At 38.8% G+C, this 288,358-nt stretch overlaps 5 protein-coding genes across 12 annotated transcripts in view; 4 read left to right on the top strand and 1 right to left on the bottom strand.

Moving 5' to 3' along the window:
- plekhg4 (pleckstrin homology domain containing, family G (with RhoGef domain) member 4) overlaps positions 1 to 94,006 on the top strand; it is a 104,167-nt gene extending 10,161 nt beyond the window's left edge. The window contains exons 2-26 of one of the 6 annotated variants that reach the window (XM_067440401.1): positions 404 to 469; positions 23,090 to 23,408; positions 36,836 to 37,033; positions 41,722 to 45,055; positions 48,377 to 48,553; positions 48,635 to 48,758; positions 48,986 to 49,079; positions 53,462 to 53,551; positions 54,134 to 54,250; positions 54,534 to 54,632; positions 57,431 to 57,579; positions 62,041 to 62,179; positions 63,106 to 63,228; positions 63,520 to 63,711; positions 84,738 to 85,660; positions 88,917 to 89,166; positions 89,876 to 89,965; positions 90,096 to 90,320; positions 90,436 to 90,606; positions 91,025 to 91,205; positions 91,762 to 91,878; positions 92,005 to 92,253; positions 92,326 to 92,522; positions 92,739 to 92,797; positions 92,963 to 94,006. In XM_067440401.1, the coding sequence (XP_067296502.1) occupies positions 23,406 to 23,408; positions 36,836 to 37,033; positions 41,722 to 45,055; positions 48,377 to 48,553; positions 48,635 to 48,758; positions 48,986 to 49,079; positions 53,462 to 53,551; positions 54,134 to 54,250; positions 54,534 to 54,632; positions 57,431 to 57,579; positions 62,041 to 62,179; positions 63,106 to 63,228; positions 63,520 to 63,711; positions 84,738 to 85,660; positions 88,917 to 89,166; positions 89,876 to 89,965; positions 90,096 to 90,320; positions 90,436 to 90,606; positions 91,025 to 91,205; positions 91,762 to 91,878; positions 92,005 to 92,253; positions 92,326 to 92,522; positions 92,739 to 92,777 (7,281 nt within the window). In that variant the 5' untranslated portion in view covers positions 404 to 469; positions 23,090 to 23,405 and the 3' untranslated portion in view covers positions 92,778 to 92,797; positions 92,963 to 94,006. Of the gene's footprint in view, positions 1 to 346; positions 470 to 17,907; positions 17,963 to 23,089; positions 23,409 to 36,835; positions 37,034 to 41,721; positions 45,056 to 48,376; positions 48,554 to 48,634; positions 48,759 to 48,985; positions 49,080 to 53,461; positions 53,552 to 54,133; positions 54,251 to 54,533; positions 54,633 to 57,430; positions 57,580 to 62,040; positions 62,180 to 63,105; positions 63,229 to 63,519; positions 63,712 to 84,737; positions 85,661 to 88,916; positions 89,167 to 89,875; positions 89,966 to 90,095; positions 90,321 to 90,435; positions 90,607 to 91,024; positions 91,206 to 91,761; positions 91,879 to 92,004; positions 92,254 to 92,325; positions 92,523 to 92,738; positions 92,798 to 92,962 lie in introns of those variants that run through there. The other 5 variants (XM_067440400.1, XM_067440397.1, XM_067440399.1 and 2 more) reach the window with 5 other exon arrangements.
- Positions 94,007 to 111,125: 17,119 nt separating this feature from the next.
- Positions 111,126 to 112,190, top strand: si:dkey-148a17.5 (uncharacterized protein LOC100535037 homolog). The gene has a single exon (XM_067423458.1). It carries the CDS (start codon positions 111,153 to 111,155, stop codon positions 112,188 to 112,190), a length of 1,038 nt encoding a protein of 345 aa, XP_067279559.1. The 5' UTR covers positions 111,126 to 111,152.
- A 1,543-nt stretch (positions 112,191 to 113,733) lies between these two features.
- On the top strand, positions 113,734 to 114,853 carry si:dkey-148a17.6 (uncharacterized protein LOC108190685 homolog). The gene has a single exon (XM_067450717.1). It carries the CDS (start codon positions 113,773 to 113,775, stop codon positions 114,835 to 114,837), a length of 1,065 nt encoding a protein of 354 aa, XP_067306818.1. The 5' UTR covers positions 113,734 to 113,772; the 3' UTR covers positions 114,838 to 114,853.
- Positions 114,854 to 116,645: 1,792 nt separating this feature from the next.
- On the top strand, positions 116,646 to 141,815 carry esrp2 (epithelial splicing regulatory protein 2). Of its 3 annotated transcripts, XM_067440407.1 has the most exons (17): positions 116,647 to 116,803; positions 116,966 to 117,118; positions 117,610 to 117,738; positions 129,559 to 129,672; positions 129,981 to 130,095; positions 130,258 to 130,353; positions 130,484 to 130,538; positions 130,788 to 130,898; positions 131,161 to 131,293; positions 133,928 to 133,970; positions 134,428 to 134,729; positions 135,064 to 135,294; positions 135,388 to 135,586; positions 136,118 to 136,316; positions 137,498 to 137,681; positions 139,628 to 139,729; positions 140,534 to 140,672. In XM_067440407.1, exons 2-16 carry the CDS (start codon positions 116,987 to 116,989, stop codon positions 139,712 to 139,714), a joined length of 2,130 nt encoding a protein of 709 aa, XP_067296508.1. In that variant the 5' UTR covers positions 116,647 to 116,803; positions 116,966 to 116,986; the 3' UTR covers positions 139,715 to 139,729; positions 140,534 to 140,672. The 3 variants fall into 3 exon arrangements, with proteins under 3 accessions (XP_067296507.1, XP_067296508.1, XP_067296506.1); XM_067440406.1 differs by lacking the exon at positions 139,628 to 139,729 and having other exon boundaries at positions 116,646 to 116,803; positions 130,791 to 130,898; positions 140,534 to 141,815; XM_067440405.1 differs by lacking the exon at positions 139,628 to 139,729 and having other exon boundaries at positions 140,534 to 141,815.
- Positions 141,816 to 144,843: 3,028 nt separating this feature from the next.
- nfatc3a (nuclear factor of activated T cells 3a) lies at positions 144,844 to 253,830 on the bottom strand. The gene is made up of 10 exons (XM_067440395.1): positions 253,292 to 253,830; positions 209,217 to 210,372; positions 199,709 to 199,871; positions 173,772 to 173,971; positions 170,989 to 171,161; positions 170,765 to 170,905; positions 163,512 to 163,567; positions 163,088 to 163,214; positions 158,664 to 159,680; positions 144,844 to 147,416 (listed from the first exon to the last, which is right to left on the bottom strand). Exons 1-10 carry the CDS (start codon positions 253,380 to 253,382, stop codon positions 147,337 to 147,339), a joined length of 3,204 nt encoding a protein of 1,067 aa, XP_067296496.1. The 5' UTR covers positions 253,383 to 253,830; the 3' UTR covers positions 144,844 to 147,336.
- Between the last annotated feature and the right edge of the window lie 34,528 nt (positions 253,831 to 288,358).

The following is a 288,358-nucleotide window of genomic DNA, read 5'->3' as shown; positions in this document are numbered from 1 at the left end:
TTTCAGTGCAAGTTTTTGGCTTGGCTGGTTGTGAAAGGCAGTGTCGTTTGTGTTTATGAGGTAACTCGTACTGTAATGCGAAGTATTCACTAGCATCACGACTCATTCTGTTTTAGATAGGAGAGTCTCACATGCCCCAGCAGGCAGATTTGGGAACAGTGTAGAGAAGGAGACAAATAAAGGAGTTTACTCTCCTTGAGAGAAAGAGCGAGAGGGAGGTTTTACAGAAGGGGAAAGGGGAGGAGTTTTCCCCGGCTGAGCTACCACAGTGACAGGCAATCTCAGTGTGTGTATGAGTATCTCACAGGGTGTTTTGTTGTGTTTTTTTTCTCTCACATGCTGTTAGCATTATCCTGGAGGGTCTTAAGAGACTGGCTGTTTTCTGATTAGTCTGATCTTGTAGGACTGAAGACTTTGGATTAGTGGAGAGTTGCTGTAGACATCAGTGCAGAATCTACTAAGGGCCGGGGTAAGTGACTCTTAGTTTAAACATTTTGTCTGTTCGTCTCTCTCCACCTGTCTCTGGAATTCTGCCTGTCCACTCACTCAGCCTGGAGTCACAATCTCCATGCCTGAGCAAGTCATCCTGATAGTGTTTCCCCCCTACTTCTGCCTTCTCTGTGTCCTCCCCTTCTTTCATCTCTGAAGTAATATTTCCCTTGCTATCCGAATTGGGGTTGTTATACTGCAAATAACATACTCTTGAATAACAAAAAAATGGAACAGACAGTATATGTATAATGAAAATGTGTATGTAACTGATAAAGATTCCTTTTAGTTTTACTTAATAGTTGAGACCTTAATTAGCTTTTTTGTTGAAGTTCACTTAAATAGTCCTTTGTTGTAACATTGTAAAACAGTATTATTATTATTATTATTATTATTATTATTATTATTATTATTATTATAATTTGAACATTTCTTGTCAGTTAAGCATTTAAAGTCACAACAGATGAATGACTCATACTATGCTCCTAGATCAGTGGTTCTCAAACTTTTTAACTCCAAGGCTCCACGTTGGACACAATAATATTCAAATGATACCTTTTTTGTTTTTCAAAACTGGTTCATATAAATTTAAGAAGTATCGACAACAATTATTATTAATTTTTAAACAAATTCATGAAATTCCAGGATTTGTTATTCAGGGATCACACTTTTGTTTTATTATTAATTAGTGATTTACTGGATAAGAATTAAATATATATATTTTGCATATCCTACAAATGCATATATAAAATTGCCCAAGGTTTTTTAGTAATTTACATGACTTTTTAGATGTAGACTTTTTTTTTTTTTACCAGGGATTTCAAGAATGTGGGAATGTTGTCAAAAGACAAAACAAATTCATGGAGGTTTAAAAAAAAAAGAAGAAAAAAGTCTTATTTAAAAAATTTAAAGTCATCTTGATGCCCCTATAGGGGCCCTGGCCCTCTGGTTGAGAACCACTTTTCTAGATCATATCAATACCTCATACATTTATTATTCTATTTATATTTTTAATGTTGGGCCATCCTTATACTTTAAAAGTATTTGTTCGGTACTAATATACACCTTTTTTGTCTAATTTTTGACTTATACTACAGAAAGTGATTGGTGGTGTTAGTGTTGTGCTGGAATGTGTGTCTGTGTGCGCACGGACAGATGCCTGCTCAGTATTTTTTTTTTTAAATAGCCCTGTTAAGACTTTGTGTGCCGTGACTGCATTGAGTTCACACACCATTAACCTCACACATAAAGAAGACCGTTCTTACATCAGCTAGGTCAATGAGGAGTCCCGATGAATGGCGGTTGAACTTTTGGACATGGCGGGATGAATGTGACTTTGTTGATTTAATACTGCTGCAGCCTGTTTGACACCTCAGTCCAACCGAAAAGCGCATTTGTAATTTACACCCACCTTGCACTCTTAGCAAAGTGTAGGAGGGCAGGACTGAACAAATTCTTCAATTTTGGATTCTCATCGTCATCTGTCCGTTATGTATGTAGCACAGAGTAGGATATCATAGTACATACATAAGCCTGACTGCTTTATATGTCCCAGGAATAGCCACTCAAATCTGAACTGGCAAACATTGGGCTCCCATCAGATCCCACCAAATCCAGAGTTACCCTGGACTGAACACTTCTGAGTTTCTGCATGTTTGATCGCTGATTTATTCCTGAAGGTGATGCGTTCGGTCAAATTATTAATGTGGCCATTTGGTGAAGGTTTATTACTCTGAATTGTGTGTGTGTGTGTAGTGTGTGTGTGTAGTTTGTGTGTGTAGTGTGTGTGTGTGTGTAGTGTGGTGCCGTCACGGCTGGGTGCTTCTATGCACTACAGCTGGACCTGAAGGTGCAATGTCTGACCCAGAGGGCACTGAAAATGTGGGAAACATCCCCATTCTGTCCAGCAGACTTCTTTTCATCACTCCAGAATGAAAAATTGATCTTATGTGTAGCAGTGAAAATATTTTGGAAAGACATGCTTCGTGTATAAGTCTTACCCAGTAAAAATTATGTTTTATTATATACATTTTGTTGCAGAGAGATTGTGGAGGCACATGAAAGTATTTATGTTGTTTAAAGGCATGTGTTAGACTGCCAGCACCAATTGAAGTAATCAGAGATTGGCCACAAAGTAGATGTGTACGACCCCTTGACATTTTATCAGTGTCATGTGGGCAAAATAAGCACTGCCTGGTAGAGCTGTCACTAAAATTCACAGGCCCAGGACAAAATGTTTATGGGTGGGCCACCTCTCTACCATAGAGGACCCCCTTCACAGGGCCCCAGACAACTGCTGCATGGTATTATGGGTGATTATGAGTCAGTTTTTTGCTTGAACAGAAAAAAACTGAGAGGGAAAGAACCAGGGACAGGATATTGCAGTATGTCTATAGCAGACAATAGTGAACATTGCCTTAAACTTCAATTTCCTCTGCTGAATCTCCAACCCTCTGTCTTCTGCCATCTGTATCCCTAATACTTATGTGCTCATGCATTGATTACACGTAGATATGAGAGAGAAACCAAAAAAACATTGGCAGTTAACTGTGTGATAAAATGAAGCGCTAGGTTATGAAGGTTTTTTTTCTGACACTTAGCTCTGGCTCTGGATTCTCTGTTTTTCATCACATCAGGTTATACTCTTCACTTTACTATTTAAATCAAAATCATATCCTATCTCTCTTTCGTTCTCTCTGAATGTCATGTGTTTCATGTTAAATTAGACAAACAGTCTGGTGATTTCCCCAGTGATGGTATCTAGGTCTCATTCGGTTTGCAAAACATGTTGGCCATGGGTGAACCTTCTGGCTCAATGGGGAAGATCAAGTGGGTCCAGAACAGAGTTAGCATTAGCACTCCACTCAATGTGGATTTAATGTTTAAATCAGGAAATGATTTCTCACAATGTCTATTACATTTATTTCAGTAGTGTTCCATTTAGTTTAATCTAGTTTCATTAATGTAGCCTGACATCTTGAAGTCTGGTTGAAGTCTGGTATGTTTCTATCGATGAATACACATTCTCAATACATTAAAAAAACAGCGATGATCAAAAGGCGTGGACAAAACAGTCACTCTTGTATGCGAGTGCGTATGCTCGAACGTGACTAACTCAGTCATATATGCCATCACCCAGCACGTGTTGTGTTTAAACTAAACTCATTTAAGCCTTGCCAATTTAAACATTACACAGCAAGACGTGAAAGAGAACATGCGTGCGCTGAAATAAGATTGTGTGTGTGTCTGCCCAGTGCCCACTCATCTGAAGCGTTGCAGATAGCATGCTAATATTGAGTTATATTTAATTCATTTATACAGCTGTTACTGTTAGATACCTGAAAAACCTGAAAAGCACTTTCTATTTTATATGCATCTTTGTTCTATTACATGTATTTGTGCTGTTGCTTGTAGTTTGATTATTTGTTCATATTTTTGACAAATGTCCTAGTTACCCTGAACATAGCACACACTGAACTGTACCGAAACCGTGACCCTAAAGCCATGATATAAACCGAACCGGGAGTAATTTGAACCATCCCACCCCTAGTCTGAGAGTGAGTAATTAATTAACGCCTTTTACCCAGGGTTAGCAGGGTTAGATGCCACTCTTACATTGCGGCGCCAACGTTGTATAGTGTGAAACAGAGTGATGTTAAATGTTAGTGCTAGATGCTTAGCAAACAGATAACTAGTTTGGGCAGCCACGGAAACACTGCGCTAGTGTTGCACGATATACCGGTACTAGAAAAGTATTGGGATATCCTGCTATTACAAACGGTACGATATGGAATTTTAGTAATTTTAGTACCTGTACTTTATGGAGGACAGCGCTAATATGAGCTGTATTTCTTAATTTGCGTCGATGTGTCTGTGACAGCAGGTGTCAGGACGTGTGTGCAGCAGAGCTCTGCTTCCACCGTTCACTAAACATTGGAAGTAGAAGAGACAAAGAAAGCAACAGAAATATGCCCGCACGAGAAGAAAAAGCGTGGCGCGGGACAAGCTCACGCTGCCAGACTCTGACCCGAAGCGCAGCGCGCGCACACACAAGGCTTTTCAGACAACATGCACTCGTGATTCAGTTCTTTCGCGGATTATTATTTGGGTTTGAATGGTCAAAATTATGTAAATCTGGTGAGTATTCAGGTAAACACAGTCGAATATGTATTTAGTGAACGTGTACAGCTGAGGTAATAAGATCCGTGCAGGTCTTAAGCCAGACCTATCTGTGTGATTAATGTTAATCAAACATCAATGAAAAATAGAAAACCACCACATGCTTGGCTAAACAATTAAAATATATTTATTAAGAATCAGTGCATAGTTAAATTCGAGAGTGAAGACTAAGCAGTTTAATTTTTGATAATGAATTTTTTTCTTGACTTGCTACTGTTAAATAGACGTTATGTAGCTGAAAAATACAGCACTGTTTTTGTCATATTGTTTGTAATTTGCATTTTGGGCTTATTTTTAAAAACAAATATAGCCTAAAATTAAAAATCTATATTATATTTAAAAAATGGCAGGGGGCAGGAACATGTTGTTACCCAGAATAATAAGTTCTGTTGTCATATTAATCATATTATCTGTTTGTTTTTTTACCATGGTATCGATTTAGTATTTTAGTCTGGTATCGTATTGAAGTCATAATTTTGTTATCGTGAGTCGTGACAACACTACACTGCGCATTATATAAGAGGAAACATGTCAAATGCTGACAGAAAACATAACAATTTGAGTGAAGAAGAGACTTCTTTCTTACCTTTTATAGTCTGGAATATCCATTCAGCCTCTTCTCCTGGTGGCCAGACTGTAATAATTTGCAGAAACCCCCCAACTCTTGTTTACGTCTGCATGTTGTTCAGTTTCTCCACATCGTTTATGAATGGGATATCTGATAAGAACTAGCAGAGTGTTAAAACAAAAGCAGATGCTCATAAAACCCAGATCTGCTTCGAATCTCTCCTGCATCGCAATGATAGCTTGTTGTTTTCTGTTGTCTCCTCTTCATTTAGTGAATTACCAAGAGTCTGTCTCCATCTCCATAATTTTTTTGATGACAAAATAAAGATAGAGGAAACTGAACAATGAAATATGGTAAAGGAGAACAGTCTAGAGAAAAACTTTGTGACTAAAGCCACATACATGTAATGCTCATTTAGCTTTGGTGGACCAGCTCAATCCTGAATGAGTCTCTCTCTGCTGACTCTCAGCACATCCCTTCATCCTTGTCAGGGGTTAAGAGGTTAGAGGAGTCACGCTCCCGTTTTGCCTATTTTTTTCTTTATAGTAATCCCTTTGAATAATTCGGAGATTGGTGCATACGTTTATAATATTTTCACAAACACCTGTATTTTAAATGTACCTTCTCTTTTCATTCAGTAAAGAATAATGACTTAAATCATTGTTAAGGTGTGAGTGGCCCAGCTGGGATAATATAACATGAACACTGCTCAGGGCTGCATTTCCTAAAAGCATTGTAAGCATGTTGTAAATTGAGGTAAAATGTTAAATTGTCGTAGGGACCATTGGTGGGCATTGTTCTATGATCATCTTAGGCTTATTATGCTTTTGGGAAACATGGTCTATAGGGCAGTTTCTCTCAATCAGAGGGCCGGGCCCCACTAGGGGGCATCGGAAAAGGCCTGAGGGGATCTTGCCTTTTTTTTTTTAAATAAGACATTTTTCTAGGTTTATCATGCTCTGGATTCTGGAATATTTTTTTGTTTTTTTAAAAAGGTGTCATGAACTGGCTTTTTTATTTTATATACTGTTGTCTGAGGTCAACTAATGACTTTTGTGTGGTTTTTACATTCAAAAACATCAAAACTAATAAGTAATAGGCTGTTACTTGTGTGTAAAAATTTTCATTTTCTACACTGGTTTTGAGGCTGTTTTCTGAACGCTGGGGTTTGATGGGCGTGACGCACTGAAGACTTGGAAGTAAACGCCCACGGCTAGGATTGTATAAGATTTGCATATTTTATGAGCTTTAGCTCCCCTGTCAGTTCAGTTGACATGAGGGATTGTTTTGAAAGCGGCAACCAGGATGATTCTCTCACAGGGCTCATAAATGTCTTTACCTAACAAACACAATGATTTATTTCTCATCCACCCACGATTGATTAGAATATTATTTCTGCGTTACATGGCCCGCCCGATTGGTCGATATAAACACACACACACACCAGGGCTGTCAATCTTCGTCCATTATCCCATTCAAATTTAATTTGTTAGGTTTTTTTAAATATTTAAATTATATTCAAATATTAAATGCTCAAATTGGACTTTTTAATATTACTAAATATTTAATATTAATAAATATTTACTATTTATCTATCTGTATCTAGGTAGTCTATTTAAGTTTAAACATATTTGACAACATATTACTTACACAAAAACAAGTAAATAAACGAATGGCCAAGACCTCTTAACCATTGAACGCCCGAGTGAGCTGTGCTGTGGTACACATGGAACTTTTCTTTGACATGACAGTAAATAAGCAAACCAGTAGAAGCAGTGCATTTATCCTTTATTCATGCAATATCTATTGATTCAGTACAGTAGCCTACACTTTAGTAATGTTGAACCACGATTTAAATAAAATGAGGCATGGTATGCTAACTGTATCTTTAGCTTGCATACAACTTTATCTCGCGGCTCAACAATTTTTACCTCCTACAGACCAAAATCCAAAGTACTTCCAGACATGGCTTTTTAGATTTTGGAGGGTTAAAATCGTTTTCTTTGGTGCTGTCTAGTTGGGCTCTGCACTTTCTGCTTGTTTTTATTTTATTTATTTTTTACATTTGAATATAAATGTTCACCTTCGAAATTAGTTTTTTTTTAAACTATTCGAATATATATTTGAAATTAAAATATTCGTTGACAGCCCTAACACACACACGTGCGTGCGCGCCCAGATCAAGGAAGGAATATTATTTCACTATAGCCCGTCTGGAAAACACATAAATGATCCGATGAGTCGGGTTACTGAATTACACGTGCTTATTATTCTGTAGAGGTGTGTTTCGTCACATGATGATGTAAAGATGAAGCACACGATCGTTTTTTTTTTGGCCTGGTGTCTATAAAAGCTTTTCTTTGACTAACAAGGAAGTTATCAGCTATAAAACTTACAGGATAATTTTATATTACCTTTTATATATCAAAAGCTGAAGGGAAAGTTGATTTCTCAATTCGTCACCCCTTTAAACAAAAAAAAGTTTTTGCACAATTACCATCGCAAACCTGTAGGTAATAGTGCATGGGACGAAGGATAACCAAATCTAAAACTTATGGAAACGCTTCGTTCTCATGACCATCATCAGACATATGCCTGATGAAGGTCATGAGACTGAAACGTTGCCAATATTTTTTTGCTAGTACTGATTTCCATTGATTGTTTAAATAAAGTTTTTAAAATATTTTTTTATTATAAAAAATATTGTAGACAATGGGTGTGTTTACATGCACACCAGTAAGCTGACAACTCCAAAAAAATCAGCTTACTGAAATAACCAATTTTCCCTGTTTACATGCAAACCAGTAAACGGACAACGCAAGTAAACAGCGTTTACATGACTATTTATAAACCGGGTTATTTCCTTGTAGTGCCGCCAAAAATAATAATGTCCGTATATCTGACTATGAGTTTTTCAAATGTTACGTCAGTTGTGATGTTAAATAAAGCGTGCGCCGTGTCAGCGGGAGATTTACAGCTCATATTATCCCTTATGTAGTTACTCAGTCAAGTTTTGACTGAACCTCTTCTACTTCTGCTGCATGAGAAAAGAGAACACCTCTTTACAATTTTCTGGGTCTTAAACGAGTCTGCGTTTGTATGTCCTTATTTCACGCTTGCTTGCTCTGTCTGGATGCATTTAAATCTGCTCTAAGTTTGCGTTTTTGTCACCTATCACACATGCACACTTCAATAAGCCGCCAGAAAGCAGGTTAATGTGTTTACATGCAGCGCGAAATCGAGGTAAGAGGCAAAAAACTACCTGTTCCGACCGGTTTATGCTTACGCCGTTTATGACATTACTCTGATAAAAGAAAACAGGTTACGCGTTTACATGACCATGTTCGTTGTCGGCTTATTGGGCATATTCGGCTTAAGAACGTGCATGTAAACGCACCCAATGATTTTAAAAGGTTGAGGGCTACTGGTCTAGGAGAAATAGACTAGCCAGAGCTTCTGCTCTTAACTTAAAATCAATCCTATGTGATTAAAAATAACATTGGAGTCAGTCCTAACAAGGTGGTCTGTATTTGTCAGATTGGAGATGCCCAGGAGAGTTCCCATTTTAGATGATGGAAAAAGGAGACAGAGGAGGACACTTGTGTTCACGCTCCAAGGATGTGTCTCAATAATGTTACCATACTAATCACCATATTGCCAAGTAATCATGTTGTGGAAAACTTGACTCATCAGTGATCCAGTTGCATGGATCAAGGTCCTTGTTATTGCCCAAATTTGGGATATAAAAAGGAATGAGAAACCGCATAAGGAATGGGGAAACAGCATGCAAAAGCACCCTTCTGATTAGACACAGGTGAGTGAAGTCATCAGGGCTCCACCTGTTAGTGAGTTTCTATCCCTAAATCACATTACTAATCCACTTCCTAATAATAATGTTCAACCCTTTAATTATATGTAGTTTGTCTGGGTGCATCCAAAATCGCATACTCTCTGAGTATGAACTTTAAGACCGATAAATATATGTTCTATATAGTATGAATGTGTGTAGTAGGGGTGTTGCGATATATTGGTATTGACGATATATCAGGATATTAAAAAAAATTCAATGTCATTATCATGTTAATTAGGGGTGTCTTAATATACCGGTATTGGCAATAACCGTAATATTTAAAATGTATAGTTCACATATGAAATAATCCAGTGTCAGTATCTAGTTGACATACAGTTGGTAAAATTGAACCTTAAAGGGATAGTTCACCCAAAAATAAAAATTGGCATCATTTACTCACCCTCAAGTTGTTCCAAACCTGTATGAGTTTTTTTTCTTCTGCAGAAGATATTTTGAAGAATGTTTGTAACAAAGCAGATAGAGCAACCAGTGACTACCATAGTATTTTTCCCTTTACTATGGTACTCAATGGTTGCTCTATCTGCTTGGTTACAAATTTCTTCAAAATATTTTTGTTTTTCAGCAGAACAAAGAAACTCGTACAGGTTTGGAATTAGAACAACTTGAGGGTGAGTAAATGATGACAGAATTTTCATTTTTGGGTGAACTATCGTAACTTTGCTGGTCCACAAAGTGAGACAACAATGTACTAAAAACAGACAACAACGTTGCCAAAATGATCCCCATACACACGGATCTGAGAAATGAATAGAGAGGCTGTATTACGCATACCAGGTCAGTAGTGTAATACGTGCGCATAACGTACATTTTCATAAATTTACACAATACAATAATAAATGCATGCGTATTTAGGGTCATGTGGCAGAGGAGTCGTTCATGCTATTGTCTTTACTGAACAGATGTCCGCATGTTTGTAAAGGCTTGTTGCGTGCCGCCTTGTGATACTAAATATTTGTCGATTTGTTTCGGTTAATAGTGATAAGACATGGAGAAAGCCTGCAGCATTTTAACTGGCATATTACATTGACAAAGCATAAGTAACATTATGCTCGTTTCACAAACACATGCGGTAAAAATACAACAATATAAAAGTAATTTGAAAAAATGTCTATAATAATATTTTAAACATGTTTTAATAGGTTATGACATTTGTTTGTGATGTTATATTGTATTTATTGTACATTGGTCCCTATGCTGGGATGGTTATAAAGTAAAATATCTAACTTCCGGCGGGCCATCTTGCATATTTAACTTACGAAAAATGCGTAACTTGACATGGCAATGGCTTCGACATAGCAAGCGTTTTGAACTGTGAGAGGCATTACACTTTCTTCGTAAGCTGAATATGGAAGGAGGTCTGAAAGAAGAATGTCATATACACCTAGGATGGCTTGAGGGTGAGTAAATTATGGGATAATTTTCCTTTCTGGGTAAGCTATATTAAAGTAGCACTGACTTGTTCAGCTTGAGTCTGTTGTTTCTAAAGTAATAAACAACTCCACACACCATTCTGTATAATGAACGCTTCAGTTCTCTGCCTTCACAAAAGGTTTCATTTTAACCGCAAACCTCTTGTGTGTCCCAGAATGATTTGAGTGTGTTCAGGGTGTTTACTTATGTCATACTTAACAGAAACATTGACTCAATAGGTGACTGTTGGAGCACCTAAAGACATCTCGCATCATTTGTTGATTTTTACCTTACCTCAGCGTGGTTGTAAAGGAAGCATTGTTAAGTGTTTTATTAGACGTGTGTACTCTGGTTTTATTTAACTATTCAGACTACAGGTGCACTTATTAGCAATAGCATGTGTGGACATGTCTTATTATTTTCAGTGAGGATTACTTGTGCTTATGTCTACAAAAGGTTTTCTAGCTGTGGCTAACCATCAATTCATTAGACACTTAGTGGGACAAATAGATTAAAATAGATGGAACTGAAGCTGAACTACTCTGATGTAAGGAGATTTAGTAGTAAGTCCTTATTTAGCAGATGCCACACGTATTAAATGGCACAGTCGCTTCTAGAGCAACCTGGTAGACCCACAAAAATACAAATTAATTGTATTCCATTTTAATTGACTGAATTCAACAAGAAGTAAACAATGCTAAAGAATTACATTGCTGTTGATATGACTTTAGGATACGGTCTAACAGTTAGTAAAATCCATTTGTCTTATGTGATGCTGGTAGAATGATTATGATAGCACATTTTGAATCTAGTTTTTGTTGAGGTTGTAGCTGACATGCACACAGAGCAGCAGTGATTTATAAAGCTAAAGTAAATATTAAAAATGGTGTACTGCCATCAGCCAGTCACAGTTTTTTCTGGAGGTAATCCTCTCTCACAATGGACTGAAACCCATTTGATTTTAGACAAGCTCTAGGAGTCAAACAGAAAAGCATCACCCTTACGCTGATGACAAAGTCAAAGTCCTTTCAAATTGCAAGAGCTTGTGTGTCTTGGAATTTAAATGTCCCCACAAAGATGGCAACATCCAAATTCCTTTTTCTTGTGTGGACATTTTTGGTCCTCAAAGACTGTAGATGTAGAAAAATGGTTCATTCCTATGAATGGAAGAAAATGTAAGGTGCAATATGACGGAATAGTAACGCCTTCTAAAGTAAAAGAGTTGGTTGCTGATCGGTAAAGTCATTGCATCACTGCAGATGCCGTTAGAAGCTCCGGTTCCAATAGAAACATGAGACTCACACTTAGGACTGCACATTGGCTTGTTAAGCCTGAATATAAGTGTTTTAAGAAATAAGCTTTTTTAACGCTATTTGAGTACAAGAAAAAGAAAAAAAATGGAACGGTTCATGTCAGATTTGTGAAGTAAACAGACTTTCCTTTTTAGGGACTTACTAAGTGATTGTTTTTTGGAAATGTAAAATGAAAATGGAAAGTCCCCATTAAACATGAAATCCGTGTGTGTGTGTGTGCATGCTTGGGGTGTGTTACGGTCCTTCTGCTGATCTTGATCATTAAGGTTTAAAATTAGCAGGAATAAAGGCCTCTGTTAAAAATGAGAACTCATCTTTCTTAGCATCTCTTGTGATTCAGCACAAATCACTCAGATTAACGTGAAGTTAGACAGACGTTAACAGAAGTTGTGTGTCTGTCCATCAAGTGTCGCAGCTTGAATTTGGAGGTATTTGATGCCAGAAATTCCCTGAAGTTGAAAAATTGCTGCAGGCATCTCTTTCCTGCAAGCACACCCTTCCCAAAGTTCATATTTTAGCACACCTGGATTCATAGGTATGTAGGTATGTATTTAACTGTTGAAATCTATGATGGTTCTTACTTTGTTTTCCTTTTGAGAAGGAAAACATACTATTTCTTCATTGATGCTCATTCTCTCTCAGCTTTTTTCAGCACATGAAAACACATGGCATATTCATTCAGTGAACCTCACGTGTTTGCCATTCATTAAAGGGTTACTTCAGCGATTAGCAAATGGCTTTGTATAAGTAGAAACCCTGAAATATATTCAAATTATTGTGCTTTCCCCCCTCATATCCCCCTGAGACAAGAGATTTATGCATTTTATTTCTGGAAAAATTCTTCCTATGATGCAAATTGACGATTTTTGCATCATAGGAGGAATGTTTGGCCAAAGGCTAAAGACTACAGCCAGCAGAGGGAGCCATTTCCGCATGTTTTGAATCCGCGCATGGGGGATGGGAGATAACACTCAGCTTGCAGGGAGAGCTCAGCTTGCAGACAGGATCATTTAAACGGAGCTATGGTGAGCAATGTAAGTCTTTTAACTTCTCAAATTCATTTCTATGAAAGTTAAGCTTGCAAAGGCATGAACTGAAACGCGCCAGACTTAACTCGCGTTGTGAATGTATGCCGCGAGTGTAGTCGCGATTACCTCAGCTCTCCTCACTCGTGCAGTTAGTGCTCAGTGCTGTGATAGTCGCGCGGTGACTCACTCATTATATTGAACACACACGTTCAGTTTTTAATTGTAGTGTCTTCTCTAACTCAGTCACAGTAATGAAGTTGGTGGCTTTGGGAATGGCCTCACAGGGCAGCGAAGCATTCTGGGAATTGTAGTCTTTCATCCCCATGAGACAAAAATACATTTTCTGTCTTTTCTCAGTCTAGAAGGCACCAAATTCAAAAATAATTTCACATTTCTACTACATTGATGACCCAGTTTAAATACAGATTCATCTTCCCAGCGCTGAAGTACCCCTTTAATCTTTGTTTTCATTGCTGTTATGGGCGGAGCTCAGATTGTCTATTGCATCTCTGTTGGTTTTGGTGGATAATGCTCACCTCCCTCGACAGATATTGGCACAAATTGTTATGGGAACACACAAGTGTTTATTCCAGCACTCTGCACCAGTTTGTTTTCCTCTCATGATTTAAGGTTGTACTTGTGTTGCTGCTTTTTGTCCACCCATAATATATAATAAAAAACAAGCATGTCCAGTTTTGATCAGTCACCTGTTATTAATTCTCTCTCTCTCTCTCTCTCTCTCTCTCTCTCTCTCTCTCTCTCTCTCTCTCTCTCTCTCTCTCTCTCTCTCTCTCTCTCTCTCTCTCTCTCTCTCTCTCTCTCTCTCTCTCTCAGGGGGTTTCAGGTTAACTAGTATCAGCAGTGCATTAGTCATTCCTGCCAGACAAACTGCATCTCTTTTCATGTTTAATCACTTAATCAGATTGCGTTCTGGAGAAGCAGAGCAGGACAGACGGTCTTGTTTTTCCATCATTTATGTTTGTAAATCTTTAGAGTGTCTTTGTGTGGAAGCAAAAAAGTAATAAGTCATTGTAAAGGTGCACTAAGTAATGTCATGTTTTCAACAATCACTTTGTTTCACTGACTCCAGATGCAAGCTGTTTTTTAATGTGGAATTGCAAGGATAATGGCTATATTCAGTAGGGCTCTCTCTTGTACTACTTTACCTGTTTCTGTCATGTAAAGATATGGCAGAAATGGTAAGAGTAGTATGGATAGTATGACGTTCATTTGGAGATGCATAGTCTAAATTTGACTAAAGTATAGCTTAAAGAAGGATAAGTATTTGGTCCTCCTTATACTCCTTACTGGTTGGTGTTATTAGTTGGTGAGTAAAAACCATTTGTGAGATTGTTTGGGTGCCTTAAAACACAATGATTGAGATTTGCAGCTTACATTAACAAGAGAGTGAAATATTTAGTCTGAGTACAGTACTTCAGGGATCTAGGTGTTTATGTGTTGCACCATTAAGGCCCAGCTATACTTCATTTTCCGCGTTCTACTCCGTCTCACACACAGTTGAGCGTGTGAGCCTTTCAAAGTGTACTCCTTTGGCAGTGAGCACTGAGAGCACATGCTCGTTCGGCACATGCACACTCCCTAATGGACTTTTTTTTCCTCCAAGTGCTCAAGTCACTCATGTGCTGTTGAACGTGCACCATCCTGCAAAATTGGGCTGTGCACGGACATCCGCGGGCCCTCCTGATGATGAAAATTAAGTCACATGGACAGTACGTAGGTGACCAAAGTATACTTTGGGCTTTAGTTTATTTCTAGTTTATTGCTGGCTCCCTTAAGCCTGGGCCTGTTGGGCTGTTGCACATACACATTGATTCTTATCTCTGGTATGCCTGGAGAGGTTTGAAGTATTCCTCATTTATGGCCATTAAAGGTAAGAAAACAGCTGTAGAGATCATTTGTCCGCATTCCTTCCTTGCTTCCTTTTACTTTTTCATCCTTCTTTCTGTTGTTTGAATGTTGTTATGCTGCTTAGTCATTATGTTATCAGACCTCTCCATCACATAACATCAAGTACACGCTCACTCTGGCCTGTAGAGGTAGTCCTTCTCCTTGCCAGATACTCTGGAAGAACCTACTGTAAAGGTGTATGAGCTTCTGATATTTCCTCTGGACACAAGTCCTCTCGCCTCAAACTGATCCAGTTGCATGTGAATAAAATAATATTTTCCTGTTGTTCTCAATTTGATTAATTTGGATATAATGGCTAGTCGATTACATTCAGTATAAGAGCTCCTTTTCACTTTACACGGACTGATTTCTGCAGTCTTGAAGCCAGAGCATCTCTGTAGAGCAGCCCAGTGGTTATTTTACCTCAAACTCTGCTCTGCTTGTATAGCCTGTGATACACACACACACACACACACACACACACACAGGAACTGAGTATTACTCCTGATGACAGCCTTGAGTCATATAATGAGCCATTAACAAAGGGTGCAACACAAGAACTGCTTTTTGCCCCATGGCTGAATATCCACTCTCCCTGACAACAACAGTAACTAAAACAAAGTTTTCCTCTTTCCTCTTCCTGCCATACAGTGACTGTGTGGACTTTATGAGATCATTTTTGTCTTTTTACAAGGTAACATATCAGTGTCAAAAATGGTTAAAGTCTTACAGGGGCAGACGGAATGCACAAAATACACATCTGGAAATTGTAATATGTTTGTATTATGTTAAGTTAAACATATACAACACTCATTTCATACTTTGATGAAAAATTAAATCCTTATTAGGGAAACAATGGATGACATTAGTTGCAATTTTTTGACTGTTTTACAACTAAGCTGTAAATGCTTTCGTAAATATAAATTCAAATATTTAAGATACAATGTAAGTACATATATGTAGCAAAGTTCGTAATAAGGAAGGAGGGGGGAACCGGTGAACATTTTAAAGACGTTAATCAAATAAATAAACAAAACGAAAGTAACGTGGGCAGCACCTCACGGAAGACTGCCACGCACACACATAATAAAACATAAACAAAACATAACAAAGTCCAGGCCTGGTCCTTTCTAGCCCTTCACAGGTGTCGCTCGTCCACCTTGCCACAATACATTTGTCATGCTTTCGCTTCTCTTCTCGGTTTCAAAATGGTTTGTTTTAATTTTTAGATGCCATTTTTAATGTTTCTGGCATGGCAGTAATTTGATCTTTTTTGAGGAATCTTTCGTACATGCCTTCCTAGTGTGCAGCTGGAATGCAAGTATGCATGTTCCAGTTACTGCAGTGTTTTGGCTCCCCCTGGTCCCCCTGTGTTTAACCTCTTCTTTCAAGTCCAGCCCATTTTCACCATGAGGTACCTGCTAAGAGGTTTATTATTGCACCTCAACTTCTCAAATAATCTTAAAGTGTGTAAGTCCCTTACTGGTGACACCAATCAGAATTGTTTTCTTAAACACTCCTTCTGCTTCCACTCTGCCCATTAAAAAATATGATAGGGTAAGAATAGGATAGGTTATTATGAGTAGGTTATCCATGGCAGCACTGCAGTATTATTTTTACATTGTTTAATTTAGTTCACTTAAAGGTGCACTGTGTAAATTTTAGCGCCATCTAGCTGCGAGGTTGCGAATTGCAACCGCCCATCGCTCACCCCTCCCTTTCAAAGCACATAGAGAAGCTATGGTGTAGGGCCCGCGTCCGACTGCTTATCAAAATTTTCGGCCATAGTCCCATTGGAGCCTGTATTTTTTTTAAATCCTCCCTATTTCACACTGTTGCAGCCATTAAAATAGTTCAGTTTTGTTTTTAATGTCAAAGTAGTTATATTTCATTTCGTTTTTTTATTAAGGTATTTAGAAAAATTGTTTGGAGAATTTTTTTTAATTGTTAAAAGTTTTTTGTTTTTTTAAAGTGATGACCAAGCTGCCAGCAGCCGTCAGTGAGTTAACCCAATGCTCTCAAATCAACACTTGGACTTGTCTTGGCTATAATAAAACCCCGATATCAAACACTTGAAGCATCACAATGTTAGCTTAAACATTTAGTATCACCACCACCCGCACTATATGCACATTTAACGTCAACGAAAGAGACATATGAGCTGTATCTTATTTATCAATATCAAAGACTGCAATATGAGAAAACATCTGCGTGTTGGCTGGCTTTAGTCAGTTGTGGCTAATGCGGGTTGCAGTAGCGCTGTCAAATCTGGCTACAACATGTCATATATATAGCCTATAACATGCTCTCACGTGTTTACCAGGAGTAAAATTAACATATGTGGTTTTTAACACATTGTGCATTTACACTTATCCAGTGTCGTCTGAAATGCGTCCCAGACCACCTTTGAATTAGTATGTTTGAGAAATTGGATTTAAATCCATCCCTTGAAGGAATTTTGGAAGGCTTAACTTTTACACAATTGGTAAAAGTAACTCCGTAACTTGCAGCTGAGCTGAAGGAACGCTCACTGCAACTGCTGCTAGTGGGGACACTAAACACAGCGCAAGCCAGTCTTGACACAATACAGATGTTGGTAGTCAGTAGCGTAGTCTCGTCTCATAGTTTATTTTAATGATTGAATGTTTAAAATATTAAATAAAGGAAAAGCTTAAAAAAGCTCAGCCCACATTTAAAGTATGATGTTAATTTTTTTTAAGATGTTTTAAAAGTACAAAGTAAAATGTACAGCTACTTTCTACATCAGTAATTACGTTTTAACATGTTTTTTGCATTGTAAACATCACAACAATATAAATAGATTAATATGGTACTGTACTAATGCTATTTGGCCAACGTCTGGCTGTCCATGAGAGTCTGTCGAGCTAGTTTTTGCAGTGTGTTCCACACGTCGGCAGCAGTTCAACGAACCGACTCAATATGTAGAATCAGCATCAGGGCCACCGGAGAGAGAGAGAGATCACTCCGATTGGCTGTTCAGTTTTAAGAACAAGTCAGTGCACAAGAATAAAAGCGAAAGTGATGAAAGCAAGCGAAGAAATCAGGATGGCACAGACAGAAGGCTATTCTAACTTTACATCATCTTACCTGAGAATTCTAATACTTGAATACTTTTCATAACATGAGCCACTTGGAATGAAGAAAGTGATCAACATTACAACAGACATTCAAAATGGTAAGCAGACACTGCTTTGTTCCCATTTTTGAATGACGAATATAGAATATACCTGCTGATATAGACAGTTATTTCCTACACACAGGTGCAGAACGCATGTACTGGTTGGCAGTCGGCAGTAGTTTGCTATGTTTTCAATAGCACTTTTTTTGTCCCAGAACGCAAGTGACGCAAGACGAAAAAAAAAGAAGTCTGCTTTCATTGCTTTTTGTTCTTTGGCATCGACTTATTTATACACTACAGGGCTCCCTGGTCCAGGGGTCCCTGATCTCTCTATACATCAAGTTAGCCTTGGCCTGTAAATGGTTGAAGACCCCTGCTCTAGAGCCAAAGGAACATGTGTTTTTACAATGCCTGGTTTAAAGTAAATATATTTTAATTTAGGAATGGTCACATACTTGACATTGAGCGTTTTAGTTAGACAAGGTCGTACAATGCACAGACTCTATTTATGCTGAACCCCTATATAAATAGACAAACCCAACCCAGTGATGACTTAAACACACAGACCCACATATGTGTACTCAAATTAGTAAGACCTTATTTCAGCGTTTAGGTTTATGTTCAGCTTGGTACCAAGCTGGGAAGTCTCCTATGTGCTCTTGCAGAAAGGGCTCAAATAAAAGCTAGATGTTTGAGTTTCAGGGCTTCCCGTGCGGTTTCCAGCAGGGGAAATTGTTGACTTTTTCAACTTGATTTATATACTTGTTGAATGTGGTTCAATTATTGATTGGAGTCCTGTCAATGTTACTTAAGAAAATCAATATCCAAGATGGCATTAAAAGGAGCTGGTTAAAAAATTGCTTAAACCCAGGTTACATTGAACCATTCATATCTGGCAGTTTATCAACAACTGAGTTACATTTGTATGCATATTATAATATATCTATAGAATGATATCTGAAGGATCATGTGACACTGAAGACTGGCACAATGGCTGCTAAATATTCAGCTTTTCCATCAGGAATAAATGGCATCCTTATTTAATAAAAATACATATGCAGTGTAATGGTCGGGGGGAAAAACTGCAGATGGAAAGAGGCATTCCGAATTCTAAAAAGAGAGAAAATGGATTCTGAGGTACAAATAATTAATACATTTTTCAGTTAAAACTGTGCTTTAAGATTCAAATTAAATTTGAGGTGCTTTAATGCAGTTTAGAGCAGCTGTGCATTTGACTGAGGCATTGACCCCACTCTGCCCCATGTTCACTTTACCCCTCACGGTCTGTCTTGCTCCTTGTCGGCCCCTTCTCAGCTTTTACACAGTGGCGAGCAGATCAAGTGTCAATCACTCATCTTGGACAGCATTTCTCCTCCCACTAGAGCTCTGTGTCTATTCACTGTGTCAGCAGGGAGCCAGTCTCTGGGTGTATGTAGTGAAAATCTGCTTCCTTTTTAAAAGCCCTGTGTGGTAAACGTTCCTGACTCATTTCTGTTCTTACAAGTAATTAAATTCGACTGTATGATGTATTTTGGTAAATGTTTTGAATTCAAAAGAATTGTTTCCACTCATATAATCATGTACTAGTCAGTTAATGTCACTTAAAGTATAAGTCAGTTCAGTTGGATGTGATTTTATATGATTTATTTTAATATTTTCACTTTACATTCTAATTATAGTTTAAGTTGTAGTAATTTTAATGTGCTTTTGTCATTTCTACCATTTCTATTTAGCTTTATTGTTATATAGCTAATTTTTAGTAAATGTAGTACTTATTTATGTTAGTTACCAAGCAACATTACGTTTTTCATATAATTTTTATATTTTACTTCAGCTTAATTTCAAATACATATTTTTGTATAGTTTTGCTGCGTCCCAATTCGCCTACTTATACTAAGTCCTAAAAGTATACTCTTTTTGTGAAGAAAAGGTATATACTTTTGAGTGTGTAGCAGAAAAGTATGCAAGCTTTGGGACATACTACTTCACCTTCTTTAACGGACTCTGTCGCTTACGCCGCATTCACACGGGGCGTAGGCGTTAACGCTTCCCATTTACTTTGAATGGGTGACATCATCCGTTGCCGAACTGAATTGTGGGTTCCGTCGCGGCGCTTCACTCGCGTTGCAAGCGGCAGAAGTTGAAGAATTCTCAACTTTTCAAGCGCCAGCGCAGGCGTCATCCAATCAGATCGCCGTATGCAAATATCCTACAGCAGACGCTAGCCAATTGCGTTCATTACAGCTCCGTGAACCATCCAGACCATAGACCGTTAAAAATCCATACGCAGCTCCTGGACCACTACGTGATATTCTTCCCGCTGTCGGCGCTTTTTCAGGATTTAATGTACTTAACAGCTTCGTGCACCTGTGCAGTGCGCTGACAACAACTACACGGGCAATCGCACTCACACATACAACCAAATCGGCATCCATTTCGTCTTACAGACTAGCTGTCATAAAAAGGCGCTTTTTTGTGTTGTGTTTTGGTCCAAGCGGTAAGTTAATGTGATTGGCTGTTGTCACTATGACGATCGCGTCAGCACCCAGCTTCAGCCACGCCCTCCGTCAAGCGTTAACGCCTACGCCCCGTGTGAATGCGGCGTTAGTTATGTGCATCCCATCACCGTTTAACTGCCCTGTAAGGCATCGTCAGATTCGTCACAGTTCAAATCCTCCACATTCAGATTAATCTCCTAGCGTATCGGAGAGAAATGTTGCCGCTCGTTGATCTGCCATGTGTGTGTGTCTTTAATGCAGAGACTCTCCTGATGTGTTTGCAGTTTAAATATAATGATGCATTTAAATGTTAGTGGCCAAACGTGTCATTACAAAAGTTCACAATGCTGCTGCAGGTGAAATATAATGTGGCCAACACTGAATAAATATATTTTTGTCAGGTTAAAAAGTGATAGTTGGTCACTCAAACCCCTTTATCTTAACTTCTCTACTTAACCGTCAAACTCGCACATCTGTCATGTTTGTAGTTTTTTAACGCTTTTTATCCACGTTTGTAGTTCTAATCGAATCCTCGTCCAACTCGCAATGGGTTGTGGGCAATATCAGCCATTAGAGTGCCCATCGATCCATACTTCGAATTCGGACCGGAAATAGTAAACCATCCGGGTATCTTTGGAATCCACTTTTCAACATACTACAATTTGGGACATACTAATTCTATTTTCGAATACTATTTAGGATGGATAGTATGCAAATTGGGACGCAGGGTTTTAGTTTAAAGGCACAATATGTAATGTTTCAACATAAAAAATATAAAAGATCACTATATCTATGTTATATATTTTTTAAAGTTGTGTGTTTACATTATCCCGACAGTTCCAATTAACTTCTAAATCCAGAGAAATTAATGTTTTAATTCGAAGACACGGACCGTGTCTTTATTTCCGTTATGTCGCCCGTCTTTCACGTCATATCCACGTTTGCGTCTTGCTTCCTACGGAACTCGGCGTAACCGCCAAACTCAAAGAGGAACACTGACAGTATAAGGGGAACACCCGTATAAAAAAGTCTGTATGATAATGGATCATGACTACTCTTTGCCTGTACGTTTTGCCAGCTCAATAAAGCGCAAACGTACGGGTGAAAAAAAATGACCCGAGAAGATTTTGGGACAGTAGAAGAAGCAAGAGACGTGTAAACCTTGGAGAAGCCTTTGAAAGATGGCGAAATCTTCGTGACAAGCTCGGACTGCAGAGAGATATGCTGATCTCGCTTTCGTTTTAATAAACAGGTAATTTAAGTAACCATTCAGCTAACATAATAATCATATAATCATAACATGCTGTATGTTTGCATATTGCATAGCGATCTTGACCACATTGAGACGCGTTTAGCTGAATACGTATACATTTTGTATTGCATCGGCTTTTCAAACAGGCGGATTCTGTGTTTTTGGAGACTGAAACTGAGACTTTTTAAAACTGATAGTATATTTCTATCCGTATATTTGGTGACACGATGATGTCATGTGTAAAACGCAGATGGACTAGCTATTATTGGTTTTATATGTAGCTGGAGAAAGTAACGTTAGCTTCATAAGGTAATATGCCACAAGGTGACCGTCACTTTTATTATATGTTAATACTAGCTACATATAATATCGATTTAATAATGATCTACTTATTCATATTATTCATATATCTCTGAGTTCCAAAAATAAATGTTTATTAGAATGATTGATGAACGTGGGGAGCGACACAGCGCGTGTTCCAATGAACAACGTATTGCTGGTGCTGGTTCTCTCATTTACTATTTTATGTTGGTAATGATAAACTAAATGAAATTTATTTCCTTATTGAACAGTTGATATACAGAATGTTCGACAATCACGGATGCCATGTCAACATATCTATAATTTGAGTAACTCAAATTATGATGCGCGGTTAATATGTCAACATAGCCTACCAACTTATAGGTATGTTGACATAGCGACCGCCCGCACAACATTCTGTCTCACACATTAGCTAACGTTACTGATAAGTTTGTTAAGTAATGGTAGCTCGCTGCTATTTCATTAGATTGACATTATACAAAGTGAAAAGCCGTAACTAAACTTAACAGTAATAGAGATGTAATATAACAATTACCTTGTCAGTGAACATGTTTTCTGCTGGAGATGCCAGATTCGCTGGTTGACAGTGACAATGACAACAACTCCCATGAGCCCACGCACTTTCCCGACGTCATCAAAGTACGTCTGTTGTTATTATTTTGAATGAGTGACCCCTAGTGGCCAAAAGTTGCATACTGCACGTTTAAATAGAAAAACTGGCTTGATGATTTTAGCTGATCCAATTTTGTTGTTGTTGAGATTTGTAAAAACCAATCACAATTTAAACGAAGAGGATGGTTCACCTAAAAATGTAAATTCATAATTTAAACACTTTTTTTTACACACAAATTAATTTCTTTCTTCTGTAGTAGTAGATATACTGAAAAATGTAGTAGTGCCTATTGACATAAAAAACACAATTGTCAAAATGTCATGTTTTGTGTAAAGAAAAAAGAAATAGTCATACAGGTTTAAATCTACACAAAGAAAAGTAATGGCTTTTTGTTATTTGGGTAAGTTATACCTTTAATACTTTTAATTGTAAAGCACTGCATACTCAATGTGTAGATTGCATGTTAGTGTTGACACTTTTCCCCCTATTTTTTGTTCCAGCTTATGTAGAGTGTGATGGGGAGGGCCTTTTGAGCTGTGGGTGTGTCCAGAACTTTCCGAGTGACAGGCAGACAGGCTGTGTGAGAGGGGAGGGGCAGAGAGTGAGGGGGCGGTCTCTACCTCGTGAGCTGCGGCAGTGTGTGTGGGGAGTGTGTCAGTGTGTCGGAGACCTGCAGTTTGGAAGGGTTAGTGAGCAACACACAAACTCGTCCACTCAGCACACATGCACGCACACCCACATACAAACGCGGCACAGGACGCCGCCGGACTCACTGGAAAATGAATCTAATGAAGGGAGGGACAATTATCCTGCAGCATGGTGAGTACAGACAGCGGTGGAGTTTAGAGGTGCTAATGGCTTTACCTTACAGGGGGTTGAGACGGGGGAGGGGTGGGAGAGTGGGGGAGACTTTAACTGAGTTTTACTGTACTGCTGATTGCATGTAAATCAACAGTGTGAGGATGAGTATACTAGAAGAGAAGTGGGAACATCTGTATTGTGTTGAAGTTTGCTGGTTATCTGTGTTTTATGTGAACAGAACCGTGGTCAGAGTGTGTGTTGGTGGTCTGTAATGTCCTTGACGCAGGTAAAGCAGTCGAGGGGAGTGAAACTGTGGATTCAGCATTAATATATATTCCACTGAGAGCTGACTGCGTCCTGCTGTTTTTCTGTAGGTTTCACAGAGTCGGCTTGAATGTGTCTGTGTGTGACCTATCTTCATGACTATCGGTGTCTTCCAAATGTGTGTGTGCGCTTAGGCCTGTCACGCCAGCTGTTCTCTGCATTACACTCTTCTCCTTTACATCTCAGCGAGCCTATAAAGAGGTCAGCCATGCAGAGAGGAAGGGAAGTGTGTATGTGAGTGCAACACACTTGGCCTTTCACTCTCTTAAAGGTGACTGCTGCCCTGAAGGTGAAGAATGAAGGCAATATGTTTCATCTGGAACCATATTTTTTTCATCTCCATCGTGTTTGAAATCACTGACATGTGTGGATTCAATTTAGCCGTGTCTTCTGTGTTTTGCCAGGTTGATATTGAAAATGGGCCCAGATGGAAAGAATGTAAGCTGGAAAGAGGGGCAAAATGAAGTGTTTAGAGTAGAAGTACATTGCCATTAGTACACTCGTATGCTCATTCATAAGTCCAAACCACAATTACGCTCCGAGCAGGTTGCGCTGTGCTACATCTGCTTGTTGAACCACAAACATTCATTGTTCTAACTCTTTATGAGGCACTTCCTCTGACCTGAAGTGTATCTTCTCTAAGAGCGCTGCTGGGCTTGTCCTGTAAGCAATCGCTCTGTCCTTGTAATTGAGTGAGCCGGGTACAATTTACAAAGTCAATCTAAACATCCAATCCCCCAAACTTCATATGGTTCAGTTTTTCAGGAAACACTGCAGCTCTGGCTCAGTGATCTGTAGCTTTTCATAGCAGTAGAGGTAACTGTGGAAACGAATGCGTTTACAAACTAACTAGCCTCCTGCTCGTTCATTCAAGTCCACCTATGCTTGTCAAGATGCTGGAGCCTTGTATTTTATTGTCCTTCATTGTTGTTGCTTTTTTAAAATATATTTTTTTTTATATCTGGGCAATTTGGCAGTGACGCGATCTAATTCAGCTCACCTCGCTGTAGAGACATTTGCCCAAGGGTCACTGGGTTATCTAGTAGCTGTGTTTGAAGAGTAGGTTTACTCAGATGCTTTAGTGAGGTCTAAGTTTTGTCCATAGATCTGTTCAGGAAGAGGGATTTTCCTGAGCCTGCTCTGATGTGTTAAACTTTAACCCTTCAGAGAAAAGCTGCATTCTTAGAAGATTTCATGACTTTTGACTGAAGAATTCCACCGCTCCATTCTTCAGGGGCTTCGTGAGGAAGGCAGCTGCAGGGTTTTGATGAATAGGGGGTCTCAACAGTAATAACAAACATCTTGTCCACAATATTTAATTTATAGGCATGTGTTTGTAAATGTGTGGCTTTATTTTGCTAGTAGGCAGATTTTGTGTTTGTGTGTGTGTGTGTCTGTCTGTCTGTCTGAGGGTTTACTTAACTTTGAGGCAGTCCCGAGACTAAGATAGTTCTTGGGACTGCCTCAAAGTTAAGTACACCCTCACACACACACACACACACACACACACACACACACACACACACACACACACACACACACACAAACAAACAAACAATATTCTCTTTAAATAAGCAAAAATACATTTATAAATAAATTTTGTCCTACACGCCTATAACTTCCTGTCCACTGGTCATCTTTGGGAGAACCGTTACATACAGACAACTCAAGACATGGAATTGCAAGAGAATGTTAATCAGTGCTAAGGGATTTTTTCTTCCTCCATACACTATAGTAACCACACTGATAACTGTAATGTATGGGATCAAGCTTTGACTTGTTTCCTTTGAGGCATTCATTTTAATCATCAGTCATTTTCATGCCATTTCATTTTCTCACACTGAAGTTACAATATGAGCACAGACTGTCTCCAACCTTTTAATTGTGTTTAAAGGGATAGTTCACCCTGAAATGAAATCAAAGCCATCTTTTACTCACCCTTCTGTTGATTCAATGCCGTATGTCCTTCTATCCCTTTCGGACCTCAAAAGCAGTAATTTTTTTAATTGTTCTTAACTCCTAAGGCAGTGGATAGCGATAATGATAAAACATTACAAAAATTATACAAAAGTATGATGCAATGATATAATGAGATGCCCGCCATATATGGAAAGTGTCCAGGAGGCATACTATAAGGTTTTGCGAGAAATAAACTATTATTTAGTCAAAACACTGAACTGAGCCGTTACTTTGTGCATGTTCCTGTAATGACTGGTACGAACCGTCAGCAGGCACGGCGCTCATGCTCACGCACTGTTGTAATGATAACCGGTGCACAATATTCACTTCAGGAGGTTTTATGCATTATTTCTTATCAAATACCTTATAGAAAAGACGAGATTGGCGTTTTTTTTTTCTTCTTTTGAGCCTTCTTCTTCTTTTGGCTGTTCCCTTCAGGGGTCGCCACAGTGAATCATCTTCCTCCATCTAGTCCTATCCTCTGTATCCTCTTCTCTCAGACCGACTACCTTCATGTCCTCCTTCACTACATCCATAAACCTCCTCTTTGGTCTTCCTCTTGACCTCCTGCCTGGCAGCTCTAACCTCAGCATCCTTTTACCAATATATTACCTCTCCCTCCTCTGAACATGTCCAAACCATCTCAACCTGGCCTCTCTAACTTTGTCTCCAAAACATTTCACATGTGCTGTCCCTCTGATGTACTCATTCATGATCCTATCCATCCTCGTCACTTCCAAAGAGAACCTCAACATCTTCAGCTCTGCTACCTCTAGCTCTTCCTCCTGTCTTTTCCTCAGTGCAACTGTCTCCAAACCATACAACATCGCTGGTCTCACTACTGTCCTGTACACCTTTCCTTTCATTCTTGCTGGTTCTCTTTTATCACACAACAGACCTGACACTTTTCTCCACCCTTTCCAACCTGCCTGCACCTGATTTCTCGAAATGTTGCATGTGTGTTTATCTTGGGTGCCATGACCACAGTGTGTGAGCATGAGCGCCGCGCATGCTGATGGTTCGTACCTGGTTCGTACTATTACAGTAACGTGCACAGAGTAACGGCTGAGCTCAAGTGTTTTAACAGTTTTTACTGAATAATAGTTTATTTCTCGCAAAACCTTATAGTATGCCTCTTGGACACTTTCCATGTAGCGCGTCTCAATGTATCATTGCATCATACTTTTGTATAATTTATGTATTGTTTTACCCTGGTCGCTATCCACTGGTGTAATAGGAAGGAGCGCGTCTAGAACTATTTTTTAAAATGACTGCTTTTGAGGTCTGAAAGGGATAGAAGGACATAGGGCATTGAATCAACAGCAGGGTGAGTAGAAGATGGCTTTAATTTAATTTCAGGGTGAACTATCCCTTTAATGTCATTTGCTGCATAGATATTTTCTCATATTCGTCATAGTCAGATGATTCCACAACATACAATTTGACCTATTATTAAAAAAAAATTAAACCCAAATACATGTGAAAACCACAGGTGAATGTTTCTATGGAGGGTGTTTGGTTTGTTGGGTTTAAGTTGTGCCGAGATGTTATATTCTAAAAGCAGATAACAGAACTCTCAAACGGAATATAACTGCATTATGAATCAGCGTATTGCTATGGAACTTGTTTTGGTGGCTCTTGTTGCTCCAAGAATGCTGTCACACCCTTTGGGTCTCTTTCCTATAACGTGGTAATCCCAACACACAAGGCAGGAAAGAAAAGCGTTCTGTGTGGAGCATTTGAGGAGGAAATGAATGGTCCATTTGTAGAGCAAAAGATGAATAGGATAAATAAGTATAATACATAAACATGTGCACACGTTTTAGTGACATGTAAACACTTATATTTAGGTGAATTCTCACTGCCCTTTCACACTCAGACATATTTTAGCAGAAACGTGCTAATGTACATCAAACTGACCTGTTTAGTTTACTTAGAAAGTTGCATAATTACCCTCAGAAACACATCCAGGTTCAGTTAAAATCTACATGTAAAGGCTGGGTAAAGGGTAACTGAATTTTCTAGAATATAGGCTCTACTTTGTTATCATGTAATCCTCTGAATTGTGTTTATGTTCACAGTTGGTGCCCATTGCTTGTGCCAAATGAAAATATAGGGACACCCCCCAACCCCCAATTTATGTAACCCCTTCCACATGACCTTACCCTGTCACATCCTGCTGAGTTCAGCCCCAGACAGTGTCTCCACACAATCCAGCTCTCAACCAATGGTGTCTCGCTTCACAATAGTAGAGGCAAGCCAAGGACTCAATCCATCAGTGGCAGAGGGCCAAAAGTCAGAGTTTTTTTTGTGTTTGGCTCATGAATAGGCTTTGATCTCAATGCAGCCGCTCTGAAGTTGTACACCGTTCTGGAGATTAACCCCAAAGACCCAAGGACTTAAGATTTTGAGTTGAGTTGTATATTTGACTGATTATGTGCCAGTGGGTTTAGATAGCGTCCCATCTACAGGTTTGGATTTCAGGGAAAGACTGATTCAAATTAGTTGGGATTTATTTTGAGGAGACACTTGAAACTAAAAGCTGCCGACCCCTTAATGAATTGTGTATCGTTTAGCAGCTGCCACTCACTCATTCGGGATTCTTTAAAATGGTAAATAGAGACATGATTTTGCCTGGAAATTAATTGGGTTAATCATAGCTTACTTTGTATAGATAGACTATGTCGAGCTGGAAAAGTTGTGTTAGAAGTTACTTTCAGGTAAAATATTCATTTTGTTGTCACCCTATAATATATTCTTCACAGATCTGCAGCATATTTTGAATAATTATGATGGTTGCAATATTGGACCCACAGGTGGGACGCAGAGTTGAATTGGTTAAAAGCAGCATGCTTAACCCAAGTATCATAAATTATTCTTTCTGTGAAAACAAAAGGCTTCTCTCAGGTGACGTATGCCAGACTTCTTCAGTCATTTAGTTCACTTAAACCCCTGCACAATCAGCTTCGAAGCTGGCATTCATTATCAAGTTAAACACCTCAAAAATGTCAAAATCCAATCAACAGCCAGTGCCCTCTATTTATTTATTTATTTATTTATTTATTTATTTATCTTCTGTAATCTGTTTCACTCCAATGTACGTCACAATATAGATGAAAAGATTCATTGCGACTTTGCTATTTGCTATATTCTTATACCATATCCTGGGACTGAGGAAGGAACACTTGAGTATTTCCTATATTGGATTTAAGCAACAGCCCCTGTACCATGAAACTGAGTTGATGTTCCAAGTGCTTCCAAGAACACTGTAGTATTACCATGGAAAATGTCCATAAAACCTGGTACTGTTAATGCAGTGATTTCATCAAAACTCACAGTGTTGTAGAAAATAGATTACCATCCCATTCCAAACTGCTGGTGTATGTTTTGTGTAAGTTGGGCGAGAGATTGAGCTGATCTGTTCTCTGTTTTAATTTCAAAGTAAGATAAATGAAAGCACACACACACACACACACACACACACACACACACACACACACACACACACACACACACACACACACACACACACACAAACACACATCTATTGGTCATACTCTACAAAGCATTCAAGAATGACTGTAGGCCCCAAATAGTGCTAATGAAGAACATTTGATTGTTTTGAGTCGACAGATGTAGACGGACAGAGCCTCTTATGAGTTTTGGCTTCTTCAGGCACACTGTTTACAGCTTGACGCCAGTGCAGTGGCTGTGTGAATCAGAGCGCTGGCCTGACGCCTCTGGACCAGCATGTGGGCCGTCTGAAAGGCTGCCACTCTTCAAGCATTCAGAGAACTCTGATGCGATAGATCTCTATATCTGATGCCATATATTGCTGTCACCATCTGAGAGTTGTTTTCCAGTACTCCTATATCTGTACATCTGCACAACACAGTTGTAAATAATACAGGGATTCAGAATTGACAGTGTTTATAGTTCTCAAGCAGTCTTCTGCACCGCTAAATTGACCATGTCCTAACCAGATTTTTGTCGATCATTCATTTAGTTTCTATTTATGCTGCCTTCTGTTGAGTAGCTCCACCCACAATAAAATATAATTTGTCCATATAACCATATAACACCAGATATATAGTGAAAGGTGCAGCATTTAATTTTTCAATTTGGACTGACAAATCGGTTATCGCTGTAAACTTACACCTTGTGCCTATTTGGGTGACTATGTGAATTATTATTTTTAAACACATTAGGAGGGTTTGTTGATGTCTTTGAGGACCGTTTGAACAGTTATGACTTGTGTGATTTCCTGTGGAATGTCAGACAGCTCTCATTTTTGGCCTTACTCATGCCAGGAATGTGTTTTAGCACTTGGCTTTTTTTTCTTCTGGTTTTTCATAACTCAATCTTAGTGATAATTCACTCAAAATTACACTTTTGTCATCATTTACTCACCATCATGGAATCTTAGCTATTTCTTCTCTGGAAAACAATGTATTTTGAAAAATATCTCTATGCTTTCTTTTTTGTTTTTGTACAATGACAACTATTTGTTTGGACCATAAACTTTTGTTTTCCACAAAAGAAAGAAAATCAAATCACACTGGTTTGGAACAACATGAGGGTGAGTAAATGATGACCACATTTTAAATTCTCTTTAATGCAAATGTTTTATAAACAAGATATAAAGTACCATGCCAAAAAAATCAACCCTGTCAACAGTTATAAATGAAATGTTGCTGACAGCCACAGCATGGTTCCATATTTAAGCTCTAATCTCAGTCCTTTCCTGTTCTTTTAAGCAAAAAAAATTCTCTGGGGATCCATTTTAATGGAAAAATGTCTATCCAGGTACCATTTTTGTAGGGAGCTAGTGGATAAATATTTCCTGAATGTGTTTTTCTTCTAGTGAGCTATATTTGAGCACTGGAAGGTGTTCCAGGTTGATGTGACCTCATCAGTGATCTGTGAGTGAGGTCAGCAGCATTGGACTGTCGTTTGTTATAGTGATGTGTCATGGTGCAACAGCTGCTTCACCTCTCCGGGAAGTCGATAGATGCTAAATGTCCGAAACCTTTTTCTTATCAGCCAGTTGACAACAGAGCAGGGAAATGTCTATATTGGGATTTGGGGGGAGAAAACGAGAGGTTTAAATACCTCTTTTGTGTTCATAATTCTCTATTGATATACCGCCATCACATTGTGCCCTACCAGTTTCCACCCTTTAAACCTCTGTGCCACTCATGTACAATTGCCTGGTCACCTGATCAGCTGGGACAGGACAAACACTGGAAATGGAACTATTTGTTCACTCTTCTGGTTAGCTTACATCTCTCTCTTTTTCTGTCACTCTTTTCTCTTTCACTGCATTGCCCTAATAGACAGCTGGTTCATTCTGTCACTTGTGCTGGGGTGAAAGTTCAGGTCCCCAGTGTTCTGCCCTGCCATACGCTGTCTCTCAGAGTCTGTGTGTGTGTTTTAGTGCCTTTGCACATATTGGATGCGTGTCTTATTACCTTACACATCTGTTAGAGCTCAGCTGCAGTTTTACGCAAATGCTGTTCAAAGAACAAGGTCTCTCTTATTCTTCTCATTTAAATTGACCCACATTTCTAATAGATTATCATTATATTATCTCTTTAGTTATGTTGTTCCATGTTGGGTTTCAAGGGTTCTTTGTCAGATGGCAGTTTTTAAGAACAAGTCTGAACGTCTCGCATTCCTATCGTCTATCCGACCACTAACCTATGCAGTACCTCTCAGACTTTAGTCAGACTAAAGCAGTAATTTATCTTTTAAAAATGCTCTAGTCTAAATCTTGCCAGTCAAGTTATGTGAAGTCGGGCAAACATGTACATCATTTTTTGTAGTTCCACTTCATCTGCATGCACGTCAGACTACAATTAGCCAAGGTGTTGTGCACTTAAAAACAGCGATAAATGGTAATTTAATTCTTAAATTAGTTTACCATGTTATTTATAGTTGGACAGAATGATGAAGACTGTAGCATAACTGCACATGCAAACATAGTTTTATGTTCCACTACAATGCTTTTCAAACATATTTTTCCATCTTTTCCTTAAAATGTTGTCCTGTAGGAGTTAAACAGGCAACAGAGGGATTCTCTGGAGACGGATACAATTGATTTGATTACACCAGCAAGAGTGTGACCCATAGAGATGCTTAATTTAAGTAATCTAATATTGTCCAGCCAAAGGCCAAGCTGTCATCTTAAAAGGGGACAGGCTTGATTTAACAATGCCGTGTACCGTGCACTCTCATGTCATGATTATCATTAGTGAAAAGAGCCCATGCCGTAAATAACACTCCTCCTAACGACATCCCTAGACACAGACAGCTGCTATTAGATGGTTTGTCACATGCTGGGGAAATGGTTAGATTCAGCTTGCATGCCAAGATTTTGATATTATTTTTCAACAAACAAAAAACAACATAGTGTTCATCTGTCAATTGCAAATTACATCCACAATGTATAATTTAATATTTGAAGGATAAAATGCACATCCCGTGGCTTTTGAAACAAGCACACAACGCTAAGACAAGATGTATTCCGATGAAGATGTTGGCATGCTGGATGAAGCAGATTTACAAGCACATTAGTCTGTTGGTTCAACTTTAAACATCAGAATGGTAGTTTCAGTCAGACTAAACCATTTTTGTGACATTTAAAAAAAGTTCCACAGAATTCTAATGTTTAAGTGCATAAACATGCTTCAAATGTTCACTTCTTAAATATTTTAGGAAACAATACATTCAGCAGTCAATAAGAGTAACCAGGCATGATTTCACAGTTCCAACTATAAACAATACATTCATGAACGTAGAAGATGAAAATTGGATGTCACAATCAACCACCACCAGAATGGTTTCTTTTTGCATTCTCTCACAACACACTGTACCTGAAGAATGCAAACTAAGAACGCATACAGTACACTGCTAAAACTTTTGGAGGGTTTTTTATTTTAATTTTATGTTTATAAATTAAGTGTCTTATGCTCACCAAGGGTGTAATATTGTGGAAAAAATATTACAATGTAAAATATATTTTCTATTTAAATATATTTTAAAAGGTAATTTATTCTTGTGGCGTCAAAGCTGAATTTTCAGCATCATAACTCAAGTCTTCAGTGTCACATGATCCGTCAAGCTACAACCAACCACAGCAACGAAGGTGAAACAGAGCTTGTTGATAGATTAAACATTCGCCGTATACGGTCGGCAAAACTCAGAACACATCTTCCCTTTTTAAGAATGACTTCAGTGCCGTTTGTTCTTTTCTCAGAGAAAATCTTAACTCCAAGTCTTCCAGAGTCATGGTCAAAGCTGATTCGAAAGACAGACGTTCGCCAGTTTCTGTGTTTACTACAAGCATGCAAACGTAACTCGGCCGTCATCATTATGGCCCCGCCCACCGACTCTATACACGATGTGATTGGCCCGGCAAGAGTTTGGGGATTACAGCTCAGAAGGGTATTGAGAGTTGCTAGACGACACTCACGGGCAGATTAGATTTGCTGCCGCTAGGGTGCGTCTAGATTTCTAGGCTACTGATTTGAGCCTATTCAGCCCAAAATCATTGTAGAATATGCTAAATAACTTTCTGCTCAGCCCTGTCTATGTGGACTCCAAACCACAAACACTCAGAAAACCACAGAATATCTCTGACAAAGTGTGGTACGAGTTCATGAGGCGCAGTGTTTATCCTGTAGGCATGACTATGGATCTTTGCAGAATGATACCATTGTAGACCCAAATCTTTCCAACTTGTCTAACTAATGCCTTTAGAGAAAAGACCAAAATGAGTGATAAAAAAGAGGGAGAGGGATGAGCGGCTTGTGTGGCCATTCAGATCTGGAGGAAATTAAGCCGTCTGCTGTAGACTAACAGTAAATCCCTCTCCTCTTTCAGACTGGGCCCTTCTAGGGTCTCCCATTCAGCTCACCGACACAGAGGAAAAGCTTAAGCTGCAGCTTCTTACCTTTAAAAGGTAAAAATGGAGAAGGAATTTGGAATATTTGACTTTCTCTGGGAAATGTTTGCTTTTACACTATTTGAGACAGGAAGTCTGCATTGATTCCTCTTCCTTCCTGGGTCAACACGCTACAGGCAGTCAGACTCATGACTGAGCATTTGTCATGACAAGTAGATGAAACCTACTCTAATCAACATGCCATGACACTGTTCTGCTCAGTTTAGCTGGAGTGATGGCTCTTGGGAAAATGATATTGCTTTTGCTTATGTTGATGGGTGGTGTGTGTTACTGTGCGGGTTTAAATGGGGGTCCTAATGATGTTATACATTATTCATTGGAGAGTCTGTAGGATTTTTGTGGGCCTCAAGAGAGCTTTTCCCCAAGCTCCAGAGCCTGCTCTTTGATTGATGCCTTCTTGGCACCTCAGTTGAAACTGTTTGAGAGGAACCCCTCTCTCTCCTGCTCTCAAGGCCAACCTGCTGCCAGATAAAAAAAAAAATCCTGCTGCCTTCAATCATCTCGAAATCTCAATGGACATAATTGGTTGAGAACTCCTCGTTCTTGAAGCTAGACACTACTCTCTTTTATTTGCTCATAGCTAAATCTAAAGACATCACAAAATATTTTCAGTGGAGAAACCTGGAGAGAGACAAGGTGGATGTATGTGTTCTAACAGCTCCATATATGAATCAATGTATGAGATCTGCATAAAATAAGCACACTTACCTGAGCTTCAAAATGTGAGTCAAAGAATGATCACACTTCCATACTTTGTGTTATTTCAGGTGGCCAAAGATGTGTGTGGGGGAGTCTCAGTTCCCAGGCTGACTGGGTTACTGCACTGATAACAATATGGCACAGCACATTCGTCCTAAGTGAAGACACACACACACACACACACACACACACACACACACACACACACACACACACACACACACACACACACACACACACACACACACACACACACACACACACACACACACGCGCGCGCGCGCGCGCATGCATGCATGCATGCACAATTTAATTGGCTATATAAATAGAACCCCTGTTTGTGACAATATTCAAAAGCCCTCCTTTCTAAGCTGATATGTACCTCTGACACTTCTTTTGTAATAAATAAATTAAAAAATATTACAGTTTAGTGTTGTACATCTTTATTTCACTTTTTCTTTACGGCATTTATTTTTATAATTTTAATTAGTGTTATGTTTATATAACTACTTAACCTGCTTCTTCCCTTTAGTCTTCCCTTTATATTGAGAAAATTATGAATTGTCTTTGCTGAACTCTATCAGTCATTAACTTTAATGGATTATTTAAACTTAAACTATGAAGATTGTGTTTGTAGTATTGGTTTTGTGTAGCCTGACTTTCAACATAAAGTTTAGTTGCTTTTCCCGTCATGATTTTCAAGAAATGTCATTTCTAATTTTAAAATGTAACAATGAGTTTGTATTGCTTTAGTCTCTTTCATTGTGTGTCCCAATCATCTCTTGATGCTTGTGGCTGGGTCCTCATACCCCTTTTGGAAACCTCTCTGTTACTTTGTTTTTGTGACTATTACTGTTTTGTATGCAAGAAGGTCTTTCTCAGTCCTCCTACATGACTTCACTAATCTCTTATCCTCTCTTTAATGCTGGTGGAATTACAATATCTACCCACAGTGCACCTGTCCATCTGCTTAGCTAGCAAATGCGCCATGTTTCCTATCTTTTTCTCAACATAAATATATACATTACTTTAACTTTTACTTTAACTCTGGCTCTGCTATAGTTCCAATATGTCATATATCGGTACAATCTTACCCTAAATTACAATCTCCAAATTTGCATAAGCATATACAGTCTCTGCACAGGTATCACAAGTCTTTAAAGCAGTATCGGAATTTCTCATCCATCTCTCCTAGCTGACAGGCCTCAGTCACTGTATATGCTTGACTGAACTTTTGATATTTAGTAACCTGAGTAGTGTTGTGAGGTCATAAGTGGTGGTACTGTAAGTAGTACATCATGAGAAACTTGGTAGGGTAGAGCTGCTTTATGCAGTTGTGTGGTTTGGATGCCATTTGTACAATGAGTTTATTGATACTATACTGGAAAAGAATGGTTGTGAAAATAAACAATTCAATAATGTTTTAATGTATTTTATAGAGAACAAGAGAAAGTTAAGATAGGGCCACATGGTGAAAGTTATTAGAAATGCTGTGTGACAAGTCTTTTATAAGAGACTTGATGACTGTGAACAAGACAAAGGCACGGGGTACTTCAAGTCCACACTGGTCACGGTGAGATTTCAGGTGAATATGCCTGCATGTTAGCCAAGCGAGCACTGACATGATTGTTGGTTGAGATGATCATAAAAGATTGACAGTAGATTTTTATACTGTTTGCAGTGAACATAATCTTTATTTACAAAGAAATTCTTCAAAACTGATTATGTTGAGCCCATTTTATTTTTTCAAGTAAGTCAGTGGAGCACGTTTGTGTTGCAGACGTGATATGACATGCAGGGACTCGCATGTATGGACAAACATTTTCTCCATCTCTTTGCATGATTAATTAATGCATTTATGCTAATATTGACTAATCAGCAGAGAATCAATAAGCTCAGTTGGTTAAAAGATTAACATCAATTAACCAACAACTCATTAATTAAGAACACTATCCAAGCTCAACCTCAAAAGTGTGAACGGCGGAGGAAGAGTTCATGCTTATGAAGTGCAAATAGACACAGTAAAGTTAGACTAGAGGCCTATTTCCTAAAGTGTGGAGCGCCTGATATTTTTAGCTGCATTTTGGTCGCTCCCTGCTCTGGCTTTAAGAGTCAGGTTTCACCGTCGGCTGCTGTTCTTCTGTGAACTTCTCAGAGTGAAAGGTTCTTGATGGAGACCACCAGGGATGCTGATCAGCTGCTTTCAGGACACGTGTGGACGCTGCAGAAAAAAAAGCTTGGTCTGAGTATTGACAGACAAGACCAGGCTTGGGTGATTCACTTCCTGAGAAGTGTGTCAGTCAATGTGTCTTTGTAGGACTTAATGCCATCTTGATGTTTTGATGGGCAGCATATTGGGTTTCAAGCAGTTAGGATGACCTGTTGCGTCATGAGATCATCTAGGATTTTCATTGTTTGTATTAGTGTTCAGTAACCAAAAAATGTAATTAAGAAGGTTTTTAGTGCTTCCTCTAAGTGTTTGTATGTTTCTCTGCAGGACTCTGAATCTCTGGACAGCTGTATCCAGAGCACGCTCTCCGCTCTCTACCCTCCATTTGAAGCCACTGCGGCCACCGTGCTCTGCCAGGTGTTAGACGTGGTCGAGACAACATACCGCGGGGACGGGCTGCGCTACATCATTGACTTCCTAGTGCCTGCTAAACACATCCTTCAGAGCATTCAACAAGATGCATGCGTGAGTCTTGAATTCCCCATTCATTGATTGATTGATTGATTCATTCATAATGCTAAACTTTATTAAAAAAAAATTTAAACAGTACTGAAGGTTGCGTTTAGTAATAATTCAGGTTATTTTCCGATAGTGAGGTAAAACATTGCCTAATCATTTGTGTATCTGACTCCAGAGCATTTATTATGTATGCTGTGATATTAAATAAAGCACTATAATAAAATACATAGACATGCTTTCACAAGCATTCAACAGAATGACACATTTCCCTTTCATTCTTTTCTTATCTCTTACTCACTGCTTCACTCATTCTGCCATATAATCTCATCTTAACATTTGCCGCCATATTTTGTTCATGCTTTTTTTGTTGGCTTCTTGTTGTGTTTTGTCATGTCCTCTTCCGTGTCATGTTTTGTTAGCTGAGCTCCCACTCATCGTTGGTCATTATGAGGGTGTACCCAGAACACACATACATGTTTATGTTAAAACATAAAGCAGGGCAAGCCTGTTGGCCTGAATGCTTGTGTTAGGTCTTCATGTTTTGGTTATTTGAAAAGAAGCCCCCAGAAGTCATATCTGCGTCGCAGAGTGCTGGGATCCTTCCCAGCCAGATCAGCACAGATACGTACACTCACATGCTCTACACAGCTGTCTACACACACGTTCTTTACTCTCGACTTCAGCTGCTGGTTCCTTAGTTACAGTTTTCTTTGTAACACCCCCATATGCTGCATACACAGCATGCTGAACTCTAAGTGACAAGGAGAGACAGGAAATAATGGGGAGATGGCGATCAGGAAATAAAAAGAGCTGGACTCAATCTCACGTTGCTGAAAATATCTACTTAGACTAGATGACCTTGCTAATTTATGTACACATGCATGAATAATCGAGCTGCAGCATGTTTCTTTTTTTTCATGTTCATGTTCATGTGTGTAGTCAAGCTACAGTTGTAGCTCATCTAGGTCAGTCAAGTCTCATTTTTGTGAAGTTGGACTAACAATGGTTTTGGTTAATGAGGATGTCTTTATATGACACTTTATATGATACAAAAGGCGGTTTTAGTCTGATCAAAATCAAATGTCTTAAGTGCATGTAAACGCACTTTATGACTCCTGATGTTTCTGACAACAGAGAAACCTCACAATTATTCATCATTTCTGCTCTGCGTGCTCACACAAATAAAAATATCAATGGCATTTCATAAATGAAAGCCAGCACCAGTGGAGAAGACCAGTGGATCTTTTTTTCAGTGTGCACCTGAAAAGTTATTTTAACAGGACCCCTACCAGTTAATTTAGATCCCCTTAAGTGTCTTGGTTTTTGTAATTTGTCTGTGTGTGCGTGTCAATATGTGCATTTATTCTCTTGTGAACCCTGTGGGAACAGTGGCTACTCGGTGCACCTGGGGTCAGTGGAGTATTTCCAGGTCTGTCTCTTCCTCTGTGTAGGTGGGGGCTGCAGCTTGAAGGTGAATGAGAATATAATAATGGGAAACAGAAGCTTAAACTGAGAGTTCTGTGAATAAAAAGCCCTTTCAACCCACCCCCCCACCCCTACCATCAGCGCAAGGACATCCAACCCTCCTTCCTCCCTTGCCCTGCTCTTCCTTTCAAAGGATACGGGTCATTTTCAGCCGACCGTAGTCAACTTGAGGAGAATATTCATTTCATTGCTGGTATATCCGAAAGCACATTTGCATCAAGTTACACAGAGCCGGTCAATATTAAAGCCTGTGACACAATTGTCAAGGCATATAGGAAGAAACTCTGAACTGTGGCGTTGTTTCGGGACTCCAAGGCTATTTTCTCATTCTTTAGTGTCCCACTTCCTTTGTAGAATTCATTCGAATGAATGAAACGCGGTACAGAGTGACTGCAGGGCCTTCTGTCTAAAACTGAATTACAATAAAAAGAGGCTTATTGTCCAAACTGTCTCAGTCAATCATCTAGAAGCATTCGCCTTCAACAAGAAAGAGTCTATTGTAATCCCTTCCGACTTTAAGCCCTTGTGATATATCTGTATTATTCACTGTTGCATTAATTAAAAACATAGTGGCAGAATGATAACATATTGTTTTTACAAAGCTTTACTTGTATTAGTCTATACAAATGTATTGCATGTATTTTACTTTTTGCAATACTGGTACATATTTTCCTCAAAAGTCAAAGTCATAGGTCAACAAATACTTATTTGTTGTTTGTCAAAAATACATGCATACAAACATATACAGTGAGGAAAATAAGTATTTGAACACCCTGCTATTTTGCAAGTTCTCCCACTTGGAAATCATGGAGGGGTCTGAAATTGTCATCGTAGGTGCATGTCCACTGTGAGAGATCTAATCAAAATAAAAAAGTCCAGAAATCACAATATATGATTTTTGATCTATTTATTTGTATAATACAGCTGCTAATAAGTATTTGAACACCTGTCTATCAGCAATAATTCTGACCATCAAAGACCTGTTAGTTTGCCTTTAAAATATCCACCTCCACTCCATTTATTATCCTAAATTAGATGCACTTGTTTGAGGTCATTAGCTGCATAAAGACACCTGTCCACCCCATACTATCAGTAAGAATCCAACTACTAACATGGCCAAGATCAAAAAAAAATTGCCAAGCATCTTGGTGAAAAAAGGTCCACTGTTGGAGCAATCATTAGAAATTGGAAGAAGCTAAACATGATTGTCAATCTCCCTCAGACTGGGGCTCCATGCAAGATCTCACCTTGTGGAGTCTCAATAATCCTAAGAAAGGTGAGAAATCAGCCCAGAACTAAACGGGAGGAGCTGGTCAATTACCTGAAAAGAGCTGGGACCACAGTTTCCAAGGTTAATGTTGATAATACACTAGGACGTCGTGGTTTGAAATCATGCATGGCACGGAAGGTTTCTCTGCTTAAACCAGCACATGTCCATGCCCGTCTTAAGTTTGCCATTGACCATTTGGATGATCCAGAGAAAGTCATGTGGTCAGATGAGGCCAAAATAGAACTTTTTGGTCACAATTCCACTAAACATGTTTGGAGGAAGAAGAATGATGAGTACCATCCCAAGAACACCATCCCCACTGTGAAAAAATGGGGGTGGTAGCATCATGCTTTTGGGGGTTTTTCTGCACATGGGGCAGGGCTCCTGCACTGTATTAAGGAGAGGATGACTGGGACCATGTATTGCAAGATTATGGGAACAATCTCCTTCCCTCAGTTAGAGCATTGAAGATGGGTCGAGGCTTGGTCTTCCAACATGAAAATTACCTGAAGCACACAGCCAGGATAACCAAGGAGTGGCTCTGTAAGAAGCAAATTGAGGTTCTGGCGTGGCCTAGCCAGTCTCCAGACCTAAACCCAATAGAGAATCTTTGGAGGGAGCTCAAACTGTGTTTCTGATTTCTGGATTTTTTATTTTTTTAGATTATGTTTTTCACAGTGGACATCCACCTACAATGACAATTTCAGACCCCTCCACGATTTCTAAGTGGGAGAACTTGCAAAATAGTTCAAATAGTTGCAGGGTGTTCAAATACTTTTTTTCCTCACTGTATAGGTAAGATGCAATCACACTCACACTGCAGTGTGTACATAATATTAATTTTAATAATATGAAAATATAATCCTTTTTTTATTAAATTAATGTCTATGTGTGTGACTGTATAAATGTGATGTGTGTAGGGCTTGACATTAACACCCGCCAAATGCGGGTAGATTTCAGCTGTGGCGGGTACGGCAGCCACTCCCACTAGCCACTTTGGTGGGTTGAATATAATTTACAGCTAAATGAAATGCCAAGACCGTCGTATCACAAAATTGGCTACAATTCAACTACAACTCTTTAAACTTAGTGAAGGCGAGATAGGCGGAATTGCGCTGAATTACACACAACAAAAGCGCTCTCTTGCGTGCGCGCTCTCTCGCACGCGGGATCAGTTCTCCTTGCTCCTGAATAGTCAAATACACTCGCACACTAATGTCAAAATGTCCATCGCATGAACACTGTCGTTTATGGCTTAAGTGTATGTAAACAGGTGGGTAATAACTTAATATGTGTCACAAATATTACATCCATGCATTCAGCAGCCCAATTAAATACCTGTCTGTCATTAATGTTTATCAAACAACTACAGATGTTAAATAAATGTATACATATTAAATTATATATATATATATATATATATATATATATATATATATATATAAATTGTGGCCAGTGAAAATGCTGAGCGGCTAGTAACTTTGGAAAACCACTAGCCACAGTGGCTGGTGAGCAAAAAAGTTAATGTCAAGCCCTGGATGTGTGCAAACTAAATTTATGCTGTTTTGAGACAATATTAATTTTCTTATCATCTAGAGGAATGAACCAAAACAATCCAGTTATCGCACTCTTGCGACTTTGTGCATAGAATGGGGAAAAATGGAAAATATTAATAGCCAATTTGTCTTATCTTCATGTTTTAAAGTCCTGAAAATTATATGTGCCAAATATAATAATTTAGCTGAATGACCCATTGAAAGATTTCTGCCTCTAGCTCTGTTGTGCTAGATTTTACAGCAGTATATTGAAACTTGGAATGTATTTCTTTCTGAGAAGTCTGAATTGTGTCCATTGAGTCTTTCTTTGTAACTGACAACAGTTAAATTAAAATTGATTGATTGCCTGACTGATTGTTCCCTCTCTCTCTCTCTCTCTACAGTTCCCATACTGTGGTTTCCTTTTTCGTCATGAAGGCTGGCCACTGTGTATTCATGAGAAGGTTATAATCCAGCTCTCCTCTTTGGACTGGCGTGTGTTACGGCCCAGCGACTTCTACTTGCAGGTGACGCCAAAGCCCAAAAGCCCCCCACGCATCACTGTGAAGTGTCTGGCAGTTAGCGGGCAGCATGTGGAGGAGCTTAATGTACCAGAGCTAGCATACACCTCTCTATTCACCATGGACTGGCTGGAATCCATCAACCGGGAGAGGAGTGTGGTCAGAAGAGCCGCCCTGGAACACTGTCTTTTATCAGCGGATAATGACATTTTTAGGGTACCATGGGAGGATATTGTTCACCCAGAGTTCATCAGCAGACCCTCCAAAGTTACAGAACAAGGCGGAAGTAGAGGAATGGCAAAGGAAGTTACGGACAGAAAGGGGAGGGACTCCGATGTAGATCAAGAAGACAACCCTGAGGATTTACAATGTAGGATTTTTATTGACACTTCCACGGACCAATCAACAGAAATGGACTGTCAGAGCAAGGGGGTTAAGCTCCTCCCTGCTCTCAGTGAGATCAATAGAGATAGCAGTGAGCAGAGCTCATGCAGCAACGCAGAGGATTCAGAGGGAGAGTATGTGGAGTTAGCCGATATCTCCTTACCACGCTTTTCCCCACAGAAGGGCTCTCTCACTCAAGCCATTAGTATGAACTACAGAAATCTACATAAACCGCAGACTGCTGGTTCCACTCAGCCTAAAGCCAAGCCAGAGGAGAGTCTTTTGAAGAATGGTGCATGCTCACAGAGCATGGTGTGTGCCATGCTGATTGAGGAAAACCTGAGTGATACCTGCCAATCTGTGATCTTAACCCCCACTGCTCTTGCAGAGGCAGAGCATCCGCTCCAGCAGGTGGACAAGTCTAAGCCCACATCTGCTGCAGGTACAGCCTCTTGTGATAGTGTGTCTGAGCATGAGTCTGAGAGAGAGTTGTCTGACTGTGATACTGCTCCACAATCTGATATGCCAAAACAAACAGACAGTAAACCAGTCATCACATCACAACTAGACAACTGTATCATCAGCACATTACAACCAGTCAGCAAACTAGAGAGCACATCACAACTAGTCTGTGAGCCAATCAAGACATCACAACTAGACATTGAACCAGTAAGCATATCTCAAACAGAACATGAACTATGCATATTTCAACTTGACAGTAAACTAGTTGGTACTTCACAACCAGACAGCAAACCAGTCGGCATGTCACACCTAGTCAGTGAGCCACTTAAGACAACACAACCAGAAGTTGCACCAGTAGGCATATGTCAGCTAGACAGTAATTTAGTCAGCACATCACAACTAGAAAGCAAACCAGTCTGCACATCACAGCTAGTCAGTGAGCCACTTAAAACCTCACAACCAGAAGTTGAACCAGTAACCATATGTCAGCTAGACAGTAATTTAACCAGCACATCACAGCTATTCACCACAACTCAGCTAGACAATGAACTAGTCAGCACCTCACAACCAGAGAGCAAACCAGTCGGCATGTCACAGCTAATCAATGAGCCACTTAAAATGTCACAACCAGAAGTTGAACCAGTAAGCATATGTCAGCTAGACAGTAATTTAGTCAGCGCATCACAACCAAAGAGCAAACCAGTCGGCATGTCACAGTTAGTCAATGAGCCACTCAAAACATCACAACCAGAAGTTGAACCAGTAAGCATATGTCAGCTAGACAGTAATTTAACCAGCACATTACAACTAGTCAGCACAGTTCAGCTAGACAATGAACTAGTCAGCACCTCACAACTAGAGAGCAAACCAGTCGGCATGTCACAGCTAATCAATGAGCCACTTAAAACGTCACAACCAGAAGTTGAACCAGTAAGCATATGTCAGCTGGACAGTAATTTAGTCAGTGCATCACAACCAAAGAGCAAACCAGTCGGCATGTCACAGTTAGTCAATGAGCCACTCAAAACATCACAACCAGAAGTTGAACCAGTAAACACATCACAACCCGATAACCATCCATTCGACAAATCACAACTAGAATGTGGACTAGTTAGCATATCTTCACCATACAGCAAACCACCCAACACATCACATCTATACGAAATGTCTCTAAGAATATCACAACCAGACAGCAAAACAGTTGACGCAGAGCAACTAGAAAGCGAAATAACGAGTACATCACTACCAGAGAAGGAAATGTTATCAGGTAATTTAGAGAGTGAAAACTCAGAACAAGTTTCTCCGGATAATATTGAACTCTTTGTGTCGGATCCTACTGCAAAAGCAGAGATCGGATCTGAGCAGATGAGAGATGATTGTGGCCTGGAAGACAGTTGTGATCTGCAGAACAGTGGAGTGTTCTCTGAGCCTCTTGCTGTCAGTGTGTCTTTACAGAAACAGCCTGAGCAAACAGATCACAGCCCATGTCAGATACACACTCACATCCATACGCCACCTGAGAAAGTGTATAATATTACTGCTGTAAAAGAGGACCATAAGACATTTAGTAAAAGTAGCCATGGCAAGAATGAATCTGATGGTGATTATAGTCCTAGTCCAGTGGAAGACGTTGGGCCTGTTTTGGCTGCTCCGCAAAGCAAACAGGTAGCCCTTGCCTCTGTCACCACAGCGCTTGGGGAGGATACAGTTACACTCATTTCACAGGGTCAGGTGAGGACAGAATCCTCTGAGGAGAGAAACAACGAGACAGAGCTGGAACTCCAGACAAAGGAAGAACGTGCAGAAAGAGAAGTAGCGGGAAAGACGCCTTGTAAGGAGGCAAAAACAGTAGAAAAGAAAAGCATTAGCGTGTTGGAAAGCAAGACGGAGAATGAATTAGGAGCAGTTTGTAGGGCAGAGGAAGTTGAGACTGCTCAAACAGGTCTAGTAGATACCACGCCCAAGTCTGACTCTGATGTTCAAGTTCAGGAGGAGGGCAGCTTCTCTGTTGGAACAGATGAGAAGAAACCAACCAATGTTAAAGAGCATGGGGTGGAGAAAGCGAAGAGCAAGGCCAATACTGTGAGTGAGCAGGAGGCCATAGTGACCAGCTATTCTGAAAATAGAGTCCAGTCAGCATGCACTCAAGTCCTTGATCTAGCCTCAGATGTGCCAAACACAAATGGACATATGCACACTCAGGACACACCTACCACCGAACGAGATGGGCAAAAAGCAAAAGAGGAGGAGAGAAGGGGGATAAAGGAGGAGAAGCAAGAGGATGAGGTTACTTCCTCTGTGAATGGCTCTCCAGCAGAGCATCAGCAGCAAGCAGACATGGAGTCCCATTACCATCAGGAGGAAGAGCAAGGTAGAGTCATCTTTGAAAAGTCCATCCCGCTCCCCTTTACTTTATCCACATGCCTTCTTTCTTTTTAAACTCCCACTTTCCCCTAACATTTTTCATTATCCTTACCAATTTCTTCATCTTAACAGATACATGTAACTCTGTATCTCAGATAACTCTGACCTGTTTCAGATGTCCAAAGACTTCTTTCACTGCATCAGCTAATGAAGGACCTACTTCTCTTCCTTCTCCTCTTCTTTATTGACTCCATTCATTCACTTTCAGTTTCATCCTCTTCCTCATGTTATCACTTTTATAACTATTTTAATTCGGTTAATCCCCTCTATTATTCACTTTTAATGTGGTTTCATGTATGATTTTTGTTCTACTTCACAAACTGTCTCTATGGTTTGCAGCAGTTCACTATAGTGAGTCATTATTTTCCATTATTCATTCATTGCCATGTCCACCTAGTATATTTACTCTAGATTAGCTGACTAGTGCTGGCGTTTCGACATTCAGGCCTCTGACAAGTTACAAATGGCTCTCAAATGGCCCATGCTACGACCTGATAGAGCTGCCTTTCTCTCCAGGCTGAAAGAAAAGCGTGGGAGGTTTTGCTAAGACTCGGTGCTTTACAAGGACTCACTTCGTAGCAGGTCATATTCCGGCCTCTAGACAGTTTGTTTTCAAATTTAGACACATTAATTCCACTGAACACCGTCCAAGATAGACGCTGTTTCACATCTGACCTGCTAAAGGAAACAGTTAAAGAGAAGCCTGGGTCATGTGCAGGATTTCTGCTTTGTCTACTTTAGTAACTCAATCCTGCTTTCGTTTAGCTTAAACTATTTTAGGGAAAAAAATTCAGTGAGTCAAGCTGATATCAGATGAAGTGTATTTGGTGTGTGATCAGGAACTGCTTGTTTGCACATTAATACCGCATTTCTTCTGCTTTTTAAATTTATTTTGTTTTATTTTTTCCCTAAAAAAAAAGATGATTTTGAAAAATCATCCGCCAGATTGTTTAGTTCTCCATATCATAGGTTTCTGAACTGGTTGCTGTCAGTGTCCCACCTCCTCTTCCTCTTCATCCAGAGGATTTGGTTGCTTTGGATGTGCACACATGGCTCAGGTGTGGTGCAGGTGTGAAGAAAGATATATGAGATATGGGGATGTGGGTGGGCCTGAACACAATCCCTGCTCTGGGACCTCTGAAATTGCAGGGGGTAAGCAGAGGGGGATGTTTAAGTGTGGTGTGTTCGGGTTATAGATGGAGTGTTTAAGTAATGGAGAACCGGTGGGGGTGCACTGCTTTGAAGATAGGAACAGCAGAAAGAAGAAATGATGGTGTGTTTGTTGTGGTAGTTTGACTATGATAGATCTGATTCTTTCTCTCTTAGTGGGTGGTTCACAAATCCTAAACATTTTTCAGTTTCAGTACTACAATGCTACTATAGATATTACCTCTATACACATTAAAAGTAAGCTTATCTGCTTATCTTTGTTTTCATTTATTCTATTTATCATTTTTCCATTTTCAGAGGATTTCAGGTGTTTATACTACTCTTAATCCACTGTTTCAGGTGAATAAGATTCAGTCTGCTCTTCGGTTTTGCAAAGACTAAAAATGAAAACATAAAAAATCTTCAGTGTCAGCAGTTTGCTGGGTGTATTTTTAGTTTTGAAAGGAAAATTACCTTTGGACAATGCTTCTCTAAGATCTATAAAACCTCTTGAAAAGCAGTAGAGACTTTGATGAGAATACAGTCTGTGAAAGAGAGAGCTGATGAGCTGGGCAGATGGAAGACTAAAGACTAGATGATAGTATGGTTAAACTCAGTAAAGTTTCTACAAGTAAGCAACATTTGATTTTGTGACTGATCAGCCAGACCATTCCATTTACCAATGTATGATCTTAACAATAGGCACATAAAGTATACACATTAATAGGATAGCACATAATCACATTCATTATATCACAATAAAAATAATAAATTTGTCTGCTGTATGGAAATATATTCAGTTTAAATAGCACGTTTTAGAGCCGTCCCTAATGGTTTGACTATCCTGGGTCCGCAGCTACATCAGAAAGAAAAGAAAATCAGATGTAAAGGAGAATAAATGCATGAACTTTGAAAGGTATGGCCCAGAATGAACTCTTCAGACTGTTGCGAGAGAGTGTGAAGCCAAGACCCTATTTGCTCTGCCCTGTCTCGGGTACACTCAGTTCCTCGGGGGGCTCAAATGGTCTATTTCCTCAATGTAAGCATTCTCTGGCGAGGAGAATGTAAGCAAAAGGAAAATAGGGGTAAAAAGCTTAATTTCCCCCCATATTTGTTGATTTTTTTAGTAGCTTTTATCTAACTGAAATAGAACATTCCATTATGTTTATTTCTTTCCTCAGAAGCTAACTTCTGTTCCAGCTCAAATCCCTTCTGAAATACTGTATAGCAATCTCAGCCAGATAATGCTTCAGAGCAATTTATACGTGTTTTCCTTGTCCTCGTGCAAGCTGTTTTACGAGTCCTCGATCTCCCAGGACTCCATCTCATCTGTTTTTGATCTCAGTATCTATGTTCTGCAAAGCAGCAGCAGTGCGTGGCAGTTCAGTGAAGTGAAACTTTTGTTTTATGACTGTCGGAAGCTGATCTCTGGTTATCTCTGAGCCCTATCATGCTGTCAGGTATATGGGGCACAGATCCAAGCTGCCCTATGGATCGACGCACAGGATGATACCTGGAATGCTTTCAATTTCGCTAGGAGAGTGTGTTTGATTAATTTGAGGCCTCTCATCAAAGAGCTGCATGATGGTACAGATTGGGCAAATGCTTATGCTCCATTCAACCATTTCTTCTAGGGATTCAGAGAATGTGGGCCTACTGGCTTTAAGATACCCGTCATGTGAAAAGTCTTCAGAGTCTTAATAACTTTGTGTTTCATGACCCAAAGATTTAGCTTTTTTTAGGTTTAGAGCCAAATGTAGTTATCAGTCAGTCATCTTTAGGCTGTGCTGCTGATTATCTTCAGCGAGTAAGAATCTCAGTGAAATCCAATCTTGTTTCTGATTGATCAAACATTGCAGTAAACACTATTTTGAACTGATCATATCAAAGTTATCTGATATTACTAAAGACTAAAGCTGTGCGTTTTGCCTTTAATTGTCTTTAATGATAAGAAAGACTGTAGACTGACTTGTCAGTATTCCAATGGGTTTCTTTGTTACTTTGTTTTCTTTGTTTGTGTGTGTGTGTGTGTGTGTACGTGTGTGTGTGTGTGTGTGTGTGTGTGTGTGTGTACCAGTGGTGTTTGTTTAAATAACTCCAACCGGTTTTCATATTCCAGCATCCAGTCAGGAAGTAGACAGCATTGTTTGCCACCTGTCTGCTAAAACCCAGAATAAGGACCTCTCAGCAGTTGCTCCACCACTGCCGCCCATCTCCCAGAGGACCCAGCCTGTCCAGAGTGAGGCCTATTACATCAACCCTGATGTCCTGAGCTCAGGAGTGCTCTGCCTGCCTGGTGAGGGCCTGCTTCTAATGTCATTTGTATGGTCCTGCCATCAATAGGATCCATTAGCTCAACTTTTAAAATTAATTTTAGGAACAAGAGATAAATCAGGCCATGCCCTTGTGACCGTGACATTGAGAAACACTATCTGGTTGAATCCAAACTGCAACAGTGGAGAGCTGGTGCGGATCATGGCTTACTTCTTCAGTACACTCAGGTACACCCATTATAGTTTAAAAGTTTGGGGTCAATAAGATTTGTTAATGTTTTTAAAAGAAGTCTGGCTGCATATAAAAAATACAGAGGGAAAAAACATATTGTTTAATATTATTTGAATCACAAGAAAATTATTCTAATCTAAAATCTGCATTTAGAACAATAAATGTTTGAATGTTATTTATTTACATTTCTTCATCAAACACATTACTTTTATTCGACTCTCAGGAAGGAAGTTAGTGCTCTGGGACTGACTGTCCTGGTGGATGCCCGCAGGTGTTCTCCAGTCCCCGCCCTCTTTAAAGCCTTCAACATCCTTCAGGTAAGAACAACCTCACAATATGATTTATAATAACACACATACAGTCTACCATTTGTTCATATCCTCTAGAGAATCCTACACAGATAGAACTGTCACATACAGTTCACATCCTTAAGGCGTTTCCTTTCTCATACTTTCTTCAAAAAGAAATGGAATGCAAACTTGCCATAAATATTGATATTTAAATCTAACTCCCAACCAGACATCTGCTACTGAGGAATTCAGAAGAGCTTTGTAAACTAAACCTCAAAGTAAACCTTTGAGAAGAGTTTCCATCGACGGAATCGGTCATTATTGGCTAAACAATGCAAATAAAAGCAGCACATCATAAATATTAACTGTGATTTCCCAGCTGTGGAAATAAATAGTTGCATTCACACACAATTACACAATAGGACATGCCACATGAGATTAGAAGAGAGGGAGATGACTCCTGGCTGGTTTTCGTTTCCTCATCTGGGATTGGTTATTTTGCAGAATGCATCAATTTCTAACACAAAGACCCTTGATTCTTCCTTGTTAGTAGTTATTTACTTGACCAAGCACAGTACAGAAACTGCTCTTTTAAGAGTGTTGAATGATATTTTATTATTAAAATATGTTATTATTAAAAAATTATTAAACATATTTTATTTTATTTAGTCAGTCGTAAATCTTATGTTGGATTTGAGTGTGGCCTCTGATATGGTCGATCATGATATTTTAATTTCTCGTCTTGAACATTGTACAGGTATTCAAGGTCATGCATTAAACTGGCTCAAATCTTATTTGAACAATAGATTTTTTTTCTTTTTCTAAGTTTGAGAGTAATTCACGCATTTATATTTTTCTAGTTTAGACTATTGTAATTCAGTATATATAGGTATTAGTTAGTGCTATATTAACTGCTTGCAAATAGTCCAGAATCCATCTGCGAGACTTCTTACAGGCACATGCAAATATGAGCACATTACCCCCATCTTACTCTGTCTGCATTGGTTGCCAGTGTGCTTTAAAATAGAGGTTAAGATTTTACTTTTTGTTTTTAAAGTTTTAAATGCGCTGGCACCTTCCTGTATATCTGAACTTGTGACTATTAACATATCTGCTATATGTTTCCATCAAATCAAAAGCTATTGAAGGTTCATAGATTGTGTTTAAAAAGAAAGGGAAACTGGGCTTTTGCCATAGTCGGTCATAAACTGTGGAATTACCCTACCATTATCTATTAGGTTAATCTCTACAGAATTCTTGTTTAAAGTAAAACTTAAAACTTACCTTTTACAGAAAGGCTTACAATATGTGAGTCAATATGAGCTTGGTTTTTTCTGTATGTAATTTGTCTTTGCATGTCATTTTATTTTGTCTTTTTTTTGTTTTTTTGTTTTGTTTTTTATAAAACTTGTATGTTCAGCACAATAGTCAGCAACTGTTGTTTTATTGTGCTATATAAATAAATAAATAAACTAAATAAACTGACCAAGGTGGCGGTATAGAACATCATCATATCTTTTCAGATTTTATATACATTTACTTTTAGTAGATGACTTATCTCATCTCTGTCGCCTTCAGGGTTGGGTGTAACTAGTTACTAAGTAATTAGTTACTGTAATTTAATTACTATAATTGAAACTGTAAAAAAAAACTAATTTTAGAGTTACTTCAAAAGTAATTTAACTAATACTGTTTATAGACTGTAGAACAATTATATATATATAATACAATATTGGAATTAACATCAAAATTTAAAGTTACTTTAAAATGCATGTTTTATGTATACTTCTCACATTTGTAATAGTTTGGTCAGTTAAAGGGGTACTTCAGCACTGGTAAGATGAATCTGTATTTAAATTGTGTCATTAATGTAGTAGAAATATGAAATTATTTTTTAATTTGGTGTCTTCTAGACTGAGAAAAGACAGAAAATGTATTTTTGTCTCTTGGGGATGAAAGACAACAATTCCCAGAATGCTTCGCTGCCCTACGAATCCACTCCCAAAGCCACAGCTACTGAATCACTGATCAATTTCCCAACGCGTTCTACTTCACAAAATCCGTTCAGTTAGAGAACAGACACTACAATTAAAAACTGAACGGGTCTGTTCAATATAATGAGTGAGTTGCCGCGCGAGTGTCACAGCACAAACTCTGAAGGAGTAAGATTACATTCACCGTCATGAATGAGCTGGGGGGACCACGATCATTCGAATATACTCCAGGGTTTCTACTGATTGAGAGCCATATGCTAATCGCTGAAGTAACCCTTTAATGAGAATAATATATGTAGTTTTATATTATTTATTTTAATTTATTAAAAGAGGCGTTTCATGTCTATCCTTGAATCACTTAGCTGGAGGTTAAGAGGTTAGAGGTTGATTAATAAAGTAGTAATAAGTAATTAAATACTTTTAAGAGAGAGTAATTTGTTCAGTAATCTAATTACATTACTGAAGATTATTCAGAGATTATTATAGAATTCGTTACTATTAATTAATTACTTACCCAAGTAACTTACCCAACACTGGTTGCCTTGCACTGTAGAAGAATCACCTCAGCAATCATTTACATGAGTGATGTGAGGAAGCCAGTTAGTAATGCCTCCGAGATAATGCAGGAACATGATCCCTGAGCACATTTAATGGAAGTGACTCCAGACTGAGTTTGTGCTGTGGACCTTAATGCAGATTAATGTTGCTTTCTTCTTCTGCCAGAAACCTGCCATACTCTGACAGACTGAGGGTGTGCCAATGCTGACTTCACCATTTAAACATCCTGAGTCAGATAGAGATAAACATGAGCATTAGAAGAGTAAAATTGATGAATGTTTTTAATGACATTGTTGTTTTGAGTAGCACAGTGTCTCTTTGAGAGGTTTTCATTGTCTTTATTTACTCATATGAGCTTCAAAACAGCTGCCTTTCCTTAGTTCATTTGTTTCTCATTTCTTTAATCTTCCATCTGTATCTCTTACCCATGATGGACAGCAGGCAAATGCTTTCTTGTGGAAAAGGTGGATTTACTGAAAGTGTAGGAGATTCTCGATGATGTACTGCTAATGCTAAACTATGTGAATGTCACGTGTTTGAATGCCCTTCAGTGTATTCAGGGTCAGTGCTAACACTGACAGATGAGGTCTGTCTGAATGAATGCAGTAGCTTAGTGACCGGTCCTCAATTTACAGCCGCAGGCTCTCCTCCCTCCACTGACACTATCATCACATAGAGGTCCTTTTGAGCTGACAATTGCACTTTTCCCTCAGGTTTTTGTATTCAAATAAATAATTTTAAACCATGGCCAACAAAGGAATTGATTTTCTTTTACCTCATAAACTGATTCAACAGCAAAATAGTAACACCTTAGATAAGACGCAGTTTTAATTCACATTTTCAGGATGAAAGTCTTGTAAAGAACATAAAACCATTGTTATTTCACCTGGTTTACAATATCATTCAAAAGTTTGAGGCCAGTAAGATTATTATTGCTTTTTTGTGGAAACCATGATACATTTTTCATGATTTTGTTGTTGTTGTTGTCTTATGACTTTTGATCAGTTTAACGCATCCTTGCTGAATTGAAGTATGTAAAAAAAATTACTTTTGAACAGAGTTGTTAGAATTGTGATGACAGGTTTGAGTTTAGTTTATCGGTAAATAATTTGTTGTCTGCCAGGCTTTTGTCTACTTCAAACAATCCACGTAATAATCATTCCTTCTCATCAGCCCCTACATGACTGGAAAACTGGAAACCTGACCCAATCTCACCCTGACCCATATATTCATGATTTTCATACACTCAAAATGCAAAGTAAAAAAAACTTCAGCAATAAATATCAGCAGTAAATATGTCTCAGCCCTGAAGAGTTTGTTGATGTTTCTGGAACATTCCTTAGTAAATATGCTATTGTTTCATTCCAGCAGAGATTTTCTTTTTCTTCTGTTCTGATGTGGCTATGATGGCAGGATAATATGTGCATGATCAGTATGCATGATGACATGTAAGGAAACAGACAAAAACAACTTTCGAAAGGCATAATAGACTTCTCTGGTCTGTTTTTACGCAGTGTTGTTTTTCTGCTCTTTTGTTATTTGACATACTCTGACAGAAGGCTTTTATTGTGGTTCTTGGGCGCATGACAGAAAAAGTGTCTGCTAGGTTATGTAACCTTAAAAAACGTTTTTTAAATGACGTACATGCATAGTTAAATGAAGCGTTAAATGAAAATTCACTATTTTCTATTTTCTAAATGTTATTGATCTTATTGTGAAAGTTTCAATTCAGTAATTATTCTTACTTTGTAATAGTGATCATAAATAGCTATAAAATAATTGTATTGGTCAATAGGACTATGAGTGAAATGTGTAATTCTTGGTGTTGTCTAAGATTTATAGTCTATTGAATCTCAGCAGGAAGACATGCCGGGGTGCATCCATACAGTACTGCTGCTGGCCGACAGAGATTTGGCGCTACGCATGGAGAAAACCTCTTCTATACAGGTAACGCACAAACATTACCCATCACCTGTAACTGCCATGACTTAACAGCCATGGTAACACTCAAACAATAACTACATGGTGTGCCACATGATATGTGGTGTGTGATTTGCTTTTAATGAGGGCAGGAAGGATAAAAAACAAACATATATCCATAGTTTACTCTATAGAAGAGGAAATGGTTTTGACCTTTTGGTCCTGGAGACTAATGTCAGTTTACTAACGGTTTCTAGTTAAAGGAAATCCTCTAACACCTTTGTCATTATAAGCAACATCCACCACCAACACTGACAAGGTTCTTGCTTTCACCTAGTTACTCTGCTCTGTTTTAGAAATAGATGGCTATTTTAAAACACAAGTGTCTGTAATGAGACTACCAGAGATAGACTCTTGTAGCTACGTAGGACAGTGCTTCAGTTGAGAATTTCACAACAGCTGTACTGATAATTTAGCCTAGACATCTATCTAAGCTATTAGAATAGCTGAAGTGTTTATGATGGCACTACAATACATATTTGCCCCCTTTAATACAGAAGCTAAGACCTGATGACGGTTGTGTTCTGCATTCTTTTTGCGTTTTGTCAGGTGGAGCTGTTGACATCGTTGAAGTCGCTCTATAAGCACGTGGACATCGCTCAACTCCCCACTGAGTTTGAAGGCACTTTCCCTTATTCCCACAGCAGCTGGGTCTGTTTCAGAATGGTGAGAAAATCATCATCATCATTCCTAGAACTAAGGCTGGGATACACAACATGTTTTTGCCTTGAGTATTTAAACTGATTTGTAGACAGAAAGTCTGAGCCAGATTCACAGCCAAAAGTCACATAAATATACTTGACACATTACGATATAAATAATTTGATGTGCATTCAGATATATGCATATATTAGTTGATGTACAACATCCCACAACTGTTTGTCGAGTAATCTAGATTTTGTTTTCTAATCGTTTCCTAACCTAAACATTTCTTTTTGATATATCTCAGAGGTTGGAGCAGCTGACCAGCCATTGTGAGGATGCTGTGAACCTGCTTCAGAACTCCATCAGCAAACTGGAGTCCACAGTGCTGCCACCTACAGCAGAGGTACTGCAACAGTCAATAAAATACTTTTCTAAAGCAGTTCTACCAAAAGAAGTACAACAAAACAAAAAAGCTTTGTCCCAGCCGTCAGGAATGAAAGAGCATTCATGAATTATTTAGGCTTTTATCCAAAGCGACTTACTTTTCATTCTAGTATACATTTGTATCAGTTCTTGCATTCCCTCGGAATCAAACTCATGACCTTGGTGTTGCCATGCTCTATTGTTTGAGCTACAGGAATATATATTGCAGGTTGTTTGCCCAAGAACCAGTTGAGCCCCTAAACTCTTGGTTCTTACAGTGAACTCTGCCTCAGGAGGGCATCCCCATGGCAATGAAGTTTTCTATTCTGAGTCTGAGGGACTTCTATTTTGTTTCCATGAAGTACAGCAGCGCCACTGGTGCCCAGTAACAGTGATTTAAAGACTTCTATTTAAAAGACATGTTGAGTTTTGGAAAATAGACTTCAGTATGTGTGTGGTTGGGGTTAGTGTGTCAAGGCTTTGACTGAGTTGACCTCTGGCTGTCAGTTGAGGTCACGCTGGAGCTTTTTATCCACAGGCTTCTGGGGAAAAAACAGGGCCTCAGGAGAAGTAATGATCTCCCAGAGGAGTTTTTATCTCCAGCCATCTTCAAAATCACTTACTAAGGGTTTATTTAAAGAGTAGAATGGAGAAGCAGAAAGAGTCTGGTGGATGAGGGTATGGATTTCTGCTTGGCTTTGTGCTGAATGCTAAAACAGTGACGCTTAGATGTTAAATTAATAGAAAACCAGAATAAGTCTCGGCCTGTCATCTCTCTGCCATTTTGTCTGTCTTCTGTCTCCCTCCATTAATCTAAATTTGTCCCCTCTTTTTTCTGTATTTTCACCACAAATCTAAATTTAAGAGCCATAAAAAAGAGATCTTCATTCTCTGTTTAATAGTTTGATATACAATGTCTATGAAGAGTTTTAAAGCAGTTCTGTATACAAAACTACAAATAGGCTTTAAAACACACAGAAACATCCACTGACATTTGTAATTCATGTAATTGCTCTACAGTTTCATCAAACTTCACACACACATGCTAATTAGAGTGTAAACGTATGGCAGTAATTATGAGATTTTTATCACTTTAAGGACTTTTTCAAAATCACTTTAAAAAAGTATTTTGTTGAGGCTCCTGAGGTTATTCGATATAATCTAACCTTTTATTATTAGCGCCTCATAGACTCCGCATAATGTGGCCAGACCACCATCTGCATCATTGCCATCTTTTTTGGGTGGTTCACACTCAAATAGACACATACACCCTAAAAAAAGTATTACACCCTAAACACTACCCTTACAGATTACACATAGATTTTAACTAATTTAGTTTTACTAATTTATTAGCCTTCTTTACTAGTAAGAGCATTCTCAGAAGTGGTTTCATTTTCTAAGATGGAAAAAGTTAACACCCAAAAAGAGGTTAAAATAAATAAATAGTATCACCACTTGTGATAAAATCATTTAATAGTGGTAATACCAGCCAAACGTTTGGGGTATGTGTTTTTTAGTTAAAGAAATTACTTTATTTAGCAAGGACCCATTTCATTCAATTGATCAAAAGTGGAGAAAAAAAAGATTTCTCTTTCAAAAATACTGTTTTAAAGGAAGTGTATGTAAGATTGTGGCCAATACTGGTACTGCAATCACTATCCCCAATCCCCCTCCCCCTGACTCGAGGTTGCCAGATAGGCTGCATGATCCATCAGGAATGTTTGTATCTGCAGCTGTGATAACTAGAGCAGATCTGGCAACCCGGATGCTGAAACACTACTGACTTTGTGATTGGTCAATAAGTGGAGGTTGGAGCTTCAGGCCAAATCACAAGTCAACATCAACATCAGTTTAGGGCTGCAACAACAGCTTTTAAAAGCCGGACTACTGTTGTCAGTGATATAAGTATTTGAAATTAACATGATTTCTTAATGTCTAGTGAGATATCAGGGCCATTTTATGATTAATTGAAATATGTTTCTTACATGCAGTTTCTTTAAACGTTCATCAGAGACTGCTGAAAAATGTATCTTGATTTCCACAAAAATATGAAGCTGTTTCAACAGTTATAATGTTTCTTGAGCTGCAAATTAGCATATTAGAGTGATTTTAACAAATAAATTCAGCCTTGATGGATATTTGAGACAAAAAAAAAATCTACTGAACAATAGTGTACATTTTATATGTGATAACTCCAGTCATGTCAGTAGCCTAGACAAGCTGTTTTGCTTTACTACTGTTCTATTCGTTTCTACAGTGGATTTGGGAACTTTTGCTTTGTCCTTATGCTGTATCACACCAAAGGGATCCAGTATATAAACTGCAAGACAAGTGTTGTATTGTTGTTAAGAGATCAATAAAAGCTAGTTTTAAGTACAACAGTACAAGTACACACACACACACCTATAGGCGGTGTGGCAGTTATGCGTATTACACTGTACTGTAGCTTAAGCTCATTTGATCATTTAATGAGTACAAATGTGAGCTGGTATTAGATGAAGGAGGTGTAGTTAACATTTAATAATAATGAACATCTGTGCATGAGAGTGTGTACAGGACAGGTAATGTGTGCTGCTGCAGGTATTACTCTGTATGTCGAGGGAGTTTGCAAGACAGGAAGATAATGATGGGGTGTATCTGTGTTTATGCTGGCGACAGGACAGATATTACTCAGTGAGAACAGTAGATGCGATTTGTAATAATAATAAGGTGTGTGGGAATGTGTGCGGCTGTAGAGGAGTGTCTTTGTTTTATAGTAATGAATGTGTGTGTTTGCAGGAGGCAGATATCTTATTGTGCAAGTACAGAGAGCTGATGAGGACTGTTCTGGAGGACAGCAGGCTGGTGCGGCTACAGCTGGAGGGAGGAGCTGCTCTGTCCCGTTTACGAAAAGAAGAGACCAGTGTCAGTCTGACAGAGGACTATAGGTGAGACAAGATTATTCAGACTTTAACCCACTGCACACATTGGCCCTCATTTATCAATCTTGCGTAGAAACGGGTGTATATGTTGGCGTAAGATTATGCTTACACTCCTCTCACCGCCTGATTTATGAAACTGTGCGCACCTCTGCAATCCAGGTGTACGCAATACCTGCCCTTGATAAATGCGGCGGCTGAAAACGATCGTCATTAGAATAACACGCCCCTATATATTCAAGTCTCCGCCTCATCCACGCCCTCATTTTACGCCATGGACAAACAGAAGACGGCAAAGAAGCGAAACTTCTCCGACGTGGAGATCGGGCGCGCTCAATCATCTCACTAGTCCACTAGTCAGGGCACTGATTAGGAAATAAGTCAATGGGCTGACTCCCTGATCAGTGCTCTGACTACTGAACTATTGAGATGATTGAGACGCGCCCATCGAGACCATCACCAGGGAAGTGAAAAAAAAAAACGAAATTGTTTTATTTGGGAGTTTAAAGAGTGGGATTAAAGGCACCTACAAAAACAAAATATGGACCCAAATTACGAGTACTCTTAGGAGGTTGAGAAGCGCACTCCAGCAGTTTAAATAGCTGTTTGGATGATAAATTACCATCACAATGCATTATTTTACAGCACGTTTTGAAACAATTAGCATTTAATTTCGTATCACGGCACATGTATTGGGGTGTACAATAGTGATGATGATGTGATGTGGAGTAAGATTCATTCACATTAATAATTACATGACAATTTGTAAGATTCTTATTCTTATTATTATGATTATTATTCTTAATGATGCTTGTTATTTGGAAGAAGAGTGTCGTTTTTATTGATTTTATTACTATTATTATTTAAAAGAAGAATGTCATTTTTATTATTTTGTCAGTCTGAATTATTTTAGTCCCAGTCCGTGCGCAGCTGCCGGGCCAGGCGGGCCTGAAACGTCAGATAAAGCGCACAGGCTCGCGACTGGAGGAATACATATGCCTACAAATCAAACGCTTTGGTAAAGTCACACAAATTAAACATTGGCGTTCATGTTGCACAAAAATAAACACTGAATGTTGTTGTTGTGGTTTTTAACAGTGAGTCATAATACAGCATATCTTGTCAGTGCGTTTTGTGGTGTTAGGAATTGTTTTTCTGCGCATTTTCCCACTAACTCAAACGTGCGTACACCACCTCCTGAGCTGGCGTAGGATTTGAGCGTGCCGTACGCCAACGTCCATATTGATAAATCTCAAAGTCACCGTGGGTTTGGGTGTACGCAAGGTGTACGCTGGAAATTTGGTGTACGCACTTTTGATAAATGAGGGCCAATGTGTTCCAAAACCTAGTGAGTGATAGGTATTCCTAAAGGTAGGGAACTTATGCCACCACCTAAGATAACACATTTCGGTCAGGCAGCTTGGCATGACTTTTGCAGTAATGACAATCCCAGAATGCACTGCAATAAGATCAATGGAAAAATAAATCCAAGATAAATGTTGATTTAACACTAACATTCAAATGTTTGGGGTCAATATGATTTTTTTAATGTTTTATGTTGTGCTGTAAAAACATTAATACTGTGAAAATATTATTACAATTTAAGATAACATATAATTTATTTGATTTGATTTGTAATCAATTGAATGCATCCTTGAGAAATAAAATTCTTTCCAAAATATAAATAGGTAGTATACATGTGATTCATTTATTATTAAAAAGTTATTTATAAAAAAAAAATACTAGTAACTATTTCGCATAAAGTTTTTATATAATATGCATATTAATGCACAAATTGAGATAATGTGTGAGTTGAGTCTCCTGTGCAGTTGCTTTCTATGAAGGTTCATTTCATTAAGGATGATGCCTAAATAGGCAGTATTGAATTATATAATTATGAGACATGTTAAGAGAGTTTGAGAATGACAAACAAAAGAGGGATAATGAGAGAGAGAGAGAGAGAGAGAGAGAGAGAGTGTTACTAGCGTGGGAGAGCATGTTCATGCCTCTGATGATTAGGGCTGGGTTCATCTGGAGGTTGAGGGAGTGTGAATGTTATTTCCCTCAGCTGAGCCAAGAGAAATGTCTTTATCTGCACACAATCATTTCATCCTGAAACATTCACACATAATCTCACAGCTAAACAGACACCAGTATGCGCATGTGTCCGTCTCTGATAACATGGTAGTTTGGATGAAACAGCGCTCTAGTGCTGCTTCCTGTTTGACTTGGGTTAAAACACACAGGCATGTCTGCGCTGGCTTACTCAAGGGCCATTTTAAAGCCTGCTGCTCGGGTGCAAACACTCAAGCCCGGTGTTTGTGACAGTCTTTGGTTATAAAGACCCATAGACTTTTTCCATAGACTTCCTTAAATAAATGAATATGCAGTGCTTCTAAGCCAGCCTCTCTGGTTCTGTAACCTGATTTATTGTCCATCTTGTCATCTCCTTCCCTTTTGTTCCTTTCATATTAGGTGAAATTATAGTTTAAAGGCTATGCGTGTTCTTCAAGTTGCTCATTTGCTGTTTAACAAATGCCAAAATGAAACCTAAGCTGTCTGAGCTGCTCACACACAAGCACGTCACCTGGATGCTGACAGACACATAAAGGGCTCAATCTCACAGGTGTGACTGAGTCTAAAGTGCTCAACAATAGTGAACAAATCCACATTTTTCTGTGTTCTTTAAACAGACTTTTTCCCTTCACACACAATCTTTCTAGACTGTGTCTTTTTGTATAGTCTTTTTCACACTTCCTTTGGGTCCTAAACGTGAACTATAACTCCTTGCTTTTTTACTGAATGGAATGATTGTGCTTTTACTTACTGGTGGTTCTAATTTATGTTTCAAATGTTCATAAACAGGAAATTCTATCTCCTTTTTCTCTCTCTTTTCAATAGTTCTTGTAAAACAATATAACATAGAGTAATAATACTACTAATAATAATCATCATAAATATTAGTAATCGTCAACAACATCACTAATAAAAGTTCATGCCCGGTAAATATGAATAAATTAAATGATGTTGTTGTTGTTGATTTAATAACAATAGTTAATTGGCTACATTTTTATCAGTGATTATTGTTGACTTATTCTTAATCTTATGATTATTAGAGATGCCAGGGATCTATATAGTAATACCATATAGAAATGGATTTCATCACATATGTTTATTCATCTTCTCTCTACCTAACACAATTAATCAACAGTACTATGACAGAATTGAGCTGGTAAGGAAGGCTTCTGATTTTTCATACATCCGTCTTAGACTCTTATCTCTCTCACTCACTCTTTTGTCGTTCTCTCTCGCCGGAATGTCTTTGATATATCCTTCATGCTGTGTTAACCTGTGTTTGCTCTGGGTGTGCGCTGTGAATAATTGGTGGGTTTTGAACTGACTCTGATGTCCCTGATTTGCCCCTCATGCCTCTCATTGTGTGTAACACAAATTATTTCCAACACTGAATTTAAATCAACCAATACCTTTAAAGGAATAGGTTTTTGTTGTTGTTGCTGTGTGAATAGGTCTATCAAACTCAAAAGCAAACAAGTAGAAAAAGTCTAGGTGACTTTTAAAAACCATGGGAATATGTGTTTGCATACATGTGTATCTAACAGCAGGGGGCACATTTTTTTGGCTGTGTTGTTGTACATGTGCCTCATGTCTGTCTGCATTAATAAGTCTTGCTTGCTTTGACAAGTCTTTTGGCAGTCAAAATGGAAATATGGCACTCAAAATAGTTTTTAATATTGACGTTGATGTTGTGTATGGATCAGAGACTCTTAGTTGGCATATCGCTTAGAGGAAATGTATAAATGTTCGACTAGAGCACAATACAGTATTGTGTAAGTGAACTACAGCAGTGATGAAGTCATCCATTAGACATCAACCTCTTCTGTTGTGCACAGTGTGCTCTGTCACTGTGTATCACAGCATTGGATATTCGCACAGATACACAAAAATGCATCATTTTTCACATTTCCTTGCAATTATGCATTAAAAGAAATACAATTCCTTGACATATGTATATGCACATGCACACAGTGTACGGTCAATAACTTGTTGTTTCTTTCATTTACACTCTTTTTTTTTTTTTTTTCTCACACACACACACACACACACACACACACACACACACACACACACACACACACACACACACACACACACACACACACACACACACACACACACACACACACACACACACACACAAACTCCAGCACTTCTCCATACTGTCTCCCATTGCCAGATAAAACTGTCAAACAAATGTGCCCAATCAAATACATTCAAAGCCTCGTCCAATCGATACACACTATGAGGCTGTCTCAACCAATGAGATGTGAGTCCTGCAGTCAGTGTTTTCTGCACAGCACAGATTCTTGGAGTTTCTCTCAGGGAATAGAAACAGACAATATGTAGACTAAATTTAATATGCTAGAGAAATCTTCTTGGTGTGTGTTTCAGAGATGCCATCGAGAATGCAGGACATCTGTATAACCAAGTGGACGAGCTGGTTCACAGGCTGGTGATGCTGTCCAACAAATGCACACAGGAGCTGGAATTCATTATGGAGTTTAAGACCCTGGAGGAGGGATTCAGAGAGGTGAGGACTAAGGTTTTGCACTATACTACGTAGATACTATACTATTTATTGTCTTTTTTTATGTCATGTTAATGTGACCACTTCTCATAATATAAAATAAAAAAAGTTTTATTATTAAACTAAGAAAAAGTGAAAAATAAATAAAATTACATTTAGAAAATAAATTCATCATTTAATAAATGAAATCATTAAATAAATAAATGCATTCGTTTTGAGAGATTAAGAGTTCTACTGAGAAATACTAAAATTTTAATTGTAAAGACTGCAAAATAGAAGCATTTGCATGAGCAGATTTTTTAACTAAACATCTGGGCAGTTTGTACGTCTTCAAGGCTTATTCTTAGCAATGGTTTTTCTAGTGAATTTACCTATTACACTTAAAAAATAGGGAATATTGCATTGAAGTGCTGCACACTCACTCACAAACAGCTGCAACACTGCTTTGGTGATTTATTCATTGTTACTCACATTTATTCACATTTCGTCTTAATTGATGATTGTGCCCAGCAGGCAGAAAAGATGGCGCAAACATTCATTCACACGCAAACATTCATGTACATCATGAGAAAATGTAAACTTGTAAATGTAAACACCATAGCATCTGTATCAGATGACATGCACTTGATTGATGTGTTCGTGTGCTCATGTTTCAGTCTACTGACAAAGTCCTCTGTCACAAAGAATGAAAAGCATAAATATGTTACGAGTCATGCTGGGTGAAACTAACAGAGTAAATGCCAAATTATACACAAAAAAAACCCTAAGGATAACTAATAATTGCTTATAATAAACAGAACGTTTCATGCATTGGTGTGGACAGTAATATATTGTTATAGTTATTTTTATAATTGCCGTTCCTGGTGTTAACAGGTCTTAACGTTGGAAACTAGCCAGATTAATTGATTGTTGTATATGTTGTCCCTTAGGTCAGTCAGTGGATAGAGGAGGTGGGAGAGTCTCGACTGCAGACGCTGAGTGAACTGGAAGATTCCTTGGAGCAGTTACATCATAAAAAGACTGTCTTCAGAGAATTTTACGTAGCTGCATATGTATGTCAACTCTTAAACATGTTTTACACCACACTTTACACCCTCTGCCACAGCATCTGCATTTGGGGTTGGGGTTGTCCACATACTTTGTCGTCAAATGCCTTTTATACGTTTTTTATTTGGACTGAGAGATAATATTTTACTGCAGGAGTCAAACATTTGCTTAATTGTATCAACACAAGCTTCAAGAGCATTTGTCACTGTTTAAATGCAGTCACCTCAGGTCAGTCACACCCTCTGCTTTCATAAAAGTTTTTAACATTTCGTGTGTGTGTGTGTGTGTGTGTTTAGGAGCACTGTAAGAGCGGTGAAGCTCTCCTAAAGCGCTTAGAAAAGTGGGAAGACGTCTCTTCTGCAGAGCTGCAGGTGTACGAGGTGAAAGTACGCTCATTCTGGGTCCATCTACAGGATTTTTCCCAGCGAGTGGAGGACAGCAAGGATAAAATTGACAAGACTGTTCGACTCTATGAGTTCTTTGACAAGGTAAGTGGTCACAGGGTGCCCTTTGCAGCTTGCTTACTTTGTGTATAGGGAGGTCCGGCATTAAACTCACCTGACTGTTCTGTGTATTTCCATTTTTATTTTTACTACATAGGCTCAGTTTGTAATCATTTTTTTTACATCAGATGACAATTCTTAGTTCTCTTGGTATTGAGCTGTATTGTAGTGCGTGCAACACAGTGAAAAGTTGAGATAAGTTTTAGATTTAGAGATTTGTTAGAAGGGTTTTTTTGATTTTTGATGGTTTAGTATAGGACTAAGTTACTCAAAATGATTTATTAACACTCATGTCATTCCAAACCTGTATAATTTTATTCTGTGAAACACAATAGAAGAACAGTGTTTTTCCTTTATACAACAAGAAAAATGGGTGAAATATTGTCTGAACCCCATTTAGTTTTAATATATTTTCGACAAGAGAAAGAAATCACACAGGTTTGTAGCAACATGAGAGTGATGAGTAAATGATGACAGAATTTATTTTTGGATGAAGTATCCCTTTAATTATATTTAATGGATTGTTTGAGGCTTTTCTAGATTAAAATATGTATTATGGATAATGGGTGATTACTCACTTGTACTGCTTTCTAATTGTAAGGTGTTTCAATTGCTCTGAATTATTACGTTGATGCATTAATTCATAAATATGTGATCATTCTAACCTATGTCTCAGCAGTGCATTTTAGCCAGTTCAGATTAGATGTGTGTTAGTTGTATCCATCCTTCAGTAGATTTTAGTATTATATGTATACATATTTTATATACTACTTTTCTTCTTTTTCTGTATTTTTCTAACTGTATTTATCTAGTTTCATTGCAGTAGTTTTTATACCTTTTGTCAGGTAAACCCTGAAGTCATATATTTAATAGGTTGTTCATGCGAAACATATTCTTCCATTGTAAAAACAGAATTTAATTTTGGTTAGTTTCAAATTTAGTTTAGTCTAAATGTAGTTTCCCTATAATAAATTAAGCTTGGAGACCCTCAAAGTAGCTCTGGCGACCTCTGGTGGGGGTCATGACCCCTAGGTTGTGAAAACCTATTTTATTGAACACTTAAAGCGGCGCTGTGTATGATATAAAAGTACTGCAAGAGTGATTAGAGAGCAGTCGGCTCTGTGTGCTTTCAAAACGCTCTTGCGGAACTTTGATGTCATACACTGAACGGTATGCAGAGTGCCGTTTCAAGTCAAACACACCTATCATGTCCTCTAGTGTTTAAATGACCTCGGTTGGATGTTGAAACAGCCACTGATCAAGAACCGTTATCTTCCTTTAGTCAGAAGAGATAATCCTTAGAGTCAGAAAGATTTTTAGTGAAATAAATCCTGTCCTATTTTTAACAATGAGAAAAACTTTAGAATTATCAGATACTTTGTATCAAAACCTATAATTATATCTGTTTTAAGTAGTGTTAAGTGATAGTAATGGAGTACAGTTTGATGTATTTTTTTCCATCAGTCTAGAGTTCCTCTGAAAAGCCTACAGTGTTTCTAAAGCACCAGCTATTACGGAAATCCCTGACTGGCAATGATGTCAGGCAAACAAACACACACACACACACACACACACACACACACACACACACACACACACACACATGCATGATTGTCTTTGTGATCAGACCATTGTGTTTTTCCTCTGTGGCACTGGGTGAGTGTTGAACACTTCGGTCTCTCTTCAGTGTTCCCCCCGAGCCCCAGCAGGGACAGATGGTCTTGTTGGCTGACCGCTATCAGATTTTATCATTAGCATAATCATAGTGCTCTTTCCTGACTCATCAGATCATCCATACATCCAGACCTCTTGCCCTGTTGGCATGGTGAACTCATCCAAGCTCTCTCCTGCCGTCTGTTGGCGTATTGACAAAAAGTTGTCCGTATATTTGTGTAATGATTGTGTATTAATCAAAATCTGGCTTCATTTACAACTGCCTGTTCCTAGATCAGTCTCTGACATATCTCACATTTATCCTTTTCGGTATTCAGCACAGCAGACAGAGTCTTTGTGTCGTTGTGTTAATGTGTGTGATGACACTTGTGGAAATCACTGGTGTCATCTGAATGGCATACATGAATGCTTATTCAACCCACCCGTTCTTTCACGCCCATTCTTCTGCATGAATTTTCATGCTTTTGATTAGACTCAGCACTCATGGTTGTGTATTCTGTGTATAACAGTTTACAGATGTGTATTACAGATGTGTATGCATGTGTGTGGCCTGGAAAACCCTAAGGTATGGGGACAAATTGTCCCCACAAAGAAATTCTTGTTGGGACATTTTTTTGTCCCCATGAAGAAAACGGCTCATAAATCATATAAGTGATGTTCTTTAAAAATGTCAAAATGCAGCAGATAGTTTTCTGTGATGGTTAGGTTTAAGGATAGGGTTAGTGTAGAGAGAAAAAATATACAGTTTGTACCGTATAAAAATCAAAAGGTCTATGGAAAGTTCCCATACAACATGAAAACAATGTGCGTGTGTGCACTTGTGTGTGTGTGTGCGTGCGTGTATTCGTGGGTGTGTATGTGTGTGTGATTGAGACTGTACAGAGCCTCTGTCTTGTTTTTCTGTGATTCGTGAGTGACCACATGCTTTACTCCAGTGCTTCTTCAATGACAGACCAGCTCATCCCAGATTTAGAACGTGACTGTTTGACCATGTTGCCTAGCAACTGGTCCAAGCATGGCTAATGAAATGGCCAATGTGGATTGTGGTCATCAGACACAATGTGTGCTATGACAGCTGAGATTGAACGGGAACCCACAGGACACAAGACTCTATTTATAGTACAGCAGGACAACATGTATGCATGTACAGTATGTATGTATCTATGCTTGTGTATTTTTGTCTGTATGTCGGTCTATCAGTCAGTCAGTCATAGAAGACCTGAAAATATATTTTTTTCATAAATGTTATTTATTCCCAAGATGTCAAAGCTGAATTTTCAGCATCATTACTCTAGTCTTCAGTGTCACATGATCCTTCAGAAATCATTCTAATATGTAGATTTGGTGTTCAAGAAACATTTCTTCTAATTATCAATGTTGAAATGTTTAAAGGGGGGGTGAAATGCTGTTTCATGCATACTGATCTTTTTACACTGTTAAAGACTTGGAATCCCATACTAAACATGGACAAAGTTTCAAAAGTTAAGGTGGACGTTTGATGGGAGTATTTCTTTGTCAAAAATACTACTTCCGGTTAGTCATAAGTTTCGGCAAGTTTTTTGCGATCATGCGTCCCCTTTGACGTTAATGGGGGCGGAATTTCCTTGTATGGGCCTTACGGACAATTCTACCGGAAGAGCGAGAGAGGGAGAGAGCGAAAGTAACAGGCTACGCCCATCAAAGCGCTGGCTCGTAGGCTGCGCTGCACAGGTGATGTGCACATAACAATGTCACCAAAAAAGTGCGTTTTTGGTTGCCAGACCAAGACAGTCCTGCACAGATTCCCCAAAAACCCCGCGTTAAGGCAACAGTGGATGGAATTTGCTTTTCTGGATCAGCAACTGAGTTGCGCAAATGTTTATATCTGTTCGCTGCATTTCGGTGCCGACTGTTTCATAAACAAGGCCCAGCTCGACGCCGGATTTTCCGATCGCCTAATGCTGAAGGATGGAGCAGTCCCAACGTTAGAACCGCGGGCGGTGAGTTAGACTGCTTCAAATGTCTGTGTTTTTGCCTATGCTCATCAAGTAGCCCAAACATGATCACGTATAGTTACTATATATATTACTATATATAGAAATTGATCAATGGAGCATGCGATGTGTAGTGCGTGTACATTTGTTTAGCTGGCCACTATATGTGTAACTTTATGTTTGTGTATTGTAAAAGCACTCCAAACAACAATACACAAAGAGTGGGGAAATATGTTGAACTAAATAAGCACGCTTCTTCATTCAAATGCGCTACTATTCCGTGTCTTTCTATGTAAACACTTAGCCTGCCGTGCAAAACCAGTCCGCTTAATAACGTTACAATTGTCTACGTAAACCATGCGTAAACACACACACACACGTGCACAACTGCACTTCTCACATGTACACCTTCAAAGACAAAAATATGACGATATAATTCAAGTATAAATATGTAAATAACACAAGTCGCTAAGCATATTATATAGTTAGTGTATAACTTGTACCACATAGAGACGTCCTGCTCTAGTCGTTTTTGCTGCTGCTCCTGTTCAACTGCAGCCTCTGGGTTTGATTCCGGATCATAGATGTATGGCTGTATCTGATTAAAAGCCATATTTTTATTTTGAATAAAGTTTTTTCCCACTGTTAGGGATGACACAGCTTTACGACGCACTCGACTCAACCCAATAACAGCGACGCGCACACGTCATTATTTAGCTCCGCTCACACGACGCCCCCACCCGCTCGGCTTTTTCCGGAAAGACTCGGAACAGCGCATCTTTCTTATATAATTATTAAAAAAATAAAGACTTTTCGGAGATATGCAGGATGCAATGCTACTCTATAGGTACTCAAGATTGACATGACACTGACTGAAACTGAGTGTTTCACCCCCCCTTTAAAAATGTTGTGATAACATTTTTTGTAATGTTATTTTCATCCCAGGATGCTTTGATTATAGAAAGTACAAAAGAAGGTCTTTAATTTGAAATATAAATCATTTGTGTCAATGCAAAAATCTTTACGGCCACTTTTAAATAATTTAATGCAGTTTTTGCTGAATAATGTCTAATAATATCTTTGCTGAATATATCCAAATAATATAAGTTCTGTGTGAGTTCAACTCAAGAAAGTATCCAGTAGAATTAAAGCGTTTTCACTTCTGTGTGACTAAAAGGTTTCACTTCAAAATAAACATCTAAAGTGAGTCAAGCGCGTGTTGAATGAATTAATTTTCTCTGACCTTACTGGGCGCTGTATGAGCTCACTGACACACATTGGGTGACAAACATAATATTGACAATCTATTGTCTGGATCAGAGCCCTGCAGGCAATCACAGCTGCCAGCAGTGCAGAAAGTGACAGCGGAGCTGTGAGCATCAGCCCTGTGATGCAGCCTGAGGCACAGCAGACAGTACAGCCCAGTGTGTGTGAGACAGTCCTTTCTACTCCAGATGGTCTTCGTATGTAAGAGTGCAGCGAGTGAGGAATCACTGAGATGTTGTTTAATAGAAGGATGAGGTAAAAAGTGATGGTCTCGCTGAATTTATTGACCTGTAATGCTCATCTATGCAAGCCAGTGTGGGACTAGTTTATTGTCAGAAAAGATTTCACTTGCCCCTTGCATTATATTTTTAATTCATTCAAACATTTTAGTGTTTGATAATGCAGACTCAGGATGTCGCTCATCTCTGTAATGTTACAAGGAAAGTAATTTCCTCTTTTGTCTTACATGGTTTTAAGCCTAAACACGTACAGTCAGACATTGCAAGTCAAAAGAAAATGGCACCTCCATGTTGTCATTATAATGATAATACTTAAACCACAGCCTTTTCACTAAAGAACTGAATGAATGCACTGCAGGCTTCTGCTCAGAGAGGATGAGCGTACTTATGCCCTCTCACAGTGAATGTAAATTTGTGGATCTCACAAAGACATACCCAAGTCACATTTCACCCTCCAAAAATGTAATTAGTTTTAAAATAAAAATATTTATATTTTCATGTTTTAGTCATTTGTTTGGGGGGATTTTGTTTTTGTTTTGGTAATATTTATATTTAGCTTAATTTATTTTTTATTTTATTTTATTTCATTTTTCGTTTGAATGATTTTAGTACTTAAAGGGATAGTTCACCCAAAAATGAAAATTCTGTCATCATTTACTCACCCTCAAGTTGTTCCAAACCTGTATGAGTTTATTTCTTCTTCTGAACCCAAAAGAAGATATTTTAACGAATATTCGTTATCAAGCAGATCGAGCAACCATTGACTGTCATAGTAGGGGGAAAACACTATGGTAGTCAATGGTTACTCTACCTGCTTTGTTACAAACATTCTTCAAAATATCTTCTTTTGGGTTCAGAAGAAGAAATAAACTCATACAGGTTTGGAACAACTTGAGGGTGAGTAAATGATGACAGAATTTTCATTTTTGAGTGTTTATCATTTTAAAAATCCAGTTAAAAATCTTCCATTTGTGTTCTACTGAAGATAAAAACACACCTACATATTGGATGCCCTGGGGATAAGCAGATACACATCAAATTTTCATTTTTGGGGGAACTATTCCTTTTAAAAATGCAAAATAATGCCAAGGCAACTAACTGAAACAAAATAAGGTTAAAGGGATAGTTCATGTTGCGAAGGCATTCAACACATGCAGATATTGCACAGCACCTCACACCCGTTTCACACATACTGTGTATGACTTGCGGTGCGTTTTTTTATTTTTTACCCATGTTAACGGATTACAGTTTGCACACGTTTTGCATGGGGATGCGTTCCGGCGATACGTTCCTGGATCGGTCCGTATACAGAGTCTGTTTTTTTTTTGCTGTGCTGGATGCACTGAATTAAAGTGACATATAATAAACATGTATTGACAGGAAAATCTAGTAATTTCACCACAGATGCATATGATTTGAATTTGCATCTAATTTGAATAGAATTTACAATTCTACTCTGTTTCAAAGTCACCATGGCTTTTTGCCTCGGGTAAAGCGAAGAAAACAACATCATACCAGGCATTTAGCTAAATAAGGAGATGGATAGCACTCGTCCTTCCTCCTTTCTTGGAGATGGAAAAACAAAGTTCTTTATGACCTGCTGGATTTCTTGTTAAACCAACAAAAACAAAAACGAAGAAGAAAGATTTGCTAAATAAAAGACAAGATTTTTTGTCTATTGTACGGTTATTTTAACATTGACTATAACATATGTTTAAATGTTTTGCCACTTGTGTTGTGTAAGTAACATAATATATAAATCTAAAGGCTATATAAATATAAAGGAATTGGAATAAAGGAATTGAATATAACGTTGTTTATATTAGTGCTTTTAAACGTGTCATCTATGAAAGACTGTATAAGAGTGAATTGCAATGATGACAAGCCATGTTCAGTAGCCTAACAACTTTTAAATTTTAAATAAAAATAATGAATAAAGGCTGTGTTTGTGGTATATAGCCGCGCATCAATTACGCGCTGCAAACGCTGCAAATGTGAAGGCACAACAGCTCGTGCTGCTCCTGCATCGCATACACACCGCATACAGACTGCAGAAGGATGTGTGAAATGGGCGTTAAAGTGACATTGCATTGTTCGCATTAAATGTGTATAAGGTATTGATATAATTTGAACATAATTTATAATTCTACTCTGTTTCAAAGTCATCACATGGAAATTTTTACTCAGATAAAGCAAAGACTACGACGTCATACTCGGCATTTAGCTAAATAAGGAGACATGATGGGTAGCACTCATCCTTCCTCCTTTTTTGGAGGTGGAAAAACAAAGTTCTTTATGACCTGCTGGATTTCTTTTTTTTTTTTTTTTTAAGATTTTTTTGTCTATCGTCATTTTTGTGATTTTAACATTGACTATAACATGTTTAAATGTTTTGCCACTTGCGTTGCATGAGGAACGTTATATAAAAATCGAAAGGCTATATAAGTAATTGGAATAAAGGATCTGAATAAAACGTTTATATTTTGTGCGTTTAAATGTGACATCTGTGTTTCATACAAGAGAATTGCAATGATAACACACCATGTTCGCCTAACAACATTTTTGTAAACGGATTTGGAATGGACGGAAGATACCCTGATTGAAATGGTGTCCAATTTTCTAATACTAATATTTGATGACAACAATACATTTGGAAAACAAAATACAGCTATTTCTGCTTTTTTTTTTTTTTCAACAAAAAACCAAGCTGTACCCTTTTTTAAATTTCATCTTTCATTCCGAAATAGAATAATAAATTAACGAAAAAGTACACGGACCATTTTCTTTGAGCAAAATATGCTTATGTGCTTTTTTTTTCCACATGAAAGAAATATAATTTATTTTAAATTCTAAAATGAGAGTATAATTTATCATTTAGGCAAATCCAGCAGTGACACATGCAGCAGTTGTTGTATTGGAATAGTGTGTGTGTGTGTGTGTGTGTGTGTGTGTGTGTGTGTGTGTGTGTGTGTGTGTGTGTGTGTGTGTGTGTGTGTGTGTGTGTGTGTGTGTGTGTGTGTGTGTGTGTGTGTGTGTGTGTGTGTGTGTGTGTGTGTGTGTGTGTGTGTGTGTGTACAGCATACTGTGAGCGGTTGGTTATTGATCAGGTTATTGATACTCCAGTGTCTCCAAGGAATAAATTCTTTCCCACATGCCTTCTGTTGCTGTTTTTCCTCTAATCCAGATCTAGATGAATATTGATCACAAGCATTATAAATTCAGAATCAGTAACACATTCATATTTTTGACTCAGTCAGACCTCACATGATTATTTTGCTATAATACATCATTTCCTGCAGTCACGTGCGTGTATCGGTGTGTTTATGAATCATCAGCTGGGCCACATTTTACCCTTCCCATCAATGTTTTGGATTTCTCTATCCACCTCACTGGGTTCACAAGGTCTAGTTAGCACCAGCATGCCAAGTTTCAGCCATCACTCTGCCGTCTTTCCTTTGCCCTTTCTGGTGAGGGGCTTTGTAGTTTTGTTGACAGACACCCTCCTGTCCCATCCCCCCTTCCCTCTCTGCCCTCTACCCCTCCGCCCCCTCTAGTGAAGTTGCTGGGGCAGACCCATCTGGTATTTAGACTTGCATTTGCCTGTGAATAGCAGGGAGGTGGGGAGAGGAGGGGAGTGGGCGCCACTGGCTTCTCTCTCAGTTACTTTGTCAGTCTGAGAGAGAGAGAGAGAAAAGGATGACCGCCGCCACTCCGTGCTCTGGTCATGGGACCACCAACGTCTTAGCCGAGCAGGAAAACGGATATAGTCATGGAGAGGTAGGAGTTTAGAGCAGCATTGTGGTGATTAAATCAGGAGCATTTGACTGATATGTGGTACTCTTATGTGTGCACAGAAAGTTTTAATTTTTTAGTCTTTGAAGACTTGTCAATGCTTAACAGTAACTGTACTATAACAGATGTTTTCATGAGAGGCCACTTTAATTGAAGGGGCAACTGAAATGTTGCTAAAACATTTTTGAATGGAGCTCTTTGGGTGTCTGTGGAGGTTTTCTTACTCTTCACTTAATCTCCACCCCCTACTTTCTGGCTCTCTTCAATCCCCTGTTCATTCATGCACTGGTAAAGTGTGTATGTGAGGCAAGCTGCGGCTGTAAGTGTGTGAAATGCAGTTTTTTTAATAGAGTTTCCTCTCTGCATGTGGTATTGACCAACATTTCTCACACAGCTTAGATTAGAGTTTGGTGCCCTGGGCAAATGGCCACATCAGGGGGTTTATGCCATCCATTATCTCAGTGTAACTCCACACCTTGTTAGTCAGATCATTATGGAAGTGGATTACTTTACAACGGCTTTGCCCCAGGAGCAAGTTTTGAAGAGGGATGATCTCCACGCAGACTAATATTCTGTCACTTAGCTCATCTTAGTTCTAGAGGTGACATGAATGATCCTGACATCAGTGTATGTTTACTCACTTTCCAGCCCACAGGACGTTTCTTCTGTTGTGTGTTAGTATGTTGGCTTTATAAAGCATCCTGTAGAGAGATGTGATGTGATACTGTGAAAGTCAGTGGCAATTGCTTACAAGACTACACTTGGAAGTACAACTTCCCACAGTAAGGTTTTTTAGAATATTAGAATATAGTCTGCATATTACAATGTTTCTGATGGATCATGTGGCACTGATTTAATGGCTGCTGAATATTCTGATTTGCATTTTAAATAATTCTAATATTTCACAATATTACTGTTTTTATCAAATATAAATGGTGAGTATAAGAGACTTTTCAAAAATCGACCCCACCCCCACATTGTAATGTATATTTTCTGTCAATCTTGGTTCATTTCAATAATTGTGTATAAAATATCACTCAGGTCATTGAAGGAAAATCTGCGTTAGTCTCTAAACGAATGTGTTTGCAGAATTCTCATAGCACATGGAGCCCTGTTGATACCTGTACACTTATAACAGGACAAAGGTACTGCACCTCACTGGAACTATATGAGAGTAGCTTTTGGGACTATATGTGAGTTTGTTTTTCTTTGGAATAATTATCTGATTGTTTATAGGTTACAAGGCTTTCATCAATGTATTTTTGTCCTGACTAAAAGCTGACTTCTTTGTATGTTGACTGGTAGAGCTTTGGTTAGGGTTTGGGTTTGTGTCTCAGATTTATCTGTCAATTAACCATTAAAGGTGAACTATGTAGTATTTTTGCAGTAAAATATCCAAAAACCACTAGGCCAGTGTTATATATTTTGTTCAGTTGAGTACCTACCTACAATATCCCAGAAGTTTCCAACTATTTGTAAATTGTGAGAAAATTGCTATTTTAACTAAGGACAGGGACGTTTCAACATTGCATTTGAGGGAGTTGCCTGTCAATTGCGTCATATCTGCGTTACCCTCGGTTTCGGCTTTTATTTGACAGGAGCGCTTTACTCTTAGCAGTGTGAACAAGTGAACGCACAGAGTAAAGTCATAACATCGTTTTGAACATACTTAAATGTATCTAATATGATAAACAGAGCTACATTACCTCAAAATCATAACCGGAAGAGCGGATCTGTGCAGGCGCCCGGCGAATGTCTCCCGTCCCTTCATAATAAAAGTCCCGGTATTTGCGAGGCGGGTATTTGTTTAACAATCGCTCCAGCAGCTGTGCTCAGTTCCAAAACACTCGGTCCTGCTCTGCTTTAGACTACAGTAACGTTAATAACCGCATGCATGAACGTGATTTCTGCCCGAGTCCTATTTTCCACCGGCTGTGATGAGAAGACCACATCTCCCAAGATGCTGCGCTCACACTTTGCGTCATCAAACTACAATTTGTTTTGAATAGGCGCCCTCTAGTGGACTGAAAGCTCCATAGTGCACCTTTAAATGAAATGCTGATATACTTTTACTAAAAAGGTTTGAAATGTAAAACACATTGCTGTTATGCATGTATTATACGCAGAGTGCTCTCAAAGGTGTCAATTGTTTGGTTGTTTATCATGGCCTCATTAGTTCCTACTCTGACATCTAGTACCACATCACATCAACCACATCAACATCTATCTTTAAAAAAAAAAAAATGTATTTTAATATTAATGATGGATGTTTAGTTGAAATCTGTTGCCTGTTTAGTAGTGGTTTAATGGCTTACCACTTAAGCCTTAAGTGTTAGGTTTTGACAGAAACGCTTAGCATCTGCACACAGTTGACCGCTATAGAACCTTTCAAAATATACTCCATTGGATTGCATGCATGAACACAGGAGCTTGACACGTGCACACTAGAAAGTTTCAGTCTCATCCAGCACTATTCTATTCCAGAAGTTATGGCATGTTTTTTAACTCAATCAAACTAGAGCTTTGGTAAACCTTCTCAAACAAATGCTTGTCAATGCAGGTGTCTGTTGTTGTTGTTGTTGTGTCTCCACTAGTTGTTTGTTGCTATTGTTGTTCCTTATCATCTGTTTCTTTTCCAGTGAGTTGATTTTAGACTTGTGGTTCACTTAGGTTTGTAAAGCACGGTATGTGCTTCAGAGTAGGGCTGTTCGATTCTTGAATGAATTGTTCTTTTGAGCCAGTGCATAGGAAGTAATTTGATTCACTAATAAACTAACTGAATCAAACTTTAATTTCATTGCGGTTAATGATGCAAGATGCACAGCCAAAGTAGCACGTCCAACTAAAAAAAGCAGCCGGTTCAACCATGTCTGAAGTTTGCAGAGTGTAGCAATGATTCTGATGAATGAGTTGACACTGATACACTATGCAAGCCTGAGGCACATACTGGAAATATGCTTATTATGACTACTGTTATTAAATAACTTTGCTGTCCATGTCCAAAAAGGTAATCAAAACTTAGTAGTCAACGTGACATCAGTTGGTTAATTGAATCTCTTGAAGCATCAAAAATAAATTTTGGTCCAAAAATAACAAAAACTACAACTTTATTCAGCATTGTCTTCTCTTCCTTGTTTGTGTTTAATCCTCAAATAAAGCTTCAAATGGTCATGAATCAGCGTATTGATTCATGATTCGGATTGCCAATCTCACGTGATTTCAGCAGTTTGGCATTTTGATAAGCGATCCGAATCATGAATCACGCTGATTCATGACTGTTTGAATCTTTATTTGAGGATTGAACACCAATGCGGAAGATAAGACAATGCTTAATAAAGTCGTAGCTTTTGCTATTTTTGATCAAAATGTATTTTTAATGCTTTAAGAGATTCTGATTAACCAACTGATGTCACACATGGACTACTTTGATTATGTTTTCTTATTCCCTTTCTGGACATGGACAGTAAAGTGTGCATACACTTCCATACGCTTTCGGACTAAATATAAAATATCTTAAACTGTGTTCTGAAGACCAACGGAGGTCTTACGGGTGTGGAACAACATTAGGGTGAGTCATTAATGACATCATTCCAATTTTGGGTCAACTAACCCTTTAAGCCTTGTCTGTGAAACCCGAGGTGTAAGATTCGTATCAAGGTTTATTCTTCCGATATACTTTAGACATTAACATAGAACAGGATGATGATGATGATATACACTTTATTGTCAGACAAGTCTGAAATTTTTCTTGCACAACAGTATCTATGTTTACAACAACCCACATACATTAAACATCGACATACACTTAATCCACCTTCTCCATACTGTAAATTTCTACCTAAGTGATTTATTCAACTCTAAGGTAGCCTGATACACAAAAGAGTGTTTCAGCCTCACTTTGTTGAATCTTGGGACTCTGTACCTCCGATTTGATGGTAATAGTTTAAACTCTTTGTGTAGGACATGATTAGGGTCAGAAATCATATTATTAGCCTGCCTTAACAAGTTGTTATAATAAGCTGAATCATAAAGCTTCTCAAGGGGCTGACCTACAATTTTTGAACAGATTATTAGTTGATTAAGCAACTTTGTTTTTGACATAACTGACAGACTCCTATACCAGATAGAGTTGCAGTATTAAACACATCTCTGCTTTTGTGCATCAATGTCTGTAATGTGTGCTGTAGGTGCAAAACCTTTAGGAACCTTATCCAACACAGAGCCCTATTTAATTGCTTAAGTGAATGCAGGTGTCTGCTTGAACGTAGTCGGACCCCTGCATGGACCCCTTATTTTCCAGTCACCTCTAGCATATGCCAATCCCAATGAGCGTGTGTGTGCATTTATGACCCTACTTACTGAACAGCATCTCCTCGTCTCTTTTCTCCTCATCATCTGTGTGTTTTCGCTAACATTTATAGACTAGTGGATCTGCTTTTTCATCATGCTGCTTGACTGAGCCTGAGGCATGTGCCCCCCTATGCAGACTCTCATTTCGGGACAGTTCCCCCCCAAAAACACTAGACCCCTCTCTACACCTCATTGCCCCCCAAACTCCCAACAGGAGACGACACTCTGAGGGACAAAGCAGGCCCCATGCACTATTAATTAGGTGTGTCTGTCTTTTGTGGCGGTCTGACTGTGGCCTCCTGTCTCTCAGTCCTTGTGTCCTACTCTGTTGTGGCAGAACCTGGGGTTAGCACCTGTGGATACAAAACACTGACCTCCACACCCGTTCACTGACAAGAAATGAAAGATGATAAATGTATATGATGGTTGACCTCCCATGTTGCTCTTAAAGATTTTTGTAAAGAATAGGAGGAGGAAGGGGCAAAGTAAAAGGGCTGTCAGTTTTCTGTTCACAGCTTGTTAATGACAGGTTGACTAATCTCCGGTGAGTTTGCACCTTGCACTCATTAGCCACCTGGATAGCATGTGCTGGATTTTATATTTCTTGTTCCAAAAATAGACAACAATTTCATAAAACTTTAATAATGAAAACCTTGTTTTAATTAATTTATATTTTTTATTATTTTAATTTATTTATATATTATAAATGATTCAATATTGTTTAGATATATATCTTATTGGTCTCTTTTTTTCCTTTTTTTTCCAAATGTATATTAAAAATGTTCTTTTTAATTGTAAGTACATCCAGATTTTCATCATTTTAGGCTCAACAATTCCATTCAATTCAGGGAAAGAAAAACACAGCCAGCAAACCACTTTGGTCTTACTTTAGATTTTTTGTTCAGCCTTGATTGTCATGTTACATTTTGGGTTGGCTAATGTGTATTCCCTTAGGGCATGTGAGTGTTTGCTTGACCTCATAAGCTTTTCCAGGGCTGTGTGTGTGTGTGTGTGTGTGTGTGTGTGTGTGTGTGTGTGTGTGTGTGTGTGTGTGTGTGTGTGTGTGTGTGTGTGTGTGTGTGTGTGTGTGTGTGTGTGTGTGTGTGTGTGTGTGTGTGTGTGTGTGTGCGCGCGCAGTCAGTCCGATCAGTGTTGTGATTGGGTCTGATTAATGCCATTTTGATAGTTCTAATGCAGTGTGATTGGCTCGCAAGGCAGAACCCTTTTCCCCAGCCCCTAGGCACAGTTCAGTCAAACTAACTAACTCACTCAGACAGAACAATGTACAACACACTGATGTGATTTTTTTTGCACATGCATTAGCATAGAGTGCCAACCAACAACCATCCTTTCAGCAATTCAAGGAATAGGTGATACCACTATCTTTAAAATCCAATACCATGTACTATCAAGACAAATATTACTGATGTCAATACCACTACATCTATTAAACTTACATTTGGGTGATTTCCAAGAACAAAATTCCATCAATTAGACATTGTAAATGTAAAAAAGGCCTAAACCTGGACATTTTCACAGTTATATATATATTTTTAATTTATAATTACAATAAGCGATTTAACGTCAATGTAACATTTAAGACATTATTATAAAACAACTGCCAACTGCTTGCACTTTTCAGTATTTCTGCTTGTGTTCAGATGAAATGAAAGATAAATGGTTCCTAATTTTCTTAACTGCTTTCAAACAAAGTTCATTGTTTCACCTTGAAACATTGAACACATTCACTTACACTACTGGTCAAAAGTTTTAGAAAGGTAAGATTTTAAAATGTTTTAAAGAAGTCTCTTCTGCTCACCAAGGCTGCATTTATGTTATTAGAAATACAAAAGAGCTGTAATATTGTGAAATATTATTAAAATATAAAATAACTTTTCTATTTAAATATATTTTAAAATATAACTTATTCCTGTGATGCAAAGCTGAATTTTGAGCTTAAAGTTCAAAAGAGCAGCATTTATCTGAAATATAAAGCTTTTGTAACATTATAAATGTCTATAATGTCACTTGATCAATGTAATGCATCCCTGCTAAATAAATGTATTAATTTCTTTAAGTTCTTTCTCCCAAAAAATAAAATACAATTCTTACCGACCCAAAACATCTAAATGGTAGTACAATGTTACAAAAGCTTTTTATTTCAGATAAATACTGTTCTTTTGAACGTTCTATTCATCAAAGAATCCTAAAAAAGTAGTTTCAACATCGATAATAATCATAAATGTTTCTTGAGCAGTATCATCATATTAGAATGATTTCTGAAGGACCATGTGACACTGAAGACTGGAGTAATGATGCTCAAAATTCGGCTTTGCATCATAGGAATAAATTGAATTTTAAAATATATTCAAATACTAAAGTTATTTTATATTTTAATTATATTTCACAATATTACAGCTTTTTTTTGTATTTCTAATAAAATAAATGCAGCCTTGGTGGGTCGAAGAGGCTTCTTTAAAACATTTAAAAATCATACCATTCTAAAACTTTTGACTGGTAGTGTATATGTTAAGTAATTCAATCTCTATTCTTAAAATACTTAGGTTCAATATTTATATGTGGCAATTGATTCAAATATTTTAGTCTCTTGTTCATTTATGAATAGTCTCACACTTGTGTTCTGAAAGCCCAGATAGACACGCTCTCCTGCAAAGCAGAATTATTTCCTGTTTGACTCATAAAATTAGACTAATGGGCAGACGGTAGCGACTTTATAGTCTTCGTGTATGCATGCTGCCAACCAGGCCAGGGCAAGAGAAGTCCTACGGTTCTCTCAGCTCCTATTTACAAACAGTCATTACCCCCAATAAAGCCAGCCAACCCTTACTATATCAGAAACAGACCCTGCACTCTGCAGCGCAACAATTTGCTTGACATCTGTTCTGTATAGACACGCTACTTGTGCCTTTTGAAGTATGAAAGCTTATGCAGCAGTGTATGAGTATTTTCCTGCATTTTAATTGAACCCCATAGAAGAAGTAGGAAATGAAGCTCTCACAAAGGCCCAGTGCTTCCAACAGGCCTTTAGTAGGCATGTTTAGTGTTTCACGGTCTCTTTTGCTATGAAGCAGCTGGTGTGTGTGCTTCGCATTATTCTACATATGCAACACGTTTGTCTGCCAGCACACTCTACATATTAAACCAGAGAGAGACGGTCGCAATCGCATCTGTCACGGGCTGCGTGTCACCTCCTCTCTGTGTGTGCATGCCATTGCTGAACTCTCTTTTCTTGAGTCTGAGTGCTTAGGCTTTGACATTCATGAAGCTTCGTAGGAAACGCAGAGACATACCCCCAGCAATAGACGCGTGCATACTTGCATGCGTCACCACTGACACGCACAACAAAAGAACAAAAACGCACTGAATCACACACTGCTGAAAACGTTCCTCATCAATCATACAACAGCATCAGGCATTAATTGATTGGTTTACGATTAATGACCTTTACTGAGTTTTAGGTTTGGTGACTTTAATGCACCATTATTTAGTTTTGAAAACCACTATAAGATTGAATTAGTCAAAATCACAAGGGGCTAGTTATCATACAGGTGCTGTTTCTCTCGTGCTCTCTATCCCTCTTCGTCATCCTTTACTATTCATTTTATTTGATTTGCATTCCTTTAGATTGAGCTTTTAGATAGCATATGGTGGAGTCTGACATGCTGCCATTGAACAGAAAATGTACTTTATATATATATATATATATATAATGACAGATGTTATTCATATTTTGTAATAAATCTTTTACAATAATAACAATAGCTGCTGTTTCTGCTGAATTATTAAAATGTATTAAAACATTTTATTTGTATGTTATCTTAACAATGAATGGTGAATATTTTACATTGTGTTGCTAATGCGAGAATTTTATTTTTATGGGGTACTGGTCCTGTGTTAGTCTTCCTACACTCCACTGAGTATCTTCAATAAAATAAAGGGGTATTTCCAATTTTTCTCTCTCTCTCTCTCTCTCTCTCTCTCTCTCTCTCTCTCTCTCTCTCTCTCTCTCTCTCTCTCTCTCTCTCTCTCTCTCTCTCTCTCTCTCTCTCTCTCTCTCTCTCTCTCTCTCTCTCTCTCTCTCTCTCTCTCTCTCTCTCTCTCTCTCTCTCTCTCTCTCTCTCTCTCTCTCTCTCTCTCTCTCCAGATTCAGATTTCAGATTCAAATAAAACATGGAATTTAAATTGAGAGAAAAGGCACGGAGAGTTTTTTTGTGAATATTTGTTTCCACCTTTCTTTTCATCCTCTTTTGCCAGAATCACTCATCCAAATCCTGCTTTTTGGCTCACGAGGGTCCGTAGTCCATTCTTCTTACGGTTTTCCTCATTTTGCCATTCCTCTTTTGTTGTCAGCCGCTCAGAGAGAGGGGATCATTTTAACCATAATGAAATGACAGGGAAGTATGCTGGGATCTTGTGTCGGGGGTTAAGCGGCTCTGTCTGTAGGTTGGTACTGTCCCGGTGAGTTACAGAGCAATAATTGTCAGAGGAATTTTGAGGCTGTGCCTCCTAAAAACACAGTGCCCATAATACCCCATTCACATTTTGACACTCTCTATCCTTCAAAAAAAAAAAACACATTCTTGGCATGGCTTAGACATGAGATCAGAGACTGGCTGATGTAATGAAAAACGTTTCTCCTTTTTGCGGGTTTCTTTTTAGAGGAAATAATAAAAGATGGTTTCTTTCAAGTTTAAAATGCTCCTCTTGACCCACTTAGACTGCTAAGAGATTCATTTATGGGAGTGTACAAAAGCTTAGTTCAAGACTGGATCTGTCTCACTCCCACTGCTCTGTTTTAGCACATCTAACACTCTCTCTCCATTTCTCCGTGTTTCTCTCTCACTCTTTGTGCAGGATTGAATAGTGGGGCCTTTAGAGGTGCCTCCCTCAGGCAATCTAATTCTGCTCTCACCAATCAGAGCCCCACCACACATACACACACTATTCACACTTCAAAGAACCTTGCACGCTAACCAACCAAACAATGATGTCATCCCCTACCCACAGTATTATGGGCATCATCAGATAGAGTGAGGAACTATATTGGGCTATAGATCAAAGCGTCTGCTTGATTTCACTAAGGGGAATGCACAGGGTGGTGGGTGGGGTGGGGTGGTTTGGGGGAGGGGGGTGGTTTGTAGCGTTGAGAGCTGGTTTGGCCTGAGTGTCTGACCCCATGTGGCAGAACCTGTGGCAGACTTTATCACTGTCAACCGTTGATGCTGTTTTACTACAGGAACAGAACACTTTACATTTGTTTGTGTTTCCCATGTCTGTTTCACACATCAGTTTAGCTGAACAGGGAGGTACTGGAGAATTAACAGGACTGAAGATTTCTGCAGTCACTAACTATACTTATGGTTAAATGCAACCTAAGCTTTTTTGACAGAGATCCCTTAGTTTGTAAAAGTAACACATTTGGGGAGTTAAAAATATTTTGGTATCCATTATTTAGGGTCCAGCATCAGTTGGATAAAATAATATACTTTAAAATATGCAAGAATTTTGAATTTTAAAAGTAAAAATATTTTTTAAAATTTTATTTAACATTTATGTGTTGTCAGTACAGTAAGTAATGTCTGAAGTTGGCATGAAATGGAAATACAGTCGATTCTGTAAATCTATGTTTTTGATCTTATTGTGAATGATTCATTTATGGATTTTTAAAAAAAAAAGTTGTTGAAAAAAATCAAAATGTCAGCTTTATCTTTCGGTGAAGCAACATACTTCTCTCTGGTGGTGTATGCTGGACTTTTCCAATAATTTAGTCCACTTGAACCCTAGCCTTCCATAGTTGACTACAAGCTCAGATCGACTCCAACCAATCAACAATCAATTCATTCAACAAAATTCCAGCACTACATTTTTTTTTCACTGTCACAATATGGAAGAAAAGATCTGATGGTACTTCCGTTACAGCGCGACTTTAATTCGGGATGCACAGATATGAACATTTTGGTTGATACCGATAACCAATCATTCTTTATATTTGAATGGTATAGCTTTTTTTTTTTTTTTTAATAGGCCTATTTGAAAGCCTGGTTACAAAAACAAAAGTCTCACCATTAAAAGCCACTTAGTTTGAACCAGTGTATGTTTTAAAATCATTTTTGGCCAACTTTAATTTAACTCAACCAAACGAATCCTATAAGAGATTAATCAGATATTTATGCAAAATAATATTACAACTTATATCTGCACAAAATGGTGCAAATGCAGAAGTGAACTTAGTTATGTGCTAGTCAGAATGTGGAACTGCTGTTGTGGATGCTTGCTTCCTGTAACAACACGCTGTACAGCAACTAAACCCAAAGAATTCAGTTTTTATTACAATAGTGTTCTCATTGTAATGTTATACAATATGACAGTCCACCATAGTTATTCATATGGTGCTGCATTGCTGTTTGAGCTACGTGTGCTGAAACTAAAGATGTGCTGAACCAAACACATCCTTTGTGAGATAAATCATATATATACAAAATAAACATAATATTACAACTTTACAATTGCACAAAACAAAAGGCTGCAAAGGCACAAGCTAACTTAATTGTGCTATTCATGAAGCTGTATCTCCCTTGTGGATGCGCTCTTCCCGTAACAAAGCTGTACGACATGGGTGTTTTAAGTTTTATTTAACCCTAAATACTGCTTTAAAGAAATTAAACCACATCTCTATTTAATAGGGCATTAAAAATTATAGTTGCCATTTGGTTCTTACTCGTCAATTATGTTGCATTTGCGTCTTTTTGCGTCTTGCCATTTCTTAGCCGTGTGTATTGTTAGTGTGGGCAGCTGACCTCTGACCTTTGCTTTTGTGAGAGACTTCAGTAGTTGGGTGCTGAAGGCCCATTCGCTAGTATGTGGCCTTTGTGTCACCCTAACCTGAGAGAGAGACAGAGCCGAGGGCCTTGGGAGCAAAGCGATGTCACTATGTCACATAGCAGCTAAAGTAGAGTGTGGAGGTTTTGTATGTGCACAGAATGAGAGAGAAGAGGGGGAGTTTTGCTCCTTTCTCAGGAATGTCTAAACACAAGGCTGTGTTTGCAGCCAATGCTGAAGTGGAAGGTGGTTGTGTTTGATCTGTGTTAATCCCCTCTGAAGTTTAACCACTAATTTTCCAGCGTGGTGAACACTCGTATCCTCAGGAGCAGTCACTAAAGAAACCTTCCTGTCAGGAAGTTAATGAAAAAAGGTCTAAAAACAAGAGTGCCGCCCAGTTGATGTAACAGCATATCGGAGTGTGATAAGGGGCCAGATTTTTTTCTTAAATGGAGAGACGGCTAGTAAAGCAAGTTGGCATGCGTCTTTGTGGCATGGTGCTGACACACATAGTTGAAACTATAGGCCCTCCTGCTGCTGAGCTGCATGTTAAAGCCTTCCTACCCAGACCTCCCAGCTCCTGGCTAAAAACCTCTTTATTTCACATGAAAGAAGTGCTGGGAGGTTTCTCACTCACTCTATCCTTCCCTCATTCCCATTCACACTGCATTTGTAGTAGTTTTCCATAAAAAGTCTCCTTTATACTCTTGTCGTTTCTCAAACATGCATGTTTTTTTTGTCAAAAGCTGACATTTTACCCATTGTTGTTATAGTTAACTAAAATAAACTATTAAAATTACTATTAAATATTTGATTTTAACATTGTTTTCAATGTTCAGTCTGCACATCAGCTGATTGTTCTCTCTCTCTTTTTCAGGCATATGAATGGGCACTAGAGGGAATGCGTCATTTGGCATGTGTTAGTATGGAGGAGTGTGGCATGTCTGAGAAGTGTCAGAGCGTGATCACATGTTTGGAGACCTATCGCAGTCAGCACCCACCGATCCCAGACACACACTTCCAGGAGATGAAGGACCTCGCTGGGGAGCTGAAGAGTGAGCAGGGACTCAAGCAGTGGAAGTTCGCCTGGTCCAAGTGTCAGGAGACAAAGCAGATGTTTGAGAAGAAGCTGGAGATGGCCCTGCGCACCCGCCGAGAGAGTGACTCCAAATCAGCAAGGGGGGACTCTTCTCGGCGGAACTCGGACAGTAGTGCTAAACATCAGGAGCGTAGCAGTAGCATCTCCTTCTCGTGTCGGAAAGCATTCGGCGGTGGCTGGGGCCGGGATAGACTTTCCTCACAGTCCAGCACGTCTTCAACTCCCAGCAGCCCTTCAGGTATTCGCCTGGACGCTCATGACTCTGTCCGAACCCCGACTGGAAGTCCATATAGCATTGAGCACAGAATCCCTCACATCACACCAGTCAGGTCCCACAGGCTTACACGTAGCATCTCCACGGACGAGTCTCCTCAGAGGCCGCATCTGGAGGGGCAGGCGTCTGCTACGAGCCCGAGCTCAAGTCTCACAACTATTGAACCAAACCGCAGAGTTTTGCGGAAAACCCAGAGCTTCGATACTGCTGGTAGCGAGTCTGTGTCACGGTACGGGACATGCCAGAGAACTTTGAGTGAGCCTGCACGGAGAGGAAACACAGGGGTGTTCATTAAAGGTCTGGAGGTGAGCAGCACTGAAGTGATCGATCGGCCGTACAGCCCGCGACTGCCGCCCATGCATGGATGGACTTCTCTAGATGCACATCGCAGTGGGAGTCCAGCTCCGGAAACTCGCAGCAAGGGCAGGTGGGTAGACTCAGCGCACGCATGCAAGTACTAACCACACTCACTTGATATAGCATAAACAATTAACCAGGGTGGTCTGCAGGCCATCGACTCAACCACTTATTATATAACCACCACTGTATAAATGCTGTGTCGCAGAGCACACACAACTACTGATAGGTGCATTACAATATGTTGTTACATTTACCAGACTTTCTTGTTTTTTCAAGACAAGAACACATTCAAGAGTTTTCAAACTGAGGTCTGGGAAACCCCTAGTGCTAGTAGAGGATCTGTGGAACAGCAGAAAACGAGTTGTTAGAAAATTTCTCGGGCAACAAGACAATATTCTCTGCAAAGCTACTTATAATTTATTGTTGTTTAAATAATTATATATAAATAACATGAATAAAAAATAAGGTCACACTTTAGATTAGTGTCTTATTCTCACTATTAACTACAATGTTTGCCTCAATAAACTCATAATTACTGCTTATCAATAGGTAAGGTAGTTGTTGTTTAGCTATTGGGTAAGTGTAACGAACCGCTCTGAGACTGGGTTGAAGATCCAAGCGCAGTATTTATTCAAAGGGTAATCCACACTCGTAGTCAACAAACAGGCAAGAGGTCATAACAGGTAGGCAGTCCAATCAGGCAAACAAAACCAGGGACAGAGGCAAAAGGGTAATCCGGGGACACAGGCAAGAATTCCAACAAAACCAAGAGACATGAAACCAGGGATAACGCTTAGAAATGCAGTGTGAGCAAAACAAGATTTTGCAATGAATGACAGCGATAACCAGGCTTATATAAGGTGAGGAAAACAGGATAATGAGAGACACAGGTGTAAACAGGGAGTGCTATAGAGGGAATGCATCGACGTCACTTTCCCGGAACACGCCCCTTCAGCCGGGGCTGAGTGGCAGAAGAGCTGCTGCGTGACTGCAGTTAATAGAGGAAAACGCGAGTTGAGCAAATGATTATCAGTTTAAACTACTTCCCACAGATTCAGCGATCCATGGATAATGACATGCAGCCAGGAATCGTGTTTTCCTGACATTTTTATGAGCCTTAATTTCGACATGATTATTTATAACTGATCAGTCTTCACATTTTTCGAGTGAATCCCGCATGTATATGTGGATGGGTCAGTGCATTGAATCGTGTATATGGCTGTTTTTCAATGGAAAACAAAAGTTTTATTCAAATTCTGAATATATTGTAGACCTATTAATAAAAAATAAATAATAATAATATTGCCCAGACAGCGCACAAAGAGTGCTCCCTTTATAATTTCTAAAAGCTGTCACTCATTCAATAAACATAATCTCACAAAGTTCCACAGTGAAGCTGGTATACAATGAATCTCTTATTTTTACAATGTCTGCACTTACAGAGGATTGACATGCGTTTTAACTGAACTCAGCGGTTAGACTCGAGCGGTGAGTGGATTCCAAATTCAACACCTGTGATTGGCCTACTGCGTTGTAGATATCTACAAACATGTCTGTGATTGGCTACATTAATCACCGAAGCGAAAACACATTGGAAATGTAATCATTTGACAAGTGCCAGTAGTTATGGGCAGCGTTTCCCTCTTTAAACAGAACCAGAAGCAGCAGCAGGTTGGCTGTGGTTTGAATGAGAAAATGATCAAGTCCGTCTCAAGCTCGGAACAGCGATGTCCATGGGGTCCGGGCACTCACACTGGTGAATTGTGACAGTAGGATTAAGGGATATAAAATATGGTCATACACAATAAGGCATTAATATGTTCTTTATAAGTACTAATAAACAGCCAATATCCTAATAATATAAGCAACTAGTTAATAATGAGAATTGGGCCCAACGTTAATTAAATAATTATATAATTTATACAATTAAATATGTATATATTTTAAATTATATGCATATGTATTATTATATATTATGTTGTACATTTATCTTATATTAATCATTTTGAATTGGATTGGAAATATTGATCTGCAGGTTTATAAATCTAACAATACAGATGAGATTATCGTTTTCCAGATCTTTTTTCACTTTAGTTCAATGATTATCTAAAAGCTTTATTTATTTTTCAAACAACATGTCTAATTTAATATACAAAATCATACTTACTATTTCTATTAGCTGTCTTTAAAGAGATAGTCCACCCCAAAATGAACATTGTCATCATTTTCTCATGCTCATTTTGATCCTAACCTGATATCCATTTCTTTCTTCTGCAAAACTCAAAAGAATAAATGCTAAATAAATCCATTAAATGCCTTTTTTGTTACAATGAAATTCAGTGGGAACCAAAACAGTTTGGTTACCAACATGCTTCAAAATATCTTTTTTTAATATCTTACGAAAAGTGGGTATTTTGTATATCTGGCCGTTGATGCAATGAAAACTGTTAGAAAACTTCTGTATATATTTACTTACACTTGTGCTCACTTTTCAAAATTGAACAGTCACACAAGACATCCAGGAAAGAGAAAAAAGCTTTAGCTTCAGCTTCAGCTAAAAACACATATGGACTGAATCTCTTTAGTCTTGCCTCAATCTCAAACATGCACATTGGGAACTCAATGTGCCTCATATTAGACAGTCACAGCCCTTTAATCCCCTGAATCTCCATGGATGTCTTTTCCAGCTGTGGTCCTTCTGCTCACCCCTTAACCCCCTTGGGAAAGGGCCTGAGATGCTGATCACTTTCCCAGGTGGCCGCTAGTCCTCTGGGCTTTGAAGTGGTGGGGAGCATGTTTGTGTTCTGCTTTTCCACACAGAAGAGATGGATAGAGTTATCTTATTACAAAGGCATCTTAAGGAGGTTGTTACATGTTTGTGTCTTCCTTTCAAAACACATTATTTACCTTTGCTCTCCAAGTTTGCAGTACAGAGGTGATGTTGACACATTTTTTCAGACAGAAATAACTCAAAACAAGGCTCTGTGTGGCCTAGTTATTGCAAATATTTAAGGCAGATGAAAACATTCTGATAAGAATCCAATTTAAGATTAATGTGAATACTAAAACATCAGCTAATTTTTCTCAATACTGGACACAGACACCATGTATAGTGTGTTGAGAAGGTAAAGGAGCTCTATGCCTGTCAGTCATTTTGAGCATTCAGACTTGATGTCGTCAGGTTAACATATCTATGGATGGAGGACTTTAGAAGAGAATTGTAATAAAGAGCTAAAATTTGTGTTCTATGCATTCTAAAAGTTTGATTTCTTAAAATGTAAGCATTTGATGTATGTTAACAATTCACTTTCTTTGTCATTCAGTAAGCTACGCCACATTGTAGATGAGATGGTCACAACCGAGCGGGAATATGTACGTTCTCTGCGGTACATCATTGACAACTATTTCCCTGAGATGGAGCGCGCTGACCTGCCGCAGGACCTGCGGGGAAAACGCAGCGTCATCTTCGGCAACCTGGAGAAACTAGTGGACTTCCACAGTCAGTATTTCCTTAAAGAGCTGGAAAGCTGCTGCAACCATCCATTACGTGTCAGTCACTGCTTCCTACGACATGTAAGAGAAGTCTTTTCACAGTAACTTTCATGACCTCAGATCTTTCTGTAAATTATTTTTTTTCTGATGTTTTCTGGACTTTTCTAATAGTTTTAATAGGGATCATTCAGGGATTCTGAATTACTTTTTCATTGGAGATTAAACAAAGCAGTTTAATTTGTCAGTGTTTTGTCTGTTCCCAGTCCATGACTGTCTCATTTTTGACCAAGCACTAGTCCATTCAAAAACCATTCAAAATGTACTTATCTGGGTATTCTTTCTCTTTCATTCACCCTCCATGAGTATTGGAAAATGAGTGCAAGACCACCGGTCTACATTCTCTGTAGTTGGGGTCAACTCCTCTTAAGAGCTTTACTTTATGAAGCTTTCACATGCAATGACTCGCAGAGAAAAAGACACAGGCAGGCTGCTTGGCCTACAGCAGCGTATGAACTAGGCCGGAGTCTTTTTTGTTTTGTTTTTGGCGCAGCTAAACCTGCACTAAAGTTATGGCACACTCCATATGAACCTAAAAGTCATAAATCGACTTACCCAAACACACAAAAAAGGCTTTTAAAACAAACTCAACCTGGAAATAATTTAGAAAAATGTTCCCTCCCTCGATTTTGGGAAGAAGAGAAGTTTTTCTTCAGAACATGGATAGGAAATGTGGATATTAATACTTAAATATTGCTCTTTTGTGCTTTGTTTCCCCCGTATAAAAATATAGCAAGACCAGTTTAGCCTATATGCTTTATACAGCAAGAACAAGCCAAAGTCAGACACACTCCTGGCCAGCCATGGAAACAGCTTCTTCAGGGTGAGTAACTGGATCCATACTGCACTTTAGACCACCTATGATAATTTTTTAGCTCAACCTCTTTTAATCTCATTCGTTTTATCTCACCTCCTGGGATGAAATTGTAAAATCTGACTCTCTCTCATTCTAGCACAAGCAGCTGGAATTGGGGGATAAGATGGACCTGGCCTCATATTTGCTGAAGCCCATCCAGCGCATGAGTAAATATGCCCTGCTGCTGAAGGACCTGATCAAAGAAGTGAGCGAGGTCCAGGAGCAGGAGCTAGCGTACCTTCGCGCCGCCACTGAGATGGTCAAATTTCAGCTTCGCCACGGCAACGATCTGCTCGCCATGGATGCCATCAGAGACTGTGATGTAAGTGTGTTTGGCACAGCTGATATACGCTCCACTTCATGTGGAGATACAAAGGAAAGCATGTATCTGATCTTCTAAACTGCAATTTCATCATTTCTTTCACACACTCTTCCAGGTGAATCTGAAGGAACAGGGACAATTAGTTCGCCAAGATGAGTTCACGATTTTGTATGGCAGGAAGAAGTGCCAAAGACACGTGTTCCTGTTTGAGGATCTGGTGCTGTTCAGCAAACCCAAACGCATTGAGGGTGGCCTAGATGTTTACATATATAAGCATTCTTTTAAGGTAAGCATCTGAAGGACATCAGAAGTTTTGAGGGACAAGAAACCTCTCCAGAAATTAAAACGCAAGCTTTAACACACTTTGCTGCATGCCACACCAAGATGATTACTAAAAGGATAACTGAAAATAACTATATTAGCATCCACACCGGCAGACAATAACGTTCTATTTATTAGAAGCAACATGCTTATGTTGTTCTGATGTTTTATCATTCATCAGGTGGAAAAATTGTTTTGAAAGTGATTCCAACTATATTGTTTCTCTCTGCTGTTATAGTTGTTCTTTTATATCTAGAACAATTATAGTTATCCTTGGTGTGAATGGATCTTTACACTAATTTTATTTTACTAATACAAATGATATATCCTCTGACCTTGATTGTATGTGAATATCCTTTTTACCCTCTCATTCTCTCTGTTAGACGGCTGATGTGGGTATGACAGAGACATCAGGTGAGAACGTTCTGAGGTTTGAGGTCTGGTTCCGGAGGAGAACTTCAAAGAACCAGACCTACATTCTCCAGGCCGGCAATGCAGATGTCAAACACGCCTGGACCTGCGACATCGCACGGATACTATGGCAGCAGGCCACACGGAATAAAGGTAGGAAAGAAAAAACTGAAGTGGCTGAGCATGAATAAATTCTTTGAATTTGTTTTGTTCAGCTAGCTGGAAAGAAAAGGTGAGACTGATAGGATAATTGCAGATAATGTCTCCTGTCACATACCATCTTAGCATATATAAAAAATTTTTCAGCAGTTCATCTGTGAATGTCTCATTTAATTAAAACACTTTTGAGTCACACCAGTATTGTATTTCTACAGTTTGATATGAGTGAGTGAAAAGTCTGAGGCATCACGTAACCTGTACTGGCACATATTTACTCAATCCCTAAGAAAAAACTTTTGATGCTTGTTTATCAGTCAAAGTCATCTTTAACTTTTTTTCTATTTTGTTTTTTGTATTTTAGCCAATGACTCGCACTCAGAATACCACGTTAAATATACATTCACATTATCGTCAATATTCGCGACACCCATATTCATTCTGATACATGTCATGGCAGCATTTTTAAACGTGTGTGTGTGTGTGTGTGTGTGTGTGTGTGTGTGTGTGTGTGTGTGTGTGTGTGTGTGTGTGTCTGTGTCTGTGTGTGTAGAAATTCGAATGCAGGAGATGGTTTCTATGGGGGTGGGTAATAAACCATTTCTGGACATTAAACCCAGTGATGCTGCTATCAACGACAGAGCCATTGACTACATTATGAAAGGCAGAGGTGAGCGTGTTAAAAACATGATAAAATCATTAGAATAATCCTGCTAAATTCTTGGTATTTTTTCTAAATAAGCAGCAAAAGATTCCCTGGGTTGATTTTTACTAGCATCATGCTCTCCTGTTACAGGGGCCAGGACGAGAGCATCCATTGCCGTCTCGCTATTTGACCACTCAAACCCGTTCAAACGAGCTGCAGTAAACGCTCCCGCTAGTGGCCCCCCGGTGGCCGGTGGCCCCTCCTCTTCCACACTGCTGGGGCCCTTAAATCTGCACATGTATAGTAGCCAAAGCCTGTTAACAGGGGAGAGACCTCTCATCAGCCCCTGCATTGAGGAAGACGAGCTGGAACATGAGACCAGCAGTCAGCCGTCTATGAGTATGTATCATAACACGTTTGAAAGTGTGAACGTCATTCCAGAAGTCACATATAACATGCCTGTATTTGTAGCTACAGAAAGTTCGGGTTCGTCATCTCACTGTCTGTCAGGTAGTGGCTCGAGCGGGTCAGACAGCGGATGCGTGTCCAGTCACCTTCCCGAGGCTTTGTCCGAGGAGCCCAGCTCACCATGCGACTCATCCTGTTACTCCTCCATCACCTCTCCCACTCAAGAGAAAGCCTGCTTTAACAGCCAGTACATCTCAGCGGTTAGTATCACACATGTCCATTTCAAATGGCTAATATTTTGATTGCACATCTTCAGGTCCACACCAAATGTCACTGATGCAGAAACATGTCGTAACACCCATGCTTACGCTAGCACTAATCCACACACTCCAGAAGACACTGATCACCTGATGATCAAGTCAGAACTCCCCCGTTAACATGCGATAACCCCTGCGCCCATGTCCTTCTCATCACAGGGGGAAGCTCAGGTGATTGGTCCCTCTACTATAGTGTGAGCTCAGTAACCCCTGCTGCAGTAAGTCTGGCTTTCGCTCCATGACATCACATTTCCACAGCTATGTGCATGTGCATTAATACACTTATCTCAGCATATTGAAAATATTATACATGCTTCAAGTAAGAACTTTTACACACTTGCTTGTACGTAATGCACGTTTCTCTGTCCTGCTTTGTCCCGTAGGTTTAAGACCTGTCTGCTTCAGATTGAGAAGACGACGTTGTCACACCGAAGAGGAGTACAGAGCTAGTATTTATTGTTCCTACTGAGTGCAAGCGAATCTCTTACAGAGTTTAAAAGCACTCGAAATAGCACTGTTTCTCTTTTTCTTTTTTAAGCCACTTTTAGCTTCAATAGCTTTTATATAAATTTAAAAATGATCTATAAAAGTGAATAAATATTCTTGTATTTATCTTCTTTTCAAATGTTAAGATACATTAGTGTTCTCAGATGTATTATTAACTGTAAATACTGTTGTAGTGTTCAAAACACTTCTGAACTATTGCGGTCATTCAGTTCCCACTCTTTTTCGTCGTCGTCGTTGTTGTTGTTGTTGTTGTTGCCCACTTTGCTGCAGACTTCAGCTGGTTTTTCTTAGAAATATGGCCGAATGTTAAAAGGCATGTCTAGATTTCTGAGCATCGGTTACACTAAAGGTGTTAAGCAATGTTTAAAGCATTTGTTGTAGAGTTTCTGTTCTTTCTAGTGTTTTCATAGCCTGTGGACCTGTGGTCAGTGTGCAGTGGAAACCGGTTTTGATAGCTGGCTTGATCCAGAATAAGAGAGCATTAATTCAGATCGTACGACTGACCTCAGGTCAGCTCTCCCCAGCGCTGCTGCTCTTGGGTGCTGGGTATTGCTGCTGCCTGCCTCTTTGGAAATGGGAGTTTTTTTTTTCATTTCAGTTCTCTTATTTGCATTAATAAGTATAACAAAAAACAACATGTAAATTGTAAATAGTTGCACCAGTGGTGCTTTGAGGACATAGCATTTAGGAAGTAATCTTTATGTGTGTATTAACCAGACAACATGGGAATCACTTAAGTGCCATTCTTTGTTGCCAAACCAAATTGGAAGTGTACAAACGATAATAATAATACATTTTTAAAAAAAGCATTGCAAGTTCCACTTCTAGCTGGAGCACGAGTATGTACTGAAGTGTTTCATTTTTCATTCTTCAATATTAACGAGTTCACACAGAAGTAATAAAGACAGATTGCTTTGTACCGATAACAGAAGTGTGCTTTATTGAATGTCTTTAATCTTTTGTGATGATTGACATAAGGTAGAGAGACATATCTCACGAGCCCTGAAGGTTGGTATTCAGTTTCTGCGCAACTGACTGAGCTAACAAACAGATTCATTGTTACTAATGGTGTTACTCTGCCTTGGGGCCAAGCAGTATGTGGTTTAAATTCGTGTAAACTCAAGCAGTGTGAGAAATAATGCTCAATTAAGTTTACTGTACCGTTTTAGCCTGAGGAACATCAATAGCTTTTTCACAGTAACTCTTTTGTTGGCCACACTTTTTATATTTACTTACAGTATACGAAAAGCAACAGACATGTAGAACGTTAAACAGGCTAATGTGTCAGGAAATACCGTACCTGATATTTGCTGTGGCTCTGAAATTATAACTTCTTCACGTTTTCTTTTTTTGAGGCTTTTCCTATTTCTCTGCATTTATTAAACAACAGCTTCATGGTTTATCTGCAACAAGGAGGAAATACATTCATCTTTAATGAATCATGTTCATCTTAATCTAAAAATAAGAATCGGCTTCCAGATATTCAATGTGTCATTCAATTTCTTTTAAAACCTCACTTGGAGAAAATGGACTAGATTTGCTACAAACCCTGTATTCAGGTATCCCCATTAGGAAAGCTTGGGATTGGCATTCGCTGGCCAACATCATCTCCTTGTGAGAAAAACTGAAGTATGCAAAGGCCACATCTGTACAGGTAGATACAAAGTGAAGTTATTTTGCATGTAGGAAATACCACTAAACATTTTTAGCGTTTTTTGATTTGTCCACAGTCCACACACGCGGATGGAAACCACAAACTCGAGAGTGGAATGAAAGTCAATGAAGCGTAATTGTCTGAATCATTCACAGCTTGTGTATGCGAGTATGATGGGCTTTTAGTGCTCCAGTGAGGCTGCATAAGCTGGTTTATTTGTCCCTCTCACCTAGAATATTTTGCACCATCCATCTTTAATGATATTACATACAAATCTGAACTTGAGGAAGTGAGAAAAGCTGGATATGAACAATGGAAACATTATATATATAACTAAAAATCTATCAAGTACACCGATATATTCATAAAAAAAATTATCCTATTCCTAACCCTAGCATTACACCTAGCCTAAATCTAAGCATTAGGCCTAACTCAAATCCTAAACCTAACACAAGCCACAATTAACACCACTATGGTGCGGAATAAATACTTTATCTCTTTGTCATATTATTCATATTGTTATATTTCTGGAGCAGTCTCTTTTCTTCCCCCTTGATCCTGTGCCAAGAATGGATGCTGTGTGATATCGATCCACTATCTAAGTTTTATGGAGCACTGGATGATGAACAACCCGCTGCTTCAACTGTAGTGTCTTATATATATATTATATATATATATACGAGTCATTGAGTCATTGAAACACTGAATTGGTCAGTAACACACTTGTTGCTGTGAGACGCGTTACGGTTCTGCTGTGTGTGTACGATTTTCGCTGCTGAAATCGAACAAAAGCACTCAATATTGCATCTAAATGTGAATGTTGATTAATTGTTTATGAAACTGTTATATAAATGCAGTGTCATTTTCAGTCGTGATGTTATTCAGGAAACAGCTTAAACGCTCTAGTGTTGTAATTTCTCCTCGAGAGGCTGCACGGCCGTCAACAGCGCGACCTTGTTATCGCCAGTTCATCATATATTATTATTATCCACCACTATCGATCGCCACTTACACTAAATTAATGCACAATCATTTGTGCATTTTGGTGATTTGCTAGTTATTTTTTGTTTTCAAGCTCTTGTCCGTCGGGCAAGTAAAATTATTTTTCACTTGTCCCTTCAAAAAACCCACTTGTCCCGGACAAGGGCAAGCGTTAATGTCGAGCCCTGATATATATATACTTACTTTTCTTATATATATATATATATATATATATATATATATATATATATATATATATATATATATATATATATATATATATATATATATATATATATATATATATATATATATATAAAACATACATACACACACACACACACACACACACACACACACACACACACAGTAGGGTGACTTACTTTTCTTACTTTGGAACTTTCTTATTGTGAGATGTTTATAAATTATCAATAAATTGTATTAGGAACATTATTTAATAACATATATTTAATATTATTTTTTAATGACCATACAAATATAATTGTATAAGAATATGGTAATTGTTGTTTAGTATCTGTAAATATCAAAATACCAAGTTTTTACCATTTGATACCATTGTGCCACCCCAATGCTTTCTTTGCCTTTACTGTATGTCTTATTTCAGTATAATATAAGTACTGTATATAATATAAGTTTGCACTGGTCTGTGCTGCTGGAATTTAAAAGTTTCTGTCATGCTGACACTGCTGAGTGATTGTCCCGGACCTCTGCCCGTCTGTCTGCATTAGTTTCCTTTGTTTTCTCGCACAGGTGCCATAGGTTTTCTCTTTGCGTTGTAAATGGCATGTGTCACTGCTCTCACTGCATTAGTTCTGCCTGCATCCGGGTTCTGCTGGTATCCACTCATCATCTCTCTGTTGATGTAGATGGCATTCATCAGTGCTGCAGCTCAATCTGACAGTCCTGTCTTCAAGCCGCCCACCTTGGCTTCAACCAGTATAGCCATCCTGTCCAACAGAGTCTTCTGGGAGAGACTCAACTGTCTGCTGATCTACCTAATTATATTCATCATGGGGGCCATTTCTCTACTCCAGCAGTTCTCTAATGCACCGAGTACCTGAGGCGACACACTGCTGTTGCATATCAGACTCTTCATAAAATCTGGAGCAGGTGGCTGAGAGGCAGTGCTGGGCCAGTTGTGTTCTAGAGAGAAATGAGTTATTGGCTCATTTGGCTGTTGCCTGTTGGATATGTGCATGGTCCCCAGGTGATTCCTCATCTGTTCAATTTCTGTCAGGTGCAATCATCTTTTCACATGTATAGCATGTTAGAAAAATGGAACATGGAAAACCAGCATATGCTGTTGCTCTGAGTGTGTGATAGAGGTTTCAGTGGAGGGGAAAGCACTGTCTGTATTCTCCCTATGAAATGACATGTGGTCATTTACTTTCATATATTCACCTCCAATTAGATTAAGTGCATTTCATATTTAAATCACTGGATTGTGAAAAAAGGCACTATAACATGGTTTTAAATGAAAACAAAATAAAAAAATTTTTTTGCAAAAAAATACAAATTATTAACACTGTTGTAGCCCACACCGTCAGTGAAATAAGTAAGCATACATAAGGCGTTTTAGGCATAATTATATGAATAAATAATAATTTTGTGCTGATAAACAAAAAGTTAATATTGTAAAATGTTCATTTTGGGTACAGTATTGCTATTTTTTATTTTATTTATTGCTACTCTATTTTAGATCACTGCTGTAACAGTTCATTTACATTGTATCTGTACCTTTATCACTAACTTTATTGTTGATCAAGCCACTGAAACGGCAGAGCAAGCAGATCCACATGACAGACAGATATTGATCATGTCTGCCCTAAACTTCAGCACTGTTGTAGCTGCTGTGAAATTAAAACATCTCAATACAGACAGCCTAACTTGAGCAATAGCCCTCCATTAAAGATTAAAGATAGGCCTTTAGTTCACCCAAAATTGAAGCTTCTACTCCCCCTCAAGTTGTTCTAAACCTGTATGAATTTCTTTCTTCTGCTGAACACAAGAAGATATTTAGAAGAATGTCAGTAACCAAACAGTTGACTACCATTGTGTGATTTTTTTTCTCTTCATACTACACCCTAAGAAAAAAAGTACAACGCTGTCACTGGGGCAATACTCCCAGGTACAAAAGCTATAAAGGTAATATGTACAATTAAATGTACTTTTATAGTAGCCTACTGATATGTACCTTTAAGGTACTACTATTAGGTACAATTTAGGGGTAAAAAGTAAATAAAAGACTGTGGCAGTGTTTGGAAGTATGTGGGGTCCATCGACTGTTTGGTTACCCATATTCCTCAAGATATCTTTTGTGTTTGGAGGAAGAAAGAAACTCACAGGTTTGGAACAACTTGAGCTAGTCTGAAAGCTAGTTTCATAAATAACAGTATTTTCTCCCAACATCTCTGTTTTAAATATAAAATGTTGAATATAATCTCATAACATTATTTAGGCACTTGTAATTGCAGTGTTGATTCATTTTGGTAAGATGGATTTTGTTGATACTGTTTTTATTTAATATGTATAACTGGAGTGTTGAAAGCAATACCAGGTACAGAAACAATTATGCTTTACTTTATAAACTTTAATTTATTTTTGTAACACATGGTAAAGTATGACTTGTACATATTTACACAAAATGTAGCCTAAGTAAAACAACAATCATAAATAATACATCGTTTGTATAAAACTATTAAACCTGTCAGCTCCTACCCTTACCACCCCTAGACAATGAAATGCTGGATCAGTCCTTCCTCATCTGAAGAAAATTAGCAGTAATGAAAAAAACAGATACAAATTGAAATTTAACCTCATGCAGCTGACAACTCTTTCTCTTGGTTTACACTCTCAATCAACATTAACATTTGCATGGAAATTTGCATTAAATGTCTAAATCCATCAGTCAAATGCGTCAACAAATGATATGGTTATATAAGCGAAAACAAGTTATCCACAAAAGAAACAATGCATTGAGGTGTGGCTGTTATAGTATGTATGAAGTATGGCCAGCAGATGGCGCTACTGTCACATTCACCTGCACACAGACTTCATGCTTTTGTTTTGACAGATGCGAGGTCGTAGGCTAGCGAGGTCTTCAATGAAACCGGTTCAGCTGGCTAGCCAGATATGTTTAAGCTTAGTTTGTGCCAATCCTGTGTTTTAGGTACTATTAAAGTGGTTTGGCTTTTAGCTGTGTTCATCTCCAGGGCTGAAATTGGACCAATCAGCTGTGAGTAAAGTTACACACTTCTAATGCAATAAAGTCACTCCCTCTGTTTCTACTCCAAATTAAAGGTCACTACATAGCAAATGTTTTTTAAAGACTAAAGCCTCTGGCTTTTAACAATGCTTATTTTATAATATTAATAATAATTTTGAATGATTTATTTAGATATAATTGATGTAATTATTATACCCTTAATCAATTTCCCATTAATCTTTTAAGTTAATCAGGAATTAATAGGCATTTTGTTAAAATTCATATAAATAGCCTATATAAAGTCATGCAAATAAGTTTTAAAATCAATAAATAAAGCTATAAAAAAAGAAGCGTACTGCGCTTAAATGTTCAATTATCTCTATCAACTAAATTATCTTCATAACTTTTACTTGCATTGACATATAATATTTTTTCTTTTAGTTGTCCTCTTTCATTGACGGCTCCTTTTTTCTTGCTGTGTAAATTTGTTTAAATTCTTAATATTATTCAATCATGTAATAATCTGCAGAGGAGAAATGAATTTCACTGGCTGCTTCTCTCGTGAGAAGTGAATCTCAGTTTAACTGATCCACAGCATGTGATTGGCTGTTCACTACGGATGTAACTCTTCTGGGTCCTGTACCATGAAGCTGGTTTAGCTGGCTAGCCAGATTTGTTTAAGCTTAGTTTGTGCCAATCCTGGGTTTTAGGTACCATTAAAGTGGTTTGGCTTTTAGCTGTGTTCATCACCATAGTAACTTACGCTCCAGAGCTAACCTGCTCTGGGGCAGGTTATGTTCTGGATTAGAGATCTCAATCTGAAATTGGACCAATCAGCTGTGAGTAAAGTGACACACCTCTGATGCAGTGTCGCAAGTCACTCCCCCTGTTTCTACTCCAAATTAAAGGTAACTGCATAGTAAATGGTTTTTAAAGACTAAAGTGTCTGGCTTTTAACAATGCTTATTTATAAAAAATAATAATTTTGAATGATTTAGATATAACTTATGTAATTATTATACCTTTAATAAATTACACATTTATCATTTTAGTTAATCAATCATTAATAGGCACTTTGTTAAAATTAATACATAAGTCATATAAATAACATCACCTGCATAAAGTCATATGGATAAGCTTTAAAATCAATAAATAAAACTAGCCTATTAAAAAAAAGAAGCTTACTAAGCTTAAATGTTCAATTTTCTCTATATCAACTAAACTAACTTCATAACTTTTACTTGGATTGACGTATACTATTTTTCTTAAAGTTGTCCTCTTTCATAGACAGCTTTTCTTCTTGCTGTGTATTTTTTTTTATTTTAATTCTCAACATTTTTCAATCATGCAATATTCTGCAGAAGAGAGAAATGAATCTCACTGATTGTCTCGCGAGAAGTTCGTCTCAGTTCCACAGCGTGTGATTGGCTGTTCACTACTGATGTCACAGCTAAACTCCTGAACTCAGGATCAAAGCCTGAGTTGACAAAGAAAGTGGAAGATCAGCATCATGGGACCAACAAAGCCTTAATACAATGGTTTGGTTTTGTCAACTCAAAACTAATCCTTTAACCCTGAGTTTGTTAAACTACCATCATGGTACAGGCCCCTGGTCTGTTGCCCAAAGCTGGTTTCAGTTGTTACCCAGGTAAGTTCGAGATTAGTTTGAGCAAACTCTGTTTTTTCGGGCTCAAGAAGGTGGATTGGTGTTCATCACCATGGTAACTGCTCTGGAGCAGATTTTACTCTGAGTTAGAGATCACAAACTCAAACTGCAAGTAAAGATGCAATAAAGCCACACACCCTGTATTTCTCCTTTCAAATTAAAGCAGTTTATAATGAGAACTTTAGAAATAAAATGTTGCATCTTTTGGTGCTAATTATTTATTATATTTATATTAGGCTACATTAATTATAATCACTTTGAATTCATATAAAATGTTCATATAAATATTAATAATTGACAAGTAGCCAAATAGTAATATAAACATAATGCATGCATTCATAATTCTTTTAAACAATTGTGAATTCATTTGAGCTCTTTGTGAACCTATAATTATTAGGCATATTTAGGCTATTTGATTCACATCATGCATTGATATAGTCAGATATTCTGTCAGCTGCCTTCTCAAACTCTCGCCGCAGCAGCAGGGTTTATTCTTGCCTTGTAAATACATTTACTTTCATAACAATTTTCAAAACAATCTCTCAATCTTCAGAAGAGAAGTGAATCAAACGGACTCTGTGATTGGCTGTTTGCCGCACTTGTCACACTTTCAGGACGCGCTTCAGAGTTAATCGCGAACTCTGGTTTAAACCTGAGTTGACAGAGAAAGTTTATACCAAGCTTTGAGAAACAGTTGAACTTGATCTAAACCAGGTTGGATTTATCTGGATTTGTCAACTCTAAACCTACTCTGAAACTCAAAGTTCGTTCAGCTAGCTTCATGCAACAGGCCTCTGAACTCAGGATCAAAATCAAAGCCTGAGTTGACAAAGAAAGCTGATGATCAACGTCATGGTACCAACAAAAAAAAAAGCCTGAATAGATTGGTTTGGTTTTGTCAACTCGAAACTAATCCTGTAACCCTGAGTTTGTTAAACTTCCATCATGGCACGGGCCCCAGTTGTTGAGTTGTCTTCTCTGGAACCTTGAATTGTCTGACTGTAGGTGCACATAAGAAATATCTTTCTGATTTAAGGTTTTCCAGAGCTTTTTTTAATTTGCTTTTAAAATACTTTTAGGGGTATTTAATTACCATATCATCCCATATGTGCATTGTTAGTAGACCTCACAATTAACCTTTGCAATGAATTAAATTATTACAAAGAATGTGCTCAGACTTTGAAGGCGGTTCTTCTAGTAGGAAAATTAGATGGACAGTCTCATATTTCAAATAGTAAATTTCTGGAGCTCTGGCTTTTATCAGTAGCTCAATGAATCCTATGCTGTATGTGTTTGCTAGAAACTAACATGGAAATGTACAACATTTGGTATTGGAAAACAAATTTTAGCAAAACAAAAACTGTACATGAAAAAAAATATTATTATTTAATTATTACCAAACCATCCCATATGTGCATGATAGCAATTCAAAAAAAATTCTGACATGTGAAGGCCAAGAATGGTAACCCATACCCAATTTGACCTCTGCATTTAACCCACCCTATAGTTAGTGCACACACATAAGGAGTAGTGAGTAGTGAACACACCGACACTGCAAACTGTGGACATGCACACACACACACCCTAGAGAAGTGGGCAGCCTTTTATTTTTATTTTTTGCTGCAGTCCCTGGGGAGCGACGGGGTCGGTGCTTTGCTCAAGGGCACCTCAGTCATTTCCTGCCAGTATTGAGAATCGAAACCATGACCTTTGGGTTACAAGTCTCCAACTAACCATTAGGCCACGGCTACCACTTTCAACATATAGAATGAAAAAACATAAAGTATGACCCTCAAACTTTGAGTAAATGTTATGAATTGAGGTTGTTTAGAAATCTATTATTTTTCCCTAAACGGTGTAAATTGTAGTCAAATGCAAAGTGTGCTGTTGTTGCAACCTACTCTCACGGCCAGAATGTAAAGTTAATAGAATTTTAGTGTGCAATGAATCATTTAATATTAGTATTTTTAATATTTTAATTATATTAAAATAAACAAGAGAACTTTGAAAATTAGATGATACTAGTTTTGACATTTGAAACCTGGTTTAAAAAAGTTGGGACACTGTACAAATTGTGAATAAAAAAGTAATGCAATTATTTACAAATCTCATAAACTTATATTTTATTCACAATAGAATATAGATAACATATCAAATGTTGAAAGTGAGACATTTTGAAATGTCATGCCAAATATTGGCTAATTTTGGATTTAATGAGAGCTACACATTCCAAAAAACAGGTAGAAATAAGAGGCCAGAAAAGTTAAATGTACATTATAATGAACAGCTGGAGGACCAATTTGCAACTTATTAGGTCAATTGGCAACATTTAGGGATTGGGTATAAAAAGAGCCTCTCAGAGTGGCAGTGCACTGTAAAGTCCACAGTGGCTGCATCCGAAAACCTAGCCAGCTGACTCGTTGCCTCGCTGCCGTATCAGACAATGACTTGTTGTTGCACTAATGTTTTGTGCACTAAGGCACCTCACAAAACTAATTTCGGACAGACTTCTAAGGCAGTGTAACAGTTTAATGATCTACAGCAAAATAGAGCAAACTTTGGTGAGAACTAAACAAATATTTAATTACCACATTTGTAATTTCTTGCTAGAAAAATAAAACACCATAAACTTTCAATTTACATTACATTTAGGCTACATTTAATCATTCACCAAACATTTTTGTCCAGATTTAAAATAAAAGAGAAGTAAGCAAACAAACAAAAGTGCAATATTACGTACTATGACAGTCTACCACATTACACAAAACACACACACACACACACACACACACACACACACACACACACACACACACACACACACACACACACACACACACACACACACACACTTGCATATGTACAGTTGCAAGAAAAAGTATGTGAACCAATTGCAGAATCTGTGAAAATGTTAATTATTTTAATAGAATAAGAGAGATCATACAAAATGCATGTTCATTTTTTATTTAGTACTGTGCTGAATAAGATATTTAACATAAAATATGTTTATAAAGTCCACAAGACAAAAACAGATATATGACCCAACCCTTGATTCTTAATACTGTACAGGTCCTTCTAAAACAATTAGCATATGTGATAAAAGTTCATTATTTTCCATAATGTAATGATAAAAAAATAAACTTTCATATTTTTTAGATTCATTGCACTCCAACTGAAATATTTCAGGTCTTTTATTGTTTTAAACTGATGATTTTGGCATACAGCTCATGAAAACCCAAAATTCTCAAAAATCTAAAAAAATTAGCATATCATGAAAAGGTTCTCTAAACAAGCCATTAACCTAATCATCTGAATCAACTAATTAACTCTAAACACCTGCAAAAGATTCCTGAGGCTTTTAAAAACTCCCAGCCTGGTTCATTACTCAAAACCGCAATCATGGGTAAGACTGCCAACCTGACTGCTGTCCAGAAGGCCATCATTGACACCCTGAAGCGAGAGGGTAAGACACAGAAAGAAATTTCTGAACGAATAGGCTGTTCCCAGAGTGCTGTATCAAGGCACCTCAGTGGAAAAATGTCTGTGGGAAGGAAAAAGTGTGGCAAAAACGCTGCACAACGAGAAGAGGTGACCGGACCCTGAGGAAGATTGTGGAGAAGGACCGATTCCAGACCTTGGGGGACCTGCGGAAGCAGTGGACTGAGTCTGGAGTAGAAACATCCAGAGCCACCATGCACAGGCGTGTGCAGGAAATGGGCTACAGGTGCCGCATGCCCCAGGTCAAGCCACTTTTAGGCTACAGAGAAGCAGCACTGGACTGTTGCTCAGTGGTCCAAATAACTTTTTTCAGATGAAAGCAAATTGTGCATGTCATTCGGAAATCAAGGTGCCAGAGTCTGGAGAAAGACTGGGGAGAAGGAAATGCCAAAATGCCTGAAGTCCAGTGTGAAGTACCCATAGTCAGTGATGGTCTGGGGTGCCATGTCAGCTGCTGGTGTTCGTCCACTGTGTTTTATCAAGTGCAGGGTCAATGCAGCTAGCTATCAGGAGATTTTGGAGCACTTCATGCTTCCATCTGCTGAAAAGCTTTATGGAGATGAAGATTTCGTTTTTCAGCACGACCTGGCACCTGCTCACAGTGCCAAAACCACTGGTAAATGGTTTACTGACCATGGTATTACTGTGCTCAATTGGCCTGCCAACTCTCCTGACCTGAACCCCATAGAGAATCTGTGGGATATTGTGAAGAGAAAGATGAGAGACGCAGTACCCAACACTCTGGATGAGCATAAGGCCGCTATCGAAGCATCCTGGGCCTCCATAACACCTCAGCAGTGCCACAGGCTGATCGCCTCCATGCCACGCTGCATTGAAGCAGTCATTTCTGCAAAAGGATTCCTGACCAAGTATTGAGTGCATAACTGAACATAATTATTTGAAGGTTGACTTTTTTGTATTAAAAACACTTTTATTTTATTGGTCGGATGAAATTTGCAAATTTTTTGAGAATTTGGGGTTTTCATGAGCTGTATGCCAAAATCATCAGTATTAAAACAATAAAAGACCTGAAATATTTCAGTTGGAGTGCAATGAATCTAAAATATCCATCCATCCATCCATCCATCATCTTCCGCTTATCCGGGGCCGGGTCGCGGGGGCAACAGTCTAAGCAGAGACGCCCAGACTTCCTTCTCTCTGGCCACTTCCTCCAGCTCCTCCGGGGGTACCCCGAGGCGTTCCCAGGCCAGCCTGGAGACATAATCCCTCCAGCGTGTCCTGGGTCTTCCCCGGGGCCTCCTCCCGGTGGGATGTGCCCGGAACACCTCCCTGGGAAGGCGTCCAGGAGGCATCCGAAATAGATGCCCGAGCCACCTCAGCTGGCTCCTCTCGATGTGAAGGAGCAACGGTTCTACTCTGAGCTCCTCCCGAGTGACCGAGCTTCTCACCCTATCTCTAAGGGAGCGCCCAGCCACCCTGCGGAGAAAGCTCATTTCAGCCGCCTGTATCCGGGATCTTGTCCTTTCGGTCATGACCCACAGCTCATGACCATAGGTGAGAGTAGGAACGTAGATTGACCGGTAAATCGAGAGCTTTGCCTTACGGCTCAGCTCCTTCTTCACCACAACAGACCGGTACATCGCCCGCATTACTGCAGATGATGCACCGATCCGTCTGTCAATCTCCCGTTCCATCCTTCCCTCACTCGTGAACAAGACCCCAAGATACTTAAACTCCTCCACTTGAGGCAAGAACTCTCCACCAACCTGAAATGAGCAAGCTACCCTTTTCCGACTGAGAACCATGGCCTCGGACTTGGAGGTGCTGATTCTCATTCCAGCCGCTTCACACTCGGCTGCAAACCGTCCCAGTGCATGTTGAAGGTCCCGGTCTGAGGTTGCCAACACGACAACATCATCTGCAAAGAGCAGCGATGAAAACGTGTGGTCCCCAAACCGGACACTCTCCGGCCCTTGGCTGCGTCTAGAAATTCTGTCCATAAAAATTATGCCTGCCGGAGACCAACATGCACCGGGAACAAATTTGACCTACTGCCGGCAATGCGAACCAAGCTCCTGCTCTGGTTGTAAAGGGACCGTACTGCCCTAAGCAAGGGGCCCCGGACCCCATACTCCCAGAGCACCCCCCACAGGGTGCCACGGGGAACACAGTCGAATGCCTTCTCCAAATCCACAAAGCACATGTGGACCGGTTGGGCAAACTCCCATGAACCCTCCAGCACCCTGTGAAGGATATAGAGCTGGTCCAGCGTTCCACGCCCGGGACAAAAACCACACTGCTCCTCCTGAATCCGAGGTTCCACTATCGGCCGAATTCTCCTCTCCAGTACCCTGGCATAGACTTTCCCAGGGAGGCTGAGGAGTGTGATCCCCCTGTAGTTGGAACACACTCTCCGGTCCCCCTTCTTGAAAAGAGGGACCACCACCCCGGTCTGCCAGTCCATAGGCACTGTCCCCAACCGCCACGTGATGCTGCAGAGGCACGTCAGCCAAGACAGCCCCACAACATCCAGTGACTTAAGGTATTCAGGGCGAATCTCATCCACCCCTGGCGCCTTGCCACCGAGGAGCTTATTAACTACCTCGATGACTTCAGCCCGGGTGATGGACGAGTCCCCCTCCGAGCCCTCAGCCTCTGCTTTCTCAATGGAAGACGTGTCGGTGGGATTGAGGAGATCCTCGAAGTATTCCTTCCACCGTTCAACAATATCCCCAGTTGAGGCCAGCAGCTGCCCATCTCCACTGTAGACAGTGTTGGTAGGGCACTGCTTCCCCCTCCTGAGGCATCGAACGGTTTGCCAGAATCTCTTCGAGGCCAACCGATAGTCTTTCTTCATGGCCTCACCGAACTCCTCCCAGGCCCGAGTTTTTGCCTCCACAACCGCCCGGGCTGCCGTCCGCTTGGCCTGCCGGTACCTGTCCGCTGCCTCAGGAGCCCCACAAGCCAGCCAGGCCTGATAGGACTCCTTCTTCAGCTTGACGGCATTCCTTACTTCCGGTGTCCACCACCGGGTTCGGGGATTACCGCCTCGACAGGCACCGGAGACCTTACGGCCACAGCTCCGAGCGGCCGCGTCAACAATGGAGGTGGAGAACATGGTCCATTCGGACTCAATATCTCCAGACTCCCTCGGGATCTGTTCGAAGCTCTGCCGGAGGTGGGAGTTGAAGATCTCTCTGACAGGGGGTTCAGCCAAACGTTCCCAACAGACCCTCACAGTACGTTTGGGTCTGCCGAGTCTGTCCAGCTTCCTCCCCCGCCATCGGATCTAACTCACCGATCCACTATGCACCGGCCCCTTATGATCCCTCCTGCAGGTGGTGAGCCCACAGGAGGGCGGCCCCACGTTGCTCTTTCGGGCTGAGCCCGGCCGGGCCCCATGGGGGAAGGCCCGGCCACCAGGCGCTCGCATACGAGCCCCAACCCCGGGCCTGGCTCCAGGGTGGGGCCCCGGCTGCGCCATGCCGGGCGACGTCTCGGCCCTTGTTTTTAATTTCTTCATAATGGGCTTGTGAACTGCTCTTAGTCTGGCCCGTCACCAAGGACCTGTTTGCCTTGGGAGGCCCTACCAGGGGCATAAAGCTCCGGACAACATAGCTCCTAGGATCATTCGGGTACTCAAACCCCTCCACCACGATAAGGTGACAGTTCAAGGAGGGGAGGAATCTAAAATATATGAAAGATTAATTTTTATCATTACATTATGGAAAATAATGAACTTTTATCACATATGCTATTTTTTTTAGAAGGACCTGTATGTGGTTACCTGGAAGATGTATTTTTTTGTTTTGTGATAGTAAACTGACATTGATACGAAATAATGTCATATATTCATATTTTCATATCTATCATATTTAAGCTTCATCCCTTGTACAAAACTCAGTGTGCTGTCTAAAATACTAGATATGACTGTACTGCTGCATATTTAGACTTAAATCTATATGGGTCTGCTCTTCACTACAAACTGTATCTGCCGCTGTCCAGTGGGTGTTCTTTATTATTAATAATATATATAAATAATTTTACAATTTTTAATGTTCTCTTTTGTTTGTTTTAGTTTGAAGAACAAAAGACCTGCAAAGCCACAGTATGGAAAAGACTTGGATGTACAAAGATAGGGGCAATTCACAATGAAGGGCATTGTGCAAAGGCAAGAGTTGTCATGTGCAAAGTGTCAATTGTTCATGAACTGAATCAGATGTCGAAGAGCTGTGAAAGATGGAATTTACATTCATGCATTGTTTTTTGTTAATTATGTTGTTTAAATGTGAAACAATAAATATTTTTATCTGAAAACATTTTATCTGAAGGCATTTTTCATCTGGGCCAAAAGTGTATGAACTGGCTAGATCAAGGTTTTGTTGAGGCTGATATGTGGAAACAATTGTACGGTCCTAAAAAGGACCAGAAAAGGGCCAGCTATAATCATACATTTGGCTGAGATATGGCTTTGCCATGGGCCATATGTGGCAAGAGTTCTGGCAACCAGGCCTGCTCCAGTCATGTACCGTAATTCATTGCTGTATTTGGGCCAAGTGAAAGTGGGTTGTGTGTATTGTATATAAGGGTATGGGGTTACATGAGTATGTGTGTCATGGGCAGCTTACACATCTGGAAAGGCAACATCAATGTTGAATGGTATATCCAAGTTCTAGAACAACATATCCTCCCATCCAGACGTTGTCTCTTTCAGGGATGACCATGCATTTTCCAACTTGACAATGCCAGACCACATACTGCATCAATTACAACAATATGGCTGCGTAGAAGAAAGATCTGGTCACTGAAATGGCCATCCTGCAGTCCAGATCTTTCACCCATAGAAAACATTTGGCCCATCATAAAGAGGAAGATGCGACAAAGAAGACCTAAGACAGTTGAGCAACTTGAAGCCTGTATTAGACACGAATGGGACAACATTCCTATTCCTAAACTTGAGCAACTTTTCTCCTCAGTTCCAGACATTTGCAGACTGTTATAAAAAAGGAGGGGATATCACACTGTGGTAAACATGGCTTTGTATACGCTTTCTATGTTTAAACTTTTGATGTCATCTATGTTGTATTCAGAATTAAATATTGAAATTTGAAACTTCCACATCATTGCTTTCTGTTTTTATTCACAATTTGTGTTCCACCTTTTTTTGGAATCGGGTTTGTAACACATTACATGACTTAATTAAAAATATAACTAAGACAGATCTGAAAGCATATATGGGGGGGGGGGGGGGGGGGGGTACACTTGTAATAAAATGTATTTTAGTCCCCCGCACTTTTATGGTCTCACCAATCCTAGTAGACCCGCTCCGAGCGGGATTCACACCGGAGTTACCATGCGCGGCGGCGGGCAAGTTAACAGGGACGCTAAAGACAGCTTTCTCTAATCTCGGTTGATAGCGCGCATCACGCGTCACGGTCAAATGTATTTACATAGAAACCAATGTGAATACATCAAGATTTATATTCAGAGACAAAAAATTATCTGCATGACCTGCCATTTTATTCTCATCTAAATATGAGGAGGGCGCTCTCATAGAAAGTCCAAAAGCGGATTCGTAGAAGTAATACTGTTCACGCTGGAGCAGTGATGCCTATGAGAGATGAAACGTGACGATGACAATCAGACGATTGCGACAATATATTATTTATGTGTGTTTTTCAAGCCATCTCAATGTAGCCTATTTATTGACAATAAATGCTATCATATGAATAATGCAGCTTTTTTTTAAAAATGTGTAGTAGGCTATCTTCTGCTCACCACGGCTGCATTTATTTAATCAAAAATAGTTAAACAGTAATATTGTGAAATATTATTAAAAATTAAAACAGCCTTTTTCCTATGTGAATATATAGTTATTTATTCCTGTGATCAAAGCTGAATTTATCATCATTACTCCAGTCTTCAGTGTCACATGATCCTTTACTAATCATTGATTTTATAATCAAGAAACATTTATGATTATTATCTGTGTTGAAAACAGTTGTGCTGCTTAAAATGTTGTGGAAACCAAGATTCATTTTATTTTTCAGGATTCTTTGATGAATAGAAAGTTCAATGGACAGCTTTTATTTGCATTTATTCAATAAATTATTATCTTTTATAATATTACAAATATCACTTGTGATCAATTTAATGCATGTCTGATCAATAAAAGTATTAATTTCTCTCTTTTTATTTTATTTTATCACAAATGTTTAGATGGTTTCCACAAAAATTAAGCATCACCATCAAGCAAGCAGCACAACTGATAATAATCATAAATGTTTCTTGAGCATCAGATCCTCATGAGAATGATCAGTGAAGGATCATGTGACACTGAAGACTGGAGTAATGATGATAAATTCAGGAATAAATTACACTTTACTATATATTCACATAGAGAACAGCTGGTTTACATCAGAATGAATATATATTACTTAATGCACAAGTGTTTGTAGTAAACCAATCATAAAATTGGCAAAAAATATAGGAGAAAAATATTATAGATATTAGAGGTTATTGTTCAGTAGTGTATTTTATAAAAGCAAGAGATGCAATAAATTATATCGGTCCAAAAAAATAAATAATTGGTATTATGACATTTCTGTCCCCCTCACTCCTGAAAAGGTGGCTACGCCCCTGCCTTGACTTCTTTTTTCCTGTAAATGCTTTTACAGAGAAACTACTGTCACCTCATGAGGGTGGTGCTGGTGCATGATAATGACTCCACCACTGTAACTGATTTCTAGTTCATTTAACTGACCGTTTGTGACAACACACCATGGGATCCCCCTTTTTTTGCTTTTGGTTTTAATTTGTATTACATTAGCTGGTTCTTACACAATATGTATTCTGTTTTTTTATATTTCAGTTTCATATAGTTTAAACTTCTGTATTACGGAAGTACACCACAACACAATAAGAAAGAAATGAGTACTCTGTAGACTTCTGATTAGTCTCCTCCTTTTTCTGTCACATGAATACTACACATTGGACGGTTGCTTTGTAAGCTAAGTCATACGGAAATCAAAAGCAGTGAATTTCAGTCAGAACTCTGATTCACTGAAACCAGAGACAAATATGCACAGCTCCTCTCTCCACAGTGACAATGATACAGTTCTGGAAGACTGGTCATCTGCAGGGAACACAGCAGCCTGTGTGATCCTGGGCGTGTGTTTCCTGGTGGGTACACCTGGGAACCTGCTGGTGGCATGGACTATTTTGAAGTATGTGAAACAGCGCTCTCACACGGTGCTGCTCATCCTCCACCTAGCAGCCGCAGACCTTCTGGTGCTGATCACCCTGCCGCTGTGGATCTACTCCCTAGCCCGTTCCTGGGTGTTCGGAGAAGCCGCCTGCAAAGCCATGGTGTACATCATCAATGCCTGCATGTACAGCAGCGTCTTCATCATCACCATCATGAGTGTGGAGCGCTTCCTGGCTGTCAAGTACCCTTTGAAGATGCTGTATTGGAATAATGGGACACCCATGTCCAGAATACTGGTAGTGACCTGGATCCTGTCATTCATTTTGGGGATTCATGTCATCCTGACTCAGCATCTAGATGTTGATGATGATGGAATGGAACACTGCTTGTACCGGGTCTACAGCTCAGTGTCTTTTGAAGTCTTTTGTATTTGTTTGGAGACTCTGCTTGGCTTCATCATTCCATTTTTCACACTTGCAATCTGCTACTGTCAAGTTGCCACAAAGCTCCGCAAGATACGCTTTAAGACCAAGAAGAAATCCATCTTCCTTGTCGGTGGAGTGGTCGTGGCTTTCGTTTTGTGCTGGTTACCCCACCACATACTCAATATCGTAGGGATGGTGGATCTTCTAGTAGGACAAGATGAACCGTCTCATATCCCAAACAGTGCTGTCTTCATTTCTGGAGCTCTGGCTTTTATCAGTAGCTCAGTGAATCCTGTGCTGTATGTGTTTGCTTCCAGAAACTTCCATGTAGATTTACAAAGGTCTGGGATAGTAAAGCTGTTTCAAGACTTAACAACGCAAACACCCCAAACGAAAGAAGGCTTCTTACAAGATTCTGGACTACAGGTCCTGGGTGATCCTAATGGTGGTGCTGAGGGAACTCGTGGATCTCTGAGTAACTGCTAGACTCATTAGAAGTTTAGATTTTATTTTTTTTAATTGTCAAATTGTTATATGTCAATAGTTTGTTAATGATAAGCATTTTTAAATGCCATAATATTTTAAACATTTGTGAAAGTTGTTTATGTAATATTTATGTATACTTTCTTTAATGATGCATTGTACTGTAGTTCAGCAGTAAGTTACGTCATGGGAAATACACTCCTGGGTGTCATTTTCCCTGAAATGTCCTTAAGAGTTACAGTAGGCTATATAAACTTTGTTTCAATCACTATACCACTGATCTGTGTTGGGAAGAGTTGCTTTTAGAAGTTGGCTAATGCATTACAATATTGCACTACTCCCTGAAAAGTTAACTGCTAACTAACTAAAGTAATATACATTACTTTTCAGTTACTTTTTCCTCATCTGGGCTGGGCTGGGCTTGCTTGTTTGTTTTTTAATAATACAAAAGTTCTAGTTTTGGAAAATGTAAAGACTCTTTTGTACCTAAAGTGAAATGAATAAGCCTGATTCTGAAGCTGAATGCAAGTTGTACAGTAGAGAACGCAGCTCAAACAAGCATTTCAGCTCTGCTGCTATTCTGGATTACAAAAGAATAGGACTTGGGAGAAAAAGTTAAACACTTACTTTAGTACGGTACAAACAAACAAACAAACAAACAAACAAACAAACAAACAAACAAACAAACAAACAAACAAACAAACAAACAAAAAACACAAAAAAACACAAAAGTAACTTTTGCTTATTGGTTTGGTTGAATTGGATCATCAAATGTCAGCAGCACTTTGATTAATAAAGTGAAATTAATTAAAGTATATTTGTGTAATTTAACAGATTTATTTATTGCAAGTTTGTGTAATATTCTGAGTTATTTTGGGGGAATACTAAATCTGTTTTTGTACAAGTGAGATGAGTAAATGCCTGCTCGTATTCAGTCTAGAACTACAATAACTGTTTACACAGTGCACACAACGCCTCTGCACTTCTCTCAACAATAGGACATGAGAGCTGTCTGTCAGTAAACTAAAAAAGTTGCTTTCATTACTTATTTAAAAAAAATTGACTCATATTGATATTTTGTCAATTTAAAAGTAATGCGGTAGCTAAAAAAAAGTAATCTGAATACAACTTACATTGCTTGTAATGTGTTACCCCAAACACTGCCACTGATGATGTGTTGTTACATTTCAAATTAAATTAATTTGCATTTCAACAATTGTATTTGAAAAAAAAAAGAGATTCCAATTCAATAAAAATGAAATAGCAGGCAGGAGACACATGAGAACATGGAGCAAATATAGACCTGACCAAATTCTCAGAAAATCATGAATCATGTGAATTGCAATTTCATAATCTTTCTGCAGAACGCCATATAACTGCATTCAGATGCTTCTTCCATGCTCACGTAGACAATTTTGGGTTGACTTTTTTTATTTATTAGACAACCAGTGTTTTTCTTTTCTCTGCTTGAAAGTTCTGTTTTTCTCAGTTTTCACAAAAGGGAAGTGAGATTTGCTGAGGCAGACTGGTTTTCTAGTTCAGTGGTTAGACGTGTAGCAGACTCGAGTGGATCAGAGAGGCAATCATGAACGCTACGGCTTATCTTCAGGGAGATGAGGAGACTGAACTGGGCTTGGTGGGAGCCTGTGTGATCCTGGGCGTGTGTTTCCTGGTGGGTACACCTGGGAACCTGCTGGTGGCGTGGACTATTTTGAAGTATGTGAAACAGCGCTCTCACACGGTGCTGCTCATCCTCCACCTAGCAGCCGCAGACCTTCTGGTGCTGATCACCCTGCCGCTGTGGATCTACTCCCTAGTCCGTTCCTGGGTGTTCGGAGAAGCCGCCTGCAAAGCCATGGTGTACATCATCAATGCCTGCATGTACAGCAGCGTCTTCATCATCACCATCATGAGTGTGGAGCGCTTCCTGTCTGTCAGGTACCCCTTCACCTCAATCAGATGGAGGAAACAAACACTGAACAAGGTACTTCTAATGATATGGATGGCCTCATTTCTCCTCAGTATTCCCGTCATTGTAACTCACACTTTGGGGGAAGTTAATGGACAACACCAGTGTACTTTCAGGGAATACAACTCTGAAATCCAACAGGCTGTATTGCTAATTTTAGAAACTCTTATAGGCTTCATCTTCCCCTTTTTAACTATGCTGGTCTGTTACGGCTGCCTCTTCAGTCGCATAGCGCAGATGAACTTCAGGTCCAAGCGTAAATCTACGGTTCTCATCAGCAGTGTGGTTGTGATGTTTGCTCTCTGCTGGATACCTCATCATGTGGAGAACTTCCTTTCCCTCATCTCGCTCGCGCTCAAGAATTCGAACCCAAACATGGCAGAACGTTTAGAGGATGCCTGCACCAACATGACCATTATAGCAGGAGCCCTGGTGTTCATCAGTAGCTCAGTCAACCCTGTGCTTTATTTTTTTGCCGCACGTACCTTCCAAAGCACGCTCCGGGAAACCAGAATACAGAAGCTGTTTCAACATCTGTCAAGTGCAGTGTCAGGTGAAGGGAATAAAGAGTTATCATTCGTGTCCAAAAGACAATGTTCACACACCAACTCACAGTGTCTCACAGACTCAAAACTGCCTGAAGATGTGGCTGTGGAAGCATGCACCAGTACCTCAGATTGACTATTGTATAAGAAGCTTTATATTAAATAACAATTACAATCATAACCATGATAACTGTTGTTTCACGTGAAAGAGTGCATGAAACTTTAAATGTAATTTTATATTTCAGAATTGTAGAACAATTATAAACACATTGAAATCATCTTTAGTCCTTTTTATTTGCCTGTGCCTTGTTCTTTGTGCTTTAAGTATGCTCATTGAGACATTTCTTACATTTCAACTGCAGATTCTATAATGAAAACTCTTACATTGGTGATTTATTTACATAACTTGAGTGACTTTATGTGTTTATTAAGGGTCTATTTGGGATCTAATTCCCTTTTATCTGCAATGCATTATGATTTCAACATCTTTCTTTTCCTCATATTGCAATGTGTTTGCCACTCTTTTAAAGTGAAAGAGGAAGCGGGAATCAAAAGGAACCGAGGTCAGTCTGGAAGAAGACACCATCTGCTCCACTGAAATGTCATAATTTCCTATAATGTTCTTTTCAGAATTAATTATTAGTTATTTTTCAAATCCCAAACAATTAGATATCTTGCCTATAGGCCCACTCAGAAGAAAAACTCACCAGGCTGTTTCTTCAACTGTGAAATCTTAATTTTTAGTTGGAACTTTTCAGTAACAGACCTTCAATGACTGCATTGAAAAGAAATATATGAGAATTTATGATTTTTCTTAATCCGAGTAAGTGACCTGTGGTTCTATTCTCTTTTTTATCAAGTAAAGTTTTGTCCCCCCCCCCCCCCCCTCTCTTTTAAAAACATAAATGTAAGGATTGAAAGAACCAGCTGACCATTGCTCAAGATAAAACTAGTGAGAGTAGGAGGGAGATGCTTGACTATCTGAGTCTGGTAGACAATGATGAAATATTCACCTATGCTGGCATGCAATTGAAAAGTGAGAGGACTGCAGACAAATGTTTTTTTGTGTTTTTATTTTTTGGTGTCAACTGTCATTGACATTAAAACTTTTTTCTGTTGTTCTGTTTTGACTTATTTGACAGCCTACATTTTTTCTTTAGAAGTTGAATGGATTAAACATTCAATAAATTGGAATATGAAAATGAGGCTATATTAAGGCTAAGAAGCAAATTCAAAATTTGACATTAATTGCGTTTACTCAAAAAATAAAATAAAAAATAAAATAAAAAACCATGCCATATAGTTTACGATGAATCTGGCATCGAACCCTCAAGGCGAAAAGAAGACCCGCCCCTAAACGGAATATCGAATAGGTGTAACTGGTGGTTTAATGTGCCAGTCAAACTTCCTCTTTATAAATGCAAAAACAAACGCTTAAATCCAGAATAAAGTAATATGCAGCACAATGAAGATAGTCTAAAACCTTATATTGTGAGAGTGGCAGATGAGAGTATTGGCAGTTTGTGAAGGTTTATATAAAAAAGTAGGCTACACAGGCCAAACTTAAAGATTGTATATAGCCTAGGCAACCGATATGACGTGTTTGTTCATATCAGTTTGTATCATTTCACATCAGGCTATTTCAAGGCGTTTTTTTATTTTAACGTAAAACTTGTTCAAAACATTGAGCGCATTAAAAAAAAAGAATGTATTTAAAAGAAAAACAGAAAAAAATGTAGATAAGCTGAGCAGAGCAACACTGTTATATATCCTAGGTGTGCAGCAAAACAAGAGAGAGTGAATTCTGATCTTATCTCCCACTTCCTAGCACATATAAACCAATCCGAGCGGGTTACATAGGTTTCGTGGCAATACGCCCCGCCCTCACCTTTACAAACCACCCAATCGACGCGCTCCCCCGGGAGATTGACTCCACACCGGGAGGCCGAACCAAAACCAGGTAACCAAGAAAAAACGAGACAGCGAGAAAAGCCTTCAGGGCTTGTTATGGGGTTAGCGTGAGACGAACCAGGGCTTTTTTCTGCCTTCTTTACCAGTCAAACCAGTAACTCTGGATAGAGAGCACACAAGTACAGCAACAGGTAGAGTCTCGTGCCGCACTCTCTCTCGTGTCCTTCTCTTGGAGTAATCTTCTGTCCTTCCTCGTGTACTTCAATTGAATTTCTATTTCTTTTGTTTGCTTCTCTTGGAGAAAGGTGAACCCTCGTGTTACTGTTTTATTTGATCTTTGCTCTTAATTGTAGTTTTTACCCTTGTGGTCCCTGATGGCTTCGCACAGTGATACTCTGGTGGTGTTCTTTGGGGCAACAGCTGGTGCAAATGGGGGTAAACTGGGGTCGGATGAAAGGGAATTAATTCTCTTGGTGTGGCAAATTGTGGATCTACATGAGAATAAGGTACGGACCTTTTGACACTGATGTAAGGTCTCTAACTATAAACTACCACAATGTGCTAGTATTAGAAACCACCTTGACAGCTGACATTCACCAACAAGGTGCGCTTTCAGAGTGTTAAATGCGGTAAATTGTGATTTACTTTAATATTCATCAGTGGTTTCTATTTTACAACTTTATTATAATGCGGTCTTTTTGAGCCGCGAGAGACGAAAGCCTGCCTTTTTTGGTGCATGTCATCGCCTGTAGGTCAGTAACCCTGCCGTGTCTGCTTTGCATTCACACAAACACACTGCTGAAAATGAGATATCAACATCTTCGCTGTAGTGACTCGGTATCAAACCACCGAGCTGCCGACCTAGACAGCATTGGCGCGTGGAGAACATTGAACATTGCGTTGGTGTTCTCGGCGGCCAGGTGTAAGGGCGTGCCAATGACACAACCCGCTAAAGTTGCTTTGAGAGGCCGGTTGAAAGAGATGATGTTGTTAACAGGTGGGCAAACTTCAGCGGACTCTAGTGCAGCCGGACAGTGTGGATCTGTCGGAGCAGTGCAAGGAGGAGACCGGGCTCACGACGGAGGAGCTGTGCAAGGCCGAGCCACTGGAGAGCGTCTTGCAGCAGGTGAGAGACACCTTCACGCAGTCTGGTGCTTTGTCTTTATGCAATGTTTATGTATATCATGGCCTTTCAAACTGATGTTTAGGAATGTCTTAGACAGGATGTCTTGGACTTAAACTAAAAATCACTACACAATATAATTTTAGTAGGCCAAGATAAGTCTTTGGAATTGCACACATGATTCTAGCATTTGGTTTGTTTTTTAAATGGCTGTGTGTGTGTGTGTGTGTGTGTGTGTGTGTGTGTGTGTGTGTGTGGTTTGGGTGTGGGAAGGAAGGCACAGACGCTCTGCTCTAGGTGAGTGTGCAGGTCTAGTCTTGTTGTAGACTGGTGTGTTCAGCATCTGGAAGACAGAATGTTTAATTGCCAATGCATCCACCTGAGAGCCATATGTGTCCAGAGAGAGGATAAAGTGAAATTAAATTAATAGAATTAGAAAGATTCAGTAAGCAATTCCTCCTTTTCTTCTGCTCTCCATGTTGGGCTAGTTTATTAAGCAGTTATGGGTTGCTCCTGAGTTTTGCACATTTGTTTTGACAAAAGGCGGATGTCGCCAAACGTGTTTCTCAACCATGACGCAGAGAGAATTTGTTTGTACTCTAAACCTGTTCCCACCCCCACTGTTTCATAATGAACACCTTGTCATTACTGTCCCACAGAAAGGTGTTTAGAGCTCAATGTGAGACTAGACGATTATTGGAATTTACATATTGTATTATTTTATCAAGGTACAAATGATTGATATTAAAACTCACATTTTTATTACATACCTTTTGTTACATTCAGGTGGTGGCATTTGCATGTTATCTTATTTCAGTTGTAGCCTATCCCCAAGGGGCTCTGTAAATATTAACCAGTGAAATCAATTTCTCCCTGTCCCTAACTACATTTCAGAGAGAGAGAAGGATATAGAGAGAAAGACAGACACTATCAAACCATTTGTTTGGTTAAGGTTTTTGCTTTTCATGTTTTGTCCTTTCAAATTCAATGGCAATAAATACACCCACTTCCATCTGAGGCCTACACCATGAAGCCAGTTTAGGTGGATAGCCAGGTATGTTTCAGTGTAGTTTATGCCAACCCTGGGTTTTAGGCACCATGACAGTGGCTCTGCTTTAAGCCGTGTTTATCAGCATAGTAACTTGTGCTCCACAGCTGACTTGCTCCAGGGCAGGTTATGTTCTAGGTAAGAGATCTTAAACAAAAATTAGACTGTGAGCGAAGTGACACATCTCTGATGCAATAAAGACAATAGCCCAGATTCTCTTGCTCCAAATTAAAGGTCATAATAAAATGTTTTTTATACAAAATATAGTTTTGTAGGATTTAAGGATTTTATTATAATTATTTTATGATTTATGTGTTATGTATTTAATTATTATATCTCAAATCCATTAAACATGAGCAATTTATCAAACAGTTATCATTAAAGGGGGGGTGGAATGCTGTTTCATGCATACTGCGCTTTTTACACTGTTAAGGACTTGGATTCCCATCCTAAACATAGACAAAGTTTCAAAAACTAATGTTGGACGTTTGATGGAGTATTTCTGTGTCAAAAATACTCCTTCCGGTTTCTCACAAGTTTCTGAGAGTTTTTTTCCGAGTATGGGTTGGCTTGACGTCAACAGAGCGGAAGGTCCTTGTATGGGCCGTACGGGCTCTTCTCCCGGTAGGGTGACTTGAGGCGAGAGAGCAAATGCACGCCCCATCAACAATGCTCTCAGCTGCAGATCCACTCATCCATGAACACTTATGTCGTTATAGTCCGCGTTGCACTCCACTTTATTCCTATGGGTGACATGAAGCGACTTCAACTCTTCAGCACAGCATTCCGGGAAGGCAGCACCGCATTTGAGCCTATATTTCTTTTATAAATATAATAAAACTAAAGACTTTTCGGAGACATGAATGATGCAATACTACTCTATAGGTACTCAAGTTTGACTGAAACTGAGTGTTTCACCCCCGTTTAAACATTTAGGTAAGAATATAGCTTTCAAGAAATGTAATGCAATGTAAAATTAAATTGCATAGTCTATTCATTTTTTATATAATATATAGGTCCTTCTAAAAAAAATTGCATATTGTGATAGTTCATTATTTTCCATAATGTAATGATAAAAATTAAATTTTCATATATTTTAGATTCATTGCACACCAACTGAAATATTTCAGGTCTTTTATTATTTTAATACTGATGATTTTGGCATACAGCTCATGATAACCCAAAATCTCAAAAAATTAGCATATTTCATCCAACCAATAAAATAAGTGTTTTTAATACAAAAAAGTCAACCTTCAAATAATTGTTCAGTTATGCACTCAATACTTGGTCGGGAATCCTTTTGCAGAAATGACTGCTTCAATGCGGCGTGGCATGGAGGCGATCAGCCTGTGGCACTGCTGAGGTGTTATGAAGGCCCAGGATGCTTCGATAGCGGCCTTAAGCTCATCCAGAGTGTTGGGTCTTGCATCTCTCAACTTTCTCTTCACAGTATCCCACAGATTCTCTACGGGGTTCAGGTCAGGAGAGTTGGCAGGCCAATTGAGCACAGTAATACCATGGTCAGTAAACCATTTACCAGTGGTTTTGGCACTGTGAGCAGGTGCCAGGTCGTGCTGAAAAACGAAATCTTCATCTCCATAAAGCTTTTCAGCAGATGGAAGCATGAAGTGCTCCAAAATCTCCTGATAGCTAGATGCATTGACCCTGCCCTTGATAAAACACAGTGGACCAACACCAGCAGCTGAAATGGCACCCCAGACCATCACTGACTGTGGGTACTTGACACTGGACTTCAGGCATTTTGGCAGTTCCTTCTCCCCAGTCTTCCTCCAGACTCTGGCACCTTGATTTCCGAATGACATGCAAAATTTGCTTTCATCTGAAAAAAGTAATTTGGCCCACCGAGCAACAGTCCAGTGCTGCTTCTCTGTAGCCCAAAAGGGGCTTGACCTGGGGAATGCGGCACCTGTAGCCCATTTCCTGCACACGCCTGTCCACGGTGGCTCTGGATGTTTCTACTCCAGACTCAGTCCACTGCTTCCACAGGTCCCCCAAGGTCTGGAATCGGTCCTTCTCCACAATCTTCCTCAGGGTCCGGTCACCTCTTCTCGATGTGCAGCATTTTTGCCACACTTTTTCCTTCCCACAGACTTCCCACTGAGGTGCCTTGATACAGCACTCTGGGAACAGCCTATTCATTCAGAAATTTCTTTCTGTGTCTTACCCTCTCGCTTGAGGGTGTCAATGATGGCCTTCTGGACAGCAGTCAGGTCGGCGGTCTTACCCATGATTGCGGTTTTGAGTAATGAACCAGGCTGGGAGTTTTTAAAAGCCTCAGGAATCTTTTGCAGGTGTTTAGAGTTAATTAGTTAATTCAGATGATTAGGTTAATAGCTCGTTTAGAGAACCTTTTCATGATATGCTAATTTTTTGAGATAGGAATTTTGGGTTTTCATGAGCTGTATGCCAAAATCATCAGTATTAAAACAATAAAGGACCTGAAATATTTCAGTGGAGTGGAATGAATCTAAAATATATGAAAGTTTAATTTTTATCATTACATTATGGAAAATAATTAACTTTTTTACGATATGGACATTTTTTGAAAAGGACCTATGTATGTATGTATGTATGTGTGTGTGTGTGTGTGTGTGTGTGTGTGTGTGTGTATATATATATATATATACAGTCTTGTTCAAAATAATAGCAGTACAATGTGACTAACCAGAATAATCAAGGTTTTTCGTATTTTTTTTATTGCTACGTGGCAAACAAGTTACCAGTAGGTTCAGTAGATTCTCAGAAAACAAACAAGACCCAGCATTCATGATATGCACGCTCTTAAGGCTGTGCAATTGGGCAATTAGTTGAAAGGGGTGTGTTCAAAAAAATAGCAGTGTCTACCTTTGACTGTACAAACTCAAAACTATTTTGTACAAACATTATTTTTTCTGGGATTTAGCAATCCTGTGAATCACTAAACTAATATTTAGTTGTATGACCACAGTTTTTTAAAACTGCTTGACATCTGTGTGGCATGGAGTCAACCAACTTGTGGCACCTCTCAGCTGTTATTCCACTCCATGATTCTTTAACAACATTCCACAATTCATTCACATTTCTTGGTTTTGCTTCAGAAACAGCATTTTTGATACCACCCCACAAGTTCTCAATTGGATTAAGGTCTGGAGATTGGGCTGGCCACTCCATAACATTAATTTTGTTGGTTTGGAACCAAGACTTTGCCCGTTTACTAGTGTGTTTTGGGTCATTGTCTTGTTGAAACAACCGTTTCAAGGGCATGTCCTCTTCAGCATAGGGCAACATGACCTCTTCAAGTATTTTAACATATGCAAACTGATCCATGATCCCTGGTATGCGATAAATAGGCCCAACACCATAGTAGGAGAAACATGCCCATATCATGATGCTTGCACCTCCATGCTTCACTGTCTTCACTGTGTACTGTGGCTTGAATTCAGAGTTTGGGGGTCGTCTCACAAACTGCCTGTGGCCCTTGGACCCAAAAAGAACAATTTTACTCTCATCAGTCCACAAAATGTTCCTCCATTTCTCTTTAGGCCAGTTGATGTGTTCTTTGGCAAATTGTAACCTCTTCTGCACATGCCTTTTTTTTAACAGAGGGACTTTGCGGGGGATTCTTGAAAATAGATTAGCTTCACACAGACGTCTTCTAACTGTCACAGTACTTACAGGTAACTCCAGACTGTCTTTGATCATCCTGGAGGTGATCATTGGCTGAGCCTTTGCCATTCTGGTTATTCTTCTATCCATTTTGATGGTTGTCTTCCGTTTTCTTCCACGTCTCTCTGGTTTTGCTCTCCATTTTAAGGCATTGGAGATCATTTTAGCTGAACAGCCTATCATTTTTTGCACCTCTTTATAGGTTTTCCCCTCTCTAATCAACTTTTTAATCAAAGTACGCTGTTCTTCTGAACAATGTCTTGAACGACCAATTTTCCTCAGCTTTCAAATGCATGTTCAACAAGTGTTGGCTTCATCCTTAAATAGGGGCCACCTGATTCACACCTGTTTCTTCACAAAATTGATGACCTCAGTGATTGAATGCCACACTGCTATTTTTTTGAACACACCCCTTTCAACTAATTGCCCAATTGCACAGCCTTAAGAGCGTGCATATCATGAATGCTGGGTCTCATTTGTTTTCTGAGAATCTACTGAACCTACTGGTAACTTGTTTGCCACGTAGCAATAAAAAATATACTAAAAACCTTGATTATTCTGGTTAGTCACATTGTACTGCTATTATTTTGAACAAGACTGTATATATATATATAATATATATATATATATATATATATATATATATATATATATATATATATATAATATACACACACACACAATTATTATTTAAACTTCAAATTAGAGCACTCCATGAAGTTATTTCATAGCCTTTTGCTCTTAACTCTTAAGCATCAAGCATGTGCTTTTTTAAATTTTTTATTCATAACTATCTTCATAACTCAGTTGTCAACTTGAAGCAGGTCTGTGCTGTGAAAATATATTTACATACTGTGACGTATATCATTTAGGAAAATCTCTCTCTCTCTCTACACAGTACACGTGTTATATTGTCACCATAATGTACTAAACGTCATACCCAGCCCTATAAGAAATAGTGAGGTGTTTGGGAAAGGGCTGACAGAGTCTTACTTGGATATGGCAGTCCAATGAGGACCTTAGTCTCTTGTCTACAGTGAAAGAAAGATTCCAAGAAAAATCCCTTATTTATTGAATTCTAACACAACTAACTTCCCTGTCTCACTGTGTGACTCACCTGTTGATAAAATCGGTCCTCATCAACAGTGTCTGGGTTGGGAAATCTGTATTTGTAAGGCTTTAGTGTGGCTCATCCTATCTTACTAACAGACTTAAGTCAAACCTGTTTTTCTGAGCTTTAGTGGCTGATCTGTGCTGTTTGTGCTTAGATACGGTATCCAGAGTGAAACGAAACATTTATAGCTGCTGGCACTCTTTGGATGAGTCGCTTTGGCTTTGCACCTGCTTTTAGACGCTAATGCTATGGGAATGTGTGGCGTTAACACATCTGTGTGTGTATATATTATATTATATTATATTATATGATATATTATATTATATTATATTATATTATATTATATTATATTATATTATATTATATTATATTATATTATATTATATTATATTATATTATATTATATTATATTATATTATATTATATTATATTATATTATATTATATTAAAGGGTTAGTTCACCCAAAAATGAAATTTATGTCACTAGTACTGACTCACCCCAATGTTGTTCCACACCCTTAAGACCTCCGTTCATCTTCGGAATAAAACATAAATAAAAAACATTTTAAAAAACATCATCAAAGTAGTCCATGTGTGACATCAGTTGGTTAATTAGAATCTCTTGAATCATTGAAAATACATTTTGGTCCAAAAATAACACAAACTACAACTTTATTCATCATCAGTCTTCTCTTCCGCATTTGTTTTCAAACCTCAAATAAAGATTCAAAGAGTCATGAATCAGCGGATTGATTGATGATTCGGATTGCCAATGATAGTGATTTCAGCAGTTTGACACTCAATCTGAATCATGAATCAATCTGCTAATTCATGACAGTTTGAATCTTTATTTGAGGTTTGAAAACAAATGCGGAAGACAAGACAATGCTGAATAAAGTCATAGCTTTTGCTATTTTTGGACCAAAATGTATTTTCGATGCTTCGAGATTTTAATCAACTAACTGATGTCCCACATGGACTACTTTGATGATGTTTTTATTCCCATTCTGGACATGGGCACTATAGTGTGCCTACACTTAGATACGCAGTCTAACTAAATATAAAATATCTTAAACTGTGTTCTGAAGATGAACAGAGATCTTAGGGGTGTGGAACAACATTAGGGTGAGTCATTTATGACACAAATTTCATTTTTGGGTGACCTAACCCTTTAATATTTATATTTATTTTTGGGTGTGAGGAAGAGAAGATTTTAAGCAGATTCAAATTGTTACAATGACATCGGGAGTGTTTGTGGGAGAAAAGGATCTTGGGTGTGTTTAAGAGACAGAGGGTGTGTTAGAAAGTTTGCGTGTTATTCTCTGAGCTTGCTGAGAAAGCACATCAGGTTGGCAGGAGCATGTCAGTACCTGTGTGTGATGAGCCGAGAGCTTTATTACTCTACAGACTGTCAATGCTCATGGACGATTCTAGGAAATGCCTCTGTGAAAGGATGAGTGACACATTCATCCATTCTTTTATTCAGCCTCAGAGTTGAAAGAACAGACCACCCATCAGTGAAATAGTCATTTATAGACATGAATCAAATGGGTTTTGAGTCTCATGTTTTTACAGCATTGTATAAAGTAAGTACGGAATGGATTAAGTGAAAACCGGTTGTATGCGATTGTTGCTTAAACATCCTGGTAGTTCACCCGGTATATCCTGTTACTTTATCTAACAACGCACCCACTTCACTTTATCCTGTGCACACATGGTGAGTTCCACTCAAAATAAGCCTCAGTATGCATATCCTACTAACTTAGTACTGCCACTCAGTTTAAGTGTTCTATTCCTGTGCATCTAATGTTCCTAATGTTCCTCTATATCTTAATTTCAAATTTATTTAGTCATATTTTATAATATATAATTTATTTAAATTGCAAGCTCAGTGTTTGATAAACATAAAGCCATTCTACCACTCTAAAGTTTAGGGTCAGTTATCCAGATTTTTTTCTTCTTCTTTCTAAATGATAAATTAGAATTTTTCACTAAATTCATAATTTTTCAACTATTTTTGATGATGATTATGATGATTTGAAATGATTCTTGAACATTAAATCAGCATATTAGAATGATTTCTGAAGGATCATGTGACACTGAAGACTGGAGCAATGATGCAAGAAAATTAGCTTTGGGATCACGGGAATGAAATACTAAAATAGATTTCTTCATTATTTTTGTTGTTTTTATTTTTGATCAAATAAATGCAGCCTTGATAAGCATAAGAGACCTGGTAAGCATAAGATAAGAGAGCGAAAAAAAACTTTCTGACCTCAAACCTTTGAACGGTAGTATATGAAAGAAAGATTTTCTGTGGATAGCCCTTTGGTGTACGTGAGTGACTAATGGATATACAATCCACAGATTTCAGAATCCTGTGGTCATAAGTGTCTAATTACAGTAAATTTAATTACCATTATAAGTGCACTTTACGGACAGAACACACTTTCATAGAGGGATTGTTTCTCACGTGCATTTTGAATGACATTTGCATAGGACCTTTCAGTTCCATTTGCAGACAGACAAGACAGACAGACAAGGATTGATCTTCATGCTAAAGATCAACTCTCACTGACATCATGGCAGAGGAGAATGAAACTGAAACTCAGATCAAGTTTAAATACCATTTTTATCTCATTCTAACCACATTAATTTTCTCAGTGCCAGAGAGGCTTGTTTTTTACTTATCCTGGTTTCTGCTTATGTATCATCATTGTTTTGATTGCACTGTTTTTTGCATTTTCCACAAACAAAAAAACATTCTGCCAGTGAAATGAAACCCTTCGTATCTTGCATTTCCCTGGAGTTTGATCTCCTCTTGTTTGTAGACACAGGGTGTGTTTTAGCAGTGTTTGTGTTGTAGAAATTAGGTTTGCACTTAATTTATTGCAGTTGCTAATTTGTGCAAGGTGGGGTTGTATGCGTTCACTGTATACAACTAAAGCGTTCCTTGAGATTACTTAAAATGAGATGTAAAGCTCTTGAATTATACTTTTGGAATTGTCGGGTATTTACAAAAGTCTTGAAAGTTAAGCCCTTAATGACTAACTGAAGCATCGTGTTATGGTGAGGTATGAAGATGGACAGGTTCTGTTAGTTGAGAGCTTTACTGCTCTAGAATTCTCTAAAAATCCTAGCTTGTACATTTGTCAGGTTTTGTTAAATTATCTTTTTTAAACTATTTTTGTTTATGTTGTGTCAACCATGTCTTTGCTGCTTTTACTTTTTTTGCTTTTGGGTAAAGGCAATGTTGGACTGTGTTAGTATTGCTGGCCTAAATGATATGAAAATCTTGCCATAAAGTTTCCATCTGTTCTCTTATTGAATGCCAGAGGCTGACAAACACTGTATTGGTTCGTCCCTGCTCTGTTGTAATTCATTATGGAATTGCTGTAATAACATTTGATGGTGCAAAGAAATTAAATGCATTAATAACTTCAATATTTTGCATGTATTGCATTTTATTTATTTAGTTTATAATTTGTTACCTTAATTATATATTTACAAGGCCATGTTGTAAAGTGTGCACCGTTTTTAAGCATGTTATCAATTTCACCTAATATCTTCATTATTACCTTATCAGCTCTTTGAATCAATAACCGTTTATTGAAACCTGGCGACTGCCAGTCCCACCTACTGACCGGAAAATGAGGGCTTTAAAACTATAGTGAGCCAAATGAACAAACCCGTTTGTGCTTTTAAAAACATAAATGGGAAGAGCGCAATGTGTCGAGATTTGATTTTAAAAGTTGAACTTTTAACTTGATACAGTGTTTCGGTCAAAGACATTTGTTAAAACTACCTTTTCTTTTTTTCATCACCACTAAGTGGAAAATATGCTCTCATGCTGATCTAGGATCAGTTTTCAACATAATAATAGCAAATTGAACTCTTATTGAATAACCTAAAACAGCTCTTTAAAATGCATTATTCTTTCATTTGACTTGAAACACATTCTGCATTGACTTTTCTCTTTTCTATGTTTCTTCTACATGAAGTACTCAAATCAGTTGTCATACCATAGTTGTTGGTTTGCCTGTACTGCTCTTGACTATTGCAGAGATTGATGCGTTTACTAAACATGTAATGTCTCATTATAGACTCGATGTTTTTGGTAAACACAGGTGAATGTGGGAGCCCCTATAGCTGGGAATGAGCAGGTGGTGTGCTTAAGAGCAGGATAAATGCTCTGCATTTGTTTTGTCATCTATCTCCCTGGTCACGCAAAATACTTCATCTGAAATGACTGCCATAGTTTACTTCCTGTATTTCACTAAACCAGTCTGACCAGCTGCTTAATCTAGAAAACAAGCACATGCATGCACACGCACGCGCACACTGAGCAGCATGTGCACATATTACAACATACTGTGGGTGTCCTCTGTGCTGCCCTTGACATTGTAGTAGAAAGTTCAGAAGTTTCAGTTTATGGAATTTTTTTTCACCTTTTATGTCTGTTAATCCAATGATATTTAACAAGAAAATAATAATAATAATAAACTAATAATACATTTTTCATACTCATAGTGTCTCCTGTGATTGCCTGTATCTTTGGTTTGAAGGGAATATTAATATTTTTTTTAATATAAAGCTGTTCATTTAAGAATATAAAGTTTGGGCTTGGTAAGATTTTATGGGTGTACTGTACAAGAGCGATTGCTGGGTATGAAATCCGAATTTTAGAAAAAAATGGCAAAGATTTACTAACTTAAGTGCACTTTACTAAAAGCCTTGAAGGGTTAGTTCACTTAAAAATGGCTCTCAAATTCTGTCATTTTTGACGATTTTACTGTCATTTACTCAGCTATGTCACCCAAAAGGCTTTCACTCCTCTTTGTAACCCAAATGAAGGTCTTTTTAACAAAATCTGAGCTAGTTCTGTACTCTCCTTAGATGGCTACATAAATACCACTTTGATTTATTTCAAAATATTCATAAAGAGATTGTAAATGTAATCCATATGAGTTGAGTAGTTTAGTCCAAAATTACTAAAGGGACAATTGCTTTATATGATGAAAATATTTAATTTAGGATTTTATTCACATATAAATATTGATTGTGTAAGAACAAACCTCTTTGGTTCTTGCATGTCAGGCGAACATGCTTGATGAATTGTTTATATGTGAATAAAAGCCTGAATCCAATCTGTTCATCATATGTAGTGATTGTGTCTCTTCAGAAAAATCGGACTAAACCGCTCAATTCAAATGGATTAGTTTTACGATCTCTTCATCTATTTGACAAAGTGGTAGTTGCATAGCTGTCAATGATGGGACAGAAATCACTCAGATTTACTTTAATTTGTGTTCGGAAGATGAACAAAAGTCTTGTTTGGAACAACATGAAGGTGAGTAGTTGACAGTTTTCATTTTTGGGTGAACTATCCCTTTAAGGAACTATAGCTTCAGAATGGTAATGGATTCATATTTGTTGTGGTCTGATTTTTGTTGTTGTAAACAAACACAGTGCAGAGTGAAAAGTTTCACGTTTTCTCATTATTAGACCCATAATGCTTCTGAGCATGAGATTTAACCGTGAGAAACAAAGATAAAACTACTGTTATTGTGAAATATTATTTGACTATATTTTCAAGGAAATGTATGTTTTAAAATGTAATTTATTTCTATGGCAAAGCTGAATTTTCAGCATCATTACAGCACAGTCTCCAGTGTCACGATCTGACAGAAATCAGTCTAATATGCTGATTTAATGCTCAAGAAACATCTCATTAGCCACGTTCAAAACAATTCTGCTACTTATTATTTTTGTGGAAAGCAGATTTTTTTTTTTTCCTAAATAAAAGATTTAGGAAATAAATAAAAGATTTATTTATTAAAAAAAACTTGCTGACTCCAAACTTGAACAGTGTAGATCTAAAGGGAAATGAAACTAATGCCTACAGTCTAATGCTGTGGTGTTTTAGATATCAGAAATAATCCGTTTTTCTTTCTCAATTCTGCCTCTTTTTAACTGCTTTTATTTCTGTCTCTAGTTTCATCAGTTGGTGTCATCTGAACTAAAGTCTCTGGGCAGAAGCTCCTACACACTTTGTGTGGACGGACCACTTCTTATCCGACAGGTGCTGCACCCTGAGGCCTCCAAAAAGGTAATTCGCAAATAGCCTTCATCCTTGAATTTGTTTTTACCAAAAAGGAAAAGGGTGTGTATATGTGTGTTTCTGACATTTCTAAATTAGCTGTCAGTTTGTGATATAATCTGCTTAGCACCAACATGTTATAATCTTCACAGGAATGTTATGCTCATCCAGAGGACATTAAAGCAATCCAAGTCTATTCTGTCTTATTCCTTTCCCCTCTTCTTTACTGTTCTCTCTTCTGCCCTTCCCTCAGGCTCTTCCTAAACATATTTTCCTACCGGTATCCCTCTAATTTGCCTTTGTTTGTTTTGCTGTAGAATCTGGTCCTGCCCGAGTGCTTCTACACGTTTGTGGACTTGAAGAAAGAGTTTCACAAATGCTGCCCCAATGCAGGCCCTGTCAAAGATCTCAATCTGCCCTCCATGCTGGACTGTATCCTGCATATGTTTTAGATTTAAAAAATCTTCAAATGTCATTTGTTAATCAACAGGAAGAATGTACTCACATTTAATATTTTATATTACTAGTTTTAATAGGAATATGTACATTTATGAATGTGCATATGTCATGTATGTGCCTTGACACTGTTGTCAGACGTGTGTATTCCAGCGGTGGTGGAGCAGGAGGCTGGACTGAGGGAGGTGAAGAACATGGTTCTGATAATTCTGCACCTCCTAGCTGAGCCTTACAGTGAGTCATGCAGCGTAGTGGATTGATCTGTACCCTTTATATATTGAGAACTTGTTACGTATTTCACATTTGGTGTGTATAACTGACCATGTTGCTTGCAGTCTCATAATTGAACTTTTTTTCTTTGTAGATCACAAATTCTCTGCTTTTGAAACTGTAAACTACAAGTTTGAATCTGGAGCGTGGTATGTACTCGTCGTGGTCTGATTTTTTTTTGTTGTAAAAAAAAATGAAAATACACTATTTTGTTATACATTTCGATAAATATTGTTTGTGTGAGTAGTTTCCCTTTTACTCCTGCTGACCAAAAAGAGTTGATGATTTTGACCATATGTTTCAAAATGCATCTGGAGTTTTATCTCATTATTAGACCCATAATTATGCTTCTGAGCATGAGGTTTACCCGTGTGTCTGCATATGTGCACTTTTTCCAGCAGTAAGACAGAAGCTGTGGACAGCGAGACGGTCATCAGAGCTCGTGGGTTGCCATGGCAGTCGTCTGATCAGGACATCGCTCGCTTCTTCAAGGGTCTCAACATTGCCAAGTGAGATTACAGCTCAGCGTGACACTGAAACACACACTCACAATGACACTGAGCATGCACTTAGAAAAGACCCTTTAGTACACATTAACAGTGTAATGCAAAACTCGGTAAGACTTTGAAGGCAAATCCAGCCAAATGTCACATCAGGACTTTTACTAGTGAAAAAGTAGGTTTATGTGAAATGTCAAAGCTGATTTCTCATAATGAGCAAACTAGTTTTTAAATGTTGCATCTCTGCTTTTCTTTGATTTGTGTGTATCAGAGGTGGCGTTGCACTGTGTTTAAATGCTCAGGGCCGGAGGAACGGGGAAGCTCTGGTGCGCTTCATAAACTCTGAACACAGAGACATGGCACTGGATCGACATAAACACCACATGGGCAACAGATACATTGAAGTAAGTTCACCTTCTTTACAGCATCTGAACCGTGAGCTTTTGTTGTACTCCGGTCAGCTGTTCTAATATGTGTGGTTCCAATCTCTGTCTCACTTTAGTCTGAGATACTAATTCTTCTATATTAAATTCACACTAGGTATGTGAGAGCTATTTATACTATGGTCTGTCTGAATACTCTATTCTGATTGGCTGGAAGGTGTGCATTAAAGGAAGTGTATGTAAGATTGTGGCCAAAATCACTGGTACTGCAATCACTGTCTGTCAACTCAGGTTTAAACCAGAGTTCACGATTAACTCTGAAGCAATCACAGAGTCCATTTGATCCATTTCTCGCTAGAGAGAGGGCACAATTCACTTCTCTTCTGAAGATTGAGAGATCGTTTTGATAATTATCATGAAATGTTTACAAGGCAAGAATAAACCCTGCTGCTGCAGCGAAAGTTTGAGAAGGCAGCTGACAAAATATCTGACTATATTAATGCATGATGTGAATCAAATAAATATGCCTAATAATTATAGGTTCACAAAGAGCTCAATTAAATGTTGTTTAAAAGAATTATGAATGCATGTTTTATATTAATATTAATATTTGTCTACTTGTCAATTAATATAATAATTATATGAATACATTATATTAATTCAGAGTAATTATAATTTGTATACTATAAATAAGTAATTAGCGCCAAAGGAAGAGCAAAGGGAAAACCCTTTGTCTCTAAGGGTTTTTTTCACTATAAACTGCAAATTTGGAAGGAGAGATACAGGGTGTGTGGCTTTACTGCATCTTTACTTGCAGCTGATTGATCCAGTTTGAGTTTGCGATCTCTAACTCAGAGTAAAATCTGCTCCAGAGCAGGTTAGCCGTGAAGTTACCATGGTGATGAACACCGCAAAAACCAATCCACCTTCTTGATCCTGAAAAACAGTTTGCTCAAACTAATCTCGAACTTACCGGGGTAACAACTGAAACCAGCTTTGTGCAACAGACCAGAGGACTGCAACAACAGCTTTTAAATGACAATATCCTGGCCAGACTACTGTTGTCAGTGATATAAGTATTTGAAATTGACATGATTTCTTAATGTCTAGTGACATATCAGGGCCATTTTATGATTAATTGTAATAAATGTTTTGCATAAAATTCCTTTTAAAATCGTTTAATGCACAGGTAGTTTCAAGCTTTATATTAATGCAGTTTTCATTTAAGTGCACACACACTTAACACACATGCAGGGATCAGAGATGACTCTGCGGCTGCGCGTGCACAAACATTCAGGAGCACAGAAACTTGTAAACGCTGCCCTAGTTAAAGACCTGGGTGTTGCATTAGACAGCAACATGTCTTAAGAAAATCATTTTTCATATATTACAAGAACAGCCTTCCACCTCAGAAACATCACTGAACAGCAACATGTTATCATTTTCTGATGCAGAAAAGTTAGTTCATGCATTCATGACCTCTGGACTGGATGTCTGTAATGCACTAGGTAGTTGTCCAGCATCCTCAATAAAAAAAGCTAGTTAGTCCAAAATGCAGATGTGTATTGTGAAAAATTCTATACAAATAATTGTGAATTCAGATGGAAAGTTGAATCAACATGGTCGATTTGACAATGCGGTTGTCTGTTTTTTCCCCCCTCTTATTTTAGCTATAATTTATTGTTTTTTTTGCAACAAAGCTTTAGAGGGAATGAATTTAGACATTCCTGGTAAACTCTAGAGAAAGAAGCATCTCTAAATTAATCCTCAAACAACTCCAAAACATGGAGAAAACTAGCCTGGATGCCAGCCGAACTCAGCCCCGCCCACAACATTTGAGCTCGGGCGGTTCGGTCTGGACTCGATCCATAGAGGAGCAATTATGCCCGAACAGAAACTGTTCGGACCAATGAAATCATCAGGGCAGGCTTTAGACGATGATGGACAGATGATAAACAGTAACGTAATCATGCACGTCATCAAAGGCGCTTGGATTGTATTTGTTCAAATCCTAAATGGAGAGCTTGTTCGTATATGCGTTCACCTTGACAATTTCTCTCTGAAATGATCATGATCATCCATGCATGTTGGTAAGTGCTCTGTGTATCCTTAAATTCTTTCTTCTTTTTTTTTACAACACCGGCAAAGATCGTTTATTCCAGCGAGCGTGCAGACAGGGTTGCCAAGTTTTTACAACAAAACGCGCTAACTACTAGCCCTTTTCGGGGAGGTTCTCCGGAACCTTTGGGTGATAAAATGTGTGTTATTTTGGCAAGGTTGCCTGCTAAAATTTGCATTCATGGGTCTATATATCACATAATAGTCGCTTCAACCCGCGGACATAGAAAACATGCCGCGGAAAAAAACGTGGACTTGGCAACACAGAGCAATTGAGCTCTGTTGACATTTGACAACTATCGTAAGGCATCGCTTCGTTGCTCTGATTGGTTGTAGGTCTATCCAACTGATGTCTTTCCTGGTTCGTTTGAAACACGCCCCATAATCTCAGCCCAGTGGAGCAGTTTCAGACCCATATTCTGACTAGAATTGAGTATGACCACATCAGGCTAGGAGAACATGGAGAAAGTGTAGTATAGATAATAATTAAGGTTGTGCAGCCCACACCTATGATGTTCTGTATTTATTTTGTTTCAGGTTTATAAAGCAACTGGGGAGGAATTTCTGAAGATTGCAGGAGGTGAGACATTTACATGAAGCCTTCAGTTGTAATATGAGCAGACACTTAGCATTTGTAGAGTAAATCTCTATCCGTTATTCCCGTGTGTGTGTGTGTGTGTTTGTGCCCTCCTCCCCTGTGGGAATGAAAGGCTCTTTGTGAGTCTCTTTCCCTCGCTGACTCATGTTGGGCAGGTAGAGGGGGAAACTCTACTCCTCTTCCCTCCTGCCCCCCTATCTGGCCAGGCCACAGAGAAAGAGAGCCGTTCATTCCCTCAGGGAGGAAGATGGGTCAGCAGCTTCTGAAAAGCCTCACACTGCCCTCACACACAGCAGGTGTAAAAGTACAGCGGCCCGCCGAGATATCATTACAGTGCGTGTTGATGTGTCTGCTGAAAGCTTTTAAAGCAGCTGAGAGTATCTCTGACATTCTGTAACCACTCATCACATTAAATGTAAAAATGTCACTTTTTTGACAGGCACGTCCAATGAGGTAGCTCAGTTCCTTTCTAAGGAAAACCAGGTGATAATCCGAATGCGTGGGCTTCCGTTCACTGCTACTCCTCAGGATGTTCTGGGCTTCCTGGGCCCGGAGAGCCCTGTGACTGATGGGATGGAGGGGCTTCTGTTTGTGAAGTACCCAGATGGACGTCCCACTGGCGACGCATTTGTTCTTTTTGCTTGTGAGGAATATGCCCAGAATGCCCTGAAGAAGCACAAACAGATCCTGGGCAAGAGATACATCGAGCTGTTCCGTAGTACTGCAGCTGAGGTCCAGCAGGTGTGGTTTTATTTAAACCTTAGAGAACCCTTTGCTTTTTAAGATAATGTATTGTTTTTTAATACCATTTAATAAAAAAATAATGGAAATTAAATAGCTTAGATAACAGTTGAAAAAAGGACTTAATTAGTAAAGGATATAAGCTGTGGCAGTTATGTAGGTCCAACAAAGAACAAGCCCCCAACAAAGAACAAAACTGCAGTAATACATGTCAGTGGGTCAGGATTAATACTGAGGATTAATCAGACCAAAAAACCCACCAAACTGACTTTGTGTAGGAATACTAGACCAAAATCTGATAAACATCTGACCTTCGTTTGTATTTTTAAACTAGGTGTTGAATCGCTACATGTCCACTCCACTGATCTCCACCCTTCCTCCTCCTCCAATGGTATCTATGCCTGTGTTAGCAACGCCACCCTTCATCACCACTGGCAACACACGAGACTGCATCCGACTGAGGGGTCTGCCATACACCGCTGCCATCGAGGACATCCTGGAGTTTATGGGGGAACACACCATTGATATCAAACCACATGGAGTGCACATGGTCCTTAACCAGCAGGTGACTTAATTAGGAACTTAATGAAACAAAATCATCAGGTACTATGACTCTTTGACCCACTTTTTTTTTTTTTCTCTCTCTCCATCTTCCTAGGGTCGACCCTCCGGTGATGCCTTCATTCAGATGAAATCAGCTGACCGTGCGTTTATGGTGGCTCAGAAGTGCCACAAGAAAATGATGAAGGATCGTTATGTGGAGGTGTTCCAGTGCTCCACTGAGGAGATGAGCTTTGTGCTGATGGGGGGCACGCTTAACCGCAGCGGCCTGTCACCGCCTCCTTGCAAATTGCCTTGTAAGAGATTGTCTTAAAGGAAGCTTTCATTTTAAAGAGCATTTTTTTTTTTGTTTAATGCTTGTAGATGAACTGCTCTGTTCATTTGGATAGTATTTATCCTGAGCCAGAAGCTGTAATCAGTTCCTGTTTAAAGATGCTGATCTGTGTGCAGTGTTCCAGTTAGTTTGAGATTAAATTTCATCTTATTTGCAAGAAAGCAGCACGATCACCTCTTTCATTGATCTAAAGGTGCAACATTTTGGCATTTAGAAAGAGCAAGCCTGTAGCAGCACTAAAGGAAGGGCTGTTAACTAAGTGATTTGATCTGATTGTTTGACCTTGGCTTCAGAATGGGCTGTATGTGCTCTCACCACATTAGTAGAGACTGTAATTGTTCCTGTGCCATAGGAGCTAAGTATACATGCCATTCACACACTTGTGCAAAGTCAGCCGTGTGTGTATGAGAGAGATCTACACACTGCCTTAGTCGAAACAACTTTTTAATTGATTTATTTATATCTATAAAGTGCTTTTTCTTGTCCCGCTCAGGTCTTTCTCCACCAACATATGCTGCATTTCCTGCAACTCCAACTATGCTTCCCACTGACGCAGCATTGTATCAGCCCCCCCTGCTGGCCACTCCAAGAACTCCACAGGCCCCAACACACAACCCTGCACATGCTTTAGCCTACTATTCTCCACAGCTTTACATGAACATGAACATGAGCTACACCACCTACTACCCGAGGTACAAGACAAAAATATACCTTTACCATTCGTGGCACATAGTTAAAGTAAAAGTCACTGTGCACTTTATTTGTTAAACCAAGTCATATATTGTACTGTATCATAGCATTTCTCACACTTTTATTTGTATTTATTTATATGTATAGTAGTAGTAATAATCACAAGCAAGTAATATATACTACTATTGTAGTATAGGTGTCAAAATATTTTTTATAAAATAAACGCAGCCTTAAAGGTGCACTATGTAGTATTTTTGCAGTAAAATATCCAAAAACCACTAGGCCAGTGTTATATATTTTGTTCAGTTGAGTACTTACAATATCCCAAATGTTTCCAACTATTTGTAAATTGTGAGAAAATTGCTATTTTAACCAAGGACCGGGGACGTGTCAGCATAGCGTCTGAGGAAGTCGCCTGTCAATTACGTCAAATCTGCGTTACCCTCGGTGTCGCCTTTTATTTGGCAGGAGCGCTTTACTCTTAGCAGTGTGAACAAGTGAACGCACGGAGTAACGTCATAACATAATTTTCAACACACTTAAATGTGTCTAATATGATAAACAGAGCTGCATTACCTCATAATCATAACCGGAAGAGCGGAAATACTGCAGGCGCCCGACGACTGTGTCGTGTCCCGTCATAATAAAAGTCCCGGTGCTCGTGAGGCGGGTATTTGTTTAACAATCGCTCCAGCGGCCATGTTCAGCTCCTCAACACTCTGTCCTGCTCTGTTTTACACTACAGTAACGTTAATAACCGCATACATGAACGTGATTTCTGCCCGTGTCCTATTTTCCACCGGATGTGAGGTGAAGACCATATGTCCCAAGATGCTGCGCTCAAACTTTGCATCATCAAACTACGCCTTTATTTTTGAATAGGCGCCCTCCAGTGGACAGAAAGTTGCATAGTGCACCTTAAACATAATAGACTTAACCTGACCCCAAACTTTTGAACGGTAGTGTAGTTCATTTGTCAAATTTTACAATTTAACAGTTGCCAAGCAACTTCAACCATTAACATGAAATTTGGTAATACAGGCATCAATCAATAGTTTCTCCAGTCGGAATTTAAATTATTTATTTGTATGCCATTTTATATATATGTAATTAGTTTTATTTAAAAATGAATAATTTTTCATGATTTAATACCTTTTCTTTCCTCCCTCACACTGTTGAATAGTCCACCGGTCTCTCCTTCCACGGTGAGTTATTTTGCAGCCCCGCCGGGTTCAGTAGCGGCAGCTGTGGCCGCCCAGTCCTCCCCTGCCCTCCTCCCCCCTCAGCCCGGAGCACTGGTGCGAATGCAGGGCCTGCCGTACAACGCCGGGGTCAAAGACATCCTCAGCTTCTTTCAGGGATATCAGGTAACTCTTCATTCCACTACTCACTCATTCATTCATTTAGGTTCTCAAGTTCAAAAACAAGTTTTAAAAAAAAGTTGGGTTTCCCCAGCAGTGCACCTCTCAGACTTTATCAGGACCCTGCTTCTATTGGATAAGCAGCATAGATTTTAAGACATTTCTATATTGTAGTGTTGTTTAGCGTAGTGTTGTTTAGCATAGTGTTTTATGATGAATCATTGTGTACATTTTGTCCTCTCATTAGCTGACACCCTATTAGGCGGAGACTTCAGAGGACCGTATGACACCTGCACTCAGAGAAGGAGGGAAGGGGGTTATACAGACAGAGGGATGGTTAGGTGAAAAAGAGTGCTGCTTTGTTTTGGGCACGGGTCTGTGTGTGCTCTCTCTCACAGTGTATTAATGTATAGCCGTGAAGATTTTCCAAATGTTATAGTTTTTCATACTTTGTGGTGGGGATGGTACAACTGTCTTCAGCATGCAGCGTACCCGCTCTCTCCTCTAAAGCGTGTGACACTGAGCTGTGTGTGTACTGTAGCGGTGTGCGTGTTACACTGCTCACAAAGCGTAGCACAGTGGCGTGTGTGAAATGCTGAGTTCAGGTTTGACTCCTGGCTGAACCAATGAAATGAATCTGAACCCAGTCCACCCTCCAAGTGTGCTTTTAACCTCTGATACAAAATACACACTATAGGACTTTGTGTGCGGGAAGTGTTTCTTTTTTGGCAGGTGGTCTGCACCCCCTCTCCCCTCTGTCTTTCTATAGTGCATTCATGCTTAACATCTCATATGCAACCCTGTATGATGCATACTTTTCTTTTTTTTATCTGCAGTGGAGTGTATTTTGGGTGGTGTGTTGAATATGTTTGGGCATAAACTTGTCACTTCTTCGGTTATGAGTGATAAGGCATTGCACTTCAGACCTGTGTTTGAATGAGGAGTCTTTGAAGTAAACTGTAATACTTTAATTTTTCTTTAATGAATACTTCAGTATCCCAGTACTCTTTCCTGCATTTACATTTAGTTTTTACCTTTTCAAACATACTGTAGACTTAGGGGTGTGAAATAATATATGTGCTCTGACAATGATTTAATTCTTCATAAATGAGATCACTAGTTTATTATATAGTTTTGATCACCGGTCTGAAATCCACTAAAATGTCCCACATTCTTTAAAGATTTTATAAAGATTTTTATAAAAATAGTTTAGAAAAGTTTTCAATGTTAAATGCTGTTCTTTTGACCTTTTTATTCATCAGAATCCTGAAAAAAGAATAACAGCTTCCACAAAAATATTAAGCAGCAAAAAGAGTTTTCAATGTTGAAGATACGCTTTCGAAACAAAACGAAAAATTCTGGTATTACACACACTCACGCGCGCACACACACGTGCGCATGTTTGTCAAAGGTTTGGGGTGGTAAGATTTTTGTAATGTTGAAAGCAGTCTCTTATGCTCAAGAAGGCTGCATTTATTTGATCAAAAATACAGTATAAAGTAATATTGTGAAATATTACAATATAAATTCACTATTTTTAAATGTTGCAACAATGAATTTTGAACAGAATTTCTCCAGTCTTCCGTGTCACATGAGGCTTCAGAAATCATTCTGGGATATGATGATTTGGGGTTCAAGAAACATTCGATATATTATCAATGTTGAATACAGTTGTGCTGCTTAATAGTTTCGTTCAGGATAGTTTTGAATATATAAAGCTCAAAATAAATCTTTTGGAACTCTATAAATGTCTGTCACCTTTCTAAATGTGTAAAAAAAACAATGAATCTCTGTAATTTCATTATTTTTTTTATTGCCATGTCAGTGCACATCTTTTGACACCCTAAAGTAGAATTGCATACTGCTCTACCGTCAGCTGTACTTGAAGACGGTAGATTGTTGTGAGTGTAACGTGAGGCCTGTGGCACTGACTGTGGCTCGTTGTGCTGTAGTATGCGCCTGAAGACTACAGCAGCTTGGTTGGAGTGAGTGAGCAGGGCCGGAGTCTGATTCAGCCTAAAGAGTGGCTCTGTCTGTAAGGGCAGCCCCTCCAGGTAAGCTCCCATGATGCCCCTGTGACCTGAACCCGTTGCTTCTGCATGGACTAATACGCTAACTCCTCCCCTCACTGCCACTTCTCTGGGTTGACCTCCAATCAGTAATGCAGTCCAGTAATACTCTTCTCTTTTCATCTGTTTTTGCATCTGTGTAAATTGAATCTTTACTCTCTGCTTCATGCATAATTTAGCCCCAGTATGCTTTAAATTATCTGTGTGCTGCAGTTTTAAGAAGCTTGTTGTAATAATGCTCTTTCTCCGATGTGACTTATTGGTTTGGGGTTTGAATGTCTTGTTCGTGTAGCATCATTATTGTTCTTAACTTGCTGCAAGTTTCCAGCCTTTATAAGGGTTTCCTAAGGAATGCCTAAGTATATACTCTTACTTCTTTTCTGCTGAATTGATTGACTTTAAGATGGCATAAATTCTGAGTGTGAAGGGTTTATGCAAAAGTGCTTAAATGGTGTTTAATCCAAACTCAAATCTGGTTTCTCTCTATAGAGCTGTGTATGTGCATGTGGAGGGATCGCACCACTGCTGAAATATACATGTACTGTAGTTGCTAAAAGTGATGTCTCGTCAAGGAAAATTACTTCTTCTCCCTTTAATTTGTACAATAAGTTGTGCGTGCCAAATTGTGCTGACAATTTTACAAAGTCCAAGAAATTGTGAACCAATGCAATTATTCATAAAATAAAACTTGTAGCTGTAGTTTGCCTTTCCCCTCTTGACATCACTTTTGACCACTACTACATAGACTGTACATGTGTACTTACTTTTTTAATGTTGTTTTTGTTGTAGCTCCAGGCGGACTCTGTGCTTGTGCTGTACAACTGGAGTGGTCAGCGTAGTGGGGAGGCACTGGTGACCTTTCCCAGTGAGAAGACAGCGAGACGTGCTGTAGCCGAATGCTCCAATCTTCCCTTCTCTGGCCACCCCATCCGCCTGGCTTGCTGCGAGTGACCACACACAGACCGTCTGACAGCTACATCCACCAAGCGAGGACTGCACTTCACCTGTCTCACCCCATTCTCCATCATTACCTGTCTTTTGGCTTTTCAGACAGTTGCCCCGTTATTCCTGACACAAAGTAGTAGTTTAGGAGGGGACCTGACGCAGAAGCACTGTATATATGTTTATATACACACAAGCTAAACATCTCAGTAGCACTGCCTCACTGCTTGTGTATGTTTGTGAGCAAAAATGAGATCAATAGCATGCATCCTAAACTTTACTGTCTTTTGATTGTCTAGAGCTCTTCTATCCTAACTCAAGACCTTAAAGCCAACTTCTAAACCTGGCCAGCCATCATTTTATGGAACGAGATCGTCCTGTTGGGCAGTCCAGTTAGGCACTAGAGAAACAAAATGCAATGCAATACTTATTGCCTTTATAGATAAAGGAATGTTCTAAAGTGCAGTGAGTTTGCAAAAAGCCAAATATGTGCTTTAAAATACTGTAAGACCGTAATGCTGCACATAGGGTTAAAAAGGGCATGATGGTTTTCCCAGTGTACCACTGGATTGACACAACCTTCAGACGTATTCCTTATTTAATAGAGATCAGACCAAGTATGTACTTCATAAACTGATTTTTAGTTTAATCCATTCGAAAAGTGAACATTTTTATTTAAAGTAAAAGATGAGTTGTTTATGTGCTCTACATGCTTCACTGCTCATTCTTTAAAGGAATTGAAATGATAGAGGTGTGTATTCTGTTGCCCCCAGTCTGACCCAACGAGAGATTGTGCAGACTGAACTATGCTGTGCTGTGGTCTTACCTTGTTTTGGACTTTGCAATGTTTTGAAATTGTTGTCTACATCAGTTTTTTTTAACTCATGGCAGGCTGCTTGAATCATGAGTTTTTTTTTTTTTTAATATATATATATATTTCATGACTGCATTACCTGGAGTGCAATACAGGCTGAACAAAATGTCACACCTCTCTAGTGAAAGAAGGGGCATTTTTCCCTAAAATGTATGAAATGTGTGTGTATGTATGTGTAAATGTGACTCTTATATGCAACAAATAAATTGATATTGCTCTGACATCCGCATGTCAAAGTGGTAACATGAAATGTTTTGCACCAGCTTTATGTGATTGTTTACATCTACACCATGAAGACGATTTGGATGTAGAGCCAGGTTTGTTTCAGTTTAGTTTGCGATAATCCTGGTATTTATGCACCATGAAATTGGTTTGAATTTTAGCTGTATTCATTGTCATAGTAACTCCGTCACAGTCACTTCCTGTTTGTACTCCAAATTAAAGGTCTATAATTATTTAAGTGCTCTAATAATTTTGTATGATTTCGATATGTAATTGGTATACCCTTAATCCATTACGCATGTACAATTTTAGTTGATCAGTTGTTAAGTACTTAATTTAAATGAATATACAAAAACAATATAGTTGTCCTCTTGCTGTAATAATTTTTTCAATAATTTTTCAATCTCTTAATATCCTGCAGAAGATTGAAGTAAATCAGCGTTTAACTGATCTACAGCATGTGATTGGCTGTTCACAACTGATGTCACCTAAACTCTGGATGGATCAAAGCCTGAGTTGACAGAAAGTTTGTAAAAAGACAAATATATGCTTTAAAATAGAGAAAGTTACTGATCAGTGCCATGGTACCAACAAAGCCTGATTGGTTTGGTTTTGTCAACTCAACTAATCATGTAACCCTGAGTTTGTTCAACTGCCATCATGGTGTGGGCCTCAGTTTTGAGACCACAATAGATGTGATGGAGCATAATGTTTTAAGAGCTTGCTGATAGTACTGGGGATCCAAAGCATTTAATGCTTTGTAGGTAATAAGCAGGATTTTAAAATGTATACAGTGTTGACAGAACTCTCAAGTTGGACCAGCTGCAGTTTATTAAGCGAGCAGGGCAAACACCCAGAGCATTACAATAATCTAGCCTTGAGGCCATGAATGCATTAACTATTCTGCATTTGTACTGTAATTTAGATATATGTTTAAGATGGTAGAATGCAGTTGTACAGATTTTAGAAACATGGCTTTAAAGTGGAAGATTGGTATCAGAAAGCACATCCAGGTTCCTAACTGACAACGAGTACCTGCCAGAGCAGCCATCAAGTGTTAGACAGTATTCTAGGTTACTACTTGTGGAGTTTTTTTTTTTTTGGTCCAATAATTCAGTTTTTTTTTATTAAGATGCAGGAAATGACTAGTCATTCATTTTTTTTTTATATCAGCTATGCATTCTCTTAATCTTGTGAATTGGTAAGTTTCATCAGGGCGGGAAGAGATATAAAGCTGAGTATCATCAGCATAACAGTGAAAACTACCACCATGCGTCCTAATGATATCTCCCAGTGGTAGCATGTACAGTGAGAAAAGCAATGATCCCACTGAACCTTGCAGGGCCGGCTCTAGCCATTTGGGTGCTCTAAGCACAAATGCTTGGCGATGCCCCTCCCCTCCCCTCCCCTCCCCTCCCCTCCCCTCCACTCCCCAACCAACCACCCAACCAAAGAAATAACTACCATTCAGAATTTCCTAGTTAGGTTCTCTTTACTTCCAAAATAACTGCTACAAATGAATAATTGGAACTGAACAACATGAACACAGAAAGTTAAAAGTGCATTTTTTTTTAGCGCAAATAACAGTATACGTTTTTGTGAATCTCGGACACCAGAGGGAGACTGGCACAGAGATTCACCTTTTTCTCGACTAATTTGGTCTAGGCCTGTATTACTTTTGCATATTAACATGCTTTTAGAAATATTGTATTTGTTATTTTTACTAGTAGCCTATTGTGATGATTTTTTCACAACCCAGATTTTTGGTGCCCAAGCACTTGGTGCCCTACGCGCAGTGCGTGATGTGCGGCCTGGAGAGTTGTACTACATACTGTGATCTTGTTATCGGTTTGACATCTCTTAAGTATGATTCAAACTATGCCAGTGCAGTTCCACTAATGCCAACATAATTTCCGAGTCTATTCAAAAGAATGCTGTGGTCAATAGTATCAAATGCAACGATAAGATCGAGAAACACTAATAAGATACAGCCACGACTGGATGATGAGAATAAATGATTTGTAACTCTGATGAGAGCAGTCTCGATACAATGATACTATATAAATTCTGACTCAAAAATCTGAAATTGGCCTGTAATCTACTAATTCTAAAGGATCAAGTTGCATTTTTTTTAATAGTGATTTAATAATAGCCAACTTAAACGTTTTCGGTACATATCCTATTGACAAGGATGAATTAATGATATTATGAAGAGGCTCTATCACCTCTGGAAGTATCTCTTTAAATAGTCTAGTCGGTATAGGGTCGAGCATACGTTGTTGATTTTGACAATTTAACGAGTTTTGCAAATTCTTCCTCTCCTACAGCAGTGAATGAGTGGATTTTTTTCTTAACTGCCACTACATTGCCATACTGTGTAGTAGATGGTTGCATAGTTAAAATTTTCTTCCTAATATTATCAATCTTGCACATAAAGTAATTACTGCTGTGCAGTTTGCAGAAGTTAAAGCTTTATTCTTTGTTAATTTAGCCACTGTATCAAATAAATACCTAGGATTGTGTTTGTTTTTTTCTAAGAGAGTCGAGAAATAAGCAGATCTAGCAGTTTTTAAGGCCTTTCTGTATGCAATCATGCTCTCTTTCCACAAAATGCAAAAAACCTCAAAAAATTTTTATTTTCTTCCATCGGAGCTCCATTTTTCTGGCTGCTGTTTTAAGGACCTAAGGGTGCTCATTGTACCACAGTGTTGGACTATTTTATTTAATCTTTAAGCACAGAGGAGCAACTGTCTAAAGTGGTGGAAAAGAGAGTGTCAATAGTTTCTGTTGCAACATTGACTTCCTCTAGGCTATCTGGGATGCTAAGGAGATGAAACTGATGAGGAAGATTATTTACAAAGCAATCTTTAGTGGTAGTGGTGATAATCTTGCCACATTTGAAACGATGGGACAGCTTTGCAGCCATTCAAGTAAGGTGAATGTGATGTTATGCTGAAGGTAGATCATGACGGCAGACCATTGTCTATTCGCTCATTTTAGAAATGTCATTCTTGATGCATGCAGAATTAAGGACACAATGACAGATTGACACAATAAGACATTTGGGCATTTATTCTTTTTATTGATACACTACCTCAGACGAGCCTATAGCTGCACGGTGTTCCCTTTGAATAATTTCAAAAAGCACTGCAGTCTTAAAAATTACAAAATGTTAAATACAAAATGTACATGAAATAACAATACAAGGCTCCGTAAACATCAACTGAACCTGTACTTTTATTTTACAAACCATCCAAGCTACCCAAACTTTAGGAATGACATCCATTCAAAGTATCAAAAATAGAGTTCTGGTGTCTGCGTTGTCATCAGTATGTAAAATGGGAACACATTGTTCGATCTTTGGTTTCTAAAGAATTAAAATAGGTGCTTGTTTAGGGACCCTGCTTCATCCCAGAACTCCCCATCAGTTTGTTTGTTTTTTTTCTTTTCTGTCTTGATTCTCAAAAAACACTATTCCTAAATCAAACTCAAACCATATGACACACATTCTCTAAAACTGAATTTTAATACAAGTTAAGGCTTTCCTACGTATATTTGATAGTTTAAATTAAATAGTCAAAAGTGGCATTAAAAACAGCTGTCACTATATGTAAGTTTACGTACAACAAAATATACTTACTTACTGTATAGATGCAAGAGTAACAAACAAACCTGCTATTTGAAATGTCACGCCATCATATTGTCTGTCCTTGCATAGCCTAATGTATCAAGTGTGCTTTTACACCATTTCAATTCAGAGGTTTTTAAAGATACAAAAACAAATATCTACAATTCACTGGATACAAACTGACGTAAGCGCATACACACAAAACTGTTAAGACGCTTGCTCTGTGGATGAACAGACACATCTTGACACACAGAACTCTTGTCTGGTTTACTACTCTATGAAAAAGCATCTCTACAGCATCTAGTCTAGAGGCATCAAGGTTTTCTTTTTTTTCTTTTTTTTTCTCTTATAGGCAGAAGGCAGGTTTATAGTGCATAGCAGTTTTTTTTTAAAACAATTAACAGTCATGGATACAGCTGTATTTCTCACAAAGAATGAAAAAAGATAAGAAAAAAAATCTTTGAATTGTGCCAGTTTTCATGAAGGAAAAAAAAAAAAACAGTTAAGAAAAAAACTGTAATCTCCAAATTAAAATTTTAAGGCAAGAAACCAATACAAATTCATAGATCTGTTAGCATCGTCTGTCTGACCCAAATTGTGAAGTACAGAGGAAACCTGCCTAAATAGTTTTGTCCACTTGAGTGCAAATATGAGTGCTATAATAGTCCAAGACAGGTTTGGAAGCTGGTTTGGATTTCAACCTTTATGAAAAGTCTCAGAATGCAGCAGGGACACAAACTGAGAGCAGCTTTCAAGTCACTCTTTAGTAACAAATCATTTACTTTGTCAGGATGCAAACTATTACGGGCAAAACAAAACAAAAAACTATTAAATATGGTCAAATTCCTGACATCAAACCTGCAATGTTTTTTATTAAATTGTCCAATGCATGTTTATGCATCATTTTTTCCCCTCTAATTCAAGGCACAAAGCGAATCTCAGCATAGTCAACATAAAATTATGTTTGAGTTCAATGTATATATATATATATATATATATATATATTCTCCTCAGACCTTTTGGTCTACGGTCATGAGTTCATCTTCCCATGCAACTGTACAAAACGTGTTATCTTTAGAGTCTGAGAACAATTAATTTCACTTAAAGCACAGCACTGTGAAAGTAAGATTGAACTACCACAATTCACAGCACTCCAAAACACAAGATGAAGCTCAGCTACTTCTAAGTATAAAATACACACATTGGATTTAACCATGTCCTCAATCAAAAACAAAAACAACAAAAAAAAAACAAAGGAAAGAAAACTATTATAAATTCTCAGCAGAAATCCTTTTAACAATCACAGCTACTATATAAGGCATTTGTTCAACCTGAAGAGGAAATGGGCCAATCATTAAACATTATCTACAGCTCAGAAAGGTCACTAGACATGTGGAATGTTGCATATTATTACTACAGACTCAGTGCAGTGCCTGGGGGCCTGTCCACTAGAGGGCAGCACTGGGAGAATGTGTATTGAAAAAGGCAGCGTTTCCGCTGGTAAGAAGGCGAAACGTGGGCATCTATCATGGTTCGAGCAGCCCTCGCCTATCACACTAAAATGACTGTAAAATTGCTGCATATTCCAGTCTGGGATGAGGGCGCTCGACTGCATAGCTAGCCAATCCGAGGGGTGAATCTACAAGCCGCAAAAAATAATACATCATGCTGTCAGAGAGCCCTGAATTATTGGTTTTACTTCCAAGAGAATGAATCCAAGTTTACTCCCACTTAGCCATGTCTGCACATGTGTATAGTACACCTGATTTTGCAAACAGTATAAAGCTGTGTTCCTGAATCAAGAGTAAGCTATAATTGTTTAAATTGCTTCTGGATCCACGCTGGGGAAGGTGTTTATAGCATACTGGGTGGAATCTTGCCGATCAGCTCTGGAGTCCTGTGTAGATTGACATGGTGTGTTGTGGGCTAGGACTGACTGTGTGCAGCTGGAGAGCCCCCATGAGCCCCTGGGGCCTGAGACATGTCTCTGCCTATGATCTCATTCACTGAAAGACACAAAAAGAGACATTTCAATTTAGAATCAATCCAAAAGTGAAAAAGACAATTTCAAGGACTGATATGGCAGGAGGTACACTACAGTTTAAAAGTTTGGGGTCTGTATTTAAAAAAAAAAAAGTCTCACTATGCTCACTAACACTTCGTTCAGACCGAACACGTTTTTGCAGTGAGAGGTGCTTTTTTTGAATAGATTTCTGTTGACAGAGAGCGTTGACAAAAGTTGACAAAAAGTAATCAAGTTTTTTTTTCTATTGTCCAATCGAATGAATGGAGGACAGGACAGCTGATTCCGAGGTTTCCTAGCAACAACACCGCTCTTTTCTAAATGAAAAAACGTCAACCAAAAAAAGGCACCGCATTGCATTTTCAAACCTGAAAATGCGTTTTGTCTGATCGGGCCTTAGGCTGCAAAATATTATTACAATTTAAACAATAAAAATATATTTTAAAAAGCAATTTATTCCTGTGATGTCATAGATGAATTGTCAGCATACCTGTCAACACTCCCGGGAGTGTTTTTGCCGGGAGTCTCCCGTATTTCTATGTCTCCCGCCCCCTCCCGTTTTATAATTTCTCCCGGAAATCTCCCGTAATTTGGCCAAAACCTCGTTCTTTGAATAATCACAACTATGTTATTCCAAGGTTGTTCAGTTGCCATATCTTGTATGAAACGCCGCCTCATACAATCGACACATCACACAAATTTCAAACCATTTGTGGCCTCGACCTGGCAACCTAGTTGCGCTGTTGATATCTGCGAAGGGCCCGCGGGGAAGTTGAATCAAGCATCATTAGTAGAAACGGGAGAAGACTCAGCTGGTAAATATTTCTGTAATCCCCTGACTAGTGTTACATTATATGATAACGAGTTTATTCATGCAAATTCTTTTAAACCATTTAAGAGAGACAAGACAAAGAGAACGTGCTGTATGAAAAACTCACAAAACGCCAGATTCAAGTTCTCTTTCGTGCTTTAACGAACAATAACACACACAATTATGCCAAGATGCCAGTTTTGTTAAGTTTTATTCTTAAGAGCAGCCTTAAAAAAGTTAAATAATGTCTTAAATGAGTTTAAAGCGGTGTGACAAAATGAGATGTGTGAGACATGCATCATGTGCGACAGCGGAAGATCTCTTAAAGTGACAGTAACCACTTATAATGACAAAAGAACACAAGTAATTGCTCACTAAATATGCTCTGCTCTTGACTAAATAACTTCAGTACCTTTAATAAGGATTAATCTATATATAATTCATAACTATTTATGTTTCTACTTGTTAAGTTCTTAAAGCACAGGTACAAAAGAAATGTATGGTTTATGTGATTTATGTGATTTTTTTTAAAATTCACTTCAATTAAAAGTAATATTTTTTGAAGCTCAATACATTTTAATGTGTTATTTCATTTAAGCGTCAATTAAATATTATTTCATAGAGACATCAGAAGCCGTATTACTATCAGTGATGCTGGCCTAAAAAGATAAAAAGGTTTCATTAAACAAATATTTATGTTGTATCTACATTAATTTGGAGGTAATATATATAGGTCTATATATATATAGGTCTATATATATATAAATATATATTCAGATGAATCACAGAGAAAAATATCAATAGAGGTAATTAAAAAATGAAGAAACATTAATTTATATAAAAAAAGTATTAATTTTAGACTTAAAAATTTTTAGATCTCCCCCTCCAGAAAGTTCATAGGATCTATTTGAAATAGTTAAGACATTTTTCTTAGTGCACATTCGTGTACAAAAAAAAACATTAATTTCTTTATAAAAAAAACAAAAACAAAAGAAATCTACCACCCCGAACGGTAGTATGAGGTTTTTAAAGTTCACATTGAGCTTTTTAAAAAACCTTTCTGTTTCTAACCATTGAAGGGCAGTGTTGAGCTGTGTAAAGTCGAGTACAGAATTCATTCTTGAGGGCCGATGGAAAAAAAAAGACAAAAAAACTTTGGTATGTGACTTTGGTACTCGAGTGTGCATCTGTGAGCGTGAGGATGTAAGTTCTGACAGCAGCAGTCTTATTAAGATGACCACAACAGGCTATAAAACCATCCTCCATTTCTTTAACCACTAGGCTTTAGTGGAGACAGTTGCATCAGTTCATTATGTGTTTAATGGTCTTTGATTACATTTCCTCTCGCCTGTTGGCTTGGGCTTTTAGAGCACTATGAAAGGCTTGTATAAAATTGATCCATTGTTAAAACACATGTTATATATCCCAGAAGACAGTGGAGCAAGTACAGTGATTACTTTAGCAGGCAGAGAGACTGATGTTAAGCAAGCAGCAGTTTGTCCCAGCAAGGTTCTGATTAATGCCATGAAAATCTAACAATTTCTTCACATGCTCTATTGGACCGTGGATTTTCTCATTTAGCATATAACATGTTTCGTTTTAGCAAGCACAAAGATATTGCTGCTATGACAAAGTAAGTCAACGACAATCACGACACAAAAGTTAATCCTACAAAAAAGTAAAAAAAAAAAAAAGAAGAAGAAGAGAGAACTAGGGCAAAGACGGTTCCTTACTTTGTGGAAAAAATGATTGTTCTCTAGGAGAGATGGTGAGTTTTGACACACCGCAACATTCAATCACCAGATTTCCAAGCTTGTCATCGGAGTAAAAACACATCTATAAAAGGCGATGAAAAATCTGAGGGGAAAGCCGAGGAGCAGAAAAACAGGTTTGACTGTTGAAGGGGCCTCAGGTATCATTCATACAGGTACCTGCCTCTGCAAGCGACTTAATAATCCCTGCATTCCTCATCCAGACAAACCATGACTGACTGGGATGGACCAGGTTTCACCACATTTTCCAACAGAACTATAAAGTCAAAGTGAACAAACGTGTCGCTCTGCTGCCTACACGGGATTAGAGCTAAGCTTTAGTAGACGTATGTAACGGCATAAACAATCATTTGGTAAAAAGACATCAAAAGGCAGAGAGCTGGGCTTGGTGCTAAAAATAGTATTAAAGGTAAATGAAAGAATAAGTCTGTTTAACTGTAAAATATGGCAGAGGGTTTTACAAAAAAGTGGCAGAACACCATATAAAGGACTGTGCTGATCTGCTTTGCAAATGGAATTAATAAGCATCTCCTGTAATAGTCCTTATGTAGGGAGAATATTTAAAGCAATTGTGTCGTGTGCTTTGTAACATGTAGTATGTAACGTAGTTTGTGTAGTATGTAATGCTACTAATATCCGTGATGGCTTACACACGACTCTTTGGGGCTTTAAAACATTTAAATGTAACCAGATCGATTGCCCCGCAACATTAGTATCACTCAGGTTAAGTGTCACATTTGCATAAGAACTGTAGTTAATTGTGTTTAATGAAGAGTACATCTTTTGCCGCTTTGTGCGCAGTGCTTTTTTTTTTTAGCCTTTTTGTTCATGTTTGTTAGGTTCATGCTGTTCACAGTTATGTCAACTGTTATTTTGGGCGTTTGAAGTTTAGCGTTGTTTTGGCAAATTTCTTATGTGGTTGATGTTATTATTTTGTAATGGCTTTGTGTGTGAAAGTTGCATATGTGTGTGTTTTGTGTTTCAAATGCCCAGCCGCTGTCACAGATCATCCTGTTGGCGTAGGCGGCTCTTCCTCTTGCATGAACACACTTCACACATGCAGACCTGCTCTGGGCTGATTGTGAGTTCTGCTTTAAAAGCCACTCAACGCGCTGTCTGACTCTCACGCCGCACAAACAATCTAACAATCTTACACACACACACTCTGCACAAATTCACACACGTAAAAGACTGATAAAACTGAAACGTAAATATAAACGGCAGCATCTCCAGCGCACTTTATACAATAATTTGCAACTCTCATCAAATGTTTTTAAGAAATATTAAACAAAAAAAAAAGAATTAAAATAAGTAAACAAATATAATTTTTTTTACTAAATTTGCCATATACAAATAACCACTAACGATCAGATATAATAATAATAATAATAATAATATATATTTTTTAAAGTTTAATTTTGTTGTTGCCATGGAGTATCAAACACACACTTCAACATCTGGTAAAGAGAAAAATAACTAATGAAAAAATGTATGTCAGTACACAGTCGGTCAATAAATCCAGACAGCTATTTAATCAGCATCTGTGGTGTGCCTGTGGTATTGGCAGATTTTTAAGGGTACCGTTTTTTAGAGAAGTCTAATATGTCATCTGCCATCGTATTTACTCTACTTTGAAGAGGACTTTTTTGTTTTAAAACGTTATTTTCCTGTCTCCTCCCAGATCAAAAGCTTTTTTCTCTCACTTTTTCCATTTTTTTTGTGTGTGACAAAAGCACACTGTAGTGTTTCATGTTCATTCAAACACAAACGTACACGCTGAAGTTTCAGTGCGTACTCTCTTTGTTCAAAGCTTGGACCAGTTTAGAAAGCAAGTCACCTCAGGACAGAGCCGCCAAAACTCTAAAAACACGTAAAAATCCCAAGTTGTTCTGTTCCCATTACAGTCGCTTACTGCGAATGATATAACAAGGCACAAAATCTCAGCAGTATACCGAGGGAGTAAATGTCTAAACCGAGACCTGAGCTCTGTTGATATTAGCGATGCATCTGACTCAGTAAAATACGGGAAGTTACTGTGCAATATATCGCAATATAGCAGCAACTGCCTTGAGAAGTTTCAACATCATCTTTCCCCACATGTAAGAAAGCATGATTCATCTCAATCTCTTTCGCATAACGTCTGAGAGTCTCAGCGTAGAGTCTTTAAACAGGGGATCCTCTGTGGATGAGTGGAAGGGGCCATCCCTTATTAACATACAATATACAGGGTTTGAGCCTGAGAGCTTGCTGACAGCAAAACTCGGAGCTGGGGTAAATGATATTGTTTGACGGTGCTGCCCCAAGAGGGTGAATCACTGGACTATAGCCACTGCACTAGCTGACCGTTAACTAAGGCTCTCAGTTGAGATGGCCTTTACACTCTCGGAGTAACCAGAAATGGGCAATCTAACATTAATAATGACCAACTGGTTACTGGTTCAAACGAATCATTTTATCAATTAACTTAAGGGAATTACAAGTTATATCCCAGTTGCAAAATTGCAAGATTTAAAAAAAAAAAATAATTATGTAACACCCATTTCCTAAAACAGGAACTATGAAAAGTGATTCCATTGTAGGTGAGATCCTGATGATATTTTGTTCCTATTTTCAAAGCAGCGAATCCGTCGTGTTATGATGGAAAGTATTATACTAGGTAAGACTGACCTCATCAGCCAGAGCAACTGATAGAGCACACACATTTCCATTTAGGAAAAAAAAACAAGTCTGATGTTTAAATGACCCGATCTTTAGATTCAAAACTACAGAGTGTGAAATGTGAAAACTAGATTGTATTAATGGCATGTGCAATGACAGGTTTACTTTTGGTTTGCTTTTTCATTTCTCAACCCCTTATGACTTCAGCAACAATGTACCGTAAACTACACAAATCTATAAAAAATACAACAAATGCAGAGAGAGTGCAAGTAAGAGAGAGAGAGAGAGCACAAGGGAGCAGTTAGTTAGATCTGTGAATCATATTGTGGATTCCCCATCTAAAGAGTGATTCATCCCAATTTTCTTTAACCAGAGGTTTCAGCAATCGCTTTAACATGTTTTACATGTTTAGTCACTAGCTTTAACAATCAGCACAGCGAAGCCAAGGGGCAAAACCATATAGCAGTATAGGTGCCGTAAAGAGATTAAGCCAATTGTTGCATTTGAATGCGTGTTTGACCCATGGAGAATATTTTTCAATTGCAGAAAATAAATGCACAAACATTTTCAAAATAAATTGAGTTTGTGGATTAGCCCTGTTCCAAATTAAAGTTCTGGAGGGGCACGTTCCTTTAACTAAAATGATAAGATCAAAGTGCATACACAGCCACATGCTGCACTCCCTATAATAATTATTCTGGCCTCCCTCCTTCTTTCTATAAAGATTCATAGAGGAACATTGCAATTTAGAGATATAAAAAGAAAATAATGAAATAAAAGCAAAAATCGAATTATGGTAAAACTGAATTACCTAGTACATTTAACCATTCAGCAGACACTTTTATCCAAATCAACTTACAAATGAGAAAAGACAAGAAATCTGTCAACAATATTAGCGGTGTAACAATACTGAACTTAACTTAATTTTCTCACCCTTGTGCCCAAATTCCAAAACTTGATGGCAATACTTAATATCCAATATTTATTTACCTGTTCTTTCTTCTGTGGGGCATACAAACATTTTAGTTTTTTGGGGGAAACAGAGAGAAAGAAAAAAAAAAAGAGGAAAAAACAGAAAGAGAAAGTTGAAAATGTCATGCCAGAGAACGAATAAGTCTGAGTTGGAGTTTCCTGGTCAGAAAGTGCACCCATGTCACATCAATCCCAAGGATCTTTGCACCACGCCACATTTCTGCAGCCAAACACCACAGCATTGCAAACTGGAGCAACCGCAAGGCCACCTCCGCCAAGACCTCAGAATTATGCTCCAGAAGCTGTAATTGTACGGAAAGATGACACAAAACCAGGTTTCCACCAGTTTCAGAAGAGACTTCTCTGATTGTGTTTAACAAGCTGCGTTGGGCCCAGAGCTTGTTTTTTTTCCCTTCCAGACTCGCTTTTTCCCTCAGAGATCAGAGGAGTTGTGTTATTAATTTGACACAGTCGTTTACCACTGGCTAAAGACTACAGACCTGGAATATGTTGCAAGATGAAGTTTCCGTACCCACAAATGGAAAGAGGGAAACAGACAAGTAACGGATGAGGGCAGCACATAATACGAGGATATGCGTTATAAGGACCATTCCAGAAAAAACGAATTATTGTTACTTTAGTAAATTCCACACATTCAAACCAACACTCGGAACAGACTGACGCTGAGATATAAGCTCTGTGTTTGTGTGTGTGTACAGTAAGACAGGGATACGGGCCCCGAAGACAGCAGGCCTTTGCCTATTATTAACCCAGATCAGTGCACTCATGCCGGGGTGGCAGCTGCACACAGACATCCACGAGAACAAAGAAGCACAAGCACACGCCTGCGTACACAACTCAAACACAGACCTCTGGGAGGACATTAATTAAATACAATTGACATGAAAAAGAGAGGAGGAGAGAAGAGATGAGGCAAGAGAAAAGAGAAGTGACTAAGACTAGAGTAAGTACTGACATACACTGATCCTTCTGTTCAGCATGAGGGAACTAATCCAAACTCATCAGGGAAAATATGGCACCCAACTCCTTATGCTCATCTAACACACACACATACGGCTCCCTCAGCACATCGAGCAGTCTACATTTAATCATGGATATCATGTTGAGAGATAAACGCAATGGTACTAATAGTAGAAGGCTCAACTTAAAATACCGTTTTATGTCTCCAATATTCTATTGCTTCCAAGATCTTTCTGTTGGAGAGTGTGTGCGTTTGTGTCAATTCCCTGTTTTTTTTTGTCGTCCATCTGTCAGTCTGTCTGTAGCCCCTCCCCAACACCACCTGCAAAGAGTCTTTGACATCACCTGTGCCATCTGTTCACACACACACACACACACACACATACAAACGATTCTTATTTGTCCATGAAAAACCCCAAACAGTTCCAGCCCTTAAATATTAGCTGTCTATATAAATAAACTTTAATCCACCTAGTTGGATTAAAGGCTCCACGCAGACCTGGAATAAAAACAATAGGACCGGAATATCAGGTGGGATTCCCGCCTTCCACAATCTGCTAGTAAGCACTATTAAAGCCAGTTTAACCAGCACCAAAACAGCTTTGGAAATGAAAGCGAGTGCAATTGGTAAATAAACACCAGGTTTTAAACGATCACAGAACTCACACAACTCCTAAACACACTGCCACTGACAGAGTGACTGCCACTGAATTCTGCTGAAAAGTGATTCATTAAATGGAACTGAAGTATCTGGGGCCATAAAAGTGCCAGGAAAGTGTGATTAAGAACTGCAGAGTCTGACTGATACATAAACTTACATTTAAATCGAGTGAAACTCTGAGCCAGCTGCAGAGTGCTCACAGTTAACCATAACGAGTGATTCATGACTCTTATGAACAAACACAAGAGACAAGAGTGCAAGAAAAAATAAAACGCTGAGTTTATACTTGAATGCAATAAACAATCAAACATAATTATGACATGATAAATATTAATATATGGAATATGGTAAATAAAAAAATCTCACATTTATTTGCATTGTGTTTTAAAGGATTCAATTGATTCACTACACAGTTCTTCATTAACACAAGCAGTACATTCCAGTAGTAGCTATAGCTGTATGTTGAGTTTATAGTTACATGCAATAAATAAAAATAATAATGTTAATAACATATGGGACACAATGCAAATTAATATTATTATTTATAATACATTAATTATGGAATAAATTGACATTTGAAAATTTTTCAATTTTATTTGCATTCTTTTAAATAGTGCTTATAAAAGCACTATTTAGTTAAAGTTTTAGTTTATTCACATAGGCCTATCGTAATGCTTTGGCAAAACATGCAGTACATTTCAATAATAGTGGTAGTTGTATGTTGGTGTGAAAGAAGGTTTATGTCAGTGACTGAAGAAGCTGTGTTCTGTTCTATTTGCAGTTCATTTCTGACCTCCTTAACAACTCGACAGTGCTCAAGAGCTTCAGTCAGAATGACACAGACCCTATTTATAGTGTGTGCTTTAGGGAGGATACAGTCCCTGGTGGAATCAGTTCAAAATTTCACTTTTAAAAAGGCTCAACTTCATCCCATCTCGCACACTGAATGCATGAGGATGTCTAATGTTACAGTATACGTGAGCAACATGTGAGTACTTGTGTGGCTGAGCATACCTACTTTTTGTAAATATTGTGTTTACGAGGGGCACCTATGTGAAATAGGTGAATTGGACCCACGTACATCTGTGAATTAGTATGCGGCGGGGAAAGAGTGTGAATTGTGTGTGTTTTAATTACAAATGTTGGATCCTTCAGGGCACACATGCACACGGGCACACACACACACGGGCACACACACACACACGGGCACACACACACACGGGCACACACACACACGGGCACACACACACACACACACACACACACACACACACACACACACACACACACACACACACACACACACACACACACACACACACACACACACACACACACACACACACACACACACACACACACACACAGTGTGTCTCAAGCTGTTTATTAACTCTGTCTGACTGCACATTTGAATATGCAACTGAAGAATACCAGAAAGCAGAAGTGACTCCCCGTGATCAAATTCTGGTCCAGGAAAGGTATCATGCAAACATGACATTGCTGGAATCTGTGCTGATGAATAGCATTAGCCTGAACTCTCTCATCGGTCATCCATGAAAAAAAAGAATATACTATGATAGATGCACAAGGTTCAGTGCAATACAGCTCACATAGCAAACTAATTTTCAGTAGTAAATTGCTGAGTTTTGATTAAGGAATCTATTGCGGTCTGTTGTCTGTACTTCTCAAATAAACCCACCGTCAGCAAAAAAATATCCACATAAACACAGAAGCTAAGGAACAAGCTCTCTCTCATTCTAAGCTGTACTGTAGGATTCCCTTCCAGACAATTGTCTATTTTTAAAGACACAAAACAATAAACATGTTAACTAGTAGCATGCTATTGTTCATGCTGTCATTACCTCATTATTTGCATGTAATTGTGACTGATGACAACTTAGCAAAAAAAAAAAAAAAAAAAAAGACTATATTTATTATTTTTATATATATTTATGGTTATTATACACCACCATAGAAAAGTTTGGGTCTGTTTAATATTGTATATATAATATTTTTAAAATAAATTAAAACTTTTATTCAACAAGAATGCATTAAATTGATCAAAAGCAACAACCAAGACATGTATAATGTTACACAAGTTTTCTATTTCAAAGACAAGCTGCTCTTTTGAACTGATCAAAGAATCCTGAAAAAAAAACATTTGTCAATTTGCAAAAAAATATTTAGCAGCAATGTTTTAACTGATAATAAGAAATTTACCAAATCAGCATAGAATGATTTCTAAAGGATCATGTGACACTGAAGACTAGTAATGATGCAGAAAATTCAGCTTTGCCATCACATGTATGAACTAAATTTAAAATGTATTAAATTGCAATAATTTTTCACAAAGTATATTTTATATATTTAAAAAAATGGAAGATCATAATGCTCGAAATTTAGCATTTACGTGTTAGCATTTACGTGTTTGTTCTTTGAACAAACAAACAGGTCATTTACTTTTTCTTACATTCCATACTATACTGCAGAAACAGAGAGTAATAAGGTAGTAAGCGACTCCAAATACAGCCTCTCTGTTTCCCTCCCCCACGCTACTAACGTTAGGCCTCATTGTTCTGCTAAGAAGGATTACGAGTGTAATGAATTCATCCTATGTCATGACACTCTTAAGATCTGGATGTCTGTAATGTACCAGGCAACTTGTGCACCCAAAATAATTTGAGTAAATTAAGCATTAACTGGTTTATAACATTGTAATGTTCTTGTTCTATTAGTTCCTGTCATGAATAAGCTACTACTGCACAGATTCACACATATTTATCCTTAATGTATAAATCAGACACTAGTTGACTGATTTAATTGCTGTAAGTACCTGTCATTCTCTAATAACCATAAATATCATATATGAATAAAGTGAATAAAAAGGAAATTATTTCAGGGAGTACTACAGAAACTATAACATACTGTAACTATTAATCATGCATTAAAGTTTTGGTCATTATATATAAATTAAACACACCTGATCTGTTCAAATGCAACCTGGAGTGGCCCAGTCAAAAGTCAATGGACACTATACATGTCAACTGTCAGCATATTTCCACTAAAATCTCAGAGCTACACAATCTTCCGGTATAGTATACTCCACTAATAAACTATGGAAGTAGCAAACTCTTTCTGTGATTTTTAATACATGTTAACTGTACATAAACAACATTTTGATAATGAGCCCTGTTGTGAGATTCTTCCTGAAGATTTAATTGTGTGCTTAATTTTCTCACAATTTCCACACACACTGTGATGCACCAGAAGTTGCGGTGACCACTAAGGCTAAATGTGGAAGTGATCATGCATATTCAAATCCTATCAAGTGTCATAAGAGGAAAAGACACTGCTTAACAAAGTGCAGAGACTCACCATCATCAAGCGTAATGTCCTGCAAGCCAATGGTACGGAACGTGGGCTCTCTATCCTCTGGCTCCTGTTTGATGTTCAACCTCTCTCTCTGTTGAGTCAGGGGGTGCACTAAAGGACCTGAGGGGGACAACCCAGCCAAAACAGGGCTGCTAGCCTGTGGGGAAGGCTGTCCAGAGAGTGCCATGGGCCCCAAGGGGCTGCTGGATGTAGGAGATGGGGAGGTAGGCGAATGGTAGGGGAGGGAATGGAGCTGGGGGGACGAGGGCCCAGAGTGGGGAGATGGCACCATACAAGCAGGAGCACTGGAGGGTGTGGGGCAGGAGGCGGACCGCTGGCTGGTTGGATGGTAAACCAGTGGACGCTGCAGCTGTGGGACCGGCTGTCCTAACGTGTGGGTGGGTGACGGGACCTGCCCTGGAGTGGGGCAGTGATAGCCTAGAGAGTGAAGGTGAGGGGAAGAGTGGGCCATGACCTGGTTGCTACCTGTACAGGCTGCATGGCTAGGGCTGGGGCCAGGCCCCGACGGCACTCCAGAGGTTGGTGTTGAAGAAGATGGGCCGTACACCATCCCCAAACCCAGGGTGTGACACCCGGCCGGATCAGACTGGAAGGGCATCCGCTCGTAGGCCTGTGGGGAGCCTGCAGTCATAGGAAGACTGTGCTGGCCGTTGAAGGGCATGTTGTGCTGTATGGGTGGGTAAGATGGCCTGGCAGTGGCAGCAGGGCCTGGGTGGAAGGGCATCTGGCATTCGTGAGGCGCATTCAGCCCCTGAGCCTGAAGGTGGGGCAGGTGGGGAAGAGTTGGGGAGCCCATTGGGGCACAGGGGGCCTGGAGTGGGTGCAGGCCTGTAGCCAGGCCACGTGGGGAGCTAGACAGAAGGCCGTCTGGTGGGTGGGAGTGCTCTGGGGAGGACAGTGGCTGAGCGCAGACCAAACTGGCAGCATGGACCAGAGGCATAGACATGGGTGGCACGGCAGGGGAGTCCAGATCATCCCTATGTTCCTGCTTGACCAGGACTGAAAGGATGGAGAGAGAGAGGGGGGGGAAAGAAAAAACAAAACTTTACTTGATAAACTTAACATATGAAATGTCATTAGCTATAACATGCCACTGAATTATTCTGAACAGTAATTATCTGTTTCAGAAATGTGGTACTTTTCCGTAATATCAGTAACACCCCTTTCTTTAATTGTGATAATCTTGAGAGTTACTGAGATTGTGTGATGCCATGACATTAGCATATCAAACTGATTAACCATACTGATTTCTTTTAAAGTTTATTAGATTCACAGCACTAATGAACTCAATTGTTCAACTCTCAATGAACAGCAAAATTATGTGATTAACATATGTTCAAGAATGATGCCCAGTATAGAAAATGCACATATTTCATCATAATATAGCATAATATTTCCATCAAACTCTCCTCTCCTCTCCTAAATGTGCACGCAATGAGTAATAGTAACACAAAGTGTTCAGTAACCCATTTCCCGATCTGCCATTTCCCTGGCCCGCATGAGTGGGGGATATTTTTACTTGCTGTGGACTCTGAGAGAGCATATGTTGCCTGCTTGAGTGCCATGTAAACCAGTGCTGAATTTGGGAACTGAAGAATGCTGTCTGCCCTCCAGCATAGCTCCAAATGGGAACCAAAATCCAGTTCACAGCCCATACGCTGCTGCAAGGCCATTACTGCAGTAAAACTGAATGTTTCTAATATGAAGCGCAAGTGGCAACCATGTGTGGGAAAGAGTGTGAATGCATTTGAGTCTGGTGTTACTCATTGTGTATCTACAATGCACTTGGAAAAAAAGCTTTGTTTCAGTTGATAAAAACATCTAATAGCATTCAATTCCAGGTGCATTTTGGACAAAAACTGGTGGATTTGTCTGTGACCAACAAAGCCTCAGACATTCAATTAGGTGGATTACAAACTACTTCCTCGCAGGCCTAACACTTTTCACACTATTTAGTTTAAATTTGGATTAAGATCTCCGCTCATCGCATCAGACGTCTTATTCATTACCCATGAAAAGTCTGGCTCAACTCTAACACAGCACCTCAGCCCTTCCCCCTGCCATGCCACTTTCTTAGTGGGCTGATGTCATGGCAACCACAGTCGCCGTGGCCTGTTCATAATATTGGCTGCCTGTGCTGTCGTTTGATTGGCTGAAACCCCACGGGTTAGTGTGGAAAACAGGAAACCCTAATTTGAGTGGGTGCTTTGTGGAGCGGAGAGGGTGGGCGGGAGGCTGGGCCTATCTCGCTCTCTCACTCTCCCTCTCTTTTTGTCTTTCTCAATCTCTTTTACAGGTTAGCATGCAACTCAAGATAGAGATGCAGAAAAAAGTTGCTCACGTGTGATTCAATGACGCCAACGCTGTTTTTCGGTTTGACTCACTTTGGGAAATTAATACCAAACCAGCTTATTGCTCTGAGAACCACACACGATTACACATTATTAAAAACTCTATAAACCATAATTAGATGTTGCCTTTTACTGCACCATGCATGCTGGTCTACTCCATCAGATGTGTACATATTCATTTCAAAAGCAGAGCTAATAATGTGTTGATGTAATGCATGTCAACTCAAGATGTCTGACAATTTTTTTTCATATTATATTGGTAATTTATTATTTAATTTAGTAATAACATTTTGTAATAAATTTTTCTGTTGATTGATGCTTTATTGTATACATTTGTTATTTATTTTGACATTGTTGCAGTGGATGATTGGGTAATTAGTTCACTAATGAGGTCAGGTATGATTGTTCACACTGATATAAACTGTCTCTTTCTTTGCTTGTTGTTTGTGTGACAAGACCCTTTTGCTTTATTTCATCGAGGACCTGTAAAAAGTTTTTTGGAAATGCGCATAATTCCTCTTTGAACACATTATTATTGCTATGTGAATCATCAAGCTCATGATTTTCATAATTCCTCTTTGAACACATTATTATTGATATGTGAATCATCAAGCTCATGATTCAAAAGACTTACAATAGGGAAAAATCTTTCAAAATGAGAAGTAATTCTGCAGAATATGACTTAAAACAGATGACGTAAACAGGAGATGAAAAAAGAATGATGAGAGCATTTAATGAGAGCAAGAAAAACAGAAGACAATGACAATGAAGGGGTCCCGATCTTGAGTACCCCAAATTTGCATGCTCCTACCACATGTAAATCATGCTGATTCTTTCTTTATAGTGTTTTACATGAGCGGTTACCAGGTGCTCAACTGTTACTGGAACAACCTCATCCCTAACCACACGGGTGCACAGTGCAGAGGAACGCTGGCATGATCAAACGGGTGACTCTGTTGTGAAAACCCACGTGTGCCATTCTTGTTACTGTTAAATGAAGTTAGCAAGAAAACTATTTTGCATGAAGGCCAGAATCCAATTTTTGATGTACTGTGGATATTAAGTCGCATTTGTCATAAATTACATAATATATATATATATATATATATATATATATATATATATATATATATATATATATATATATATATTCACTTCATAGATCCTGAGTGCCTCACAGGTTGTATTTTACTCAGTACAGTTCTGTTAAAATGAGTAAAATTGTGGTTACATTTACAGTAAAAAAAGACAAATAATATTAATCAATAATTGATACATCATAATATAAACAAGAAAATACAAAAATAAAAAAAATATATTATGACACAAATATATATATATATATATATATATATATATATATATATATATATATATATATATATATATTTGTCATAATATATTTTTTATATTTTTGTTATATTTTTATATTTACTGTAAATGTAACCACAATTGTAATCATTTTAACAGAACTGTACTAAGTAAAATACAACCTGTGAGGCACTCAGGATCTATGAAGTTAATTAATACATTAATATTGATCAAAAATACATTAATCTGACCAAAAGTGACAGAAATCTTTTATACCAGAGTAAAAATCTTTACTATCTAAAATAAACGCTGTTCTTTTGAACTTTCTAGTCACCAATAATCCTAAACATAAAAAGATAAAATGTTATATAAAATATATAATGTATTAAAATTTAAAGCAGTTATTTACAAAACTGTTTAATAATGGTCTGATATATATAAAGTTTTTTCAAATGTTTGATCAAATATATGTAGCCTTGGTGAGCATATTAACATAATATGTTTTTTTTTAAAGTTTTGGGTTGGTAAGATGTATAACAAAAAAATATATATTATATATTTTTTTGTTATACATCTTACCAACCCAAAACTTTAAAACGGTAGTGCAAACATTTATATTACGTCATAAAAGTACACGTCATTGCTTAGTTAAGTGCAAAAAATAATTGAGTAATATTCTGAGCTAATGATTATTTCCTTCAGGAAATGAGCCTTGTAATATGGAATGTGCTGTCTAATACAAACCTGGCAGATAGGTAAAGCGGTGTGACTGGCTCCTTTTCCGTTTGCCATTGCACACGTAGAACTGCACCTGCACTGCTGAAGTGACCGTCTTGCTGTGATACGGAGGCACCTCCACCACAATGCTTGACTACAGATGGAGACATGAAACGAAACATTACTAAACAACACATCATGGATGTCTGAGGCAAACCTCTCAAAGTTCCACAGAAGAATGCAAATTTTAAACAGTCAAAACATACTAGAGTGTCCTCAAAACTACCATGTGTTAAACATTCAAAGGAATGAGGGGAATTTACGCTTTTAGTTCAGTTAAAGACAGAAAACAAAAAGAAAAAGGGTATGTAGACATATATATGTCTGAATTTTTTTTTAGACTTTTTTTTTTTTTTTTGCGAGACGTTCTGAAAAGAAAGCATCCACTTACTCCTTGACTCTTCTCTCTGATGATCTTTGCCTCCACCTCCCACTGCGGTCTTCCATCTGAAGAAAGAAAAACGTTAGCTGCATACGCAGGAATAACATACTAGGCCAGCTAGCATATACAATGACCTGAACTGAACTCTGTGTGCCAGTATTTGCCACTCAAATGTAGGTAACTTGACCCTCTCAACATTACTGCAGCCACCATCATCATGTCTTCCAGCATTCCACTGAAACTTTCAACATCTAGGTTACAAATAGCTAATCAGTAATGGGGAGCTTTACTACTACATGTTTCTACAGGTGCTCCTGCACCGAATCCATTGAGAAGCTTGAACAATTGGGCCTCACCTTTAGAATAATAAAATGATTAATTGAATTTGCTTGCAAACGATAAGCCTTTTTCCACAAAGGGAAAGAGGCTCAATTGCTCAAATAGATCAAAATGTCAGCTCTATGCCGGGACTCTAATGACCTGACCACAAAAACAAATGTTATATTAAATACTTCCAAGAAAGAGGGCTAGAAATGTTGGAGCTGTATTATCAGAACTGACAGGAACAGGGAAGACTCTTAGGCCCCTACAAGGGAATTATGTAATTTATAAGGCCGTTAGAGTCTTAGAGAGATGTGTGGAATAACTTTATTTAATAAAAAAAATCATGGCAAGATGCATGGAATAAATGTATTCATTGCACAACACCTCCACGTGCTGCCTGCAGAAAGGCACAGGATCTCTCGGAAACATGCTGTCATCTAATTTTTCCTTTGACATGAAGCTAATCAACTGAGCAGACGTCTTACAGGCAGAAAATAAAAGCCAAGGGACCAGAGCCTACTGGTTAAGACTGATCCTGGGAGGGAAAACAGTCACTTCATGGATCATAAATCACATAAACTGCACAAACAGCATGGCACAGGTACGATTTACACTTTTAAACACATTTCCAGCTTTGAAGTTTGTGTTTGGCATGAGTCTAACATGGGTTAAACAGCAGTATACTTCCGAGATTGTCTAAAATGAATGTCTAACAATGGAGGAATACATACATACATACATACATACATAGGTATATGTGTATATTCACACACACCAAATCAATGTAGTAATGTAGTGGGCACTGTTTGAGGACGATTATCAAACTGAAGCTACCACTGTGAGCAGTTTCACCTGGTGCATTACACTCCAGAGACTGCTGTTTACACAAGGTTACTGTGTAGAGTCTCAACTCCCCTCTGTGTCGAAAGGCATTTTGTTAATATGAGAATGACCTTGGACGACTGTAACTTCAGCAGTAGTAGTACAGCAGCACATGTTGACATTCACCGGACACCGGAGAGGGCCCCACATGAGGGCAGGTTCAAACAGGAACCAGACTCTAAGCACACACACAAGAACATACGGCATCCTAATTCTTCAGCTCAGAAACACTGCTGTTCTGTTATGACTAGTATGATAAACAAACTTGTGAACAAAATAAATTCTGCCAAATTCATACAAAGCCTTTGTGACATTATGTGGAATTAAATGTGCTGCCGGCAAGCGGAAAGTAGCCTCAATTGAAACAGATGGTTAAATGTAACTCTTTTAAATAATAAAATCTTTTTTTGTTAGCTTTCCTGGGTCCGATTTTTTTTTTCATTTCATAGTAAACACACATTTAATTTTGTAGGACTGGTAGCTTATTCAAAACAAAGGCGTAGCTTGATGACGCCTGCATTTCTTATAGTTTTTATTATGCCATTGCTTCCGCTTTTTCCGGTCATGTGTACGCATCGCTGTTTTCGGTTTTATCATATTAGATACATTATTTGAGTGTGTTGAAAGTTATGTTATAAAGCTACTCTCTGCGTTCACTCAGCGGCTACTATGAGACACTTGTTGCACACTGCAGTAAGTTAGATTGATATTAGGCATGGTAAGACATACTCTGTAAATCATGAACACGAGATTTAAATAAGACTGTGTTGATGAATGTAGCATTTAAAAAAAAAAAGTTTTTAAAATTAAAAATACATTTATTATCACTATTGCCTCAATATTGTACAGTGTCTTTAGGCGGATTGCAGCAACAGCCATTAGGATTGTTTAGTGATTTGGTCTTAGTGACTTAGGAGTCCTCTTGACTACTCCTAGCGTTTCATAGATTTAGGAGCTAGTTTTAGAGCTAAAATGCTTTGTGAATACGACCCATGATGTGTTTATTGTTGAGCATCATATTTGATACAATAGACGTATGACTCATAATAAAATATGATACAGGAGAACATCGAGCTCATACTCGAGAAAGAAAAAAAAACAATCAATTTATCAAGGCCATGACTATCCTTTGTTGACTATGGGTGAACTATCCTTTCAAGTTTCTTTTTATTCCTAAATACAAGGGCAGTACAACTTTCACTATCTAGTTCTGTGATTGTCTTACTATGTCTCTATTTTTATCCATTCAGCAAAAATGGGTAACAAAGCTTTAATCTTTTAGAAACTATCCATTTTATTACTGTAGATCCAATGATCATTCAATTAAATTAGATACAATCTGTCAAAATTAGACCTAAAATTATCAGTCCCCTTCCTCTCATGTCCACATTTGTCCCCTGCTGCTAGAGTGGCCCCTAGGGACGAATGTCTCTCAGATGCACGGATGCATGCCAGTTCACAAAAAGACTTCTCCCTATATTTTGGAGTGAATTTTATGCCTTCAGTAATCAGTCAACTTTTATACAGCAATCTTAAGACAGCATTTTGCTTATACACAGCATGGGTTACTATTGAATCCTAACCAGTCAGCTCTAAATATTATAATACTTCATAAGTGTGTGGCATGTTATCCTGAATAATACAAAAACATCACTATTCTCAATTATTTTAAGGGTGCACTCAGTAAATTCTTCATTATAAAAGTAAAAAAAAAAATGAATAACACTTTTAAAAAATATAGTTACACTAATGTACATGCACATTAGATAGCAAACCCATGTTAACAAATGGCCAGCCCAATACTACTAATTTACTCTCACTTGTTGAATATATTTTTAATGGCTTTTTGCAAATAGGGCATCAGTATTAGACATCAGTAATCAACAGTTTATGTGATGCTGCCAGGTCAGTATAAAGTCCAAGACCAGTGTCATATTACTGAGTGCGCCTTTAACAACATATTTAATTTCAAACACAACTGCAGAACACATTCTTGCAAATCGTACAGACACTGCTTGAAGAGCTCCTGGTGAAAAAGATAATAACTTCTCCCTCAGAGCTGCTCACGGCAAAATGTGAGCTAAATTTCCACTCTACTTGTTTAAGCATCTCAGGACTTTCCATTTTTATACAATTCAACAAAAGCATAGGTTATCACCATACAGATTGCCTAGAGGGCTTGCCAAATCACAGGGAGCCAATTGGAGGAGAGGTAAGTTCCAGAGAGTGTCTCTCTCTGAGTCAGTTTGTTGGGTTAGAACAGCCCTGTGTGTTTATGTGTAAACTCCTATTGAGTGAGTCAGTGTGTCATTGTCTCAAACTAGAAACACACACACACACACACACACACACACACACACACACACACACACACACACACACACACACACACACACACACACACACACACACACACACACACACACACACACACACACACACACACACACACACACACACACACACACACACACACACACACACACGCAGGCAGGCAGGCCAAGACTCGTATTCCCAGAATGCCTTTAATTCAATGCCTTCATCTGAGGCTGGTCCTAACTTGTGTTACATTACTTACAAACGAATGTGTCCATGATTGATGGAAAAAATGAGCAACAGCGAGAGAGAACAAGTGAATGTGTTGCTCATCAAAGAATTTAAAAAAAGGACAAGTGATGGAGGAAAAAACCAAGGAAAACATTTTTTCTGCCATGCTAGTTATGAAGATTAATAAAGTGCGAGAGAAAAAAAATACAAATAAAAATAAGTAAGCGAAAAGAGTTGTCTGCTGGAGAAGACAGAAAGACTGTAAGGACTCTGTTGAGTGTGTAAAACAAAATCTATTTCAACAAAAATCCATACAGACAGAATGCTGCTGACGGGGCTCATGATGACACAGTCTAACCCCAAAAAGTTTTTTAATAAAGTCTCTTGAAAGCACAATGACTGAAAGCTGACACTTAAGACTGAAGGCCACATGGCAGCCCTGAATGTCAAATGGGAGAGAAAGAGCAACATACAACAACTTTAGTCATCTGTCAGGCAGACATACCTAGCGATATTCAAAATTGAATATCTTCAAAACTGAATAGGCTATGCCTCGTTGACTAATCATCCATAGGAAGCCTTTAATAATTAGGATGGTTTTAGGTTCAACTGACCCCAAATGCATTTCTTGGCAGTGTTCCCTTTTTAAGAAAGACTTCAGTGCCGTTCTTTGTTTAAGCTTAACTCCAAGACTTCCAGAGTCGCCGTCAAAGCTGATTTGAAAGACCGCCGCTCGCCAGTTTCTGTGTTTACTAGAAAGCAAGCGCAACTCGCCCGACCAGAGTTTGGTTTTAACAGCTCAGAAGTGTATTTAGAGTTGCTAGACGTTACTCACGGCAGATTAGATTTACTGCCACTAGGGTGCGTCTAGATTTCTAGGCTAGGGTTATTCCCATAGACTGTAAAAAAATATGGACGTAATGACCGTGACATCACCCATTCTGAAGCATAAAGTAAAGAAGAGACGAGCTGGACATTGACATTTTGCCAACGCGTCATCGGATTACATAAAATGGGCAATGAGGTGGGATGTGGCGGAGCTGAGGTGACACAATGACTAACAGACAGCTTATAAATGGCCATCCACCTGTCAAATTGACCAAAGCCTTAATTATGCAGAACTTTAAGGCTTTATATAATATAAACAAATGAGTTATAAAAAAATTCACCCTCCTCACAGTTTTCATTAAGGGCAAAATTATAGACCAAATTATATTGTGGTTTGTATAGACCAAACCACAATTTGTACAATGCTGTAAAAAAAAAAAATTCTGCTGTAAAGTTGAGAATTTTAACATGGGGCTTAATGAGATTCTGCTCCCTTCTGGAGTCTGTCTCTAGTGGCCAGTCGATGAATTGCAGTTTAAGTCACTTCCATATTGGTTTCAAGAGAAACTCGGGGAGGTTGCTGCTGTGTTATAACTCTATGAGGTATATCTTGAGATCTTGAGATGACTTTGGGCTCTTTTTAATCATGAGAATCTGCTGTAAATAACAAGGTGCATTTTCCGTGTTTCATGAAGTCACGAGTGAAAAATGCCACGTGAATGCAGCATCAGCATATTATTTGCATACGGGTCTTGCGGGACTTGTTGTGTTTTACCATGCGAGACCTTTCAAATGACGTATGACTATCTGAGCTGTATGTTTTGCGGGAGAGTGTACAACCGGAGGTTTACGGGGTTAAAGCATATTGGCCACAGATGGCCAGAGCTGGCCCGTTATGACCTTTGATTCGGTCAACCATTTAAAAGGGTGTAAAAAATGTGTGGGGGGAACTTGCCATTGAAACATATGTTAATTTCAATTTCAATTATTTATTTATTTTTACATTTATTTTGAATCAAAATGTATGGAATATAAGATCATTGAAAATTTGCATAATACCAATAATAATAATAACAACAGTTGTATATCATTCTTTCTTTGGCCTTTGTCACAAAGCCCTTGATAGAGTTAGATTTTTGGCTTTTTTTTAGTAAAACATTTGGTTACTCTGTTAGTGCATTACAACTAGTACTGTCAATCAATTACTAAATAGCGGACTACGGCCTTACAAAAACATTAAAGTGGTAAATCCTGCATTATGTTAATTGTGTACAGATGGCATTGTAACACAATCTACTCATCACACTCCTTAAAGGTGTAACAAAATATAGGCAAGCATTTTAAATGTAACGCTTTGGTTGTACTTAAAATGTGTGTATAGTGCAATCAATAACAAAAAGATATCTATAGTACAAGACACAAAGTTTGCTTGGCATATAGTAAGCATTAGTTGCTTGGTCCAGCAAGCGATCAGCAGTGTGCCTGCAGCCAGAGCAACCGTGCTGACCACTGAATCCTCCTTACACCAGATGCTGAGTACAACAGATGAGCTCCAGAACATCAGTGACATACCACTATCCTGCCAATCATAAATATAGCCTACATGTGTGTACGTGGACAGAGAGACAGAAAGTAATAAGGGAAAAACATACATGTATAGGCATAAAGTAATGAGGGTATTTATTTGTACATAAAATGCTCTTGTACCTGTTTGCGTGTGTGTTTATGGGCTGAACTCAGTGTGGTGATGTAGGTGTGTGCAAAGTGCATTTGTGTTTATGTCTAGGCGTGTATGGAGTGAGTGCTTGGTTGACTGCAGTGGTGTTTGTGTAGGTGTTCATGCTGAACTGCACTAACACATATACAGATACACACACACAATGTCCCCAGAGGAGAAGGGAAATCGTGGGAGGTCAAGATGCTGATAAAGTAAAGATAAATCACTCTGGGTTGACGAGCAACAATAAAATTCCGTTCTCAAGTGAGAAATGAGAAATTGACACTCCCTCAAGTTACCCGTCGCTCCAGTTTCCCAAAGACAGATATACTTTAACTATAAACCACCTGATCTTATAGTTAAAAAAAATAAATAATCTTGTTTAGCTTCACTAAGACAAAGATTTGTGCATGTATAACTATGACCCTTGAGGAGAAGACAGGTAAGGAGGCAATATTTGCTCACAGTGAATGATGAAGACATTTAAAGTGCATACTCATCTGTGCTTGCAGAGCTTGCAGCAACCTGCTAAAAGGAATGTGTACTAGCCAAACTCAAGTAACAATACAAAGTGGAGGGATCTAATATCACTCTAAAAGGGGTTAATTTTGATATAATGACCTGCTGACACTGAACATTATCCAGCTTAGTACACAGCTACTTAGCAAGTAAATAAATAAATTAGTATGGAATATTGATTTGACTTTAAATTATGTATAAAGTGAGGGAAAAGTATGTATGAAGAAAGAGACTCAAGAGATATGAAATTGGCATAGGACAGGTAAAGTTAATTAATATATAAGGGAATGCATGATTTGTTTTAATTAATAAAAACAATGAAATAAAATGACTGATCAAGTATTCCTGAAAGCCATATAATAAGCAAAAACAATACATCCAGAAAAAGTGGCTAAAACTTCCATCTAAGATGGTACTTGAACTACATTGGTAGGGGGATTCTTACCAGGACCTTTCTCCAGAAAAATGACTTTTGACTCAGGGAAGAAGTTGGAGCCAGTGATGACCATTTCCTCTCCTCCACTCACGGGGAAGCTGCTAATACTGGCTTTCTCGACCTGAGGTAACTCCTGTGCTGAGCGCTGGGCTATTTAATCACAAATACAGAAAATACAGTCCAGTTTACAGAGAGAATATTTTCTTTAATATATGTGTGTGTGGAAAACCTACAGCACTCCACTGGAATTGAAGCAGCCTGCAGTGAGACCACTTTTGCATTGGGCTGTGGGATGTGAACTCGGAACACCACGCGGACCCGAGTGTTTTTCCGTCCAATATCAGTCTCTCCTTTTCTCAGCTCGATGTCAGAGTTCCTCAACTTCAAGATTCCAGCACAATCAATACTGACAAAGACAGCAAAAGAAACATGTCAAGAAGGAGTATGCATGATAGATCCTCCATCCAACATATCAAACCTATCAAAATTGCTTAAATGACTTCTAATCAATCCATGTCACTTTCTGCCCTTTTTATACTCTTTTCATGTAGCTAATTAATATAACAAACTGATGGGGGTATATTTATTATGTGTATATACACACCTAACTCAATTGTACAGTAAAAGCTGGCATCAAATTAAAGTTTAAGCTGTTCTCAAACAATGGAGGAGATTATTTTATTGGTGTTTTCAATCATAAATTATGTTATACATGCTTGTTAACTTTCTATCCATCAAAGAATCCTGAAAAAATGTATTATGGTTTCTACAAAATATTAAGGAATATTAATATTTCAGCTGATAACAAATGTTTCTTGAGCATCAAATCAGCATATCAGAATGATTTCTGAAGGATCAAGTGACACTAAAGACTGGAGTAATTATTGGTGAAAATTCAGCTGTGTCACATCAGTAAAAAAATAAATACATTTACATAAATTAATATATAATTGTATTTTAAATTGTAATAATATTTTACAATATTACAGTTTTTACTTTATGTTTGATTAAGTAAATGTAGCCTTGATAAGCATAAGAGACTATGGGCCCTATCTTGCACCCAGCGCAATTGACTTGTACACCGACGCATGTGTCCTATTTTGCACCTGCGCAAAGCGCGCTTTTCCCTCCACAGAAGCACGTCGCTAAACTAGTGAATGAACTTGCGCTCCCTGGGCGGTTCAGCGCAAAAAAGGAGGCATGTTCCGGCGCAAACAATCCCTGGTGCTATTTTCAGGGTTCCTACACAATTTTAATATCAAAATTCCATACTTTTCCAGACTCAATTTTCCAGACTTCCCAACAGATTTTTCCGACCAAATTTAACTTGTTCTGACAAATTGGTTTAAAATTCAACTGTTAACAAGTATGTTACATTCTAAAGATTTTATATGTTGCCTCTTATTAGGATAGGAAAGTAGCTAGACAGGAAGTAAGGTGGGAGAGAGAGGGGCTCAAAGCAGGACTCAAAAGCAGGACTCACACTTGAGAAACATGGAAACATGACGATATTTAAATGATTATTTCAACTCAAAATGAAAATGTCCTAATCATTTACTCACCCCAATGTCATCCAAAATGGCAACCAACTCAGTTGCTCCAAAACTTAATTTCTTTTTCACTGAAGATGTAAGACATGGATATCTTGGATGGCATTGAAGTGAGTAAATGATTAGGACATTTTAATTTTGAGGTGAAATAATCCTTTAAATATCTTCATGCGTCAAATTATTTGACAAAAAGTTTGCAAATAGCTTTCTTGGTACATTTTTAATCTTTGGCTAACTATGCTTTATATTTAGGATTGGCAAGCCAGCCCTCTGAAAACTTGCATTGTCCCATTTTGTTTGCCGTGAAGTCCACACAATGTAAAAGCCAAAGACAACGTTCCAGGTGTTTTTTTTAGTCAAGCTGTTTAAGGTAGGGGCGCTGTGACGGCAACGGCCGCCTAACAACGTAACAACCAATCACTGCAGACCTAAACTCCAGCAGATCAAGTGCGATCGGCAGCGCTGGCAGACTGATCCAAGCGCCATGGGGAAAAAAGATTGTATATATTATATATTTATTATATACATTTAGAAATTCTTCATTTTAAATTTAGAAAACGAAATGGGGACAATAGTCTGGAAACATAAATATTTTTCCATACTCTGATTTATTTTTTCCATACTTTTCCAGACCTGGAAATTGCTCAAATCAAATTCCATACTTTTCCAAAACCCGTAGGAACCCTGTATTTTGCTGTTCCATTAAACAATTGCGCCACTGACCAGAAAAAACCTAGTCTAAAGTCAGTGGCGCGTTGTTCATTATGCTATTTTAAGGGCGCATGCTTGACCATAATGTATAGCGTGCACAACGCGCATTCACTTTGCTCATGTAATCTACACAGATGCAACAGTTATTTTTGCAAATCATAAATTGTTACACTAAAAAATATTAACACGAGATGACGGAACCTATGAATAATGAAGCTGCTTCAGACCAACCCATTTTAGATTTGCGCCAGGCGCAAGAGCCATTTATCCCGCCGGGAAAATAGCAACAGTGCCGAGACCCGCCCACAAAATTACTTGCGCTTTGCGCTTTGACACTTGCGTTTCAGCTCGTTAAAATAGAGCCCTAAGAGCACAAGTGGAAAGGTGTATTTCAGTATGAAAACCATAGGTCATGGCGATTATGGCTTCTATAATTTGTGTGCATTTCACTAAATTGTAAAGATCAAATTTCCCTACAAGAATAATATAATCTAAAATTCCCTACATTGAGGGGTGCAGCCAATGGTCCCCTCAAAGACAATCACTTTATCATTCTGTACTAAATAATTTTTGTGAGGGTTGGGTTCAGAGATAGGCAGGATAGGGGATAAACAATATTATTATGCTAGAATAAAAACAAAAGACGTCCAATGGAAAATCCCGAACATGATAGAAAAACAAGTGTGCATGTGTAAGAGTGTGAGAGAGAGAGAAAATCAAGGTTGATGTTGAAGTGAAGAGCTGCTGGCAGGTACCTGGCAGACATATTGTTTTCAGGAAGGAGAGGAATCTCGAGAACCTTCGTGCTGGTGATGATAATTTCCTGGCTCGCCGTAGCAACAGTTTTTCCTGTGATGCGGTGAACCTGGTAGAAAGCGTGCGGCCTCAAATAACGGTCATCCGCTGTCCCGATGAACATCTGCAGGTTCACTGGCTTCTCACTGTAGCCAACAAGCTGTTAAAAAATTTGAGAGATGATTCATGATGAGTTTTTATCTCTATGAAAATAAATCAAATTGTTGCTAAGCAGAGATTTTAAATGATCCTAGATATTCTGACAAAAACTGCTATGAAAACTATAACAAAATCATACAAAGTATGATTAAATACATTTAAAGATGACAACACCTGACCTAATCAACTTCTGTTTGTCAATTTAGTTTTTTTTTCTCTGCAATAATAAAAAAGATAATGCAAAAATGGCCATTTTGTCTAGGGAATCATAGCGATGGTAACTTCTAGGTTGGCCTGTAAAATCACTTCATCCCTGGAGCCCTCTATAGCCAAACTAACATTTTTTGACAGGCTGTATTCATCTAGATGCACTGGACATTCAACCAGGTCAAAATGGCAATATTCTCCATTTGTATCACAATTATTTTCCCTCAATGCATTTTCATTCAAAGGACCCTGTATATGTGCAATTACTTCCCAAATCCTCATCCATGCACATTAACATCAGACGCTATCCCACTTTTTCCAAGCCAAACCCAAAACACACTGTAACTACTAATTAAAATCCAGACATGAACATAAAAATACGTTTTTGAGTCACAAGCCACAAAAAACACCAAAACCAAATTGAAGTAAAAAAATAAATGAGCGGGTACAAAGGTGAGAAAAGAAAAACAAAACCATGAAAAGAAATTCTACTTCTGCAGCTAAAATAGTATAAACAAGACTAATGGAAATAGGGAAGTGAAAACCACATTAAAACGTGAATAATTAGATGTAACACATCATTCTGTGAGGTTGTTGAAGATACAAAACAAAAAAGCTTTCACAGAAGCATTTGCCTTCCTGGCACTGCACACCAGGGTGCCCAAAGCAAACCTTCAGTGAGGCAGCGCAATCCCGCATCCAGCAGTTTGTACACATGTATGACCTGCCAATAAGCTTCCCAGACAGGTGAGGAGTTCACAAACAGAAGGGACCTTTTCCATTGACATGCATGTGTAGGTGAGTGTTACCTACAGGTTAAGCACACAGGCTCCTAACAATCACTCCACTGTTGAAATGTTATGCTTGGCAAACACTGACCCAATGCAGTGAAAGAGAGAGAAACTGGGAATGAGAGCAAAAAAGGAAGGAACGAGAGAACAAGAGAGAGCGAGAGAGAGCGAGAGAGAGAGAGAGAGAGAGAGAGAGAGAGAGAGAGAGAGAGAGAGAGAGAGAGAGAGAGAGAGAGAGAGAGAGAGAGAGAGAGAGAGAGAGAGAGAGAGATGACCCACAGGTCACAGGTAACAGAAGGACCAAGCCAACCACAGCAACACAATAATGAGAAAAACATGCTTCTCACATAAACTGACGGGTCTCGAGAATATAGCCAGACATTTGTGGATAGAGGAAAAAGAAATGGATGTTGGGAAAAGAGAATCAGGGAACAACGGAACACTTGGATGGTGGTGGGATATGGTTCATGTAGTTCCCAGGACAGCTAAACTTGGAGACATGAATTTAGAAAATTATTAAACCAAATGTGTAGGCTTTGTTTCATGCATTGTTGGTAACTTTTTACAATAAGTTTGTATATGTTAAGGATATGAAACAGGGATGGAAATTAATTTTTTTGTCCACCGGCCACTGTGGCTGGTGGATTTCAAAATCTACCAGCCACTCAACGTTTTTACCAGCCACTTTCTTGTTTTTAACCGATAATGTGTAACTGCATGTGAAAATTAATACTACAAGCTCTACAATACTTAAGCTGTTTATTTAATCTCAAATCTCAATGAAATACTGACATTTTTTCACTCTTATACACACACAAACCATGAACTGATATACATTTCATTAAATGAGTAGGGCTCTATGTTCTCTCTCTTTTTTTTTTTTTTTTACCTGGATGTGGCATTTGGATGATTATTTTATGGCTTCCAGTTTTAGGTTTTTAGTACCAACAATGAAACTACTAGTTTTGGCATCTTCTGAAGCGTGTTGACGACATACCGAGCAGAACATTGTCAGTAGGGATGCCCCGAAATAAAAATTATTGGCTGAAACCGAAGCACTAAAAGAAATTATGCCAATTATCCATTGCATTTATGGCTAATGCTATGACTGTGTAACTTTACTAAAAATCAAGGCATTGCAATTGCATTAATTAATATTAAAGTTTCAAATAATAAATCAATTACAAATTATGCAAATATTTATTTAGCACATTGCAACATCAAACAGTATAAAATAAAATTCAAAGTAAAATGTTTAACTTGATCTCACTCATGTGTACATTAAATAATAATGTACAGGTCTACAAGCCTACAGAAATGTAATAAAGTAATCAAATGTAAAATAACTGCATATTTAACTGTTTAAATGAAAGATTATTCCTTATTAAACTTACAAAAGCTATTCAATCAAGAGCAGTGAGTGATGTCCTTATCGTTTGTTTGACATTAAACATAGCAGTAAAGGCTACTGCCCCTTTAAGACCTAATAGAGGGATATGCGTCATCTTTCACGACTGTATAAAGTTCACTTAAGGCATATTCAGACTATGTCTGCTAGAATTCTCATCAAGATGAACATGTTGGCATACTTTTTGTGTGAGTTTGTCCGTTTAAGCACAAGACTTGAAAGAGAACTCAATATTTGCGCGCTGTGAGACGGGTGCGCGCTTCAGGATGACAGTGACGGATCTTCTCTCAGTGCGCGCGAGTTATTATGGTTATTATTCGCGTCTTCTGGCACTACATCCGGGTAATGACGGCGAAAACGACTGGTCATATTCGGACATACATAGTGCGGCCGCACTCGCATTCACTGAACACAGTTTATAAAGAGGGGAAACAGTATGCTATTTTTATTTACCCGCCACGGTGGCCGGTAGGTGAAGCGAGTTTACCCGCCACAACGCAAAATCACCCGCATTTGGCTGGTGGCGGGTGCTAATTTCCATCCCTGATATGAAATAATAAAAGAACCCATAAGCCTTTATTTAGTAATGGATGAAGTACATCCAGCCGTTTTTTCTCACATAGTAAACCCAGACAGGATGTTTAGGACTCTGAACACCTAAGATGGTTTATTTTGCGATAACTGGATGTGCATTATCCCTCTTATTACACGCTACTTCCCATGCAAGTAAATAATTGGATTTTTAGATTTTAGATTTTTTATTGAAATATTTTGCAATAAATATACAGTTGCTATCAAGACAACTAACAAGTTCATACTAGATGGGTAAAGTACAGTCATACCACAATTATATTAATTATACAGCTTTTAACCACATAAAAAATAATAAGGACGAGATATAGGTAAAAAGATGAGATATAAAGGATGAGAAATGCAACCCTTTTGAAATATTTTAATTTAATAATTTATTATCTAATAAACTTTTACAGTTTACAAAACTATCTTCTGAGTAAGAAGATGAACACCACAACCATATTAGGTTCACACAGAACACATTTCGCATCTCAATTATAAATGTTAAAATAATCAATAAATAATACATTTTAAAATAGTGACAAGCCGCAGAACTAGGAAGCAATGCAGTGTTACACTACATCAACTGTGTAAGAGTCTGAGACAAGTTAGAAGAAATTGTTGAATAAAGTCATTATTTTGTTTATTTTTTAACAAAAAATGTTTTCTCACTGCTTCATAACTCTAAGGTCGAACCACTGGAGTCACATGAATGATTTTAACAATGTCTTTCCTACCTTTCTGGGCCTTAAAAGTGTTTATTAAATTGCTGTCTATGGAGGGGTCTCAGATTTAATACAAAATATCTTCTATTGTGTTTCGAAGATGAACAAAGGACTTGCAGGTTTGGAATAGTAATAGTTGATCTTCTAAAAATATCTCTAGACATTGCGTTTTTTTTCCCATTCCACTGACATGTATCCTGCTTTTTAGCAGCAAAAACATATTCAGTGTGCTGTGATACCGACCATTGCACTACTTCTCATACTTAATTTTCAACACAATCGACACGTCGATGCCAGATGGCAACAACTACATTTTTATGAAACAAGCAATGTTATTCAGCATTGCGACTGACGATTAGCCTAGAAATCTAGACGCACCCTAGCGGCAGCAAACCTAATCTGCCGCGAGTGACGTCTAGCAACTCTCAATACAGTTCTGAGCTGTAAACGCCAAACTCTGGTCGGGCCAATCACATCGTGTATAGAGTCGGTGGGCGGGGCTATAATGACGACGTCCGAGTTGCGTTTGCGTGCTTCTAGTAAACACAGAAACTGGCGAACAGCGGCCTTTCGAATAAACTTTGACCGTGACATTGGAAGACTTGGAGAAAAGCTTTTCTCTGAGAAGAGAACAAAGAACGGCACTGAAGTCATTCTTAAGAAGGGAAGATGTGTTCAGAGTTTTGCCGACCGGATACGCCGAAAGTTTAATCTTTCAACTAGGGATGCACCGATACCATTTTTCCAGAACCAATCCGATCTGATATTAAAAATGTTGAGTATCGGTTGATACCGATACTAAACCGATCCGATACCAATGCAGTTTTGTCTATGTAGAATTTCTAAGCCTTAGTGTGTAGAATTGAATAAATTAGATTAGTGAATAATACAGCAGCAAAAGTTATAAAATCACGAGTGCACAATAATTGTATAAAATCTAAACATTTAGTTGGGAAAAAAATAAAGGAAACCATAAAAGTGAATAACTAGCTGTAAATCTGGTAAAATATGTTACACAAAATATATTCATGAAAAACAAGTAAATATATTTATAGAAATAGGGCCTATATACCAAGAAATTGCATTTATTTTAAATGTATAGTGCATATTTTTAATGAGGCAGCAACATATAGATAGAGCAGAACAAGAAAGGCTATTAATAAGGCTTTCATAGCGCAACAGTAGCATAATACAGAGCGGCATATGCGCATCCTGTGCGCAGGATGATGCGCTTGAAGCAACACGGAGTCACATGCTCACAGCCACAGTCATAGACGCTCACTCACAGCGCGCCGCACTCCGTCCGCATCGAGAAGTTTAAAACAAGATATAGACGCGTAGTATATCTATGCAGTATTCTTATAAGCCGTTTATTTTAACAGTTTAACATTTCAGTTACTGTGTATGAAAAACAATATAATAACTAGTCCAGTGTTGTGATCTAACTGACACCCGGTAGAAAGTAACACGGTTTACAGCAATAAACGCCAGCAGATAGCCATTTTTTTGAGAAACCATAACGTTAGAGCGTTATCTACAGATCAAGCATAATAACAGAAACAATAAATAATCTAGGAAAGTTTCATCGTGTTGAGTGTCGTAACCGAACGCGACAGTTTAAAGCTGAATGGAGAGTGACTGACAGCCGCAGTGGAGGGAAGCATTGACGTGAACTAATCTGTACTCGCATTAAACGATGGAATGGCTTCAGAACACTTATAATATAGTGCACGAATCGTTGATGCTTTATAAGGTTTTTGTGCCTTTTGTGGGGCACTGTGGCTTAACAATAACACAGAATATCATGCGCACAGTATCGAATTTGGATCGGTCCTGTCTCTCCGATCTCTCCGAGTATCGGATCGGTGCATCCCTACTTTCAACTAGCTCTGGTTGGTTGTATTGCTATCCAATTGCGTGCACGCCGTGCAGAGGGAGTTTGAAAGACAACCGTTTATCCCGCCCCTCGGATTGAGCCCTGTCTATGGTGAGTTTCCAGACCAAACATCTTGATGTGGGTCTGGCTTGTCAGGCTAAATGACGATAGTTGTTTTCATATCACGACTGCCAATCAGAATCAAGTATTCCAGGGAGCTGTGTAAAAATGTTCTCAATATAATACATTACATTAAACATTAACATTAAACTACATTTTAAAATTCTGTAAAAATTGTTGTTCATTGTTAGTTCGTTATGCATTTACTAATGTAAACCAATTTAGCCTTATTGTGAAGTGTTACCATATTTTCTACAATTCTGAAGAAAATTAGATGGTAGAATAAAAAAAAAAATGTTGAATGGAACATTATTGGTCACTCTTCTTCATAAAATGTTTGTTTCATCCTGCTCTGTAATGCTTTTCCATCGTGCACTCTTGTTTCTGTGAGTGCTATGAACTCTGTGAGGTGAACAATCCCCGGCAGACAGAGACCTGCAGGCAATGGGGGATTCGGAGCAGAGGCCATGTTTATATGCTTCAAGACCTGAAAAGGGTGAAGCTTAACTGAAATGAACCATGACCCCACCAACAGCGCATGCTTGTAAGATTTATTTCAGTGGTGAGAATAAACTCCCCTAGGGAATAGCTCCAAACCCAACTGGACAATTCATTTTCATTGTTTGCACAAAAAAACAAAAAACAAAACTGTGTTATGTGTGCGTGAAACTGGGCAAACTAGGTTTAGGCAAAAGCTAGATCAGCTTACACTACCATTGAAAAGTTTATGGTCAGTAATTTTTTTTTAAAGGTTTTTGAAAGAAGTCTCTTATGCTCACAAAGACTGCATTTATTTAACCAAAAATACAGAAACAGTAATATTGTGAAACATTATTACAATTGAAGATAACGATTTGAATATAATTTAAATATAGTGTACCTGCTCTCTAGTCTTGCACAGTGTGATGTAAATAGTGCACCATCATCTCAATCAATCAAACCTTGTGCAAACTCTTGACAAAGTCAGAAGGTGAATTTTCATCTAATACTGTAACGATGGTATGATTTAAATCAACATGAAACCACATTAACAACCTACTAATTATGATATTACGTCCAAATTATGATTTATTTCTAACAGAGTAAAAAATAATAATTCAGTAATCATTTGTGAACTGACTGGACCCTGAAGAATGGATGTTCCATGGAGCCAGTAATTACAATTTCACTAAAGATTATAAAGACAAACACTGCTGTTTGAAATAAAGTACACTTATGAATTATGCCCATTAGGACCAAAAACGTGTATTATTAAAGTTAACATTATTTACATTTCATGTTTACTTTACTGTTCCCAAATCCATTAATTTTAAATCGAATGCTATAAAAAGAAGTATCCAAAACCCCTAATGGTCAGTATGATGTATTATAATGTAAAATAACTTTACAGGATGATACATCAGTTCATGAACATTTATGACTTTTGGAAATTCCATGAACATGTTGCAGCCTCAGCAAAGTTCCAGAGCACTGCTTCAGTTTCAAGACATTTAGAGCTACAAGGCGCCACATCTTCAAGGAGTTCCTGAAGGCCTGCGGCTCAGCCTGTGTTGCTGACTTCAGCACGACCCCTGCACTCTTTCTTTCTCTTCTTCTCTCGTTCTGTAATTTCCATTCAGAAGCTATTGCCAACCCCCCTCATTCCCTTCCCTCCATTAAAGTGAAAAAATCAGCTGATCTCCTGTTCTATTTGTCAGTAGTGTGTTTATACACTATTATTAAAAAAAAAAAAGTTAGTAATTTTTAAAATGCGTTTGAAAGAAGTCTCTTATGCTCACTAGCGAACACAGCGAAAACAGTAATATTGAAAAATGTAATAATTTTTTGTCATTTATTCCTATGATGTTAAAGCTGAATTTTCCAGTCTCGATCCATCAGAAGTAATTCTTAGAGGTTGATTTGCTGCTCAGGAGGCATTTTCATTATCAATGTTGAAAACAGCTGCTTAATATCCTCAATGGTGATTCATTTTTCAAGGGACGGAAAGTAATTTGTGTTTTGTACGGCAACACACTGTGAAGTGACTATATCCACAGTCTATTCCCACTTCTTTTAATCCTGAAGAAAAGTGCAGAGAGGTGGTCGCATGCTGCGAGGGGAAAAAAAGCGGAAAGGGACAACAGATTTAACAACAGACAACAGCTTAGAAACTAGGAGTCTTGAATGAGCAACTGAGTTGATGTGGCTTCTCTCCAAATGCAAACAGCTAAAGGAAACACCCTCTCATTCATACTCTCATCATCAGAACTCCAGTGTTTGTGTGCGATTTTACATGACGACTGTCCCTGAACTCCTGTAACCTCCCTTCCCTGACACTGGTTATATTAAACTGCTGACATTAAGAAAAGTCACATGTCCCATAGCTGAAATAAAGCTAGCAGGGGCAAAAATAGCTTCCCTGGGTTGCCTTTCATATTGAGGACTAAATAAAGATGCTTGATTGCAAATGTTTCTCATTGCATTGCCGGGCTAAAACACAGAATCAGATGGTCTTAAAACACAGCAGGAAGATGAAATCTAGCATACTACAAAAGCATGTGCAGTGCATGTTTATGGTATAGCACTTTTGCGTACTTTAGGCTGCATATTTCATTGTGCCTTAACTCCCTTCACACACCCTCTACACCTTGAATTTTCCTTAAAGCTTCACGTCTCCTTCCCCTATTTCTCTTCAATATCTATCTCCACTCTTCTCTCTTTCTCCATCTCTCTCTCCTTCATACCCGCTGCTGGCAAGTTGTTTCCCTGTGTTGCTCTGTGGTTGCTATGGTGAAGGCCAGCCGGTGCGTGTGTGTGCATGCATGAGTATGATTGAGTGTGTGTGTGTGTGTGTGTGTGTGTGTGGGTAAACCCGAGCCTGGGGGGTGGGGAGGAGACTCAAGGTCACACAAAAACACTCTCACACACAAATACACACAGTGACCTCTTGCCCAAAAACGTGGACTAATGCTGACATACTCTCTGTCCTTACTGGATGCAGTAGAAGTCTGTTTCCCGATGCTGTGTTTACACAACATATGCTTGTGTGTGTGTGTGTGTGTGTGTGTGTGTGTGTGTGTGTGTGTTTGTGTGAGTGAATGAGAGAGAGAGAGAGAGAGAGAGAGAGAGAGAGAGAGAAAGAGAAAGAAAGAGAGAGAAATAGGATAAATAGAGATGTTCACATGGAGAGCACTCAGACTCAGGAGGCTGACTAACCTGTTGTTTAAATAAGGTCAGTTCTCTCTCTCTCTCTCTCTCTCTCTCTCTCTCTCTCTCTCTCTCTCTCTCTCTCTCTCTCTCTCTCTCTCTCTCACACACACACACACAGAGTATATGTAAAAGTCTGTACTAGGACTCCCACACAAACATATTCAGGGTATATACAGCAATCCTTAAGTTAAATTTACTACTTTTTAATACCTTTTTTACTACCTTCAGAATATTTTTTAAAACCATCACGACACTGAATTGCAAGTGTTAATCAGCGACCTTTCTATTATTTACACAGATTTTGACATATATAACATACAAAAAAGAATAGATTTAGAATCGACAGCAGGAGGAAATCTGTTATAAATTATCATTCAGACACAGTAAAATAGATCTCAACATTCAAAAAGGTTGGTTAAGGAGAAGCATTACTGCATACACATTTGATTTCAATTAATAATTGGTAATTCAGCAATTAAATGATTTAGTGTTTTTTTCCAGCAACAAAACCTGAGCCAAATATTACATTTCTATAACCGTGATAAGTTGTTGAATTAAACAAAATACTAAAAACTAGTGCTGTCAATCGATTAAAAACTTTAACTAGATTAATCACACATTTTTTCTGTGATTAATCGCAATTAAAAAAAAATTTTTTGTACGTTTTTGAATATTTTTTTTAATATAATAATTTCACAGTTAATCAAATTAATGTAGAAACAACATAAAGACAGTATATTTTAAATACTTGTTTAAATGGCATCTTTTTCTGAATGAAGGCCAGTATTACTGATATTAATACAGCTACTGATTTTTTTTTTTTTACATTCATTATTAGGCTTCAAAAATATAACAGTTTTTAATTTAAGTAAACTTAAAACAATGCTAACATAAACCCATAATAAATGTCATGTTTATTCCTGCCCTTCCTGTCTTAACAGTTAGGAAATATACAGAAATTTAATACAGTTATCAAAGTTATATGCAGTCTGCACTGCATAAACTATAAATTAAATAGTAAATCCTTATTAAAGCTACAAAAGTTATTTAGTCAAGAGCAGCGAGTCATTTTCTCTGTTCCCTGACAGGAAGCTTTATTGGCTGCTGTCCCTTTAAGAGCAGACAGACACGCGGATCTCACTGCTTATATACTGTCTATGGATCGCGCCTCATTCTCTCACAACTCTTTTTGTTCATTTTAGACTTTATATAAATCGTTTAAGATTGCTCTTATGGGGACAGTCGTTGAAGATATGCCTTGAAGCAAGTTTAAAATAAAACGTAAGCCATGCAGCCACTTTCTGTTGAGCGCGCCGTGTTCTGAGGTGATGCCGAATGACCACTGAATATGACGTCAGCATCAAACATACGTTGAGACGGAGACAAAAGATCTTTGATAATGTGCCCAGATATGCTAAAGCCCATATCTAAACGAACTAATATCTAAACGAACTAACGCGAACGCAGATAGAATTTCAATCAGAATAGGACACCTGATAGTCTGAAAAAATAATACCTAATTTGGAAAAAAATAATACCTTTGAGACCACATTTAACACTTTTAATGGCCTTAAATTTGACAATTTTGATTTATCACTTTTTAATACTTTTTAAAACCCCGCGGACACCCTGATATTTGTAAAAGTGAGTATAGCATTTACCATGGTTTACTACATAGATCTGTGGAATACTTGATTCTGATTGGTCAATTGGGCCAGCCAGCAGTATGTTCTTTCTCGCTAAACTGGTAAAAACACATAACACAGGCTCATCCAGGTAACTGAAGTCAGCGATATACTTTTGCTAGGAACTTTTTTCTTCATGGACGTTTTGTATTTAATGAGCTAATAAAATATAAAAAAAAATCGAATTTGTGTACACTTATTTAATGATGTTATCCAAGTATCCACTGTACACGGTTTGTACACTTTAATGAATTATAAGATAACAAAAAGGTACGATTTTAGAAAGGTTTTATCTCAATTTAATATCTCTTATCCCCAAAATTAATTATGTGGCAAAATTCCACGTAATAATTCGTATGAATGTACTGTATTCCTTAAATGCTTTCTTTGCGGAAGACCTGATAAAATACTTAAATTCAATTCAATATTTCATGTATATTTATTTGCTTATTTAGCATGCAGAAGTGTAAAATGCAGGATAATGTACCTCTGTACACGTTGGGGACCTGATCACCCTTTCGGGGTTTATTCTGCAATAACAACCAGCTGGATGTACTTTACGTTTACCTTACGTGTACCCCTCTCACCCCCTCCTTTCTCACTGTGCTGTGTCCTACCCTTCACTCTTCAATCCACATCAGATACAGCCTCAGGCTACTGTTCAACAGCACTGCACTCATGAGGGTATACAGACAACAGGGCTGTTCCCCAGAAAAACAAACAAACAAAAAAAGCAAAGATTTTAACTGTTCGCAAACTTCTCTGCACAGAGAAATCACCCATCTCGAGGTCTGAGGGTCACCAAGTTCAGCCATTTTGTTTTTCATAATGATTTATTTGATACTAAGCCATGTTACAACAATACTATAAACAGGGTATATACAGTAATCCTTAAGTTAAATTTACTACTAAATTTAATACCTTTTTTACTACCTTCAGAATATTTTTAAAACCATCAAGACACTGAATTGCAAGTGTTAATCAGCGACCTTTCTATTATTTACACAGATTTTGACATATATAACATGCAAAAAAGAATAGATTTAGAATCGACACCAGGAGGAAATCTGTAATAAGTTATCATTCAGACACAGTAAAATAGATCTCAACATTCACAAAGGTTGGTTAAGGAGAAGCATTACGTTTTTAATATAATAATTTCAGTTAATCAAATTATTGTAGAAACAACATAAAGACAGTATATTTTAAATACTTGTTTAAATGGCATCTTTTTATGAATGAAGGCCAGTATTACTGATATTAATACAGCTACTGATTTTTTTTTTTTTACATTCATTATTAAGCTTCAAAAATATAACAGTTTTTAATTTAAGTAAACTTAAAACAATGCTAACATAAACCCATAATAAATGTCATGTTTACTCCTGCCCTTCCTGTCTTAACAGTTAGGAAATATACAGAAATTTAATACAGTTATCAAAGTTATATGCAGTCTGCACTGCATAAACTATAAATAAAATAGTTAATCCTTATTAAAGCTAAAAAAGTTATTTAGTCAAGAGCAGCGAGTCATTTTCTCTGTTCCCTGCTGTCCCTTTAAGAGCAGACAGACACGCGGATCTCACTGTCTATGGATCGCGCCTCATCCTCTCAGAACTCTTTTTATTCATTTTAGACTTTATATAAATAATTTAAGATTGCTCTTATGAGGACAGTCGTTGAAGATATGCCTTGAAGCAAGTCTAAAATAAAACGTAAGCCAGCCACTTCTGTTGAGCGCGCAGTGTTCTGAGATGATGCCGAGCGATCACTGAATATGATGACGTCAGCATCAAACATACGTTGAGACGGAGACGAAAGATCTTTGATTATGTGCCCAGATATGCTAAAGCCCATGTTTAAATGAAGTAACCAGAAAAGGACACCTGATAGTCTGAAAAAATAATACCTAATTTGGAAAAAAATAATACTTTTGAGACCACATTTAACACTTTTAATGGCCTTAAATTTGACAATTTGTATTTATCACTTTTTAATACTTTTTAAAACCCCACGGACACCCTGAATAAAGCTAATATCTTTGAGAGAAGATTGATTGACAGTCTATTTGGGATTAGCCTCTAAATTGTTTTACCACAGATATGATTTTCATTTTCAGTAATACATTTAAATATAATCCTATAAAAAAATATATATATTTATTTTCAATTAAGCATTTGGCGCATATAATAAAATTAATTGAAAATAAAATTTTCAATTAAGCATTTGGCGCATATATATATATATATATATATATATATATATATATATATATATATATATTATATATATATTATATATATATATATGCGCCAAATGCTTAATTGAAAATTTTATTTTCAAACAAAAACAAAAAGTATAACATTTTCTTCACAAAAAACAAAAACTGATAAAATAAAACTCATAATCAATTAAGGGCCCTGATAAAAACAGTTTGCATGATTTTTGCACAAGAAAACCAAGAACAAACTTCCTGTAGCTGAATTGCATTGGTAAACCATAACTAGAATGTCAAAGTTATAACCAGAATAAAAGTTATCATCTAACGCACAGTTCACACCGCCGGCGGCGAGAGCGGCAAGGTGGCTGAAAGTCATTCATTTTCAGTGGGAACCGTAGGGAAGCTTCGGCAAGAGCGGCGTGGTGCATCTTGGACGATTTGGGTGTTGAGGAGTTGAATTTAGGTCAACTTTATGGTAATGAGCTATGACGCGGTTCGGCGGCAGCCGCTTGGAATGTAAAATTGTTTCACTTGAAAGAAATCCAGTGAACGCAGGGCTATAAAGTTTGGTTCCGACCACATTAGTTCCCAAGCAAAATAGAGAAGTAGATCATTGCTGTGTGGGTTTCCCTATCATTTATGACGAGATCATTCATAGTGATGTCTAATTTGTTAAGAAGGCACGCAACACTATTTTGTAGGCGCTAGAATGCTTGTTTTTCAGCGGGAATGCAATTCACTCTTACTTTCACATTTAAACGATTTCATGAGGTTAATTTATACCATGCTTGTGGTCACTCTGTCCATCAACATGCTTGTTTGCTTTGCAGCCCCTTTAAATACAGTTTTAAAAAAGACCAAGCATTCGATCTACGTCAGAGCGCCAGCATGTCCACAAATCTTTCTACAGCGTCGTTGGCAGGACGGCCAGAGCGAATTTTGACGCTCTCTGCGGTGGCGGTCTGAAAGTACAGTTAGTGCTAGGCTGAACATCCCTAAAGGGTTGTAAGGGCAAAATTAGAGCTTTTTCAGCATGTCAGGCATGAAGCGGGTTTTTATTTTATTTTATTTAGTTAAATTTGGTAATTCGGTTCAATTTAATTCAAATTTATTTGTATAGTACTTTTCAAAATAAATCCATTTTAAAGCAGCTTTACAGAAAATGTATGTGTCTACATTACAATTTAGAGTAATCTGTTATCATAGTTGACTGTCAAGTTATGCATTTCAGAAATATACATTTACAAATCACACAGTAGCTAACAATGTATGAATTTACAGAAGAAACAATAAGCTCATGGAATTAATTATTAAGTTGTGATTACAATACAGAATATTTAGCATTGTTGCATGTTGATTCACTATGGGCATGTTCAGAATGGTATTCCCAACTCAAAAGAATCATTCAGACGAGTGCTTAACAAAAACATAGGCTTCACACTTCTGCTTTTAACCTCTCTACAACTGCAATTAGGCATCTTATCTGTGGTAATTGACAGGCTGCAACAGATGCTCTCAGCAGAGTTAACCCAGAATATTCCTCTATCATTTTCCTTTTAAAAACACAGCTATACAGGGTAATTTATTTTTCATAAAGCCTATTTCCACCATCTGTGTTGATTACACTGAGCCTTTTTTATCCACATAAAAGCTCTAGGTGAAAGGTACAAGTGACTTTCTCTGAGAATAAAGCACATGAACAGATCCTACGGCAAATGTAAACTCTGTTGCCCTTTGTGCGCGGCTTTGTGTGTGAGTGAAAGATCACAACTGAACTGGTTAAATACACTTACATTACAAGTCTTTTCCAGATTAGCTCAGAACTTCTACGCCTCCAACCAACATGTGCTGATTTTGGTTAACGGCGAACCCAGCGAAAAGCAAACAAGGTCTGTAGGAATTACACAGCATTCCTCGTAGATCTCTGAACTGTGAATTAGCCCAGTCCAAACACTTGCAGTAAACACTGTCACTTTGTTTTGCTGGTGTTTGTCTGGCTACTGTACGCTGCAATCCACAGCCTTCTGTTATGGCAGCTTGACTTACACAACTGATAGATACACTCACACACGTTTCTCGATTTCACCACAAATAACGTCTCTGATTTCTAACACAATAACTGGAGTGGTAAAGTATGCATTTCTGGTTGTAACATTAGACTGCTCTTGCCCCTGTAAAGCAAATTTCACGACCTTCTCTTAAACTCATGATCTGTGTAAGATCTACTATTCACATAACTGGGCCAGTCGTAGTACATGTTTATATGAGACTGACAGCAGCTACAGAGAGGCTAGGCTGTAGGTAGGACTGCAACAACTAATCGATAACACCAATAACAATCAATAATAAAAATAAATCAATTCCGATTATCAATTGGTAATGTGCGCTGTGCACAGAATCCATACTCCATTCATGGCAATCTACAGTAGTAAACACATTTCTATGGACAAAACACATATGGAAACCAGCAGGGGACAGTTGCTGCTGGGAAAGACGCATGACCCAAGTTATCTGAAATATGCCAATGTTTTATATTAAAGGGGTAATTAATCTGTGGCAAAATTAGTTTATAGTAAAACTTGGCTGTCTAAAGCCCTATTCGGGCGGGATTAGATTAACATGGGGACATGGGGTAATTTAATTTAACCTCAGGACGTCTGTAATATTAATGGCCAAGCCCAATATGCACGGGATAAGACATGTCAGTAAAACTAGCAGAAGTGGGACGAGTAACTCGCTTTACGGACCACAGTAACCTCCTTGTCGTCATGTGTGTATGACGTTGATGTTACTACGTGAGCAAACACAACATGAGCGCCAGTCTGATCTCTGTCTCATATATATATGTGTTATAAAACAGTTAGGTCCAGTCTAATGATTTGACTGTGTTGGTAATAGACACTTTCTTAGAGCTAAAATAAGTGTTGTGCCTCTTTTTGTTTTAAATGATATGCAGAAAACACTGGACGTTTGCCACAGAGTTGTCCAACCACCTACAACGCAACCGAATGCTTCAAGCATGCTCGCAAAACACATTTTTTTTTTTACTTTTAAACCGGAAATGACTGAATTTTACCATACATTTTTACAGCGGGTCTATTCGAACGAGATTAGTATTACCTGAGGTCATTTTTCCGGACCTTTTTACAGAAGGCAAAAGTCTCTGTAATCTTCACTGACATTGTCTGTAATGAGTAACCAGATGTAACGAGATGGCACATTCGGACAGTACTAAAATCACCCCCACGTCCACATTAAACTAATCCCATCCAAATAGGGCTTAAGCAGTAGAACGGTGATAAAGAGGGGGACTGAAAATCTGCAGTTACATTTCAAGCTCTTCAAACTAAACCATAAGCGCGTTCCGGGACTCGCCCTGCCGTGCTTTGTGAGATGCCTGTAGAATAAAATAAAGAAGAAAAGTATATCTGCAATTGTTCAATTTCTGAAAAGGCTGGTGTTTGGATTTATGGATTGTTTTGTTTTAATTATTGAATGTTTTTATTTTATGTATTATTATTATAGATCATTTTATGTTTTTCTGAAACTCTCAAGAATGCGTACAGCTCTCACCTGTTGTAAAAAACATGAGGAATGGTACTACATTTATATTGTCATTGATATTATCATCACAATAAATACCAGAAAATATTTTATATATATATATATATATATATATATATATATATATATATATATATATATATATATATATATATATATATATATTTTTTTTTTTTTTTTTTTTTTCTTCTTTTTTTTCTGGTATTTATTGTGATAATAATATCAATGACAATTTAAATGTAGTATCATTCCTCATGTTTTTTTTTGTGATTATTTTTTATTCCATATCGCCCAGCCCTAGTTAGAATGTTCATACGAGTGAATGTTTGAGTTCCTCAAACATTACAGGCCAAAAGTTTGGACACATTACAATTTGTAATATTTTTGAAAGAAGTTCCTTCTGCTCATCAAGCCTGCATTTATTTGATCAAAAATACAGATGTTATATTGTGATATATTATTACAATTTCAAATATTTCGTTTTCAATGTATTATACTTTATATTATTTTTTATTTCTGTGATGCAAAGCTGAATTTTCGTTACTGAAATGATCAATCCTCCAGTCTTCAGTGTCACATGATCCTTTAGAAATCATTCTAATATTCTGATTTATTATGAGTGTTGGAAACAGTTCTGCTGCCTAATATATTTGATGAATAAAAGGTTCAAAAGAACTACATTTATTCAAAATAAAAAAAATATTTTTTAAAATAATATAAATCTCCTTTACTATCAATTTAACACATCCTTGCTAAATAAAATAATTGATTTATTTAAAAAAATAAAAATGACTGACCCCAAAAGTAAAAAAAATTACAGACCAGTAGTGTATATTGTTGTTACAAAAGATTTCTATTTGCTTCTTTTTTACTTTTTATTCATCAAAGTATTATAAAAAAGTATCACAGGTTATGAAAAAATATTAAGCAACAGAACTGTTTCCAACTTTGAAAATGAATCATCATATTAGAATGATTTCTGAAGGATCATGTGACACTGGAGACTGGAGGAATGATCCTGAAAATTCAGCTTTGCATCACAGAAATAAATGATCATTTTGAAAACCAATTATTTTTAAATTGTAATAATATATTACAATATAATTTTTAATCTTTTTCTGTAATTTTGATAAAATAAATGCAGGCTTGATGAGCAGAAGGAACTTCATCAAAAACATTACAAATAGTGTGTCCAAACTTTTGGCCTGTACTGCATCTCGTACAAGTTAATGTGCTTTTGTTTTTGTTTATTATCATTGTTAATTTAGCCATTTTAACTACTTTAAAATGGTAAACAATCAGATGTTTTGTGGTTTAGAAATGTATGTGATGTTTTTATTTTAAACTTTTTATATATATATATATATATATATATATATATATATATATATATATATATATATATATATATATATATATATATATATATATATATATATATATATATATATATATAGCTGTGTTTCCACTGTCGGGCCAGTAGCCTGAGATATACCTAGGTGCAGATCAGCAGCACCAGCACCAGACCCACAGCCACAGGACAGAAGAGAGGCTTTTTTTTTTTTGTCCTGTATAAATTGATGGTCCACTTTATTTTGATGTTTACATGGTTTCTGCGTTAAAGGCATATGGAACAGTATTAATAACTACAATATTATAACAACAAGTATATTTTGTGTTTCTCTTATTAGCTACTAGTGGCTGTTTGTTTGCCTTTTAGTAATAGCCACCTTTTTGGTAATAGTCAACAAATGCTCAGTAAACACAGCAAGGGTAACAAAGATAACAGTCATGTGGCGCAACTTTATTGTAACCATAACAGTTCATTCATAAATCACAATTTCAAGTTAATTTAAATATAGTTCCATCCACACAATATTTAATCTCATATTTCATTATTCTTTTGATTTATTTCTATTTTATCATTTAAACTTTTTTGAGGTACAACCTCCTTTGCCCTCTCTGTCAAATGCCTCAATGCACACATAAACACACAGTCTATGTTAGTTTACACCTGGCATACAGGTGTATGGGTCTGTCCTCCTGGCTAACTGGCAGCCTTAGTGCTGCTGACGGCAATATGGCTCAATGAGTCTGTTCACTGTCTCTAAGATCCAGTCACCGCAGAGAAGCTCACTCCCGGGACAGATGGAGTCTGCGGTGTCACCTGCTGACGTCACAAAAACAGATACTCCACAGTGGCAGCCTAAGACTCCAGCAGCGCATGCCCCAGAAAGCATCATGGGAAACATTATCACAAACAGCTGTTCACTGAAAGGTCTGAAGGTATGGGACATTTTCCATGTGCAGATTTTCCCAAATGGAACTAGGAGGCTTCAAAACCACAATCAAACAAATCATATAAAAAGTCAAAATGAACACAAAACAAAGACAAGTCTGAAAATACAATGTTAACAATACTTTACAGAAACTGTGTAACATAAGCTAATTTTTATTTGTTTAACATTAATTTCAAGTTAACTTTTTAAAGCAGTATTTATATTTCAAGGTTAATGTTCCTTTACAATTGCTAATTTACAATTAACATTTGAATAACACATAAGTTATGTAAAACATTTTGGTAACACTTTACAATAAGGCTCATTAGTTAACATTAGTTAACTACATTAGTTAACATAAACTAATAATGAACTGCACTTATAAAGCATTTATTTAACCTTTGTAATGTACATTATTAAATCTTATACATTATTAAAATCTTGCTAACATTAGTTAATGCAGTGTGAACTAACATGAACAAACCATGAACAGCTGGATTTGTATTAACTAACGTTAACAAAGATGAACAAATACAGTAACACGTGTACTGCTCATGGTTAGTTAGTTCATTCTAGTTAATAAATTAACTAATGTTAGCTAATGAAACCTTATTGTAAAGTGTTTCCAATTTTTTTCAAATGAAAAATAGTAATGAGTAAATGAGTAATTGCTGTAAAAATATTGTTCATTAATACTTAGTGCGTTAACTAATATGAATCAATTGAAATCTGAAATTATTAAATAAATCTAAATTCATTTTTACCATCATTTTTATTAATGATTTGCTAAAATTGACCAAATTACTCAGATACCACACATTACACAGAGAGCCCTAAAAACAAGTAAACATCAAGTATCCACCTAATATGTTAAATCATATTTAACAAAGAGTGTAAATCATAACTGGGAATAAAACAAAATTCTGGCTGATTTTGGCAATACAATTATTAAATTAAATCAAATAAATCAATTAAACCCATGATTCAAAATGGGTTAAAGAAAGGCAAAGAATGGCACAGCACTTGTGAGCACACAAACACACACATGTAAACAGAAGCATAGGCTGGTCAGCTGATCTTCCTATTCGCGTCATGTGTTAGCAGTAGTTCTCAGAGAGAGTTTGTAAATTAATATCTGTATAGATGTCAATAGCTTAAACATGTTAACCTTAATCCCCCCCCCCCCCCCCGTTCAAATATATCTGTTCAGTATATTATTACCCATAATAGCTTTATACTTAAGACTTGAGACTCGCATCTGTGTCTACAAGCTAATTTTGCCCATTTATTTAATTCAAATATGATCAAATAACCCCCCACCCCACATATTTATCCAGGCTTTTTAGCACAGTTTTCCCCTGTGGGTGGACCAGTGTGTGTCTACCACTGAACAGACTTCATTAATGTAAGGTAATTATGCATCCTCAGTCCTAGTGTGAGGGGAAGTAGAGCTATGATGTTAAAGAGTTAGTCATTAATACTCTGAACTAGTAAGGAAGGCACGCTCGCTCGCACAACACTGATTCTTACGTGCACAGGTGGTTGATGTTTAAGCATGAAAGGCTGGGAAATAAATCTCAGAAAACAAGACATAAAAATCAGTTTTGCAAAGGACAATTGAACTTTGAATTTTAACATAATGTTACATTTTTACAGGCTCAATCATGAATGCACTTTTTTTTCTCTATAAATGAAGAAGAGAAACGTATTTTCTGTTTTCTGCAGGAAACTTTTTTACTAATTGTCAGTAGTCTAGTAAAAGTCTAGTCTAGCCTCTGATCATATGCTATTCATATGTTGAAACATGTCTCTTGAACATGTTCAAATAATTCTGACAAACCAAACTATGATTAAAAAATGAATAATTTCTAACTTAAATGTTTTTAATTTTATACAGACAAAATTACCATATGATTATTATTTGAACTAATAATAATGATATTTGATCATATTATATAAATGAATTTATAATATTAAATATCATGAAAAGATTATTTATTTCATTCAGTTTATAATGCAATCTGTGGCCTAACTGCATTCCATTTAATGGTAAAAAAATTATATGAATAGTGTCACACATTATGACCTTCACTACTATAATACCATATTACAGAAAAATTGGCATTGCAAAACTTCTCATCTTATGATATCCTTAAAAAATGTCATCTAATTTTCTTGCCATAGTCTCAATAATAATAGTTTCATACAAACAATATAGTGAAACTATGAGTTACCCATTTCTCTGACAAAATGAATTAAACTGTTAAACTCTGTGCCTTATGCACTTAAAAAAACATGTTTGTATATTTTAAACTGACACATTTGAATTTGTATTTTTTATTTTTCAGGTAAACTGAAAAATAAATACACTCACTGGCCACAGGTGCATCTTACTGGTACCGGGTTGGACCCATTTTGCCTTTAGAACTGCCTTAATTCTTTGTGGCAATAGACTCAATTTGCTAAAAACATTCCTCAGAGATTTTGGTCCATATTGTCATGATAGCATCACGCAGTTGCTGCAGATTGTCAGCTGCACATCCATGATGCGAATCCCGTTTCACCACATCCCAAAGGTGCTCTATTGGATTGAGATCTGGCAGATGTGGAGGCCATTTGAGTATAGTGAACTCACTGTCATGTTCAAGCAACCAGTTTGAGATGACTTGAGATTTGTGACATGCTGCATTATCCTGCTGGATGTAGCCATCAGAAGATGGGTATACTGTGGTCATAAAGGGATAGACATGGTCAGCAACAATACTCAGGAAGGCTGTGGCATTTAAGCAATGCTTAATTGGTACCAAGGAGGCCAAAGTGTGCCAAGAAAATATCCCCACACCATTACACCACCAGCCTGAACAGTTGACTCAAGACAGAATGGATCCAAACTTTCATGTAATTTACTTCAAATTCTGACCCTATCATCTGAATGCCACAGCAAAAATCGAGTATCATCAAATCCGGGAACATTTTCTTTTACAGGAAGAAATATGGAATCATCTACAATCCAATTTTGGTAAGCCTGTGTGAATTGTAGCCTCAGTTCACTGTTCTTAGCTGGCACTCGGTGTCCTCTGGATATTTTCTCTTATTCTCTCTAAACCCTTGAGATGGTTGTATGTTAAAATCCCAGTAGATCAGCAGTTTCTGAAATCCTTAGACCAGCCCGTCTGGCACCAACAACCATGCAATGCTCAAAGTCACTTAAATCACCTTTCTTCCCCATTCTTTTGCTCTGTTCTTCAGCAGATCTTCAGCAGATCGTCTTGACCAAGTTTACATGCCTGAATGCATTGAGTTGCTGCCTTTTGATTGGCTGACTAGATTTTTGTATTAACAAGCAGTTGAACAGGCGTACCTAATAAAGTGGCCAGTGAGTGTATAATTTTTTTACATATTGGCATCTGACGATATGTTTTTCTGATTGGCCGATGTGTTAGAAGCGTGACTTTTATTTGGACGGCGTGCCAGACTTTAATTTTGATGGGTGGTGGTGAAAACGCCAGTGACTGATCACACAGCGCTCACATTCTTCTCTGTCTTCATTAGATTATGGCCTTTGTTAAAGGGTTACTTTAGTGATTAGCCTATGGCTTTCTATCAGTAGAAACCCTGGAATATAATCGAATGATCGTGCTCCCCCCCTTCATATCCCCCTGAGACGAGAGATTTATGTATTTTATTTCTGGAAAAAATACTCAGATGATGCAAATATCGTCAATTTGTGTCATTTGAGAAATTTTTGGCCAGAGGCTAAAGACTACAGCCAGTAGAGGGAGCTATTTCCACATGTTTTCAACCCGCGCATGGGGTGGGAGATCGCACTCACAGCTCAGCTCGCAGCTGAAGGCATTCAGCAAAGTAAGTGTTTCAACTTCTCAGATTCATTCCTATGAAAGTTAAGCTTCCAAAGGCATGAACTGAAAACACGCCAGACTGAACACTCGCTCTGAAAGACTGTTGCGAGCGCGGTCGCGTTTACCTCAGCTCTCATCACGAGAGCTCATTCAGCTCAGTCATCACGACGAATGTAATCTGACTCCTGCAGCGTTTGTGCTGTGACACTCGCGCGGTGACTGAACTGATTTTGTGAAGATGAACGCGGTGGGAAAGTGATTCAGTAATCTAGTAGTGGTGGCTTTGGGAGTGGCCTCGTAGGGCAGCGAAGCATTCTGGGAATTGTTGTCTTTCATCCCTATGAGACAAATACTAGCTAACTGCCAATTATGTAAAATGTTTGGTTTAGTAACAGAAGAGGCGTGAAGTGATGCGTGGCAAATGAGTGCCCCAGCGAGCAAGGAAATTGTTGATAAATCGAAAGAATCGTGTAAAACCCAGTGAACCCAGTATTACTTTTGACATTAGAACAGAATATATGGATGGGAGAACATGTATATAATTAAATAAACAATCTGTTAAAAATGTTCTAATTTCTCTAAACATTTTCAATAAATGAGTTAAATTGATCAGGGAGTCGGTCAATGGGCTGACTCCCTGATCAGTGACCTGACTATTGAACTAGGGAGCTGACTGAGACACACGTCATTTTCACTGGGCATGCTCGTGCGGACGCGTTGCGCATTACCATATTTGCATTTGAATGATTTGAGCGTTTTCCATGGCTGTGTGGACATTTCTGCAATTTTAACTGACTGGATTATAATCAGAGGGAGGTTAAAGCAGCACTTGGCAACTTTTGCTCTCGGGGTCCCCCTACAGTTTGGAAAAAATGTCCTCAACTACTGTCGTAAGCTCTGTCATCCTACAACAGGGGCTGCCATCGTGTGTGCATTTGCTGACATGACAACCCTGTTAGCCCTGAACTAGTAATGCGCGGGTCTCATAACCCGTGGACCCCGTATGTCTATTTAATGGTTGTAAAAATATACTGTGGTGCGGGGCGGGCCAAATATCTTCATAAAAGTGGCGCCGCTGGTTGGTGCAGCACTAACAGTTAACCTGAACACTGCAAGAGGAGTTCACAAGCAGGTGTTCTTCTGGCGTCGCGTGTGAAATATCTTCATCCCAGGTAAAGTCAGTTGGTATATGTTTCAGCATGTCATATGAATATAATTTCATGGGTTTTATTTTTTTCAAACGCCAAATAATCGCTTCAGCTCACGCCAACGAGCAAACGCTGGTCCAATGTTGATCCTCGTCCTGCCTTTAATCCCATCACTTTTTTCGTTTCCTCTTATTGCTTTCCTCCAACAAAACCTTTTCTTTCTTATTTGTCTGTGCTGCTTCGGACATAACTATATTATCCGACGAACAAGTTTGGGCTCGCACGTCTGAATTTAAGGAAGTGTGGGTGTTGGTGGAAGTGACTTATATATTGAAAAGTAACCTAGTGCTGCTTTAAGTTTAAAATAAAAATGTTTGAAGGCAATATATTTTTCCTGGTATAATTTCTCCTGGTCCTTATTTTAAATAGGTCATAAAAATATCAATAATTTTCTATATCAACCGATATGAAACACTTATATCATGAAATAATTTTCAGCCATATTGCCTAGCCCTACTGAGTACCCTGTTAGCGTACAGTGTTTACCTCCTTTTTATTAATTTATTTTTAAACAATTATTATTTGTGAAAAATACTGTAATATGATTGCAGAATCAAAAAGTTGCCATCTAAAGTATAGGCATGTTTATTTTAAAGATTTTTTTCTTCATATTTATTTTTAAATAAATATATATATATACATACACACACGTGCTTAATATTGGCCATCAGTCAACCCTGCTCTTTAAGATATATTCATCATTAGCCATCAAAAAACTATATCGGTCAACCACTAATTGTCAGAAATGTAATGAGCACTGAATGAATTTCAAGTGTACTCAATTAACACATTAACAATATAATTATGAATTAAGTAAAACTACTTTGAAATATTTATAATTATATTTTAAAAATTTATTATTCACTACCATACGTATGAAACCTTAGACACAAAAAAACACCATATAAACAACCCATACAAACAAACTGAAATCTACACCAGGGAGATTAGGAAATCCACAAATATTTTATGATTTGCTTTTGCATTTGACATCTACAAATTTCATGAGGCAGTGCTGAAAAAGTACAAAGAAACGGCTCAAACTAACCAAGAAGAATTAGAACAAAGGGCATTGTAAAGGCAGCCCTGCAGTATAAAAGAGATGAGATGTCTGATAATGAAAGATGATCATGCAGGTAACCTAACGAAGGTCATAAACAAGGAATGACGGCCAATTAAGGCAAAAAAGACACAAGTCTGAGGTGTGATGTGGCAGAAATTCAGGTCTGTAATTGTGGTTGTTTAATGGACCAGTCAAAGCAAGAGGTTATGATTCAGGGGAAAGGGCCTTCTTCTCTTCCACACACGTTCAATGATCTCGGTTCCAGAGTTGTATATGTGTGCTTCATTAAAGCTACCACAAAAGAGGCCACTGCCTCCAAGACCATAAAATATTTACCAACAAGCTCTCTCTCTCTCTCTCTCTCTCTCTCTCTCTCTCTCTCTCTCTCTCTCTCTCTCTCTCTCTCTCTCTCTCTCTCTCTCTCTCTCTCTCTCTCTCTAAGAGCTATAGCCTCAAGAGAGTGCCAGCCAGGTAAGTTTACCTATTTTGGCTTCAATTTACATAAATGATGCCATCACCTCTACTGAAGCATGCTCCTGCTGGTGAGCCACTAGTACAAGTAGCACAGATTAAGTCAGTATGAAATAAAGTCTCTAATCAGACTGCTATACTGTCTACTTAGATCATCTAACTGAAACCAAAACAGCCCCTCACTAGCTGTTACCCAGTAAAAGGAATTTTATGACCAGTAACGAGGTTAATAGGCCACATAGCAGACACTTTATGTGTGGTCTCCCTTCTCAAGATCTGCTTCCTGTAGGGAAACGGATGGCATCATGCTCTGTTCCCACTTTTGTGGCCAGTATAATGAGTATACAAAGAAAAAAAAAATCAAGTCTACAAGGCTTCGTATGACTATTCAAAACCAAGTTTAACCACTGGTGGTAATCAGCAAACAAATGATTTCGACCAGGAAATATAGCCAGGGAAAATTACATCATCAGTAAAAGTCCTGTTGTGGAGACTCACCTTGACGATAGGGTGTCCCCCAGACGCGGCTTTTACAGCCCCTCGGCTGCCTTCGGTCTCATAATGAGCTCTGTGATGAGCTTTGGGGTGAACCTCAATCTTTAGTTCATACTGCCCATACTGATTTGGCAACGGCCAGTCCAGGGGAGGCAGGGATGAAGCCCTGTACACAGACCAAGAGCAACATAAACAGAGCAATTACACAATGCATAGTGATGGGTCGTAGATTGATTATAAAAATGAAAACATACAAAACCAGATCAATCATTGAGAAGCTATGCAACAGTTCAGGATGCATTGATTTCATGTTACTTTGCTTTAGAGTTGGTGCTGGTGCTAGAAATGGGTCCCACTCCCCATGAAAAAGCACTATGCAAGACAATGTGATTTGGGACCAGAAAAAAATGTCTTAGCACAGCTTGCATCTGCACCTAAACAAATTTGACAATGAAATCGTACAGCTGCGGTGTATGTGTGCCATAATGTTTTTCAATATGCCTGTCCACTGAGATACAGGACACATTAGAAAGAAGAAAACATTTATATGATATTATCTTTTGAGCTGTGAATTGGATGTAAAAAGTTTTAAAATTGGGACTTGTGAACAAAGAACATTAGGGCTGCCATCTAGGGTATTTTCATAATAATAAAGTATATTATAATGCAGTGCTGATTGACATAGACTTCATCACTGTATAGAATACTATAAAATAACACATGGTCTGCCTCATTCTGTGATGAGAAGCCACATCAGCTCACAAACACTCGACTAACGATATGAAGGGAGGTAAAACATTTTATTAAACGTTGTCTTTTGTTGAACAGGTTTATGAACGCTTCACTAGTTTGAAGATGTTTTTTAAACGCACGTTATAAGCGACTCAAACTCGCAGTCTTTCAGACAGAGCAGCGTTTACTCCTGATCACAGAGCCGCTCTTTGCTAACACACTGGGCATTTATTTATTTCATTAAAATCGCAGCCTTTAAGTTTTCATAATCGCACATTACCCAAATTGCGATTGCGTTTTTTTTCTTCTTCGATTAATCGTGCAACCCTATACAACATCCTTTTGTAAAGGCAGTTTAAATGCTAACATAGTCAGTAACATACAGTAGTAATGTAAATCTTAAACTGACAATTTCCTCATTTTAGTTACCGGTTTTAGCTTACATTTGAGATATTTTATGTAAAAAAAAAAAGATTTTTAAATATTGTTCCACAGTAGAAAAAAGTAATATACAGTAGTGTTGTGTCGAAATTAAGGTTAATAAATTGTCATTTTATATATAATTTTCATTTTTTGGGTGAACCATTCATTTAAGGATATGCTAAACTATGTATTTTCTAAATCAACTTGTAAAACATAAGTTATGAATAACAAGAGTAAGTCAATTAACTGTTTTTCAAGATTTTTATCTAAGTTTAGCTCTCTACCACATCCTCTTTCTTTCCCGATCACCCATGTCCTGTAATGTGACATGTAGGCTACATGCCCACTGCCATGGTAACGCAAGATGGATCGTCAGGGGAAATGTGAGAAGGCTGTGTGTGACGCTAGTGACCTAATGATAGTGGCCTAGTGGCCTGTGGACACCAAACAACTTTACTTGGTGAAAATATATACTTGTCCTATACATGCACAATTGAACAAAAGGAAAAATATTTAAACTTTATCCTTAGTATACACATATATGGCAATAAACAGGACTATTCACTTATACAATTATATATTAAACAACATATTTGAATATATAAAAAAATAAAAAAATATCTGAATATATAATGTGCCACACAGACACTTTCATCAGTGTTGACGAGATGACAAATCACTGAAACATAAATTTGATTCAATTAACACTCAGGGTATCTGCAGATTTCATTGTTTTTCATAATTAGGATGCCACATTAATCATGTTATTATGCTAAATGCACAATAGTCACACATGGCAATAAAACAAACAAAATGCAAGAATCTTGTTTGGCATTACAACAACGGATGGTCCGGTGGTGTGCTATATATCTTTAATAACATGATCACTTAGAGTGTTAAATATGACCAAAAAGTAAATCACAGCAATAAGCAATTGCTTAATATAAGAAAAAAGTTTCAAGTAAATTAAGTAATCAAGTAAATGGTTAGTAATAAAATATATACTTATAAATAAATGACAACATAAAGATACAGATACAAAAAAGTGCTTTAAGTGTAAGTGCCGTTTTTTCCCCTGTTTGTGTTGTTGTTTGTTTAACATTAACACACAGACAGGAGCGGGAAAGCTATATTAGTTTGCTCTCACTTGGAGACCTTGTGCGCAGATCCAATAGTTACTGACACACGTCCCAAACTTTTTTTTACTCAAGTTCCGATATGGACATATGCATAAAAATGTGTGTATTTGATCGTTCAAGAGTAATGAGCCTAGAAATAAGTCAGTAGTACAGTACACCCGCACAAGCGATGACAGGCAGCAAATAGGCAGTCTGACATCAGAGTTTGCAGTTTACATCCCTTTTATCAACTCGTTTCAGTGCTATCGGATATATCATACATTTATTTGGTCATTATGCAAGATGGTGAGCAAAATATGCTTTCAAGAATGCGTAACTGGAAGAACTGTCAGACTCAGCTGAAGAATAAAATCCATTGTATGCGTCTGTACAATCGGGTACAATCAGAAAGAGGCTTGTGGCAATAACACAAAAGCTGATTGACTGCAATATAAGATGCATGTTGGTCTCATTTGTAGTAGTAATACAGCGAACAATAGTTGGACTAGCGAAAGTAAGAACTACAACACTGGAACAAACACACACACACACACACACACACACACAGTGTGCGCGCTACGGGGGCATTTCAATGAGCATAAGAAGTAGCATTACATTGACATAGGAAAATTAAAACCTGTTTAAAATTATTTAAGACCTAGAACTCAATACTTCTGCAAATGTAAGACTTTTTAAGGCCTAAAACCCCGCGGGAACCCTGATACTGCAGAAAGGAATGAGTTCTGATTAATGATGATTCGTCAATTGCAAAAATATGAAGTCGAATATGAAGACACTATTCAAGCATGTCTTTACACCAGGGGTCGGCAATCTATGGCACATGTGCCAACACTGGAGATATGTACCAAAACTCGAGATATGTGCATATATTTAGAGATGCACCTATTGATCGGCTGGGGATCGGAATTTTTTTGCATGATCGATGATCAGCCGATCAGTCACGTGCGTCTTCGATTTTGAGCCGATCGTTTTACACGCGTGTCCGCAACGTTGACATCACAGGCAATCTTACGATCACAGCCGCATGCAAACATGTTTTTTTTCAAGCTAAACAAGCGAAGAGACCAAAGCATTTACTAAGAAATTTACTCGTCGGCATATGAACACAGACACTCCAATGTCTTCACAGCAACCCGTCAAAATAAACATTTGCTTTAAACAAATTAAATTAATAGAAAATATTACATGCACACAATAATATCTTGCAGCCCGCACCCGCATTCCCCCATCAAACATAGTTTTGCGCCTCACTCGTTGTGCTGGGTCCTGCGGTACTCCCGCGGGAGTGCAGGTCTCTAGTACAGAGTACCGTAAAAATGTTATGGTCTGACGGAATGGTACCATGACATCACTAACTGGCAACATTTATTACCCAACTACTGAACTATTATTTGGAGGAGTATTGTACACTTCAGGTTTGTTCATTCATAGGATTTTTTGACTTTTGTAAGACAAGTAAAAAAGAGAAAAAGATTTTGTTTTATAATTTATAATGTTTTGTTTCATAAAGCAACTGATTTTCTTTCCTAGCACAGAACACTTATTTTTTGAGAGTTGTTTAAGTGAGAGAAGATCCTATTATAATGTTTTTCTAATTAATTTTATAATAAAAATACAATTTTCCTTTTAAGAAAAAGCGGATTTTATATGCTGTCAATTATAGTTTTTAGAAAGAAAATCGGAATCGGCAAAACTCTGTATTGGCCGATCTCACTAACAAAAAAAATCGGAATCGGCCAATAAAATTGCAATCGGTGCACCTCAACATATATTTGATTCAGATAAAGTACCTCATACCTACATACAGATCTACATTTTAAATAGTAATACTAGTAATACTATCAAAGTGTGAGAATTAAACTGCTCATGTGTCTCTAAAAAGCCATTAGTCTCCTGATGTTTCTCTGACATAATTTCTTATGATCATTATCCAATTGTGAAAAGAGAAACAGAGGGCCTTTTTTCACATTCCAGATGAAACTGGACAAAATGCATCTGGTTGTTGTAAATTTCACTCCTCCTAAAATGGTAAAAACTAAAAATGAAATTAAAAAAAAGAGCAAAAACTAAACATGCGAGAACATTAGAATGGCCCCTGGTACCCATATATGACTACTGCAAAACACATCGCAAATGGAACTGAAAGTTCAGCATAACATCCTGAAGATCAACACACCACACCCGCCTCCTCTCATTTATTTGTCTCATTGGCTCTAGCTGAATAGTGTTGGGTTAGGCCCTGAATTTCGGCGCAGGGTTGAGGGTATTGCGCAAATTTTTTCTCATTCCAGCAGGTTTCACGCTCACAGAAAAAGTGTGCGCACCACTGATCTATATAAGTGGCGCTCTCATAAAGCTATCTCTAACAAGTTATGAGTACTACATTGAGCTCTTTTTCATGGCTTATGGCACTTAAACTGTCAAATACACAAAACAAAAAATTATGTCAAAATGCCCTTTTTGCCGAGTATTCAGGTGAACAGTCAATTTTGGAACATTCATTGTGCCAAGTGTAATGTTTAGTATACAATTATGGTGTAGGGTTGTTTTTCAGGGGTTGGGCTTGGCACTTTATAGTTTCAGTTAAAATAACTCTTAATGCTTAAGTATACAAAGACATTTTGGACAATTTCATGCTCCAAACTACATGAGGACAGTGTCCATAAAGACATGGATGAATGAGTTTTGTGTGGAGGAACTTGACTGGCCTGCCTAGTCCTGATATCTATTTAGCAGTTTTCAGTTTTTATAATGGGACAGGAAATGCTATTGGAAATTAATATTTTTCAAGGTATTGTATCTAATCCTGCAGACTTGTTGAGCATTAAGCTTCTTTCAAAAACATTTAAAAATCCAACCAACCCCAAACATTTGAATGATAATATGTGTTTGTGTGTGCGTGCGTGCACATGTATATATTAGTGTTGTCAATCATTTTTTGATCATGATAAAAACATTAAAGTTTGTCATATATTTTCATATTTTATTTACATTTAATCTCCAAATTAATATTGATCCATATAACCTTGTAAACAGTGATTTTCAGGTAGGTCTAAAACAGTTTTGGTAACAGTCAAAACTGTTGAAGTTTTAAACGTTACCATTGGACAGAAGAGTAGAGCTTGTGGTTAGATTGTGATGTAAATGACTGCATGTTCTTATATAACATAACATGTTATCCATACTCTAATTGATACTCTTTTTTAAATCAACTTAATTTATTATTATTTAACTTAGGAAATATTACTAAATTCATTAATGTAGATTCCACTAAAAAGTAAATTGTAAAAACTACTTAAAAATATTATGTGTACTTTTGTTACCATATTTTATATTTTACCAAGAGCGCTTCATGTTTGCTGAGGCCAGGGACACACTGCAAGCGTGCCGTGAGCGTCTCGGCTGTGTGGAGTGTCCGTTTTAATTTCGGCTCCCTGCATGTTAACAGTTTGGAGCTTGCACACTGCATGTGTGACACGTGCAGCTCAGGTGCGTCTTGAGCCGTGAGAAGAGACGCCTATTTTTCACGCGACACGCAAGCGTGTTGGAAGCGTTTCCAGGCAAAATAGTATTGGAAAAGATGTTTATATGTCATTTTGACACGAATACATATTAATAAATTACATTTTCATGTTTGAAAGTCTCTAGGTTAACATAAATGCAGAGGCCTAATTGTAATAGTAATAAAAAAACAACATAATTATCGATTTTGAAATATTGCACCTGTCAATACAGAACGAAATATTCTGTAGCCTATTTCGCAGTCAATATGATAGATATGTGGTCAATAGGCTACTGCCGACGTTGTCTTTGCTGTATCAATCAGCTATATATTTATGTTTAACATGAAGTATAGGCCTCCCCTGTACTTCAATTTTTTTTTTTTTTTGTGCAAAGACAGAGAAAACGCCACGCAGCCACCCCGCGGCTGACACGTAACAGAAACGCCACACTCACACCACGCTTGCAGTGCGTCTCCAGTCTGAGAGTGGTTAAAGGAAAGGGTGTGCGTAAAGCCCTTGTATGGACATGTTGTGGGCATGTTTTATGCAAATTACTAAACATGGGCACGTGGTTGCTCTTTTAGAATACTCCAAATTCATTAACATTCAAAAGAGGTTAAGAACAAATACATGTGCGCATATTTTATAAATTAGATGGGAATTTTTTGTGAGAAGTTCTCATCTTCCGATATGAGACCCATTATCCATTTGACACATCGGCAGTCCTAAGAGCAGGCAGGTGTGTGTCTTCATCTGAAAGCGAGTTATGTTTAGCTAGCTGTCCTAAACTAGACTTACTATAGACTAAAGCTCAATGTTGTGCCAACTTCATCAACCCTGCCATAGCACTCCCATCTGTTAAATCAGTCAAGCTTCTAGATCTTTCTATTGCAGCTGACTGATGGAGCAGTCAGCACACACACACACACACACACACACACACACACACACAGGTCCGATGGCAGACAGCAGAGCTGTGAGCTCATATTACAGGGATCAAGTATCATGTTTCTGTTCTATGAAGGTACGGCCATAAAGATGTTAGTCAACACTGCTCCTACATGTTGCTTTGCAAGAAATGTTTCTTGACATGTTTGGTTGTGTGACTGTGCATTTTCATATATGAAACAAGTCGTGCTGTACATGGAACCAAGTGTGTTTACTATACATTGTGGATTATTAATGAAGGGGTCTGACTCAGTTAAAAAGTGTTGTGTTGGTGCGGTCGATAACAAAATGACTGTGGGAAGGGACACGTTTGCGCACACTACAGCCGCACTCTCTTTACTGATTTATGGTGACAGAGGCCAGGGCACACACACAGGCATCTTCATCTGACTAGCACACACACACATACACACAACACAGCTATTATCTGATGCTCTGATATGGACAGCAGACACACTTTTAACTCTTTGTTTTCATTGGTTCATTCAACAACCTCAAGCTACTCTAAATGTATATTAGCTCTGGTGTTGTTCAGACCCTTTATACAGAAAATAAATGTAAAAAAAAAAAAAAAAAAAAAATCACCACTTCAACAGAATGGTATGTAGCTCAGTGACTTTTGAGGCAGTCGCTATGTGACCACAAAAAAAAAAAACTGTGGACTTGATTTGAAAAAGCTAATTTTAAAAAGTCACACTTGTGTTGTTCCAGTTAAAAATGACCGGCATAGGAAATGAATGAGAAAAACGAAAAAACAATTTTTGGGGGGTACAATCTACAAATCAGCCATGAATGACAACAGTGTGACTCCCAAATGAACAATAACAGAGGGTTAGCTCTGGTCTAATGTGCCCAGTTTAATTTTTGAACTTATAATATTGCATTTGAAGCTTAACAACAAGCTAAACTCTACTGGAGTAAGGATACACAATATAGGCTAAAGGTACAATACCAGTGGGGCTCCAACAAACTAGTCGATAAAATCGATAATCGATAATAAAAATCATAGACAACAATTCTCATTTTTGATTATTCGGGTCTGCCAACAACTTCCACCAGTTGTGCCAAATTACAGCACTAAATAAAGCATTTCTATGGACAAAATGCATCTAACAGTGGAGCAGAAACAGAGTTCCTTCCTGCTGGAGTCCAATCGCCCAAAACATGAGAAATCTTATTTTAAGTTTTTAAGGGAATACATTAGTGTTTAACATACTCGGCCATGCGCTTTGACAGACGTGTGCGTCCTCAGCACAAAACATTCATTTTACAGGTTATATCCACTGATCTATATAGATAACCATTGTTATATCCTAATCTGTAAATGTTACTAATTCATATGAATATTTTCATTCTGCATGAAAAAACGTCACTGACATTTAACTTCAAACTTCACTGAACGAACAATGGTGTGGCGCGCACGCGCATGTACATAAAACAGAAAGAACGCAGTCGATAGGAAGAATTCATTTTCAGCGCAAACACATTACTTTAACTGAAATATCTGCTATTCGATGCTAAATTATGGTTTAAAAGTCAACATGTAATTCAAGTATTTTTATGAGAGTAGTAACTGTAAAGGGATAACAGTGTGTAATTGAATATAAATGAACGATTTTTCTACAGGATAAAGAAATGGCAGTAACAGCTTACTGTGTCCATAGTGAATGTGTCTGTGTTCCTGCAAAACATTACTCTTATAAGTTTTTTTGTGGTTTTGTTTTTCTTTAATATTATGATGTTAATGTAGGGATTTAAACTGTCCTTTTGCTTAGTAACGTTTTTGCACATAATGTACAGCACAGATATACCCTTACGAATATTAAACATGGTTCTATGGTTTTTTGGGCGTATTTATTATCATTTGTATAACCACCCAAATACGATAGTTAAACTCTGGATTAAAGCAAAAAAAAAAAAAAAAAAAAAAGGGTTGTGGTTGGGTGTTCACTTCGATATCGCATTCCCGGGGGTGGAAATCGCGCTTGGGGCGGTTTAGAAATCGCATTCGTGGGGGCACTGTGGTGCGATTGAAAAGGGCACTTTTGTTTTCACTTACAAAGGGGCAGTGCCTGTTTATATTACATTATAATGATGCCTTAACTGACTTGTGGCATTTAAAATTACTGATTTTATTTATTTATTTTTTCTTTTCATTTAGACATAATATTATAGGATTTTAATATCTGCCAGTTATTGCTTATTGGCCTTTAAGGTAAAATAAAGTATTGGTATCAACCATGCCTAACTGAAAGTTGAGTCTCCTGTGCTTGTAAGGAGCACTAATTGTGACCATTAAAAAAAATTGATCTCTGAATAGATAGGAATTTGAAAAAAAATCTACTCTGAGCGGAAAAGCACCCATCATCGCGTTTCTTTTCTATTGTCCAATCGAATGAATGGAGAGGCGAGCCTTCCGTTGTGGTGACTGTTACCTTGATTAGATGGACAGGAAAGCTGATTCAGGGGTTTCCTAGCAAAATTTTTAAAAACTGCAGCACACTGCTCTTTTCTAAATGAAAAAATGTCAACCAAAGAGGCAGTGCAGTGCGCCTCGCGGTTTTAAACCTAAAAAACTCGTTCTGTGTGATCGGGGCCTTAGAAGGCCACTGAAAATGTAGAGGTCAGCTCTCTACATTTTGGAAAAGAGCTAATGTCTACACAAACATGAACACCTGTAAGAAAGAAGCATTTGAGCTTTGCATATATGAACTCCATAATGGTTACTCTTACTTGTGACTTTTCAAAGCAGAGGAGGGTTTTTACCTGAAAATAGGTGTGTGTCCTGGTTTGGGTTTGTTCCATGTGAAGTGAGATGGGACAGAAAGAAACTGCTCTCCGGATCCATCCTTCTTTAATCCATGCATGGCATCCTCAGCAGGTGAGTCAAGCAAAGGCGATACATTCCCAGAGTCATCCATGCCCATGTCAGCCTTCCCTGGCTGGATAGCTGCTGTACAGTCCTGGGAGGTTTTCCTCGTCTTAGAGGGGATGTCAGCCTCAGAGGGACAACATTGGAAAGGGGACATACCCATGGATGGGCTTCCTATCCAGGTATCTTCGGTCACGCTTCCCCTGGGCGAGGGGCCAGGCGTGGCAGTCGGGGAGTGATGTGGTGATAAAGAGCCCAGGTAGCATATATCAGCGCTGGAGTGCCGTCTCTTCCCACAGGGTGATGTCGGGCGCGAAGAGGGCCGTGAAGGTGAACGTGGGCTCAGCCAGTTCTCATCTGTGACGCTGGTACGGGGAGAGTGACAGGGCGACTGGCGGGGCGAGAGAGAATGGCCGTGTGAGTGAGAAATGGAGTGAGTAAAAGCCGGATGATGATGATGATGATGCTGTTGCCATACTTCCTCCTGTTGTCCAGCCTGCGGAGAGCATCCAGGTGAAGTGAGCGGTGAGCCCAAGGTAAAACGTGCAGCAGCTTCATTTAGCTCAGAGTCAACATCATCGTACACATGTGAGATGGATTCGCAGGACGATGCGTCTGAGAACCAGCTTCGTGAGGAAAGGCTGCTACACGGACTCGGGCTCAGGGACGAATCTCGATACGAGTGATCTAGAGGCAGGTATAGGTGGTCCCGAGACAGAGGTCTGTCGTGGTAGTCCCCATCCGGACCCTTTGTTCTCATCTCATCCTCACTGGCCTCCATCTCCTGCTGGCAGCTTGGGGAAATGGAGGTGATCTGGATGCTAGGACATTCAAAGGCCTTTGGTGGTCCATTCCCTCCTCCACCCACCCCTGTAGTTGTATAGTTTTGCTCATAGTTCTTTTGGTGGGCATGCAGGGAGGGGGAGGTGGCGATGAGTTGGGCTGGGGGCGGGCCTCCATGTCGCTGGAGACTGTGTGATTGGTTCACCAGCGAAGGAGGTTGGCCCACATTGAGGATGTAAAATGAGGTGTTATCATCTGGTTCTAGATCTAAAAATGAAATAAAACAACACAAATCAAAAATAATACATGACTTCAATGCTAGGGATGCACAATATCATTAGTACGACATTGGAATCGGCTGCTACATGCTTAAAATGTAAAAAAAATAAATTAGTACAAAATAAAAATAAATAAATAAATAAATAAATCAGCATTATCTGCAATATAGATTTTTTTCCTGAAAAAAAAAAAAAAAACGCTTTGTCGATATGATAACATTATAATATGCGCCTGGGGTGATATGCTCATGGGTGCAAGGACTGCTATACTGATAAGATCATGTAAGCGGTGTGGTCATTCTTGAAGTGAACTTGTATGTCAACAAGCAAAAAATTGCATGTATAGTGATTTAGATTGACAGTTTTTAAATGCTGCCTTGAAATTGTGAATGCGCGTACAGAAGGACATGACCGTTAACAGTGACTGCCCACTCTCTAGCGCGTGCAGGCGCAGCAGCCTCTCCTCCACAGCAGCAGAAGCCTCCTCCAGGTCCTAGTCCCTGCCTGGTAGAATGTTATATCTATTTATTTCTATTTGGGGGCGCTGTTATAGTAATTAAGGGTGCTTTCACACTTGGTTCGATTATCTGGACCGAACCCGAGTTCGATTGCTCCCCCCTCCCCACGCCAGACTGTGTTCATATTATATTATTTGGGTCCCCGGGGTTCGTTTGTGTCATCAAATTAGCAGCTGTTTACCCAGTTGCTTAGTAACGAACTCGGTTGCTTCTGTACAAACGAACTGAACTCTGAGATCAATCGAACCCGGGTGCGCACTTGTAGAATACACAAACAACTTGAAGTTACTTTTTTTTCTGAATAAATAAATTAGTAATGATATCATAAAAATCACAAGACACAACACTTACTTTTATATACATTTTATAAATCTGTAATAACATTTTGTGAAATGGATGATGAAAAATAATCCAAGGAGTTCTAAAATAATTGTAGAACAGTTTTTCCTCAAAATGGTACTCAGGGCTCGACATTAACGCTTGCAGCATCTCGAGGAGAAATCAAAACAAATGTGTGCTGCTCACATATGGAATTACGGTACCTTTGTCTCAATAAAACTGAACAAAACTTTATAAAACTGAACAAAACTTTTTCAGAAACTATCAAAAATATGCCATTACAAAAGAAGAAAAACACATATTCAGTATGCTTCATTCTTTGTTAATGTTTTTCAAAGATTCGTTTTCGAAAATCGTGAATTGTGAATGCATTACCAAAGATTTCGCTTACGTTTCTCAATTTTTCGTTTGTTCTTTTGGTACAAACCTCTCGTGGGGGCGGGCTTAACAGTGATCTACTCTGATTGGATAAAGAGCTTTTGATGGACAGGTCCTCTCTGACCTGCGCATATTGGAAAGATCTCGCGGTGCTTTGTAGTTTGTAAAGATGAGCTCTCAGGAGAGACATGGAGCGGCGGCGGCTTCATCTTCATCATCTTCACCCGCTTGTTCTTCAAGGCAGCTGTAAGTTTGTGTTATTGAAGTAACCAATAATACCGATAAAAGTTTTCCATGTACAGTGTGCAACAGTTTGTTGCGGATTATTGATATACACAGGCGTAATTTGCGGGTGGGACATGTCCCCACCACTTTTTGAAACATTAAAACATCTTGCACGGATGAACCTAACTCATACAAACAAAACATCCCTGGTTAACTAGAAGAGCAGCATTTCATCGTTTGTTATAAAAGAGGCGATCTGGCTCTCTGTTATCAGTGGCACGTTCATGTGCAGTCTACACACAGACGAGCGTTTTAATCGCTTAAAGGTCCCGTTCTTCACGATTCCAGCTTTCAAACTTTAGTTAGTGTGTAATGTTGCTGTTAGAGCATAAATAATACCTGTAAAATTATAAAGCTCAAAGTTCAATGCCAAGCGAGATATTTTATTTAATAGAAGTTCCCTTGCAAAGCCTACAGCGAACGGCTGGTTTGGACTACAGCAGGAAGTGCAGGAATGTAATGACGTCACTAGAACCGTTTGTTGACACAAAATAGGGGGCGTGGTCTTATTGCTCTCCCACGTGGAGAAGAGCGCGCATTCAGCGCTTGCATCTCCCCGTTATGGTAAGAGGCGGGACCTTTCCGGGCAAAGTGCGCTAAGCTGCTGTCCAATCACAACATGGGAAGTGCTGGCCCAATCAGAACTCGTTACGTATTTCTGAAGGAGGGACTTCATAGAACAAGGAAATCATCAGGCCGTTTTTAGGACAGAGGAAACAGCGCTGTACAGATAAGTAAATTGTGTGAAAAATACTGTTTTTTTTACACGCGAAACATGAACTCATGTTATATTGCACACTGTAAACATAATCAAAGCTTCGAAAACACGCGAAGAACGGGACCTTTAATGCCGTTGCAAAGACTTTCTATTTGTTCTGGTGTAATCATAAAATAAAATGCATTAAAAAAAACCTGTCCCTGCTCTTGATATACAACCACTGATGATATTCAGTGGGATATTTAATTCTTTCCTATGCAAGAATTAAACATGAGGTTTATATTAGCTTAATTAACTATATATTGATGTCTGGACATCTTAATATTACCCCCACCCCCACCCCACATACACACACACGTCCACCAACTTTTTAAAATAAAGTTACGCCACTGTTGATATACATAAAACGTTTTAAAATAACTCATGGATCAAATAAAGCCAGAACTGTTGCACACTGTACATGGATACAACTTGTATCGATATTATTGGTTACTTCAATAACACAAACTTATTGCTGCCTTGAAGAACAAGCGGGTGAAGAAGATGATGAAGATGAAGCCGCCGCTCCATGTCTCTCCTGAGAGCTCATCTTTACGAACTACAAAGCACCGCGAGATCTTTCCAATATGCGCAGGTCAGAGAGGACCTGTCCATCAAAAGCTCTTTATCCAATCAGAGTAGATCACTGTTAAGCCCGCCCCCACGAGAGGTTTGTGTCAGAACAAACAGCAAACGAAAAACTGAGAAACGAAAGCGAAATCTTTGGCAATGCATTCACAATCCACAATTTGCGAAAACGAATCTTTGAAAAACATTAACAAAGAATGAAGCATACTGAATATCCTGTTACATTTGTACGACTGAGTTCATTATTTTCATTTTCAATGTGTTTTTCTTCTTTTGTAATGGCATATTTTTGATAGTTTTGGAAAAGGTTTTATTCAGTTTTATAAAGTTTTGTTCAGTTTTATTGAGACAAAGGTAATTCCATACTCACACAGAGAAATTGCAGTAAACATTCAAAATGTGCAGTTTTTATATTTATAACATATGATACAGTTAAACAACATTTACACAACCAAATGTGCTGTTTTTCTGAATACCATCACGATTGAAAATGATACGGATCTCATATAACAGTTCCAAAAACAATTAATTAAGATTTAGTTCATTTTAGATGCAATATTCAGTGTTTTTGTTCTATTTCAGCAGTGAAAATAGTTCCAAACAAAGATTCCAAGTAACACAGTTCCAAACAGCTAGCCTAGAACTCTGCAGCTGCTCTCTCACAGCAACGGAGTGTTACTAAATGATTCAGTGTTTGCATGAATCGGTTGAATCAAAGATTTAATGACTGTGTAAATGACTGGCTCATTCTTGAATGAATCAGTCCTTTGAATGAATAATTTCATCGTTATAATTTAAATTTAAATAAATAATGATTTAAATAATAAATAATTAGAATAGAAATAAATAATTTAAAATAATGACTCAATGACTCACTCATTAAGACTCACCTGCTGACACCTACTGGCGGTTTAGTTTAAAGGAGTGGTTGCATGCGATTTCACTTTTTTAACTTTAGTTAGTTTGTAATGTTGCTGCTTGAGCATAAACAGTATCTGCAAAGTTACAGTGCTGAAAGTTCAATGCAAATGGAGATATTGTCTTTTAAAGTTATGGCAGTTTATTGCCAACAAAAACATCCAGTTTGGACTACAGCGAGCTTCTTCCCGGGTTGGTGACATCATAAACCCTTGCTAGTCACGCAGATGTGACTTCTGCCCGTAATGGTAAGGGCCGTGGCGTTTCCGGAAAACCTTTGCTTAGCACCTCAGCGAATAAAAATACATGTAACTACATTTGGCCATCAAACCAATCTAAGACCATTGCGTTTTTCGGAGGGATGGGCTTCATAGAAGCAGGAAACAAAAGAGCCGTTCAAAGGACAGTGGAGACAGCGGTGTGGAATAAAGGTCAAATATAAGAAAAATATTAAGTATTAAGACATGTTATACTGCGCCCCATAAACACAACCAAGCCTAAAAAATAAAATAAAAACACGGAACCACCCCTTTAAAATACTTTTCAACATTTCAACTTTTGTTTATTAAAAACACAAATCTCATAACATTATTTAATGCAGTTGTAATTTTTCAGTTTAAATTATTTAATTTGATTGGTAAAAGCCATATAGTGTCTTATTTTTATTTAATGTATATTTAAGAATATAATATGAAATCTGAAGCACAGCCTATATTTAATAAGATTAGGGGGAAAATGACCTCAGTATCACAAAAATATCACAAATATGCAGATTTAAAATATGTCAAAGCTGATTGAACACTGGTGAGAATATTGCTTCAGAATAAGTTATATTTACAACACACACATACACACACACACACACACACACACACACACAAATCAAACTTTTTTCCGGACAAGCAAATGTTTTCCTTGGACAAGTGAATAACCAATTTACTAGTCCAAAGGACAAGGACAAGCACATGAACATGCTTAATGTGGAAAAAACAAACTTATATCGTTATCGCCATGAGTTGAAAAATAACAGCATATCGGATATTAGCAAAAATCCATTATCATGCATCCCTAGTCAATGCAACAGTTTTTTACAGACTATGGAAAAAGCTAGCCAACCAACAAGATTTGCGCTTTTGGTCACATGCTCAGAGCAGCTGCAGTTACAAACGACTTTGGTGGCGATCACAAACAGACTATTTTGCCAAGTGACAATGAAAAGCAGAGATAGAGTCTGGAACTGGCTTGTTTGCCTTTGTACTCTTGTATTTGGCGTTGCTTCATGAACGCTATATTGAATACAAAAATCTGAACAGATGTTTAAAAACATGTAAATACTGTTTGACTTCCTTTCTTCTTCGTGACAAGCGGGTGTGTGAAACAGAAAGCTGTGCACTGCTGCCCTTTTGGAAAGCTGTATTTCTGCTTTTCCATATGTGCTACCTACTGTCAGAGAGTGAATTTGCATTGTCTTTCAATCAGCATTTTTTTTTTTCTGTCGCAAGAGTCTAAAGAGACACATGCAAAAATCAAAACCAAATTTGTGAGTGTGTGATTGAAGAGGCCTTTAAAATGTGCCATATACTGTCACACACATACATACATACATACATACATACATACATAGAAATGAAAAAAGATTAAAAGGCAAAATATTAAATCAGGGCTCCACATTAAGCCTTTTCAAACCGTCATTCACTTGCCCAGAAATTTATTTATTTATATATATATAGTGTTTTAAATATAAATTATTCTGAAGCAATATTCTCATTAATGTACAGTCAGCTTTGACATATTTAAATCAGCATTTTTATGATATTTTAACCTTTATAAAGCTAATCGTTTTAAATATATATACGTCATATTTCATTTAAAATTCTTATATTTGATCAATATAACAAGAATAGTAAGACTAGGGTGGTTTCCAATCAAATTAAATAATTTACACTGAAAAACTACAACTGCATCAAATAATGTTATGAGATTGTTTTCAATATTTTTGGGATTTACAACTAAGAAATGTTGGAAAGAATTATACTTTTAAACACAAAAACTAAACCACCAGTGACCATCTTATGAGCGAGTCATTAAATCGTGCATTCAAACAATTCATTCAATTGGCTGATTTGTTCAGGAATGCAAACATGGTTAAGTGTTAATTCGCTATGGTTCTGATCTGATCTTTGTTTAGAACTATTTTCATTACTGAAAAAGAACAAAAATGTAAGTGACTGAATATTAATTACTTGTTATTGAACTGTCATATGAAATCAGTGTCACATTTTCAATTGTGATTATATGCAGCATTCTTGGTTTGTGTGATGTTGCTTAATTGTATTGTATGTTATAAATATAAAAAAATAAAAACCCACATTTTAAGTTTCTTTGTGTGAGGTGTGCTCATTTATATCATTTTCTCTTCGTGAGGCAGCGCGAGTCTCAACAGCGCAACCCTGTTAGTGTCAGTACAATTTACATTATATTATTATTCACTATCGATCGCCACTTACATTTAATTAATGCAGAATCATTCTTGCGCTTTGGTGATTCACTAGTTATTTTTTTTTATTGACGTTTTCATCAGGCTAATGTCCGGTCGGGCAAGTAAAATTATCTTTCACGTGCACCTTAAAAAAATGTACTTGTCCCGGAGAGGCGTTAATGTTGAGCCCTGATTAAATATTTAGTTGTTTAAAAGTGTTAACAACTTCTTATATTTATACAAGGGGCAGGCGATATACTGATTGTCGATTACCAGTATAAAATCTAATTTCTATTACAGTTAAGGTTTTTACTGCACCCTTTTTCAGAGGCAATGATGGAGACACATTGCACAATACACAATTACTAGTGTGAGTAAACAGAAGAGAGAGAGATACCACACTTTCCTGTTATGCATTTAAAAGACTTTCTTGTTTGGGAAATTCATTTCTATGATCAAAAAATAGCACAAGCACTCTGAAAAAGCAAATTCTACAGAAACTGCATAACGTTTACCCAAAATTTAAAGTGTAATTGCTTGTATAACTAACACATAAATAATTATAGTCTATTGGGGCACTTCAAGGTCTGCGTCTCTGTCTGCTGATAAGGGAGATGAAAGAGAACAGGCTATTTTCTCTCCTCTCTCTCTCCTTTATTGGACTGCTGTTCTGATAGCCTTGAAAAGGAAAGACTTGGGCTTGTTGCAAACAATCCACTGGGGAATCTGCAGACACTACAACACCAGCAACAGGTTAACAATAAGAGCGTTGTAGCACAAATGTCCTGATATCTCAGTATCAGCGCAAGGGGAAGGTGGGGGTGAGAAGAACATCAGACAGAGAGAGAGAGAGAGAGAGAGAGAGAGAGAGAGAGAGAGAGAGGAGAGAGAGAGAGAGAGAGAGAGAGAGAGAGAGAGAGAGAGAGAGAGAGAGAGAGAGAGAGAGAGAGAGAGAGAGAGAGAGAGAGAGAGAGAGAGAGAGAGAGAGAGAGAGAGAGAGAGAGAGAGAGAGAGAGAGAGAGAGAGATCCATAGAGTTAGATCCATTTAGAAGCGGATATAATGAGACAGAGAGCCGGTGGGTTAGTCAATGGGGAGAATTTTGGGTGGGCTGACAGATGGGCTCAAATCCAGAGAGGAATAACCCCTCTCATGTCATCTATCTCAGGACGTGCGCAAAAAAAAACACGGGAAACAAATTTGCACATAGGCGTATGCTTTAGCCTGTCACCACATAGAGACCGACCTTATTAATAACGCCGGCTCGCACACACGCAGATAGCTATTATGCTCTAATACTGCACAGACACACACCCACAGAGCATATTGTGCCTGTGGTCTATTAAAGGTTATTGATGAGCTTCCAGTGACTGGGCAGAGGGAGCCTGACACAGCCAGACAGCAGTGAGCAGTCAGTGAGATGTGTTTCTACAAGCTGCATTTAACCCAACTGAGTCAAAGAAACAGCGTTGCAATTTCACAATGCAATGCAATCAGTTCTTGTTTAATATTATCGTGATTCCCCACTGGCATGCTGCTTTTGGGAGAAAAGCATGAGCTTAATAAACGTATGAAAAGAACGTAAATGAAATCATCATGACCTTTCTCTCACTAATTCACTTTTGACTGACTCACTCAGTTTGATTTTCTCTCCCTTTTATGTTTCTCTACCCCGTTTCTCGTCTCTCTATTTTTACCCCACTCTCTCCCTCTCCATCTCATCAATTTATTTATAGATGCTTCACACTCCCTGTCATAAGACATGCCTATTTGTGATGACAGAGCTAGACAGACAGGAAGGGGGACAAACCTACGTGTCACACAAGACTCAACATGCCAATCCAACTGTGAACTCTGACCCCAAGGGAAACAGACCATTGGGAGTTCTAGTGTCTGACACAGTGCAGTGATATACTGCAGCGTCTTTGTAATATATAAGTACTAAGAAAATGTTCATAACATATATATATAACATTCCAGCAACAAATATGAGATCTTTCAATCCAACAGTAAATAAGAAAAGGCAAAACCCATGTTTTCTTTCACCCACAATTTTATGCTGAACTTCATTTAAGTGGCAGAGAAGGCTTTGATTAATCCACCATACGCTGGCTGCAAGTTCATTAGCATAGTGCTATGAAGAAATACAATGATGGAGGTATAAAATAAGGCGAACAAGGCAATAAAAGCAGTGTATGATCTTATGAATAAGTATCATCCACAGTTATAATACATTAAAATACTATTAATTAATATATTAATATATTATTAATATATCTATTAATTAAACGGCCCTTTAGAAAGTATACTGCATTAAAACACATGACCAACATCCAATTTCAGATGACAGTAGTGTGCCTGTTTATGACAAAAATCTAAAATGTCCAGTGTGCAACTCCAGAGTCCCGCCACCCACTGCAAAGTGCAGAGTCCATACCCTGCTCAAAGCAGAGATCAGCCTGTGCTTCTTCTCAGCACATTATTTGTAAGAACAAAAGCACTTGCAGCAGGCAAAAGTAAATATACTGTTAGGCCTTCCTTAACCCTTAAAGACCTAGAACATTTTTGGGGCGCCTGATGTGCCTCTACTTTTCTTTGTTTTTCTCCCCCATTCTAGCAGTTAGCATCAAGTGCTATATATCAATTTAAACAGGAGAACCTGAAGTTTCCATCTAGCTCATTTGATGTCCCAATTTTACATTTATTCATTCTGAGAATGGATTCAATTAATATATTTTCAAGAAAAATGGCAGCAAAAATGTGATGTTTTTACTGTGAACTCGAACAGAACTTCATGAAGTTTGGATTTTTTTCCTTTAGAAAGTTAGACTTGGTTGTTTTACACTTCCAGATGAAATTTTGTCTACATGTAACAATCCCTCAGCAAGTTATAGCCATTTATTATAACATTATTCTAGGCGTTTCTAGGTTTTTGAGTGAAAACAGGTGTATTTTATTGCCTGATAATGTGTCCTAAAAAGTTCAAGTAATAAAGTAAATAGAAAGATTGTTATATAATAACAACACTGAAACAAACATTTTTCTTCAGAGAAATATATTATAATTTGGGCATGAAAAACAAACACAAACAATACATCAAGTTGTGACAACAAACCGTGAAATAGAATATAGTGAGGCTACGTTTACATGTGGGCGGCTATTTTCATAAACGGACATTTCAACTTCTCTGCACATAATCTTCTCAAACACAAATTGAGGAAAATATAATAGTGAAAATGTGTAAAACACAAACTACATACAAATAGAGAAATATACTGACTGTGTGCTGTGATCTGAGAGAGAGCGCTTTGCACGCGTTTATTTCTGTTTAGTTTGATGCATGCAAATTCACACCCACGTTCATTTTTCAGAGAAACGTGATTCGTGGTTCAAAAGACCAAACACTGTGTTTATTGGTTGAGTTGATGAAAGTTTCAACGAATCTGGGCACAGGGGGGTGGGACTAATAAAAAAAAAAAATTCTGTTTGGCTCAGGGGAACAACCCACGTGTGTTTCTTGGACAAATCAATGCTGCATATTTTAATGACGCATCCACGCGGACTATGGAGCCTCTGAATGATCAATCGCGAAACATATTATACCTATGGAAAGGGGAGATTCTCCTCTTTACTGTGCAGTTTACAGCATACAGATTGGATCAGCGATTAAAAAGTTATTAAACATTTTGGAACGATAGTTATTTTTAGTCAATGCTGCATATTTTGATGACGCATCCACGCTGACTATGGAGCCTCTGAATGATCAATCGCGAAACATATTATACCTTTGAAAAGCGGAGATTCTCCTCTTTACTGTGCAGTTTACAGCATACAGATTGGATTAGCGGTTAAAAAGTTATTAAACATTTTACAACGATAGTTATTTTTAGCCGCGGGCGGCTGTCTCGGTCTTTAAGGGTTAAAGGGTTACTTCAGCGATTAGCATATTACTTTGTATCAGTAGAAACCCTGGAGTATATTTGAATGATCGTGCTTCCCCCCCTCACACCGCCCTGAGACCAGAGATTTATGCATTTTATTTCTGGAAAGAAAAATCTATGAAAAAAATATTTGCATCATCGGAGGAATTTTTGGCCAGAGGCTAAAGACTACAGCCAGCAGAGAGAGCTATTTCCGCATGTTTTGAACTTGAGCATGGGGGATGGGAGATCACACTCACAGTAGAGCCCTGCACAGGCCTCAAATCTAGGCCCTAACCTGGCCCTGGCCCGAGATGTTGAGGCCCTATAGCCTGGCCCGTGTCCGACAGCTTATGAAAATTCTCGGCCCAAGTCCGACTGGAGCCCGTGTTTTTGTTTTGTTTTGTTGACATTACTGCAGCCAATAAAATAGTTCAGTTTTGTTTTTAATGTCAAAGTAGTTATATTTCATTTTGTTTCTTTATTAAGTTAATTTAGAAAAATGTTTAGAGCTTTTTTTTGTTTGTTAAATTAAAGTTTTAATTTTTTAAGTGACGACTAAGCGACCAGCGGCCGTCAGTGAGTCAACCACATGTTTAATCAATTTAGCCTCTCAAATCAACTCTTGACTTGCCTTTCCTATAATAAATTCCATAGATATAAAACACTTTCAATGGTTACTTCAGCGATTAGCATATGGCTTTGTATCAGTAGAAACTCTGGAGTATAATCAAATGATTGTGCTTCCCCCACTCATATCCCCCGGAGACGAGAGATTTATGCATTTTATGTCTGTTCTCTAACTCAGTCTCTGTAATCCAGTAGCGGTGGCTTTGGGAATGGCCTCACAGGGCAGCGAAGCATTCTGGGAATTGTAGTCTTTCATCCCCATGAGACAAAAATACATTTTCTGTCTATTTTTTATATTACACACAGCCCGCAAGATTCGGACGATATAAGCACGAACCGCATGCACACACATACACTGGCCACCCGCGAAAACAAGGAAGTTTTCAGCTCTGAAACTTAGAGGATATTCTTATATTAGCATGACCTTTTATATATCAAAAGCTCAAGGGAAAGTTGATTTCTCAATTCATCACCCCTTTACGCTTCCAAAAGCATGAAGTGAAAATGCGCCAGACTGAACATGCGCTGTGAATGTCAGGGTTTTTCCTACATTTTTGTCCTGCCAAAGCCTTATATGATGAGTTATTGTGATTTATAAATTGATGTATATGAAAACTGAGTGACAGAGAACGAGCAGAGCACTATAATATGAGAGAAAAAGAACAGAATAACAGAAAATGAGTAATGAGCAAACTAACAGTAACGTCTTTAAGAACAGCTTGTTCCCCCAAAAGACCTCCCAGACTCCCTAACAGAGCTAATGAATATCATAATATCATATATCATAAATGTCATAAAGATACATTCTGTAATGTTTCATCTGCATCATCTGAACGTGGAACAGTGTGGAAAACCACACAACGATTAGCACAAGTGTTCTGGGTATATTCCTGTGATGGCAAATATTTATTATTATCAATATTAAAACAGCTGCTTAATATTTATGTGAAAATCGTTATATATTTTCCAGGATCAGGGATGGAAATTTACTTTTTTGTCCACCGGCCACTGTGGCTGGTGGATTTCAAAATCTACCAGCCACTCAATGTTTCAACCAACCACTTTCTTGTTTTTAACCGACAATGTGTAACTGTGCGAGAAAATTAATACTACAAGCTTTACAATACTTAAGCAGTTTATTTAATCTAAAGTCTCAATGAAATATTTCTACAATGATATTTTCTCTTTCTCTCTTATACACACACAAACCATGAACTGACATACATTTCATTAAATGAGTAGGGATCTCTTTTTTTTTTTTTTTTTTTTTTTACCTGGATGTGGCATTTGGATGATTCGTGGTCTTTTATGGCTTCCAGTTTTAGGTTTTTAGTCCTAACAATAAAACTATTAGTTTTGCCATCTTCTGAAGCGTGTTGACAACATACTGAGCAGAACATTGTCAGTAGGGATGCACCGAAATAAAAATTCTTGTCCGAAACACCAAAAGAAATTATGCCAATTATTAGTACCATTGCATTTAAGGCTAATGCCATGAATGTAACTTTACTAAAAATCAAGGCATTACAATTGCATAAATTAATATTAAAGTTTCAAATTATAAATCAATTACAAGTTATATATGCATATAAGTCAAATATGTATTTACCACATTGCAACAACCCACAGTATAAAATAAAATTCTAAATAAAATGTTTAACTTGACCTCACTCATGTGGCCTGCAAAGGTACAGAAATTCAATTAAGTAATCAAATGTAAAATAGCTGCATATTTAACTGTTTCAATTAAAGATTAATCCTTATTAAACTTACAAAAGCTATTCAATCAAGAGCAGTGAGTGATGTCCTTTTGTTAGACATTAAACAGACAGCAGTAAAGGCTACTGCCCCTTTAAGACCTAATGAAGGATATGCGTCATCTTTCGAGACTTTCTCGACTGTATACAGTTCACTTGAGGCATATTCAGACTATGTCTGCTTGGATACTCATCAATATAGACATGTTGACATACTTTTTGTGGGAGTTTGTCCGTTCAAGCGCAAGACTTGAAAGAGAACTCAATATTCGGATGATGGACAGAGACAGAATCTTCTCTCCCGGGTGATGATGACGGCGAAAACGACTGCTCATATTCAAACATACAGCAGCAGCACTCGCATGCATTAAACAAAGTTTACAAAGAGGTGAAACAGTAAAATTTTTAATAACCCGCCACGGTGGTAGGTAGGTGAAGCGAGTTTACCCGCCACAACTCAAAATCACCCGCATTTGGCTGGTGGCGGGAGCTAATTTCCATCCCTGTCCAGGATTCTTTGATGAATGAAAAATTTAAAAAGAACCGCATTTATTTGAAATATATGTTGTACAATTATAAGTTGTATATATTATATTTTTTACTGACCCTCTCAATCAATTTTGTGTAGCCTTGCTGAATAGTATTTCTGTATTAGTATTGCTGAATAGTATTGCTGAATCCTGAGTAATTAATAAGTATTAATTTCTTTAAAAAAAACTGACCCCAAACTTTGTCACATTTAATCTGTGTGCAGTACAAACATAGCACACTTCAGTGAGAGAACATCTGACCCAGATCAACCCAGATCCATCTTCTGGAAGGAAATGGGGAAACTGCACAAGTGTAGTATTGTGACTAATATGGCATGCAATATAGTTACAACAACAAACTCTAATTTACAACTTAAACAGTGAAGCAGTTGGTTGAGGTTCATAGAAACATTTTATCTAGCTCCAAAACCCCTTAGAGTGGGGTCACTGAACCTGGGGCAGTAATAATAATCTATGATGAGGAAAGTAGAACCAATCTTATGCAGTATGAGAAGAGGAGTCCCACTGTTGCCTGCTGTTTGGATCCACATCAGACTGGCTATCTGGTTAAATAAAGAGCCCTAAGAGGCTTTGCTGTTCCTAAGCTAATAATAGTGGGAAATCGCTGCAGTACGCGGAGAAGCACTCAATGCCTTGCTCAGTCCGTGACACTACTAATACACAGGCTTTCACCAATAAAGTCACTCAGAGGTGAGACCGACTGTCCCTACCTGGCGCAGTGTGTCTGTGTGTTTGTGTGCATGTTAAGGTGGTTAATGACATCAATATCGGATCAGGCAGTGCAAAGAAAGTAAAGGATTGCGAGCGAAATCATGTCAGCACACAAACACACACTAAGTTTAATTGCTTTGATTCCCTGAATGCATACAAGATGGGAACAGAAAACAGGAAGTGACATTTATGAAAAACTCAAGCCCTTTACTCCATTAGTAATGACGTCCACACAATTAATTATCCTCTACAAATATCTATGCCTGCTGCAAAGTTAGAACATTACTTATCCTAACGCAGTTCACAATGCAACTGACTGAATTTGTCCACCACTGATGAAAGAAGGGACCATGGGCTCTCTAATGATATTTAAGGGATGCCTGGTCCATGTCAGCAATAGGGCTAGGCAATATAATATTTTTTTTTCCATATCATAAGATATCAATATTTTTCATGATACTCATTTATTCAACAATTTCTTCACGTCTGTGTCCTAAGCAAGTTTACGTTGGCCAGCTCCAGCATCACAGGCATGCATTGTGGTGCTCACATGAACAGCTTCAGCCAATGGTAAGCCGGCGTGCTGACGTAGCTCTGACAAAACTCGGAATAAAATATTTGGGACACTGTACAAATTGTGAATAAAAAATATCAAATGTTGAAAGTGAGACATTTTGAAATGTCATACTAAATATTGGCTCAGTTTGGATTTTATGAGAGCCACACATTCCAAAAAAGTTGGGACAGGTAGCAATAAGAGGCCGGAAATGTTAAAAGTACATATAAGGACCAGCTGGAGGACCAATTCCATCCAGATTTGAGATCCAGAACCTTGCATTTTCCAACATAAGGCTAAATGTAGCTCCTAAATTGCCAATTACTAAAAACTATTGGGCGTCAGTCCTAATTTTAAGACTCCTAAATTTGAGCTCTAAGAGTATTTCACAAAGCATTTTAGCACTAAAACTAGCTTCTAAATCCATGAAACGCTAGGAGTAGTCAAGAGGACTCCTAAGTCACTAAAACCAAATCACTAAACAATCCTAATGGCTGTTGCTGCAATCCACCCAAAAATCCATCCATAGCAACGGGGTCAACCCCGCCCTTACTCTTAGCTTAAAACTTCTCTCCATTTCATAGTAAAAGTTGCTCTTAGCAGCTTTGTTACAAGTTTTCTCTTTAAACCTATTCACAAAGACATTTTACTGCCATTTAGGAGAACTCTTAGTGGTGAGATAAAATGTTTTGTGAATATAACCCCAACACTGAATAAATTAAAACGAGTGAAATATATATATATATATACACTCTAAAAACGGCAATTAGTAAAATGTTGGAAGAGCAAAAAAATATGTTGAACTAATTTTCTTACTTGTGCTTATTAGTTAAGAAGACATATTATATTAAGTCTGCAGAAATAGATTTGAAAAACATTAAATGAATTGATGTTTTCAAATCCAGTTGACATTTAGAATTGCAAATGTTGACTGGACTAAAAAAACGCAAATCCTGTCAATATTTTTATAAAAGTAGGCTATTAAGGCCAACACAATATTTTACACATAACATTTTACCACGGTAAATAGACTTTTGTTTTTGTTGTTGAAATGGGCTGTTAGAAACATTGGATAATAGCCTATATAAGAACAACATTTGTGAAATTAGATGTATTTTCGATGTTTTGTTTATGATGGCATCTGCATTATGATGAGAAGATGGATCCTACAACAATTCTGTATACATACATATTTAATATTAATATATAACTCATGAACATATGTAGTTAATTGTTGCATTTCATGCCTAATTTTAATGAATGTGAACAAGAGCTCGTTTGACTTCGCAGAAGGATCTGTATTGCTCGTTTGATTTCGCAGACGGAAATAATTGTTACAGATAAAAGGAAAGACATCGCGCAGTTCGCGAGTTTCTCCAGGAGACAACAGCAGTAATTGTGAGCGTCCAGTTCACATGTCAGGTAAGTGGTAATGATTAAATTGCAGACAAATATGTCAAACATATTATGCTTGTGTGGATATTTAAAGGGGTATTTCAGCGCTGGGAAGATTAATCTGTATTTAAACTGGGTCATCATCAATGTAGTAGAAATGTGAATTTATTTTTGAATTTGGTGTCTTCTAGACTGAGAAAAGACAGAACATTTATTTTTGTCTCATGGGGATGAAAAACTACAATCCCCAGAATGCTTCGCTGCCCTGTGAGGCCATTCCCAAAGCCACCTACTGGATTATTGTGACTGAGTTTGAGAAGACACTACAATTAAAAACTGAACGTGTCTGTTCAATATAATGAGTAAGTCACCGCGCGAGTATCACAGGGCTGTCAAAATTGCTCAAAAATGACGTTTGAATATTCTCTCCAAAACAAACACGAATATTCGAACTTTTCGAACATCTGGGCGCGCATTTTGTCACTGACACGCATTACGTCAATAACAGGACAAATAAATATACAAAGAGACATTAACTACTTGTATAGTTTGTCTATTTAAGTTTATACATATTTGACAACGTATTACTTACACAATAACAAGTAGATTGTTATTATAAATTATATAATTATTATATATAAATTAACTAATGGCCAAGGCCGCAGACCCCTCTCTCTCTCTCTCTCTCTCCCTCTCGTCCTCACTGGGGATAACGGTTTAAAAGAACAAACTTTGAGTGCTGATCAAGTTTTGTGCAAGCAATTTAAGGTTGCGAGACACTCAATAAAACACTCAAGCTTAATTTTAGCGTCCTGCTTTCTTCGATTTTCCATTTTGGCTTTATTTTCAAGTCTTGCGTCACACAATTTTCCTACTCGCACGTGATGTTTTGCTTTCCCCAGCTTTACTCACGAGTCATTTGTTTTGCTGATGCTTTGTGAAAATCATTTAATAACTCAAGAATTAAGCTTTAGGCTATTGTGAAAATGTAAAAAGCACAAAAACACTGTGATCTCCAACATGAAATACCTTAATTAGAATGTTATCCACTGAACCGACAGCCAGCGTGAACTCTCCTTACACAAAGTCCTGACCTGAGTGCTTGTGTGTGTGTGTGTGTGTGTGTGTGTGTGTGTGTGTGTGTGTGTGTGTGTGTGTGTGTGTGTGTGTGTGTGTGTGTGTGTGTGTGTGTGTGTGTGTGTGTGTGTGTGTGTGTGTGTGTGTGTGTGTGTATACGTATAGTACATAGAAAAAAGGTATAACCTAATCCAGAATTCCCTATGTAAAAAAAAAAACGGGGAATAAAACACATGCATGAATGAAGGGTTTCTCTTACAGATCAAACTATTTTGTACAAATGGCCTACAAACACGCAAAAAAAATCATTATAAATAAAAAAAAAAAATGATGAAGACATTAAGTACAAGCTTTCAATTGACCAAACAGGCAGCCTCCTAACACTGCCTGCTTCTAAGAACTGCTGGCAGAGTGCCGTCACTTCTAAACACTGAGTCTCTGACGCAAGCCGCACAGAGAAGCCCACACCTGTAGCACCAACATCTCTGTAGCGCACAACTTTAGCTGCTTAAGAACACAAAGAGACACAGTTAAGAGTGTGTGTGAACATGACTGAATGTTTCTGTCTTTGTCTAAGCTTACATACGAGTGTGTGCACACATATATGTCTCTCATTAGTCGATGTTGGATGCATCAATCAGACTGAGTTGTAAGAAGAATGCCACTTTAGGCTGTTTTTGTTTGTTTGTGGCAATGAATTCACATTTACATTAGAATAGAATTTTCTATTATCTGGTTACTTAAAAATATTCAACAGATCAATTTAAAATTAAAATAACTTTGCAACCCTCAACTGGTTATTTGTAGGCAGGCTCTATAAATGGGTCTTACTTCTTGAAGCAAGTAGGTAAGACTAAAAAAAAAAAAGACAAACTTCAATGGTTAATTTAAACTGGGTTTCAATGAATCCTCAATTATTAATTTAATTATTTTGCTATTGTGGCTTCTCTAGAGAAGATCTATAGATCTTTTGATTTAAAAAAAAGTGTAAAAATCAAATTGTTTATGTAAAGTCCATAAAGTGTCATTAAACCCCAAAGGTTGTGCAAAAAGGCTCAAGAAATGGGCGTGTAAAACTCTGGAAAATGGGAGTGTAGAGGGTGGGAAAAGGAGAGACAAATCAATAAAAGACCTGCAACACACACTCATTATACACAGACACATGAATATTAAAATATGAACATAAAAAATAACACACAGACACACACAGACACACACACACACACACACACACACACACACACACACACACACACACACACACACACACACACACACACACACACACACACACACACACACACACACACACACACACACACACACACACACACACACACACACACACACACACACACCACAAGTTGAGGGCACCTTGATGCATTTTAAAAGTACAACCCTATATGACCAAGAACGAGGGAGTAATGTTTAAAAGGTCTAATAATATTTTCTTTAAATTTATGAGCTATAATAATACATTTAATATAATAATTACATTTACAATAATACAGCTGAAAAAGTTGATAAAAAGGTTATTAGGTTTCCAATAATGTTTATTTGGGAATGCATAAAGTTTGACGTGCTCTGTGTTTCATGCAAAATGTTGAAATGCTATGATTTAAATGCGTGGAACGTATCTCAGAAGCTCGGCTAACAAACTCCACCTCATTTGCTGCGAGTTTGGGTTTCTTTTAACGTTCATTTGGGAACAAAAAGTGCATTATTTCACCATATTTGTAATGCAACTCATTTATAAACCTAAAGGCTGATTTATACCTGCGCTGTAGCCTCCACGCGTCAATTTTCGTTTATTTCTGTGTCCTTATCTGCATTGACATGCAGCTGCAGAGGAAGTATGTGTACCTCTGAGGGAGTGGTCCTGGCAGACCAATCACAGCGCTTGCGGTCTGCATAGAATATATGCATTGTTACCACAGACTAATAAAATATGGACGTAGTGTCTGTGATGTTACCCATAGGATTCTGAAGTGCAGTTTTGAAGCGTAAAGTAGAGACGAGCTAGCCGTTTGCCATCTTGACAACGCGTCATCGCAACCTCCCTTTGTGACGTCCCGCCTCTTTGTCCCATTTCGGTTATGCGGGCGTGACGTCACAAAGGGAGGTTACGCGATGACTAACAGACAGCGGATAAATGGCTATCCACCTGTCAATCAAAGTGGCCATTCCCTTAATTATGCAGAACTTTAAGGCTTTATATAATGTAAACGAATGAGTTACAAAAAAATTAGCTGCAAGACCCAAAAACACAATTTGTAACTGTAAAAAAAAAATTTCTGCTGTAAAGTTGGGCATTTTTAGCCTAGAAATGTAGACGCACCCTAGCGGCAGCAAATCTAATCTGCCCGGGAGTATCGTCTAGCAACTCTCAATACACTTCTGAGCTGTAAACGCCAAACTCTTGCCGGGCCAATCACATCGTGTATAGAGTCGGTGGGCGGGGCCATAATGACGACGGCCGAGTTGCGTTTGCGTGTTTCTAGTAAACACAGAAACTGGCAAATGGCGGCCTTTCGAATCAGCTTTGACCTCGACTCTGGAAGACTTGGAGAAAAGCTTTTCTCTGAGAAAAGAACGGCACTGAAGTCATTCTTAAAAAGGGAAGATGTGTTCGGTTTGCCGACCAGATATGGCGAATGTTTAATCTGTCAACAAGCTCCGTTTCACCTTCGTTGCTCTGGTTGGTTGTAGGCCATCCTATTGCGTGCAGAGGGAGTTTGAAAGACAGCCGTTTATCCCGCCCCTCGGATTGAGCTTTCAATGGTGAGTTTCCAGACCAAACGTCTTGATGTAGGTCTGGCTTGTCAGGCTAGGGCATTTTAACATGGGGCTTAATGAGATTCTGCTCCCTTCTGGAGCCTGTCCCTAGTGGCCAGTTGAGGAATTGCAGTTTAAGTCACTTCTGTATTGGCTTCAAGAGAAACTGCGGCTTGGTTGTTACATTTTTGGAGAGGTGCACGTCAGGGTACATTGCAGGCTACGCATGCAACACACAGGCTATGCCGGCACAGAAGTATAAATTGGGCTTAAACCACACAGGAGAATGCATCAATATTAGGGCTGAAATGTTTAGTCGACATTGTCGACAACGTTGACAAAAAAAAAAAAATGTCGACAAATATCTTTGTTGTCGAATAGCCGTTTGATCTCACGTGACCTAATGTAAGGGCCTGAAATATCGCGATTTGACCGCTATGACGCTGTAGAGCTAGAGTGTAATGCAGCCCTTATAAATGCTATGGTGGCAGGGCTGGATTGGGACTAAAATTCAGCTCTGGCAAACCCAGCACATCCGGCCCCTGAGTTCCCTGTGAATGTTTTTGCTGGGGTTAGGGCCTTAAATTGGAGCAAATAAATACAATTAGGACAATTATAAATAAGGCTAGGCTACAGTTAGGCTATAGTTAGGCTACAGTTTGAATATTGTATGAACAAAACAAAACAAAAAAAACATACTCAAATTATTTTATTTTATGTTACACAAAAATAAATTCATTTAGGTTTGGAATGACATTAGGGTGAATAAATGATCACATTTTTGGGTTGAACTAGCTACCCCTTTAAAAAGAATCATATTTTTCAAGAGTTAACAATTTAAGTAAGACATTGATATATATCTTTCATGAGGCTATTATTGAAATATAATTTAATTAAATTTCATTAGCTCTATTAAAAAGTTCATAAAACTTTTAAAGAGGAAAAAAAGTTGTCCTTAATTCATGGGATCTAGACTTTAAAGCTGTTTTATAGACTGTAGTTTAACTGTAGGCCAGTTTCATTTAAATGTAAGATCATGGTAGTCACAGGGTAAAAACAGACTGTAAAACCATGCTCCTCATTATATGGCTATATTGTTTCTTAATATATAAAACATATATAATAAACTATTATATTTGTAATTAAAAAGAAATTGTAAACACCTGTAGAACATACGAAAACAGCCTCTATAAAAAGTTATTTATATTCTGCAATATTAATTCAAGTAATAATAGCAACAATTTTATTAAATATGTTTCTTCCAAAACACCACATATTTATTCGCTGTTAGCTGCAAGGTAAATTGTGGTTGTGTGTACTGTTATAAACTAGAGCTGCAACTAACGATTATTTTTTCTGTCGACTAATCTAACGATTATTTTTTCGATTAGTCGACTAATCTAACGATTAATTTTTTTACCCTTTGAAATTTTTCAAAATTCTGTGGCACCCCCTCGCATAAGTTACGCTAGAGGTGTAACAGTACAGACTGCTCACAGTTCGCTTTGTATCACGGTTTTAGGTTCACGTTTCAGTACAGTTCGGTATTTGCTATGTTCAGGGGAAAAAGGACTACTGTCAAATGAAAATAAAGAAAATAAGAACAGATAACTTAAATAGAAGCAGCAGCACAAATAAATACTATTGAGCAAAGATGAGAATAAAATAAACAATGCTTTTCAGGTTTTTCAGGTAGGTCTAACATTAGTTTTTAGGTAGAGAAATGGAATTAAGTAATCAAAAGTAAAATAACCACACATTTAACTGTTTAAAATTAAAAAATAATCCTTATTAAACTTACAAAAGCTATTCAGTCAGGAGCAGTGAGTGATGTCTTTATCTTTTGTTTGACATTAAACAGACAGCAGTGAATGCTACTGCCCCTTTAAGACCCACGGATAGTCGTCGTATTTTCTGTATAAAGTTCACTTAAGGCATAGAGTAGGCTATGACATTTTGACATACTTTTTGTGAGTTTGTCCGTTTAAGCACAGGATTTGAACGATAAATCAATATTTGCGCGCTTTGGGACGAGTGCACAGAGACAGATCTTCTCATTCGCGTCTTCTGGCTACACAGGGGTGATGACGGTGAAAATGACTGCTCATATTCGGACGTACAGCAGCACTCGCATGCGTTTTATAAAGTTTACAAAGAGAGACCGTTTTGCCCACGTTTTACTTTTATTATCGCTGTTGTTGTAGTGTATACCTGAGGAGTCAGCACGTGTATCCATCGACAGAAACATACATACAGCATTATTTTCAAGTTACAACCCATAATAAAGATGCGTCATCAGATGCGAGATGAACCGAAGTGTAAGTGCGTCCCCGCAACTTTTGCTCGGGATCCCGGTTGGGAAACACTGGTCTGTATTGATTGACACCGCGCTGGTTTGTTTAGAATTATATGAGCGCCGTGACCGCGCGCTGCCGCGTGATGAAGGCGTGTCGCAACTCTGTTATTCAACTGCTCTGGTTTTAAAAGCTATGTCATACTAAATGCGCCAAAATGCAATAAAACTTGTTTTACGGTCGAATGCAACGCGTGTGTGTGTGAGTGAGTAAGAGACGCGCAAAAGGGCGGAGAGAGAATTTAAGGAAATGCAGCTAAACGAATATGCGTGCGACGTGCGTCTTATAAATAGCGTAAAAATGAATGAATGACGAATGTGGCGGCCGTTATTGATTATGTGGCAGTCCGCCACAAATTAGTCTATGTGTGGGAAACACTGTTTGGCCTCTGTTTAAAGTATTCCCATACTTTTGATATTCGCGGTCTAGGTTTTTGTGATAGAACCAGGAGCAGAAGCCAACACTACGCGAGATGAACGTCTGACACGACGCGTCGACGCATTTCACGAACGTCGACGTATTTCCGTAGTCGACGTCATCGATGACGTCGACGCGTCGTTGCAGCACTATTATAAACACATGCTCGCGGCTGTTTTCAGCTGATGCAACACAGAACATGTAATGTTCCCATACGATTGTATAAAACAAAACTCGAAGTCAAAGTGCCGTTCGTACGTTCGTCAGCGGCTGCGCTGTGCAGTTATTCTCCTTTTGCAGTTCCATGCGCTCAAATAATAAATAAATAGAAAAAAGCGACTAATATGGAGGGGAGGTCTCTCTCGCTTCGGCTTGTCAATTCAGAAGACAAACCAATGGGCCACGGTCACTGCATGACATGTCAGTGGCACACAAACAAAAAAAAAAACCCAAAAAAATCTATCGGCCCCAAAGTACGTCAGTCCACCGGGAAAATGTCCGGTATGCCAAATTACCAGTCCAGCCCTGTATGGTGGTAATAGAAAACAGAGCAAATTATGACAAGACTGCAAACGAATCCGATCTAGCAAAGTGTGGGAAAGTTTCACAACACTTCGAACCAAGAATGTTGTCGTGTGCAATACATGCAAGGGACAACTTGCTTCTAACGGGAGCACAACGTGCATGTTGAAGCACTTATAGATGAAACATCCCAGCACAAGAGGAGCCGGTGAGAGGAGAGTTCTCCAGCTGAAAATAACTAATTAGCGGAAAATCTCTTTATAAGAGAAGGCAATACTACTAATAATATTAATAATAATGATTAAAGTATAAATAATAATTACAGTAATGTGATTTACTTTGGATAGAATAAAGCTTGATCGAGCTTACGAGTCCTTATTGTAACACTATTAGGTATTATAGTCTTATCACTTGCCTGTATTTTGTTCCATATGCATGACGACTTACAAAAGGAGATAGGATCATTCATGTCAGTTACTGTTTGATACTGTTAATTAAAAGGTGAATGAGAATCTGTCAGCTCAATTGTCATGTAAAAAAGATTGTAATTTTTATACTTGTAATAACTTTTTGCAGATTAACATTTTAGCATTCTTTGTGTCCTCAAATAAATGTCCTTGTAACACAGTTCGTAGATGTGAAGGAAGGAGGTGGGAACATTCACCAAACTTTAATTCAAAATGAATAAACAAAACAAAAGTAAACACACACACACATAACAAAACGTAAACAAAATATAACATAAAATCCAGGCCTGGTCCTCTCTCGTCTTTCGCTCCTCCTTTTATGCTCCCGTCACTCGGCCGCGAGACGAGACCAGTGTGTCGTGCAGCTGGTACTCATTACCACTCGTCACCGGCCCGCTCTCGCAGTCCCTCGCCCCGTTGCCATTATTGATTATTGATTATTGATCACTTTTCGTCAGAGGAATTGCAGCTCATTTATTTATTTATTTTCAGTGTGAAGAGAACAGAATATTTAAACAATGCTTAGAAAGCATTTGTGACCCGTCACAGAAACCATGGACACAAGTCGGCAGCACAACTTTCGCGCAAAATGCGAAAGAAGCATTTTTTTTTTTCAAATTTAGTGATTTTCGTTTTTTTTGCACAATCTGTTAGTTGAGATCACGAAGAAGCCTCTCTGTTTTGAGAAAGCAGTATTGATGTATTTAAAAGCGTAAATTTTGAGGTTGAAATCGGCTTGTTTTCGGAGATTCTAGCACGCAGTAGGGGCGTGTTATTGTCCGTGTGTATTTTCATACGGGATAAGCAGGCTTTTGTTTCTTTTGTTAATGCCCCCGCCCTCCGAGGGAAGCATGGCTACTCTAGGGCCCTATAATTTCCACGATCACAGAATCACGGACGGAATCACGGAATTGGCATTTTAACGCGGAATTGGCATTTTAACACGGAATCTGCATATAAAAGCGGAATCTGGTGTTAATGCAGATTTCCCCGGAATTTTACATATTTGTAATGAAATTCTGTGTCGTGTGGGTGGAGAACGTATGTCTGAGGAAAGTGCAGACCGGGGGAAGCAAATCTTCGCGACACAACCCCTCCCGTCATTTCAGCTCGCCCTTCAAAACAATGAAAGTATGGCGAAGTTGGTCTCGACGGCTCTGCTTTCGGCAGCGAAAAAGTTAAGAAACTCGACGCTAACGGCAGTTTCACACTGCACGCGCAGGCGGCGCAGAAGCTTTGCGTATAGAGAGCGGGAGCCACACGATCGTTGTGCTCAGGCAGCATTGGTCGCGCGCGCACCTGAACCGCGGCTCGTGTATTGCACAGACAAATATTGTCCATTCTGTCAGATTTTCCGGTGTTCTGCTCGACCCCTGTCATCTCGTGCTTTGATTTATAATGGGCACATTAGGCAGCAATGCATATCTGCTGCAAATGCGACCGTTTTCCCCTCTGTGCCAAACATATGCATTTAACATGCTGTATATGGGTAGTTTACATGATAAGTAACCTTAAATTTAAGATAAGCATCTAGTTTTAATCATTTAAAGGGGCCTTTGAAGTTGGGGAAAAAAAATTCTGGCAGTGTTGTGTTTTCGTGTATTTTTATTTTTCACAGCTCTGGATCATAATGGTGATTGTTAAACACACAGAACAATTCACTACATGATTTCATGGTGAAATGTGTTATTTTTTCATGTTAATTTTCAGCTTTAAATGTTTTACTTAATACTACTGTATGTAAAAGATGATTCTTATGATTTTTTTTTTAGTTCTTTTTTCATTTTTTTACTTGAAAGAAAAAGCTAATGGAGCACTTTCATTTTAACTTATATAAACTACTATAATGTATTTTACCGGAAAGTTTAAAGCTAATAACCATTAATATTTGAAGTACTTGAAGTGCAGTGTTATGTTGCATCATATTTGTCCTAAAAAGCATATGTGATGTTTGTTACCTCAATAAATTTAAGGTCATTCCTATTTTTTGTTTTATGTTCATTAAAAACATTAAAAGCACACTCTTTTTTCACCAAAATAACAGTAAAGGGTAAAAAAAAACTGAATTGCCAAACATTTTCAGTGCGAGCGGGGGCGAGCACAGCACAGGGAAGACAAACAAGCAAAGTGGCGGAATCAGAATTAAATATAAACAATATATCGATATATACGATATGTCCAAATCCATATCGAGTTGAAAAAATATCTCGCTATATTTTAAATATCGAGATATCGCCCACCCCTAATTTCACCTCAGCATTATAAAAGGCGACAACGCACTGGGAGCTGCCATTTAAACACTGAATGGATAAATGATGTGCGCCTCTTGCTCCTTTGTAGGATCACTCAAGGCAAATGGGTGACATCTAGTGGAGAAGACTAGTAATTAGATTTACATTAATCTTATGCTCAATGTTAGCGGAAATAAATATGGGGGAAAAATCGATTCGTGGACTTTGAGAATCGATTCTGAATCGACCAGATTTTTAAAAACGATTAATCGAAAAAATTTTTGCCCAGCCCTAGGTGAGAACTGCAAAACTTTAGAGGCTGTTTTCTCTCGTTTACACTTTTCTAAATGCCTAAATTCAGATCATAATATTATCAGATTTCCATGTGTTACACATCGTTGGAAAGCTTGGAGACTACACTTTCAGAATCTGTGAATAACTCAAAATGCCCCAGAACCGACTTGTGTCCCTACTTTCCGTGACTGGTCACATTTGTGCGATTTGAGTTGGACAGAAATCTGAGAACTTAAAGAGAATGACCTGTTTAGTTGGCTCAAAGTTCCTTAAAACAACAATTTCAAAAAGCTTTTTTTATATTAGAATATGTATACGCATTTCAGAATGTTTGTAAACAATCGGCACAAAGATACTTCCGGGTGGCAGAACGCGAGCAGCTTCTGCTGACAAACTGAAGAGATCCAGACGGCTACTGTAAACGGTTACATAGTTAAGAACATTGTTGTTGATTAAAGTTGAAACTATGATGAAAATGTCTTGTGTTTGGGGTTGCGACATCATATATACAGCAAAAGGGGTAGGATTGTATCGATTTCCTTTAGAAAAAAGTAAATATATCCAGCAAAACCTGTGGGTGAGGAGGCTAAAGCGAGTGCACGTCGTCAAAAGTGGCGCTACAGAGAAATATTCTCAAAACGGTTCATCTACAAAATCATAGCAGAGCATAATTATCTTCAGCTGGGGAAATTCAAGACTAATATTAGTAAACTTTAGATTTCTTTTAAAGATCGAACTCATTTTATGCCAGTCACTGCCTGAAGTAAAAGTAGGAAGAGACATAACTTCTAGTGTCATGTAGGCTACTGATCGAATGTCAATGGAAGAAATAGGAAAAGCAAAACATAGTTGTAGGCTGATGACAGATGATTGATGCGTGTACCACATTGGCTTCATCATCACCGCGAGTTTAGTTTGAGTGAATGCCTAACGTTAGCAGAGCAGCGCTAGTCTACAGCACGCTATCCTTTTGACCGTCAGAAGCTCACGTCTGTGCTATCTGATCCGACCCCGACCAAGCAACAGAAAACGATCATAGCCTTTTTAGTTAAATAACAGGGAAATAGACCATCTACGATTGCCTAACATACTGTAAGTCAAACAGCAACAGTCACTAAAATAACTACTCAATGGTAGGCTGAGGCTCATTTAAAAATTATGGTATTAGACTAGCGCTACATCTACTGGAGCAAGGTTAGGCATTTCATGCTATCTACTGAATTAATTAATCAGTCCCTCAATAATCATGTTAACTATGTCTGAATCCCAAGCAATTTACTAGCGTTGTCATAGGAACGCTTCGGCTTTTGCCACCCGGAAGATCGTTTATTGCTGTTGTGACGTCATAGTGAATTGTCGGATACCTCAATGTTTTAAATAACTGAATAATCATTCAAAACTTACTGATTAGTCATCAACGGCGATGGCAATAATCGATGATTAGTCGATTAATCGTTCTAATAATCGTTAGATTAATCGATTACCAAAATAATAATTTGTTGCAGCCCTAATCAATATGCTTTTAAATATGCAAACACTTTATTCATCACGATTTCAAAATAAACATTTAAACCATCGCTCTGAGTTTGCACGTTGTGATAAAGAAGTGACCAAATATTAAGTATTAAAGCAGCACTGGGTAACTTTTGCTCTCTGGGTCCCCCTACAGTTGGGAAAAAATAATGTCCTCAACTACTGTTGTAAGCTGTCATCCTACAACAGGGGATGCCATCGCACGTGCATTTGTTGACATGACAACCCTGAACTAGTGATGTGCAGGTCGTCTCATAACCCGCGGACCCCGTATGTCTATTTAATGGTCGCGGGTGTGGGGCGAGTTGTAAAAATATATACAGTGGTGCGGTGCGGGGCGGGCCAAATAACTTCATAAAAGCGGCCCCGCGGGTTGGTGCAGCACTAACAGTTACCCTGAACACTGCAGAAGGAGTTCACATGCAGGTGTTCTTCTGGCGTCGCGTGTGAAATGTCTTCATCCCAGGTTTCAACATGTCATATGAATATAATGTCATGGGTTTTATTTTTTTCAAACGCCAAATAATCGCGATGCTCACGTTTACAAGCCAGCGTCATTATAGTAGTAGTCTATTGGTTACCGATTTACAGAATTTATATGATACTTCAATTCAATGTTTGAGTGGTAGGTACTCACCATAACAAGCATGACAGCATCGGTCGGGCACGCCTCCTTCAGCTCACGCCAACGAGCAAACGCTGGTCCAATGTTGATCCTCGTCCTGCCTTTAATCCCATCACTTTTTCGTTTCCTCTTATTGCTTTCCTCCAACAAAACCTTTGCTTTCTTATTTGTCTGTGCTGCTTCGGACATGACTATATTATCCGACGAACAAAGTTGGGCTTGCACTTCCGAATTTAAGGAAGTGTGGGTGTTGGTGGAAGTGACGTATATGCCGTAAAGCAGTCGAATTTTGTAGTTCTTTTTGTTCTCGGGTTACTACCCGAAACCCGAAGTTTAAAAGTATGATTAAAAACGATACAGACCCCATCAGGCTATGGCAGACGTGTCATTCAACCTATTGTAAGTCGATGTATCATCACAAGAGTCTTGAAAATATATAAATTATGAAGGTTGAAAAGTTACCTGGTGCTGCTTTAAGTGGACATTTTTTGAATGTTGTTTGGCTAATATTAAACAAGGATTTGATCATGCTGTATGTAAAAACAACAAATCACCAGGCTGTTGACTCCCTCTGACGGAATTTGTCATAATACATAATGCACATAAAAAAAATTGATTACTCATGTAATGTAATGTAAAATTTAAAGCCTTTCTAACTTTAATAATGTTGGGTCTTTAAAAAGGAATTATTTTAAAAAGTCAAATTTTAAGTCAAATCTTTTCTTTCAAGTAGGATTACATCCATTTCTTAAATAGCAACATTCACTAGTTTTTTGCATCCTCTTTCCCGTGCAGGCGAGTCACTGCTGTGGCCCTAGTTCGGCAGCCAGTTACATCACCAACAAGCTGCGGATGTCCGCTGTGCTAGGTGATGGCAGCCTAAGCCAACATGAACGTATGTTTGCTTTCTAAATAAAGCTCCCTAATTAAACCATCTCATGCTGTGATAACATTACAGGATAAACAAAGCTCAGCCGGCAAGGGAACGCCTCAGGTTCATTTAGGCCCAACCTTGTCAATCACTGCCGAAATAGTCAAAGCAATAGAGTCGGTTTCAAATCTTACGTCGTCTGGCCAATTCCAGTTCACATTACAAAGCAGCTTACAATTCCAAGAAACGTGAATAAAGGCCTCCCTAATGCCTTTCTTATGAATCATAAACAGTGCTTTTCACCTGTTTGTACTGTATCTGAATGGATGCTGATATCACCTTAGTTCAAAGTAGGGCTGTCAACAAATGTTCTAAATTCAAAAATATATTAAAATAGTTTTTAAACAACGAATTTCGAAGGTGAAAATTTATATTTAACATTTTTAAGTGGGAAAAAACGCCCGCTTTGCTCATGGGCTAAGGGTTCAGGGACAGGTCACAGGAGCCGCACTGTCAGGCACTGCTGAAAGTTGACGCGTCTTGCATGGAAGATGGCAGAAAGTGCAGAGCCCAACTCAACCGCAGCAAAGAAAGCGATTTTAACTTCATAATCTAAAAAGCCATGTCTGGAAGTACTTTGGATTTTGGTCGGTAGGAGGTGAAATTGTTGAGCCGTGAGATAAAGTTGTATGCAAGCTATGTAAGATAAAGTTAGCAAGCATACCATGCCTCATTTTATTTAACATTAAACAGAAACATTACTAAAGTATAGGCTACTATACTGACTGAATAGATATTGCATGAATAAAGGATAAATGCACTGCTTCTACTGGTTTGATTATTTACCGTTTCATGACAAGGAAAAGTTCCATGTTTACCACAGTACAGCTCACTCGGAGCGTTCAACAACATGCTGTAAAACTTCAATTAATTTTAATAATATTTGTTTCAATCACTGAATGAAGCATGCTATATTTGGGACAAGAGTCGCGACCTTAAATTGCTTGCCTAAAACTCTTGATCAGCAGCACTTAAAGTTTGTTCATATAAACCGTTATGCGCAGAGAGCGTGAGGGTGAGGACTTGAGAGAGAAATACTGCGGTCTGCGGTCTTGGCCATTAGTTGATTTACTTGTTTTTGTGTAAGTAATATGTTGTCAAATATGATTAAACTTAAATATACTACCTATACAAGTAGTTATGTCTCTTTGTATTAATTTGTCCTGTCATTGACAAAATGCGCAACCAGATGTTCGAATAGTTGGAATATTCGTGTTTTTTTAGAGGAAATATTTGAACGTCATTTTTGAGCAATTTTGACAGTTCAAAGTGGTCATCAGAGCAAGAAAAAATTAAAAAGACTTTGATAAGCTGACAGATAGCTGAACAATATGACCATATACCTGCATATTTACCTAGTTGATCATTATGTTATTTTGCCCACTGTTTGAGGGACCTTGGTTTCACTGCAGTCAAAAAAAAAAAGAATTGAAAAAGGACAAAAATTCAATAAAGAAAAAAAGGTATGAGAAACTGAGAAATAGCGCTGCAAAGAGGGATGTAAACTACACTTCCCAGCACCGTTATGAATGCCAAAGCGGCCATGTGCATTTTACTTTACTTTAGGTTTAGAATTAATGATTTAAAAAAAAACACCGAGGATACCTGTAATACCACACAACGGTTAACCTGTGAGAAAATTTAGGTAAATTAAAATACTCGGGCTGCAGAATTTAAGGAAAATATCCAATTGCGCTAATTTTTTTTAACATAATATATAATCAATTTAACCATACCTGTCAAGTATCCTGTTTTGGCCAGGAAAGTCCCGTATTTTACCCTTCTTTCCCGCCGTCCTCCCGTATTCGTATTTTCCTGTAAATATCCCGTAATTTAACCTGCGTTATTACAAAATAATAATACAAAAGAAAAAAACTAAAACATTTCCAATTTGAGCTCTGTAACTAGCCTCACGATAACTGCCATCTGCAGTAGCCTACAGTACTGTGACAGTTGTCGCAAGGTTAGTGTGTGAGGTCAGATGACGAGTGACAACGCGGGAAAAAAACAAAAACAAAACAGAGACGGATGAAGGAGATAACGATAGGAAGGCACTCCTGCCAAAAAAACAAAACCCTTGTGTAAATAACGTGATCAATGGGACAGCGAATTTAATTTTTCTGAAGAGGAGCAGGTGGGGGACAGTCACGCGTTTTGTAACTGCGACTTCAGCATCTCACATCCATATCATGTGTGACAGCGAAAGATCTCTTAAAGTGACAGTAACCACTTATAATGACAATGTAAAGAACAAAAGTAATTGCTCACTAAATATGCTCTGCTCTTGACTAAATAACTTCAGTACCTTTAATAAGGATTAATCTATATATAATTCATGACGTATGTAAGTGCAAACTGATAACAAGTATATTTCCTACTTGTTAAGTTGTTATACAAGTAAGAAGAGCAGGTACAAATTAAAAGTATTATTATATGGGTCTATGTGAGGATTTATGCCACTCCCCAACCCCACCCATAACCCTCCACCCCCCACCCCGATCTCTCCCGGATTTTGATACCCAAATGTTGACAGGTATGAATATAACAAAATGAAAAGATATTAATAACAGTCTATTTATTTTACAGAAACCTTATTTGCAGGGTTACCTAACATGTAGACAGCATATGATTTTAAATCATAAAGGTGTAAGGATTTATTATAAAATATTACGATAAAAATGTGAATTTTTGGGACAACATTTGACATTTGCATTTGCAATTTCACAAATCGCACTAAGTCAAATTGCGATATCAGTTTAATTTTGATTAATTGACAAGCCCTACAAAGTACACTCATCTTAGCCGACAAAAGTTTCAAAGCCTCATCTGTGATGCGCCACAACCACATACAATACAACACACACACACACACACACACACACACACACACACACACACACACACACACACACACACACACACACACACACACACACACACACACACACACACACACACACACACACACACACACACACACACACACACACACACACACACACACACAAAACCATCCAGCTGTCAGACACACTTTTAATTACATAACGGCCCGAGGGTAAATTGTGCAACAGCACCTTGGGGACAGAAAAAGAAGGGGAAGGAAGTGAAGCGGTGACTCGGAGGAGAATGAGGGACCTTAGGTACAACGCAAACAAGTGTGAGGTAAGAAAAGACTGGTCTGGGAGATCAAATAATCTAGCCTCATAATCCCATACATCTTAAATCCAAAATTTAATCCAGTGCGCATACAGATCATTAGATATAAATGTGAATATGAGTACTCAAGACTGCATTTCACAAGTTTTTAAAGTTGTTACCAAATTCCGATGTGATATAAAAAAGAAAATACAATACAGTCACACAATTATTGGGATTCCTTAATGATTTCACAGAGATTGTTTAAGAAAATAATACCAGCAAAATACATCTCTTTGGCAGATAATTGATGAGGAAATAATAGGCTTTTATATATGCACGCAACTTGACACATACAGCACAGTAATGCCCTATGCTGAACAGAAAGTCTGAAATCAACACTGCCCCTTTGCCAAACACTGCCATGGGCCAATGAATGTCACTTTTATCAGTTAATTCAATAATTAGTATGTGATCCAGTAGCTTTAAACAGCAGCCAACCAGACTTCATTATACAGAACAGACTTATAACCAGAGGTTTATTTATTTAAAAATCTGATAATGCTTTATCTTCAGACTGAAACTGCTTCTAGTTCTAAATTGTACTAAAATAATTACTTAAAAGATATTACTTAAAGCAAACAAATGATTAATACAAAGATATGAATTAAAATGTTCATCATTTTATATTTGTAAAAATTCTAACACTTTCCATCAGTTCTATAAACTGTGATTTTTTTTTTCAGGATCCTTTGATGAATAGATTGTTTTTTTTTTGTGTGTGTTTTTTTAAGGACATTTATTAGAAATAGAAATCTTTTGTAACAATGTCAAAACCTCTACTGTCACGTTTTGATCAAATGAATGCATCCTTGTTGAATAAAAGTATAACCTTACTAACCACAAACTTCGGAACAGTATGTACTTAACAGTAAAATATTATTCATTGTAAAGTAAAACACGAGTCATCTTATCTGTAAAAAAAAAAAAAAAAACACTCTAAAGGGTCTACAGGCTCTAACGCATTCCATTTGAAATGTAAAAACAGCCGAGCACCTGTGCTCCCATCAAGGTCCCACCTCTCTTCCTCTTACTATGGCCCAAACTTTCAGACTTCAGAAACGTTCCCTGTGCATTACCATCCAATGAATGTTATTGGTTTCAGTTACACTAAATTTAAACTAGACAAATGCCACACATATCTGCTCGTGCCTCGCCCCAGGAAACAAGCCCCTCACACACACCACATTACAGGTCCCCTCTCACACAGTGTTCAGATTCTGTAACAAAAAAACACACCTTCTCTGCAACCCAATAAGGCTGCATGTATGCATGGTACTCTTGCTGCTAAGCTAACAGCTAAAGTGCCCCAAACAAAGCTCTGCAAACAACTTGTGGGACATGCGCTTGAAATGCTGATGTCACTTACGATTAGTATCAAGTCCCCTGAATGCATGTAAAGCTGATTCACTGTCATGTATTACAACACCACATTCTGGCAGCAAATCAGTATGAAGCCCAAAATAAGAACAGCAGCGCCACATGAATGTAACCACCACGAACAACTGTCAGTGCTCTGCTGCAGCATTAGCAATACATGTCTTTGCATTTCCAGAGAAAAAGAGAAAGAGGAAGCATTTTAACTTAAATTTTTACAGAAAATAAAAGAATAAGTTAGACATGAGTAACTTATCGGTCAATGGTAAGGCATTGAGAGACCACCTCATTTTGCTCCAAACCTGTATGACTTTCTTTCTTCTGTGGAGCTAATGAAGATACTTTGAGAAATTTTGTTTTTGTACATAGAAGTCAATGGTAACCAAAACTCTTTGGTTACCAACATTCTGCAAAACATTGTTTGTGTTTAAGATGCCTTTAACCCAGCAGAGGCGAGCTGGCACAGCTGCTGAAGTTCACCTGCTGGCAAACAAGGTTGCACAGACCAACTTCTGTAAACAATTGAATAATAAGGCTAAGGACTGAAATTTGGTGAAAGAAAATCATTAACTTCCATTTAGACTTTAATGCTGCAGTTTAGCAACTTTCTGAAGCTACAATATCCATAATATCTCCTCATGGTCCTTCAGCGATGGATCGCCTGTAAGCAGATAATTCACACCTTTATTTTGCATGCTAACACGGTGCTGCAGTCAAAAATGACTCAGCACGTTAAGCCCACTTCAAACTTTGGGCAGAATTGAATATGAATGTCTTAAAACACAAAACAAACAAAAAACACATTCATTAACACAAACTCTTACATCTTTGAGCAGATGATGTTTATGCTGTTTTCACAAACTATTTCTGCTGAATATTTGCTGTCATATTAGGGTGTTGCTATGTGGTTGCTAGGGTGGTTACTAAGGGGTTTCTTACTGGCTAAATCAGAAAGAGCCTACCCCTTACCCATTCTCTCCTTCAATGCAAGTCTATAGGACTATAGACCCCCCCCCCCAAAAAAAAATTTACATTTGCCAGGCAAAATTCTTCAGCCCAATGTTCTAGAAAAGTAATCGCACATCTCCAATTCAAGATGCACAATTTTAGGCATCATTCATGTCTGTAGCACAATGATCTAGGACAGGTTATACACTAAAGAGTAACACTTAAATTTAGGGGTAATGGTTTTAGAAAGGAAAAAAAAATAAACCAAAGAGAAATCAAAAACACTGATGCTTATTTTTTTTCCCATAAAAAAAATCCCACTCAATGTTTTAAATTGTTTTAATGTCACAAGAGATTTTATGGTAACGTCCTATACTAGGAGATTGCAGTTACACTGTTGTGGTCTAAATAAAACTGCCATGCTGAGCTACACCCCATTACTCGTCCCCTGACCAACAAGCGTGATACACCTGATACAATGATACACCTGAGTCTGCGACCTCACCTGGGGATGTAGCACACAGCATTTTAACACTTCTCTGCTGCTCGGCAAACACAGCACGAGGCGGTGCAGGGCTGCAAGGTGTGGCGATTTGTCCGGTGGCACTTGCTGGCCGAGGGGGGAGTTCTCCTCTGACGGGACTAGCGAACCTGCAGTCTGCCCTCTACCACTTTTGCTGTGGCTTAAAATAACCCACCCTGAGAGCGATGTAATTTCAGTCTTTCCCACGACTGAGACAGCCAGCCAGGCAGCCAGATGAGCAGATGCATGCTAGCAGACGTTAAACACTGCACACCCCGCTTTTACTTCACAGATATTTAGCTACCCACTACTAAAATACCTCTAGACTGATAGCATGCACTCTGTCAACCTGGATTTTCAGAGCCTGAAGACCGTAAGAAGATCGACGCAAAGGTGCAAGGTCATGAAAGAAAACACACTTACAGGTGGCAGTTTAGGCCAACTACTGATGAAAAAGATGAAGAGACAGAGAAAGACTCCACCCTCTTTTCTGTTTCTGTCTAGCAGGAGGGTCTTGTGCCCCTCCTCTTGAATTCCACTGGCATCTGAAGACCACATGCGGTGTCTGGGCACTGCGCCAGACAGCTCCACACTATCTGACTTTACCAAGCCCTGAGAGAGCACCTTCTGCCCTACTACTGCCACCTCTACAGTGGGAGAGGCCACTTTTACTGCACACCAAACCACTATCTTAGAAACAAGGGACAACACCTTTATTATGAGGGCATAAAATATTAGATTTATGTCTATTGTCTTATTTAGATTTTCGAGACTAAGGTTTTGAGATAGCATAACACAATAATAGCAAGCAAGTCAGACAGTTTTCATAAATTTGATGGTTTGTGTTCTGATATTTTATAATCTCCAAACTATAGAGTCACCAAACTTTTTTTAATAATAAACTTAACTTTTTTTTAATTGAAAAAAATAGTAATATAAAAATAATATAATATATATATATACACACACATACAAACACACTCTCACAATAATATGTGTATATATATATGTGTATATATGTGTGTGTGTATATATATATATATTTATTTTATTGTTATTTATTTTTTTGAAAACAAAACAATCTACATTTTTAATTAAATATATATATATATATATATATATATATATATATATATATATATATATATATATATATATATATATATATATATATATATATATATATATATATATATATTACGCGCACACACACACACACACACACACACACATATTTAAACTGGATAATATTCAGAACTTTGAAGTGCTACAAAAAGTGAATCACTTAAAAGAACTTAAATAGTGGCTGAAGTTCCCTTTCAAAAGGTTGTACGAACCCTGAAATGAATTAAAACATTTGACTATCTCTGCCAAAATACCATGGTTAGTTAGCATTACTAAATTAAATCCACAGTGAATGCCGGTGATTTGTGGACTGGAAAGCCTTCTAAAACTGGCACAAAGTTTCTCCTGGTTTCCACATCAGCGCTGTTTGATCTGAAATAGTTTATAACAGAGAATTCTGCTTTTGAATTTGAATGCCACACTGGCAGATAACTCATTAAACAACCAATCGTTTTAAAAATGGATACTGAATGAAAACAAACATAAAATAGTGCTGAACTTAAAAAAAAAAAAAAAAAGAAAACAGTACAAAACCATGAAAACATACATGGTAAAAAAAAAAGTCTGTAAAAATAGGGCACAATGTACTGTATAAATATGAAGGAATTTTCCATATAGTTTTTTTTACAGGTGTTTTACCTGTATTTTGAATTTGCATTAGTTTGTGTTTTAAGGTAATATTTTAGCAATATGTATATTTTAGTCCGAATTATTATGCAACATTTGTTTGGTGCTCATACGTGTGACGGTGCTCATTTACGGAAGTCTGAACTTTAGCAGAGATTCACTTTCAGAAGGCTTGTCTTCTCCTGACAGGAAAATGGACATATTTGCATGACTTTCTAACATTTACAGATGGAGAATATACTGTGAAATATGTACTGAGGAAAATACCACATCTCTGACGCATTAAACAGCGTAAGAATTTATCTGTCAGCCAGCACAAGATCTGTCAGAAAATCTGACAGGGCAAGCTGTTTTAATACGTGTTAACTATATCTTACCAGTTATTTTAATAATATAAAGCATGTAATGTTTAGGATAAATTGGATTATCCACACTGCATTCTCCGTTATGTTTCAAATGTGCTCATATAAAACGTATATAGTTTCTAAAACATATGTATATAGCAAACGAGGGGGAGAGGATGCTGGCGTTGTCTGTTCGCCACTTCTCCACCCAAAAATCATGTTAACTGTACTGTTAGATTTAGATTTTATTTTATTTTATTGTGACTCTGACTAGTCAAACAGTCAGAGCTACAATTGGGACTGTTGCTGATTGCTGGCAGCCACTGAGAGGACATTGTTCTACATTTGCCGTTTTTCACCGCTTCTCTGCTGTTTTAGTTTGAATTGTTGCGGTTGCTTCTGGTTTGAAGGACATTTAATGTTGCTCACTGCGGCTGCTCTCTCTCCTGGGTTTCGGCTGCTCACCGGTGGTTTCCCTAGGGCTTGAACTGCATGGTGGTTGCCGGTTGATTGGAGGCATTTGCACCAGGGTAGCATCATCAGTATCCGGCATTATGTTGGGATGTTCCGCTTCTCGGCTGCTAAGTCTCGGCTGGGTCGCTGTTCCGTCTTGTATCACGCCTGTGGAACGGCTTGGACTTCTGCGCCAACCCCAGAGTCCACAGAAGTGCCCGTAAAACTTTGTTTGCCTCCTGCGTGGTGCTGCAGTGATCCCTCCATCTGGTCTTCAGTGGCGCGTCATGGCTCAGCGACGTCATCAGGACACTGCCGAATTGGGAATATGTAGTAATAAAGCCTCTAGCGCTGGGAGAAATGTTAAACATGGAGTGGACCGCAGAGCATTCAGAGACTTCCACCATCAGCTCTGTTTTCTGTTCAGAAAAGCTTTTAACTGTTACTAGTTGGCTGATTGCTTGTACTATTCTTTTTTTGTTATTTTTCCCCTTTACCATTGTTGCACTTTGAGATTCTTTGGAATGAAAAGTGCATTATAAATAAAATCTATATTATATAAATATATATACACACACTCACACAAATTCGCACAAATTCCATATACTGACACAACCCAAAAATGACAATCAGCATTGATTTTGCTTGATTTTGCTGATTAATTGGCACCAATTATCTGCAAAAATCCATAGAGTCCGGAACCTGATCAAGAGATTGTGATTTGCAGTAACATGATATGAATTTGCTTTGAAAGAAAAAGGTGGTAATTTAGTAATTTTTTGTTCCAGTGAAACTTATTGTTGAAAAATTTAAATAAAATAATTGGGCCAAAATTGTATTAAAATAAATATAAATGACGTTTAAATAATAATTAATAACAATTAAATAAAGTTGATTATACATTTAAATTATATGGTTTACTTTATACTATTCTGCAGACAATAATAAATTAATTGCCATGTCACACCAGTTATGTTTCTTTACAGGAAAATCTGCCCAGAAAAGTTAAAATTAAAAGTTGCCTTGTGTGCTCAAATTCATCTGGGGTGGGTCATTCAAGGTGACAATGGCCACTATGCAAATATTCACAGATTAACCAAACCAGCACAGTCCTCCTGTGAGATTTCACTTTGGACTAAACAACAGTGAGAACTAACATAACAGAACTAGAGCATTATGGAGTGTGATTAACCCTGTGAATAAAATTTAGGAACTGTATTTGCCTAAAATTACATAACAATTAAATAGACAAAATCGATTAAATGTAGGGCTGGGCGATAAAACGATAACGATAATTATCATGATATAATTTTCCTCGATAAAACGATAACAACAGTTCGATAAAATCTCGATATAATGCTTACGCGCTATGTGTAATGCTGCGCATGCGCATTGCAGACCGGGCTTCAGCGCTGCTGTTTACAGTCAGTGACTGACAGGCTTGGAGGATCGGAGTGAAGTGGAGCAATAAAAATGAGAGATAGTGAAGAAAACTCAGAGCCCACGACCAGCTCGGTGGACACAGATATCATTGACAAGTTAGTTCGCTCAACTTCAGTGGTTTGGAGATATTTTGGCGATCCCATCCGACATAAAACAGCAACGTAACGTTACGTGGAATGCATGCTTATCATAGGTTCACGTTCACCACACGGAATTTAATTATTAAATGATCGTGCTTCTTCTAAGTTCTTCCATATAACATTGAGCCCAACACAGTGTTAAATCTACATTAACTACATTCACACACAGGCTTATTACCTTGTTAGTTGCGGTGGGTGACTTACAACAAGCTAACGTTACCAAACTATAATCACTAAAACATCGGACTTGTACATGATCGCTATCATAATTGTTTGTCTTTGGTGATGTATTAATGACTCAGCATCGCCTGTATCAAAAGAGAAATAATTTCATCCGATGTTTAAAATAAATAAAATAGACTAGACAGCCCTTACTGGCTCTCTCCCTCCTCTCGCGACCAGCCCACTGTCGGTGAGGTGTGTGTGTGTGTCGTCGAGATGCGCGCGCGCCCGACGCACAGTGGACCTTTTTTTTTTTGCCCGTTTGCGTTTTTAGTGTTTTACTTACACAATAAGTAATGATATTATTGATATACAGTGTAGAGTAAAAAAAGGCTGACCACAATTAAGATTTTAATAAATAAATCTACCTCAGTTTTAATAAATTGTTATCCTGTTTGGGAAATGTTTGTCATGTTTTGACAATAAAGGATAGTTTAAAATCACAGTTAACTGTCTGTTTTCTACATATTTCACTCAGGAGCAAAAATATGCCTTTAAACTATAAAGAAATAAAGATTTGACATTTATCGTGATATTTATCGATATCGACTGATATGGAAAATGATATCTTGATATTTTTTTTGGGCCATATCGCCCAGCCCTAATTACATGTGAAAAAAATTATAAAAAGTGACAGAACTGGTAACAGGGTGACAGATACAGATTAAGCTATTTTGGGGACCAAATGCAGGTCATTAAATATTTCGTAATTTGTTTTGTAGTACCAGAATATGACGTGTGTTAAAGCATTGCGGTTAGTGCAATTATCACAACAAGCAGCAACAGCTCAGATTTGTTATAGACTAGCGCTATGATGCAACTGATTCTGAGTGAGAAAGAGCATTCATGTGCACTAAAACGGTCTCTAACGCTACACGCACCTCCTGAACGTCAGCACTCCTGTTACATCATCCATATGCAGATTTGTATTATCATCTTAGTTTTTTAATTAATTTGACAATTTCATAGGGTTTTTTTTTCTCCTCCATCTAACTAATACTACTTTTTAGGCGGATTACAGTATTATGCTTGAATTTTGCACATGCTTGATAAACTCATAAACTTTTAATATTTATATATTTAAAATAAATTGGCATAAATTACAGCTTGCCCATGAATCTATAAAGGTTTGAATGCCTACAATTATCAATCATCCAGTGGCCATATGTGCTGCTTGGAAAGTTCTCAATTCTGTTTTATTTACTTTTTTATTTCTGTTTTAGTTTTAGAGATATGTTTTTGTGTGGTAAAATTAGTTACCTATAAAAATAAAAATATAGCAAAACATTTAAAAAAAAATACAAATAGACTGAGTGGTTAAAATTTCATAGGATGTGATTATATTGTGACATTTTACAAAGAGAGTCCTGACCTAAATTCAACTGTCTCAACTTTATTAACAAACACAAGACTATACAACCCAGTTATATTTGTCTAAAAACAACCAGAAGCACAGAAAACACAGATGAGTGTGTACAGTAACAACAGCCCTGCCCTTTAGTGGCCTTAAAATCCTGAAGACTTCTTGCATGAGAGGAAACCTGCATACCTTGGGATAAAACCTGTTCAACAACTTAAATCGAAAGTATTTTTATTAACATTAAAAAAAAAAAACATTTTTATTCAGATATGACACTTTCCTAACATGTCCATTACATGTATCCTAGTCAATGGCTACCAATAGGCTATGCAAAAGAAAGGGGCAAGATATAAATTTAAGTTCTTAAATAATTCAATCCTCTGCAAAATCCATTTGAAATTATTCTCTACAGTTTTTAAGAATAAAGTTGGATTATATGGTAGCTGAACACCAAATACACACAGCATGCTATCCATTCTAATTCACAAATCTCTCATTAAACCTGTGAATGCGAGAGTACAAAACATATTACAGACCGAATTATACAGAGTGACACACTTAAAACCACTTGCACAAACTTCTGTTTTAAATTAAAGTTTTTCTCTTTTCTTTTCCATACAGACCATCAGGCGGGTATGTGTCAGGTAAAATCTATGAATAAGAGGCACACGAGTGATGTTTCCACTCATTTCTCAAGTTTACGAAGCAGCAAAGTTACTATTCAAAAAACAATATTGCAGTATTTTATATAATAACAAAACATGGTGATTGCTCTTTTAAAATACAACAAAATGCTTAGTCCTCTTTTGCCTAGGCAATGTATGAAATCTCCATATGCAATTTACTGATCATCATGCAATACTTTAAAAAAAAAAACATGCAAAACTTAAACAAAAACACACAGGGGTCCACCCACACAGGCATTCTGCTTTCACTATACCCAAATCTCTTTCCTTCACGACACACTCGAGCACACTGACAGAGGCTGATAGGGTTGCTAGTACTTCTCACACACGTTTTTTCATTAGGCAATAACACAAACACACACATATATGCCATGCTTGGTGGTCGCAAACTGAAGATGACTGTAAAAAATGTAACAAAATAATGAGGATAGGGGGAAAAAAGTGATCATCAAATGATCAAAACCCTATCAATTACATTTCCACATTAAGTAGAAAGTTTTGCTGAGATATTAAACAACAATTAAAACTTTTTTTTGAATGAACAAGCACATTAACTATCATCCTAAGTACAGCAACACTTAATTCTAATCTCATGTGACTAGCATGTAATATTGCTTAATTAGATAGTTGAATACCTGTGTAGGTTATGTTAATGGAAATAGCAAGAATACTTCTGGAAAGAGGATATCATATTTAGCAGTTATGAATTTAGAGATGAACACAATAATTGTCATCAGATGGACATAAGGCATGTTTCTATTGTGGTAAAGGAAAAACAGATACACCTCCCTAAACTGAACTGTGATAAGGACTAATTTATTTAAACAATCACACATTTTAATCAATTTGTATGACCTGCAAAGTCGGTGACAGAACTAACCAAGTTACTGTTGTTGTATTTGTGTAAATAAGAGTAAAATGGAGAAATGAAACATTGTAAGTTCAGTATTAGTGGAAACTTATGGGTTGAAACTTTTTCCATGTGCTCTAACTGAAGGTAGAGGCAAGTGATAACAAACTTTTATAGCATTTCACTGTGCAGCAGCTGTCATATTCGTGGTGTGTCTCAAATCACTTCAACGTGCCGATGTTGTCCAAAAAGGCTGTCTGGGTAGGCGGCTAACTAATGTTGAGCCGCTGTGACCGGCTTAAAATCTTCACGAAAGACTGTACATGTGCTTGTTTGTTATATTTTCATTCAGCCGCCTAAACTTGCCGCTTCTCGTTTTCATTGGCTGAATTTACAACCACACAAAAAAATAAACAAAACTGCAGCTGCTGGTGTGAAAAGCGAAAAGCCGGTGAGTGCTGTCGTTTTTAACGGCGCGGCTCTGCTGCTTTTGATAGCGGGTTTTCAGTTTGCTATCGACCTCCTCACTTTTTCGATGCATGATTCATGAGCTAATCTAAACTGAAGGAGTGTGAGATAATATGTTTTCCCGAAGTAAAGGCACTGACCTGCGGGGCCTAACGGCGGCTGCTGCCCGTCCTCCCCGAAGATCAGTCTGAAGTCCAGCTCTTCATTCCCGGGGCAGTTTGCAGTAGTCATCGGGTTTGACAGCTCGGGCTCACCCCGTCTATGTACGCCGACTCTTTAATAAACTCACTACATTGACAAATAATAGAGGCAAAACTTTTGAACTTTTCCTCCGTGCTGTACTTCTCTAAGTCCGTGCAGAAAATATTATTGCTTCTCCCTCAGAATAATCCAAACTGCTCGACCTTCTGAGGAGATTCAGCGAACTCGCAGCGGCTTCAACTTTTCGCCCGTGGCGCGAAGGCGGGGGGGGGGGGGTGAGCGTTGTGCGTCAGCGCGACCGTTGATCGAGTTCGTCCGTAAATTCGCTTCTGCTCTCCGTTTCAAGGCTCGAGCTCCTATCCCAACTTTTACTAACAGCGCGTGACAGGGCAGTTCCAGCGATGACGTCAGGCGAGTCGGCAGACAACACAAGCGCGCGCACACGCGCATATACACGCACTCAATCACTTACGCACGCACACACACATACACAAACTTATTGGGCTTATGGGTCTTGTAGTTTTTGTGACGGTATCGCTGCAGTTGAATCAGCCGTCGTCTTTCAAAGACCACGTGTTTCAGTGCACTTTATTGTAAACGCAATAAATTATTTACATAACATTAATATACACTGCAATGTTGCTATACTTTTATATTACGGAATATAATTTAATTATCAATATAAATTAGGCTATGTTATATTATGTAGAATTAATTCATGTTTGAATCCCTTCAGCTGTGCTGTGCCGTATTCACAATACAGCACAGTATCTCGTGCCTTATTGCTCTCTTATTTTACACCATAAAGTTTCATTGTTTAGGTTACATCATATCAAAATCTTATAACTTTGTTTTTCATAGGTTTCAATTAGATTTTGAGTCTCATATTTTTATAACCCATTTTATTTTGTTTTAAATTAACCATAATAGCTTTGCTCCTCAGTCTGATTTAAAAATAACTCTGGTTAGCATTTTCTAATTTAATACATTTTGGTTCATTACAGATTATAATAATAACAGCATTAGCCTACAAATTAAGTCAAATGTTGAGTTTCTGAATTTTTCAGTATTTGGTATATTCATATTGCTTTAAGGACAGCAGAACTGCAAACGTTTTAAAATAATAATTAGAAAATAGTTTATTTCCACATTTACATTTATGTTGAAACCCCAGATGTGGTGTCATACATTTATACCCAACTATATGCTATATTTTTAAAGATTTGTGTTTGTTAAAGATTTTCATTTAAATATGCATGTAAACTGTCTGATTACCACTAACAGATACACAGTAGCCTACAGTTGTACAAAATCTTTAAATTAGTGATCATTTAATAATCACAGCATCTTTTATATAATTAAATAAAATATGCAAACACCCACACACGCGCGCACACACATTTTTACCTTCTCAAAAAAACTCCTTCTGTGTGATTTATAAGATGTTTTCCTCATGGGGACCTAAAAATGTTTTGTCCCCATAACGTAGGGATTACCAGGTCGTACACACACACACACACACACACACACACACACACACACACACACACACACACACACACACACACACACACACACACACACACACACACACACACACACACACACACACACACACGTGCACATTTATTTGCCATGCAAACAAACTCACAAAATAATGCACAGTACAAACTTCAGCCTTCAATGTAGCTATCTAATTTAATGCAACACAGAAAAAGTTTTATGAAACAAATGCTCTAAAGTGACCATTCAGCAGGAGCACCACTGTCTCATACAAGATGCATTTTTACATTTCATACTCTTTTTTCCCCCTCAATTGTCATGTCGAATATAATTTTGTACACACACACACACACATGCACGCACGCACACACACACACACACACACACACACACACACACACACACACACACACACACACACACACACACACACACACACACACACACACACACACACACACACACACACACAATAAAAAAATACTTCTCTATGATATGTTTTCCTCCGTAACTTGAGTTGTATTTAGCACTGCAGTCAGCAGGGTGTTGTGCTATGGCTAAAATACAAACACAATATCAGACAATACACAGAGAAAAGAAAACAAGTTCAAAACATAAAAGTGTGGACAATGCAGTTTTATATCAGTGACAGAGAATTCACACCATCAAACAAGAATGGTTTTTGACGCATGTGGGCGTAAAAACGGCATGTTCACATTTCACATTTCCTGTGGTCTTTATTTTCTTGATGTCAACTAATCTATAAATGCAAAACTTAAATTGAATACTCCACATGTTTGATTGGTTGAGCTGTTACTAACAGGCTGCAGTTGCTAAATCAGTTGCAGAGCACTTTGCTCTTAACCTGGTCTCAGGTGGCACATACGGCGTTAACTAAAATTATATTTACTTTAGCTTTTTACCTTAAAAAATGTTATTATGAACATCAAACTAAACTAAATAACCCAGAATGTTGTTTTTCTTTTTGCTTATCATGTTGTGCAAGCATACTCACATTATCTTTACAATCTGCACAATTCTGAAATTTTGAATGACAATAACAGAAAAAAATAACAATGAAAGGATCCAGTGCCAGATATAGTTGTTTTATATTTATGAAAGCCTCAATGAGAATGAATACTGCTGCTATAATGAATCATCTTTCATTTCATTGTTAAATAACATTTCAGAGATTAGCAGAGATGCAAACATTGTAAAATATCAAAGGGCAATGACCTGAACACATGCTCACACTGTTGAAATGATCCTGCCCGAACTCATTGTTTACTATTCAGAATACCTGTGTTTTTCTTAGTCTCTGATGACCTTTGTGGGAGGAAGATAGCGAACACGGTATCCGTGGATTGTGTAGGAGGGGGACGATGTGGTTTTTGATACTGTGTTCTCGTAAAGACAGTTAAGCAGAAAGAAAGAACTTTCTACTCTCACACAAATCCGGTTCAAAACTAGTTTTCTTTTCAAGGATTGGTGTTTTGGTGTTTTGGTGCCTGTCACGTGCAAATAAGCAATGTTTCAGAACAATCACTGGATAAACAAAAGCATGCAATAGTTCTGAATTCCGAAATAAGATTTATTAGATAAATCTTATTATACATTTTGATTTGTTTAATTTCTGTGTTTTTATTCTTCTATGGAAAATGTCATGTATAAATCAACAAGGGTGATTTTGGGATCAAAGCCTGCTGTAGAAAATAAAAAAAAGATAGAGCTGTTTAGGTAAAATATTGCACAATGCTGCACTTACAGTAATATATGCCCTACTGTATTTTTTATTTAATAAGGTTTATTTCCAAATACAGTATGTAAGTTGGCCTTAAACATCAAAGAGTTTATATTGGTATTTAGTTTAGTCCTTATTTTTATCCCACATGGACATATTTTGCTTAATCTGATTTAGAGAGAAAACTGACTGACCAAATTATATTAAAAAAACACAAACAAATAAAAAACGTCTTGAAATCATTGCGTTAATTGGAGACTTCAAATAAGTACTATACAAAGTTAGCCTAATTAAATGCAGCATCCTGAACCAAGTTTTTGGTCCTAAAACACAATCTTCAGCTGATGCATGCTGCCCTCTGTTGGACTATTCTGTTTAAAAAGAAATATGGCTAAAATGTGAATTGAGCAAACCCTGTTAGCTCGTTCCTGGAATATTTAAATGAATATTAAGTTTGCTATTTCGAATGTTACATGATAGTTTTGACTATAACACAGTGAGCATGTGTTGTTCTACCGTAGGCCAAAATAAACAGCAAAGCGTTCTGTGTTGAACATTTCTATGGCCATTTGTAGGCGCTTTAATCAAGCACTTCAACCATTTATCAACAATGTATTCACAAATGCTGAAGGTTTCTCTTATTATTTTTCTGCCATTGTCTCATAAGGCCTATAGCCCTATTCCTATCTTTTAGGGAATGTTTGGGCACTTCTAGGAATCTGCTTTCAGAAAAAAAGGTACAAAAGCGATCACTGGGATGGTACCCTTCAAAAATCGAGGCAGTGTAATATGTACCATATAGGTACTACACTTGCAGTACCAATATTTACCTTTGAGAGACTAATAAGCACTTTTTAGATTCAAAGATGTACCTTTTTGAAAAGGAACCAGTGACAGCTTTTGTACCTTTTTTTCTGAGAGTGTAAGATTGTACAATTGCACATTCTGTACACACATAAACCCATGAATATGTACCAACATGAACAGAATTCTCCTCAACTAGACCAGCTTCAGTTTGCTTACAGAACAAGTTTGACTTTGCAATGTGTCCTATAGTCTGTGCTGAAAAACTAATTATGGATGTAACTGGCAGCGTTACTGTCACGGCTGTAATTAGAGACAGGAGGATCCAATAGCGAAAAGATAACAAGTTTATTGTTAAACAGGACGGCGAGCGTCAATAATAAACAAGACTCAATAACAGGCAAAAAAAGTAGCAAAAGAGACAAGCTCCAGGACACAGGCAGGCGAACCACTGCGCAGGTCAGGTGCGGACGGCCAGGCAGGTGAGCCGGCGAAGCAGGGAAGCAGCGGACAACCAGAGGCCAAAATCCTGGACCCAGAACAGAGAAATCCCCCAGTTGAACAGAAGCTGAGGCAAGCCACACCAGAAGCGCCTGAAACGATCTGACAATGGGTGCCAGGGAGAGACCAGGTTAAATAGTGTGGCTGATGAGTGCAGCAGGTGAAGGTGATGAGTCCCATAATCAGTGACCACGCCTCCAACACAACCTCACAAGACACAGAGAAGAGAGACGGTGAATTTATAAACCGTGGCAGTATCCCTCCCCCTAGGAGCGCCTCCTGGAGCTCCCAGAAGGACCTACCTGTCAATTGTAATCATTGATAAGGGAGTAATTCAGTATGTCCCTAGGAGGAACCCAACTTCTCTCCTCCGGACCGTAACCTTCCCAGTCCACCAAGTACTGGAATCCGTGTCCTTTCCGTCTGGTGTCCAGAATACGATTGACCGTATAAGTTGGTTCCCAGTAGTAGGTGGATTAATGGGAGCATGAAAAACAGGTTTTAATTTGGAAACATGAAACACGGGGTGAATTCTCCCGTACGCGGGAGGTAGTTTGAGGCGGACTGTCACCGGGCTAAGAATTTTGGTGACAGTAAATTGGCCAATGAATTTAGGGGCTAGCTTATTACTCACGGAGCGGAGAGGAATGTTCTTAGAAGAAAGCCACACTTTTTGACCCACAACATAAATGGGAGGCTTAGACCGGTGGTGATTGGCTTGGGCCTTGGTGCGTCTTCCCACCTGGAGCAAAGTCTCACAGGCTCTACTCCAAGTGTCACGACACCTCTGGAGAAAGTCGTGCGCGGAGGGGACCGTGACCTCGGATTCCAGACTGGGAAAGATAGGTGGCTGGTACCCTAAACTACATTCAAAAGGCGAAAGGCCCGTACCTGACAATTAATTATGTGCGTACTCAATCCATGAGATGAGTTGACTCCAGGAGGAAGGATTCTTGAAGGCCAAACATCGTAACCCTCTCTCAAGGTCCTGGTTGGCTCACTCAGTCTGGCCATTGCTCTGAGGATGTAACCCCGAAGACAAACTAACCAGTGCCCCTAATAATTTACAAAATTCTTGCCAAAATTTGGACACTAATTGGGGTCCCCTGTCGGAGACCACGTCCATCAGAAGGCCATGTAAACGAAAGACGTGATCGACGACAGTTAACGCTGTCTCCTTGGCAGAAGGTAATTTGGGCAAGGGAATAAAATGTACCATCTTCGAGAATCGGTCCACGACGGTTAAAACAACCGTCTTGCCCTGGGAGGGCGGTAATAAAATCTAGAGCGATATTGGACCAAGGTCTTGAAGAGACGGACAGTGGTTGAAGGAGCCCATCTGGAGGGTGGTTAGATGTTTTCACCATGGCACAGACTGAACCGGCCAAAACTAAATCTCGGATGTCACGAGCCATACCGGGCCACCAGAATCGTTGCTTAACCAAAAATGTAGTTCTATTAACCCCCAGATGACAAGCGACATTGGAGCAGTGTCCCCATCGAATCACGTCGGACCGAACACCCTCCGCAATGAATAATCGGTTCGGTGGTCCAGCGGGCGGAAGCATTAGCCCTTCTAAGGCCGTCTTGACCTTCGATTTGACCTCCCATATGAGTGTGGAGACTCTAAGTCTCTCATGTAAAATGCACATGGAGGCCCAGGATTCTTCGATAGGGGCCTTAAGCTCACCCAGAGTGTTGGGTCTTGCGTCTCTCAACTTTCTCTTCACAATATCCCACAGATTCTCTATGTGGTTCAGGTCAGGAGAGTTGGCAGGCCAATTGAGCACAGTAATACCATGGTCAGTAAACCATTTACCAGTGGTTTTGGCACTGAGCAGGTGCCAGGTCGTCATCTCCATAAAGCTTTTCAGCAGATGGAAGCATGAAGTGCTCCAAAATCTCCTGATAGCTAGCTGCATTGACCCTGCCCTTGATAAAACACAGTGGACCAACACCAGCAGCTGACATGGCACCCCAGACCATCACTGACTGTGGGTACTTGACACTGGACTTCAGGCATTTTGGCATTTCCTTCTCCCCAGTCTTCTTCCAGACGCCTGTGGACGGTGGCTCTGGATGTTTCTACTCCAGACTCAGTCCACTGCTTCCGCAGGTCCCCCAAGGTCTGGAATCGGTCCTTCTCCACAATCTTCCTCAGGGTTCGGTCACCTCTTCTCGTTGTGCAGCGTTTTTTGCCATACTTTTTTCCTTCCCACAGACTTTTCCACTGAGGTGCCTTGATACAGCACTCTGGGAACAGCCTATTCGTTCAGAAATTTCTTTCTGTGTCTTACCCTCTTGCTTGAGGGTGTCAATGATGGCCTTCTGGACAGCAGTCAGGTCGGCAGTCTTACCCATGATTGCGGTTTTGAGTAATGAACCAGGCTGGGAGTTTTTAAAAGCCTCAGGAATCTTTTGCTATGTGTTTTCCAGACGGGCTTCCAAAACGTAAGCCCACCAGCCGGTAAATCTTAAATAATATTCCTTAATTGATCTGCGTTGTTAACTCTCTTGATTAAATATTTGAAGGACGTGCACGTGTTCAGTTCACACTTATATCCATAGATCGGCTGGGCCAAGTAATACAAAAATAATATTTCAATCAACTGCGGGTGGATGAGAGATAAATCATTGTGTTTGTTTGATAGAGATGGTTTGCGGGCCCTGTGAGAGAATCATTCTGGTTGCCGCTGTCAAAACAATCCCAGATGTGAACTGCCAGGGGAGGAGAAGCTCATTAGATATGCAGATATCCAGTCCTATCCAATATCCAATCCTAACAGTGGACGTTTACTTCCAAGTCTACAGTGTGGCACGCCCATCAAAATCAGTGTAGAAAATAGCCCATTACTTATTCATTATGATGTTTTAGAATGTAAAAACCATGCGGACGTCATAAATTGACCTCAGACAACAGTATACATTTTTTTACAACAGTAATAAAAAAGTCAATTCATAACACCTCTTAACCTTCACAGGGACGTGGACGTGCTGAAGCTCTCTTTGCTTAAATTAGCTCAAAATTACTATCAGATAAGTAATTACCTTGACAAACTATACATCATTAAAAAGATCTAAGACTAAAGTTTAATTTTTTTTACCTGTTTTATTCTCAAAGTCTTATAGTGACCGTGTGTGTTAATATGTGCCAGGACTTATGAATATGATCATCGGCGTCGCTACCTTTTGATTGTAATAAGTGCGTCATTTGCTTCCATTCATAAAAAACTCCTCTGTGGTCGTCATGAAGACTCTCGACAAAACAACCTCCCTCAGGGCTTTTACTTTAAATGTGTGCATATGTGGAGAACTATTGATAGATTCTCATATGTTTGAGTCAAATTTCTATACAGAGAAGTATTATTTATTCAATCTTTATCCAAAATCCACGGATGTATCATTATGAGTGCTAGACTGTGATGTGCTGTGTTTTCAGTTCATACTGGCAGGAGGGAGCTGGAAAGCTATACTGTTGACAATTCAGTCCATATATGGCACGTAAAGAACAGACAAACCATGTGACATTCAGGAACTATCTGACATAAACAAACAGCTTCCAGAGATCGTCAGATCACTATTTATTTTTTTCTTTTTTCTTTTTATTGAAGGAGTAAGTCAACATACAGTAAAACAATGAAAGTTACATTTTTCCTTCCTTTTATTTTTACTTTTACTGTAATAGCAGTAAGGAGAGGTAGGGGATTTCCAACTCAACAAAATTCTTCTGCGGGCCAATACAGAAGTATAAGCAATAACGTCCGTTTGGTTTGCAGTTAAAGTAATGGTCATAGTGTCACTGGGCATTCCGAAAATAGCTATTGAAGAACATGGCAGCTGTGACACCCCAAGGGTTTCACTGATAGTTTTAAAAACCACTGCCCAGTAGTTATTTAGAGAGGTGCAAGACCAAAACATGTGCATCAGACTGGCTGGGGAGAAAGAGCATCTATTATAGGTTGCATCTAGCCCAGGATATATTACAGCTAACCATGCCTTGCTCAAGTGGACCCTGTGTATCACTTTGAACTGTATGAGCCCTAACCTAACAGAGGAAGATGATGAGTGAACCTTTTTAAGTGCCTCTCTCCAAAAAGCCTCAGAAAATGTTATGTCTATTTCGTCTTCCTATCTGGATTTAATTTTATCCACGTTGTATCCATTCAAAGACATGAGCTGGGAGTACAATCTTGAAATTAATCCTTTATTATTAAAGTTGAGAGTAAGACTATCTAAGGGCGAACTAGGAGGAAGGTCAGGGAAGAGAGGAAATTTGTTCTCAACAAAATTGCGAATCTGAAGATATCTAAAAAAGTGGTTCTGTGGGAGGTCATACAATCTACAGAGGTCCTTGAAGCTGTTAAATAAACCTTCAGTATATAAATCCCTGATGCATATCAACCCAGAAGTTCCCCACTGTCTAAATGATGAGTCCAGTGTAGAGGGAGGGAATAAATGATTTTTGTAAATAGGACCCAAAACCGATGCTGATGTGAATTTATAGTGACAACGAAACTGATTAAAGATCTTGAGAGTGGAAAGTACCACAGGGTTGGATGTAAATCGCGAAGCTTTCAAAGGTAAGGAAGAATACACTAAAGCAGGGAGTGAAGAAGAGTGACATGTTTGTGCTTCAATTAAACACCAATTCGTTTCTGGGCGATGAAGCCAAAATAATGTCTTCTGAATATTTGATGCCCAGTAATAGTGAGTAAAACTTGGAAGGCCTAAACCACCTGCATCACGAGTTCTCTGAAGAATATGTTTGTTAACCCTGGGGATCTTTACTTTACTTCTTTTAACTGAACTTTATAATTGGCTTCAAACAAAGAAGAGAAGGAGCGCGTCATATGAATTCCAAGATATTTAAAGCCATTTGGAGAGAAACGAAAGGGTAATAATTCTTGACGAATTTGTAAGGCCGAATTATTAATGGGGAAGCATTCACTGTTTTGGAAATTTAATTTGTATCCAGAAAAGGTACCAAACCGACCTAATAATGATATAATTAAAGGAAAACTAGATATGGGGTCACTGATGTAAAGCAAAAGGTCATCGGCGTATAAAGACACCCGTTGTTCAATACCCCCTCTCATAATACCCTGAAATGCTGTGGTTCTTTTCAAAGCTATTGAAAGAGGCTCAATCACAATGGCAAAAAGAAGCGGGGACAGTGGGCATCCCTGACGGGTCCCTCGAGTTAATGGGAAAAATTTGGATCGGGAATAATTGGTCCGAATGGACGCCGAAGGGGAATGATATATTTATTTAACCCAAGACAAGAAATTATTGCCAAAACCAAACCTTTTAAAGACTGCAAGCAAATATGGCCATTCAATTCGATCAAACGCCTTTCTGCATTCAAGGATATGACTACCTCCGGGTGCGGAGAAGGATCAGAAATATACATTATGTTGGCGAGTCTACGAATATTAGAGAAAGATAGGTGCTCTTTAATAAATCCAGTTTGATCATCTGAAATTATTGAGGGAAGGACGTGTTCTAAGCGAAATGCTAACACTTTTGCTACTATAGGACGATATGATTCACACAGAGTAGGGTCTTTGTCTTTTGGAGTGAAATGGATGCTTCATCCATTTCCCAAAGGTTGGAGGCAGGAAACCTACCGCCAAACAATCTTTAAAAACTTCAAGAAGAATTGCCGCAAGTTTCTCCTTAAATTTCTTATAAAAATCAATAGCATACCCATCAAGGCCCGGAGACTTGCCACTCTTCATTGCCATAATGGCCCTATTAATTTCTGCAATCTCCAGATCATGTTCTAAATCCATCACTGTATCCAATTGCAATGTAGGAATATCTAAATTATTTAAGAAATGCTCCATATCTGTTGGATCTGATGGGAATTCCGAAGTATATAATGATGAGTAAGGTTTTGAAAATATTATTAATTTCTTTTGGGTTGCTAGTTAAAATTTGATTAGAGTTTTTTATCTGAGAAATAAGACGGGAGGCAGTTTGGCGTTTTAACTGGTGAGCCAAGAGTCGACTTGATTTGTCTCCATACTCATAGTAAAGACCACGTGCCCTCATTATTAAATGTTCTGCATGAGTAGTGGTTAAAAAAATAAACTTTGTCTGCAAGTCAACTCTTTTTTTTTTAATTCAGCAGTAGGTGATTCAGAATATTGTCTGTCTACATCTAACATGGATTGTGAGAGTCCTTGCAGTTCCTTCTTACGTTCCTTATTAGCATATGATCTATAAGATAGTATTTGCCCCCTCAAATAAGCCTTTAAAGTCTTCCAAAGTAATGAGTAAGACACTGTATCTGTTTTATTGAATTCCAGAAAATTGTCTATATTAGTTGAAACAAAGTTACAAAATGTATCATTAGATAGCAGTAATGAATTGAATGACCAGAGTCGTCTTTCCCTGATGTTCAAAGAGAAGTGCAGGTCCAGAACCACTGGGGCATGATCGGATACCACTATAGCTGAGTGGTATCCGATCAACTTTCTTAACCATTGATATAAACATATTGTCTATAAAAAAAATAAAAGTTCTCGAAAAGGAATGATGGACATGAGAATAAAAGGAAAATTATTTAGTCAATGGGTTTAAGAATTTCCAAGGCTCCACACACACAGCCATTCTGTAACATAAATTGAGAAAAGGCCTTTGCCATATCAGATACATTACTACTAGTGCTGGACCTATCAAACTGAGGATCGAAAACACAGCAAGCAAATAACAGATGATGCGTATTTAGCTTAGGAATTATTGATAGGAGACTATTTGCAAAGTGAACATCGTCCCAATTGGGAGCATAAACGTTAACTAAAACCACTGGGACTTGAAAGAGAGATCCAGAGACAATAATGTAACGACCATTAGGATCACAGATTGTGTCAGAAGGTATAAACTGTACCCTCTTATTAATTAAAATTGCCACTCCTCTTGATCTGCTATTAAACTTGGAATTAAAAATTTGACTAACCCATATCTTACGGATTCTATTGTGACCATCCAGTCTTAAATGTGTTTCTTGTAAAAGAAAAGGTAAATCATAACGCAGGTAAATCATAATGAAACACTTCCACAGTATGTAAACTAACATCAAAGGAAGTATAATACAATGTGAGTTTAGCACGGAGCCTTGCAGGGTACAAGAGACCGAATCTGACTCCCTTTTCGTAGAGCTGAGACTTCACATCCTTAAACGCCGCTCGCTTTTTCCCCAACTCAGCTCTAAAATCCTTGTGGAAAAACACTCTGTGTCCGCGAAAGAATAATTCAAGCTGCTGCCTGCTGAATCTGAGGATGCGATGCTTGTACTGGAAGAAGTGAAAAAGAACCAGAAACACTCTGGGTTTGGTCTGCTTGGCCCTCGCATTATTAGTTGAGATGGGTCCGATTCGATGGGCACGAGAAAGAACAAGAGGACTCGTGAAGAATTCCTTCCCCAGTACTTCCTCAAAAAATTCAGTCATAAACTGAATCGGGTTTGATCCTTCCAACTTTTCAGGGATGCCCACCACTCATATATTAGATCTCCGTGAGCGATTTTCGAGGTCATCCAGCTTTTCCTTCAGAAACACATTATTTTTCCGTAGCGTATCCATTGAAGCTTCGACATTCACCAGCCTATCACTGTAGTCATTAAGTCCATCTTCAACTTCGCGGAGTCGATTGTCATGTGCTTCGTAATAGGATTTCACTTGTTCCAATGTTGCGTTCACGGGTGACAGTGCGCCGGCCAGTTCTGTTTTTAAAAGAGAGTGAACTACTTGCGTCATGTCAGAAAGAAGCACTGACCGGAGTTTTTCGAGATCTTCTGGTAAAGCCGTTATGCCCTCAGGGGCTGGCCCCATGTCATCGGCCTTGGTCGATGCTTCGCCGTCTCTGTTGCCAATTTTATTCTGAAATTGTTTTCTACTTGCCATTTTGCTCCATCGTGACTGCAAGTAATAACGGTTGCCAGATAATCGACTGTAGAGAGCGTATAGTAGAAAAAATTAACACCAAATAAATGAAAGGGATCGGGAGCTACACTCGTGTGCATCTACTCAAGCCATGCTTAAACTGGAAGTCCAGATCGCTATTTCATGCAGATCACACACAACACACAATCGCGACAATATGGTTGGTCTGTGTTCTTTATGCCATGTTGGGTGGTTTCATAATAGATTATATTTATAATGCAATGCTATTCCACATAGCTTTTAGCATTGTGCATTTTCTGTCAGATTGTTTGACCTGAAGCTACATGAGATCACAGATTGTTATATAAAACACTCGACTTATAAAGTATAATGTGATGTGAAGTAAGTTTTAAATAAAACATGATTTTAATCTTATAATTTGTTGTCTTGCCCTAGATGCACATGCCACTGAGCAAATACTTAATTTTTATGAACATTTTCTAAATGTAAAACTACTGAAATGCTTATTGGATGAAATGCATTTGATAGAGTCTCAGTGAGGGTGAAGTGAGAGGTTTGATTTAAAAATGAGGTTTGAATAGAACAGTTTGAATAGAGAGTCGTTAGTAATTATAATGCAGACAAAAGAATAATATTTAAAGCCATAACCAGTCCGCAGAAGTGTGAATGTGTGCTGGCTCCCGATCATACATAAATGCGTAGGCCTATAAATAATATGAGTCTGCAATGTCGTGGAATGTATAAGCCAAAACTCGTTTTGGCCTGCATATGATACGCGGTTTTTCGCGTGCATATGATACGAACATTATGGCGTATATCTCTAGGGTATGTTTAGGGTAGTGGGGTGGGGGGTTCGTTTGTATAATACGCCATAAAATGCGTATCATATGCACGCAAAAAACAGGGTATCATATGCACGCCAAAATAAGCTTTGGCGTATACATTCCACGACATTGCACACTCGTATATTTATACGCATTTTTCGTGCGATCCGGCTGGCTGGGGAGACAAACTGAATGGGGCTGTTTGCACATCTAAACAATAAAGACAATACACTGTATAAAAAGCTCAGAAGACATGGCAATAAACATTAGTTAACATTTTAGAGAAATGTCAAAATAAAATCACATGACACGATCTTGTAAAATATTTAATAAAATTCAGAGTTTTAGACTAATCATCTTCAGATTTGAAATATAACATTGTCAAACTCGTGGCTTTAGCTGTAGTGCATTTCTAGATTCCTCCAAGGCCAACTTCAATTCTATTTTCATAAAAATATTTCATAAAAATATATTTCTAATAACTTTACAAAACTTTGAAGCTTATTATAGCTATTTTTGATTATTATTTTTTTTTACTTTACAGTAAACTGCTATGTGTCTGCTTTCAAATGAGTCCATAATTATGCTTTTAGTGCAAAGGATTCACAAACTGTATCTGTTTTAGTCTGAGTATGCATTTCTTAGGATTTTTTCAAAAGTTGGGATTCAGTTTACCAGGTTAAAATATACTTTATGTTTGTACATTAATTTGGAGTTTAACTTTATTATGTTATATTATAATATTATAAAATGTATTAAAAACATAAAAAGTGTTTAATTGCAATAATCTGAATGTGTAATTAATCTAGTTTGACAGCGCTAAAATAAACATGAACCCATTACTATAGTTAAAGCGTTCTGTCAGTTGTAAGTAATATTTGCCAACAGGTGGGGTTAATGAGTCAAAGTGAAAACAAAGTCACTGCCATTCAGTACACTACAACAGCAGCATGCTTTTTAAATGTAATAAATCACAGCTGATTCTTAGAAAAGACTATTCAACTGTCATTATGGTATAGACTTAAACTATCTTTGCTGTCACATCTGTCACACTGAGTATAATGGCCCACAGTGATTTAAATGAACAGCCATTGCTGTGACCATAACTAAAGTATCCAAATAGACTGAATGAAGGGACGCCAGCTTTAATGTCTTTCTGAAACAATTAAACATAAATTAAATACAATTTTGGTCAAAGTATGGATAATTAAAGACAATTGTATTAGGTTCATTATTTAGGTAATTATAAAGTATTATTTATTAGGTTTATATAAGCAGAAATGTATGTTTTGGGTCTTTGTCAGTTGCTCTTGGAATGTTTGCAGTGTTTTGATACTTAATGTAATTATTTTTTTGACAGGGAATACAGGTGAATGTATTTGTCAGTAGCAGGAGATATTTAGTTTTTTATTTATTGATCAAACTCAATCCTTATGTTAGTAAGGAAAATTCCGTCAAATCCAAAATAATCTAAAAGAATATCCCATTGCATTCCCCATTGCATGTCTGCTTGTTCTTTGTTTAAATGCTTGTGTAAATGCTCAGATGGCTGGTCGATGCAACATTTGGGAGGGATGTCAGAGGATCAATACTAATCCCCCACAACACACACACACACACACGCACACACACACACACACACACACACTCACAGACGCGCACACACACACACACACACACACACACACACACACACACACACACACACACACACACACACACACACACACACACACACACACACACACACACACACACACACACACACACACACGTTTGTTTTTGTGACATATGGGGACATTACATAGGCGTAATGTTTTTTATACTGTACAAACCGTATTTTCTATCCCCTTACACTGCCCCTACCCCTAAACCTACCCATCACAGGAAACATTCTGTATTTTTACTTTCTAAAAAAAACTCACCCTGTATGATTTATAAGAATTTTGAAAAGTGGGGACATGGCCAATGTCCTCATACACCCTCTCCTTGTAATACCTGTGTCATACCTATGCCATTTGTGTCCTCATATGTCACAAAACTTTCAGTGCATCATCTGACCCCTTTCTTCACAAGCAGTAAATGATAGCCAGTTCTCCTTATCAGATATAAAAGCAGGAACAGAGGGGTCACCAGAATCAGAATGTTTTCTTTTTCTTTTCCCTGAGACAAGAGGATAACACATAGGGCAGCAGGAAACATCAGCTAAAGGAAAAACAGTACAGATAAAGGACATTTTCCACTATTTTATTTGTATTTTTAGTCAAACATTTAAATGCCTAAACATATTTGTCAGACACAGACGAGGACACGGATGGATTAGTGCAAGTGCAAAGTTTATTATCAGAGGTAACAGACAAAGGTGATACTTAGATGGATGGTGACACTCAGACGAAGGAGGTGAAGACGAGGATGATGGTGAAGACGAAGATGATGATGATGATGATGATGATGATGATGAAGATTGTACAGGTGAAGGCTTCGATGAAGGACAGGTAGTCACGGGTGAATCGGTGCAAGACCAGACAGTGAGTGTGAAGGTAAGGAGTGCTTAAGTAGTGATGACTGCTGAGGGTGCACAGGTGATCAGAATGCCGGTGATGGGGAACGAGTGGGTGTGGAAGTGTCTGATGGCTGTGAGGGCGTGACAGTACCCCCTCCTCCACGGGCGGCTCCTGATGGGACCTCCCAATAGTCATAGTGACCTGAGGGAGTGATGAAGGCTGTCTTTCACTCGTCTCCCTTGTTGCACATGCGAATGAGGTTGTAGGCACTACTGAGATCGAGTTTGGAGAAGATGGTGGCCCCACGGAGCTGTTCTAGGGCGGATGGGACCAGAGGAAGAGGATAATTAAACTTGACAGTCTGAGAATTAAGGTGACGGTAGTCGATATACAGCCGCAAGCCTCCATCCTTCTTGGCCATGAAGAAAAAGCTTGAAGCGGCAGGGGAGGTCGATGGACGGATGAACCCTTGTTGTAGCGCTTCGTGCACGTACTCCTCCATGGCCTTCTGTTCCAGGATGGACAGAGGGAAGACGCGGCCCTTGGGTAGAGAAGCCCCAGGCAGGAGGTCGATGGCGCAGTCCCATGGCCGATGGGGTGGTAGTTTGGTCGACAACCACTTACTGAAGACATCCTGGAACGCCCGGTAAGCTGGGGTGCACAGGTGATCAGAATGCCGCTGATGGGGAACGAGTGGGTGTGGCAGTGTCTGATGGCTGTGAGGGCGTGACAATATTACACAATGTAATTTTTTTTTTGTAAATGCACAAAATATATTTTGATAACTGTTAACAAATCTACAGAGACACTTTCAAATTATATGGCCAAAATATATCAGAACATGTAACTTAATATTTTTTTGCCTTTTCTTGTATAGTCTGAAATATATTTAAATACAAATTTCGCCATAGTTTATGGGTTACAACTATTCAATATTTTTACTTAAAGGGTTCAACACCAAAGGGAACAAAAATCACAACAAAAATTAAACCAGAGTATACCCGTAAGACTTTCGTTCATTTTCGGAAAACAAATAAAGATAATTTTGATGAAATCGGAGGGCTTTCTTTCCCTCCATTGACAGCCTATGCAACTAACATTTTCAAGCCTGACAGAGGTAGTAAATACATCATTAAAGTAATCCATGTGACTCCAGTTGTTTAATCTCAATTTTATGAAGTGACAGAAATGCTTTATTTGCACACAAAAACATATGTGTACCACTTTATTTACAAAAATATTAATATCCAACACTCATCTATGAAAGCACCATGACGCATGCTTAGACGTTATGTGAGTGTGTGACATCTGTCGGTCTAGTTGCCAGTCTGTCATGACAATCAGATGTCGACAGCTGTACTGGAGAAATGACTATTGTCCTCTGAAGAGAAAGATGACACTGAACTTCCTGCTTCTGCAGTTTTTGCTCATCCTGAATCAGATTCAGAGTTGACACCCATCCATGGCGATCACAGGATGATTGCCTCACCTCACCCACGTGCATTTCTTCTGTATGGGGGTCAGTGAATGCCTTGAGTTCAGCCAGAAATGTGCCCATAGTTCCCACCACTCCCTTTAGGAATTAGTGAATTTAGTGAATAAGAAAGTGCTGCCTGTGGAGGGGGTCGACCCAGCCCTTGCATTGCTGTGGCCCGTTCATGCACGCAAAGCTTCAGACTCTCTGAGCAGCTCTTTGTCTGCTTTGCAGGTCAGGAGAAGGGAAAGGCTGTCTCCAAGCAAAGGCTGGCGCACTGGATAGCAGATGTCATTACTTTGGTATACCAGTCCCAAGGTGAGCTGTGCCCGCTCGGAGAAAGGGCTCACTCCACTCGGGGTGTTGTTTAATCCTGGAAGACATCTGCAGATCTGGGTGACACCTACACCTTTGCGATATCTTACAATCTTCAAGTTAAGTCAGTTTCTAGGAAAATGTGTCTGACACCAGGCTCAGAACTTGTGTGCAGGCCAGGCCAGTCAGCCCTTGTACATGGTTTGATGCCCATATTCTGTGATTCCTCATTGGAAATACGTTTCCACAGTAGGCAGGACCTGCTGCAGAGATCTTCCTTATGTAGTCTTCGTAGCACCCCTCTCCATTGGACTAGGTTTGCTTCTCCACTGTTAATAACACTGGCCATTCGAAAAAATTGTGAACTGAAGCATGCTTTCTGTGAAACATCACAATAAGATTAACAGCAGTTACAACTGTCTCCAGTCGGAATGGAGGACAATTTTTCCTTGGTACTAACATGGTCCTAACTTAAAAACGTAATCTCTGTGTTGCTTTTACAACATTTCTACCTCTGAAAAGCCAATGCCAACATTGATTCTTGTTTTATTACAAGCTCTGTCATGTTTTCTATTTACCATTTCTTCTGTTCAGCGTGACATGAAAATGTTCTACATATATGGAGGTATTTTGAAATATGATTCAAATTCGATTTATACGGATGTATTTCAGATGGACACTCTGGCTGCTCAAATCAGATTTCAAACAGTTTTTTGCTTCACTCTTAATACAACATACAATGACATTGTATTGTAACAACAATGACTGAGTTTAATATCTCGGGGAATAATTAACTCAAAAGCGATTTAATATTCAATATTCATGAATTTATGAATATAATTTGCCAGTTGTTCATTACGTATTAAGATTTTCCGATAGGGAAAAATGTTTAATTAAATACAAGTAACCCTTTACGGAATTGCTTGAAATTATCCTACTAAGTTTGTCCACCAAATTAGTTATAGACTTTTCAAATCAATTCTCAATAAGGGATTACTGCTTTACGAGCGCATAAGAAACATTAACTTTACTGATCAGGACAAGTTCAATATTTCAAATGGTCATACAGTTTACTTTACTAAAATAGTAGCATAAGCAGTTAGGTAACGTTAGATCGTAAGTTTCATTGACTCAACTCATTAAATGTCTTTTGGAGGTTTAATAAACACAGACTAAAAATAACACTACGATTCACACAGAAAGTACACACTAAATATGCATCAAGAGAGTAGAAATATAGATATTAACGAAAGAATATATAAAAGAGAATAATGAATAGACTAAAATTAGAGAGAGATAAAAGAGAGAGAGAGAGAGAGAGAGAGAGAGAGAGAGAGAGAGAGAGAGAGAGAGAGAGATGGGACAAAGAATTAGGGGTAAGAAGCAGCTTTCCTTCAGTTCATCAAATACAACCTTCACGGAGTTAACTTGTCCCAACGGGAAAATAACACACCCTCTTTACAGCAGTTTGAATTTGGAAAATAAGAATACTTGCTTTCGTTTTGGTTTCGTTTTGACTTCTCGCGTGTGTGCGTGTGTTCCGAGTTCAAATGTCCTGCGTGTCCGGTGGTTCTTTCCGAGGTTGGGAGGGAAGCAGCTGTTTTCTCTAGCGATGCTTCGTGTTCTCCTCCTGAAGAAGGCCCTTGGGGCTAGTAAGTTGATGAAGCGAGGAGAAAAGGATTGTTGAAGACCGGATTGTAGAAGAGAAGATTTCGGAAGAGAGGCTGGACTAGAAGAGAGGAGATTTTCAGAAGAGGAGATTTTCAGAAGAGAGCGATTGTGGTCTCCACTGGTCTTTTAAGACAATTAATCCACGCCCCCTTCTGGGTTATTTTACCCAATCCAGAGGGTGAATTCTGAGCGGGAAAAGTTCTCTTTGTCTTGGTTTACGACCTGCTTTGCATGTTTCTGAGGTGTCGTAAAGGGGTGTTGATTTTGTATGGTTTTACTCCCAAGTTGGCTAAACATATTAATGATACATTTCACAATCCCATTTTGTGCATCGTTGAGTAAGTCAAAGAAATAGGAATATTTAGATATCAAACACCTTATGGCTGGGAGATATTAAAACAGAGATACATTTTTACACAGAAATACAAGCATTTAAAATGAACTTACATTGTTTCTACGCCATGATTGAGTAGGCATGAGTCAAGGAGCATGCATATACACACCAAGCTACCTCGTATACAGTCTAGAATAGTCTTAATTAAAGCTTCATAAGGAATGTGTGTGTGTGTGTTTGTGAGTCCGTGTGTATTGACAGGAATCTTGGCGCCTTTCTGTCTGGGAGAATGTAGGGGGGGGGGGGGGGGAACAGGGTTCGAGTCATGTGACCTGATCACTGCCTGTTTTATTTGGACTGGGTCGTAAAGCTGTCGAAGATGTCACTTCCCCCAGACTCTGTGGCGTGGCTCTTAATTTACATGCGGCTAAAAGCTATCCCCCTCTTACAATCAACATTGAATTCATCTTTGATCCTCATTGTAAGAGACCACAGACGCTACAGTATTATGACAGTGTTAAACCTTGTGATGGAAATGCCAAAAATATTCATATACTGTGTTCAAATGGTAAGGCAAAATATTTAGCCATTTTCCTTTGTAAATGAGGAGTTCTGTACGCAACATTACAGGGAACCTCCATTTTTCTAGTATCCATTTTGAAAGCCTTTTCACGTATGTGGGTATGCCTACATTGTTACCAAAGCAATCCATGCCTTTAGGGTGGTTGTGTCTGGACATTTAATCACTTGCAATTAATGCTGTCTTCACATGTTATCGGAAATGTCCGAATTCCCACTTCAGAAGTCGTGATTACTAGCTTGTTGCATTGAAGTGATTTGTTGTCAGAATTAACATGAAACATGGAGGACACCAAGTTTATTCTTGCCTATTTATTGGGCCTATTATTTAATCTTAATAAAACCAACATCATATGTAGTGTCATATGCACAGACAACCATATACACATTCCAGACTATCCAATCTCCTTCTGCCGATTGTATAATTTCAGTCAAATGCAGGCTAATTCTGCTGTGCATAAAACATACAATACACTTCAAATGATTACTCGTATATGTAAAATATGCACTACATTACTGTCAAGACCAGATGATTCAGCTGTTATGGGTAAAAAAAACGAATAGATCACAGCAGGTAATTACCCCCACCACCATGTTTTAATTTTATGATCTGCCATTCTTGGGAATTTGGGTATCAAAATTATATTCGAACCTCCCAGTGATCAATGCGACACCAGAGGGCATTCATGTGCAGTTTTTACCTAGGAAGCTCGTATTTACTATAATTCCGATAGCATGTGAAGGCAGCATAATAGTGCTGACGGTCTGCCTAGAAAGATCTGATTTGAGAGAAAAAAATGTCATTGTGTCAATGTACATTATTTGTAGATTTAAAGCTCCATTTGTTTTGTAAATATGTGTGCCTTTTCAGAAATTGTACCTTTGTGAATCTAAAGAATGCCTCATGGAGATCTGCTGTATAAAACCACAACCATGTAACCACTTCCAATAAGGAAGTTCCGCTCTCGTTTGGCCCTTTTTTTGAGGGAAGAGGGACAGAAATCTGGGCCCAGTGGTTCGGGTCCCACACATGCTGTGGCAGAGTGGAGACTCAGATCATGGGGTTCTCTGATGGAACTGGCTGCGGCGTATGAGAGGGGTGTAAGCCTCTCACATCCTGCGGCGGCTGACGAGAGTGAGCTGCTGGAAGAAGATGTGTTGTCACTTACATCCTCTGATCCAGCAGAGAGTGCTCTACTGGCTGCTAGCCTAGGAGAGCAGGAGATGGCTGGTGCGGATGGAGATGGTGAGCCACCTAAATCCTCACAGCCTCCCTGCCCACATATGCAGAGCTGTTGGGGGCGATGGAACGCACTTCCCGTGTCTTGACAAGTCCTGTCCGCCTGTGAAATCGTGTCCGCTTATAGGACCCAACTTGGTAGCGGTTTTAAATGCCTGATCAAAAGCTGTTATACATGTGTAGTGATTTTTACTTTTTTCCACCCAAGGACACTAAGTAAGTGATTGATACTCACGTCACCGCTGACGTTGTGATTTTTGGATTACACGTCACTTAAGGCGTGGTTATGAGTACATCAGATGACCACCTTCGCCCCTCTTAGTTTGGGACACTAGTCAAGGTCTTTTACCTTGGCTGTATGAGAACACTCCGAACAGGAGGCTGCCCAGTCATTTATAATGAATGTAAAGGGGGGAGAGTTGGTCAGCTGATTTATCTGAAAGATTGGTGAGATTTCTAACTTGAAGAGCCTTTTCTGTTTTATCAGCACAAGGAAGACTTTATTAGACAAAGATTTTATTAACAAAAGATAAACAGAACAATTAAACTACTAAATGAATACAATGAATGATAAAGGAATAAAGTGCGTAAAATGTATAAAATACATGTGAGTAAGTTAAGTGTGGCTATAGAAGAGTTACGTTATCTTATGGAAAGATAAACTGTTGTTTCTCTGAAACTAAGGTGAAGAACCTTATTATGCATTAAACAAATAAACGAAATATATTTTGTTATTAACTAGCATCAGTTATATTACCTCTAATGTAAATTAGAAAATCATATACTGATAATATACAACAATGCCAAGGTCTCTAGAAAGAGGTTTGATTAAGTGATATTTACGTTCAACGTGGTTGAGTAAGCAGTCCGATGGTGATGACTTCTTCCACTGGTTTTGCTGGGAGACAGTGCAGTGAAGAAAGGAGCTGGAATCTGTTTCAACGGCATTGAAGACGAAGATCTGTGGGATGCTGATCCCCTGGGGCACCAAAGGGTCCTAAAATCTGGTCCTTAAAGGGGGGGGGGGGGGGGAATGCTGTTTCATGCATACTGAGCTTTTTACACTGTTAAAGACTTGGATTCCCATCCTAAACATAGACAAAGTTTCAAAAACTAATGTTGGACGTTTGATGGAGAATTTCTTTGTCAAAAATACTCTGTAACAAGTTCGATATAGTAAGGAAGGAAGAGGACACAGGGGTCGGCTGGACTGTTGATGCGTATCTTTATTTTCTCTTTCTCAATGTCAATAACACACTTCTTCGTGTGTTCTCAGTCAAACTCATAAGCAACAATAACTTCCGGTTCGCGGCACTTCCGGCTTCCGGGTAAACTCAGTCTCTGTGTTCTCGCACCAACAGTCCGACTCTCTCTCTTCCTGGTCTCCGGTTCCGCTGGTGTTTTATCCCGTCTCCGCGCTCATTACTGGAACAAGAGACAGGTGTTATTAATCTGCGTCCAACCCACTCACTTACCGCTCGTCCCGCGGCCCTCTCTCCCGCTGCAGACCTCGCTGAACCACGCCCCCCTTGCCACATACCCCCACCGCCCGACTCAGGCCGGGGAGCCGTCCGGCCTGCAGCCCCCCCCCCCCCCATTTCTGGAGAGGAAATCGGCCACAGCCATCTGAGCACCCGGCCTGTGGACCACCTTGAACTTAAACGGCTGAAGAGCCAGATACCAACGGGTGATCCGCGCGTTGGTATCCTTCATGCGGTGGAGCCATTGGAGAGGAGCGTGGTCCGAACAGAGAGTGAACTCCCGCCCCAGGAGGTAATAGCGGAGAGTGAGAACGGCCCATCTGATGGCCAAACACTCCTTTTCTATGGTGCTGTACTTAGCTTCCCTCTTGGAGAGCTTACGGCTAATGTACAGCACCGGCCGCTCTCCCCCCTCCACCTCCTGGGCCAGGACTGCGCCCAGCCCCCTGTCCGACGCGTCAGTCTGCAACAAGAAAGGGAGAGAAAAGTCAGGGGAGTGTAAGAGCGGCCCGCCACATAGAGCAGCCTTTACTTGGGTAAAAGCCTGTTGACACGGCTCCGTCCACTGGACCGTATCTGGTAGCCCCTTTCTAGTAAGATCAGTCAAAGGGCTGGTGAGGTCCGAATAATTTGGTATAAACCGTCTATAATATCCCGCCAGCCCCAAGAACTGTCTTACCTCCTTTTTGGTCTTGGGCCTCGGACAGGTTGCAATTGCGGCAGTCTTATCAATTTGGGGACGCACCTGCCCATGACCCAAGTGGAAGCCCAGATACCTTACTTCCACCCGCCCAATCGCACCCTTCTTCGGATTGGCCGTGAGCCCCGCTCTCCTCAGCGACCTCAGGACCGCCCTCACATGCTGCATATGCCGCTGCCAATCGTGACTATAAATCACTATGTCATCCAGGTACGCAGCAGCATATGCAGCATGGGGACGCAAAATCCTATCCATGAGTCGCTGGAAGGTTGCGGGCGCCCCGAACAAGCCGAAAGGAAGCGTGACAAATTGGTGTAATCCAAACGGCGTGGTGAAAGCTGTTTTTTCTTTGGACAATGGAGACAAGGGGATCTGCCAATAGCCCTTTGTTAAGTCCAGTGTCGAATAAAATCGAGCCGTGCCTAACCGATCAAGCAACTCGTCAACCCGCGGCAGTGGATACGCGTCGAATTTCGACACAGCGTTCACCTTGCGGTAGTCCACACAGAACCTGACCGAGCCGTCTGTTTTGGGGACCAAAACTATCGGGCTCGCCCAGTCACTGTTGGACTCCTCGATTACTCCCATGTCGAGCATTGCGCCTAATTCGTCCTGAACTACTTTTTTCTTGTGTTCAGGCAAGCGATACGGCCGGCTGCGAACTACCACGCCCGGCTCGGTCTCGATATGGTGCTGAATCAAGTCGGTACGTCCCGGTAGGGGCGAGAACACGTCAGCGAATTCCGCCTGCAATTTCCATAAATAAGCGAGTTGTAACGGTGAGAGGTGATCTCCCCCAGGGGCCAATGCGACTGATTGCGCTTTAATGCTCGCCTCTGGCCCGAGATCATCCTCTCCCCCGATCACAGTTGCCAACAACACCGATTCCACCTCATTCCATTTTTTTAGCAGATTGAGGTGGTATATTTGACGTGCCCCGTTCCTATCGGATCGTATCACTTCATAATCGAGCTCTCCTATCTGCCGTGCGACCTCAAACGGCCCCTGCCACTTTGACATTAATTTTGAGCTCGACGTTGGGAGTAGAACGAGCACTTTCTCTCCCGGTGTGAATTTGCGTAGTTTAGTACCCCTGTTATATGACCGGCTCTGGCGGTCCTGGGCTTGCAACAAATTCTCCCTAGATAGCCGCCCCAATGTGTGGAGTTTTGTTCGCAAGTCCATGACGTACTGAATTTCGTTTTTGGCCAACGAAGGCCCCTCCTCCCAAGTTTCTCGTAGGACGTCCAGCACCCCCTGTGGCTGTCGACCGTAGAGAAGCTCGAAGGGGGAAAACCCCGTGGAGGCTTGCGGGACCTCGCGCACAGCAAATAAGAGGGGTTCTAACCACCGATCCCAATTTTTGGCGTCTTCCTGTACGAATTTACGGATCATGGATTTAAGAGTGCGATTAAATCGTTCGACCAAGCCGTCTGTTTGTGGGTGATAGACGCTGGTTCGAATGGATTTAATGCCCAATAATCCGTACAATTCGCTTAACGTGCGTGACATAAACGCCGTGCCTTGATCAGTGAGGATTTCTTTCGGAATCCCCACCCGGGAGATTAAACGAAACAGTGCGTCCGCAACACTCTTCGCCGAGATGTTGCGGAGAGCCACTGCTTCCGGATATCTCGTTGCGTAGTCCACGATAACTAGCGCAAAACGATGTCCGCGTGCGGATCGCTCTAATGGCCCGATGAGGTCCATCGCAATTCTCTCGAAGGGGACCTGCATTAATGGAAAGGGGCGCAATGGCGCTTTTGGGGCGGCCAGTGGATTCACCAACTGACATTCCGGACAAGACGCGCACCACCTGCGCACATTGTCATGAATGCCTGGCCAAAAAAATCGGGTCATTAAACGATTCAGCGTGGCCGCCTGTCCCAGGTGGCCCGCCATCGGGTTAGAGTGAGCCGCCTGGAAAAGCATTTCCCGGCGGCTCTTTGGTACTAACAACTGGGTTGTATCCATTTTTGTCTGAGCGTCTTGGGTCACTCGATACAACCTATCCTTAATTATGGCAAAATAAGGATACGTGACGGGCAATGCGGGTTGGAGGGACTGACCGTCGATAGTGCGGACCTGTTGAAAAGCATGTTTTAGAGTCTCATCTTGAGACTGCTCCAGAGGGAAGTCATCGCGGTCCGAGAGAATCAGTCTCTCGACCCCGCTCGGTTCCTCTGAAGCTGTTCCCAAGGGTCCCGTATCAGTCTCGCCAACCTGCACTCGCACCGCCCCGTTCCTGGCCTTGTTTTCCCAAGCGGCATCCGCGCATAACGACTCCAATAACGCCGAAAAGGCGGGCCAATTCGTCCCCAGAATTAGCGGATGCCGGAGGTGGGGACTAACCGCCACCTCAACACTATGCTTTTTCCCCCTAAACTGTATCGTGACTGGGACAACCGGATATTCCACCACATCCCCGTGCACACACCGCACCTTAACCAGGCGGCTTGTATCCAATGCCCCAGGCTGCATCAGGCTTTGATGGATCGAGGTTTGGTTACATCCTGAATCCACCAAGGCCTGATATGTACCCCCCTTGATACTTACAGGAATTTGGTACTCTCCTGCTTGATCGGGGGTGGTCCGCTGGACGTCCGGGATCCGGATCATTGTCCCGATGTCCATCCTCGGACATCGGTCCACAAAATGATCCGGATCACCGCACCGCCAGCAGGCCAGCCCAGGCTTACCCGCCACCCCTGCGGCGGGGAGTGGGTTGGAAAATGAGCGCGGGGAGGGTGTGAAACTGGAGCCATTGTCGCCACCCGCCCCCAGCGGCCCCGCCCCCCTGGGCGGAGCCCGCGAACTCCCGGACGGTCCTGGGCCCATCCCACCCCGGCCTCCGGGGGGAACGCGAGGAGGGCCTGGAGGCCGGGACCTGGGGAGAGGGACAGGGCGAGAGGGAGAGACAGAGGGGGGAGAGAGAGAGGGAGAGGTTAGTAGGGGCTCGCCGACCCCCGGGCACGCCACCAGATGGTCCTCCGCCAGGTTGATGGCCGTCGTCAGCGATGTGGGCCGGTGGCACTGGACCCACTCGGCGGTCGTCTTGGGTAGCCGAGCGATAAACTGCTCCAGTACCACCAGATCGACGATGTGGTCCACGTCGCTTCCACCGGCCAATAGCCATTTGCGGCACGCGTCCCGGAGCTGTTGGGCCATCGCGAAGGGTCGCTGGCCGCTGGATGATGGCCCTCTTCAGGTCTTCATATTCCAGGAGGTTCGCCACCGGCAGTTGTTGGGCGGCCGCCTGGGCTTCTCCGGTCAGCAGAGGAATGAGGCGCACTGGCCACTGTGCCCGGGGCCACCCGCAGGCCTCCGCGGCCTTCTGAAATAGGTCTATGAAGGCCTCGGGATCGTCCTGTGGCCCCATCTTGTGTAGGGGCACGTGGACCGGTGCGCTGGCGAGCCCGGCGGCTTCGGTTCAAACCTCCGGGTCGATCCAGCTCCGGAACCTCTCGCGGTCCTCTTGCTGGCCGCGGACGATGGCCTCGAAGCGGCGCTCCTGGTCCGCCCGCAGGTCCAGCATGGACTGGTGTTGTTCCTGATGGAGGGCCACGAGAGAGGTGATGATGTCCGCAAACGGCGAGGCGAAGGGCGTTGGTGTTGTCATGGCGGCGGCGCGGTCCTACTTCCTTCCCGGGTTTCGGCACCAGTGTAACAAGTTCGATATAGTAAGGAAGGAAGAGGACACAGGGGTCGGCTGGACTGTTGATGCGTATCTTTATTTTCTCTTTCTCAATGTCAATAACACACTTCTTCGTGTGTTCTCAGTCAAACTCATAAGCAACAATAACTTCCGGTTCGCGGCACTTCCGGCTTCCGGGTAAACTCAGTCTCTGTGTTCTCGCACCAACAGTCCGACTCTCTCTCTTCCTGGTCTCCGGTTCCGCTGGTGTTTTATCCCGTCTCCGCGCTCATTACTGGAACAAGAGACAGGTGTTATTAATCTGCGTCCAACCCACTCACTTACCGCTCGTCCCGCGGCCCTCTCTCCCGCTGCAGACCTCGCTGAACCACGCCCCCCTTGCCACATACTCCTTCCGGTTTCTCACAAGTTTCGGAGAGTTTTTTTCGAGTATGGGTCAGTTTAACGTTAATAGAGCGGAAGGTCCTTGGGTGGGCCGCACGGGCTCTCCTCCCGGTAGGGTTGCGTGCGCATGACTAGAGCGAGAGAGGAAATGCACGCCAATAAACACTCGCTCAGGTGCAGATCCAGTCGTCCGTGAACACTTATGACGCGCCGCGCTCCCGCTCCACTTTATTCCTATGGGTGACATCAAGCGACTTCAAAGCTTCAGCACAGCATTCCCGGAAGGCAGTGCTGCATTTTGAACCGATTTAAACGCAGAAATGACGGGAAGCTTCACAACATCGCGGATTTCCACGGTCACTGCTGTCACAGGACTTCACCAAATCATACCGAACAAGTGTGTTTTTAACGGAGCGGTCCCAGCGATAAAGGTTCGGTCCTGCTTTGGAAGCTTCAAATGTATATGCTGTTGGCTCGTCGCGTGAATAAACATCAGTAAACGACACGATCGCATGCTTCGTCATTCAAATGCGCTAAATGTTAACGTTACTCCATTGTTGTGCTATATAACGTTACACTAGTCTGATGTGCAAAACCATTTTGCTTGCTACTGCTAAGGTTTAGTCGCATACAATAGTCCATAAACCGAATCATGTACTCATAAACTGCGAGTAAAGACACACAAATGTTGACAGGCCACTAAATACATAACATACCACAGAGACGGATGTCCTGCTGTTGTTGTTTCTCCTGTTCAATTTATTTCAGCCTGATTCTGGATCACGTATTAGCTGAATCCGATCGATAGCATACATCGGTCGATAGCATACATGGGTTTCTCCCATAGACTATTTATCCACGCTTGAGGACGTCACCGCTTTGGGTGCGCTCGTCATTCTTTAGCTCCGCCCACACGATACGCCTCCAGGCGCTCGTTTTTTTCCAAAAAGACTCGGTACAGCCTATATTTCTTTTATAAATATAATAAAACTAAAGACTTTTCGGAGATATGAAGGATGCAATACTACTCTATAGGTACTCAAGATTGACATGAGATTGACTGGAACTGAGTGTTCCACCCCTCCCTTCAATCTGGAACACGCAGACGAAGGAACCTTGAAGTGAAGGTTTGCTCTCCTGAGCTTAACCTTGTTGCAAATGTCTCTGTGTGTCTTCTGCCTCTTTGGGCCGGACAGACTCAGAACTTGGTGAACTGTTTGTCTCTCGCATGGGGAGACTCAGAACCTGGTGAACTGTTGGGCTGTCAGACTGTCAGAACGGGCTGTAGTCGTCTCACTGGACTAAAACTCTGAACGTAGTGTTGGTTAATGTCTCTTTCCTTACAGGCTGGAGGCTCAGAATGTTGTCGTATCTGTCACTGCCTCACAAGCTGTAGATTCAGATCCTCGGATCGTGTGTTGTCTCTCTGGTTAAACCAGAGGCTCAGAACTTGGTTGCTCTGTCACAGTCTAGTTCTCACCCCATTGCAGGATCTCTCAGGTGGACCAGTGGTTATGCAGCTGGTGCAAGATGAGCCAGGGGCATCCCAGGATGATGTCCGCAGTTGACTCCTCCAGCACCATGAACGTGATGGTTTCCTCATGCAGATGACCAACGCGTAGTGTAAGTGTGGGGGAGAAATGGTGGACACGACCTCGGCCCAGCGGTTTTCCCTGAATGGAGATGATTCTGAGGTCGACGGGACAACGTTGACGTTGGGCGGTTAGCTTTTCGAGGGTTTGCTTACTGATGAAGTTTCCTGCCGACCCGGAGTCGATGAGGGCTTGTGCTGCAACAGATGAGTGGGAATTACAAACGAATACTGCCATCTTAGTAAGGTTTGCCGTTAAAGGAGGTAACTGGATGGTACTCACCGCTGACCGAGCAGGTCGCACGGGGCAGGTCGTCATGCCATGTCCATCTCCCCCACAATACAGACACAGATGTAGTGAGATCCTGTGTTGGCGTTCAGTGGTGGTTAGATGGTATGAGTCAATCTGCATGGGTTCAGGTGCTGGAGGTACGACAAATGTTTGAGCGGGTGAGGAGAGGAGAGGCCACAGGCAGATAACCGTTGAGAAACGCGGATGGTTTTCTGGATGAGGGCTTCCAAGCCCATGGCATCCTCATAGACCACAATGAGTTGCTTGATTTCAGCGAGGAGGCCGTGCCGGAAGGTGGTGACGAGGGCTGATTCATTCCACCCGCTCATACAGGCCAGCGTGCGTAGGAACTCGTTGTCTCTCGTTTGCCTTGGCGAATAGAAAACAGTTGATCATAAATAGATAATTCGGCAGTTTGTTGACCAAATACCTCTTTTAGATGAGTGCAGAAGGCTGTGGTGGAGCCAATGACGGGGGCATTCGTTTTCCATAACGACATAGTTGAGGATTAGTGCAAGTGCAAGGTTTATTCACAGAGGTTTCAGACACAGGTGATACTTAATAAGATGGTGACACTCAGATGAAGGACGATGAAGGTGAAGATGATGAAGGTGAAGACGAAGATGATGATGAAGACGAAGAGGGAACACAGATGAAGGCTTCTAGGTAGGACATGTAGTCAATGATGGGTTCGGTGCGAGACTAGACAATGGGAGTGAAGGTGAGCCAGGTTGATATAGTGGTGACTGGAGATGGTGCCCAGGCTTTTAGAATGATGGTGATCGGGAACGAGTGGGTGTGGCAGTGACCGATGATTGTGAGGGCGTGACAAAATGCTGCTGCCTATCAGCTCCAATGACCAATACAACTTTGTTCCATATATTTTTTTTATATCGTGATAAATATAGTTATCACAAATATTCTTGAAATATCGTGATATAATTTTGAGGCTATATCACCCACCCCCAGTTGCCCTCATGCAAATTAAAACATTTCGCTCTTTTAATATTAATTAATGCTTGAATAGCGCCTATGTCTCCTTTGATTAATAATAATGGCTAGTGCGGTGGATAGGATATACATAAACCTACCAACATACGTGGCATACTTTTTGGAATGATTTATCACAAGGGGGGAAAACGTTTTAGCGGCATATCGGTTAATGGAAACTCTGTCATATCGCAATAGTTTTTTTAATCAAAATTTTAAAAATGTTTTAGAAAGTTTTGCACAAATCTGTAGTTGCCTCTACAAAATAATAAACATGTCTAATTCTGTAGCCCTGCCCACCAACTCATCGGTGGTGTTCGTGACCATCGAGCTGTTTGGATCACGCTAGCCAGCAGCAATAAACATGCCGAAGAAGATAGCAAGATATTGCGCTATTCCTGGTTGTGGAAGAACACAGTCGCTGAATAAGCTTTATTCGAATATTAGATCCTAATATTAGGAATGTGTGGTTTAACTTTATTTTTAATGAAGTTCCAGCTCACGTGGGGAAGACATTGTATTTGTGTTCACTTCATTTAACTACAGAATCGTTTGCAAACAAGTCTCAGGTTGATTCTGGATTTGCAGATATATTGAGATTAAAACACAATGCTGTGGCTTCTATATTGGATCCGACAGGAATGGTGCAACACACTCATGTGAGTAAAACATGCTTATATACACCGACCAGGTCGTCATGCCATGTCCATTCATTTCTAATGAATTTCTGTCCATCTCATGTAAATCTTGAGTACCCGAGTAGTATTGCATCCTTCATATGTCTGAAAAGTCTTTAGTTTTATCATATTTATAAAAGGCAGATACGCTGTATATAGAGTCTTTCAGAATAAAACCGAGCTGTTGGAGGCATATCGTGGTGGCTGAGCTAAAGAGGCAAGGCCAGGCAGTTTAAAACTGCATAAAGATATGAATTCCCTATCAGCCCCCTGTGGTTCAACTCCATGAGGCACTCACTCACTAAAAATCTGTATGATATACAATTGGATTTGCTCAGACTCTTTACTGAAAAAAAACATTCAGTGATAGAAAAATAGCTCCAGCCCCATGCTCAACACAGGATCTATTGAACCAAGGGCTAGGAAAAGTAAACAGATTTATTATGAAGAGTACAACCCTTTACTAAGCATATTAGGGAGAGAGAGAGGGAGAAAGAACAGAGATAATGTCATGGTAACCAAAGAATCTAAAAGCCCTTCCCTAAATTATTTCATAAAGACAAAGAATCAAGAGTTAATTAAGGGAAAGGGAGCAGCATGGTGTAAATGGCGGGGCGGGGGGGGGAGGAGAGAGAGAGAGAGAGAGAGAGAGAGAGAGAGAGAGAGAGAGAGAGAGAGAGAGAGAGAGAGAGAGAGAGAGAAAGAGAGATCTAAATATTTAGAAAACAATTGTTGTCATGTGTTTTCTCTTTAGTCATTCTATTAGATAGATCAAAATGAGTATAAGATGATGAAGGGTTGTCCAATCTAATCATGCCACCTTGGCTGTCTTCCAGTGCCCTGCGCAAGTCTGAGCTCCCTGTTATGAGACTAGCATGGACAAAGGACTCAACTTAACACAGGGAAGCATATCTCACATGGAAATATGCACCATAATGCTTGCCTGCATGGATTACTTAAAAATACACATATGACCCATGCGGGATGCATATGGAACTCACTGGGGTATCAGCCTGAAAGATGGAATATTTCCATCTCAGGGGTGGCAAGAGGCTTGCCAAGGGAAAGACACATGTTCAGAGAGGGTTACAGTGAAAATACACATGTGGGGGTTGCCCAGAGAGGGAATAATAAACATGGAGGCACCTAGCCTGACGGCTGACCGATTGGCAGGCACTCTGGTGTCGGCGTCAATAGTGCTGGAAGAACTCAGGGCTTCGCTGGAGGAAACTCACCTGAGGAATATTGCACTAGCCCTAGTGGAACTGATGGTAGCCATCACCTGTGGTGGTAGGGTACTCAAACCTGCCACAACCCACCCAGGACCCACACATGCATAGATAGGGACTTCGGTGGCAGTGGGTGCCACATCTCTGAAAAAGGAGGTCCTTCCTCAGAGGAATCATTCAGGGAGGGGCTGTCACAAGGAGCACCAGTTCGGAGAACCAAGCTTGGTTGGGCCAGTGAGGCGTAACCAGAAGGACCTGCTCCTCTTCCTCCCTGAGACTGTCCAGGAGCCGTGTGCAGCAATGCTGGGTCAGGAGCCATGAGTGGCCATGACAGGACAGGAATCTTTGGGCACCTAGGTTGGACAGGAGTCTTTGGGCACCTGGGTGGGTCAGGAGCCGTGGGCTACCATGGTGGGACAGGAGCCCTCGGCGAAACAGGAGCCTTGGGCAGAACAGGAGCCCTCTGCGGAACAGGAGTCCTCAGTGGAACAGGAGCCTTGGGCGGAAAAGAAGCCCTTGGCGGAACAGAAGCCCTTGGCGGAACAGGAGCCCTCAGCAGAACAGGAGCCTTGGGAGGAAAAGGAGCCCTTGGTGGAACAGGAGGCTTAAGCAGAACAGGAGCCCTCAGTGGAACAGGAGGCCTTGGCGGAACAGGAGTCATGGGCATGATAGGAGCCTTTGGCGGAACAGGAGCCTTGGGCAGAACAGTAGCCCTCGGTGGAACAGGAGCCTTGGGCAGCACAGGAGTCCTTGGTGGAACAGAGCCTTGGGCAGAACAGGAGCCCTTGGCAGAACAGGAGCCCTTGGCAGAACAGGATGCTTGGGCAGAACAGGAGCCCTCAGCGGAACAGGAGTCTTGGGTAGCACATGAGCCCTTGGAGGAAAAGGAGCCTTGGGAAGAACAGAAGCCCTTGGTTATTACAGGAGTCTTGGGCAGCACAGGAGCCCTTGGCGGAACAGCAGCCTTGGGCAGAACAGGAGCCCTTGGCAGAACAGGAGCCTTGGGCAGAACAGGAGCCCTTGGTGGAACAGGAGCCTTGGGCAGAACAGGAGCCCTTGGTGGAACAGGAGCCCTCGGCAGAACAGGAGCTTTGAGCAGAACAGGAGTCCTCGGCAGAACAGGAGCCTTCTGCGGAACAGTAGCCCTCTGCGGAGCTGGAGCTTTGGGCGGAACAAGAGCCCCACCCACATTTCCCACCTACAGGTACTTAGCCCCTCTGTTTTCTTTGGCAACTTCAGGGGTGGAGTGAAGGGCTTGTGGATTGGGGCAGGTTCATGGCGAGGTGTGGGCTCGTGGGAGGCAGGAGCGGCCCTGTGGGCGCGCTGGCTCTTCAGTGGGAGAGGCCCTTTTGGCAAGGGTGGCTGCAGTGGAATATCACGGGGAGGGCTCTGTAATCGGGTGAGCTGGAAAGTCCTCTAGTTTGCGGGATGGACTGGATGATCATGACTTGTGATGCTTACCTCGATTGCATCAACACAGAAATCAGAACCATTTAAAAGGAGGATTAAAGTCTGCTATAGACGTATCGCAAAGCTCAGGAGACAACAATTGAAAAAACAAGTCATCCAGTCCATCCAAAAACAAGCATTGAACATTGGATCTTTCCAGCAGTTGTATAACAGTGACCAGACAAAGACAAAGTAAACAAGAGGAACTTAAATACTCATTACTGAAATAATGAGAGGCAGAGGTGACACAGATGATAAACTCAACCGACTGGGGCTAAAATCCGGCCCTGGCAAGCCCAGCCCATCCGGCCCATGAGTTCGCTGTTAATGTTTTTCTTGGGGGTTAGGGCCTACAATTGGAGTAAATAAATAAATCTAGGACAAGGAAAAATAATGATGGATATTATCAAATTTACTCCAAATGCAGATAAAAAACTTAATATTGCACTTTTGTCACACAGAATTGCACTTGACAGTAAAGCCCTGAATTTGAGCTAGGATGCAGTACATTTACGGCTATTAAATTCTCTCATCATTTACTCACCATTCAAACCTCTATAACTTTCTCTCGTCCATGAAACACAAAAGAAGGTATATTTAATGTAAGTAATAATAGCAACATTTTTAATAAATACGTTTTTTCCAAAACACCTTATTTCTTCACTGTTAGTAGGTGCAAGGTAAATTGTATTTGTGCTAAAGAAACAAGTTTGTAGTTAGGCCTATTGTCGTTTTCCACATTATCTCATCAAGTATTTACACACTCACTGCTGTTTTCAGCTAGTTTCACCACAGAACCTGTAATTTTCCCATTTCACACGATTGTATAAATCCAAACTCTGAGTCAAAGTGCTGTGCACTTGATAGAGCAGCAGGAATTGTAGGTTTGTCAGCGGCAGTGCACGGATATTCGCCTTTTGTAGTTTCATGCGCTCAAATAAAAAAAATTAAAAAAGCCTAATATGGAGGGGATGTCTCTCTAGCTTTGGCCTGTCAATTCAGAAGACAAACCAATGGGCCGATGTCGCTGCATGATGGGCAAGTCTGTGGCAAAAACAAAAGCAAAAAAAAACAAAAAAACTTGCATCCGCCCCAAAGTGCGTTGGCCCACCGGGAAAATGCCCGGTATGCCAGATTACCAGTCCAGCCCTGAACTCAACA

The sequence above is a fragment of the Pseudorasbora parva genome, chromosome 1 (assembly GCF_024679245.1).
Source record: "Pseudorasbora parva isolate DD20220531a chromosome 1, ASM2467924v1, whole genome shotgun sequence".
Taxonomy (NCBI): domain Eukaryota; kingdom Metazoa; phylum Chordata; class Actinopteri; order Cypriniformes; family Gobionidae; genus Pseudorasbora; species Pseudorasbora parva.
The sequence above is the reverse complement of the archived record's forward strand: the minus strand, read 5'-3'. Positions and strand labels throughout refer to the sequence as shown.

Excerpts from the sequence above, each read along its gene's own strand:
- si:dkey-148a17.5 (XM_067423458.1), top strand. The coding sequence starts at position 111,153 with ATGCACAGCTCCTCTCTCCACAGTGACAATGATACAGTTCTGGAAGAC.
- nfatc3a (XM_067440395.1), bottom strand. The coding sequence starts at position 253,382 with ATGACTACTGCAAACTGCCCCGGGAATGAAGAGCTGGACTTCAGACTG. Across the intron at positions 199,872-209,216 it reads GGACACACACCTATTTTCAG|GGCTTCATCCCTGCCTCCCC; the intron begins GTAAAAACCCTC and ends GTCTGTGTACAG. Across the intron at positions 173,972-199,708 it reads GGGGACACCCTATCGTCAAG|CTTGTTGGCTACAGTGAGAA; the intron begins GTGAGTCTCCAC and ends ATTTTTTAACAG.
- si:dkey-148a17.6 (XM_067450717.1), top strand. The coding sequence starts at position 113,773 with ATGAACGCTACGGCTTATCTTCAGGGAGATGAGGAGACTGAACTGGGC.
- esrp2 (XM_067440405.1), top strand. The coding sequence starts at position 116,987 with ATGGCTTCGCACAGTGATACTCTGGTGGTGTTCTTTGGGGCAACAGCT. Across the intron at positions 135,587-136,117 it reads GCCTCCTTGCAAATTGCCTT|GTCTTTCTCCACCAACATAT; the intron begins GTAAGAGATTGT and ends TGTCCCGCTCAG. Across the intron at positions 137,682-140,533 it reads GCTTCTTTCAGGGATATCAG|CTCCAGGCGGACTCTGTGCT; the intron begins GTAACTCTTCAT and ends TTTTTGTTGTAG.